Below are 288,358 nucleotides of genomic sequence, written 5' to 3'. Positions count from 1 at the left end.
TTTCATAGCTCTCTCTCTTCTGGGTTCTTTTTTAGCTCCTGAGACCCTAATTCTCATGGCTCCCCTGTATGGCAAGTATCACCATGTTGGTTGACTTCACTTGTCAGTAGACAGCATGGCTGGTCTGCAGAACCCTCCCTGTTTTGGGCTGGCATCCATCTTCACAGTTAGTGTCTCTCGGGTTGGTCGTGACCTGTCCAGGGGCCCAGCTCTGCTCCACACCCTGCATGGGAGAGGTGGGGGAACATTTATCTTCTGCTCCCTCAAATCCCCGTGGACTGGAGCAGTATTAGAGTGAACGCTTCCGGCCTCCTCTCCACTTCCTTCGAACTGCATGACGGGATCAGTTGCCATCTCTTCCAGGAGCAGGAGCATCCCAGCAAAATGCAGGCAACAGGGGCCTCGTTTTCTCGGCTTCCCTAGGCCCAAGACTACAGCTTTCTTCCTCTTCCGCTTCCCAGCATCTTGGCCCAGGCTTGGGAAGGTCACTTCCAACGTGGGAGGCAGGAAGAAAGCTCTGCTGGGCTCTCCAAACCAGCCTTCCACTTTGGGTGAAGGGGCTCATTTACTTTAATCCTTTTTTTTTTAAAGATTTTATTTATTTATTTGACAGAGAGAAATCACAAGTAGACAGAGAGGCAGGCAGAGAGAGAGAGAGGGAAGCAGGCTCCCTGCTGAGCAGAGAGCCCGATGCGGGACTCGATCCCAGGACCCTGAGATCATGACCTGAGCCGAAGGCAGCGGCTTAACCCACTGAGCCACCCAGGCGCCCTACTTTGATCCTTTTAAAGGCAGATTTGGTCTAGTTACCAGCTGGTCAGACCCGGAAGGGAGGAAGAGCTAAGAATAGGATATCCTTGCTTCTAATAAGTAGCAAGAGTTAAGGTACAAGGCATGGCTCTCCTACCTTGTTGCTAACCCCAGTTTTCTTTAATTCCCACGCGCTCTCCTCTTCCTGGCTGCAACTGCAAGGTCAGTGGTCTTCTTCTGATTTATAAATCCTGCTTCCTTCCTGAAGAAGCTTCCTCCTGCCGCTCAGACCAGGGACCTCGCCCAGTCCCCAGCAGTGAATACGGGCTGGACCACCTTTTGGAACAGCATACTAGAGTGACCCTTTTCCCATTTCCACGTGCCTATCCTTCTGGGTCAAAAGGCACCAGCAAGCATACATTTTCCAGGCCATGCTATCAGGATCCTACAAGGCCAGTTTCATCGTGATGCTGCCAGGATAAGGACATGTCTAGTGCCTTCTGGGTATTTTATGCACTTGCAGGAGCAGGTGAAGCAACCTGAGAAATCTTTGGCTGCCAGTGGCCTCGGGCCTCTGCCCGCCCAACTGTGACCTTTCCCGGACACAAAGCAGGTGTCCCCAGAGGTGGCTGTCAACGGCAGCAGGCACAACATGAAACCAGGCTCTGGTTGTCCTGAAGAGACTCAGCCTGCCTCAGTGCTGTGGCCGGGGGGTCGGGGGGAGGGTGGGTGGGAGGTTTTTAGGGACCAGACAATGCCTTCCTCTTTGTCCCTCTTTCCAGCTCTATCTCTCTGCCTTTTCCTGACTTTGTTCTTTGTTTAAAAGGTCTGGATGGAGGAGCAGAGGCAGCCGTTGTGCAAGGGATGTAATTTTGACCCCTTCTGCTCCTAAAAAATCAATACTCCTTTGAGTCTCTGTGAAGAGTGTTTTATAGACTCTTTTCTGGGCAGCCCCAATCTGTAAAAGCTGATATTATCTGATGACCCTTCTCATACTTACACATTTTTTTTTTTTTTTACAAAATATTTCCAGAACATCACCTTCTTCTATAACTGAGACTTTATTGCACATGTCTGCTTTGTGACAGTATATCTTTTCTGCCCAGTTTGGAAGGGAAAGTTCCCGATTTACATACCTGAGGGCACTGGGGGGTGACAAAGGTCATGGCAGGGTAGTCTTCAGCGGGACGGGAGCAAGAGGTGGGGCAACCATGTTAAACATGGATGGAAGAGCTTGGTTATGGGCTTTTTGCCAAGACAGAGAAAAATCCATCCACTCGAAGATGTCTGTCACCTGTGATAAGGCCCAAGGTTCACCAGCATTACCTCAAAGACAGAAGACACTTGGGTTTTACTCTTTTGTATGTGTCTCTTCACAAGGGCAGAACCATGCAAGTGCCACTGAATCACCAAGTTCTAGAGCTAGAAGAGGTTTCAGATGTCATGTCACTCAGATTTTGCAAACTGGTGGCCAGCTGGGGCCCCACGAGATACCCAATTTTGTTTGGCCTGTGCAGTGTTTTTGTTTGTTGTCAATATTGGAAAATCAGGAGATTTCAGATAAAAATAAAGTTTAAGAGATTTTCTGGAAACATTGGGAGCTCTGGCCATCCTTCCTCATTCTTACCTGGGAACAACTGAGGGGCAAGTCCTCCGGGTACTTCCAGAGGCCCAAATCCCTGCCCTTTGGTATGTCCAGATGGAGCTGGCTTTCACCCGAATTCACCCGAATTCAACCGGCATGCCACAACCTTCCTCTTCTGTGAGGAGACAGGAACCTGTGAGGTGTTTCCCCAAAGCCTCACAGAGACTAACAGGGAGCGCGCCTGCCGAGTTCCCGCGGCTGTGTCGCGGACTATTCTAGAGTGCTTTGTTCTAGTTAGAGCATTCCTAGAAACTTAGAACAAAACCCAAAACTGATCATTCAAGAAAAGTGAGGGCAGCATTCTGTGGTGGGAAGAGCACTGTGTTGGGCTTCAGACCCAGATCCAAACCCTGGGGGTATTTTTTTTTTTTTAATGGGTTTTGTTCTTGTTGTTTGTTTGTTTGTTTGTTGACAGATCTTGCCATAGGGTTCTTTGTACAAATAGCACAGGAGGACAGCAGCCCCATGCAGACAGAAGACTCGGGTCACCCCCGTCCCTCCTTACTTGGTGCCTTCGTGGGGGGCTGGGCACCATTTGGAGCCTGGGCCACAGTTGCAGCCTGGGCCTTGGTTTGAGCTTTGACCTTGGCTGACAGAACCTGAGAACCTTGACAATGTGTGCATGAGCACCTTTCCCAAGTCTGGGGTGAGCGATGTAGGCAAGTCAACCTAGCTTGTGGCCGCCCCCTTTTGAGATCCTGTTCTTGACCTCCTTGGGCTTGACGGGGTTCTTTAACAGCCTTGGCCTGGGCACTGCTGGCCTCGGTGCTGCTGGCTTGCATCTTCTTTATATCCTGCTTGTTGTGTTTCTTGGCAAAGCACATGTTCCTCAGGAACTTGAGATCTACCCCATGAAGAGGGTCATATCTTTGTGTCCAGGGATTCCTGATACTGTTTCGTGCCATTTTCGTGGAATGGTGGTGCATGTTGTGATTTTTAGACTTGTCCATGTCTATACCAAAGCCCCCAGCTTCCCCAAACCCTGTATTTAGTACTTGAATATAATTGTGTAGACATCTACCAATGAACCAAGCAGAGTGAAAATATCTTTGGTTCTCACTCTTAGCTGCGTGACCTTGTTCAGTCTTGTAATGTCTCTGACCCGCACAATGGGAATACTGATACTTACTTTGGGGGTGGTTGTGAGGATTGGAGCTATTCTGTGAAGTCTTTCTTCTATGTCTGGTCATCAGTGTCCTCTGCCCCATTAACCCCCCAAAATGTGACAGCTCCTTCCTTTGTGCCGTTTGGCCTAGACACCTCTAATCCTGCACCTGTTACACTACCCTATTTGCCCCCAATTAGATTGTAACCCAGATATTGGAGCCCTATACCTGTTTTATGACTCTGGTACCTAACACTTCATAGGTACTTTGTGACTATTTGTTGAAAACCCCTAACACTATGGCTATGATTTTTTAATAATGAGCACATTGAATGAATTGCATCCAAATCTATTCCATCCTTCAAAAATGTCACCTTGGTAGACCAGTGAGACCACCATTGTTCAAAGCTGGTCTAGAACTTGGTGCTTGGGCTTGCTTTGGGGCCATCCTGGAATTACCTAAGAAAACTTGTCTCTTTCCTTTGTTACCATGTAAAATTTTCCATCCAAACAATACTTACAACCTTCTTTAGTTAGAAATCTTAATTCTGACTATCAACATCAAGGATATAGTTCTCCAAACCTATAAAACACTCCATACATTTCCTTTGTTATTATTATCTGGCCAAAGAGCCACGGCCAAACTTACCCTAAGGGATGAAAAACTGCCACCATTGAGAATTATACAAAAGAATATTCTGCAGCAATGAAAGAAATGCCAGAAGAGATATCAATACATTTTGAATAATGAGGATGTCATTAGAATAAGAAAGTACTTTGAAGGAAAGTCTTTTCATTTAAATGAATGAAAAAAAAAAAATCAATCCCATTGCTATATAGTTACCCTGTGCCTGGAGGGATGAGGGAGGGAGGAGCCAGCCAAAGAAGTAAGAACACAGTGTCCAGAAATAGTTAAGACCCAAAGTGGATTACATCCACTCCAATCATTCTCCCATATCACCTGATTCCTGATTCCCCCATTTATCATAGAAAGAGAAGCATCCCATGGGGTGGTCTTGTTTTTGCTCCAAAATAATTGATGCAAATGCTTCTTCCAGCTAGGTTTTTCAGAGCGGTGGTGGAAATGGCCATAAAGACAAGACTGGGACCATGAATACTGTAGGAGACCCAGGAATGGAGCTGACAGTCTGGCCAAGGAGATAAAGCAAGATAGAAAAAAACATACACAGCACTAACGGAGGCCTCCCGGGGCAGGGGGAGAGGTTAACTTCCACTGATGGGTTTCAGAAAGGTGCCATAGAAGAAACAAGATTCTGTTGGACTGTAAAATTCTGGGAGCTCTGGGAATGTATTGGAGCAGCAGAGTGGGAAGGAGAGGAGACCATCCAAGCTGAGGGAGTAGGCTGAACTACTTGTTAACTAAGACTAGAACCATATACAGTAAAGACAGAGTTTGTGGATTAGTCACTTACCTTGCTTCTCCTCTTTCCTTTGCGGGTAGAAAGAGCATTGTGAGTTCTAAATCAGTGTTAATCATTTTCCATGGATCCTTGAAACATCATTAGGTCCCTTTGCGTCTCAGTTTACATACCTGTTAAAAAGAAGAGAGTACCTGATTTCATATCTCATCAGGTTGTTCAGAGGATGGAACGATATATTGACATGGAAAATTGTTTATTTATTCATTCATTCATTCACCCATTCCTTCAAGTATCCACACCCTGAGCCCTTTGGGATTCCATCAAGAGAAAAGGGGGGAAGGCATGGATATGGAATTCCAATTAGATCAAGAGCTATAACCAGTTCTATCAGTAGAGAGAACTAGACAATAATCACTGGAGACATTTGAGCATTGGCTTTGGAAATGCTCTTGGCCCCTGAGCTACTACTAATTATATATTTTCTCTCTTTTCATTAACTGTTAAAAAGATAAAGTCTCAATACCATCTGAGAGGCATCTTGTGTGAGAAAGTCAACTGGGATCAGGAGTGTGCACCCCAAAGCTCTGCATGTGGATGCCCAGATAGGTCCAGGAGTCTATACCCCGCACCTACAAACTGTCTTGCCCATGTGCCTCCTTCCCATTTGAGAGCCCAGCACTCTGCCTGAAGATGTGGGTGCTTGGTTTCTCATTTCCTTGGGCAAAATGGAAGAACCAAGGGCATGTGGGGAGTGTCACACTTTTCCTTGATGTTGTGTCGTCCCCGTAGGGTGTGTCCAGCACCCTCAAGAGTCTACTTTACCTTTTTGAGGAAGATTCCAGAAGAAGGCTTCCCAGCTTCCCTCTTTTGGGTTGATATGGGTCAAAACACTGACTGCTTTGTCTGAGTTCACACCCCTCCACATTTTACCTGGGTTCTCGGCGGGGAGGACAGTTGCTAGGGGCCCCTGAAGGAAGATTAGGAAGAGGTGAAAAGGTAAAGTCTGGCGCAGTATTTACTCTCCCACGGCAGCCTGTGTGCCAGAGAGAATGAATGAGGAGGGCTATAGATAAGGTTAATCAACACATGGTGCTCATTGCTTCATAGGGACACTGGTTACGATTTTATTAAACCTTGAGAATGTCTTTTGATAAAGAGAAAAATCATGTGGCATTTTTCACTGTTGAATTCTCTCAGAAAGTCAGACCTTTCCAGACCATGGTCTGACATTCTCTGTAAACACAATTAGTCTGGGGTTCCTGCTGCATGGTAGTAAAGATGCCTTCACAAAAGCAGGAGGGAGATTAAATGATTACATTAGCAGAGCAAATATATGTATGATAAAGTTTTATGAGCTCTTCTTCCAAGAAAGGGGCTCTGTAAAAACAATACCCTTGTTCCGAGGCTCAGGGAAATGTAGCCTCCCCTATTCATCTTGGCAGTTCGTGATCACGTTTATCTATCTATGACTTTTGTTTTTCCCCCAAGAAAATTCAAACCAAACATCATCATGTTATTAATATTATTTAGTGTTGACTCTTTAAATGCCTTGTTTTATACTACATATCCTTCTCTTTGAGGTGGTAACTCAAGACTTTTCTCACAATATAGCAAGAACGTATAGCAGTAAGGCAACCATTAGAATATTAATATAATGTGATTTTTTTGCTGAGATTATGAGATTTCCTTCTTTGTGGGATTTTTGACAGTCCTTTTGTTGACTCTCTGGGACTGGGCTGAAAGCTGATGGATGGCCCAAATGATGCCCTGGGGTGTGGTTACTTTGTCCATAAGCGCAACCATTTGGTAAAACCAGAGCTCCCGTCCAGGTGATCTACTTGTCCTTACAGCTAGAGGCGTATGGTCCAAGACAGACAGATGGCTGTTGCAGGTCATTTCATCCTGTGCTCATTCTAAAGCTAAATTAATGCAGTGCAAGCTAACTCTTTACCTTAGGTAAAGGAAAAAGTGTACCTGCAGCAGCAACGTGTGAAAAGGAAATTATGGAAGCCATGTATTCGTATCTGTCGCCACTGGTCTTCAAGTTAGTGGGAGAAAACATCCCTGAGTAGAAGTTTTTCTTGTTTGTTTTGCTGAGTGACAGGACAGAGCTTGAAGGGTTGGGAAAGGGGTGATCCTCAGACTTCCAGACTTTTGTTCCAGTAACTGGGAGGGGAGCATAACCGCCAGAGTACCATTGCTCTTCATTTCTGAAAGCTGTGAAGGATTTCCCAAAGGCTCATTACATTAAAACATCACGGAAACCCTGCTAAGCTCTATTTGTTATCTATCGCGGCATAACAAGTGGCCCTCAAACCTAACGGTTTAAGACAACAATTAACATTTATTATCTCATACATTTCCTTTGGGTGAAGAGTTCTGATGTGGCTTAGCAGGGTAGTTCCAGTTTACAGTCTTTTGTGAGGTTAGATGACGGCTCGGATGATGTCATCTGAAGGCTTGCCTGGGGTGGAGGATCTGCTTCCAAAATGGTGCACGCCCACGACCGGTGAGTCAGTACCAGCTGTGGATGAGGCCCTGCAGTTCTTCACCACTTGGACTTCCCCCAGACGGTGGCTCAAGTTCCCCATGACATGGCAGCTAGCTTTCCCCAAGGTCAATGACCCAAGAGAAAACAAGACAGAAGCTATGACGTCTTTAGGACCTAGCCTCAGTGGTCACACTTCATCATTTCTGCAAAATCCTATTGGTTATCAAGTCGGCATATGTGGGCAGGAACAACAGAAAAGTATTAATACCAATAGGTAAGAATTACTGGTAGCCGTCATGGAGGTTGACTACCATATTAATTTTATCTGAATCTTCAGCCTATCTTCATTTCTGAAAGCTGTGAAGGATTTCCCAAAGACTCATTACATTAAAACATCACAGAAACCCTGCTTAACTCTATTTGTTATCTATCGCTGCATAACAAGTAACCCTCAAACCTAACGGCTTAAGACAACAATTAACATTTATTATCTCACACATTTCCAGGGCAGCAGCATTTTTTTGAAAACTGTTTCTGTGGTTTTCCTCAAGATGTCAATAAGTATTTGGCAAAAACCACTACCTACCCTCTCTTTCACCCCCACGACACATACACACCACCACCACTACATGGTCAAAAGGAGCATGGCAAACTACATTTTGGAAATTCATAATTCACTTGACATCATGAAAACTCTGACGAGCACTCACTAGTAAGTAGATGTGTTCGAATTTCACTCAGCATTTCTTACTCATTTGACCTTAAGTTTTCCTTCATAGAATGCATATTAATTTCTCCCCAAACACTACACTCTGAAGGTCATAATTTAAGAAATACCTTTCTGCTGTTGTTTCAAATTAGGGCTAATCTGTCCTTAAGTTTGCCTGGTCAGGCTCCTAGGGAGTTTCTATGGCTCTGATGTTTGTGGGGATTCCACCGAGGTGTGGGGTGTCTGCCTTGGTCACCACCCACTTTTCCTCTTCAGCCATTCCAGGACATTTCCATCGCATCAGAAAGTTCCCTCATACACTTTTGCAATCAATCACCTGTCCCCTCCCCCCAACTCCATATACCCCCAGCCCCAGTAAACACACACCCGATCTGACAGTAAGGTTCTCCTTCCCTGAAGTAGGAGTAATTCTGACTCGGTGCCTAGCACCGCCCTGGGGTCCTGGAGGGCGGGGTAGAGAGTGGGGCCTCTGGGACTCTGTGATCTGCTTTACAGACAGGCCTGGGAAACAGCTGAGTTGCAGTGGCCTCTTGTATGTCATTTAGGGCCAGAATCACAATGGAATGAGGTGATTTTACAAGTCTAGAGATGACTCCAGGCCAATAAGTTCAGGGAGGCCTCGCAGGTCTAAGGGGCATCTCTAGAAGACGGCAGGGCGTGGGTGGTTTGGGGTAAGAAAGGGGCTATGGGGAGGAGGGCAGGCAGCTCAGCAGGTGACAGGGATGTGGCGTGGAGGGGCCGCCGTGCAACACTGGCAGCCCTGTCAACGACCCGAGGAGAAGGCTCTGCCGGAGGAGGCTGCAGGAGTCCCGCTGAGAGGCTGTGGAAGACAAGTGAAAACTGGGATAGCGGGATCCGGTCGTTTCCGTAATTATTGCATAATATAGCATATGTTGCATTAACATACATTATTTACTAAATAAATGCAGGTTTAAAAAAATGTCCAATGATGAGCCTGCTGCCCTTTGTGTTTGAAAATGGCCTTGGTGCCTCTCAGCCCTTGGCCAGCTCTCCTGGGCTTTGGGGAGCCCCAGAGTGTGAACATTTGCCAAGGATCTAATGACAGGGACCCATTAGAGCGCATGGCTGGGTTCCTGGAACCACCGGTTAGATGCAGAAATGGAGCCGGAGAATTAGCTAGACGCACGCTCTGCCAAGGAGGGACAAGCATCCCAGGGGTGGTCGCTCCCTGGAGGGAGAAGCAGATGGGGAGGATGCGTGTAGGTCATGAAAGCAGCGCCGCCACCCGCAGGCGCGCTCTGGAGCACCCCTCCGCCCCACTTCAGCTCTGGCCAGTTCTGGAATCCCTGTGGCCACAGGCGCCTCATGCCTTCGCTCTAAGTAGCAAGGGGAATGACAATTGGAAGAAAAGGATGAGTAGGGAGACAGGTGTGAAGTCATGAACACCAACGGCCCTAGGGTAGGCCCTGGGAAGGGAGGGGAGAATCAGACACAGTCCCTGCCCTCAGTGAGGGGGTGGAGGAGGCATGGGGCCAGTTAATATCTCACGATAGGTGTAAAGTGATAGGGCCCTATTACGGGTTGGATCGTGTCCTCTTGCAATTTACATGTCGAAGTCCTAACCAGCAGAAATGTGACTTTATTAGGAGAAAAAGTCTTTTTGCAGGTAATCAGATTAAAGGGGTCTTTAGGGTTGGGCCTAATTTGACTGTTTCCTTATAAGAGGAGATACCTGGACACAGAGACACAGAGAGAAGACAAGGTGAAGACACACACACACACACACACACACACACACACAAACAGATATCCACAAGCCAAGGGGAGAGGCCGGGAACAGCTCTTAGAAGGACTCTTCCCTGCCAACACCTACCTAGATTTCAGACTTCTGGCCTCCAGAACTTGGAGACAGTAAATTTCTGTTGTTTCAGCCACCCAGCCGTGTGGCCCTAGGAAACGTAATGTGGGCCCTACGGAAGAACCCCGGAGCAGAAGAAGTTGTCAAAGAAAGTGCCTGCACTAGAGAATGTCCCGGCTGAGACCCGAATGACAGAGGAGATAGCCAGTGGGGAAGAGAAGGGCCCACTTGTGTCTGGCCCTGCAGGGTGAATGGGTTGACCTGCCCATAAATAAGACGTGATGACTGATGGCCTGTGATCAGTTATCCCCTTGACAGGGAGCCAACAGCCCTCCAAAGTCAGGCTGGGGGTGAGGAAATTGGCTGGAGGTTTTGGATTTTAGTTCATCAATGTCCAAATAACAGGGAAGCTTTCTGAATGGAAACAAGCCAAAATATTTGCCCTTAGAAGTCCTTTCTGGGACCATGTTAGGTTACGGTCCAGGGAAGAAGATGGGGGTATTGGTTAAACTCGCTAACAGGCGAGAGTTATCTCCATTAAAATGCACAGAAAGGGAAGGATCTTGGGAGCTGGAGACAATACTTGCTTTGCAAATGGGTCAAAAGGGAAGACTGTTAAAAGCAAGAGTTTGGGCCTGCGGTTCTGTTTCTTAGGAAGGTCACATGAAGATGAGCAATGGACTTTCTCAGGGCCAGTTACTGGACAGCAGATTCTGTTTTATCATCCAGAGAAAGGCAGGGTCTATTCTCCAACATTTTGTAGGCTGTCGAGAAGGGGAATAAATCCGAGACCGCCTTTAAATACTGGGTTTCAATTGCTTTCCTTCTTGCCAGGGCAGATATATGGGCTTGTGGTATGATTTAGTGCCCGAGTCCAAGGGACTGGTCTGCCTCTGCTGCACGGAGACGACGCTTTCCAATTATTTTTGTATTTTCTGCCGAGGATGAGTCTCAGTTCCTGGTAAAGAGACTTTCAGGGCCGGGGGTTTCTCTTCCAGAGGGAAAGTGAGAGACCACAGTTACTACTGCCCCCTACAGCTTCTGGTGTGGACAGAGGGTCCCTGTAAGGATGATGAGGATGAGGATGAGAATCATGAGAGAGAGGAAGGAGAGGAAGAAGAAAAGGAGGAAGAAGAGGAGGAGGAGGAGGAGGGAAATCGCTATTGTCATTGAAGGAGGAGGTCTTGGTTCTAATCAATTAAGGAGATAGCTGGGATCTGAGAGTCGATTACCAGAATCACGGGACTCCCTGTAGGATCTTGCACTTGGCTCCCCAGTCTGAACACTTACACCAGCCACGGGCACCCAGAAGAGAAGCATCCTCCCTCAAGGAGGACAGCAAGCTCCGGATGAAGCCAGGCAGGTCTGGGTGAGAACTAGCAAGACATGGAGGTTCCCCTCAGGGATCTGGCTCCTGGCAGGGGTGGCTCAGGGGATCTGCCTGGGTCTCTCTCCCTCTCTCTTTTTAAAAGATTTATTTATTTATTTTAGAGAGAGACAGAGAGAGAGCAGTGGGGAGGGGCAGAGGGGGAGAAAGAGAGAGAGAGAATCTTTCAGCAGACTCTCCAAGGTGGGGCTTGATCTCACAACCCAGAGATCATGACCTGAGCTGAAATCGGGAGTCAGACGCCTAACCGACTGTGCCACCCAGGCGCCCCCAGACTGGTCCTCTTTGCTCTCACTGAGCAAATTGGCCTCCCTTCCTCTGGCTGGAGCAGCACAGGATGGGGTGGGGAAAGGGCCTGGAAATGTTTATTCCAGCACTGTCTTTCCTGTGTCCCTTACTCAGCTGTGAGAGTGTGGACCTCCTATTGCCAGGTACTCTGAACAGGATGTTACATACTTTCTTAATTTAAGGTGGTTTTTTTGGTTTTGGTGTTTGCTTGTTTGTTTTGCCTGTTCCTCTCCATAGTCACCAGCCTCCCTAAGCCAAGCTCTGGGCAAGCTTTGGGCTGGTGATGGGTTCAAGAATGGAGACAGAGTCAAGTTAGACCAAGAGAGAGAGTCGGGGGGCTTTTGCTGTAACTTGTCTTTCTGAGAACCAGCAGCTAAGTTGTAGGCAGAGACTGCTAACCATGGGGGTAATGGAAGTCTGGGGAGGTTGTGAGGGCCCTGGTGGATAAGTCCAGTCTGGGAAGAGAGCCAGGGCTGAGGAAATCGGAGATCAGGTCCTTCTGACTTTGTTCAAACACTGAGCCTGAGCTGGCTGTTCTTCAAGCTTCCACATCAAGGGAAGATTTAGGTCCCACCTTTCTGAGCTGCCTTTCTGCTGCCTGTGATCAAAAATGTCTTAGTTAACGCGTCTGTGGATCTTTCCAAAGAAATAAACCACTGCAGAGAGTTTATTGTGAAAATGAAGAAGCAAACACACAGCTGGTGAGATCTGAAGGCTCTCAGAGCCTCTGCAACCAAACACAGCGACCTCCGGCTTCCAGGCTGAGCCGGAGCCCCTGAAGGCGCCACCATATTTACTTCTTCACTTAAGGTTAAAAGCCCCAGTTAACCACACGCGTGGTTCCTGAAGATATCAGCAGCCACGAATATCTCAGTCTGAGTGGCTCGGTCTGGCTTCCGTCACTTACTAGGGGGTGGGGAGAAGGCAGCCCAGAAAGGAGAAGATTTTGTTCTATGGGGAAGGGCTGGGAAAGGTCTAGGTTATGGGGTTGGGGTGACTGGAGAGAGAGAGCAGAATACAGGGGGCACTGAACACAGAGGAAGGGCCGATGGTGGAAAATACCACGGGTCTTGTTGGTGGACATGTCACAGGAGGCAGAGTGTGATGGCGGGTGTTGCGGGGGCGGGCGTTGCGGGGATGGGCGTGGTCTGAGACAGGCGCTGTGGGTTCTTCTGTACACGTGGGTGGGCGGGTGTGGTGCGGGTGGGGTTGGACTCGGGAGGGGGCTTGTCTTGGCGGACGGGCAACTGTCAGCTAAGGGGCACTTGCTGCTGTAATTGAGAAATGGCAGTGCGCTATCTCTCCCGGAGTGGGATGATAGTAATTAATTGTTCATTGATCCCTGCAGGTCAGCTAGAGGTCAGGGAAGTTAGTCCAGTGGCCTCCCAGTTTGCCAGGCAGCCGGGAGCGGTGGCTGACACCTCAGTGGGAACCGTCCTGTGCCCTAAACGCTGACAAGAGGTGACAGAATAATTATGGTAACCTTAATGTCTCTTGTTGCAAATAAAACACCAGTGAGCCATTCTGGAAAACCCAGACCCGCACACGACCTAAGACTCAGTGAGGAGGAGGAGGAGGAAGAAGTGTGTCTGACAGTGGACCTTTTTCAGCATAGAGCAGAGCACTGCAATATGATTGTTATTGTGGTCGCTGTCAAAAGCTTAAGCAAGTGTCCATGTGGGTATGGCCTGTGCCTGGGGAACCGCACTGACCCATACAGGGGCGATAGCCAGATAGAACACTCACACGATCCGAGGGGCACGCACACAGCGAATGGATAAAATGAGACTCCGATCAGGGCCCGGCTTTTTTGCAAAGGCTTCTCCCATCCGCCACATTCTCCAGTTCTCTGATGTTCTCCAGCACATGATGGGGACATGACCTTTCATCTATGCAGGGCCCTCGTTCAACCCCTATGCAGAGAACCCTTCCTTTGTGCCAAGCTCATGATAGAACTGTGTTCCCACAGAGCTTGTAGAGCTCCCAAGCAATGGTCCTTTTCTAGGTCTCCCCTCTCCAACAAGACTGTGAACTTCTGGAAGGCTGGGGCCATGTTGGGTATCTTATGCAACAGCCACAGTAACACATTTATTGAGTATGATACAGTTCTAGCCACAATTACATTCATAATGCATCCATAATGGCGTTCATAATGCTTAGCGTAGGGCCACGCATGTACCAGTCCTTTAATAAGTATTGATTGATGAAAAAAACTGGGAACCCAACTGTTGCCTTGGTCATAGGGGTTGTGAAGGGTGAAGGTGGCATTGCTGTGGTAAGATCTTGGTAAAGTTCACATGGAAAGTGAGATCTTTCCTCCAAGATGAGATGCAACTTATTATTCTTTCTAGTTATCTGCTCTTGGCTATGGGGTGAGATTATACACGGAGTCTGCAGTTGTGTGAATTTTCTTTGTGAGATATACTCTCCCTGAGTTAAGCTAGAGCTCGTAGAACTATGTCTCCATTTCAGAGGCGTGACCACTTTAACTCGGACGAGAGAGAACATTCCAATGAAATTGTGTCTGATTTCTTTTGAAATGTTAAGCTTACTTTTTGTGCACCTGCGCTACTCTATTGGGCAGAGCTGGATAGGATTGTCTTTTGCAGCTTTTAGATCCCAAATAGTTCTCTCCGTGCTACGAGGCTCCATCCCATCGATCCCTCCACTCTAAGGCCATCAACCACCACCAAACGGAAAGGACATCTATTGGAATGCAGTGTGGCATCCAAAAGACGATTTTGGGAAACCCTTCTTGAAACCCGGTCTTTTTCAGGCTAAGATCCCAGGCTCTAGTGGTTCTTTCCCACCTCTTTTTTTTTTTTTTTTTTTTTTGACAGAGAGAGATCACAAGTAGGCAGAGAGGCAGGCAGAGAGAGAGAGAGGAGGAAGCAGGCTCCCCGCTGAGCAGAGAGCCCGATGTGGGACTCGATCCCAGGACCCTGAGATCATGACCTGAGCCGAAGGCAGCGGCTTAACCCACTGAGCCACCCAGGCGCCCTCTTTCCCACCTCTTTAGCTGTTCTTTTCGGTCTCCTTCACGGGCTCCCTTGGTGTTCTTCCATCTAACTAAGTTCACATTGCGGGGCGCCTGGGTGGTTCAGTGGGTTAAAGCCTCTGCCTTCGGCTCAGGTCATGATCTCAGGGTCTTGGGATTGAGCCTTGCATCGGGCTCTCTGCTCGGTGGGGAGCCTGCTTCCTCCTCTCTCTCTGCCTGCTTCTCTGCCTACTTGTGATCTGTCTGTCAAATAAACAAATTAAAAAAAAAAAAAAGTTCACATTGCAATTGCCACCTATATGCCCTATCTCCAGACAGACATCTCTCCATGTCCCTGTTTCTTTGGGCTTCTTAGGCGGGAATCTCCAGCTGAATGCCCCCTAAGCACCTTAAATTCAGTAAATAAAAATGGAATGCATTATGCACACCTAACTTCTCATCTTCACCCCCAAATCTGTTTTTAGAGACTGGGGCCTTCCTCCTTGTTAGCAGGTCAGAACCCCGGAGGCCATCCTGAGCCTCTTCCTTCCCTCCCCTCGCACTCCCATTCGGTCCCCAAGGCCTGTGATGAATTCCCGGGGTTACCTTCGGTATCACTATTATATTCTTCACCTGCAGGGCGACCAGCAGAATTCAGTCCTCCACCTTCTTTGTAGGTCACTGAAATGACCCCTTCAGTGCTCTCTCGTTTCCTTTCCTGTGGTCTCCTTCCGTTCGTGTTCACCCTACTATTAAAGATTTTGTAAGAAATGCAGACTTTCTGAAGTTTTCTGATTCTTCTAGAAGATCAAGCACATGGCCTGGTTTATAAGGTCTGGGATCCTCTGCTGCCCCAAACACTGTCATTCCCCCATGGGACAGCCACGCCCATGCCCACCACTGTCCGGTACACACCTCTAACCCTCCATGTCCCGTGAAGACAGGCCCTCAGCTACTTGAGAACGCCCTACTTTCCTTTAAGACCCAGTTCCCGGGGGTGCCTGGGTGGCTCAGCGGGTTAAGCCGCTCCTTCGGCTCAGGTCATGATCTCAGGGTCCTGGGATCGAGTCCCACATCAGGCTCTCTGCTCAGCAGGGAGCCTGCTTCCTCCTCTCTCTCTGCCTGCCTCTCTGCCTGCTTGTGATCTCTCTCTGTCAAATAAATAAATAAAATCTTTAAAAAAAAAAAAAAAAGACCCAGTTCCCGGAGAGCTGCCTGCTGAGCCCTCCCCACCTCTGAGACCAGGCAGAGTAACAGTTTCCTTGCCTTGTGCTCCCAGAAATCCAAAAAAGTATGCAATACTTGTAACAGTAGCTACTATTTATAAGGCTCGCGCTGTATGGCAGGGACTACACTGTGCACTCTGCTTCCCGAGTTAGTCTTCATGATCTAATGAAGCAATCCCACCTTTATTCCCATTTTATAAATATAGAAACTGAGGCTCAGACATGGCCCCAGCGCAGAACTCCCACTTGGAACGCCGGCTCCACGCTGTCTCACCTCAGTAGGTGAGATCCCTTTGCTGAGAGCTCTGTCCCTGCCACTCAAGTGTCCGTTTCCTCCAGGGCACGGATTTGCTTTGTTCATTTGCTCTCTTCCCCCTAACCACAGTGCGCGGCACATCGCGGGGTCTCAGCAATTTGTGGAAAGAAACGAGTTTGGATTCCCTCTTTTCCAGAATGTGTTCTACTTCTCAGACTGTGCCTTTTACAATCGAAAATGTGGAAAAACTTAATTTTGCCTCCTTTTCTTCATGCCCAAGCAAGAAAGAACTTTCTTACCCTGGTATTTGTCTATTTATCTGTAATAGATACCTGCGAGCTATTTAAAATGATGGGCCAAAATGTGGAGATTTCTGTGGAACAGAAATCATGTCCTCTCAGAAATGCCCCTTCCTCTCTCAGGTATCAGGCTCTTTTTAAATTTAGCTTCTGAATATGAACGACCCAGCTCTTTAAAGTTTAATGTCCCAGCCATTTTAATTGTTTCTTTCAAAGTACAAAAGAGCAGCTGGGCCACATCGACACTAATCACTTGCCAACTTTCCTTTTTACAAAAACAGCTAAGCTCTTTTTGAGATTTAAAATCACTCCATCTGAGACCCCAGCTTGGCACCTACCTTTGCACTCCCATAAGAGGAGCCTAATTTCTGTTTTTAAGAAATGTGTTGCAGAAGCGACTTTCTGTTTTTTTTTTCTTTTAAATATATATATATAAAGTAAAGTACAATACAATTTTTAGTTATTCTTTTTCCTCTACCAGAGTCCCCTTGCCTTTCTCTATTTGACTGTCCTCAGACAGCAGTGCCAGATAAAACACTCAGTAGACTGGAGTTCTGATAAACAACAAACACGGTCTTGGTATACATAAGTTCCATGCAATCTTCAGGATATATTTATTTAAAAAAATTTTTTTTTTTGCTATTTATTTGAAACTCAAGTCTACGGATTCCCTGCGCCCTACACTTTCATTTGCTAAATCTGACAACTCTAGCCTGGGGCTTCCTTTTTCTACAAACGGAGAAGGCTAAACTTACAGGATGAACAATATTCTTGAAATAAATAAGCAAACAAATAAAACTAACATTGTGTCTTGACCTTTCTCATCATGCACACACATACCCACACACTCGCTGGCCCCTGATAAATAATTCCTTTCTTGCAATCCAGAAGGATAAATGAGTGTAGTTTCTGGAACCCTAAACTGTCTTTATCGGTGAACTACAAGGACGTACTGAAAACGTACATGTTTTTAGGGGACTTGGGATCCAAAGAGAAAGATGGCTTAGTCCCTATCCTGGGGTCACGGTCTGGCTTTCGTGGGGCAAGAAAGAAAATGATTTATCCTAGCTGTGGCTCTGATAAGGACTGAAGCGGGTTGCAGAGAAGGGGTCGCGTGAAAGGCTGGGGGCGGAACGGGGTGTGCATTCCCTTTGTAAACCGCGGGATGCCCCCTCCGCCTCGCCCCTCCCTCCCCGACTCCGGCTCGCTGGCGGGGGCGGAGTCAGTGCCTGTCACAGGCACGCCCCCTGGGGCACTATTTGGCCCTGGGTCTGAAATTGATTCTTTCTGGATTTCAGGGCGGCAGCAGCAGGCAAGAGCTCCTGCTGTCACTTCCAAGACTTTTATAGACTCTGACAGCAAGGAAAGCTCCCTGTCTTTTGTCTTTTGTATTCTGTTTGTGTTCAGCCTCTAATCCACGTGGGGAATAACATGAAGGGGCCTGGAGGGGAGGGCCTGCTCCCTGGGCTGTGTGCTGGGAGGGCGATCCTGGGAGGACACTGTGAGGTCCCCGTGCCCCCAGGCCATCCTTTTTGATTTACACACCGGCCCTGGGATCTCCTTTGGAGGAAAAGCTTTCTGGGCCCACCACCTGAGATCACCCAGGGTGCGCCTGGGGTCACGGGGCGGGAGACACGGGGAATTCCAGGGCAAGGGTCCTGCCCCCCAAGGCACGGCTAGCCTGCTGGGGAAATGAGTATCTAAAATAGACAGGCAAGTGCAGAATGAGAGTTAGTGCCTGTGGCTTCAGAGCAACTCTGATGGCTCAGGAGGAAGAGACGAGTAAGATTTTGAAAGACAGCTAGGAAACGGAGAGGAGCCAGTGTGATGCCCAGTAAGGCGACACTGGGAATGGAAAGGGAGGGGGTGTGAATGGGCGAGAGCAGCTGGGGCCCCGGAGCGCGTGTTGGGAGCGTCTTCCACTCCAGTTTGAATGGTCCCAAATGCAGGAAACTGGGGCGTGGGGGGAAGTGGGGGGAGAGCTCCCATTGAGCTGTTCAACCTTGAGTAAACCAACGCATCACCCAGAGGCCTTGTTGATTGGCAGGTTACTGGCCCCGCCTCCGGAGGGTCCGACGCAGGGGGTCTGGGATGGGGCGGGGCATCTGCATTTCTAGCAAGTTCCGAGGGCGGCTGTCCCCAGCTCCTGGGACTAGCTGTGTTCTAGACCTATGTTAAACATAAAAAGGTGAAATTAATTGCCTATCATTGTTTTATTTTGTTTTGTTTTGCAAGAGCGGTGGAGGAGGAAGAAAGTCTGGGGGCTAAATGAGATCTTCCTGTCCCCTGTCCCTTGGAGCAACTTAAAATCACCAGACTCCAAGCAGAGAGAGAGGAAGGAGCTCAGTTAGGTTTGGTGCTTTGCACCTGTCACCAGCACGGAAGGTCCCAATATAAGAGGCAGGCCCTAGGACTGAGGAGGGGAAAGCCAGCCAGTGGGGTCTCACCACAGGGAGCCGGTAGGGAGCAGGATGCTCTAACCTCTGGGCGGATCTTGTGTTGTTGACTGGAGACCACATTAGTGAGGGCCTTTTCACTGATGCTCCAACTGCATATTCCTTGCGGCTTCCTCTAATCACCGCTCCCCACCCCGCCCCCTCCCCCCACCCCGTGGTTGTAAAAACCACCGAATCAGTCTATCATCCCGAAAAATTTGCAAAGGCCGCGAGAGTGGGGAAGGAGATGCGGGATGGTCACCTCTTTCTGTTTTGGAGAGCACAGAGGAGGGCTTCTCTGGGCTTCCGCAGCAGAATGTTTGAGCCAGAAGGCCACTGCACGGTCTGGAAAGGAGGGAGCCGGCTGCATATGGTTGTGCTGGTGGGTGCAGGTCAGAAGAGATGAAGGACAGCAGCAGAGAGGCTCGGGAGTGCCATCCCTCTTGGTGGCCCAGGCACGGGGAGGAGGTCAGGGAACCCTAGGGTCTGGCCCCATTCACACCCTTCCTGGGGACAAGACAGGACAGTGGCCTCGGGACAGGGGCCTCCGTTGCCCCGTTGAGAGAAAGGATGCCTGATGCTAAGAGGGCTGGTGGTCACTTAGCCCTCCCCACCCTCAGCTTCCACGGAGATTTTTCCCTCCCTGTCTTCTTTGCTTTGTTCCTCCCAGACCCTCCACTGCCTCAAAAGGCGGGCAGCTTCCTGCCATCTGGTGGGGTTTCTGGCAGGGCCGCAAGGGACTTCATGAGAGCACTGTTGGCTTTAGGGCTAAAATGGGCAATTTCTGGGTTTCTGGATCCTATTGTTATTGCAGACTCTGTGTTTATGTTCCCTTGATGGATTGTAGGTGGAACATGGATTGAATGCAAATGGCCACTGTCATTCTCAACGTGGGAAGAGTCCTGTGCAGGAGTGCGGGACCTGAACTCTGGGCACGGCGGTCTACACAACCCCGTGTGTGACCTTAGCCAGCTCACGAGGCCACCCCGCTTCCCCCCCCCCCGCCCCTTCCTGAAATGCCCACCTGTGGCTCCATGCCAAAGACGGACATCTTGTCAAGAAAGCTACCACGAAGTCCTCCTTTGTGACATGGAAGGGTCAGGGGAGGCCTCACCCTCTCTCAGGAACTTGCATTGATTTCTTAAGTTGGTTCATTGTATCCCAGCACCAAAGAGATGAGGTCATTGAAACCAGTGGTTGGATTCGAAGGCTGGAATTTTGAACCCAAGACTCCAGTGATTGGGTCTGAATGGCTGGACGAGCCCCTGGGACACCTGGGAAAGGACTCCTAGAGGGATGGCTGAGGGGATCAGGAAGCACCCGAGACTGAAATGGGGGAGCAGAAGCTGAATGGTTAGTGGGCTCGGCTCTCCTCTCTCCTGGCTCCCGTGGGGAAGACACTGCCTACCCCATGAAACACACTGACTCAGAAATTTGTGTTCCTTGTTTTTATTAGTCAGCATGCAAAACTGATAACTGGGCGTCTAGACAACCACACTGAGTGGATGAATAATTCCAGGAAAAATTAAAATACATACACATATGTTTGGTTACCCTGTATAGCTTATTATCGATAAATGCGGGATTCCCCTCCCCGCGCCCCTCCCCCACCTTTTCAAAGACTGAAAAGAGGCCCTGAACTCTGGCCCCTGAGCATTTCCAGCAACTGGGAGACTCAGGTTGGGAGGATGGATTTCTAGATTAGAAGATGGTAGAGAGCTCCAGAGCGGGCGTGAGACTCTCATCTGGGTTGCACAGCGCCGGGGCTCCCCACTCCCGGGCTCACCTGGGAGCTCCCCACCCCTTTGTGAGTGCAGAGCTGGGTGGTCTCTGCAGGGCCAGCGCTCCGGGACCGTCTTGGCAGCCAGCTCGCAAGCGGTCCTCCAGACTCATGCTTTTTCTACCTTGGCCTGTGTCTTGGCACGAGCTCATCTCCCCAGATCCCTGACACAGGCTAATTGCTTGTAACAAAACTTGGCCTTAGAAATGTCAGGCATAATGGGAAGGGGGAGGAGGAGGGAAAAGGGAATCAAAAACAACGAGAGGAATTTGGCAGAAGCCACCACAGAGGGCGCAGCCTTGGCCCCCCCCCCCGCCGGGGCCAGCCAGGTTCATTAACTGATCGGGATTTAGAAGGTCACCACCTTGCACAGCAGTGGCTTCAGCCTGGCGGCCCCCAGGTAGCAGGTGTCTTGAGAACACCTTGGAAAGGTCAGGGAAGTGTCAGCGGGCCCCATCGCACTTTGGAGGGGCCTGCCCTCCTCCAAATGCCAAAGTAGAAACATGTATTAAGCCAGTTCCTTCCAGTCCACTGGGTCTACAGCTGACAGGCAGGCTCTTTCAGAGGCCAGGCCCTGACTCTGGGAGGCCACAGGGCCCCCTCCAGACCACTCATCCCCTGAGGCAGCTGCTCAGATCGGCAGAGCTAGACGCCAAGAAATGGGAAGCGTGACCTTGGATGTGGCCCCCCAGAAACCCTGTTTTCAGTACTTTGCTGATTGCTGTTTTTAGACCTCTTGTTTCCAGTCATTTAAAAACCAGGAACAATGGGGCTTTGGCTTCTAGAATGTTTGCATTTCTTAGCTGAAAGGTCTGGCTGAGGGCACTGTCCCAGGCAAAGTGATGCCGGACTTCCTGCCGAGCTGTGCAGGCCTCCCTTGGCCTGGCTGCTCCACCTGCAGCTGCCCCGCTCCCCGCCTCCTCCACCCCAGCCCAGTGCCCCCTTGGGCTGTGTGAGTCCCTGTGCTGGGCCAGTGTGTGGGTGCGGCTTCTGGTCCTCCCCATGCACATATCATCATCAGTCATCTATGAGGTCAGCTCGTTGCCTCTCTGTCGAGGTCCCCTTGTGTGTTGCACACAACCAAACCCAAGAGCTTGTGGTCCGGGGTCCCAAGCACACAGTGCGGAGGGAAAAAGCCAGACGGCCTCAGTTCTCTTCCTGCCTCCGTACCTGCTAGCTGTGGGACCTTGGACAAGTCACTTCACCGCCCTATACCTAGTGTCCTCATCTGTAGAGCAGAGAGTATGGTACCTACCCTCATGGGGTTATTGTGATGAGTAAGCGGTTGGACATACGTAAAGCACTCAGAACCATGCCTGATGCAAGTGTATTAGTGCTACGACTCCGTCATTTGCTGTTTGAACCTTCACACTCACACTCTAACTGTCCCCTCTTCTTTCCCTAAAAACCCACTATTGGGGAGGATCTGAACAAACAGCGTCGTCCAGTGGGGAAGACTCATCACCCACTGCGTAGGGTCCGGCACTGTGCACATAAAAACAAACAGGTCGAATGCCAGCCGTTGCAACTCCTGGACGGAAGTGGATTTCAAACTAAGGATGTTAGCAAGCTGGTGTTCAGAGGGCTCCACGGCTGGTGGAGTGCGCCACAGGCCAGGAATGGTGACAGCCTCAGTCCCGCCGCTGCCAGGGGCTAGAGCCAGGCCCTCCTGCCCACAAATGTGGTTTTTTGGTTGCTTTCTTATAAAAATGAAAGAGACTTAAGAGCTGTATCAATTAAATCCAATATCTGGGCCTGGTTTAGATCTTGTTTGAACAAAACAGCTATAAAACCACATTTTTGAGGCAGTTGGGAAAATCTGATCGCCGACAGGTTGTTAGAGTTGATAACAGGTTTGTGGTTCTATTTCAAAAAGTCTTTCTTCATTAGAAATATATACTTAGTTGTTTATAGATGAGATGCTATAATGTTTGGAATTTGGGGTTTTTTTCCAGCTTTATTGAAGTATGATTGATAAATACATGGTGTGTATTTAGGTTGTAGAATGTGATTTTTTAAAGGTATATAATGGGATGACTTAATATACGTAATCACTGTGAAATGAGCACCACAATCAAGCTAATTAACACATCCCTCGTCTTACCGTTAATGTGTGGACGTACGGTTGTGTGTGTATGGACCTTTTCCGTGCGAGAACATTTAAAATCTACTCTTGTGACAACTTTCTTTTTTTTTAACGATTTTTTAAAAAGATTTTATTTATTTATTTATTTGACAGACAGAGATTACAAACAGGCAGAGAGGCAGGCAGAGAGAGAGAGAGGAGGAAGCAGACTCCGCAGCGAGCAGAGAGCCCGATGCGGGGCTCCATCCCAGGACTCTGGGATCATGACCTGAGCCGAAGGCAAAGACTTTAACCCACTGAGCCACCCAGGCACCCCTTTTTAATGATTTTTTTTAAAAAAGATTATTTATTTATTTGACAGAGAGAGAGAGAAATTATTTATTAATTAATTATTTATTTATTTGACAGAGAGAGAGGAAACACAAGCAGGGGAAGTGGGAGAGGGAGAAGCTGGCCTCCTGCCAAGCAGGCAGCCCAATGCCAGGCTCTGTCTCGTGACCAGAGCCAAAGGCAGATGCTTAAGGACTGAGCCACTCAGGCTCCCTCTTGTACACAATTTTCAAGTATACAATAGAGTATTACAACTCTAATTACCGCGCTGTACATTAGATCCCCAGAACTCATTCATCTTATAACTGAAAGTTTTCACCCTTTGACGATCCTCTCCCCATGCCCCCTCCCTGCTCCCAACCCTGGTAACTACCATTCTAGCCCTGCTTCTTCGAGTTCAGCAATTTTAGATTTCCCCATGGAAGTGAGATCACACAGTATTCACCTTTCTGGCTGATTTCATTCAGCATAATTTCCTCCTAGTTCACCCATGTTGTCACGAGCAGCAGGATTTCCATCTTTTTGATGGTTGAATAATATTCCATTGTATACCTATCCCACATCTTCTTTCTCCGTATGTCCTTGGACAGATACTTGGGTTGTTCCCCTATCTTGGCTACTGTGAATAATGCTCAATGAACCACAAACACTGGAGTGTAAACATCTCTTTGAGATACTGATTTCATTTCCTTTGGATACATACCCAGTAGTGGGATTGCTCAATCACATGGTGGTTCCATGTTTAATTTTTCTGAGGACCTGCCATACTGTTTTCTCCTGATGATGTTTTGATAATAGCCATCCCAGCAGTTGTAAGATGATCTTTCATTCCAGTTTTAATTTGCGTTTCTCTGATGACGGGTAATGTTGTTGCCTATTTGTTTGTCTTCTCCAGAGAAATGTCTATTCAGGTCCTTTGCCCGTATTTTAATCAGGTTATTTGTGGTTTTGTTGTTGTTGTTGTTATGGAGTTGCAGAGCTCCATCTGGGTTTGCTTTACGAAACTTCCATGGGGTGACAGGGACTGATGTAGATAAAAAGACAGACCAAACATGGATACTTATGGAAGCTGGGCGACAGCGACAGGAGGATTCATTTTTGTTTTCTCTCCCTTTGTATGAGTTTGAGAATTTCCATAATAAAAAGCTAACACAAAAACACAGTGAACCTCCTTAAGTATAGTCAACTGATCTTTGACAAAGGAGTGAGGGCAGTACGATTGAGCAAAGCTGGTCTCTTCAACAAATGGGCTGGATCATCTGGATATCTATGTGCACAAAAAATGAATCCAGACATAGACCTAACGCCCTCCACAAAAATTAACTCAAAATGGATCAGAGACCTAGATGTAAATGCAAAACTATAAAACTAGAGGATAAGAGAGAAGAAAACCTGGGTGACTGTGGGGGTGGCAACACCTTTTTAGAGATAACATGATCCACGAAAGAAATAATTGGTAAGCCGGACTTCATTAAAATTGAAAACTTGTGCTCTGTAAAAGATAATGTCAAGAGAATAAGAAGACAAGCTACAGACAGGGAGGGAATGTTTGCAAAAGACATCTGACAGACTGCTATCCAAAATATTCCAAGAACACTTAAAACTCAACAATTTTTAAAAAGTGACTCAAAAAGATGGGTCAAAGATCATAATAGATACCTCACCAACAAAGATATACGGATGGCAAGTAAGTGTATGAGAAGGTGCCCCACGGCATAGGTCATTAGGGAAATGCAAATTAGAACAAGATATCACTACACGCCCATTAGAATGGCCAGAATCCAAAACCCTGGCAACAATCACTGATGGGAATGGGGAAACAGAAACACACATTGCTGTGGGGAGGTTGGGGGAGATACGAAATGGTACAATCACTTTGGAGGAGAGTTTGTTTGATTCTTACAAAACTACCACATGATCCAACAATCATGTTCCTTGGTATTTACCCAAAGAAGTTGAGAACTTGTGTCCACATGAAAACCTATACCCCTTTCATCAAGACAAAAAGCTTCCATGTAGCGAAGAAAACAATCAACAAAACTAAATGGCGGCAGAAAGAATGGAAGAAGTATTTGCAAATGGCATATCTGATAAAGGGTTAGTATCCAAAATCTATGAGGAATTTACCAAACTCAAAAACAAATAATCCAGTTAAGAAATGGGCAGAAGACATGAATAGACACTTTTCCAAAGAAGACATCCAGATGACTAACAGACACATGAAACGATGCTCAACATCACTCTGCATCGGGGAAAAAACAAATCTAAATCACGATGAGATACCGCCTCACCCCTGTTAGAATGGCTGAAATTAACAACACAGGAAACAACAGATGCCGGCGAGGATGAGGATGTGGAGAAAGGGGAGCACTCTTACACTGTTGGTGGGAAGGCAAACTGGGGCAGCCACTCTGGAAAGTGGCAGCTGCTTTGGCTTGGACAGGACCTCGCTCTTCCCAGCCGGGCCAGTCACCTGTTCCTTGTCCCCGCATCCCAGCCTGGCCATGTCCTCTGTGCCCGTACCATAGAGAGGGCATTCTTCCACAGCGAAACTGGCAGGGAGAGGAACCAGGAATTCATCTTCTGGAAGCTCTTCCTTGGGTTGCGAAGCGCATGCTCTCAGCCCTCTGATCGGTTCCTGCGAGGGCTTCTGGGCCAAGAAATGGCTCCTTATTGGCTCAGGCTGCACGAAGAGACAGTTTCCGTTGCCTTAGGGTGTCTCTGTGTCTCTGTGTCTTGGCCCTGTGTCCCTCGGCTCCCTTTCCACGCCATTTCCAGAAAAGCCTGGCTGTGGGTGAGAGCAGGCCCGCTGCAGCCCCGACAGGGTCCAGGGGTTGTGCCTGCAGCTCTGTCCCTGAATACCTGCAGGCTGCCTGCCCCTGCCCTGTCGTTGACATGCCGACCTAGATGCTGATCATTCTCCCAAAACATGTCCGGAAAGTCACCAGAGGTCAGGTTCCCTCTCCCTGCCTCCCCTTAAAGCTCACTCCACACACCATGTAGGAGCCCGGGAGAGCAGGCGGTGGTCCCTGGTGTGAAAAATCTGAAAGGCTCCTGCTGGGTCGTGGGGAGGGCACTGCAGTGGACATCATGAGCCCCTACAGGTCCAGTCTCCAGGCGCAGCATGCAGAGATCAGGGAACAGTCTCAGAGGCCCGCGCAGGCCCTGCCTGGCTGCCATGGGGTCTCCCCACCGCAGCCCTTCGGGAGCAGAGGTGAGTGGTAGCTCGGTTAAAACCACCTCCCATGCTTGTGAGGGAGGGGACTCAGGTCGGCCTGAGTCTGCATTCTAGAACCTTCAGAGCAAGCCTCAGGATGGCAGCAAATCAACGAGTGAGCTTCGGGTAAGCCTGGCACTTTGCGGTTATCTAACTAGATTTCTTGCCGTTTGAGGTCTTTTCCCAGGTACCTGGAATTCTGGTCTCTCCACCACCAACCCCAGGTGGGATTAGGCGTGGGACGGAAGAGGACAGACGTCCGGTCGGAGTCCTTCCTGAGGAGCCGCTGGCCGTGCTGGAGGGCTCCTCTGGGCGTCCACCATGGTCTCTACCCAGAGCCAGTTCAGTGTGGTGGTTAAAAGGTGGTTTGGGAGCCTCTGGGGTCAGAACACCTGGGGCCACTCCCAGCTTAACCGCTGACTGGTCATGTGTGCCAGGGCCAGTTATTTCGCCTTTCTGGGCCTCAGTTTCCCCCATTTGGGAAGTGGGGATAATAATATTCCCCACTTCAGGAATTTTTTTGGTGAGAATTAAATGAGTCAAGTTCCCAGAAAGTGCCAGGCACAGGCGAGGGCTTCGTAACTGTCGGTTTGGGGTAGGATGATTCCACTCGCTGCCTGCCCGGCACCGCATGATTTCCCGAGGACTCTGGCGGCGGGGGCAGGGACGGGAGCGTGGTGTGGTGGGGGAAAGCCGCGGGACAATCACCCGCTTTCCTAGCTCACAAGCAGGGAAGAGGCCTGTGTCCTCGGGTTTAGCCTGTACCCCTGGGAAGCAGCCCAGGCCTCATTTGTGCTCTTTGAGGGCTGACCCTGCCCCTCTCCTTGGCCAGCAGTCCTGGGGCTGAGTTAAGGGAAGGTCAGCCCTTTCTGCTGACCTCGGAGCCCCCACCTAGCTGCTGAACTTGACTGTCTCCCTGTGAGAGTAACCCAGGAGGCAAGCCCAGTTTGGCCTAGAGGTGAATTATTTCCCTCGAATGCGTCCCGTTTTGATTGCTTACTGTGTACTCCCACCTGGCCAGGTGCTGGGGGGCTCCAGACTGTGAAAGACAGAGGCTCAGTCTCCTCCTGACCTCCAGGCTCCTCCCCATTCCCTGGCTGGCCCCTACCACCCAGGCTACGTGTCAGGCACTCTCTTGGCCCAGGGCCCTCACCCTGCGGTCCCCTTAGCTTAGAAGCTCCTCCTCTCAGATAAACACATAAGACTCTTTCTTTGGCTTCCTGCAGGTCTGTGTTCCAATGTCACCTCCTCAGGAAAGCCTTCTCTGATCTCAGGAAACTAATACTCTCTGTGCTTTCCCCAGCCTTTCTGTTTTCACTGAGCAGGATCTCAGCTACTCCCTGCTTTGCGAAACCACCTCGAATCTAATAATCACTAAGTCAAGATCTCCAGGACCAGCTTTTCTTCTAGTCTCCAACTCTCCACGTCCACCTGCCCACAGGACACCTCCCCTTGATGTCCTTCAACCCCTCTGTGCCAGTATAAGGGTCACCTCTATGACGACGTTCCTGGCCCTTCCCAGGTAGATCTGCCCCCACCCACCTCCGTGTCTCCACTGTTTTCTGAATACGACTCACCACCACCCCCTAATACTGTTACCCAATTTATTTGCATGCCGGCTTCTCCTTACCATTCTGACAGCTCCCTGGAGACAGGGACTATTTCTACTTTGTCTACATCCCTAGGACTTAGAGCAATGTCTGACACAGCAGGTGCACTACGAATGCTTACTGAATGGGTAAACTGATGAATGAATAAATAAGTGAATGATTCATATGCACGAATCTGCTTAACACTTTGGCTACCGGGCTTCTTATTACTCACATACAACCAAGAGTCTAGTACCATTACATGACCCAAGGGAAATGAATTCTGAAAACACAAGGAAAGGATAGAGTCCCTCTTTATTTCTAAGCAGGAAGTCAGTCTTGGCAGTACAAATACATAGAACTAGATCACAACAGGGTACGATAACAATTTGTTTCAGTTCCTCAAATCAATTCAAACCCCGTTAATACTTAATTTAATTCCTTGGCTTTTTTTTTTTTCCCTAGAACATTAACAGATGTGTTATTAAGCTGAGGGGTCATCCATAATTGGTTGTCTCTCCGTGAATTAAATTTTAAAAAGGAAAAGTAAGATCAAAGAATAATCAAATTTCCTACTTATGCGGGGCAACCGAGTTAAATTATATTTACTTTCTAAAAATAGATTATTTTCTTAAGAATCAAACATTTATTTTTATCTCAAGCCATCTTAATACATCTTATGTAGAGTTAACAAATAAATTCCAGGTAATCGTATTACATATTTAATAAATGTAGCCTATATTGAATGACGTTTGAGTGCAAAGCATCAGGCAAATTCTGGAGGCAAACCAAGACGGATTGAACACAACCTCTTCCTTGAAAAGGAGTTTGTGAAAATAGAAGGGTATGAGCCTTTAGGGAAGGGCTGAGCAGAGACAACCATGGAACTCATACTTCAGAGTACCAAATGGAAGCTTTGAGGCATTTTGAAGTCTGGCCTAGTGACTTGTAGTTAATGGTGGAGGGAGCTTTTGGGTCTAAAGATAAAGGAATGTATGTGATAAAAGGCTACTTGAAACTATACTTCCTTTATTAATTTCCCACAGTGATGGACACCTAGATTGTGTCCCCAGTAAACAGTTGTCACAAACAATATTCTGTTGAGCATTCTTGTTCATGTTTGCCCTATGTGACATCTTTGGCATAGATCTCCAGGATTGCTAGGTTACCAGAATGGCTCTAACTGTCCTGATAGCACTTAAGTTTGGGTATAGACCAAGGGTTCTCAACTGGGGGTGATTTTTTTTCCCCAGGGATATTGGCATCTAGTGGGTAGAGGCCAAGGGTGCTGCTAAACATCTTACGATGGGTAAGACAGCCCCCCTGACAAAGAATTATCTGGCCCCAAATGTCAGTATGGTGAGTTTGAGAAACCCAGCACACTCAGCCTAGGCACCGAGCACCTAGGCATCTTAATCTGTGGCCCATATTCCTTTCCAATGATCCATGGATGGAACTGAGTGATTCCATGAACCTCCTGAAAATGTGTGCCAGACTTTATGTGTGTGTGTTTATGAGGTATGGAGCAGGTTCAGCAACATCCCCCGCCCCCGCTCCCTTTTCTTCTCCCCTCTCAGGACCTTTGAAGTGATCTTCTTTGGAAATAAGGTCTTTGCAGGTGTGAGAAGGATGTTGTGATAAAATCATCTTGGATTTAGGGAGGGCCCTAAAACCAAGGACTTGTGCCCTTAGAAGAAGAGGGGAGAACACACAGAGATTCACAGAAGAAGTCATGTGAAGACGGAGGGAGAGACAGACTGGAGAGATGCTGGCACAAGGCAGGGAAGGCCAGGAGCCACTGAAAGCTGGGAGGCGCATGGTACGATCCTTCCCTAGAGGCCTTGGAGAGAGCAGAGCAAGTCCCTCAATTTCAGACTTCTGGCCTGCAGAACAGTAAGAGAATAAATTTCTGTTGTTTTAAGCCCCCACGTCTTTCGGAATTTGTGACAGCAGCCTTAGGAATTGAATATCAGGTGTGTGCATTTTTATTGGGCAAAGGGTTTATTTCTTGGCTGCCCAACCTTCTTTTTCTTCTCTTCTGGCCACAGCAACACCGTTCCTCTCCTGCTGGCTTGGTCTGAGTGGCTGACAGTGGGGTTGACCCTACTGTCATTCCAGTCATGTGACTCACTTCCAGTCACATGACCCAGACCCACTGGGATCAGGCATGTGGCCCTAGTCACATCCTGCGACTTCCTTTAAGCTAAGGTTGTCGTGTTGATACATAGGGTGACTTCACTAGTGGTTCTCTCTGCCACCATTTTAAGAAAGTCTGACGAGAATAAAGTCAACAGAGGGCAGCACAGCTGAGAGAGAGAGAGAGAGAGAGAGAGAGAAGGGATATCCTGATGACTTCACTGGATTTCTCCCTGAGGATGTTCATCTCTCAAACTTTCCTGTCATGTATCCACTGAGTTTTTCCCCTCAGACCCGCATTTTCTTTTTGTTTGTGTGTTTAAGCCAGGGTAGGTTGGGTGTCTGTTCACATGAAGCCATCTGAAAGAGTTCTGGCAAGTAGAATCCCTCAATTTTCATTGAAAGTGCAATAGAGTGTCCCCCAAAATGTGTAGGAACCCCTAATCTTTTTTGTTACTCATTGTGTGCTTTAAAGGACCATCATATGGCCACCTAGTAACAGAGCATTCTCAAACCCAGGAATAGGGTCTCTTTGGTTTATTGACTTTGGAGTTTTAAAAAGTTTTAGCAAGTTTCTAGGATCAAGGAGTTCTAGAACTGACAAATGATATCAGAGATTCTGAGTTTTGTGGGTTTTTTTTACAGATTAAAAACAAGGAGAGAGATTATATTGTAGTTTGACAATCCAGGTCATTAGAAATATAATTTATCTCAATGGTCCTTTAAATACATACTTTTCATTGCACATCAAAAATAAAATCTGTAGAAAGATATTTCTGTTTAGAACTTCTTTGGAACACAAATATTATGTAAAGAAAGAAGAGGTTGTAAACGATGTAGTCATATATTCAAATGAGAAGTGAAGAGGAATATGAAAAACCCATTTGTTTTGGTCCACGCTCCCTATTTGAGATGCTTGTCTCAATTCTCCTTGGTTTGTGATTCATCCAGGAGACTCAGAGATTCCTTCATAAACAAGGTCAACACTCCTCCACCTTTCACTCTTCTTGTCTTCCTTGATCACGTCTCTCTGAAGAGGTGTCCTGCACACATCCACTGGAAAAAATGAAAATGACGATGTTTCGGTCTTTATCATGGCTGTGCCTAGAACCAGCCGTGTGAATTTGGGAACCACATCTCCAGGATGATGCACTTGTTCTTGATGGTTTGGAAGGTGCTTATTTTCATCCCTCCCTTCAAACAACTACAGGAGATCTTGGTATAAGTCCCTCATGTTGTTCTCTAGGGATTGGCATGATGGAATGATCTCCCTCACCTCCCCGACTCATTGAGCATGGTGAGGCAGAAGGAGCGGTATCTTTCTCATCTGTTGGAATGAGGAAGTAAGATGTATTGGCCAGATATCTCCATCTCCCACCCTTCCTTAGCGTGGACATTTCCAATGCTCTCTTGAGTAGATCTTGAAGAAGATACCAAGGTGCACTGAAGCATCCTTCTTCTTTCCCATATTCTTCTGAAGAATGACCCTTAGGTTCTAAGCCCGTGGCTGCACAATTGTGTCCTTATGTTGGGCAGGCCTGAGGGAAGGAATGACACTATAACCAGGCCTGATTCCCAACACTTGAGTTAACCTCCTCAGCCCCTTTAAGAGCTCAGAGGGATTTCTGACATTGACCAGAAACAGCAGCCAAGCTAAAAAAGCCCCACAAGGACATGGATTTCAGGCATGTGTGAGAGAATCACAATAAAGTAGTAACCATTGAAGAACAAAAACAAATCTTGCAGAGGAGCTTACTTGCCCCCATGTGCTCTAGCTCTCCTATTGGTTATGTGTAGACATAGAATCAGAAGCCCTGAGATGGGAATATTACCCAACCTCTTCATCCTGTCCACAAAGATCCTAAGACTGGAAAGGTAAAGAGAATCCTCCCGTGTGACACAATGAATTGCAGAGGTGGGTTCAAGACAGGTATCCCCACGGTGGTGGTTTTAAAATGTGTCCCCCAAATTCTTTGACATTCCTCTTATTTTTAAAAAAATATTTTATTTATTTATTTGACAGACAGAGATCACAAGTAGGCAGAGAGAGAGGGGGAAGCAGGCTCCCTGCTGAGCAAGGAGCCTGATGTGGGACTTGATTCCAGGACCCTGGGATCATGACCTGAGCTGAAGGCAGAGGCTTTAACCCACTGAGCCACCCAGGCGCCCCTGACATTCCTCTTATTGAGAAGGGTCTATGCCCCTCTCTTTGAATCTGGGTCCTATGATTGCCTGATCAATAGAATGTGGCAGAAATGAGGCTATGAGCCGTTTCCCAGCCTGGGGTGGAAGGAACTGGTAGCATCTACCTTTTGTCTCCTGGAACTCCCAGTCTTAGAATCCAGCTACCATGCTATAAGGAAGCCCAAGCTACCCCGTGGGGAAGCCAATGTGGAGAGAAGTCACGGTCCCTGGCTCCCAGCTCCAGCTGAGCTCCCAGCCAGCAGCCAGTACCCATGCTAGCCATGTGTGTAGACCTTTCTGGAAGCAGACCTTCAGCCCCATCCCTGCCCAAACCAACTGGGGCCAGGGGGAAAGGTGCCATATCAGTGGTTCTCCAACTTAACCAGATAGTATGATGATTTAGGAAGCTTGTCAAAATGCAAGTCACCTGACTATGCAGTAGGTCTGGTGTGGGTCTGAGCACCTGCTTTTTCAACACATGCCCCAGTCGTCCTAACGCCCTCTATAGTCATTAGTTCTTCAGATTATAGTTATTCTAATGAAAGGCAAGTTTACTGGCTAATATGCTTTGGGACAATGACAGCTGTCGTTCTGATTGGCCTGCTTTCTCACCTTCATCATTTTTCAGCTTGAAAGACTGGCAGTTGACACTGTATAAAGGGGGACAATATATTACTTAAATCCACTTAATCATATGAGGTAAAGTTTCGTGGATCTGCCTTGGGTCCTCCCCACGGCCCATCACTCAGGGCAGGGTTTCTGGGCAGTCAGGGCACACACATGCCCTCGAATCAGACAAACCTTGGTTCAAAATCTGGGGGCTTCTTATTAGGTGTGTGACCTTTAGCCAATCACTTTCCTTTTCTAAGTCTCAGTGGACTCATTTGTAAAATGGATCTTGTTGCCTATCCCATAGGATCGCAGTGAGGATCAATAACTCAGCCCAATTCCTGGCCACAGTAAGTGCTCAGTAAATGCTCTGTATTGTGACTTGCCCAACAAAAGATAAAGGGGCAGGGGGCGCTGCGCATATCATTCAACACTTGCACTTACACCTGGAGACAGAGCAGTGGGCGACATCAGTCGTAACCCTAGCCTGATGTAAACCAGGGTCAAATCACTGGGGCACGTTTTGAAAACACGGATTTCCAGGCCCCAGACTCACAGATTCTGATTCAGTAGATGTCCCCAGGCCCCAGAATGTGCAGATAATCCTGAGGGGCTGTCAGGTCTGAGATCCAGCAAAATACCCAGGGTTCGTTGCTTCCGAACATGCTGGATACCTTATGCATGAAAATCATTGACAAGATATTGTTCTGTTCAGGCAGTCTCTCTTGCATTTTATGCACCTCACCTCTGAGAAGGAGGTTATCAAACTCCTTATCAAACTTGAAAGACTGTAGGCCTCCATGGGCCGCTCCTGTTTCATCTTGCAAAGAGTCCAGGACTCTAGCATGTCCAGGGCACAGCCTCAGGGTGAGGGACGTCCCAGGGCACCTCTGTTTCCTTAACCTCCCAGAAGCTTCCCATTAGCCACCTGCACACCTGACCCAGTTCCCCCCCCCCACCACACGATGGAAGTAGATGTCACTCCTGGAGATTTTAATTAATCGTCTTTCTATTTTTTTTTTTCTTTTCCTTTTGGGTCAGACTCTTAAGTGTCTATCATGCTGATGGCGCTCTAGGGAGTCTTTTGTTCTGAATAGGTGAAAAATTGTACCCACAAAAAGAGTTCCCCATCCGATCAATTCTCTCTAACAACTTTATTGATTAGCTGCAGGAACATTTTTCATTTATTAATTATGAAGATGTTTCAGAGATTTCTTAAAGTTAACTATAGTGATTTTGAAAAGAAATCCCGAGTTAACACTAACTGGTTTGCCTCAAACTGCCTACCAGGAGCCAGAGTTGGAAGGCAGGTGTCTGGGGCCCCTGCGGAGGAAGATCTTCAAGTACCCATGAGCAGAGCAGTGGTCGGAATCTTCATTTGGGGCTGATTAATTGATTACTTGGGGGAAAAAAAAACCCCACGGCTTGTCTTTTTCAATAATGTGTTAGCATCAAAATATCGTCCCATTATGATGTCCAGGATGGTGATGGTTAATTAATTAATAGCCGCCAGTTAAAAACAATGTTCGACCCAGGTAAATCTTTCATTTATTAAAATCAATTTTGATAATGGCTTTGCCAGGGGATTCGGGGGCAGTCAGGAGACACGACTGGCTCCTTCTTCCCTCCCTTCTCCTTCCCTCCTCTCTCTCCCCTCCTCCCTGCCCCCATTCCTCTTTCTCCTTCTCTTCCCACTTCCTCCCCCGTAGTCCCTCCAGTTCCCAGCTGACCAGTCTGCGGCAGATGCCCCTAGAAGCCCCCTCCGCAGAGCGGCATCGCAGCTCCCTGGGCTGTGGACACTCGGGAGGTCCCTGGCTGGCTTCCTCCTCCTGAGTTATTCATCAGGAAGCCGCCTGATGGCTGATTTCCTTGCCAGCTTGATTCCCAAGGCTTCCTGAAGAGGAAGGCAGGGCTGTTCCGAAGTGAGAGCACCTCCGTCAGGAAGTCAGATGCTTGCTCCCCAGCACCCTCGAGCATCCCAGCCTCCCCTCAGCATAGCCCTGCTAGACAAGGTGCTAGGCAAGTGCCCCTAATCCTCACTGCAAGAAGGAAGGCACCCAGTTGGCCAAATCCATTCCACAAACGTGAACAGACAGGGCTAGAACCAGGTACTGTGCCGAGCGCTACACGGATAGGGGTCCGTTCTTGCCCTCAGGGGGATTGCAGACTGTGTCAGTAGCCTGAACCATTTTAGGGTATCAGCAGATTTGAGGAATGTTCAGGAAGAAAGCTGGTAGGGAAGATCAAAGACGGAGGAGATGCCTGCCTCACCCAAAATACCTCAGGGGGAAAAATGGGCTGATCCCAAGGGAAAAGATCATAAAAGCATGTTTTTCTACTGGGTATTTACCCCAAAGATATAAATGTATTGATCCAAAGGGGCACCTGCACCGCAATGTTTATCACAGCAATGTCCTCAATAGTCAGACTATGGAAAGTGCCCAGATGTCCATCAACAGATGAATGGATAAAGAAGATGTGGTGTATATATACAATGGAATACTATGCAGCCATCAAAAGAAACAAAAATCTTGCCTTTTGCAATGATATGGATGGAACTAGAGAGTGTTATGCTAAGTCAATCATGGAAAGACAATTACATGACCCCTCTGATATGTGGAATTTAAGAAACAAAACAGGATCATAGGGGAAGAGAGGAAAAAATAAAACAAGATGAAATCAAGGTGGCTCAGTGAGTTAGGCCTCTGCCTTCGGCTCAGGTCATGATCTCAGGGTCCTGGTATTGAGCCCCACATCGGGCTCTCTGCTCAGCAGGGAGCCTGCTCCCCACTCCCACCGCCTTCCTCTGTGCCTACTTGTGATCTCTGTTAGATAAATAAATAAAATCTTAAAAAAAAAAAAAAAAACCAGAAACAAACCAGATGAAACCAGAGAGGGAGAAAAACCATAAGAGACTCCTAATCAAAGGAAACAAACTGAGGGTTGTTGGAGGGGAGGGAGGTGGGGGGGTGGGGGAACTGTGTGATGGACATTAAGGACGACACTGGATGTAATGAGAACTGGTTATTATATCAGACTGATGAGTCTACCTCTGAAACCAATAATATGTTATATGTTAATTAATTGAATTTAAATAAAAATTATTTTTAAAAAGGAATTGTTTCTCCTGAGACAAAGGAAAAGGGAAAAATAAATCATATTGGGGCGCCTGGGTGGCTTAGTTGTTAAGCGTCTGACTTCAGCTCAGGTCATGATCCAGGGTCCCAAGACGGAACCCCCACATCGGGCTCCCTGAGCAGGGGGCAGCACGCTTCTCCCGCTTCCTCTTCGTTTGTCCCTCCCACCAACTCATGATTGCTCTCTCTAATAAATAAATAAAATCTTTTAAAAAAATGAATTGGATTATTGAATGTAAATGATCCTAGTGAAAAGGAAAAATAAAGCAAAACCAAAAAAAAAAAAAATAAAGCAAAATCATTGGTGGCATTCTGGGGATTCGAGGCAGTGTTTGCGGGGCTGGGGAGTCCTGGGACAGATGGGGCTGACCCACCACGGGGAGGGATGAAGGGCTGAGCCGGAAGGAACCTGGGTCCCCACAGAATGGAATAGAATTGCAGAAGCTCTAAAGCATGTGTTCGGTGTAAGACGATGAATGAGAAAGAGAGGATCCAGATTTGAGAACGTTGATGAGGGATTATGGGCACAGGGCCCAGTCGGGTTCTCGAGCAGGAGCCAGCCTTGCTGGTGATGGGAGCTTCGGAGCAGTAGTGAGAAGGAGAAGGGCACAGAGAAGCATGAGAACACTTGACATGGGCTGATGTTTGCAGATAAACCGCCAGGCTCCTAAAAGATTTTGCAAATGTGACCTTAGTTCTACTTTCCATTGTTAAGACATTAAGGAAAGAGGATAGGAAAATAGGTACTGGCCAAAGTCCTCATTTTCAAATAAAAAAGAAAGGGGAGAGTCTAACAACTTTAAACTTGAGCCCTCCCCTGTCCCCTGACATTCAAGTGTAGCTCTCTGATAAAATTCCAGAACAGATTACTAAAAGTAAGACTGGGGGCTTTTCAAAATGAATCCGAAGGTATTTTGTAGTTAACATGGATTTGTGAATAACAAAGCAAACTAACGACAGTTCCTTTTCAATAGGGTTATAGATCTGTGTATCACAAGTACGACATAACCAGGGCTCATCTTGATTCTAGCAAAGCAACGAGCTAATCATACCCAATATGGTTATGGGCAAGCCTGTAAATTCTGGGTTAAATGTGTGCTGTTCCTTTGAATCACTATTAATAAGGATTCTTACTGAAAAGATCCCAACTGTTGACTCCAAGGAGGAATTTAGTTTAGAATTCTGTTCCTAACTCTTCCTGGTTCAACATTTTCCTCAAAGAGGTGAATGAAGGCACAAAAGACAGGCTTCTCAGATGTACAAAACCGGCTCTTGTCTGCGAGGAGCACAGCTTACATGGTAAGAGAACAAGCCAATATTCAAAGCTATTCTGTTAGGCTAGAATATGGAAATAAACCAAGAGCAGAACAGGAATAAACGAAAGTCTGAGTTGAGGCTAAAAAAAAAAAAAAAAAAAAAATCAATAGCCAAGGCACAGCATTAGGAAGTGCGACCTGGCGGCAGCTGACACAAAAGAAAGGTTGGAGGTTTATCTGACCGCGAGATCAGGACAAGCACCAGCTGGATGTGACTGCCGAGAAAGCTGACGCACTCTTAGGCTCTGCCTTAGGTGGTACCCCCTGGAAGCAGAACCTGAGATAAGGATTCTAGTACAACTAATTAATTTGGGAGGTGACCCCATGACACCTCCTTCTATAGGGGGGTGGAGGAAGGCTCAGGGAAAAAGCCAATAAAGCGTGAGTATGAAGCTTGCAGCCATGCGGGCGACAGGAGCTGGGAGCTGCTGTGGAGCCCTGAGATGTGACGAGGACCTGAATCTCAGGGTGAGCCCCGCAGAGGGGTGAGACAGCTGTGGTATCTATACTCCAGCTCCCTCCTGCCTTTCGCTGAAGGCTGGGCACTGCACATCCCTTGGCGCTGCTGACTGGGCACAGTCTACATGGGTTTTGGCAACCCCAGAAAGCCCTCAGGCAAAAACATACAGGTCCTGGTGCTTCAGTCAGACTGGTGTGCCCTGAATGAGAAGGCTCAAGGGGGTATGAGCTGGGCGGCGGTTACCATCTGCTCTCGTCCCTAAGAGTGATATAACAGACCGTCTTGCTGGTCAACCCTCATCTGGGATACTAAAATTATTTAATTCTGGGTGCCACACTGGAGAGGGATCTTGAGAACCGAAGTGTTTCTTAGAGGAGAGGCCCATGATAGTAAGCAGTTTCGGTTTGAGGAGCACGTCATCTGTAAATGGAACTGAGGAACTCCACTCTGGGCTGAGCAGTACAGGATATACCCTTGACGTCTCATCGTTACCGTTGGATGGACATCTTCAGCATAACACATCCAAGTGGGCATTTCATCTCCCCACCAAAACTAGAACATGGTGTTTGAAGAAATTTTGCAGAAATAGAGAAAATATGACCTTCACCTCTCACTAAAAAAAAAAAAAAAAAGTGGTGATGTTCTTGTTCTAGAAAAATGATGGGGAAGGGGAATTGAATAAGTATGGAAGATCAAAAACCAAATGTCAAAACACTTAGTGTGTGTGTAAATTATTTTAAAGATTCACTGAATTTTGATAGTGAAGCCATTGTTTGAAAGAATATACGAAACTTGAACAAATTCTTAATTGGTGGCTCTAAAAGAACAAGGGATTCATTTTTAAAAAGTCAAACACCATCATGAATGAACATATAAAAGATTATTTACCACTCAGAGAATACACAGATATCCCCACTTTTCCAAAGTTCATGTTATACTCCTTCACTTTAATGAAAGGCATACATCAGTACCTGTTTTCTGACCAAAAGAAATCCAAAGGGGATTTTCACTTTTAGGAAAAAAGTGCTTTTTTTCCTTACAAGCGAGAATAGCATTCCGCATTTGTTTGCAGCGAGCCTGTCTGGAGGCAGCGAGAGCACGAGGGGGCGAGAGAGACGCAGCCCGACTCCTTCCCCGGGAACCACACTGAGCATCTCAGCAGCAAGCCCCAGAGCTTTGAACTGTCTGGGCATCTGTGCTGTATCTCGATTTATTCTGGGCATCTGCTAGCAAGATGTGTCGTAAGGTATCAAAAAAGCCTAAGAGAGGTTTTTTCCTTGGGTCTGGGAACGCTCAAAAATGTTTCCATATAAATTAATGGTAATTGCTTCTTTGCTTTACACCATTTCGCTTATGAAAGATTTCATAGGAATGCTCTACTTCTGGATAGCAGGGGTATAACCTGTATTATATGAATAAATATCCCTACGCACAAATATTTGTATTCATCGTATAGATAGCGGTCTATTTAAACGTTACACATACCTGTGTACACGTACAGCAGATTATAGCTGGGTATGACACCCTAGTGATTTTAATATTAGTCCCAATTACTCCTGATTGGTAAAAATAAGCTACGACACATGCATAAACAGAATATTAAGCTGGGGAACGCTCTATGCATTGCTGTGGAATGATCTTCAAGATACAGTTTTCCCAAAATAAGCAGACTCTTCCCCTCGCCCTGCGCACTGACCCTCTGTTTTACAGGGTTTCAGATAAGGGGATGCTTATCTTCCTTTCATTGCCTCTGGGTCCTGGGTGGGCTACTTACTAACTGTGGGGCAATCCTTTAACTTCTCAAGATTCTTGTTTCCCTCAAATGCCTTTATTTATTTATTTATTTATTTTTTAAAGATTTTATTTATTTGACAGAGAGAGATCACAAGTATCAAATGCCTTTTTTTAAAAAAGGTTTTATTTATTTATTTGACACTGAGAGAGAGCTCACAAGTAGGCAGAGAGATGGGGGGAAGCAGGCTCCCCGCTGAGCAGAAAGCCCGATGTGGGGCTCCATCCCAGGATCCTGGGATCATGACCTGAACTGAAGGCAGAGGCTTAACCCACTGAGCCACCCAGATGCCCCTCCCTCAAATGCTTTTGTCCTAGCCATTGTCTGGCTGTGAAGGACAGGTGGGAATAAGAATGAGCTTTTAGCAATTAGCGTTTTATTTTCTTTTGAGTTGGCCTGGGGAAAGAGAGAAGGAAAAAAATATGTTCCTAAAGCAGTTGTAGAAGGGAGCATTTACTCTTCTTTTCACTTCTTATGGCATGGGACAAAATACTTACGATCCCTGTTTTCCCCAGGTCATCAGAGACTCCATGGCCTCAGCCAGCCGTTATGGACAAGTACAAAATGGAACAAAATCAGAATGATACAGAGAAACAAAGAAAGCATCTGCATCCAGATACCTGGGTGTGCACAGTTCAGGTCAGAAGCTGTGGCGAGAGTGTTCTGGGAATCCCAAGTCAGTGTCGAGCAGGGAAGCTGTCAGCTCTCATCTGGGCTTTTCTGAGACCTCCAGTGACAGTCAGGATCCCACAGCAAATTAAATAAGCAGAAAGACACAGTGTGAAGAGCAGACACAGGAAACGTCTCCCCCAAATTAGGAAGAGCTGATAGGATGCAAAAGGGCGTGCTAATGTCTAGCATTCACAAAAAGACATTCAAGTAGTCTATTTACTTATAGCTTAGGATGACGTGTTCCTGGACAAATCTAAGAAGGCAAAGTCAGGGTTTAAGGCAAAATGAAAAAGTCAGAGTTGGTCCCGATGATGGAAAGACTTTCACGAGAATTGCTTTGGTTAACCCGTGACTGCCCGTACTTTCTAGAGAATGAGGTGGAAACAGGATAGGACAACGCTGTTTTCTTCCTGCCAAGGGGCTTCTTGCCGGGGCTGGGATTCTTGGCCACTCAAGATGCTGACCTTCAGGAGAGGAAGAGTAGTAATGGCTTATATCCAGTCAAGACTTCGCTGATTACATGGGTATAAGAATATGTGGCATTGGTGGTAATAGCCAAAGGTTGGAAACAATGTAAATGCTTATCAGTAGAAGATGACCTCCACACCTCTCAGTAATATATGATGAGGTCAGGGGCTGTCTGCAAGGGGAGGGGCTGCTGGCTTTGCGTGGTTAGATATGATGACCCGGAACCAGTTTTGGGGGGGTGTTGCTTCGGTTGGGTTCTTCCTGTCACACCACACCACACCATCTCAACAGGGCACCCTCCTCTCCTCAAGTCTCCCACCCTTGACAGGCCCTGATGTGGGAACTGCTGTCCCTGAAGGGCCATTCTTTCTTAGGGAGTGCCACACCAAGATGAATGCCACCAGAAGGTTGAGCACATTGATGGCATTATCTGCCAAGGAGGACGACTCTAAGAGGACCCTTAGGAGATGGAAGACAAGACACGTATGTTCTGAACTAAGGCTGGGGGAGTGTAAGAAATCTGGCACATGGCACTGTTAAATAGAGACAAGGAATCCAAGTAAGGGGCCCAGAGGAGTCTTGGGGTAGCTGGCGAGTATTTTGAGGGCATGAAGTGGCCCAGGGTAAATGGATAGGCCCCTGGACAAATGTCATCTATACTGAGGTTTTTATCTAGAAATGATCCAGATCATCTGGTCTTCAGTTTCAATATGGCAGACCAGCTAAAGGAGGTGAAGAGTGGGTCTGGTTGAAGGAGACAAGAGAGAGCCTGGGTATGCAGAGATGGCCACCGTGAGGAGTGAGGGGGTAATGAGCATTGGAAAGCCACTCAGAAACTTTACATCTGGATGGAGACTGTGATTCCAGGACCTGGGGATCAAGCCTACACAGAGAGGGAAAACCATTCAGCCTAGTGTGATGGAAGTCCAAGTTTTAGAGGCTGAAATGGGGGCACACACTGGGCGGCTGAGGGTGAATGGAATGGCCAGTGTGAGATGCCCAGGACACAGATTAGAGACCTGGGCCATAAATGAACAGAGGCCTGGGCTCTGTTATCCATGGTACCAGGGATAGGAAATTGGTAGTTTAGAAGGAGAGTACTGTCATTTAGCCTACAATTCTACTCCAACAAATTATTCTATAGATGTTCTCATACTTGTGGTAAATGACATGGGTATAAGAATATGTGGCATTGGTGGTAATAGCCAAAGGTTGGAAATAACGTAAATGCTCATCAGTAGAAGATGGTTCAAATAAACTATGGCACACTTATGCAAAGAAGAAAGAAGCCGTAGAATTCCCTAAACAAGGATCTGGGGTAATCTTCAGGACATACTTTCCTCAAAATGGGGGTTCCTTGATGGCTCAGTTGGTTAAGTGTCCAACTTTTGGTTTTGGCTCAGGTCATGATCTCGGGGTCCTGGGATCGAGCCCTGTGTCAGGATCCCTCTGAGTGGGGAGTCTACTTGTCTCCCTCTCTCTCTCTCTGCCCCTCCCCCTGCTCATGCTCTCTCTCTTTCTAAAATAAATACATGAATCTTTTTTAAAAAGACACATTTCCCTTTAAACAAGCAGAGCAAAACAGTATACACAGCGAGCTACCATTTGTATTTCTTTTTGTTAAACACTTAAGGAATCCTTCCGGGCATGAGACCTGGGTGCCTGGGTGATAGAGCAGGAAAGAAATATTTCTCAGTATGTTCTTATGTGACTTTGGAGACTTGTACCATGTCTGTGTATTACCTATTTAAAAAAATACGGGCTTGTAAGGATGAGATGACAGGCAACAGGAGCTCAAACCCAGGGAAAAGAGTTGACCAAGATGAGCTCAGGCAGAGGCAGAAGGGCGGGGTGGGGTCCCAGTGTTGGGCAGGTGTGTGCTGACCTGTGTTCCTAGTCTGGGTCAGGAGGGAGCCAAAGAGTGTGGGGAGGGACGGCAAGACCCAGCAAGGGGATACCCGACAGAGTGAGGAGTGAGGACAGGCAGGTGACCAGGCAGCTCGCCAAGTAACCTGCTGCCACAGACCCTGAGTTCCAGAAAGGAGTTTAAGAACACTCAGCCTGGTGGTTCCAAAACGTGGGTGTGTGGTTTGGCTGCGTCAGAACCAACCAGAGCCCTTCTTAACAAAACTTGTATTTGTGGTCCTATCCCAGACCCCCGAGTCTGAAAGTTTCAGGAGTGAGGTGGGGCCTGGTGCCGCCGCAGATGCTGAGGTTCAGAGTGGTTGGGAACCACTGACCTTGAGTGCGCATCTCTCTCGTGGCTGAATGGGGTTGCCAAGAGCGTCCGTGCCGGTGTGGGGTATTCTGTGACCGCCAGATCAGGCAGGAGAATGCAGGTTAGGGGAAGTACCTATAAGCCATTTAGTCCAGCGTATAAAGCAAAGAACACAGGCTTGGAGTCAGTCACACAGACAGGGCTTGAATCCCAGGTCTGCCACTTGATAGCTATGTCTTAGCAGAGAACTTCGTGGGGCTGTTTCAATCTGCTTATCTCTTCATGGACTGAACTGTGCCTACGCCAGAAGCTCAAAATATGAAGGAGATTTGTTCCTGCGTATCCATCCTCCAGCTCTTCTACTGGTTCTATTGTCTCTGCAGCTTCCCAGGAAGGCAAGGACCTTGCTGAGACACGAAGAATGGTTATGGCGGGAAGAACCAGAAACTAAGCAGCGGGCTTGGGCAGACTGCTGAAGTCCAAACCACCAGAGGAGCTACAGCAAAAAGCTAAAGCAAAGAGCTGCTCTGGCATCCGTTTTCTGCAAGGATCATAATCCATGACTTCTCCCTTAGATCTCCATCCCCGTGAACATTTAGCACTTAATCACCCTCGAAATATACCATTTTATGCTTGGAGTGGGACTGTTGTAGGGTTTATGCAATGAGCCACACTGGAGTGGACACAGCCTGCTTCCGGGGCTCTCAAGGGCTGAGCGCACGGGGCACTCTCTGTCACACTGCACCGGGCTCCTGAGCACCTCGCTGCTGTGGAATTCCAGAAGGGAAGCTCGAGACATTCATTTCGTCTCTTTTCCTCCACGAGCGTAACTGCATGAAGGACTACAGAACGCATGCCTGGCACAGTGAGTTCTTCACTTTGCATGGCTGGCAGAGGCCCTGAAGGTCTGGAGGGCTTGGAGAAGTTCCTCTTGGCTCTTCTTCCTCAGGCGGACCCAGGTTTCACCCAGAGGCTGGGCCACAAGCACAGATTTCTTCAGATTTGGAAATTCTGGGAGAGGTTTTATGCAGAGTGTGGAAGGTTGGTTGCAGCTGTGTTTTTGGAAAATTCTTGTTCCTGTCCTGGCAGTGGCTGAAGAGGGTAGAAGGTTGAAAGGGGGGGCTCCCTCCGTCCGACACTGAAGCCAGCTGGTGCCTCTGGAGAGAGGCAGGGAGGATGGATGCCAACAGGCGCCGAGCAAGTCCTCGGGGAAGGTGCCCCATGCCGGCTTCATGAAGGGGAAACTGAGGCTCTGGGAGGAAGGGGATTCTGTGGCCAGTCGGGGACCAGAACCCAGATGTCTGAATCTAACTAGTTTAGCAACATCAGGAAGAAAGCCCCAGGTAAGAGAAAGGGAAAAGAGACTAAGGAGTTAGAGCTAAATTTGTTGGCAGACTTGTCCCTAGGATTTTTTTTTACAAGGTAATTTCTAAATATTATTATATAAGTGTCTTACTTTCTATTGCTGTGTAACAAATTAACACAAACCTAAGCAGCTTAAAATACCAAACAATTATTATCTGCCAGTTTTTGTGGGTCAGGAATTCTAGCACAATTAGCTACATGCCTCTGGCCCAGGTGTCTCACAAGGCCACAGTCAAGAATCAGCTGGGACCACAGTCTCATCCAAAGGCCTGCTCCAGAGAGGACCCACTTCTCAGCTCACACCTGTGGTTCTTTGCGGGCTATTGGACCAAGGGGTTCAGTTCTTTGCTGGCTGTTGGCCCCCACATTTCCCTGCCACCACAGCCTCTTCACAGGACAACTCAAAGCATGGCGGCGGGTTTCTCTCAAAGCAAGTGAGAGACTACCCAAAACAGAAGGCAGACTCTTCTTCCATGCCAATTCCAGAAGTGACATCCCATCAACTCCATTGCATTCAAGTCTCTAAAGGCAAGTCACCACACCCAGCCCGCGCAGAAGGGGACAGAGCACGAAGACTGGGAGATGGTGATCACTGACTATCATAGAAAAACACAAGAGATAGAAAGGACTGGAGGGGATGCGGAGAAAACGGAACCCTTGTGCACTACTGGTGGGAATGTAGATTGGTGCAGCCGTACAGAAAACAGTGTAAAGGTTCTTCAAAAAATGAAAAGTAGAGCTACCGTGTGATCCACTTCCGGGTATATATCCAGAGAAAATGGAAGCAGGATACTGAAAAGATATCTGCACCACCATGTTCACTGCTGTGTTAGTCACCATAGTCAAGCCATGGAAGCAACCTAAGTGTCCATCAGTGGGTGAGTGGATAAAGACGATGTGGGGTTTATACAATGGACTGTGATTCAGCTATGAGAAAGAAGGAAACCCTGCCCTTTGTGACAACGTGGGTGGACTCTGAGGGCTTTATGTTAAGCAGAGAAAGACAAATACTGCCTTGAACGGTAGAAAGAGAGGAAGAAAGGGAGACAGGAAGATGGCGGGTTTTGCTGAGAATCTCCCCACAGAGAAACCAGAGCCATGGAGATAATGGAACTTTGTAGGAATTCCCAGTTCACACAAGAAGTGTCTACCACAAATATGGGCACCTAACCCCATGGCACACCACAGAAAGTAACTGCCTACCGGCAATGAGCCAGAAGTCAGTAATTTCAGTTCAATGCCTGGTTTTGGTAACTAGTTTTGTGATCTCTGGCAAATTACCTCATCTCTCTGGAAATGAAATTGTTGGACCAGGTGAGAAGTGGATATAGAGCACATGATTCTGTTCTTGTTCCAAAGGCAGATAGCAGTCATCGACGACTGTGTCTCTGTGACCAGTCCCCTGGCAGCCTCGTGACTGGCTCTCCAGGTAGACTGTACCACTTGGTTGGGGTCGCCTCTAGATTACCGTCTTGGCCCAGAAGCTCTTTCTAGTGCCAACATTCCAGTGATTTCTGACTTGGCCTCATTCACCTTCTCCACAAGAAGCTGGAACTATTTAGCCTGCACAGGAGGCAGTGGAAGCTAAGAGGAGAAAGGGCAATTATGCAGGACACAGAGCAGTGTTCCTCTTCCCTCCTCAAAAGCCTAGCTGTTTTGGTCAAAATACTCTCACAAGACTCCAACAGACTGGTAAAAGAAGAAACAGAGTCCTTTCAAGGCACTGGCTTCTTACACGGATTCCTCGTCACATCCCAGGGGAGACATCTTTTTTTTTTCTTCCTTGCTTCTGGGAGCCTGAGATAGCCATAGAGGGGAATAAACGTTCACTTCTTGGCCAGTGCTATGGACCCATGATCAGGTGTCCCTCTCAGGAGATGGTTATATTCCTTCAGTCTCGGGGCTGCTACATTGGTGACCTCAGGGGCAGCACCAGGAGGAGGGGACCCCGTTGCTGCCAGCTGCTGGGACCTGTGCCCTGTCTTGTGGCTGAACTCTTCACTCTCCTCAGTCAGCTTCTTTGTTTGTTCTGGCTTCAGGGATTTCTGAACAGAAATCAGAAACAGAAACAACCACGAGCTGGGAGAGAAGTAGAAACCTGGAGTGTTCCGAGAAGATTTGATTTCCATGTCTCTATTCCAAGCTCTTGAGCACAACCTTGCCTGGATGCGGGACTCCAGTCCTTGGCAGTGGGGCAGAAGACAGGACAGAAGGGATCAGAGAGTTTCTATCATGTTCTGCTTCAAATGGAACAGGGAAATAGAATGATTGGTTATAAAGAGGAAGCAAGGCCAAGAGAAGGAAGCAACTAAGACCATCGGGATGAAGGTAGAACATGGCTGCTGGGTGAGAAGGACCAACATGATCACCTCACTGGGCAGATGGTAGAACAAAGCAGAGTTCTAACGTTGGCCATTGGCTGAAAATAGCTGATTCCCACAGTGGGACGGAGGGTGGTGGTGGGTACTTGGGAGTCAGACCAGAGAGTCAGGCCAGCAGAGGCAAGGCAGGGCCAATGGAAGCAGGCCAGGGAGGAGGAGGCTGGGCAACTGAGGTTTGGTGGTCAGGGCGGGAATGAGTGAAGCAGAAAGAAAACAGGCCAGAGGGCAGGAGAGCAGGGGACAGATAGTGACAAGGAAAGCTTTGGAGAGGGGTAGTTTCCTGCTTAGACAGAAAACCTTCTGCACACTTCCCCCTGGGATGGGGCCATCCTCTGGGTAGAGGGAGCCCAGAGCCGACAGGTGGCAGGGGCAGGGAGGAAGTCCCCACCATGCCTCACTGGAAGAACGGGGCCAGAGATAGGAAAAGATTCTGATTTCAGTGATTAGACTTGGGAATCTCAATCCCTTTGTTGGAGCTCATTTTTCAGACCTCTTCATAGGAGTGTGCTAGATTTTGATCAGTGTACCACCAAGTAATGCTACTTTAGTACCTTTCATGTGGAATAAGAGGAGCTCTAACACCATGGGGTACCATGGGGTATATCTTGTTAAGAGAAATAGGTTGGAAGCATAGCATGTCAGGCTGATGCCAAAGAAGGAGGAGTGTTCACCGGAGCAAGGAAGAGATTTGTCTTGAGAATGTACAAGAGAGATCCGACAGGGGCAAGGCATCCCAACCCATAGGGAATGGCCACTCCCCCAGGAGCATTCATAGCCCCTTATAGAGATGCCAAAGTAACAGGTGCTAATTGCTAGCTGGTCACTGTGACTCTGGGTCTTTGAGTGCTGCCAGAAATCTCAGGGTTCCTACGGATGTCACAAGCATGGGAAGATCAGCAACCCCTGGAATGAGGCAACAGAGCCAATACCCTGAGGGTGGTGGGGGGAGACTGCCCAATAGGCATTTTGGCCCTACTCAAGATGATTACCCAAAAATACAGACCAGCAACTCAGCGATTCTCAGGCTGGACTGCACATGGCGTTCCGGGGCAGTTCTAAGACTTCAGCTGCTCTGAGGTTCTGATTTAACTGGTCTGGGGTGGGCGTTTCAAAAGCTCCCCAAGGGATCATACCGTGCAGCCAAAGTTAAGTGCTCCTGAGCCAGCTGCTCGGCGTTGACTGTGGCAGGGGTGGGAGGAAGGAAGGTGAACAGAGTTCAATTTCACTTTAATTTCCCTTTGCAAACTATTAAAATGGAGGAGCAGCCCTGGAAAGCCTGCCCCTTTAGGGAAGAATTGTTATTGACACAAGCAATTGACTGGAAAGGAGCTCAGAACTTCAACTGGGTGCAGGAACAGATTTCCCCACGTTGGTGCCTTCTGGAAGGACTCTCCATCTTCCCAGTGAAGGCACGGGCATCCCATCACTTTAATAATTTAGCAGTGAACTTACAGCCATTTCAGGAAGATGTCTACCCATTCCCCTATGTTGGTGTGCCTTGGATCAAATCCCCAAATGGGCCTTCCTCATCTCTCTTTTATATTTTTTATGGAGAAGCTCAGCGTTCTCTCTCTGCCAGATGTTACTGGCAGAAAACATCTGCACCTTACCCTCTTGATTCCTTACTGTGCTGTTCCCTTTTTTGGGAGCTCATTGAATGGTCTCCTGATGCCCCTCTTCACCCTGACCTCACCTCCCTGGCTGGCATAGCAGATGTCGATTTTCTTCTTGAATCATCAACATTTACTTGTCTCATGTCCCAATTTTTCAGAATCCTAATAAGTGATTTCTAGGGCATGATAGGAGCTTGCTGAGTTAAAGGGGCACATAGCCTTCTGGAGACCAGGCGCTTCTCAAGAGGATGGCACCAGTGAGGAAGACCGGGCAGGGAGACAGGACAGGGCAGGAGGTCAAGCAAGGTTTTTATCATGCCTCCACTCTTACAAGTTGTTTCATCTGCCCAGGATCAGCTAGAAGAAAAAGAAGAGGTGGGGGACAGTAAGGGGGGTGGGGAGGGGAGAATATTGGGAAGAAATAAATCTAGAAGGACATTTTAGGCTATGGTTGGAATTTCTTGGTTCCTTCATGGGAAAAAAAATTAAACCTTTTTTTTTAATGGCAGTGAAGCGTATAGTTAATCTATAAATCTAGGGGTTGATGTTGGAAAATAAGATAACCAAAGAAATGCCAGGTTGGCATCTGGGGGTGCGGTGTGTGTGTGTAACACAAAATCTCTTCTTCATTAAAATATCCACAGAATAAGTTAGAATAAGAATCACTAAATTCTAAGGATACGTTAGGAGCAATTTACTTTATCTTGATTCATTTCCTAGAAGGGGGTGGATTTGGGATTTAGATCTTGGTGCAAAACTCTACAATCCTAACTAGAAGGTGGTCATGAAAAAAAAAAAAAAAAAGGAAAAAGGAAAAGAGACCCAGAGAGAACCTCCCAAAGCAGATCTCTATAAACTGAAGGAATTCATAAGAAGTTTCTCACTACTTCATAGAGAAAAATTCAAATAGGTGAAGAACTATGGGAAATAGCAAATGCCCTTTAAACAATCTGTTCAGGGGATTCAAGAAAGACACTGGGACATGGAAAGCGGGCGGGGCGTGGGGGTCGGGGGGAAGAGAACCAGGAAGGTGCTGTGTTCTGGGACCGGAAGGTGGGGAGGTGGGAGCAGATGGGGTAGGTAGAGAGAGAGGGAGGAACAGAATGAATCACCCAGGAACAAAGAAGGGGCCAGACCTTGCAGGCACAGGAGCAGAAAGACTAGACAGGCTTTTATGAAATTTTACCGGAAGTCTTCTTCATTTACATTACACAAAAGAAAAACCCGGGAAAATACCTTTCCCTACGGACTAAGAGGGCAAGCCGGTAACAAAGGAGCAGAGGTTTTAATGTGTATCTTTTACTTCTGTCTTTACCAAAAGATGATACGTTTTGATGTGAGGTCTGCGGGCTACAGTCGGAGAGTAACCACAAGCAGACATTTTGTCTCTGGTGGGACCAGTTCCCAATAATTCTCAGGCTTTCTGATCGGTCAGCCCCACGCCTGGCTGATGAGTCTGCAGGTTTCTTCTTTCAACCTTCCTTTGTCTCCAGCCCTGGGGTTTGCTTTCCAGGCCTGGAGTCCCACCCCCTGTGACACACCCTGGGGGGGCCTATACCCGAAGTAGAGCAGAGCATCCTTTGCAAGAAGCTGCCTGGAGCAAAACCCACGGGGACACTGGAATGAACGGACTTGCGGGGAATCGGCTGGGACCACTGGGGAGGAACCAGCAATTACTCCGAGTGTTTCCCAGAGAAGGGGTGCTACCTTGGGAGCGTCACAACCAACAAACATGATGCCCATCATTTAGAAGGTCGAAAAAGATGACCACATTCCTTACAGCCCGTTAAACTTAACCTGGCTTCCAAGAACAAATCATCAAGCAATCAATGTGCAGTCAGCCAGAAGGGGGCAAGGCCTGGGGAGCTTATGGACACAGCCGTGTAAAGAGTAAATCAAGTCGGACCAATTTAATTTCCTTCTATGATAGAGTGACAGGCCATGTAGATAAGGTGCAAGCTATAGATGTAATCGACCTGAGACCTCAGCAAGGCATTTGCTTCTGCCCCACGTGACGGGCTCAGTGACAAGCCAGCTTGCTCTGGTTCGGGCCAGGGGTCAAACACCCAGCATCTCCTACGCAACACGGCAGGGACACTGTTGTGCTCTGTTGCCTCAGCGAGTCCTCATTCTGTGCCATGCAGTTTTATTTGATAAACATTTGTTTTGTGCCTCCTGGGTTTGCTCTGTGGCACTTAATAAATGTTTGTTGAACGAATGGATGGATGGATGCTTATGCAGATGAGCTGCAACCTCAGGGCACTGGCACAGGGGAGCTTCACCCCAATCTACCCCCTCCGCCGGCCACGGCCAGCCAGCAAGCCCTCAGCAATCTGCTCCTCCCTCCCTCCAAAATGTCAGCCTCCAGCTTTATACTGATACCACAACTGAGCCTGAGCATGTGCAGAGTCAAAAGCAGGATCTGTTTGCCCAGTGCTTGCCGTGGTCTCAAGAGAGAGACAGAGACGGATAGAAAGTTCCAGAAGGGAATTAATGGTCTTCAGATTACCCATCTTTATCTGTAGCCTAGATGATAAAATTTTAATAGTACAAGCTCTCCACGCCATCCATCTCATAGCAAATCAGACGAAGTGCAGTAAGGCACAAAACATCGCCCTGCGCAACGGTGACACGTGAAACAGAACTAAAGAGAAGGCTATCGGGTATGACAACTGCCATCAGGGACCTGGCTGTGATAAGTGAGGCACATCTAGCCCTACCTCTGCCTCCCCTGTTGGTAAGGAAAAAGGAAAGGGAAGGCTGTGTTTCAAAAGTTTTTGTTGTTGTTGTTGTTTTGTTTTTGTTTTTGTTTTTTCAAAGTGAGACAGGCAAACACTTTGATATTAAAGAGTGCTAGAAGACTTCCATCCAAAACTAGCCGGCCCCAACCCTAATTCTTCGTGTCCTCAAGTCCTGCTCCTGGGGCTGCCATTTTGTTTTTAACTCTTCTGTTTCCTCAGTTAATATCCTTGTGCTGCACTTCTTGATTTCATTGACTTTTTATATTGTTCGTTGGTGTTTATTGTGGGGGAGGACAAGCTCGCTCCCCTTTGCCGACCCCTGCCCACATGTCCATCCCCACAGTAGGGCTACCTCATCATTTTTGGTGAAGCGGATAGTCAGAGATCCCAACTAGCTAGTGCTTACTGCCAGGCCGTGGGGTGTGCTCTAAATACAGTGCCTTTGGGTGTATCTTGGTCTCAAGGGTTGTCTTTATTCTTTGTTTTTGATTTTGGTTTTGTGTGTGTGTGTGTACCATCCCTAGTTCTCCCCAAAGTTGCCAACAGAGCTATAAATCTTCTCCCTGTGTTGCTTTCCACTTAGGAAAACAGAACAAATAATACATGAACTTGGCTTTCCTCCTGAAGACACCATTACTGGAGCCTCCTATTTCCCACTCCAGAGCAGACAAGCTGTTCCTAGGCCTGCGGCTCACTTTCATTCTGGAGCTGCTCTTCCCATTATCTGTCCGTGTTCTGCCTCCATATTGGTTTGCTTGCATGGCCCTTACGAAGCACCACAGACCGAGGGGCTTCAACAACAGAAATTTATTGCCTCACAGTTTTGGAGGCTCAGTGTCTGACACCAGGACGTTGGCAGGCCGTGTTCTGTTTGAAAGCTGTAAGGGAGGATCTTTGCCAGTCTTCTCTCCCAACTTCGGGCAGTTTCTTGGCTTGTGGTGGCACAACTCGAACCTTAACACAGAGTTCTTTTTGTAAGGACAGCAGTCATGTTGGGGTAGGGTCCACACGACTCCAGCACAACCACATAGTAACTCATTATATCGGTGCTGCACCTCTATGCAGATGTGGTTTACGACCTCAACACATAGGAGTTCTGGGGAGACCCAATTCAACTCCCAACTCTCCATTTAGTCTCCCAGATCTCATGTCCCTTTTTTCTTGGCTTATTCCCGCACTGGGGAGGATGACATTTCAAAAGCTTTTTTCTAATGGATGAATAAAAGGCTATTTCATATCTTGCCTGTCTGAGCATACTTTCCTCTAGAATGAGCAAATTTTATTGATAATTTGACTAGACAGAAAATTCTAAACAGAAAATCACTTTCCTTCAGAATTTTGATGGCGTTGCCCCAGTACCTTCTGGCTTCTTGAGTGGCTGTTAAGGAGCCTGGGGTCATTCTGATGCCCGACACTTCACATGTGAGCCTGTTTTTCCTTCCAATCGCCTTAAGATGGTCTCCTGCTGCCAGGTGTTCTGAGACTGGTGTGTTTCATTATAATGAGAACTTAATTCTCCTTTCCATTTGGAAACTCATGCCTCTGTGGAGACAAGTTTTCTTTTGTGTCTTTAATTATTTCACTTCTTTCAGTTTGGGTTTTTAGTCACAATAATTCCTGTTAGTAGGATCTTGGACCTATTCAAATGACTGCTCAATTTTCTGATGATTTCACTCTTATTTTTCCTTCTATTTGATTTTTTTGTTCTTTCTGAAAGATTTCCTTACCTTGCTTTCCAATCTGTCTCCTGCTTTAAAAAATCTTTGATTATCTGATTTTAAGAGCTCTTTTTAAAATTTCTAAATACTCTTTTTTTTTTTGAAGTACCATATATTTTTCTTTTTCTCTGGATGTGATCTGTTTTTTTCTTTCCCCAAGAATATTAACTATGGGTTGTTGTTGTTGTTATAAAGATTTCTTCTGTTCCATTGTCTCTGTTTTCTGAATTCCTTTTCACTATATCTTTGTCTTTCCTATTGGATTCTTTTCCAAAATGACAGGTTCTACATGTTAAATTTGTGTCTGAGTTGCTGTAACAGAGTTCCCCCAAGCCCTAGCTTCAGTACATAATTTTATTTTCCTGTCACATACTTGTCCAGACATAGGCTGTCCTGCTCACGTGACTCTGACATCCTCAACACATGGCTTTTGTCTCCGGGTCCAGGAGGACTGCCTTAGCTCCCACCATCCCAGCTGCATCCCACCCAGAGAACAAGGAGAAAAGAGGAAGAGAGTGCGTGTCTGTCCCCTTTGAGTGCAGGATCTGTAAAAGACATGCCTCACTTCTGATCACACCTTATTGGTCCAGACTTACTCACATGGTCACATCTTGTTGCAAGTGAGACTTGGAAAGAGTCTCATGCTAGCTAGCCCCATAGTCAGCTAAAGCTCTGGAGCTTCAGAATTAAAGAGGATCGATATTTGTAAAAAGCTGGCAGTCTTAGCCACCGTCCACCTACTACTGACTTGCTCAAGGGTTAGCAGCAGGCCATAAAACAAAAATCAGTGCAGATATTCGAGAAGAAAGGGATTTAATACAGGGAATGGAGTGCTTTCACAATCAGTGGAAGGGCTAGAAGCCTGGGCTCTGGGATTCTGTGCTGAGCTCTCAGCACCTTCAGAAAACAACATGCCAAGGACACTACTGCTTCGCCATATTCAGGAAGCCACGGAACCAGGAGGCCGTCGTGGGAAGAGTTACGTTGAAGAACACTTTGCCAGGGATGCAATCCAAGGATCGGGAGGCTACCGCAAGTTACAAGAGCTCAAGGGTCACTCAGTTGCCGCGAAGCTAGAGACAGACCCTGGAAGGACTGCTGCAGGACTCCTCTGTAACCTACGAACCAGCAGAAAAGCAGCTCACAGCCCTGGGGAGATGGCCTCTAGCTCCCTTCCGGTTCCTAAAATTGTTCAAGTGCTTCTTATTGGTGGAATCAAATCTCTTCTCATACTCTAGATGCAAGGGGGTCTGAGGAAGGTAGATTTTAGCTTGCCAGGTTCTAGAGTCCAGAGAGACAAATTTAAAGGAGGCAGATATGAAATTCAGCACTGACCCACCATATCCAAGACTCCAGTGATCTTCGGTTGTTTCATCTTTAAAAAGGTGGCAGAAATCACAGTGGGAACCTTGCCTTTTTATTTGGGAAGTGGGCTCACCAAATATTATGAAAGGGACTCTTTTTTCTGGGTCTTTTTAATTTCTGCTCAGAAAAAGCCTTCAAGGGGCACCTGGGTGGCTCAGTTGGGTAAGCATCCAACTCTTGATTCTGGCTCAGGTCATGATCTCAGGGTCATGGGATCCAGCCCCGCGTCAGGCTCTGCGCTCAGTGGGGAGTCTGCTTGTCCCTCTCCTCTGTTCCTTCTCTCTCACTAAAATTAAAAAAGAAAGAAAGAAAGAGAAAGAGAGAGAAAGAGAAAGACAGGAAGGAAGGAAGGAAGGAAGAGAGAAGAAAAGAAAGAAAGAGACTTCGATTTCCAGCCTGGAAGCCTGGATTAATAAACCAGTCATACGCTTCCTGGGAGCTCTGGTGTCGACAGCTGCTCTACTCGTTCTCCCTCTCCGTGAAGTCCTTGAATTAAGAATCTCAGTTTTTAACCTAAAAATTCATGTGGATTTTGCAATCAACTCCATAATAAGTCTTTGTTTTAATATGAACATATTCTCAGCTGAATCTTTAGGGAAAATGATGCTCCAGAAAGCTGTTCCGCACTTAATTTGTATTTTAAAAACCATACCCTGATACTTGGCCACAGATTCCCCCCCAGAGGTACGAATCCTCCAGTTTGAGAAATACAGGCCTGGGTTATTTCTCTAATATTCTAAGATCCTATGACTATTTTTCTCTTGTTAGTAGGTAGGTAAAAATGAAAAACAACAAAAGAAAGGAAGAGAAGCTTGAGAAGGAATGGCCTGCCTCCTGTTTTAAAAATAAATCATAGCAGGACAAAGCTGGAATGGAAAATTCAGAACAGTGATCAATACTTGAAGAAAAGAAACCAAAAGGCCATGTTTTATTGCATGATCCATGCACTGTGTGCAAGAAAGCAGCTAGCTGTGAACACAGGTTTACAGGGCAAGAAGGAGATAGAGACAAACCCTTTATTCCATGAAAGGAGCCGGTAAGAGCCTGCTGGAAGTAAATTCAGTGCTTCTGGAAAATGCCATAATCCTAGCTGGGGAAGCTCCCAGCCTGCATTTTTTACTGTATGAGCACCAGACAAAGGCAAATCGTGCCTTGTTTCCTTCCAGCCCTCGGACTGGCTGGTGGTGGCACGTCCCAGACACGACCATGTTTGGGTGTCAAGACCGACAGAGTCAGGTGGCATATACTGGGTGAAAGAAAAAAAAAAAAAAAAAAAGACGTAAAAATGGGAACAGAGTGCGGTTAAGTGAAAGGAGAAAGACATATGGTAACTCCTTTGGGTGGGAGAAAAAAGGGCAGAAAGGTGAATGAAGATGCTTAGGTGTGTGTGGATGGGGTACGAGCCTCCACGTGACCTCCTCTGATCCTTTCAACTCCCTCATACCCCATTTTATAGACGAGGCAATGGAATCTAAGCCAGGTTCATGGCTTTGCTCAATGCTACGAAGACAGTAAACAGTAGACCCTCCCCCCCATGCAAACCCAGGATTCCCACATGACTGATCTACATTTGAAAGGAAGGGGTCAGGAGGCTGGCTTCCGCGTGGTCTTGGGCCTGTGATTTAAATGCCCGGTGCCCTCACTTCTTAGTTTCTTCATCTGCACAACAGATAATAATAGTATCTACCTCCCTGGGTTGTCCAGGGGATTAAATGAGAAAGTACATGGAAATTACCTAGCACGAGGCCTGGTGCATAGTAAATTCTCAAGAAAGGCTAGCTGCTTTTGCTGTGCAAACATCTGGGAACTATAGAAGAAAGGAACATTCCAGGAAAATATTGAATAGGAGAGTTCTGAATGCCATTTCAGACAAGAGACTGTGCTAATCACATTCATTTCCTGGCCGTCCCCGATTCTGCGCAGCACTTAGGAAGCTCCTTTGCCCACTGGCTTCTGTGACATTGTGGCCAATGGGAGGCTGTATCAGTGCGGGTTCTCTGGAGAAACAGAACCAAAAGGAGAGAGTGTGTGTGCACGTGCATAGACATGCACAAATGCAAAGGATGGATGGATAGATAGATGATAGACAGACAGACAGACACATAGATGATAGATTTTGGATGACAGACTGACAGGTAGATTTATTTCAAGGAATGGTTCATGTGATTGTCAGGGCTTAGGCTCTCAGGGCTAAAATTCGTAAGCAGACCGGCGAGACTGACAACTCCCAGGAGTTGATGCCACCATCTTAAGGTAGAATTTCTTCTTTAAGAAACCACAGTTTTTGCTCTTAAGGTCTTCAACTGATTGGATGAGACCCACCCATACTATTCAGGGTAAACTCCTTTACTTAAAGGCAAGTGATTTTAGATGTCAGCATAGCAATATCTAGATTAGTATTTGATTAAATAACTGGGGAGTATAGCCTAGCCCTGTTGATGTATCATTGCCTTTTTGATCCAAGGGACATGCTTACATGACCTGCCTCCCCCATCACCTCTTAGTAATGATATTACTAGAGTTCAGGCATGGCCATTCTTCCAGAGGTCCCCCCCTGCACAGCAGCCCAGAGTGGTAGAAAAGTGGGAAACCGGCCCAGTAACGGAGTGGGCAGGGGCAGGAAGGAAGGGATAGAGCAGCAGGGAAGAAAAGTTGTTTCTGTGGTGGGGAACACGCAAGTCAAAGACTGACAGAGAAGGTAGACATAGGAACCCACCCCCCCAACCCCGTGCAACTCATATGCCTACAAAGGACACGGGACACCTGATGCCCCCGCTAGTTTATTAGAGCTGAAGGCTGTCTGGCAGCAAATACCCACCCCTCCACTCTGTGTCTCCCCCCAGTACACCTGAGCTCTGCTCCTTCTTGTCGCCTCTTAGCACTGTCCCTCCTCTAGAGTCCATGAAGAGGGGAAGTGGGGGGAGGGGCTGGCCAGTGGGGCAGCCCACCGTCCAGGCCTGTCGCTCCCCATTCCCTAGCAGGTCACCAGCCCCACGTGAGCCACCAAGCCTAGAGAAGCAATACTGACGGTTCCAGCAGGTGCCGGGCCCTCAGGGGCTCCCCTACTTCTAGCTGAATGGAGTCTTCCCTTCTCTAGGCGAGCACACAGGCTTCTCCAGTGCAAGCCAGGGACTCCTGCCCAAAACAATGGACGGTCACTGTGGCCTGTTCCCTCTCCAAGGTCCCACTTCTCCACTCACTCCAGCCCTCACAGATGGACGCCTTCCCTGAAAAGGCAAAGCCACGTCACCAGAGCTCTGTTTCCTCCTTGTGTGCTTTTTCCTTTCTCCAGCCAGATGCAAAAGCCCTTTGCTTGCTCCCCGTGGCCTCCCAACCCTTCAACTTGCCCCACTGTGGGGAGGACACAGTGCGTGACCCACATATAACGTCCCATTGCTTCCCCTGTGTCACCTCGGGGAAGGCACTTCCTCTCTGATCCCAGAGAGCGAGATAACCGAGTAAGAGGCACAATAATATGACTAGTTTAGCCCAAGCTACCAGCCATCTGTACTCCTTTTAATTATCGTAAAAGGAACACATGTTTGTTTTTAGAAAATTTGGAACATAGAGAAAATAATTTTTAAAAGTCACATGCATTCTGGTGTATTTCCTGCCAGTGCAAATACCCACACATCTTCAAGGAAATTGGAATCATAACAGAGATTTTTTTTAAAAATTGGAATATGAAAATATTTCTTTATTAGGATGCTTATAAGCATAACGTCATTTCTCACCCTTCTTTTCCCTATATTATTTTGGGGGAAAACTTTTCATGTTAAATAGTTTTCATGTTGTTAAATATCTTTCAAAAATGTAATTTTTCACAGCTGCAAAATATGTCCCCATATGGCTGTGCCTTGCTGTGTTGCCCTATTATTGGGCATTCCAGACATTTCCTGTTCCCTGCTGCCTCCAGGCCTGCGTTCCACTCTTTAGCCACATGATACATCTACGTGAATCATTCTCAGACCATGCCTTACCTCGACCAGCCCCTCCGCCAAGCCCCCAAGCTCTCCCTCTTCCTCTTTCTATTCTGTCTTCCAAATGAAGAAGAGAAGCCTTAGAACTTTCTCGATACCACTCACCACCTGCCACTCACCCCCACCGTGGTCAGACTCACCCACAATCCTTTAACCAGTCAGCTTTCCAGAAGGTTCCAAATGCCCTAACACCCAGGGCCAGAGCCTGTTTCTCAGTCTTCCTCGCTTTCTTTGCCTCTATGGGACCCATGGTCACACCCTCCTTTCTGAACTACTCCCCTCCCCAGACCTCCAGGACAGGGCTCTGCCTTGCTCCCATCATTGTTTGTCTCCTTTGCCGACACTTCCATTCCCATCCCTAAATGGGGATGTACCACATGGCTTGTCCTCAACTCTCTTTTCTCCTCTTGACTGCCTTGACCATACCATTGGTATGTGGCATTGAGAGCCGAATAAGGCGGTGCTGCGAGAGTGGGGGTTGCCTACCTGTCTCCAGGTGCCTCACACTCGGCCCCTCGTCACCTGTCCTCATAAGAGCCTGGTCTGAGGTCTTTAGAGCCTCCTCTTCCGTTTTGGGAGGGCTCACTCCGGACCTCAGACAAGTTTGCCTTTACTTATAAAGGCTAAGTTCTCCTCTCCCTCGAGGGCTTTTATGGGGCTGAGTAAAACCAGCTGACATGAGAGCAAACAGCCAAAGCCCTGATTTCTAAGAGAAAATGGCATCTGCGTTCACTCCCTAGCAGTGCGAACTTGCGGCATGGCGAGTAACTTACCTTTTCGTGCCTCAGTTTCCGGACCAGAAAATGGAAATGAAGTAAGGATTGTTTAAGTCATGCAGCTAACACGCTAAGAGCAGTACCTCACGGGTAGTAAGCATTTATTGAATATTAGCTATTATCACTAATATTCAAATCCTTCTCTCAGGGACATGAGGAGGCAAAAAAAATAAACAGTATCCTGCCTCCTCCTACATTACCCAGTCTCCAGAATGGTGGGAATTTGGGATCAGAGAGGGATGTTACGGTTCAAATACATCAAGGGATATGGGCGGGGGCGGTATTTCCAAGCCTTAAATATGATACATGCATAGCTGGCTTCATAGATACATGGCCCTGTCCCTGGCTCATCTCTCAGGCCAGGCTGTGAGACCCTTGTAGACGAGAGCTCTGCTGTGCTGATCTCTGAATCTCCATGGCAAACTGCGTACAACAGGTTCCCGATTACTGCGACAGATGGAGGAAGCTAAGGAAGTTATTTCAAGAAGGAAAAGTAAAGTCAAAGAAGCCGAGGCTGGTGATGTCATCAACATTTGAAATTCTTGACCAAGCTGGGAAGTTCACTTCCTGATGCTAATGAAGCTACAGCTGGTGGGACAGGGGAGAACAAAGAGCCGTGTGCTTTCTCAAACATCAGGCACATTTCCCCACTGCTGATTAGGGAGGAAGTCACGGGAGAAAAAGAAAAAGAGAACTTTCTAATGGACATGATCTTAAGATGTTCCAGAATGAACACCGATGGCTATTAGGAAATTAAGAACAGGATTCAAGTGATGCCCCAGGACCTGTCAGGCAGTGAGTTGGGCATTAGCTGGACAGCAATCATCAGAATATTCTCGTAACAGATGGGGTGGGGTTTGTGAAAAACTGCAACTGGACTCAAGACCAGTGAAGGGGGAAAGATGATGACCGACCTTGTTAAGGACATCAAGTCAGTGCGGGTCATCTCAGGGCCTTCTGGCCTGCCTTTGTGGGTCCCTCTCCCCCTCTGGCATTGCTCCATGCCTCTGGTCCACTGGGGAGCTTGTGTTGAGCAAACTTCCTGTATGCGGCTTCAGCTGGACAGTTAACTGGACCCCAGATCGCTCTTCAGCCTCCTCCATGGCTTTCCTCAGCAATCTTGACCCTGAAATATATTGCTAGTGTAGTGGCTTAAAGGGTTGTTCCCCCACCCCCAAGTTCATGCTCACCGAGAACCTCAGAATGTGACCTTATTTAGAAAGAGTCTTAGCAGGTGTAATGAGTTAAGGAGCTCAGGAAGAGATCATCCTGGCCTGGATTTAGGGTAGACCCTAAATCCTACCACTGGTGTCCTGATTAGAAGAGGAGAAGACACACATGGAGACACACAGAAGAAGCCATGTGAAGACAGAGGAGGGAGGCAGAGATTGGAGCGATGCTCTCACAAGCCAAGGAATGCCTGGGGCCCCCAGAGCTGGGAGAGGCAAGGAAGGATTCTTTCCTCAAGCCTTCAGAGGGAGCACGGTCCTCCTGAGACTTTGGTTCCAGACTTAGAGCCTCCAGAGCTGGAGAGAATAACTTCCTGTTGTTCCAAGCCATCCGCTTGGTGGTAATTTTTTATGGCTGCCCTAGGAAGCTAATATAGCCAGTGGGATGCCGGTGATGGAAAATGGATATCTGTTACCCTCAGAGCATTTTCACTTTAAACCTAATTAACGAGAGAACTGATGCCTTAAATTCAAAGGAATAAATCTCAGCTGGTGAGGTTTCAGCAATATGGTGAGCCAGTGGAGTTCGTAGTTAGGGGTCCTTTCCAAGTTCATCCTAAATCACTCCACAGAGGTAACCAATGCTCCTGTCTATGTGGCTCAAGCAAGTGGATATGAGCCCCTTAGAAGATGGTAAGAATTTAATGGGTGCTAATATTCCAGATTCCCGAGTCATTGACTTATGTTTGCCTCAGATGAAAATTTAATTTCCAAGTGGAACAATTAAGGTGGTATATAGAAATTGTGCTAAATACAGTTGGGGAAATATGGAATGATATTAGGCAAAAAATTTATTTTCCACTCCGCAAATATCGACCGATCTATTTTCAAAGCACTGCATTGAGGGGTAAGATAGACTACAAAGGTGATCTAATGCGGAAGGTAACAGTCCTACGTATGAACTAGTCTACAAAAAAGGAAGGAAAGGAGGAAGGAAGGAAGAGAGGGAAAAAGAAGAAGGAAAAGAAAAGAAATTAGCCCTGACTCTGATCAAACCTTTAGGTCTAACCACAAATTACATTAATTGTAGAAAAGAGAGGATCATGTTAAAGGACCCAGAGGGGATGCAATCAGCAATATTTCTTAAACTTGAGCTGCATGGAAATCATCTGGAGAGCTTTTGGGGGCTGGATAATTCTGATTCTCTCGGTTTGGGGTGGGACCTGAGATTTTGCATTTCTAACAAGGTCCCATTCGACTGAAACCACCGTCTGAGAACCACGACTTTAGAAGATCGTTTTTTCTATTATAAGAACCATCAAAAGTACAAGAAAACTGGGTAATGAGGACTTTCCATTCCCTATGCTATCCTCTCTATAATTGCATATATTTGAATTTTTGCATAATAAAAGGTTAAGAATAAAGAAACCAAGCAGAGGGTCATCTTTAGATTCATCTAACGTGTCTGTAAGGCCCACTGTGTGCAGCATTTTCACATTTTACATTTTCATGTAACCCTCCGCTTCAGATGGACTGAATGACTGGTCCTGACAGAAAGTGGTAGAGTTGGGAACTTAAATTCAGTCTTTCTGACTCCAAGTACAGTGCTCGTTCTTTTCTATCAGTGCTCATCACACCTAAGTAGACAAAAGAATCATCTTGAGAGTTTATTTAAAATTCAGATTCCAGGCCTCCCACCAAAGTGTCTCTGAGCCAGAGGATTTGGGGTAAGTCTCAAAAATTTGTATTTTCAATAAGTCTTTCAGGTGACTCAAATGTACACCTTGAGAAACAGGGCTTTGGAGGGCTGAGAATACTGGAATGAAGAATGATAAAACCTCCAGCTCCCCAAGAAAGACCACTGGGTGTAGAAGCCTCCAAGAGAGGATTCTACCAATCCCTGCTTCCTTCTGTAGGACCTGGGGTGATGAATCTGACTTTGGCTGGGTCTCTAGCCCCTTCCATAGTGACTAAATGATAAGGCTGTACTAAAGTAGAAGGACAGGGTTGGAGTCACCTGGAACACTCCCCTCAAGGGCATGGAGTAGAAAGGCACATCTAACCCATGAACAAGCTCTGAGCACTGTTTCTCTTAAAGGATCAGCTTCGCAAGGCTGTAAATATCCGCTGTCTTTCTTCTTCGCCACACAAAGGAATGAATTCTCTTCAAATTCTAATCTTGTCTGTTGAGGTCTGCCAAAGCCCTTAATGAACATTCTGGAGCTCTCTGTCTTCTCTTGGAAATGCTAACAGAGCAGCTGGTGGAGTGAATGTTGGGGGAGGATGTCATAAAGTTCCTTTTGGAACTTAGGGAGGCAAAGTTGACTCCCCATCTGATACCCCATCCCCAACTGAAGAATGCTCTTGGGACCAGTCTCATTTTTGTTGATGAGTGGGATTTAGGAAGCAGATTATACCTTCTATTTCCTCAGCTACATATTTGAGTCATCTGGGAGAAATGTACAAAACTTTGAACACCTAGGCCCCCCTTCAGATCATCATGTCAGAAGATCTACAAGTGGGACCCAGGAGTCCATTTATTTTAGGATTTCCCAGATGATTCCTGTGCAGCCAAGACTGAGAACCACTCCTAGTGATTGCAGCATTGCCTCTCCCTTTGAGACCTGGCTTCCAGACACTTGATACTTGAGCTCCTTGGTAACAAGGACCAGATATCCCTCTTCTCCCATATCTTCTTCAGCAACAAGAACCACTGGGTATGGAGGCTGTCCTCAAAAAACATTTCATTTATTCAAGAAATATTCATTGGACCTAATGCGTGCCCAGATGTAGAGAGAATGAAGGCACTTATAATATACAGCCTCGGTTGTACAGAAACCAGCCGTGTATTTGGTGAAACAAGATATGCCAACATATAAGGTAAAATAGTAATGAAAGAATTGAACCGCAACTCAAGATATTTTGCTGCAGTCATTTACCAAGTGTGCACCTACTGAGAAGCGTCAGAAGAGAAAGCAATTGTTGGGGTGATCCCAGGAGGCTTTACCTATGAGGCAGGTATCATGGATTTGGGACACTGGGTGTCAGAAAGAGAGAAGAGGAGAGAACCCCTGGGGATAGGACTTCTCCAGCTAGGTGGAGATGCCCACATAGGAGCCTCCATGCTGAACTTTGTGGTATCAAGTCCTCCACTTCTAGAACACGCTAGCATTTTGGGGTATTTCATTTTTACTTTCTGTTGGAGAATCCAGATTGGTACATTGGAAAGAAGACTATACCATGAGTTAAGAAACCAAATAAGGACTAGCAAGTCTCAACTTTTCTAGTCCTCTGTCCTGTGAAATGAAGGGCAGATCCTAAGAGAACTTTAATACCATTTTCCCATCTGAATATTAAAATTCATATCCCAGAACTATAAGACTCAAACTATTTTTAAAATAAACCTTGCTAAGGTATAATTTCTATACAGCAAAATATACCTATTTGGAGTGTACGTTTTGGGTGAGTTTTCACAAATTTATATACACACAGAATCACCACCATCATCAAGAGAAGGGACATTCCTATCACCCCCAAAGATTCCTCAAGCCCCTTCCCAGTTAATTGCCCCTCCCTTCCCTCCAGCCCCAGGTAACTACTGATCTATTTCCGAGCACTGTAAATTAAATTCATTTCCCCAGATCTTAATAAATGTAATCACATAATCTTTCATGTCTGGGTTCTTTCATCGAGCACAATGTTTTGAAATTCCTCTGCTAATACAGATCAGGAGATCATTTCTTTTTAACACTGGAGAGTATTCCATTGAATGGATCTATCACAACTAGTTTCTACACTCATTAATGGGAGTTTGGGTTGCCCCCAGTTCCTGGCTGCTCTAAATAAAACTGCTAGGAACTTTCACGCATAAGCCTACGTGTGAACATGTATTTTCATTTCTCTTGGTCTAATACCTTAAAATGGAATTGGTTGGGGGCTCCTGGGAGGCACAGTTGAATGCCTGACACTTGGTTTCAGCTCAGGTCATGATTTCAAGGTCGTGGGATTGAGCCTCACAGGCGTTCTGTGCTCAATGCAGAGTCTGCATCAGCTTTTCTCTCCGTCTCCCTCTGCCCTCCTCCACGTTCCCACACTCTCTCTCTCATAAATAAATCTTCTTTTTTATAAAAAATAGAATTGTTTGCACAAGTATATACTTTATAAGAAATTGCTAAACTTTCCCAAAGTAACTGTGCCATTCTGTACCCCTACCATTAATAACTGGGTGTTCCATTTGCTCTATGTTGTTGTAAACCCTTGGTCCTGTCAGTCTTTTTCATTTAGCTATACAGGTTCTGCTTTGATCTTAGATTTTAGGTCATGCCTCCACAGCAAGGGATGAAGGACCCTTACGACATTTCAGTGGGACTCCTATGGTGCTCGTTGGCCCTAGAATTGGTTCGGCTTTGTAAAATATATGCGTGCTTATATTTTTCAGGTCCAGATACACTGGTCAGTTTTACCGGAAGTCAATGTCAGGGTGAGCCTGATGAAATGCCTGAGTCTTCACCATCCACAGCAGAGAAAGCCTCTAGTTCCTCTGTGGTCTGATATCCCAAGCCAGGCACCCCAACCAGTGCCTCCCCGGCCGCTCCTACAGGGCTCCCGACACATTTTTAATGAAGAAAGCCTGCCTTTGGGTCCCCAGATGCTTTTCTTCCCACTTGCGCCAACCCCTTCATTTTATGACATGTTTTAATGAGGGAGGATGAAGACAGAAAATGAGTGCCAGATGTATCTGAAATGGAACTAAACAATAATTACATTCTGCAGTGAAATTACAGAAATGCTCCCTTCACGATGCTTGGAAAAGAGCTGGCAGGAGAGAAATATGTGTTCTTGAAAGCACAGCTCAAGGAGCACATTTTAAAGTTGTGGCATAAAAAAAGATACCTAACCCCCGCCGCCACCACCACCACAGAGAGACAAAGCTTAACGTGCTCCTTCCACTTTTTGGAAGGAAAAAACAAACTGAACCTCAGGGAAGCATGTGAACGGTCAGCCTTCCCTCCAGGGGATTCCTCCCATACCGGACTCTAACACAGTTAAAGCAAGATGCTGTGATCCATCCAACCACCCCAACCTTGGGGGGAACTTAACTAGGGGAAGGTTGGTCAGACCCTTGAGCCTACAGAGACGGGAGCACCCCAGTGAGGCGGCTTGCTCCCCCTCGATCAGGCCTCAGCTTGTCCAAGCCAGAAGGCAAAGGGCCAGAGCCAATCTGATCCCTCTCTGTTCTCGGAGGGTGGCCTCCAGGGGGCACAGTGCTGTGACATGTCCCAGGGAGACCTGCTCACCCATCTGGGGGAGTTGGGGGCTGCCGCTCCCTTGAGAAGGCATGGCACCTGCCTCAAATGTCCAGGTTTGGGTCCACACCAGCCTTTATGTCCGGGCAGCAGAGGCCAGCTTGCTGTAAGGGCCTAGAAAGCCCAGCCGTTCACAGCCGGTCTCCAATTGCTAACAGTAGCCATTTTCCTTTCATTTCTTTATTTACCACCGCCACCCACCGCAATACGATGAGCTAGCCTGCAGAAAACACGAATTTAAAATACAAATTTCAACATCAGATCTAGGGAAACCATTTCGTGAGGGGCAGTCCAGTGCGAACACATGGCGCGGCCATAATTATGGGTCTGAACTTTACTACCCTTCACTGAGGTTCAATTTGTATGCTTTCTTTTGAAAAAAATGCAAAGAAAATGAATGGTTCTTAGCTTTAAAATCTGGTTGTGGTATTGTACTATAGTTCTGCAAGATCCTCCTATTAAGGAGACTGGGTAAAAAGTACGAGGGACCTCCCTATGATGTTTCTTACACGTGCATTTGAATCTTCTCTCTCTTACTCAGCTTTTTGACCTATCCAGTTCTCAGCCGTGTGCGGTGGGACCCACACAAGGGAGGACGATCTGCTCCACTCCTGCTACTAACTCAGATGTTCATCTCATCCCCAAACACCTTCACCTATATATCCAAAATCGTGTTTAACCGAATGGCTGGGCACCCATTTAATGAACCTTCACAACCTCCAATAAAGTGACTTCACCTGCCTGGGCTATTAGTGGGCCGCCTGGGATTTAGAAAGTGCCCTCGCTCTCCGGGAGGGGACGAATAGAAAAGGAGCGGGGAGAAACCAAACCAGAGCTCCTGAGCTAAGCACCTCTACCTTGACCATCCTTCCACCCTGACCATCCTTCCACCTTGACCGTCCTTCCACCTTGACCGTCCTTCCACCTTGACCATCCATCCTTCCACCTTGACCGTCCTTCCACCTTGACCGTCCTTCCACCTTGACCATCCATCCTTCCACCTTGACCATCCTTCCACCCTGACCATCCTTCCACCTTGACCGTCCTTCCACCCACCCGTCCTTCCACCCTGACCATCCTTCCACCTTGACCGTCCTTCCACCTTGACCGTCCTTCCACCCACCCGTCCTTCCACCCTGACCGTCCTTCCACCCTGACCGTCCTTCCACCCTGACCGTCCTTCCACCTTGACCGTCCTTCCACCTTGACCGTCCTTCCACCCTGACCGTCCTTCCACCTTGACCGTCCTTCCACCTTGACCGTCCTCCCACCTTGACCGTCCTTCCACCTTGACCGTCCTTCCACCCTGACCGTCCTTCCACCCTGACCGTCCTTCCACCTTGACCGTCCTTCCACCTTGACCGTCCTTCCACCCTGACCGTCCTTCCACCTTGACCATCCTTCCACCCTGACCGTCCTTCCACCCTGACCGTCCTTCCACCTTGACCGTCCTTCCACCCTGACTGTCCTTCCACCCTGACCGTCCTTCCACCTTGACCGTCCTTCCACCCTGACCGTCCTTCCACCCTGACCGTCCTTCCACCTTGACCGTCCTTCCACCTTGACCATCCATCCTTCCACCCTGACCGTCCTCCCACCCTGACCGTCCTTCCACCTTGACCGTCCTTCCACCTTGACCGTCCTTCCACCTTGACCATCCATCCTTCCACCTTAACCGTCCTTCCACCTTGACCGTCCTTCCACCTTGACCGTCCTCCCACCCTGACCGTCCTTCCACCTTGACCGTCCTTCCACCCTGACCGTCCTTCCACCCTGACCGTCCTTCCACCCTGACCGTCCTTCCACCTTGACCGTCCTTCCACCCTGACCGTCCTTCCACCTTGACCGTCCTTCCACCTTGACCGTCCTTCCACCCTGACCGTCCTTCCACCCTGACCGTCCTTCCACCTTGACCGTCCTTCCACCTTGACCATCCATCCTTCCACCTTAACCGTCCTTCCACCTTGACCGTCCTTCCACCTTGACCGTCCTCCCACCCTGACCGTCCTTCCACCCTGACCATCCTTCCACCTTGACCGTCCTTCCACCCTGACCGTCCTTCCACCCTGACCGTCCTTCCACCCTGACCGTCCTTCCACCCTGACCGTCCTTCCACCTTGACCGTCCTTCCACCCTGACCGTCGTTCCACCCTGACCGTCCTTCCACCCTGACCGTCCTTCCACCCTGACCGTCCTTCCACCTTGACCGTCCTTCCACCTTGACCGTCCTTCCACCTTGACCATCCATCCTTCCACCTTAACCGTCCTTCCACCTTGACCGTCCTTCCACCTTGACCGTCGTTCCACCCTGACCGTCCTTCCACCCTGACCGTCCTTCCACCTTGACCGTCCTTCCACCCTGACCGTCCTTCCACCCTGACCGTCCTTCCACCTTGACCGTCCTTCCACCTTGACCATCCATCCTTCCACCCTGACCGTCCTCCCACCCTGACCGTCCTTCCACCTTGACTGTCCTTCCACCTTGACCGTCCTTCCACCTTGACCATCCATCCTTCCACCTTAACCGTCCTTCCACCCTGACCGTCCTTCCACCTTGACCGTCCTTCCACCCTGACCGTCCTTCCACCCTGACCGTCCTTCCACCTTGACCGTCCTTCCACCCTGACCGTCCTTCCACCTTGACCGTCCTTCCACCCTGACCGTCCTTCCACCCTGACCGTCCTTCCACCTTGACCGTCCTTCCACCTTGACCGTCCTTCCACCTTGACCGTCCTTCCACCTTGACCATCCTCCCACCCTGACCGTCCTTCCACCTTGACCATCCATCCTTCCACCTTGATCATTCTTCCACCTTGACCGCCAGTGCTCCCTTCCCTCTTTATTCCTCTTTCTCTTTGTAGCCACTCTGACGCCTGCCTTTGAAAGGGGCCTGATTGCACCCAGGGGGAACATTTGAGAGTCCAATCTTCCCGCTCGGGATTTCTGATCCAGACCAAGGCGCAGAGAGGGCTGGGTGGGTGGTGGAGACTCGATCATCTGCTGTTCTGACATGGGATAGGGCCGCCGAAGGGCTGCCTCCCACGCACCACCCCAGAACTGCTGTTGGCAAAACACAAAGGCCCCCCCAGGCCGACCTGGCTCCCGGCGCTGCCCTGCTTCTCCGAGGAGCCAGGTGACGGGACCCGATGCGGATGGTGCCTTACAGCGAGACCGTGAGGAGCCGGGGGAGGCGGCGGCAGAAGTGGTTTATGTGAAAGAAGTCTCCCCTTTACACACAAATATCTAAAAACTATTAATTTTGGGGCAGCAGCAAGGAAGAAATACATGAAAGGAAAATTGATTTCTATTTAAATGGTATGTTTTCATCGCCCTTCTTCAGAGCCTAAGCATTCATCTTTGAGTACCTGTGCTAATTGATTTCAAATGCAATTCAACGCAATCGCTGTAGAATAATAAATCTCAGGGCAAAGAGGCTAAAGGGGGAACTTGAGCGGAACAGGAGTGGGATGTAACCCCTGACATTTAAAAGGCGTGTCTTGGTCATCTGGGGCGAGCCCGGGGAACAGTGCCCTCACGGGAGGTAGGACAGGGACTGACAGCATCGATGGCTCAATTGTGTGTGCCATGGCTAATCCCTTGGACTTGCAATCCTTCTCACCCGGGGCGTGTCAATTTCTTGGCCACTGCCAGGGAATCAGGTAGCTGTCCCAGTCCCCAGGGGTGCTCTGGCCCTCCTCTGGAGGAAGAGAACATTCTTGGGGCTACTCTTCCATTCTTTCTGGCAGCACCCGTTGCCTTCAGGCCTGGTCCCCCTGGCAAGCCGCTGTCAGGAACCGCTGTTCTTCCTCGACTGGTGCCCATTCCTCCCCAAGGGCTGTCACTTTGGGAGGCAAGCAGCTGAGCTGGCTCCTGGAAGGTATGACCGAGCCTTGCTGGAGACCCAGAAGCCAACCGCAGATGGAGGTGGGAACCTCAAATGCCCCAGGTCCCGGTCCCGAAGTGGCAGAAGTCCTCCCCAGCAGGACTGAACTCTCTCCAAGGGCTTTTCTCCAAATGATTGAGATCAAGGAGTTTATTTCTGAGAATGGACAGCCCTCCCCAGAATATATCTACGTAAGCCAGAAGCAAAGTCTATATACAATCAAAACACAGAGCCATTTCAGTCAGTCTGGGCACAAAGGCAATTAATCCGAATTTCCAATGCAGAGACAAATTATCCCAAGACAGATTAAATTATTCATGGACTTAATGGCTTCTTTTTTGTATTGATATCACTTCAGTCTTGGTGGTAAGTATTTCAGTGGCTATATGAGTACATTTCAGTTTAAAATAGCTGCTTCTGATACACAGCATGAAATGAGTGGAGTCCTCATGTCCCACCCCCCCCATTACCTGCATATCATTCATTCATTCATTCATTCATTCATTCACCGTCTCTACCCTCACCTAGCTCACTGTTGGGAGAAGACAGATATTAAATGAACATTTCTCCCCGTGTTGTGGGTATATGATTAAGGGGATTCAAAGCAAAACACCCGGGTGAGCAGTTAGGCTGAGCCAAGCTCTTCTTCTCCCCACCGTGTTGCCCACATCCCACCTGCCAACCTCCCATGGGGCTTATTGATCTCTGACATGGCATGATGTCAAGTCACATGTCGAGATATCTTTCAGTGTGATGCTGACAGAGCCAAGAGGAGCTCCTTCTCCCACACCCACTGCCCACGGGGGCCAGTTCCAGAATTATATCCGTAGCTGGAGGGATGTGGCAGTGGCACAGGCGCCCCATGGAGGGAGGAAGATAAATACAACTTCTGTTGGGCCCACGGATCTCCCCTCTGAGATATTTAATCGTCGGGGAGGTGGAGAAAGAGCAGGGAGAAGCCGGTGTCCAACGGGCTTCCGAGGGCAGGGGACAGCTCTAAGTAAATCTGCCATTCACAGAAGCCACAGTCCCTGCTAACAGTGCCTTGGTGACAAACCCCGGACTCCCTAGCCCCAGAACAGAGGGACAAGAGGTGAGAAGTAATTTGGAATAGGAAAGAGGAGGCACTAACAAGCCGATTTAGAATACCCACTAGGTGATTAAGGGGATTAGGCTGGTGTTCTATGTGCAGCTCTCTCGGAAAGCAGCAAGCCAGGCTGAGACAGGCTGGGCAGGAATGAGCAAGGATGCTCCTTCCTCCTCTCAAGAATCAACAGGAACACCAGGAATGTCTGTCAGGCGGTCCTTTGCACTGAGCAAAGTACAGCCTTTGGTCACGAAGACAGCTGGGCTCTGCTGACAGCCAGTCTTGTAACCTCATTCTTTTGCTCCGGGTTCTGAGCTAGGAGGGGTGGTTGGAACTCTGTCTCAGGTGTTCCCAGGCCAGAATTTTATCACACTAGTCCCCTGGTAGGAAAACCCTCCATTCTGGCATTGGCATCCCAGAATATCTTAAAGCGGAGGGCAAGTTTGGGGGGGTCCTTCCTGATCAACGGAAGGGCAGGGAGCAGCCACAGCCAAACGTCACTAAGCTCAACAGAGACAGTGCCTGGTCACCACCCAGGGCTACTCAGAGTGAGCAGCGTCCATGAGAGCCAGGACTGGCCCTCATGTTGTGAAGGAGCGGACTTTGACCTTGCTCCCCAGTCTGAGAACGGTGCCCTCCTCACTCCCCTTGGTCCTCGTTGGGGCTGCTGGCATCCCCCCACCCTGACCTGGCTTCTTCCCAACACACCCTCCTAGGGCCCCGTCTCACATCTCTCGCTCGGCCCCCACCCAGCATCCATCCAAAGGAACATCAGCATTTTAAATGCATCCAAGCTTTGAGCTGGAGGGAGGGAGCTCTAACCAAGGTGGCAGGCATTTGGGGAACCCGAGCCTTCTGGTACTGCTGGAACCACACCGCACAGCTGAGCAGCTGACCCAGAGGGTCGCGGTGCATGGTAGGCATTGCTGTAGCTGAAATCTGCAGAGTCGCCCACTCTTCGTCCCCAGTGCACAAGATGGGAGTGACAGCGCTCTCAGCCAGTGGGTAGGAAACTCTACCACGCAGTCTGTTCATGGGCTCAAGCTGTCAACTCTTCCCCTGGTCTTCCTGGGCTCTAGACCCACTTCACTCTGGAGCTCCAGGTTTCCTTCAGGTTGTCCCAATAAGGGCAAAGTGTCCCTGCCCTGCTAGAGAGTTCTTTCTGGAGAGAGTAAAAAAAAAAAAAAAAACCTCACAGAGCTGGTCTCAGGCAACCATTCGTCTGGGAAAGAAATGGTTTCCAGCTTTCAGAGATGGGCAACCATCCAAGACGGTTTTCTCCTATAACACAATCATACCTTCATTGGGAGCCATTTCAATTACTTCAACAGTATTTCCTGGGGATGACAGTAATGAACCCCCAGACCTAGTCCCTGCCTCCATGCAGCAGCGAGCCCAGAGGATAAAAAGGGGTGCAGATGGGGAAGCAGAACTTCCCACACGGTGCAGTGAGAACCCCAGCAAAGGGAGCGGACGGTGAGGTAGGGCTCCTGAGCTTGATGGAGGTCGGGAGAGGGGCTCCGGGACAGAGAAAGTACGTCAAAGCGAAGCATTAGGGGGCGAGCAGGAGTTAGCAGGCAAAGCCCAAGGGGAGAACGGAAGGGGAGAAGGGGGCTTCGGGGCGAAGGAAGAACACGTGCAGGGGTTGGAGGGAGGAGAGCCGGGTGCGGTAGGGGGAGCTGTGAGGGGTGTAGCCGGACCCGGGACGACGGGTGATGATGCGGGAAAGGGGGAGAGATAAGGTGAGGGCGTCTGGAGGGAGATGGTCTCTCATCTGGAAGTCCAGACACCCACGTGTCCTGTACCACAGTAGACCCCACGGGAGCGCTGATACTGACTGACCCTGAACTCCTTGTCGTCAGGTGATGCAACATGCTGACCTCGGTGCCCCCCCCACCCCGCTCCTGGTGCCTAATTGGTGGTAAAAAGTGTTTATTGAATGCGTGCATGAAAGCAGGAACCAGTGAATATAAGACAGAGTCTCTAACTTCAAAGTTCTCCTAGTCTTCTTGCAAGACGAGATTATCCTACATCAAACAATTAAAGAACAGCACAAGACAGAACATAATTAAGTTCTAAATCATCCAGTCCGGGCTGTAAGTGCTGGAGTTTCAGAGAAGGGAAAGATCAATGTTGGCTAGAGGAGTTAAGGATGGCTTAAACGTAATTCCCCGACATTACAGTAGCCTGGAAACAACAGTGCCTGTCTGAAAACTGAAGAGAGATAAAAGCCAGTACATAGAGCCTTATTTACCCGGTGTTATACAGCGGACCACCACGATATTGGGGGACTGAATTAATAACCCTGGCCTTGGGGGTAAATGCTACTCAAGTGGATTTACTCCTGTACAGCTAATAATGGGCTTTGACATAATTTAGTCTCATCATATTCTTTTTTAAAAATAAATTTATTTGAGAGGGAGGGAGAGAGAGAGAGCAGGAGGAGGGAGAAGCAGACTCCCCACTGGGCAAGGAGCCCAATGCAGGGCTTGATCCCAGGATGGTGGGATCATGACCTGAGCTGAAGGCAGCTGCTTAACCGACTCAGCCCTCCAGGGACCCCTATATTTTTTTTTAAGATTTTTTTTTTTTATCACGGTGAAATTCATGAAACATAAAATTAACCATTTTAAAATATATAATTCATATCATTGTGTAACAAGCTCCTCTCTCTACCTAGATCCAAAACATTTGGATCCACCCCAAAAAAGAACCCTGTTCACTGTATCCTTGAACTAGCAAAGCAATATGGTAGAGCTGGTGAGCCCTGCAGGCTAGGATTAGGCCGCCCAAATGTGGACCTGGGCAAGATGCCAATGATTTCTGGGCCTCAGTTCCATCTTTGGAAAATGGGAGAATTAGGATGACAACCAGGCTCTCTTCTAGCTTTATAACACCGTAATTCAAAGCACAGTTGTCTTTCACACTTGAAGACGATAGGCATAAAAATAGATTTATTGGTTAGCTATCATGTGCAAAAAAAAAAAAAAAAAAATCACTGAGCATGTGTGTGCGTTTTAAGGGGCAGAGATAGGACGGGGGAGACTAGCTATGCTCTACCGTTTCTCCTTAAAGAGCCAAATTTAAAAACCTGTTTCTAACTTGGGCTTTTACATTTTAGCTTATAAATCTCATTATTCTGTATGAAAGTCTCACAAATTTTAACAACCACGTTAAGGGACATTTTGATTCACGGTTGATCTCCATTTATAAAGTTGGTTAATTAAATTCCTTTGAACATTTTAAATGGCAGTTATAAATTTACAATGTTCTATTTCCTTTTTAAGTACCTCATTTGACTGATTTAATAAACAAAAACCTCCTAGCTACTTACATCCTTATAAATCTAATAAATTAAACATAGGAGTATGGTAAACCTTAAGTTCTCCTAACTGTTTTAACTCTGTATGTTAATTTTATAAGGTTTCCAGATGAGAGCACAAGTCTGACGAACCACTCAGTTCACATTCCAAGCTAGTATCACAAAAGTTAAGTTACTACAGAAGATGAGTTCTCTTAAATATGACAAATGTAAAATACCATATATGCACAGAATTTCCTAATACAAAATGTCAGTGCTGACAGTTTAATTTTTAATTTTAAAGCCCCTGGGGAAGAAAATAATTTTATCATCCTAAACAAATTTGTGGGCGTTAACTTTCCCAGGCTCCCCCCAACCACCCCCACTGGCTGCAATTTCTTAAAAGACTAGGGCTGTTCAGCAACAACTGACCAGATTCTTGTCTGCCACTCCAGCATCCAGACTAAAGTCATGTTTCCTGTCACTACTCACGGTTTCCGAAACTCAAGGAATGATACGGTCACGTGGTCCTGGTTCTCCTCGGGTTATGATTTCAATAATTTTTAAGTCATGCGATGTCTGTAACCTCTCCTCAGGTAACCGCATACTTGATTGGGTTCAATAATCTATTTGCCACTCCATTCCATTCTGATTTATTTGTTATTCTTCCTCTCTGTTAGGGCTTTGCAACTTGTATGGATCTTACTATAATAACTGATTGAATTCTGCATGTCTCTTATGGCTGTGTCTGACTTGAATGACAACTCCTACCAGCAGTCTTCACACACAGATACACAACACTCACACACTCCAAGATATTTTCACGCCCACGTAGGAGCCTAGACAAGTTATCGGCCAACTCTGACCATCGAAGAGAATCATAAATCTAAACATTTGCTTAGGAGACCTACCAGAGGGATAAATGAGAACATCTACATAAATTAAATGTGAGGGTGTCTGTTAAAGAAGCAGGGGTCTGATTGAAGATTTGAAAGACATTCCAGACCAGCCGGGGAGCCGCGCGTCATTTGGCCCCGCCCCTATTCCCACTCCACCTGGAGAATCTTTCTCTTTCTCTGTAAGACTTTTAAAGACCACGTGAGGGATTCAGAAGTTCGTTTCTCTCTCCTCTAGACTCAACGCTTAAGCCCCTTGTACCGGCATTATCATAAAGCCTTGGTAATTGCTTGAACATGTTAATTTATCTTGCAGCGCCCTGGTTTCATCTGAGTGTATTTAAAGGATTGGAAGTGTAACCGGGAAGAGCTGGAGAAAGGGGTTTGGTGTGTGAATGCAGAAAATCTGAGCTCAGAGACGATGGGCAAGGCTTCCCGTTTCCTCCAAGCACTGGAATGGAGCAGCTCAGGGCATCATCGTGAATGGATGGCGTGGACTCTTCTCTGCCTTCACTCCCATCAGAGCTCACCTCACAGCTATAGCTCTGTCACAAGCTCTCCGCCCCCCCCTTTCTGCTCCCTCAATCCAGAGAGTGTAACCTTGTCGGAGAGTGGGAGATGGACAACCCCTCAGCCTCCCACCCCCAAACCTTATCACTGTTGCTACAATCAGAGTCGGGAGCGGTTTGAATGCCCATATTGATAATCACAGCTGGGACTGCATAAGCGAAATGAAGGCAGCAAAGTAAGAGCTAGTGGACAGTCAGAGACCGTAGAAAACCCATCGATTGTTACTGCGGCTTCTTTCCGAAGAGCAGAAGGAGCACGGGAGAGCTGAACTCTGGGTAATTTCTAGCAAACAAGGTGCTGTAGAGCATTACTGGTAGGTCCTGAAAATCAAAGTAGATCCCCCAGCTCCCTGTAGAACGGACATCCTTCCCGTGGAACAAAGAGCCGGCTGCTGGCTGCGACAGCAGTTCCCCGTCTGCCGCGCGTTGGGGCCAGGGACGGACGTGGGCAGGTGCAGCGGCAGCCCAGGGGGGCTGTGCTGACCAGTCCCGGCGTCAGAGAAGACAGAGGAGATCCACCCTCCTTCTTGTGTCTGGTCTGCCATCGGTGAGGTCAAAGATGCCACAGCCCTGGTGCTCACTAGCTGTGTGACCTCCGGCAGCCCTTCATCCTAGGGCTTCAGCTCCCTGCCTGCTTCCATCACAGGGGTCTTGTGAGGACCCATGAAGAAGCTGGCAGACATGTCCACGGTGTCCCAGGATCCTTGGATAATCTCTAGGAACCAGGGAATGGACCGAAGAGGAAGCTCCACTGCCCGAGTCCTCAGAGGGAAGATAGCCTGCCCCGTCACCGGTCACTGTCCCTCAGAGTCTATGGACTCCATGTGTTGCCCTCAAGAGGTCTTGCATGTTACAAGAAGATGCCTAGAAGTTCTCAAGAACAGAGAGGCCCCCACACAATTTTTTTTTAAGAAAGTAAGTGAGCAGTACTTGATCTACATGCATGACACACCGTGGTGAAACTTCAGGCACTGAGACGTTTTGGTAAGCTACTTGGTGGCAGGAAGTCTTGTAGTATTCTCAGATCACAGCCAAAAAGATAATGACCCTGGGGCGCCGGGATGGCTCTGTCTGTTAAGTGGCAGACTCTTGGTCGACTCTTCAGCTCAAGTCACACTCTCAGGGTCCTGGGATCGAGCCCCGTGTTGGGCTCTGCACTCAGCAGGGAGTCTGCTTGAGATTCCCCCTCTCCCTTCCCCCCTCCCACCCCATGCTCTCCCTCTAAATAAATAAACAAATACATCTTTTTAAAAAATAGATCATGGCCCCTCCCCAGAAAGCTAAACCAGCGCTGAAGCCTTATTCCAAACAGACTCCAAGGCCGCTTCCCTTGCTCAGTGCTCGGGGAAGCCAGCCTTAAAGAGAAGGCAAATCTACCCCTGTTGCAGCTTTCCCACTGCATTTGAGGCATCTGCATGCAAAACTGGGTCAGAAACGACTGGAAATGGAAAAGTACCCAGGAGCGATTCTCCTGACAGACAGTGCATGCTGCTTCCCCCGCAGCCCGCATGCCGGTGGGAGCAGGTGGGAGCAGGGGGGTTGGGGGAGGTTTGTTCCAAACACCTCCTCTCTGCCAGGCAAGTTGGGAGAACACGAATAGACAGGATATGCCTTGAACAGCAAGGAAGGGAAATGATGAACCTCCTTTTGCCCGAGGTCCCATGTTCTCCTAGTGGACGATTTCCTAGAAAATCAACCCTGTTTGTTTGGCTGCCCTGGAAAAGAAGGGAGCCCGGAGAAGTGGGCAGAGGTGGCCTGGCCCTCGGTTGCTTGACAATAATCAAGGTCAGTTGCACACAGAGGTGTCAAGTGGGTCTCGTTCTATTTATGACAGTACAAGTGGGGAAGGAACTGGTAGTGGTTGATCAGTGTTCAGCCACACTGACAGACAGGAGAGTGTGTCCAGATAAATGACACCACCAACACAGCTGATCTGCGGAAGGGGCACCAGGAAGACTGCCTTGTCTCCCCTCGGAGCCTGGGGGTTACTCTAAGACCTTTTGCGTTCTTGCCTGGTTTGAACTTAAATGTTTTCTTTAATATATTAGTTTATGAGGGCTTCATTGATTATCATAAGATAAATGATGTCACTTTGAAAAACATTTTCTCTCTTTCATCATTTTAAATAAAGGCGACAATATATCAAATGGCAAAAACTCTCCTTAGGTTTGGGTTCTTTCTGGACCCATATATTTTGCAAAATAGATTTTTCAACTCTCTGGAAAGAGACCCAGAATAGGAAAGAAAAATGTAAGGGTTCCCTCTGCTCTTCTTGTCAATTTCCTCGAAGTTGAAAATCCATCTTGCCTGGCCTGATGTGGGCTAATTGCCAAATTAGGTTGCTGCCTCCTCACTTTCCTACTTATTTAGCTTCTTGGATGGTCTCCAGACCTGGCTCCAAAAGGGCCACAAAGAAGTTGAAATGTGCTTTTTCCTGGGGGAGTCAAGGTAGCCCAAGAGCTCTGCCAGGCAGATGTAAGGCAGCCGTGTTTTCCCAGCAGCACATCCCCCCTCTGCCCTCAGGCCCCCTGGACAAGGTTGTCCTCGCTGGTGGTCCGATGGCCAGCTGTCCCCTGGGCTCCCACACACCGCTCACCTGTCCCACCCTGAGGTGCATGGCCAAACCTCAGCCTGCTGGGTAAGGGAGGGGTAGAAGACAACCTATCCTTAAGTGTCCTGAAGTATCGTTTCTTATTTGAGTCATTTCCTAAATGCCTGTTAGCTATTTTGAGGACAAGTTTTGGGAAAGTGGCTCATATTCTGATTATGTAAAATTCCCTTAAAGGCAAAGACTTTAGCTCATGTGAACTTTTCACACAGCCAACACTCAGGGCCAGTCATGGCTCCATGAGGCCGCTTGGTTCAGTAGGAGCCGGTGCCTGGAACCTGGGCTCAGAAAACCTGGCTGTTGGCGCAGGTCAGCCCAGACTTACTGAGTGACTCGGGCTTCTCACTCTGCAGCAGCTGTGGCGAGGACCCAGTGAAACCAGGATCTTTTAGCCACAGAAGATGTCAGAAAACAGCTCCTGAGGAAACTTAACTTGGGGGGTGGGTGAGCAGCAGGCAGCCCCCAGTGGTCTTAGGGGCACAGGAAAAGGCCCCAGGTGGGGATCCTCAGCTTCTTCCATGTGTGGGTCTGTGGGTCTCATAGTCACAGGGAAGATGTGAACACTCAGGATGGTCTGAAACGGAAGTTCTGGAACCATCACATTCGTGGTGTCGTTTCCCTGTCCTGAAGCTGCCCATGGTTCCCCACGTATTCCAGACCCTCAGGTTCAGTGCAGCAGACCTGCCTACCCAGGCCTCTCTCCTCCCACATAAACCTTCTTTTCCATTCAGACTGGTCTCCTCACTGCCACCAGAAGGCAGCTTCCGTTTCTCCAGGTTAAGATAGAACTCTTTCTGAGTTTTTAGGTTGTTTCTGTAAGTAGGCTGAGAGCTCCTTGGGGGAGGGGAGCAGGAACAGAGGCTAATTCATCTTTATATCCTCCGGCGGACAGTAGGTATTCAATCAATGTGCACTGAGTGATCAATATGAAAATCATTCTGTCTCCAGAACCTCGTTCAGATCCAAAAACAGAGAGAGCAGGAAACAGTCTCTCGCCGCGACCTAGTTGAGAGCTCTCGTGTGCTGTGATTCCAGGCCCAGAAAATAGCCCTGTTCCTCCGGCCGCCTCACCTCCCCAGTGCCTCCAGTGCCTTGAACGCCTTACAAGGAACACAGGGTGTTTTACAGAACTGGAAAGGGGGAAGTTCAGCAGCCAGTCTCGTTGCTCTCTGCCCCCGTCCCCTTTCATCTCCTCCGACAGAGATGTAGCTTAGTAATAACCGCTAGGATTTACCAAGCGCTTGTTGCAGGCTTCGCCCAGTGGTCACCCCTTCTCACATGTTATTTCATGTAATCCGGACACCGATCCTTCAAGGTGGGTTCTATCTCCCACTTGAAAGGTACTGAAAATAGCAGTGAAGTTGTTGCCTGGCGTCACACGGGGAGCGGATGCATGACAGACACCCCCATCTTCTTTTAAAAGCTTCTGTTCTAGGGGCGCCTGGGTGGCTCAGTGGGTTAAAGCCTCTGCCTTCAGCTCAGGTCATGATCCCAGGGTCCTGGGATCCAGCCCTGCATTGGGCTCTCTGCTCATCAGGGAGCCTGATTCCCCCTCTCTCTCGGCCTGCCTCTCTGCCTACTTGTAATCTCTGTCTGTCAAATAACTAGATAAAATCTTAAAAAAAAAAAAAAAGCCTCTGTTTTAAAACTACTGTGAACTGCAAGGTTGAACCTTCACCCTGGCAGGGAAGGGGGCAGTCCAGCCAGCTCGGACCCACACTGTCTTGGGCTCCATACGGTCCAGCAGCTAGGCTGTGACACTTCATTGCGGTTATCCCAGACAAGATAGGACAATCACAGCTGCCCCACCGACACTCAGAAACAGGTCAATGGATTCATTCAGGGGTACAGCGTACCCTTATACATGCCACGTTGTAACAGGTAAGTGACATGATCATGTGGTTTAAAGAAAACTCACTAGGGACCAACAAAGCATACAGAACATTTACTCACTCACTCATACATAGAGCAAGTGTTTATGGAGTGTCTACTATATTCCAGGCATTGTGCTACAATGGTGGGGGGGGGAGTAAAAATAATCAATACTCAGCATTGAGGGGCCCACTAGCTAGTGAGAAAACAGATAGGCAGACACGAGATTACAGAGCCCAAACGGGGAGTGAGCAGTGTCTCCAGGAGGCTGGAGGGAGGTGGAAACCAACAGAGCCTGGGGAGGTCACGGAAGGCTCTTCCGTGGCCTTGGGGTCCTGGGCTCTCTCCTCACAGAGTCTCATGCACATTTACATCTGACACCTGTGCCTCTTCCCACTTCTCCGCCTTCTTCCATAACACTGGCAGATTCTCCAGAAGAGAAGGGAAATTTGACTGACAGCTCAGCTTAGAAGCTCTGAGAGCTGCCACAGAGACACAATAGCAGTTCTGAGTCTTTTGGGAGAGGCCATAAAATGTGGGAGGGAGAAACAAAGGTAGGAGGAAAGACATGGGGGCTAGAGAGAAAACTAAAGAAGATTGCCTACCAGGAAGCTCCTCAAACCTTCTTTCTCTCTTTCGCTAAATCTCTGGAATGTGTATTCCCTGGCCACCACTGAAAACAAACCAAAAAACATAATGCATTAAAAAAATACACACACACACACACACACACAAACATATATATGCACATGCATACATACACACACATATATGCACAGACACCTATTAGAGCTTCCCACTTCCCCACTAAACTCAGTGCCCTTTATCCTGTCCTCTCTATGCACACCCCCAAAATAGTCAAAACCCCTGTTGGAGGCGGTATGGGGTCTAATCTGTCTTGGAGCCATTGAGAACCCATCGACAATCTTGCCTAGCCCCTTGCCTAAGAAGCCATTATGGGAGAAGTTAATTCAGCACCGCCCAGCTTGTGATGATGGAGGACAGAATGAATCAATCAAAACATTCATATATATTTGATGAACGAGAACCTTGAATGAACAAGTAAATGAAACTTTACTGAGGTCCTCCTATATACCAGGGCCTGTGCCAGGAATGTTTAAGGGTACTACTTATTGTAATCCTCTTACTAACTTTAAGAGGTAAGGATTATTACCTTCATTTTTGATGGCAAAGATTCTGAGAGTCAGACTGGATAAGCTGTCTTTTTTTGTTGTTGTTTTTGCTAGAATGGGTTAGAATATGCTAGAAAGTGACCAAATTGGAATTTAGTGGATTCTCCCTTGTTTTACAGCTGAATCTGAAATTGTGTGCTCTGCTAGATGATGGTAGGCACATGGGAGAAGTGTAACAAATAGAAGATACTTGAAGAGCTCATGGCTTGGTGGAGGAGAATAATATGCCTTTCAGATACAATGGGAGCAGAGGGCGAGAACAGCCATCCCCAACAGACCATACAATGAGGCATGTCACAGGCATTCAGGGGTAGAGGGCTCCGGTCCTGACAGGGTCTACACAGAGGTTACGTGGAAGTCCAGAGCACTAAGCTCAAAAAAACATGGTTCCAGGTTGGTCTGGTTCAGATAGATCAATGGAGAAGTAAAAGAGAAAGCCCAGAAACAGGCTCATGGGTAAAAATAATTTACTCTGTGATAAAGGCAGCATTTCAAGTTAGTTTGCATCCGATGGCTTAGTCAATAACTAGTTTGGGGACAACTGGCTTGGCCATTTGCTAAAAAGAAAGACTCTATTCTGCATTTCTACACATTTTAAAAATTCCAAAAGAATTAAGAATTTCCATGAAAACAATTCTAAAAGAACCCTGAAAAATATAGGTGAATAATTTAACTCAGAGGGGAAATTTTTTCTAATTATATTTGCAAAAGAAGTTTTACACAGGCACCTGGGTGGCTCAGTGGGTTCAAGCCTCTACCTTTTGCTCAGGTCATGATCCCAGGGTCCTGGGATCAAGCCCCGCATCGGGCTCTCTGCTCAGGAGGAAGCCTGCTTCTCCCCCCCACAACCTGCCTGCCTCTCTGCCTACTTGTAATCTCTCTCTGTCAAATAAATAAAAAATGTTTAAAAAAAAAAGAAGAAGAAGAAGGATAAACAGTATGGAGTTTCCTCAAAAAAAATTTTAAAAAAGTTTTACAGATTACTGATTCAACTTCAGAAAAATTTTAAATCAAATACTGTTAAAATTAAATGCTATACAACACACAGGGAAAACATTTGGAACATACATGAGAGACGGAAGTTCGTATACTTCATATATAGGCTGTACTTACAATCAATAAGAAAAGATGCTTCAATTTTTTAAAAAATTGGCAAAGGATATACATGGCGTATTTCCCAAATAAGAAATGTGACTGGCCAACAGGCCCGTGAAAAAACTGTTCAAACTCGCTAAGTTTTAAAAGCAAATTAAAATTTTAAATTGGAAAGTGTTTTTTGTATTTTTTCATTGTATCTTTTGGATAGTGAGCATATTTACATGCTTCCAAAATCAAAAAACAAAGAAAACAGTGAGCAATCTCCCTCCTATTCCTGTCCCCCTTTTGCCTAGTGCTCAGATGACCACTGTTACAAATGTTCGTATATTGTTCCAGATTTTCTTTTTATCTCTATAAGCAAATACCAGTATGCATTGTTACTTTTCTCCCTTTGAAATTAAATACAGCATATTTTATTCACAGTTTCACACGTAGCTTTCTCTGCTTAAAAACATATATCAGACAACTTTCCATAGGGGTATATTAAGAGCTTCTTCTCTATTTATCATTAAGCAGTTTTTCAATGTATCGATGTACAATAATTCATTTAGATATTTTCTAACCTTTTGCTCTTACAAAAAAATGCTGCAATGAATAACCTTGAACGTACGTCATTTCTCAAACATGTTGGGGTATCTATAGGGATTCCAAGAAGTGAAATTACTGGGACAAAGGATATATGCATTTTTTATTTTGAAAGAGGCTGCCAAATTGAATCCTACAAAGGTTTTATCAATTTACACACCCACCCAAAATGTATGAGTGTTCCTCTTTCTCCACAGCCTTGCCAACAAAGTGTGTTATCAAACTTCTGGAATTTACTACATGGGTGAGGACAAGTGATATCTCCAGATAGTTTCAATTTGCATTTCTCTATTATAAGTATGTCTGGGCATCTTTCTGCATATTAAACAGTCATTTTTATTTCTTTTTCTATAAAATGTACCTTCACATTGTCAAAATCATTCTCCATTTTTTCTTTAAAGGATAATGCCTAGGAAGAATAAGAGCACAAGAACCTAGCTATAAACAGGGGTAAAACATGATTCAAAACAAAACAAAACAAAAAAGGTTTTTCAGGTGTCATTTGGCAACATATATCAAAATCCTTAAAATGTGAATATTCTTTGACTCATACACTCCATTCATAGAAAGTCTTCATAAAAAAATAATCATAGGTGTGGAACAATGTCCCCATGTAAGGATGTTCATCAAAGCCTTGTTGATGTCAAAAAACTAGAATCTGTCTCTGCCTGGATTTTCCTGGTGCTCACTTGTGTTTCTTTCTGCACCTTTTTCTCTTTAAGCTGGCTTTTCTCGTGCTTTCAGTGCCAGTCACTGATCATTGCCTCACAATGGCTGCCCTAGTATGGCAGCCTCAATAAGCAAGACAATCTACATTGGCTAACAGTGTTATGTCCATGCCATGGTTGGCACGTAGGTGAGCCAACCTCTCTGAATCCTGATTCCAAATTCCTTGGAGAGAGAATATCATTGTCTCGGGAAGACTCTATTTTGGAAGGATGCCACCTTTCAATAGTGATGTTTGAAGAAGAAACAATTCTTGTCTAGTGGCTCTGAAAATAGAGTGGTGCATGGCAGTTAGAGCTTTGAAGCATCAGGAACATGCATCCACTATCGCTTCAACCTCAACAAACCTGTTGGGCCCCCAGAGATGGTAAGAAGCATCCTGACCCTAGAAGTTTAAGGATGCAAGACTGGTCCAATGGGCGATAGTCGTTATCATATTACAATAATGATTTCTTCAGTTGGTGGGCAGCTTAAAAACAAAGCTTGTCAAACTAAGTCATAATTCCTGTGATTTTAGTGCTTGAGCCTGCAGCTGCTTCTTGTGAATAGGGAAGAAAACATCTCAGTTACAGTATACATGATGGTAGAGAAAAAAAATCCTCTTTCTGATGTCTTGAGAGCATTTTGCAATTGCAAAATCTCTATGCTGTTCTTGTTTTGTGAATGCAAAGGGGAGTCATGCATAATTTCTTTACTGGAGGAAAAAGGACCTCTGGCGAGTGAAGGACTTCCCACTAGTTTATCTTAAGCCCAGGGGACAAATTTGAGAGTCATTTCAAAGTTAGGAGACTTTGATATGGTAGAGAAAGTGTAAGAGAACTCTTCTTTGGAATTTCTAGCTTGGGAACTTGAGTGGATCATACTACATGGAGTGATCCAGAGTGCAGAGAAGACAGAAGTAGAAATAAACATAGGGAAGTGGCAAACACTGATATAATGGGTTGTTTGGGTCATGTTGAACTTGAGATGATATACTTCTGCAGGTGTTACAGATGTAGAGATATGAAGTGAATCTGGCACTGAAATTTCAATCCCTGGGTATTCTAATTTGGGTTAGAGACTCTGAGACACAGACTTAGGTGCAGGTAGTTCAGCTGAGAGGTGATGCCAGGGAACAAAGAGTAAAGGAGACAGGGAATTAAGTGAGACAGGGAATTAAGAAAAGCCAATAATGGGTGCCTTCCTGGGTTACTTAACTCAGTGGGCAACTGGGGCTTGATCTCACTAGAGAATCTTGGAAGAACAATGGGGAAAGCATGGAATAACCGATTCAGAACAATCCCTTTAAAGACGCGATCCTGAAGCATTTATCTCTTACTTATATCTTCCATCAGCTGAGAATTGCACCCATGAAACATTAGCTCCTCCATACTTCCTGCACTCAAGTTGGGCCTAGCATAGCTTTAGAAGAAACCCTGAGGCAGGACAGCAGGGAGACACTTAAAGCATGCCTTGAGATCTTCATCATAGCTGCACTAGAATCCAGTGGGCTGAGGAGATGTGGTGTGTTGCACATAAAGCATGTTCTATATGGGAATCAAGAGACTTTGGGTCATATTTGACATCATGAAGTAGAGAAGATTGGTGAACTGGCAAGAAGAGAAGAGGCGTAAGAACAGAATCTCAGGACCCAGAGGAAAGGACAAAGCGTGATCAGAGGGGCAGGGGAACCAGGATAGTGTCACATCAGCCAAAGGAGACATGATTATCAAGGAGAGAAAGTCAACAGCACCAAATGCTACAGAGTTAAAATAGGCTGAGGTCATTGGTGACCTTGGTAGAAAGAGTGGGGACAAAAGCTTCACTACCTTTGGGGACAGTAGATATATATGAGCAAAGGGAAGTAGAAAAGGATCAGCCACTCTTTCAGAAACTTTGTTTTTAAAGGGAAGGAGGGAAGTCCTAGTAATTGGGAACAGGGGGATGCGAGCAGTGACATGCTGGTAAACTTAACAGCCAATTCTAAGGACACACACATCAAAACCCCCACGATATGGGGCATTTCCTGATGTTTACATTGCCAGTACTCCCACTGAGGCTGTGTTCAGTCTACTAATGTGATGTCAATTGTCTTGCAGAATTCCTGAAATGGTAGCAATCAGCTCTTGTGAGCCGGTACCAGTTAGCTCCAGCATACCACTGAATGGGAGATTAAGAATGTTCTTATTAATTGGAGAACATTTTAACTGAGGGGACTGAGTCAACGGAGAGGGAGAGACAGAAGACACAGGGACACAAGTAGAGTACAGTGACAATTCTTGGAGTCAAGTCCTGAAAGAAGCTGAAGGGGATGGAGTAAGAAGAACAATGGCTTGTCCCCTTGGGAGGGAGTAGAGTTAGGATTGAAGGCCATGAAGAGGCAAAATGGAGAGGCACTGAGGAAGTCAAGTGCCTGCTGCGGAGGGACTGGGTGGGGGAGGGGCTCCCATTTTTAATAGAAAACATCATCCGCTGAGAGTTTGAGCAGGAGAAGAGGATGAAAGCTGGGAGCACTTAAGAGCTCAAACTTAAGAAGAAGATACATTGGAAGAAAATGCAATGGGAATTTGGGCGGAAAGGAGATACATCAGGGAAGACACAGGCCTGTGGGAGTAGCCGCTTCACAGCTCATCCACTGGGAGAGCTGGGGTCAGTTACTTAAACTCCTGAACCTTAATTTCCTCATCCATAAAAAAAAAAGAAATACATAAAATGACTACTTCAAAGGATTCTAATAAGGGTTAAAGAGGTAAGTATGTGCTGGTGAGTAGCTGAAAAATAATAGCAGGAGAGTTTGCTGAGCATTTAACCTTGTGCCAGACACAGGCTTCATGGTAATCTCATTTAATCTTCACATGAGGTAGATTCTGTTATATCCCAGTTTAACGAGGGAGGAAATGACCTCCAAGTGCAGAGAATTAACACTAGGCTCAGAATTTGTACTTGAGCATTCTGGCACCTCTATTAACCATTGCACAAATCTGCCCCCTACGATACCTGGCACGTGCAAGCCAGTAGGTGGCAATTTTATCCCCCCCTGTGAAGAGGGAAAACAGGTTGTAGAAATGTTAACAAATGGCCCAGGAATGGTGTTTAATTAGAAATGACTCCAAGAATCACTTCACAGCATTCACAGGAGTGGTCAGAAATCATAAACTAGTCAGAGTGTCGATCAGCATGGTCTATAAATGTTCATCAACTTGAATGAGAGGCTAGCCTCTTTCCTGTGAGTAGGTTTTGGCTGAAGTGCTGGGTTGGGGGTGGGGGGTAGTAGGAAGTCTCAGGAAGGCCCTGAGACTCTGAGGTGGGGGAAACTGAGATGGGGGTCAGAATTTCTCTACTAGATCAGGCCATACCTATTTGGTTGCCCAGAAGGACAAGCAGAGGAAATCCAGTATGTAAACCCTAACAGATTTTTTAATAACAGTCATGGTCAAACCTATCCCCACATCCAAGTCAATGTAGCCAAGACATATTTCCCAAAAACCAATGGTCTCAGCACCTTCCCCCCTTATTTAGTTTGGGATAGGGAAAGAAAGGCAATTCTTGAGTGTTCTGGAAACTGGAAGCCAAGATACAGTCCCTAAATGTCATCTCCTGGGACCAGAGAGATAACGATGGTGGCCGGATTCTGGACACCTGGCCCGGCTTATCTTTCTGTCACTGAGAACCTTTGACAAACTGACAGGACTGTTTGCCCCTTCTGGGCAACTTCTTACAAGACTTGAAAGCAAGAGAGATCTACCGCACAGAACATATGGCCTAGACTTTGTACTTCGCACATGAGGAGGCAGGAAGGGGGCTCAGAAAGCCACTTTTGGGTTTTTTTGTGCAGTTGTACATGGTGTAAAGTGTGTCTGTTTTATTTGCTCCTCTGGCATCTGGTAAACCAAGGCCAGTGGTTCGCCTACAAGCAGCTGTCAGGAAAAAAAAAGTCAATAGGACACAGCTTTTTGCCTTCCCCTGGCCCATCTCCTGTGAGGAGGGACTCAGTGGAGCTCCTAGGCCATGGGACACTGAGTGGTGGGAGTTACCTCTCATCTTCTGTAACAAAGAGATTTTTGCAGGCAGGCCCAGCAGTTGTGAGTATGACAAACTGTCTCATATTTTTTAATGAAAAAATGATACTTCATCTTTCTAATGACAGAGAACTTGGAGGTGGCTTACAGTAATATATGCCTTTTTTAATACATGGCTCGTCATCTCGGGGCAACAGCAGTATGAAGGATGATGCAGCAGACAAAAGGTTAATAGAGCATTGGGCCTTTTTTAATTGAAAAAATGACTGAGGGACCCCACAGCAGACCTAGTGGTAATAGCATTACAGACTGTAAGTACCATTCCAGAGACTTACTATTCATCTGGGGGTAGAGCAACAGACATCAAACCACGTCACCAAGCCTCAATGCCAACGGGAGTCCATTCCCAAGGAGGTTAAAAAGCAGCCCACGGTATTTTTCAAAAAGATCTATATTTTTAAAAATACATCTCTCCTTTTTTATTGTTCTTAATTTACTATTACCTCTAAGAAATAAACACACCATGTGTTGGCCCAGTGTGAATCCATTCTTCTTTGTCAATGTGTCTGACTCAAGTGTAGTCAGATTTTGCAAGACCAATCCTCTTTCTGGACAAAGTTTTATTTATTTTTTCACTCAGGCAATAGGAAAAAAAAAAAGTATTTTAACGTCAAAGAGCATTTTCTGAGAGGATCCAGCGTGACACAGAAAATGAGTCATTTTTGAGGGGCTATGGGATATGAAAATGAGGTAATGGGTGAAAAAGAGCTTTGAGGGTATAAATATGTAAATATGAGCTTCTCCTTCAGCTGGATCTTCACGTAACTACATTTGTTCACGTTAGGAATTTCAGTCTCCCAGGGTAACTTGAAATCTTCTGAGTCTTGGGGTATATATATGGCTGAGCCCAGGAATGGCTAGATTTGCCAACGTCTCGGCCCAAAGTAAAGAAGGGGACCACATTTAACCTTGAGCTTCCTCAGTGCTTCCCAAGCAAACACAGCAAGGCTATTCAAAGGAAGACTTAGGAGCTGCCCAGGCAACCGAAGGACAGTCATGGAGTCACCGTCCCTCTTCTGGGTCTCTCCCACCCATCCCCACCCACCGAAGCAGTGTTCCGGCCTACATGACCAGAAGATGTGTTCTCCGTGCTCTCAGCAATGCTCTTATCCACAAACAGAAAGGCTTCCAAGGCCAACTCTTACCTCTTAGAAGACAGGTAAGAATTTATTTTCACTCCTCATAACTCAAAATTCAACTAACGACCAGTCTAGAAAGATGACTTTGTCAAAGGGCTTTGCTGGTTCTGAAATGGCAGGGGACGTCTAGAAATGATCACTGCCGGCAAGCATAACCTTGCAACAAGGCTCCTTTGCAGCATCGCACCGAGTCTCGTTGGACACACAGCTGCTCGGCTGCTGTTCCGGCTTTGCTTCATGGAAATAACACAGTTTTCAAAGACAAAGTAACCTCGGCTTGTCTTGCTACTCCAAAACGTGGTGGATGTTTAAAGCTCAATCTTCTCAGACTTTGAGTATCTCCAAAAGATAAATGGGTGTAGGAGAAAGGCATTGTAGCTCTCTGAGAAGTTCAAACAACACATTTGTCCCCTGAAAGTCCTCTGCTGTCTGGAACAGATAGGAAGAGGGAGTAGGTTTGATACTCTCTGCATGGAAATGCGGGGCCTGGTTGATGAGGGGTTAATTGGGGCTAATTTGAAATGTACGTGCTAGAATCACTTTCCCTGGAGAACGCATCTTAAGCTTCCCTTTGCTGAAAGCTGATGGTCTCCAGCTCATTGTGGGTTGCTCCAGGGAGCTCAGAGAAATGATATGTATACGGACCCAGTAGAAAACATAAAAATAATAAATGAAACTAATAATGCAAAAAGGGTTCGGAAATAAGTAGTCCCTTCTGACACGAGCTGTGCTGGAAGCCTTGAGGAAAGAAGGCTGGAATATTAAATGAAAGATGTAAATTGTAGAAATTGGAGCAGTAAATTTTCCTTTGGAAGAAGAGGGAGCCAACCGCTCTGTTCAGAGGGATCTGAGCTCACAGGAGCTGGTTTCCAGTTCGGGTTCAATCCTAGGAAGGCAAGCTTCCCCTCATTTTTCCGCAAAGAGGCTCAGGAGCAGGGAGGTGTGCGGAGGGCAGGGGGACAGGTGAGCAGGACAGGCAATCCGCCATCCTCATAAACTAGAATGCACTCGGTTCCCTGGGGGCGGCAGGGGCCCCAAGGTAACACAGGACAGCATCTCCTTGCTAGACCTTTTCCCTCCTCTGCAGAGGTCTTTTCACCACTGCCTGCTTCTCCCCTGAGATACCCAAGCAAGGAAATAATGCCACAGTGGTCAAGTGGAAAATCCTGACAAGGGTGAACAGAAAAAGCCTAATGAGGCAGGCCTGCGTGAATTTGATCGGAATGCATTTCCAAGCGAGCGCAGGGCCACAGGATGGAACCGCGAACATGTCTGGTCTGGTTTGCTCTTCAAAGAAGGAAAGAACAGAGGGAGGGTGGGAAGACCCTCTTGCAAAGAGGAGACCATTCTTGCTATTTATTTGTATGTTGCTGATTTTCTGGTCCCAGTCACAGTGCTGCCTTAATTTCATCGGTTGGTTGTTTTCAGCTGAAAATTTACTGGGAATACTCAGACGCGCCCTAGCCTGCGGCAATCCAGAAGAGCCAGATCTTGCCGAATTTCATCCTTTGTCTGAGGCAACTGGGCCACACCACCCACCTCTGAACCCAGCCTCGGCTCACCTCCCCCTACACGCCATCCAGCTTCGTACTCTGGGAGGCGGAAGACAGAGACCTCAGAGCTGTGGGGGGCGGAGCCGAGACCCGTGCTCCCCAGCCCGGCCTGGTCCCTCGCTGCTGCTTCCCACTCAGTCACTGAGATGCAAAGAATGAGAGCACTCCGGGACTGACAGCACCCTTTGGAGGCATGTTACACCTGATGTCCCCCACCCCCAATGTGAGCATCAGTGGCCTGTGAAGGACAAACCTGGGTTCCAGTCCTTCTGCTCGCTCACTCAGCACGTGGCCCGCATTCATTAACTCATTCCTGACTCAGTAACTCTCCCGAGCATCAAGGATGCGCCAGGCACTGGGTCTCCAGTCATAAGTGGGACAGATGCGATAGGCGCCTCCATGGTGCTTTGTGTGATAAACACCAAAGATGCCCTAAGCACCTAGGGAGGTTGGGAAGGTGGGAAGAGATAGGATTCCTGCCTCCCGAGGGCTCCATCCAGTTGGGGAGATCGTGCTTGGGCTGCCCAAGTGAAGGTGCGCATCCCAGTTTCACGGAGTAGAGAAGCATGGTTTGCGTGGGGTGAGTCAGAGAGCGGGCTCAGGGTCTGTCTTTACTTCAAGGCAGCAGAGCGGGAACAAGCACCTTTTAGAGCACTTCTCTAGGGGCCCTGGTCGCTGAAGGGATTCCATCTTGGTCTGCCCCTCTTCTGTGCTTTCTCAGCCAAAGCACAGTCCAAGCAACCCTCACTGACCACTGGTAACACCCCTGGGCTGTCGCCTCCCCAGTTCCTCATCAACCAGCTGTCTCAGTGTTCGAGGGCTGCTGCAACCAAGGACCACAAACCCAGCGGCTTAAAACATCAGAAATGCATTCTCTCACTGCTCTGAAACCTGGACGTTCAAAATCAAGGTGTCGGCAGCTCGGTGCTCCCTCTGAGACTGCGGGGACCCTTTCTTGCCTCTTCCAGCTTCCGGTGATGGCCGGCAATCCCTGGCCTTCCTCGACTTGGAACCTCAACACTCAGATCTCTGCCTCTGTCATCAACTGGTGTTTTTTCTGTGTGTCTCTGTCCCTGTGTCCAAATCTCTCCCCTCTTATAAGGGCACCAGTCCCTTTAGAGGAAGGGTCCTTCCTACTTCAGTATGAAGTACTTAGCTAATTGTATCTGCAATGACCCTATTTCCAAATAGGTCACGTTCTGAGGTGAGTACTGGAGACAGATCTTTTTGGGGGGACACAATCTAAGCCATAACACAGACCATACCAATCTAGCTCACGAAAGTTCCCTTGAGGAAGCTTCTAGAACTATTGTGCTCTAAGGCAAAAAAAGAAACAGCTTTCATGTCTCTCCTTCACCATGACTACTGTGTACCAGAAGGTGTCTTCAATCAATATTTATTGAATGATTCTTTTCAATCTCCTGATATCCTCTGCCCAAACATTGCTGTACCTATTTTTAAAAACAGAATCAGAGTGGCTGCCGGTCTCTCAAAAGTGCAGCCTAGTTTCATAAAATCCCCACTTATTTTATTTTATTTAGCATACACAGTCTTTAAAAGATACCAGGCTAGGCACTGTGGGGGTTACAGAACTTTTTTTTTTTTTTTTGCATATGCTTACCAAAATAATAGTAGTGAAGATCAAACAAGAAAACAGTTGACCACTGGCATGCCAAAGTTGTCAACTCCCACATCCCTTCCGTGCGAGGTAAGCTGAGAAGTATGGCTCTGTATCACGCATCCTTTGAGGACATGAGGGCAAAAACAGCTTCCTTAGCCCAGAAGTGAGTCTAGCCACCTACCTGTGTGACCCTCTTCATGTCAATGCCTATGCCTGCCAAAAACGATAGTCACTAGCCCTCTGTAGCTGTTTAAATTTACTATTAAATTAATTGAAATTAAATAAAAATGTAAATTCATTCTTCAGTCACACTAGCCATGTTCCAAGCACTGAATAACATAGGCAGCTACCCCGCTGGGTGGTATAGACACAGACCTCCACCACTGCAGAGGTCCTATTGACCAGTCAGTGCAGTAACCGGGGTGAAGGGGTTAAAAACACTGTGGCTTTGTAAAAACAAAATGGCTTCCGCAAGAAAGGAAGCGCTTGACTAGATGAGGAACATGAGGAGGAGGTGAAGACAGGCTCTTGAACAGAAACTCTAAGTTATGTGCAAGCAGTTCTCCATGGCGAAGAGAGGAAGTTGTGATTTGGATACCTACAAAGGTCCCGGGCACATTCCTTGTGTCACAGGTCCACTTTGTGGTCATTGCCCCCCGCAGAAGTTGGCAGGTGCCAGCCAGGGGAGCAGTGGTGTGCGTGTTTAGCTGAGAGGCACCCTCTAGCTGTGGGATCGTGAAAATATTTATGGAGAAGTGGCATGGGGGATGGGATGGAAAGTTCTGGTGGGTTCTAAACCTGCAGAGATGAGGGGGGAGCACTGCAAGCATAGGGGGCCATGGAAGAAACTCTTGCTGGGCTAGATACAAAGCAACAAGAGAGGGTGACGTTTCCCTTCTCAGGGTTCCAGAAACTGTAGCAGGTGCACTTGAATTAAAAGAAAAACTCACAATACAGATAGTTTATACTGGTGCATACATAAGGCACAAAAGGCCTACAAATGGTTAATAAGGTAAGGCAAGGTGAGGTGAGGCAAGGCAAGGGGAAATAAGATAAGGCCTTCGCAGTGTCTCAGTGGCCCCGTTTTAGGTGCTGTTAACAGCCCTCAGTTCTACAGGTTCTTTCTCAGAAAGGCTCTAGGAATTAGGAAGTGGGAGACTATTTCTCCAGTCCTGACCTACCTGGGCAATACCTCACACCCCAGCTCATCCAGGCTAACAGGATAAAACTAACACTTACCACAGCAACCGTGTTACTGTGCCTTTACCAGAAGCCACACACCACGCTTGTCTGCTGGGGAATCCGCACCCTTGACTTGAAGGTGAAATCGCTTTGGCCCCCATCCTTCTCCAGCCCCCCTTTAAAGCCCAAGTCCTTCCTGAAGATTTCTGTGACTTCCTGTGGGAGCTCCAGGCTCCTCTCCTTCAGCCCTCATTGTCCTTGCTTTCTCTGGACCATCCTTGGCCACCTGGACCCAAGTCTCCTACCCACACCCCCCCACCACCACAACCCAGTGTCCATTAGGGGATCTGGCCTCACCAAGCATTTCTTGAACGTTCCCTGGGAAAACCGAGAGAAAGGTCACTTGGAAGGCTGCTCTGCCCACCATCTCCCATTGTATTTGGCTTTCCCTTCTCCCACCCGACCTGCAAAAGCCCTAACCTTCCCCCTCCCCCCTCCCCGCTCCCCCCTCCCCTCTCCAGTTCCCAATTCCTGTCCCTCCACTTTGCAAAGTAGCTTCCGCCTCCCTCTAAAGCCCTGACTGGTCAATACCCAGGCCCCGGGGGCTCAACCCTACGTGGGCTAATCAAGGGATTCTTTCCACCTCAGAAGCTCTCCCCTATACTGGCTCTAAAGAAAATGGCATTTTCTCCATCTCCATTCAGATCCAATACGTCACACAATCTTCTCCGCTGTCCTCTGGATAGGCGCAATTATTGCTGTCATTTTGCAAATAAGGAGACTCAGGCCCAGAGAGGTTCGGCGACACAGGGAAGATTCGCAGCACGAAAGCGGCCGGACCAGTTTCTGAACACGCGCGTCTGGGTGTCTCCAAAGCCCTGCTTCACCTGACTCTCTCCCCCGTTGCCTGAACTGACCCAGGCAGAGCCTTACTGCCCTGCTGCCTCAAGGGGAATGGGAACAAACCAATCGAAGCACAGTGGGGTTTACAGAAGCTCTTTCCAAGCCCTTTAAAAATGACTGGGAAAATAGAACCCTCTGGAAGACATGTAAGATAGTACTTGGCAAGAATTCTAATGAGCCTATGGTCTCCGCCATGCGCGTCTGGACTGTATCTATCGAGGGTTAGAAATGAGGGATTTATTCCGCCCGTGAATCAGAGAATAACTATTGTTATTATTTAGCATTGATTAATTGTTCCTCTGGCCCTCTAGGCCTCTCCACACGGTTCCCAGAAAATCATTAAGCTTCCAGGGCTGCCCGGGCCTTGACATTCTGGGTAAAGAGCTGTACGGTGAGGTCTGCAAGAATGAGCCGGGTCTCCGAGTGGCCCCGCCAGAGGACCACCCCAGTGAGTGGGCCCAGCCCCCAGCAGGACCCTCCAGGACCCCTCACCCCCACAGCGGCTCCTGGGCGGGGAGTCCAGGGCCAGAAAACACAGACCTCCACTCCCCAACTCCAAGATAAACCAGCAGGCTCTGACTGGTTTTCTACTTTGAGGACTTTGGGAAATGCATACATATTGCGTAATTACTAATAAGCAAGGGGTGCGCTTCAGGGTCATTACAGCGGCCGATGCCTCGGCCGCATTTGTCCACCTGATTAAACGTAACGTTGTAAAGGGAGCCGAGCAGTGAATTTTTATCCTGACATCCAATAACACTCCCTGACCCTCTGGATATTGTCCTCCCCAGAGGTCAAAAATATGAATAAATTATGGTTCTGACAACCTTGACACCGAGTAGAGGTGGGATGAAAAGCTCTCCGGGAGAAAAAAAAATCTGACATTACATTTGTGATCACAAGGAATAAAGGAAAATCCATATCCTAATTTTGCTAAATTTAGGCTTGACGGGGAGAACAGAGAATAACATTTGACGTGATGTTTATTCAGGAGGCGAGGGGCTCTTGTTCAAAGCCAAGGTATGGCCTCTGTCGTTCAACACGAGGTGGGAGTTACTGGTTCCCACGGACAATTTTTATTGATTAGAAATGGTCAAGCCAAGATAACACCATCTAAAGGCGTTGGCTCCCAAACTGTATTGTTAAATAGTTAACAGTTAGGTCAAGTATGTGTCCAGAGTGTGGGGCCATCCGTCATGTGTGAGGAGCCTCGTTTATAGACAGACAACCAAGCCAAGGCAATCAGCCCGGGATCTGCTAAGCTGGGAATTTATAACAGTTGAGCAAAGGAAGGTTGTCTCTTATTTTAGGTTCTGTCAGGGGGTGGGGGAGGAGCAGAAATCAAGGCCTGGAAGGAGAGGAGTGATTTACTCCGGTGGCCTTGGGGAGACCGTCTTTGGGATGAAGGGTAGGGGTCAATGTACAGAGACCATCCATCCATCCCTCCGAGCCTGGAGCCTATCTGCCACGAGTTCAAAGACCCAGGACACAGGACATAAAACCGACCAGATTTGTCATTTAAGCAGCAAGGAACATGTCCAGGCAGGAGCCCTATATCACTCAAAAGACTGGACTGATGGCAAGAGAGGGACGAGAAATGCCCTTGTCCTTGGGCATCATGACCTTGATTTGACTGTGCCATCGAAGGCACAGGAGCCGACTCAGCAGCCAGCATGGGCTCCCTTCTCTCCTGAGTCCAAAAGCGTCCATAGGCTCAAAGGCACAGACCCCAGAACACCAGGACCTTGCTTCTAGCTGTTGGTGGCCTTGTCGGCACTCCCATTCCACAGTACAACGGGGGTAGATTTGATTTTGTAATGCAACAGACCTTACAACTTTTCCTATTGCTTTGACCATTCCTTTCTCTCAAAATACTTCCTCTCTAGAGGCTCCCAAGCAGTAGAGGGCAGTGGTTAAGCATCCAGACTGAGGAGCCTGACTGCCAAGGTCTTAAACCTCTCTCTACTTCTTCCTGGGTGGAGCTGTCGCTGTGGTGTTGCACCCAGATGTCCCTTTCAGGACCACGGCGCTCCTTCTCAGCTGTAGGGAGCCATGCTGTGCCAGCCCATACTGCCCCCCCATAGCAGAAGGAACAATTAGGACTACTAACCCTGTTTCATGTAAAATTTTTAGAGGTGTTTAGGTATCATAGAGCGTTGATTTCACTGCAATTTTTAATAATTTTGCCTCAAAATATTACTTATCTTCCTTGCTGTGGTTTGGCACCTGCCCCACATGGGGTGAGTGCCTAACATCCTTCTCCCTTGGCCTGGCCCTGACAGGGAGTAGTGGCTGCTGATGGTACACAGTGGGGCACCAGAAGGACCTTTGGCCAGAAGAAGTTGCCTCACCCTAATGTGTACCCCTCAGGTGTAGGGGGCAGCCCACATCCAATGACTGGTCAATAAGGAGGTTCAAAGGCCCAGCCCCTGGACTGAGTTGGAGGAACTCCAAAGGGCCATCCCAGCTACAGAGCTCCCATGAGATCGACTGTATTGGTTTCCTAGGGCTGTTGTAACAAAGTACCACGCACTTAGAACAGTGGAGATCTATGGTTTCATAGTTCTGGAGGCCAGAAGTCTGAAATCAAAGTGTTGGAAGGGCTGTACTCCCACTCAAGGTGATACAGGGAGGATCTGAGCCAGGCCTCGCTCCCAGGTTCTTGTAGTTCCTGAATTGCTACCTTCCTTCTCTGCCGTCTTTCTCACAGTCTCTTCTCCCCTCCTCCGTTAGACACAGGGAGAACTCAGAGGGTCTGCTGCATGAGCACAAGCTATCAGGAAAAGAGATGTCAGGTTTCAGGCTCCCCTTCCTGGAGCCAGGCCTGATCTCCATGAGGGATTCTCTTAAAGCTTCTCTGATTAGACCTGGGGAGGCATCCCTCTCCTGCCCCCGCTGAGGAGGAATCATAGCAGTCTCTGCTGGACCAATATACCCCACATTCCCACCAGCTCTTCCACCTCCCCTTCCTTTCACTGCTCCACTGTTTCCTTGTGTTGACTGGGGGGCTGCGGGGAGAGGGGTCTTCAGGGAGAGTCAGGTGACAGCAGAGTCATTTGGTCAACTCTTGGTGGGCCATTGGAGCACCCTGACCCCCCACCTTTCAGAACCTTTGTCTTCACCTGTGATCCTGGTTGCTGAAGCTGATGCCACAGAAGGTATCATCTGACATCCTATTCCTAGGATTCTCCAAGGGACCTGATGCTCATGCTCCTGGGGACAGTCACCGAGGAAATGTGTCTGCAGCCTGAGTCTCCCTCCAGGAGGACAGGCTGCCATTGTTGTCACTGCTGTCATTACCCCAAGCATAGAAATGATTTCCACTTTACCCCAGCCTGAGGGACCATCTGCCAGGCTTCCAAGAGTAAATTCCTACAGGTGAGTCCAAAGAGCACCAAGTGTGGCACAGGCTCTATTTTCTGCACATTCCATGTATTTTCTGGTCTAGAATGTGCTTCAGAGTGAGATCAGGTTACTGCCAGGTTAGCACCAGAGGCCTCCTTGCCTCCTGGTGACATCCTAGCCTGACTGCCCAAGGGCTCCATCAGCTATTGTCTGGGGTCCTCTTCACTACAAAGCCCAAGCAGCTAACACCTGTTCCAGTGACTGCTTCACAGAGGCCATCATAATCATGGTCTAGTAATAACAGTGAGAGTGAACCCTGAGCGTTTAGTATGTCCTAGGTACACCTCTAAGCACTGCACTCAGATTTTAGCTCAACTGATTCTCATGAAGACCCTACAAGGTGGATTTTAGGGGAGGAGGGGGTCTCATCAAAGACACATTTACTCTGGGCAAATCCCATCGCATATTAGTTTCTGGGAAGACCGCCATAACGAAGTGCCACCAACTGGGTGACTTAAGCAACAGACATTTATTGTCTCACAGTTTGGGAAGCTAGAAGTCTGAAGTCAGTGTGTTGGCAGGATTGGTTGCTTCTGAGGGCTGTGAAGAAGAATCTGTTCCAAGCTTCCTTCTCAGCTTCTGGTAGTCTCAGGTGTTCCTGGCTTGTAGAAACCCCTCTTCTCCCGGTGTCTTCATATAACCTTCCCTTTGTATGTGTCTCTGAGTCCAAACTTCCCCTTTTTATAAGGGCACCGATCATATTGAATTAGGGCCCATCTAATGACTTCACTTGAACTTGATGGCCTCTGGAAAGGCCCTGTCTCCAAACAAAGTAATACTCTGAGGTTCTGGGGGTTAGGACTTCAATATAGCTTTTTTGGAGGGACACAATTCAACCCATAACAAGTGGTGCACACTGTAAGAGGGAGGGGAGGTTAAGCAATCTAGAACAATCTCATTGCTCTTCCACCGAAGATGGGTTGTGTGGAAGAAGGGGCAAGAGGAGCCACAAGCTTCTTTTCCTCCCCCATCAGATTCACTTCCTGAGGGCCTTCCAAAGTGTCAGCATTTTACTGTGAAGAACATAATTATAATATTTTAAGAGAGCTATTTTTCACATAACCTGTCCCCCCAAAACAAACCAGCCACAGCATCTTTTGATGAACTGAAGAGAGCCTGACCTGCATAGTGGGAGACACTGTTTGACCTCCAGGGAAGAAAAGGGCGAATCTATTACTGAAATGTGGTGGGTTTACAGGGTGTTCAAGGGAAGCTTCAGCCAATAGTGATTCCTTCCTTAGACACTGACTTTAAAATCCAACTCTGATAAAATTGCGAACGCTGCCGTATTGTCTCCATTGGAAGAATGGCAGCCTGAGAAACCCTGAGGGTTAAAACATTCCTTCCTCAAGATCATTCAGTGAGGGGGCGCCTGGGTGGCTCAGTGGTTTAAAGCCTCTGCCTTTGGCTCAGGTCAAGATCCCAGGGTCCTGGGATCGAGCCCCGTATCTGGCTCTCTGCTCAGCAGGGAGCCTGCTTCCTCCTCTCTCTCTGCCTGCTTCTCTGCCTGCTTGTCACCTCTGTCTGTCAAATAAATAAATAAAATCTTTAAAAAAAAAAAAAAAGAGATCATTCAGTGAGTACATGGCAGAGCTCCACTTTGGTCATTGAGTCCAGGCCTAACTGACTCCAAAACCCTGTTCTATTGTCTGTAATTTGCCACTAGGCCGAAGGGGAGATTGTGTGTCCCTTCTTAACCCTGTCTTAAAGATGGATGAGTCAAGGCAGTGTGGGATTTGGAGAAATCTGTTTTCCCCTAGAAGGGAGAATGTTTGTTCTTTTTTCAAACTTACCATGTTGAACTAGTTGTATAGAGGCCCAGTCTGGGCCTGGCTCCCGTATTACTTCTCTCTTGGGTTCTAGGCTTATGGGAAGAGGCAGAGAACCACCCTGCCCACAGACAGAGACAGGATCTTTCAAAAAGGGCCCCGGGGAGCAATATTTTCTCCACAGATGAGTTCCAGGACTAATTGCTATGAAACCCAGTATTTCTAATCTTTGGCTAATGTTGGTCTGCCCTTAGGAAGGGCTCAAGAAGTTATAACTGTCCTTGACAGAGTGGTGAGATTCCAATAATAACGCTTCCGAAGCCAGAGTCAGTCCTATAAGGTGGTCCTATTGGTCTACCAGGAAGCCAGGAAAAGGAGAGGGAAGGAATCTAGACAGGCAGAGATCAGCTGCTGCTGCTGCTGCTTCTTCTTCTTCTTCTTCTTTTTTTTTTTTTTTTTTTAAGATTTTATTTATTTGAGAGAGAACTCAGCAGGGGGAATCAATAGGCAGAGGGAGAAGGAGAAGCAGGTTCTAAGCTGAGCAGGGAGCCCAATGCAGGGCCCAATTCCAGGACCCCGGGACCATGACCTGAGCCGAAGGCAGAAGCTTAACCAACTGAGCCACCAAGGCACCCCCCCCTCCCAGAAATCAGCTTCTAACGGAGTATAAGGAGTAGAGCAAGAAGACATCTTGTTTCCATTTAGTGAGCAGTGAAGCCATAAAGCTGGGCTTATCACCAATCTAAAGGACAATTTGGTCTCTAAAAATGAAAAAAGTAGACATTCTGGTGGGGGGGGGGGTTGCTGAGACAATGACAAGAAACAATCAGTCATTTGGAGAAAATTAAGCCCGCTCTCTGTGAGCTTAAATATCCATCTGAATATAACCAAAATGCTTTGGAATCCAGTGCTTGGAAGTAATTACGGTGATGGATTTTGCATTTTGTCGCACAATGCAATTAAGGGCTAGGATTTTGCCAACATCTTAAGCCCATTAAGAGATCCTTGTGGAAGCTGCATGTTTTCATTGATTTGGAAGAGAGGGCATCTCCTTTGCGGGGCTCTCCTGTACCAGGCCCACCAGCTCCAGCCATGTGCCGTGGGAAGCAGGTAAGGGGAGAAGGGCCAGAGGCAGCTGCCCAGCCTGCCCCCCTGAGCCTCTGCCGCACTTTAATACATCACCATTGTGGCCCCTGTCACCTCTGATGGCAAATATGATCTTAGCTGTCAGGCAGCTGACAGCAAACAAAACATAATTTACAGCCAAATTCAGCCTGCAGGAGCATACACCTGGCTCCCAGAGGCTCTAGCTGCAGAAACACACCCATGGGCAGGATTTCACTGGACAGCCGGAGTTCATGAACCACCCTCCAACCTCCCCTGCCCACCCCCACCCCCGGCCAGTTGGAGGAAGGGGAAAATGGAGATGTCTTTGCTATTTCTTATTAGAATTTCCGAAATACGCTTTGAGAATTTTATTACGAATAACACCTTCTGTCCATAATTAGACTGTTGGCAATAAATCGCATCCTGAAGCAAGCCCTTTTTTGCTAAACTCCAAGGGAAAGCATGAGACTTTGTTTCATTCACTGCCTGCTTTGTGGATGGAGTCTTCTAAAGTGACATTTGGGGAATGCGCCTGTGTCCTTGGAGAAGGACACGATTCAAAATCCCAAATTCTCACTCTGGCTGTGTGCCATTGGAGGGGGTGGAAAGGGGTTGGGAGAACACATCTGGGAAAGAACTGAAACTCCAAAATGTCAAGATCTGTTTTCAGAGTTGGCAATGAGCTCTCAGAATTGAATGGATGAGTGTGTGGACATGCACGCTTACATGCATGTGAGGCAAATTTGCAAGAGAAATAACTAGAAAGAGGCAAACACATTAGGTGACGGGAAATCTAAGCTGTCTATGAAAATGGAAAATGTTGCCTGGTGGTTTTTTTTTTAAGATTTTATTTATATATTTGAAACATAGCATGAGAGCAAGTATAAGAAGGGAGCGGGACAAGTGGACTTCACGCTGAGCACGGAGCCCAACCCAGGGCTCCGTCCCAGGACCCCGAGATCATGACATCAGCTGAAACCAAGAGGATGGCCAACCAACTGACCCACCCAGGTGCCATTTCATGGTGGTTTATTTTAAAGGAGGCTCATAAGTGGCACCAGCGCTCTGGACACTGATGCCTGGAGTCAGGAGTCCTGGCTTCTAGTTTGGTTTGTTCTCAGTTCCCCGTGCAACCTCTGTCCAGTACATGGTGTTGATAAAGCACAGCAGCGGGACCAGTCAGGCTTCTCCAGGTTCAAAGCCTGGTTTCAGCACTTACTAGCTCCATGACCTTGGCCAAATCACGTAACTTTGCTAAGCCTCAGCTTTTCCTTTGTAAAATGGGGGATGAAATGCGTACCTACGGTGGAAGGCTATAGAACCGAATGAGATGGAGGATGTTAAGGCTCAAAGCACAGAGGCCAGCACATAGTGGCTGCTTGAGAAATGGTACTACACGTACTCATTCAAAGCAATGACTGAGCATCTGCCGTGTACCAGCACACAGAATCATATAGGGGTTAAAGGTATGGACCCTGCTTCCCAGAAGTGCTACAGGGAAGCAGATAATACAACGTGAGAAGAGATAAGACCCATGAGAGTGACATCTGGACAAAGGGCTCTGGAGTTGGGAAGAAGAGGGAGGAAAGGTTAAGTCCGGGAAGCTGCGCTCATCGCTTTATCTATTATTCATTCATCCTCGCACCTAGAGAAGGAGGTAATGACCCTCTTTTCTCTCACCTCTTAGAGCAGGGAGGGGGCCCCAAACCAGTTACAGATACAAACACACTGGAAAATGCAACATGCTCTAGAAAGCACAGGAGTAGGAGAAGGTGGTAATGGCAGTGACACTGACGAGCGCGAGAAGGATTCTTGGGGATTTTGTAGCTTGGAGGGCTATCCTTCCGTGCACCAGAGTCCTAGAAGATCACCGATGCCTGAGAACTGTAGCCTGACTTCAAAGCCCCAACTCCACTGCGGTACAAGCTTCTAGCTGGCACACGTTCAACCGCTTACTCCTCACCTATGGGAAGTTGAAAAGTCCCACGGAGAAAGTGGCACAAAGAAAACTTGTCTTTCTCCGGAACCTTCTGCTACTGAACCTCTCAGGAGGGAAGGAGGGAGGAAGAAACAACCTTTGTCCAAATTGCACACAGCTCTGGAAATTAAAGTCGCATCCAGGGCTGAATCCTCCCCGTTGTTAGACTGTTTGGGCTACAAGCAAATGAAACAGTGAGAGGGTCGCCCAAGGTTTCTGCACTGCTTCTGGACATGCAGGCTTAGCCAATCTCACCCAGGAGGGACAGTGGTGCGTCTCACGGCAGTGAAAGTGGAAGCAACGAGACCTTTGAGTCCCACTCCTCCTTGACCAGAGGCCAGAAGCCTGTCACGCTCTCTCCAGAAATGAAAACCTCCTCAAGCTGCCTACAGTCAGCTACAAGCTCCTGGAGCGGCCACCCACATCTGTCCCTGCCAGCAGCAGGGACCGTGAGAGCGTACAGAGCACCTGTGCACAAGTTAAACATGCAGATCCTCGGGCTCCATCCCAGCCATTGAGGGTCCAGAGTGGGAGCCAGAAGCCAGGTTTTTAACAAGCACTGAAGGCCACACTTGGAGAAATACCCATCCGGTAGGCTCTTTGAAATAGAAATGAGGAAATTAAGGCTTCAAGGTGTGGTGACTTAGCCAAGACCACGGAACCAGCCAGGGTAAAAATCCATTTGAACTCTGTCATTCTGGGACGCCTGGGTGGCTCTGTCGGTTAACTGCCTGCCTTCAGCTCAGGTCATGCACCCAGGGTCCTGGGATCGAGCCCCGCATTGGGCTCCCTGCTCAACAGAGTCTACTTCTCCCTCTGGCCCTCCCCCTAGCTCACATGCTCGATCTCTCTCTCTCTCTCAAAAATAAACAAATAAATTCTGAACTCTTATTCTGACCCAAAGTAACAAGAATATCAACTCAATACCATCAGTTCAGAGGCCCACAGGGCTCTGCTTACTCCCCCATGCCCCGACACCTCTCCCCACTTCCAAAGTCTTCTTTACAAAGATGGAAGGAAATCAGAGGAAGATTAGAATTCAGGGCAAATATAATCTAAATGAACATTAAAGGAACACTCAAAACCCTTAAAATACATATGTTTCTTTATTTTCTCTGCCCCCACTTCTACCTCCTGCCTGTCTCTCACACAAAGGGTTTGAGAATGTGGAATATGTTGTCTACATGGTTACAGGAATGAGCAGGAGGCTGGTACAAGACAAATCATCAAATAGCCAAATAAATTTCAAAATTCAAATGGAAACTGGAAGTTTAGCCCAAATTAGCATGCTCTGTAATTAATATTTTTGCGTCTATCAATCTCTCTTTATGACTGGGTAGCACCATAAGGTTTGCCTCACAAAAGACCATTTTATGCACATCCATTTAGGGTTGAAAAAATAATCTTTCAAGATTATCAGAGGAATCCAAGGTGGAGGTGATTTCCCCCTCTTGGGTGCTTGAACTTGGGAAGACTTTCAACATAATGGTTGACATATAAAAGACATTTATAATAATTACTTAGGCACTAATGACAGTTTGGACAATAAGAAGCCTGGTTCCAAAGTTCCTTGACCAGCAGTGTTTGCTGTGACTAAGAGCCATGTAGACAGCAGGCATCGACTTTGCCTGACCTTTGCACTTGTAATAAAAATGCAATAAAGTAATTGGTTAAAATAGAGACATGCCTGATAAAGAATATTTGCTTTTTAAAGTAACTGGCTAAAATAGGAGCATATCTGATAAATGAGTTTATGGGGGTGGAAGGGCCAAACCTTCCTAATTAGTCAAGATTCTGTTTCCTACACAGATTCCTTCTTTACCTCTTCGAAGAGAAACGAAGCAATGGGACGATGAAAATGTTCTATAGTGTTGACCGAGAGCCTGTCTACTCCTCAAATAACAGAGACCTGTTACATGCTGCAACACTTGCCTTATAATTCCCTTGCTCCACGGCACAAGGACAGCCTCCCGTGGCATATTTAATCAGAAAACTGTAGTTGCCACCAGGGCACCGATATACTTGGACCTTCTTCGCCATACAGCAGAAGAGACTAAAATGCAGGAGACTCTGTGTAGCCCCTGGCCTCTTAATTCATTGCCATCCACACCAGAGTTGAAAATCCATGCATGTCTGGGTCTTATTTCCCTCGAGAATCTACTCTACATTAGGTCCCTTTCAAAAAGTTCCAATTTTTAATTAAATTTTATTTCTTAACAATTAAATATATAAGGGATGACATGAAGCAGGATTATGAGCAGACCAGAATACATGATGCACGGCAATAGTAATAAGAATGACAGTTACGAGGGTATCATAAATAAGCATGCATTGATTGCTCACCTTTTTGTGTCCCCCTAATAGCAATTAATGAACCTGGAAGGCAACTATACTGGCTTGGGGCACTGTATAAAGTGGAGGCCCCTATTACACAAGAACTGATGCTTCCTGAGCTGCCGTTGGCCTGGCCCTAGTGACTGACTTTAATCAAGGCACTTGAGGCTACCATCTTCTCCTGCAGGGAGAAACTATGTCTTCCTTAGAGGCTCCCAACCATTGGCCGATTTGGGAGAAGCTTTAGAAAGTAAAACAATCTTCAGGGACTTCCTCTTAAGACAAAAGAGCTGTCCCTTTACAAAATCCAGCAAAGGGAGAGTGAAAATTCCAGAATCACGGTGCCACCTGCCCTGGCACCCAAGACTGGGAGCATCCAATCCGGGCCGCAGACAAGATCAGGCCTCACGTTCATAATCGCTTGGTCCTTACCGGGTGTCTGCCTAGACTCAACACTCACTGTGAAGGAAGGAAGACAATCACCCAGGTAAAATCCAGAAGAAATGCCTGATACTTCCTAGTCCAACTGATTCTGCTCTATCTTTTTCTCACAGTAAGAAAAAAGACTTATTTTTAAATAAGTCTCCCTGGAGTAATTTTTAATTTTTAGGCATTAGACTTGTGAACATTTATACAGGACTTACCATAGGCCAGGCGCTGCACTTTACACTGAAGCTGCCCAGTAACGAGTTGAGGCAAGTTCTCTGTTACCATCCCCATCTTATAGATGACGAGTCTGGGAATCGGAGAAGTCATTGCATCTAGGTGCGCAAGACCACACTCGGAGCAGAGCTTCCTAAATCCAACACGATCCTCTGACAGTAAAGATGGAATTCTGGTCCCAAGACTGGACACTCCAGAGCCCAGAGGAGAAACTGAGAGGCATTTTGAAAACATCGGGTGTTAAAACAAAGTGGACTGAATGATGAAACCTGAGTGGTTCCAGAAATTACTCTGCGTCCTCCAATGATCTGCTGCTTCTCTCCATTCCCTCTGTATCACTCTCTCTGGCCCTGAGATTCGTCCTTCTGAGGACTCAAGTGTCCTCAACTTCCAAAGTTACTTCCAGAAAAAAACACCTCCATTTTCGGCACTGGAAGATTCGGGATGCAGGTGTCGAACAGAGCACCCCACCCTTACGCCCCTGCCTCCACAGTTATGTGAGCCTCACACGGAAGCCCAGCTGGCAGGAAAGCAAGTTCAAAGATTATCTTAGTGGACTCCCAAATGAATGCGTTCTCCTGTCCCTTCGAGGCTTTGTCAGAAGTGGTCTGACCACCACGGGGCCTTTCAGTGCAACCCCAGGCCCTGAGAGGTCATGAAACAGTTTCATAACCTGCGACGATAACCAGCACTGTTAGGAGAGCTGGTGGAGTCTTCTTTTGAAAGCAGTGAAGTCACTTCCTCTTCCTTCCACAGCACACACGGGCAAGGACACACACAAACGTGGCCATCAAGGTCAGGTCATAGTGTTACTTAGATACACTTACTGAGCATTTACCAGGTTCCAGGCTCTAATCCAAGTCCCTCACCTATGCTGGATTATTTGATCTTCATTAACCCCATGAGGCAAATTCTGTTATTAACCCATTTTAAAGACAGAGAAACTGTGGCGCTGCGAGGTTAATAACTCACCTACAGATAGTAGCCGTTGGAGGACCTGGCCTCAGGCAGGCCAACTCCAGAGCCCAGGGTGACACTAGGTGCTTAATAAAAGAATATCGATTTGATTAATCAAGTAACTAGTGTGCTGTGGCTAGTCACTCTTGCGCTCTAAGTAAATGTGAAGTCCACACAAGACAAACATTTGACCAGCTCTCTGATAAGGCTGGAATGTCCAGTTGCAAAACCATGAGGCCAACATCTCCTGGGAGATAGGAAACAAAGTGAGAGGAAGCGGTGGCTGGAAGCTAGAGGGCAGAATGCAGTCGAGATGAGGTCTGTTCAAGTCTTCCCAAGTGCCCTGGGGACCTGGCTATCGTCACACTCCTGCTGCAGAGACAAGTTCCCAGACTACCCTGGTCTCGGGAAAGTCCATGTGTCCTCCGAGGGCTGCATAGCTCTCCTCCTACCCTCCTGGTCGTATCTGAAACCAGACCATTTGGAAACTGGAGAAAGTCCTAATCCCTCCTTGCATTGTTCCCTGTAGTCATGGGATTGAAATGTGGAGAAGACATCCCATAAACAGTTTTGCTCTCCTAAAGTTCTTCATGGTTGCTAAGCAAATCAAATGATAACAGCATCTGGCTCGTATCCACTGGGGACGGGAAACCCATGCCTCACACACCTCTCTTGAGATGTCCCCAGGCTGCCCAACACCTTCCTGAAATGACTCTTCTTCCTACAGCACATTGTGCCCCAACCCCGAGGCTTCAGGCTCTGTGGAATTAACCAAGGCTTCTCTGCTGATGTTCAATGTCAACCATATTCTTCTTGTCTACAAATCTGACACCAGTGAGAAGGGCTGCGTTGGGGTGCTGCCCAGACTCAGGGCCCTTTTGTTGGGTCTCCAAATGCTCCGTTCCAGCGCTGGCACTTTGCGGAGGGCTCCGTGGCTCCACTCAGTGATGGTGCAGCCATCTCCCCTTCTTACTTTCCTCGATTTGAACTGCGATTAACCAAGCTAAGCTTTGGGGAAATTAGGCAAGTTTACAAATTGTCAATTTGCACGAATGGCCAAAACCAAAAGCAGCGCGTACATTACAGATTGGCATACTCTACCCAAAGGGTTGACTCCATGGGGGTTTCCTAAGAAAACACTATGTCCCACAGCTGACAGAGCAAAAATTACAGGGAATATACATTCTGAGTGAAATACCCAATTCAAAGATTTTTCAGTAGAGATTTCTAGGTCTCTGAACCCCAGACAACGCACACCTTGGTTGTTAGTTTCCGAGGAGCCCATTTTCCCCACTGTGCCAATTCTCTGACTTCTAGTTCCCAAGAAATATAGTTAATCATGGAGGATAAAGATACAATGGCTTGTAGGTACCTCTATATGATTCTAACTCAACTTGGGGAAAAGCAAAGAATTGAGTCAGCCAGCCTCCTGATTTGCCCCGGTACCAAAGAATTACCAATTTGGCTGATACTATTTACTAAATTAAATTGTTGTCGCGTTGAATTGACCAGCTCCGGCATCGAGCGGGGCACGAGGAGTGTATTAGGAGTTGTTCTTGCTGGCAACCGGGTTAGGTTCACATATAAATTCTCAGCCTTAGAATGAAACAGTCCTGGCTTTAAAGGGTTTAACTCAACCACTCAAAATCATGTCCCTCTGTGCCTGCTTCAAGTTTGTGAGGCTTTCAATGGCTCGACTGTTCCACTGACCTATTTACTTCCAGTTTTCGGCCCCTCTTGCCACTAGGGAAAGAGGAAGGTGTTTCAGCAACTGTAGTTTCGTAATCCTAAGTCCTCTTTTAGGAAGTGGTAACCATCAAAATGCAATTTCATTCATGCTACTCTGTTCACAGAAATGGGAATCCGTTCATTAGGGAGTGAGTGCCAGCTACCAAGAAAAGAAACAGCAACTTCTTCTTTCCTAGGCCCTCAGGGTTTTGGCCGACCTCTCTGGGATCCTCCAGGTTCTAAATGAGCCGCACAAGGGCACCCAGAGGTTTCCTGGAATGCAGAAGCAGGTGGAGAACCATAATTAAGGCTCAACTCGAGGCGCAGACACAAAGACAGTTTAAGTTCAAAGTGCTTCCCCGCCTGGCAGTTGCTCAGGTGGTGGTAATTGAGGACAGGGAGGAAAGTGACAGGTGCGGTGGACCCCAGCCTAACGAGAACGAGCTCAGACTTTGGGGATCTGAAGGGCAGGTGAGCGCTGCTCATCCTCTTTTCAGCAAAGCACAAGGGGCTGCTGTGTTCTTACAATATAGAGTACACTGGTGACAACCTGGCTAGGGGGCTTCAGAGTAGAAAACTGGGTATAGGTCTAGACTCCTGTCCTCTGGCCCATTCAGGGTCCTCTCTAATACTCTATGGGCTTGTTTGGATCAACAGTTTCCCCTCCCCTGAGCCCAATATCCTTAGACATCGAAGGACATTGCCATGCCTCGGCACTGAGACAAGGTTTGAAAGAGTAAAACCAAGGCCATCCCTTTGATAAGCCCCCTGGCCTGGGAGTTTGCCTCTTGGGAATTATGCTCCTCATTTAATCTGAGCCATGAAGAGGCCATGAAACTAACCTTGGCTTATCAAGGCAAAGCACACGCCAAAGCTGATCCACGGCCAAGAGCATCTGGGAAAAGAATTGCACTGCTACGTGGTCCCCACTCTACTCTAGCTGACGAAAGACCTTGAGAAGGAAGCACCGAGAGTTCAGAAAGGTATTATCCCCACCTTCCCTAACTTCTTTCCCTGTCTCCCCCCCACCTCCTTTGCATTTCTTTCCAACAAAGGAAAAGGGTGCTACTGGCCTATTAGGAGTCCTAGCCTGATTGATTCAGGGAGGTTAATTTCGTTGAAATAAACTGGCTTCTAAAATCCAAACTGTTCGCGGAGTTTTGTGAAATTTAATCCTTGGAAGCCAGCAACTGCTCTATCCCATGGAATCCTCATTGACAGGCTACATGCAAACTATCAGAGAGCTCCCCTCTTGGCTGGGCATTTGAATCAAATTGGATCGTTACCTATACCCTTCCTCCTCACTGTCCACAGCTTTAAAGCCCCCTGAGGGGAAGAAAAATCTGGAGTTTTCGTGTTTGGTAGCTGGGCTTGTGGACATTGGCAAGTTGCCTTGTAAGACTTTGAATGGAAAGAGCCTATAAGGGAAGAAGGGCCAGAGGAGATGATTTATAAAGCACTTTCCAGTTTAGCATTCCCTAATTCCATGACTTTTTGGAAAGGAACAGGCATTTAAAGTCTCCCAGCGATTTAGGACACGGGCATTCAGACTCTTCTTCTTAGGAACTGGATTTAGAACCAAAAACTAGATTTCCAAAGGTTGCTGATGAGCAGAAGAAATCAAGGTGAATTGACAGACAGCAACATCTTTTAGAGTAATTGGAAGCAATTATCATGTAACTTCTGATTCATCAGGGACCTAGCCCACCCGCACGAAGACTTCTAAAAGGAACGTTAGACTGTTTTGCTGTTTAACATGAAATTGGAGAGAGAAATTGGTGTCATGGTCTACATTCTTCTACTACAAATTAGCAGGTACCCTTCGCTCAAAATATCCAAGGCTTTTGTTGTGGAGCCAAAATTGATCAAAGGTTACTGCAATCTAAAAACAAAAGAAAGAAAGGGAGAGAGAATTCTCCAGTTGCCTGGTTGCTAGGCAACCATAGTCTGTTCTGGTAACTGGGTCCGGGGGTCTCTGCTTTCATTTGCTGCTGACTTTCACTCCATATATAATATATACCAGCATGTTTATTCTCCTGTAAATGCCCAGCAAATAAAAAGCGATAAAGCCCTTTCACTGAAATTATTCATGTGCTAAAAGCTTTTATCCACATCACTGGTGTGATTGACAATATCATACCAGCAAGCTTCCCGAATTAGTTCTTGTTCTGCTATTGTACTCCTGGGCTTTCTTTCTTTAATAAAAGAAAAAGAGCTACAGTTTTATTTAAGCTTTCTATAGTCTGGCGTTACAGCTCCTCAGTACCAATGATTAAGATGTCATGTCTATTCCAGGCACGTTTTTTTCCTTCTAGTTGTTGTCAACTTTCGAGAGAAACTACGTTTCACGTGATTTTTTCCCCCTTAAAAACTTCGGGTTGCCCTTAAAGCTAATCTGTAGGAGAGAATTTGAATGAGCTATGGGTCCATTCTGAGAGCCCTGATGGGAACCCAACTGGTGGATGACACCCTTCAGACTGTTTCTCAAAGTATGTAGCAAGGACCAACTTACATCAAAATCACAATCTAGGCTCTAGGCCTGGGGATCTGCATCTTTTCCAACACCACATGCCTCTCCCTCCCTGCCAGGTAACTCTGATAAGCCCTGAAGTTTGAACACTACTTCCTGAAAGGACTCGAATATTTCCATTGGTACGAATTCATCGATCCTGGGCAAACCTGCATTTTGAATTCAGGGATGAGGAGTCTCTATTTGGGCAAATGCTTCAGGGTGCCTCAGAAACAACCAATTCCTATGGTTAATGGCTGTGGGCACTGGCAAGCAGACTGCTCCCTCCCTCACCAGGAAAGCAACCCAAGGAGCAGAGGCCTTACTGTCAAAAATGACCACATATGAGGTTCTGACCACAGTCCACAGGCACAGGGGCATAGATAGCTGGTCAACGTCATCTCTCCTTTTCCTTTACCTAAAGATTTTACCTTGGCACTGAAGATTACCACCCAAAAATGTATGTAGCAGGTGCAAATTTCCTAAGTCACAAACTCAAGGGTTTTTCCTTTAATTAAAAAAAGAAAAAATGGGATTTCATTTATTTATCAATATCTCATTTCTACTTAATGACCAGAAAGTCAGTCTTATTAATTTCAGGAAAATGTCAAAGTCAGTGATGACTCAACAATTTCAGGTTTAAATCTCAGTCACATTCAGGATATTCTGCTCTCCTTGTGCCTTCCTGCATCTGATCCTAAGCTCCAGAGGGAAGAAAGGAACAGAGCTTGTGCAATGTCACTAGGGCCCTGAGTGGATGGGAACAACTTCTTCTCCACCCTGATCTAGCTCTATCCTCTGCTTCTCTGTAGGTAGGCATGGGTGGTCTGCTTATCTTCCCAGCCTCCTGCAGTTCCTTACCTCCTCCCTTGCTGGCCAGCCAGCTCTTGGCCTATCACGAAAACCTAGAGATCGCTCTGGCCGTCTACTGCCTGCACACACACACCTCATCCCCCATCAGCTCTACTCCACTGTTGCCTTCCCTGACAATTTGGAGGATTTGACTATGAGTCTTGCTGAGACCCTGGACCGTGTCCTGGAGACAAGTCACATAAGCCCTTTCCACCTTTAGGTTTCCAAATTTACTTTTTAAAAAAGATTTTATTTATTTATTTGACAGAGAGATCACAAGTAGGCAGAGAAGCAGGCAGAGAGAGAGGAGGAAGCGGGCTCCCCGCTGAGCGGAGAGCCCAATGTGGGGCTTGATTCCAGGACCCTGAGATCATGACCTGAGCTGAAGGCAGAGGCTTTAACCCACTGAGCCACCCAGGCACCCCTAGTTTTCAAAATTTAAAAGGGAATTCCAAGAAGAAGGAAGGGTTATTTCCCCTCCCCTGAATCTAACACTCCGTCTTCATTCTCATTAATTTCTTCTCCTAGAAGTTTCTGCCTCCTTTGTCTGAGTGAAGAGGTTAAGTCCATACCAGAACGTGTAAGCTTAAATCTAAGGGAGAATGGGGATGGGGTGAGCGGGGAATAAGGGAAGGAGCCGCAGGAACAACACCCACAAGAGAATACCCTCGTCTCGTCATGTCTCATCTCATCACCAGAGCTACGCGCGGCCCTGGGTCTGCATTTACGGTGCAAAATAAACATACACAGAGTGTATCACTCTGACTCTTGGTTAAGACAGAGCCCCTCGTTAGGATACCCAGTGAAGGGCCTCTGCGGTAGATTTCAGTCTTCTTATCTTGCTGTCAAATTGTAGCAGATGTCAAGACTTTGGAAATAGTCTCTTAATTCATTGTACTAGTCAGGACCACCACTGTTACGTGGGACGAAACTCTGCCTCCGAGTGACTAAAGAGAGGACTTAGTGATTTGCATAATGGAGACTTGTGGAAGTCTCAGGCAAAACTGGGCCCAGGACCACAAATGATGTCGTCAGGGCCCAGTTTCTCCATCTCTTGGTTCTAAGTCCTGCTACCTGACTTCAGTCTGTCTTCTGCGCTATGCAAGACAGTGGCTGGCAGCCCCAATCTCACATGCCCCCGCTTTAACGACCCAGTGGAAACAGGCAGCAGTGGACATAGCTCTAGCAGGAAGTCCCAGGGAAGGTTCTCATTAGCCTGGCTGAAGGCCTACTCCTCACTCTGGACTAATCACTAGGCTGGGGGTGGTCACAGAGGAACAGGTCCTGCTCAAGGAGAAGGAGCTCTGTGGCCAGGTGGGAAGGAATATTCTGGGCAACTAATGACAAATGTCCACCACCCTGGAGACCTCATCGTGATTCTTTCATCCCTTTGCACCAATAGAGTAACCTTCTTACAGCATAAATAAATGCTCGTAACTCCTGACTTCAGCTGTCAATCCTATATTTCATAAATATGTATTGAATACCCACCAGGTACCAATTGCCGGCTGGGTCTAGAAAATAGCAAGGAATGAACGGACAAGGTTCCTTCTTGGAGGGAGCTTACTTCTACTCAAGATACCACTTCCAAGGCTTTCCAACCCTTCTATCCCACCTATTAGGCCACAGGAGACTGGCCCCTGTGGTCTGTCTCCATCCCAGTCCATGTTGCACCGTCAGCCTGGAACAAATATGCTCATCCATAAATACATTTGAAATAGTTCCCACCTGCTCCACATTTCACACCTGACTCCTCCTTCAAGACCCTTTCCAATGTCTCCTCTTCCAGAAGCCATCCCAATTGCCCCACCTGAATTAATCACTTTTCCTTCTGTGCTCCACAGCCCTGGAGTTCTTACCCAGATGTAGCATATCTTCCATCCTGACCAGGATCCTGGTTATTTGCATGTCTGTTTTCTCCAGTGAATTGCAATGTACTGGAAGTGTGCTTAAGTCCTAGACTCCCTCCTCAGAGCTCAACTGTGCTATGCACATAGCTGGTGTCCACTAAATATTAGTTAAATGAAACAGGAAATGCTCAGTGCTGTCTGTCCTTCAGTTTGTCTTCATCTTGGCCATTTGCTGGTGTTGGGCTAGGCCCCTGTGATACACACATATTTATAATTCAGCTTTGAGCATGTATGGGTAGACAGACATGAACGCCATCTTCAGGCTCCCCACTTCTAGACCCACTGCCTCATAACCTGGTGGCGAACTATGTAACCAAATGTGGAGTGGGGTTTCTCCTGTTGTTCCAGAATCTCTATTCAGATCTAAGGCTGAAGGCAACATTTTTAGATCAGAAAACCCATAAGTGTTAGGGTCCTTCTTCCAAGACTAATTGAAAGCTGTCATTTTACAACCAGCCCTATTAACCCCAATCACTCTAAGAAGGGCATTACATTATAAGAAGAGGTCATTGGCATTTAGGCAAGGCCATCCTTTCTAAGTTACTCAATGGAGGAAGAAAATGGAACGATTCCCCTCCCTGATCCAAGGGAGGCAGCTGGCATGAAACTTCTTTATAAAAATTGGGGTGTCTGTAAGGGGAAGAGAATGTATTTACATAATTCAAGACTGAAAAACAATTTTTGTAAAAGCTCATGAAAATAAGGTCCCCTTGTCCCCCCAGACAATCCATTTGGTCTTCCCTCTCCTCTGCTTCCCAGACAGCCCATGAACCTGAGTGCACGTGAACATGATTTGGGCTCCCTCAGGACTCCATGAGGCCAAAATGGAAAAGCTATTCTTCATAGCCAACATTTACACTTCACACTATTTAAAGGCTTCCACATACAGTTGCTCATTTAATTTTCACCAGAAATATAACTAACTTACTCTAGATTAGACAGCCAGTTGGCGGTAGAACCAACTAGAATGCAGTTGTCCTAATGCCTGGATCAGTGAGTGCTCCTTCCACTAGAACATGGAACCAGGATGCCGCTCATGCAGCCAGCATGGACCGACAGCCAGTGCACAGGCTTGTCTACAGCTGGATTGTGCTGAGACATCATTTTCCTGTCAGTACTCCACCTTCAAAAATATCCGGAGAATTTTTATGGAAAATGATATTTCTATAGGCAGGGTCAGTGTATTTGCAACAACTTACATTTAACAACTACTTTGTTCCAGGCTCTGGGCTAAGCCCATCGCATCCATTACCTCTAAACCTTTTCAACACTGGGAAGTAGATATCCTGATCTGTCCTTCATACATGAAGAAACTGAGACTAAGAGAGAGGTTAAGCAATATACCTAAGTGCTCCCAACCAGGAAGTGGTAGGACTTCTCCTGGGGCCAGGATTCCTCAACCTCAAAGTCAACATCCCTCCCCGACCCTGGGTATGCTGTGATCATAGAGGGATATTCTTGTCAGGTGGTCTGAAACTTCTCCTTGGAGGCCACTCCTTTGAGTTGCATGGTCTCCTGTGGGAGGCCAATGTTCAGATAAAAACCAGTTTACCTAAAGGCAACCTGACATGGACAGCTGAGGGTGAGGGAGGCCCTGAGGGGATATGACGTTGGACAGATACATTGTGATGGAGGACAGAAGGCTGATAGAAGGTGTAGAGGTTCCACACAATGGCACAAGGATCCCAGGGTTATTAAGAGGGTATCTGAAATCAGAACACAGCTGGGGATAGCTTAAGAAGGAACAGATGCAAGGAACTTCCACCCATCAGGTTTGCCCTCAACCAGCCTTCTATCCCAGCATCAATCTTCGGACAAATTCTATGGCTGCAACTTTGCTTCTACTTCTAATGGGCTCTGAGAGCCACTAGCTCAAGAGTGAAAACAATCCTTTTCCTGAGTGGGTCATCATAACCAGCATCCCTGCGCTTGGCAAGCACTGAGTGGTTTAAATAGTCATTGCATTCATACATAGCCCTTTTCCATCATCATCTTTTATATGGCATTAATTATTTTTTCCTTTTCTTTCATTGAAAAAGCTTTCAACCAGAGAGAATCCTAATTAATTTGAGGCGAGAATAATTTTTCTTACATCTTGCTGCTTCCAGTGTGATTAAAAGGAGCAATTTCAAAGTGGGCATCTTCAAACCTCTCATGTAATATTGAGTGGTTCTGCTAAATAGCTTTTAGATGTGCTGTTCACGTGTTATTTTGAGGAGGGCTGGTGACGGTGTTAATTTCTGACAGAATACTACAGATTGCCTGGTTCTCTTTATAACTGGAGATATCTTTGCACAAAGGGAAGGGTTCCAGCATCTCATTTAGTCAGATTTCACTGTATTTGCCATGATGTTGCTCATGGCCTCTTCTCTTCTGTGTACTTGCTCACAGATTGCCTTGGGATGTACTGCTTCACTTACATGCATTTTATCTCTCCAAATGAACCGTAGTCTTCAGAGTGGGGCCAAGCCCTTCCCTACCATCACAGGGTGCATTATCTTGTTTAAAGTACCAACTCAATTCTGCTTGAAGAGAAATGACAGACCATTTAATTTTATAAAGACTCACACATGTTTCACGGCCTTCATGGTAGATGGCACCAGAAACAGAAAGTCATTCTGACCCCAAGGGTGTATGCAGGATCTGGCTATGATTCAAATCTGGGTGTTATTGGCTGATAGAGGGTTATGAAACCCAAGGTTATGAATGAAATTGCTTAAGAAGGGGCATGATGTGAGATAGGAATGAGAAGTGGGGATGGTTCTCAAACAATACCATTTAGTGGCTGGGTAGAGGAGAATGAGCCCCCAAAGGGATAAGGAGAATGGCTAAAAAAGAGAAAGAATACAACATACAACAATCTATTGCATTGGGGAAAACGTGATCCAATGCAGGTCAACTCTTCAATGCTGCTGAAGACTTAAGAGAAGGAAAGATATCAGTTAGACTTAGCTACACAGAGACCTTGGTAAGAAACATTTCTGTGGAGCTATGGGAATGGAAGCCAGGAATGGGTAAGGTATGAGGGCCAGGTAAGGAACTGGAGAAAGTAAATCTAAATGAGGCTTTGAAGAAATTTGTTTACAATGGGAAAGAAAGAACAAGGGTGATCCATGATGGGGGACACAGAGTATGGGGAGGTTTGTCTCCCATTTTTGAAATGATTCCATCACAGAAATGGAAAAGTTTAAGGCATATGGTTATAGGGAGGAACCTCTTTATTCTTTTTAAAGACCTTACTTATTTATTGGAGAGAGAGAAAGAGCAATCAGGAGAAAGAGGGAGAGAGCATCTGAAGCAGACTCCACACACACAGAGCCTGATGCAGGGATCCCTTCCAAAACCATAAGGTCATGACCTGAGCTGAAGCACTGGACGCTTAACCAACTGAGCCACTTAGGCGCCCCAGAGAGCACCCTCTAATACATGTGCTCCTCTCCTACCCCCACCCAGCACATATATACACAAGCTGTGTAGCACACCAATGTTTGGTTTTTCTAGCAGGAAAATTCTCCAGATTAAAAAAGTAAAATCCAAAGCTATTCCTTTGACATCAATATACAACCCAGCTATCATGCTTGGCCAGCCAATTGCAGAATGACGTTTGACACCCCTCTCCTAGGGAGCAAATGGAATGAGAGTCCCAATCTCAAGATGTAAGGATTCCCAGTGTTCATGTGGTCTTGGCCCTATAAAATCTCAGAGGGCTAAGTTTCACCAGGCTTCTAAACCATATGTTTTTTGTCTCTTACAAAAGGAAGACTCTGTGTATTTTTAAACAGTAGTTTTCACCACTTATTTGAGGTCAGGCACACAGGCGTGGGGGAATTGTGACTTGCCATTGACTGTGGCAGAAGAGGCCCAGACCCCAAGTCTCCACAAGGTAGGCCAGGTCTTCAATCTCCTCACTTGACAGCTTTGTACTCATCTTTGACTCATAGAACAATAGAGTTTCAGCTTAAAAAGCTTGATGGGTTACTTTTCTGTATCACTGCCACACCCATCAGTTTACAGTTGAAAATGGAGATCCAGAAAGGACAAGTGACTTAGCCAAGTGCAACCAGAAAGATCTAAATACAAGTCCTCCCGTCATCAAGCCAGCATGCTTGTGTCTGCACCATGTGTCCACCCATGCAACAGATAGGCCTGGGTGCATCCTAGCAGTTTGGCAGAAAGGGTAAGACCTCCTTTCCTTAAAAACCTGACCATCGGGCGCCTGGGTGGCTCAGTGGGTTGGGCCACTGCCTTCGGCTCAGGTCATGATCTCAGGGTCCTGGGATGGAGTCCCGCATCGGGCTCTCTGCTCAGCAGGGAGCCTGCTTCCTCCTCTCTCTCTCTGCCTACTTGTAATCTCTCTCTGTCAAATAAATAAATAAAATCTTTAAAAACAAAAACAAAAACAAAAAAAACCTGACCATCTCCCTTCAGGACCCTCCCCCAACCAAGGACTTGACATTGCCAATTTATTCCCTGTGGGAAGAGCCCCACGTTTCCTGAGCTATAAATAATAAATCTTGTGAGGTTTCCTTTCAGAGCTGAGGTACAGCTAATGAAGTCTAATATCTGTGCTGAGTGTGACCTAAAAGAAAAGAATTTTAATTTTCAGGCCCATCAAAGGGAGGAACATTTTCTTTCCCCAAACCTAATGAGCCAACAAGGCCTTCCAAGAAAGAAATCTTCACAAGTGGAGACTGTTGAGGCAAGAGTGGTTATTTCTGATCACCATGGAAACCCTCTACATCACCACAACTCTTGCTGCCATGGTGAGGAGGGCTGCCTCACCTTCCTACCTCATTTTCTCCAAAGATGAGAAGGTCCTTGAGTCTGCCAGCTTATATCAGCCCTTCCAGCACACAGAGTCCATGCCCTTCTCATTGGCCCCAACTTGGTCCCTTTTATCACCTTCCGTACTGTCCCAGAGACCCATTTTTCACCAGTCTGGAAGATTTTAGTGGCTTAATTTCTCCTCTAATCCTAACTTCTCAATGGCCTACAACCCTCTAACTCAAGTGACCTCTATCTTAAAGTCGTGAATCTCATTTTGGGGGGTTAAACAAAGTAATTTTGCTTGTGCCCTTTAGACCAATTGCCTCTTGTACTTTGCTGCCCTTCTCCCTTAAATCTTTGCACCTGATTTTCACCATCCCATTAAATGAAACTCATGTGTTCTGTCTAATCACTCTGCTCTCATTTTCTCTACAGCATTTGACACATGTAACAACTGCCCCTACCTCCCACCCTGCTCACACACACTTCCTTGAAATTCTCTCTTGCTGGTTACTATGGCTTTCTCTACAATCTTTCTACCACCTCTGTCTTCTGCAGTCTGATGAGTTTCAGACCTTTCCTCTTGGATTTCTCAACCTCAACACATCTAAAGCCAACTCAGTGGTCTTCCTTTTAAACGTACTTCCCTGTGTCTTGAATGCCATTACTGTCTCCCAGCTTGGTAGGCTGGGTACCTAGGGGTCATCTTGGACTCCTCTCTATTCTCAGCCCACACATTCAATTAGTCCCCAAATCCTATTTACTCCTCCTTCAAAATATCTCCCAGACTTACATCATTCTCTTCATTAGTACTCTGTTCTTGCCTTTCTAACCTATCTTGCTCGTCATCATTGATCAATTAGCCCATCTTGCCCACCACTGCTGGATCCTTAAAACATTCACCATGCCTTACCAACAGCGACTCCCACTTTCTATATGAAAGTCTTTGCTCTAAAATCCCTAAACATGGGGTGCCTTGGTGCTGCAGTCATTAAGTGTCCAACTCTTGGTCTTGGCTTAGGTCCTGATCTCAGCATTGGGAGATGAAGCCCCACATCTGACTCACGCATAGCAAGAAGTCTGCAAGAAGTCTTTTTCCTTCTGCCCCTCCCCCTGTCCCCCAGCACTCTCTCATTCTCTCTCTCTCTCTCTCAAAAATAAATAAATAAAATCTTTTTAATAAATAAATAAAATTCCTAAGCCTGCCTGCCCTATCCTGCTTAATCACCTTCAGTTCCCATTACGCCATAGCATGAATTCTTTGCCGCAAACTCAATTTGTTATATTTCTACCTTCTTGCAAATGAACAAGACCTGCTTGTGTCCACTGCCAACAGGCTGATGTGCTGCTCTCCACCTGGAAACACCTTCCACTCCACTCCACATCACCCCGTCTTATTCACCCACCAGCGTCCTCTTCAAGCCCTCCCTCGTGTACCTGTGACTCCTGGTCACCTGGGACTCGAATTCTTCTTGCTCTCACTGTTGATACTTCTTATATTACTACAGAGTACTAATTATTTTATGGTGGGTGTAACTGTTTAACTCAACATATGTTAAAGATTTATTCTGACCAAGTCACTAAAATAGAGAATACAGAATGTGGAGAGGGACTCCAAAGATATTTTTAATGTCTGTACCAGTGGCAGTTTGAGAGTAGAGAAAAAGGTTTTAGTCTTCCCATAATCCCCTTCAGCCACACTTCCATTCTCTCTTTTTTTGTTTCTCATAAACAATAGAAATATACCTCTCACAGTACTAGAGTAGATGAGTCCAAGAGGTGCTGGCACATTTGGTGTCTAGTGAGGACCTGCGTCCTGGTTCATAGAAAGCTGTCTTCTCACTGTGTCCTCACCCAAGAGAAGGGACAAGGAAACTCTCTGGGCCCTCCCTTATAAGGACACTAATCTCATTCATGAGGGTTCCACCCTTATGACCTAAGCACCTCCCAAAGGCCCTGCCTCCAATATTACCACATTAGGGATTAGGTATTATATAATTATTACTCTATCTCTCTCAAATAAATAAAATCTTATTTAAAAAACTATTTAAAAAAAGAAAATAGGTGAACTGCCTGATAATTTGGAATTATAATGACCATTTCAGAAAACCTTCAACTTATAAGATACGATAGTCCCCTTTGAGGGGCACCATTGAGAAAAGAGGATCCCAAACTTCTGCGAGACACAGGGATACATTCTTTGATTGGTGAGCAGAAGTTTCTGAAAGACAGGTGACTCCAGAAAGACCTTCTCTAAAAGAATCTTTAGAGCATGCAAGTAATAAATCTTTGGTTTAAAACCTTCGGCCATCTGAGCAGGTAATCTTAATTTAGTCCATCTACCAGAAACACAATTTGGATCAATCAAGCTATACTGCTGAGTTTTGTATTACTGTATCTTAAAAATTGGCAAAAAAAAAAATGCTTTTTTTTTTTAATGAAAACCATTAGGGCTGGGTGTGTCTGTTTATACTTTTACTTGTGTCTATATATGCATGTGTGTTAGGTGTCTATGATAGTTTTCAAAGAGTTCTATGTAACTGACCTTAAAAAAATAAGCACTTACGGGGTGTCTGGGTGGCTCAGTCAGTTAAGCATCTGCCTTTGGCTCAGGTCAAAAGCTGAGGGTTGTGGGGTCAAGCCCCGCATCAGGTTCTCTGCTTAGCAGGGAGCCTGCTTCTCCCTCTCCCACTTCCCCTGCTTGTGTTCCCTTTCTCACTGTGTCTCTCTGTCAAATAAATAAATAAAATCTTTCTAAATAAATAAATAAAACATTCCTAAAATTCTCAGAAATATAGGAACTAAATCAAATGTTTCTCAAGTGTACATGATCTCAAATAATATTTGATAAATAAAAGATAGTTCAAGCTTGTTGGTTTAATAAAAACAGACATGTCTTCAAGATTTTCAACATTAAATGAAAGCAAACATACAACTTTCTCTACTTGGGTTTCTTAGCCAAATAGCTCACATTATCTCTATGCTACAAGATTTCTCAACAAGAAAAATAACTTAAGATGGTGGTTAGCTGTTTAATGTGTAACCTAGACATAACTGCTAAAAATAAGTAATTTAAATAGATGTAAGTAATATAAAAGTTTGCACTAAGTTAAACTAAATAATGGATATTCATCAAACATCTAGATAATTTCCAAATAAGATAATGTACTGAAATATTAATTGCTAAACAGAAGTTATCTACTTCTGGCTTCTTTTTTGTTAAGTATTTTCCTGATAAACATCTCAATATCTCACACTTTTTTTTTTTTTTTGTAATAAAAAGGCTACTTGAGGAGTTCTATACATAAGTTTCCTACAAATTTTGTGAAAGTGCTTATCCCTGAGATGCTCAAGGAAATTATGTAATGACCTCTGGAATAAAACAATCCACATTTCAAAGCCTCCAAGCACTGAAAAAGCACGAGATCATCAAAAACACCAAAGACACTACCAGCAACATGTTGAGGTTTTCCTGGGGAAATCTTCTTCAAAGATTCTCTCTTTACACTAAAGAAATAGTTATATTATGCTGCAACTCAATGTTTGCATATAATATATTCCCCATTCCCACACCGCCCCAAAAAAGCGTATCTGAAACCAGACAAGAAGAGCCATCCGAGGGACTTATATCCTTATTTTGGTTGGTACTTTTTATAGCATCAGACCAACAGACTAGGAATATGGCAAGAACATGTTCCCCTTTAGGCAGGGTTCCAACACCATCACATTGCCTTCCAGCTCCAACCCCGACTGTCTACAGCCGGCTATCTAAATAACTATCTTCTGACTAGCAAACCCTCCAACCTAGACTCTAGTCACTTCCATTGGGTATAAGAGCTGTTATTTACCACCTCCTCCAACCCCCCCCATTTGAGTAGAAATATAGGCTTAGAGTGGAAAATGTCTCTTAAACATATTTATAGAGTCTCTTAGTATCAACAGTTCTCCCTCTCTTTATATACACACATACATACATGTATATACACTTGTATGTGTGTATGTATATATGTAATGTTCTTGCCATGAACATTTTCCCAACTATTTCAGTTTTACATAACACCAGATATACAGTCAAAATAACTTCCAATAACACCCAATCTGCCTTCCTTTTTTTTTTTTTAATAAAAAGGGTACTTGAAGTTACCTAATATTAATTGCTAAATATAAGTTTATCTACTTTTGGCTTCTTAATTTTTACAGAGAGACAAAAGATATTTATTTGGGCATATTAATAACTATTTTTGCCACATTCAAAAATCATACTATGAAAACATAGATCTTGAAAAATATAAATTTTATAACTACGTATTAATAAATTTGCTCATCTATTATGGGATGTTGATATATGGATTCTCAACTGTCCGCTTCCTAGCTTCCTTGGAAAGTCAAAGTCACTACTAGTTAAAATTCATTATCATACATAAAAATAAAACTACTTGAAACAATAAGAGCAAAGGGAAATAATTTCACATACAAAGTATGAGAAGAATATGGCATTTCTTATATGAAGAATATGCAAGGGATTATAGGATGTGTTTCCATTTTTTTAATTTTTAATTTTTTTATTAATTGAGAGAGAGAGAGCATGAACGCATGGGGGGGGTGGGGTACAGGGAGAGTGAGAGGAAATCTCAAGCAGACTCTGCTTAATGCATAACCCAATAAGGGGCTTGATCTCATGACCCTGAGATCATGACCTGAGCCAAAATCAAGAGCCAGATGGTTAACCGACTGAGCCACCCAGGGGCTCCTTTTTTTTTTTTTTTAAAGTAACTTTTCCTTTAAAAAATGATTGGTTGAGGAAAGAAGGAAGGAAGGAAGGAAGGAAAGAGGGGGGAAGGAGGGAGGGAGGAAGAGAAAGGGAGGGAGGAAGGAAGTGAAAAAAAAAGAATGAAAGAAAGAGAGAGAAAGAAAGGAAGGAAGGAAGGAAGGAAGACAAAACGTAAGTGAATATAGAAAACTGCTGGAGATTTTTGGAAAAAATTATGTTGTGAGGTCAATGCTGACTGAAATTGCATAAATTTATTTATAAGGGGTTTTAAGTAAGCTGAATAATGTCCTGATACAAAGCTAGAGTTTAATTTTCTCTCTCTTAAAAATAACAGAATGTCTTAACTATTGATCTGCTTTTAATAAAAGGTTATATAAAGTTTTATTTACTTTAATGTAATCTTCCTAGGAAATAATTTTTTTTTTCAAGTAAACTTTATGCCCAATGTGGGACTCAAACTCATGGCCACAAGATCAAGAGTTGCATGCTCCACTGACCGAGTCCGCAAGGAACCTTGGGAAATAAATATTCTACAGCTCATCAAAATATTTCCTATGCTTCATGTTGTCTTTATCAGGTCTTTAATTACTTAGAAAAACTAAGTCTTTTCAATGTTGAAAGAGCTAAGAATTTTTTTAAAACTATGAAACTTTCTGTATTTGCCCTTAAAATCGTTTCATTGACACTTGAGCTGAATGGATAACTAAGTGTTGTTTCACAATGACCTGTGACTCCATTACATTAAGTGTTTTAAACATTTTGACGTTTTGGACAAACTTCCCAAAATCAAATTCTGAATGAAGACTTTTCAACCTTGAACTGACTTAGTGATTTTTCTAGAGGGTCTCTGGAAGATCTCAAAGGACTTGCTCTCTCTCCTTCTAATAAAAGAAATACAAATTATATTTCATATTAAATTATATGGGAAACATTATCAAATGAGAAATGATACTCACCATTCTTAGGTTATATTTATATAGGTATATATTATTAACATAAGTATTCAAAATTTATATGAAATTCCTAAAAATCTGATGTATCCTGGTGTAATGTTAGCAACAGTTCTAGTTATTATTTTATAAAATTGTATATCACAAAAAAAGGAAATTTACTTATCAATAGAATCATTTTTTAGTGAACTCTCAGCAGACCTTTAACTATGGCTATTTTCAAGACTTTTTTTATTCACGGACAGTTATTATTTTACTCGTGATTCTTCTCTGAAAGCATTTATAAATCAACTATAGGCAAAAATGTTTCCTCTTCAAAGAGATCCATGGACAGTACTCTAGAATGCAATACTCTAGGATCCAGGTTTCTGACAACTTTAAGATCATAGCACTGACCTGAGTAAAGATTTCTAGAACTCTAATAGAAAAATTGATTGATTCATAAAACTGCTAACTCAAGATCAAACAAACATGAATTAATCACATGACCCTGAAGGAACTGATAAAAATGATTATAATTTTTGTAACTTCATTTAAAACATTGCTGGTTCTTTAATGTTTGCTTTTCAGGTTTATAAGGACCCCTTTTCTCCTCTCTTTGAAGCTATCAATAACTTCATACTGTAACTTTTATAATTTACCAAAGCAATTTGGTAAAGTATACCACTGCACACAAAGGCTGAAGCATGGAACTTTTTCCCCCTATCAGATCCCTCCAGAATTCAGAAACTCTTACTAACTTTTCTTGGTTTTTATGATACCATATGTCTTTACATAAATTCAATAATAATCTCTTCTCTTTTTAACAGTACACAATTAGACAAGTCCTTATTAGACAAGCCTTAGCTTGACTCCTTTGCCTAGAGAGACTTTTAAAGGTCTAACCTGAGATTCCTTATTATCAGACAACTTTAAAGAACTAATGTTGGCTTTATGGAGCCTTGGGTATTAGCAAAGCTTTGGCTAAAATGTCATATTTGAGAATATGGATAGAATCATTATTCTTGCTACCTTTATATAAATAATCAAGCCAACTTTAATAAGATTAGGCTTATTTTGCAAACAAATTAGTTTCCTTGTGATTATTTTTCATTAAAATGGGATGACCATAGAAAAAAATTATATTTTAATAGAAAAACTATACATATACTCATGATCAGATTCTAGTCTGTTCATTGTCTTTAACATTCTATCATCTGTCTGTAAATCTCCGATAAACTACCTCAAAAGATTATGTGTAAATGATTTTCATGCCTGTTACTATACAGACCACTCAAAAAGCGTTGACCAGGACAACTCAATGAAGACCAGTGGCTTCATCATCAAAGACAGTCAAACTGCAAATCAGGAAAATCCATCAAATTGAAACTGCCATCTTCAGGGTGCCTGGGTGGCTCAGGTGGGTTAAAGACTCTGCCTTCCGGCTTGAGTCATGATCTCAGGGTCCTGGGATCGAGCCCCGCATCGGGCTCTCTGCTCAGCGGGGAGCCTGCTTCCTCCTCTCTCTCTTTGCCTGCCTCTCTGCCTACTTGTGATCTCTGTCTATCAAAAAAAAAAAATAAAAAAAAAAACTAAAAGAAAAAAAGAAACTGTCATCCTCTTTCTACCATCTAAATTTCCTTCAGGGGCACCTGGGTGACTCAGTCAGTTAAGTATCTGCCTTCAGCTCAGGTCAATCTAAGGGTCCTGGGATCCAGCCCCACATCGGGCTCTCTGCTCAGCAGGGAGTCTGCTTCTCCATCTCCCTCTGCTTACCGCTGTCTCTGCTTGTGCTCTCTCTCTCCCTCAAATAAATAAATAAAATCTTTTAAAAAAATAAAAATAAAAAAATAAAGTTCTTTCAAATTCAAATATAGAAATGTTTTCAACTGGCTACCCTCCAAACTCAGAAATTAAGTTTATAATTTGCTCCAACTATTAACCTTTGTTTTTCTTGTTTTCATAGAAGTGTCTCTTATTAAATTATCTGATTATTCACAACATATACAGTCTGTATACGAGGAAGCTCACACGGAACACCCCCTCCTGAAATGAAATATCCTTGTGTTCATCTTCTTCTAAGTAATCATGAAAATGGTGATTGTCGTTACATATGTTGTGCCTATGTAAATAACTCGGAAAAACTGAGATCCAATTACACATTGCTTAAAAAATGCAGATTGCCTTAAACTTGAATCTTAATGTAATCCTTTTTTATTTATTTAGCTGATTAAATTTTGGTTCCTGGAAATCTCTGCTCTGGAGAATTTTTTTTCAATCCTGGGCTATTTGTTTCTTTGCAGTCATCATATCAGCCTCCCTAATGCTTTGTATCCTCTCAAGGGTTTTAAATGCCATTCATAGGTCAGATTTATCCATCAGGATTAGACAACTGGAAGAATCCAAGGATGGTTGTACAAATGATGAAAACAGTGACTACGTGACCCTCCATCCCAACTACTCAACCATTGGAGGTGGCAACTCCATGACTCTCCATCCTGACTAGGTCAACAATGATATCTGAGAGTAATACTATATTGGTTAGTCACCCACTCAGCTTGCTGAAAGAATGACCAAAAGAGGAGACTTGTTAAATAAAATCAAATGGAGACCAGGCTTGAAAATCTCCTACGTAGACAAAACCATTCAAGTCATGTAAATAAAACTAATTGAGCTTATTTCAATAAACATAAGTGAAACTCAACTTAGATTATTTTTCATAAATGCCTCTGATGAGGGGCACCTGGTTGGCTCAGTGGGTTAAAGTCTCTGCCTTCGGCTCAGATCATGATCTCAGGGTCCTGGGATCGAACCCTACATCGGGCTCTCTGCTCAGCAGGGAGCCTGCTTCCTCCTCTCTCTCTGCCTGCCTCTCTGCCTACTTGTGATCTCTCTCTCTCTGTCAAATAAATTAAAAATATCTTTAAAAATAAATAAATAAATAAATAAATGCCTCTGATGATTATAAAGGAAACTTCAGTTATCTTCCTAAAATGGCATGAGATACTCACTTTTATCCAATCCCTTGTTGGCTGGAAACCCCAATTGTAATAACCAATAATTGTAAAGGTTAAATTACTTTCTCATTTTCACTTTATTAGCTCTCCTATAACATCATCTCCCTGAATTTCATAACGTATTTGAATTTGAAAGAGCCTAGTTTGCAAACTGCTTTTATATGCACACACACAAAAATTCTTGCTAAATATTGTCTTACTTTTTTGGTTTTAGTTTTTTCTATTTCTGGATTTCAGATGCTTGAAAACTTCAAAAGAGATTTTTAAAGAACTCCCAAGCTAAAAAGAAATACAAGTAAATTACAAACTATTTATAACTCAGCAAGAGTGCTGCATGGCAAAATTCATGGGATGCAGCCAAAGCAGTACTTGGAAGCCAGTGAAGAGCCATAAACAGATGTATTAATAAAAAAGATACGAAACGAACTCAACTTTCAAATCAAGAAGAGCAACAACAAAATAATCCAAGGAAAGGAGAAGGAAGGAAGTAGAAAATACTTTTTAATTATAAATTAATCAATAAAATAAAACTGGTCTTTTGAGTGCTCGCTTCGGCAGCACATATACTAAAACTGGTCTTTTGATGTGACCAACTTTTGACAAGTTTGACTAAGAGCGAAAATGCATGAACACATGGTACTTGAGGAAGGCACAAGTAAATTTTACACACAAAGGCAAGTTCCTTAACTTTGCTCAGTGCAGGAAAGATGCAGATAATAAAAGCCCCTGGCTCACAAATTTTTGACAGAATCAGATGAAACAGCGTATGTATAGGGCTTCTCACCTTGCCTGGCCCATAGAAACAACAGTAAACACTAGTAACCATGATGTCATCAACTTAGAGCAGTGACTCTCAGTCCTGGCTTTGCGTTGGGATTCCTGTGGTAACTTAAACTCTTGTTGATTGACTATTTCTGTTACTAGGAGCAGTCTGATTTCCTCATTGGCAGAATCACTTATATCATTCCCCAAACTACTTCGTAACACAACAATACTCCATAGGTGTTTCCAAACTTGAGAGTGTCTGATTTTGTAATCTTCTTTCCTCTGAATATTTCTTAGGTTTCTTCTCAAATAAGCTTCAAGACTGGGAGAGTCTGAGGGGCACTGGGTGGCTCAGTTGGTTAAGTGTCTGCCTTCAGCTCAGGTCATAATCCCAGAGCCCTATGATGGAGGCCTAGGTTAGGATCCCTGCTCAGCGGGTAGTTTCCCCACTCATGCTCTCTCTCATTCTCTCCCTCTCTCTCTCTCTCTCAAATAGATAAATAAAACCTTATAAAAAAAAGAATAGGAAAGTTTGAAATTAGAATATTTTTCAGCATTTTCTTTCTTTTTCCTCTCTACCTCCTTAAAGTCCATATTCAATGGTTAGTTAGGCACAAAATAAAATTGTAAACAGTGAAGCTGTCTTAGTTTGGGTTCCACAGAAGCAGACCCTGAGATGCGGATTTGTGTTCCAGTAGTTCATCTGGGAGACGATCTCAGGAAGCAACAGCAGGAGAGCAGGAAACAGCCAAGGAAGGGAAGGAGGCCAAGAAAGTACATTAACGCCTAGGTTGTCCCTGTGGCACGTAGTAAGGTGTCAATCTCTTTTTCACTATTTGCTGGTCAGGAAGTCTATAATGCCCCTGACCATCTTTAAAATAATTAAAAAAAAAAAAAACATTATTTTCTATTTGTGACAATGAACTAACCAAGAATAGAGAGGCCATCAATCACAAAACTGGCAGGATATAAACTTCTAATGAGCATCTTGGGGTCAAGAGGTTCTTCTTAGGTTCAGATGGCGGTATCTTTGCTTCCTGAAACACAATAACTAAGAAATGAAAGTAATAACAATACTGTGATTTGTAGGATCCCTTTAACCTTCCAAAATGTTATTCTATTCACTTATGCTTTCATTCAACATGCTTTTACTTTAGATTTACATTAATAAGAAGCAGTAAGCTCTAAAGAAGATGCATAAGATAATTATTGCCCTTTAAAATTCTTGAAATAACCTATAAAGTACCATATACATGGTCTGAGCACTGACAGGGTAGTTGGTTTGCATTTAGACACTGTGTTGTATTAAAAACATGTTTAAGGCACCTGGGTGGCTCAGTTGGTTGGGAAACTGCCTTCAGCTCAGGTCATTATCCTGAAGTCCCGGGATGGAGTCCCACATCGGGCTCCCTGCTCAGCAAGGAGCCTGCTTCTCCCTCTGACCTTCTCCCCTCTCATGCTCTCTCTCTGTCTCTCTGTCAAATAAATAAATAAAATGTTTAAAAAAATGTTTATTTAAACAGCAGGTTGATAATCACATTTAGCACAAGACGCTCACTCTAAGAGGAGCGCAAGCAAATGGAAACTGACAAAAGAAAGGCAGATTCAAGATTCCCATCTCATGCTCTCTCTAGAGCAGGAATCAGCAAACTTTTCCTGAAGGGGAAAAGTTGCAAATATTTTAGGCTTCGCAGTCTCTGTCACAAGTACCCAACTCTGCCACTGTAGTGGGAGAACTAACCTAGACTACATGGAAATGAATGGACATGCAGCGTCCCAATTAAACTTCATTTACAAACACGGGTGGGCAGCAAGATTGGACCTGCACTTTGTAGTCTGCAAGCCCCATTCTAGTTGCCCACCCATTGCCAGGATTGGTAAACGAAATCACAGAGGCTATTTTGATGGCTTTCCCTCTCTCCTCTGTGCAGCTAGATTTACTGAAATTCAGCAGCTAGGCAATGCAGTTCTACTGGACTGAACACCTGTGTCAGGAAAGACGGAGGGTACCTAGACAGAGGAAGGACAACATCTTGCCCTCACAGAGATCTTCGCTGTGGAAGCGATAGTTAACTGTGCTTTAAAGATTCAAACTTTTCATTGAATAGAGTTGTCTCTGGGGCAGCTGCCCAGCCAAGGACTCTAGTTCCCCATCTCCTTTGACTCTAGGTGGAACCACCGACCTCACCGATGAGATATGAGCAGAAGTAACATGAGTCACTCATGATCCAAGATGGTGAAGACGCAGGTGTGCATTCTCCATGAGTTCATCCTGTGTTTTCTGGCTGGGTGTGTACAACTCCAGGGATCTCGGGGATGACAGAGCTACAGTCCAGAAGGAATCTGGGTCCCAGAACTCCAAGTGATTGATAAATATACTTCATTGGGCTAAGTCTCTAAAACTTGATGGTTTTATTCATCATGGCCCCTAGCATTACCCTGAAACAACAGTGCAGCACAGGACACAAACTCTGGAAACTGTCCTCCCTGAGGCCAGTGAGAACTCTGCAAATGATGAGCTGTGAGGTACCAAAGAGGGAATGATGGGAGAAACTCCTTCAACGTGGGAATTCCGGAAATACGTACCAGTTAGTGGGCCTAGAAAGATTAGCCCATCTGATCTTCATAAATCACCCTGTCACCACATTTGACGTGTTAAGTCTCTGAGATTCAGGATGGTTCAATGACTCGGGTGGCCATGGGCTCCGAATCAACTCCAGTTCCCTTCTGCTTGCATGACACTGTCTGAAACCTCTTTCTGAAAAAGCACAAGCCCATAATCTGGAGACTGGATGGCACTGGCTGAGATAGGGTTTCTCCAGAAGATACGTCCCACGTTCCTCTGCACAAGACAGCTAGCTGTTGCCGCATCTGCTGGAGCAGTCTTGCTCCGCAATCCATGACTGAGCCAACTCCTTTCCTTCCTCGGGGGAAGGAGCTAATCAGGACATGGGACCTGGAGCGACGGGAAGGGGCTCGTTCAGGGGCGAAGGTGCTCCCGGCAGCAAAGCATTTGTGCCCACCACAGATTGCCGGCCTCCGTCTTACCATCCTCCAGCAAGTCTGGCAGCGTGGGAGGGGAAAGGCAGGCAAGAGAAAGGAGCACGGCAGGGAGGAGGGAGGGGGCATATTAACTATTTCTATTTTTCACTTTGAAAGATTTTTGACACATGAAAGAGAAGAATTTGAATACATCTGCACACACGAAAAAGCCAGTTTCCCAAGTGCGGCTTTCCCTGCTCCAACATTCTTTCTGGCAAGAGAAAGCAGCCCACACTTTGCCTTGCTTTTTCTTGTTCCTCATCATCTATCTTAAAAGCAGATTTCTTCTTCTCTTTTTTTTCCTCCCTATGGAAACAACAACAGGGGGCTATGACCTACAGGATGAAAACACACACCTCCCCTGACATAAACACCAGAACACACAGCTGTCTAGAGCACAGCGCTCTCGCGGGTTTGATTTATGCTGAAAACAAACCCATCTCCTTTATACTAATGCAAACGTACCACTTCAAGATGTTTTGCAACCTTGCATCAGATGAAAACTGTATCTAAACCCACAAGTCTGTGTTAAAGAGCAGAATTCAACCAGAACAGATTGAATTAAGATAAACAGCTTTAAAAATACATTAACTGTTTAAATTTGCTTTTCCCTGCCCACCCGTCCCCTGTTTGTATCCACATACACGAACCGATTTGACTAGATGAGCTTATAACTAGCTGGAAAGGTGGAGGAAGGGTAAATTGCTGTGACCTTTCTGGCCACAGGTATCAAACACCTTTAAAATCTACATTCCCTTTGACCCAGTATTTCCACTTCTATGAATTTATCCTAAGGAAATAATCACACAAGCAGGCAAAGGTTTATAGACAAGAATGTCCATCAAAGAATTTATAACAGCAAAACAAACAGAAAAACACTTAAAAAGCCAACAAGAGATAACAACAGTTTTCTGAGCTATAGTTTCTATAAAATGAAACAATATGAAGTCATTTGAAATGATCCTGTTGTGTGGTGCATAAACAATGAATTGTGGAACACTGAAAAGAAATTTAAAAAATAAATGAAAACTTTAAAAAATGATCCTGTTTCTATTTAAGATAGAAAAATATTAAGTAAGAACCAATTTACAAAACAGCATACAGTATGTAGAGTGTAAGGGAACTTTCAGAAATTCGTATTTTGGCATTGGAAAGTCTGGAAAATATGTACACCAAAATATTCAGAGTGAGTTATCTTTGATTCATGGAAATTTGCGTGGCGTTAATTCTTTGCTTGCTTCTCCGTATCCTCTCTCAGTTTTTCTTTAAACAGACACTACTTGTACCACAAAAAGTAATGAAAAAAATGAATACAAGTAAGCACAGTGGTTCCAAGATATTTTTGATCACTACGGTCCCAGCTACCTGGAATGGCCAAATTTTCCACTAACCCGTCAGTGGCTGCAGAATTAGAACAGAAACCCCCAGTTCAAAGTGTGCTAACTAAATGTTCGACACAACTAGGCTTCTCAGACTCCTTGCCGTGACACTTCTATGAGACTTTACTACATAAATATATAGTTTATATTTTAAAATACAAGTACAGTAATTGGAAGATGCCACGATTCCACTCTCCTCCAGACAGGTGGAGAGGGGAACAGGAGCCCTATAGAAATGGGTCTACCACGGAGTTTTTTTGTTTTTTGTTTTTTGTTTAAGTAGGAAGAGCAGAGAGAACAAAGAATAACCTTCAGTCGACAGGTCATTTGATGGATGCCCTGGCCATCTGCAAGAGGCCTGGAGCACCCTGGGTCCTGGGACGTGGGCCAGGAACCGGCTGGTGAGGAGGGCTCCACAGCCTAGAGCCTCCGACACCGAGCGCCCCTCGGCGAAAGCTGGGGTGGCTGCCAGGTTCATCTGTTTAATCAGCGAGCTCCCAGATGATGCTTGGGGTTTCATATGGATCATTCCAGCCTCTCTCAAATCGATCAACAAGTATTGATTGAGTGCCTACTGTTTGCCGGGCTTGACGCGAGGCATTTTGGGAGATGCGGAATGAGTACAGAACAAGGTCTCTGTCCTCTTCAATTAGCGCTACAAGCCCATGCGTCGCGCAGTGGGAACTGCCTGAGTGTGACAGTGGGAGCTGCAGAAGTGCAGAGGACAGGGCGCACTGAGGTCAGGGAGGCCGGGAAGACTCCAGACCAAGGCTGACTTGGAAAGGTGGCGGGGGGGGGGGGGGGGGGGGGGGGGGCAGGGATATCACTGGTTGAGATATGAATACGTATGAAGGGAACACTAGCCCCAGTAACAAATCACTCTGAAATATCAGCGCCCTGACACAGCAGAAGCTTATTGCTTGCTTATTTCAGGCAGAACACTGAGCACTGGGGATGGGGATGGGGGTGGGAGCCCTCCACGCAGGCCCTCCGGGTCCCACGCTGTGGCTTCACTTAGTTCACATGCCCTTCAGCGCCACTCAGGGTTTCAACTTTCTCCCAGCGAACAGGGAGAGGTGGGCCAGGATCACGTGGACGGTGGAGGTAGTCCGGGCCTGCCGGGGGCTCACCTCACTTCTTCCACATTCCCAGTCTCTGACCAGCCTGGTGGGAAAGAGGGTGAGAGCTATGCCCCCCCGGTGGGGCCGCTGCTTTCAAACTTTGATGGGAAGTTAGCCACAGACAAGGCCAGAGGAGAGAGCCAGGGCAGCAGACGGGGAAGGTGCAGGGGACGAGCACATGGGAGGGGACAGAATCTGGCATGGAGTGTGGAGCCTAGGGACAGAGGAAAGGAGGGGACTCTGACAGCAAGATGACTTAGGACGACTCTTGAGGTGATAACAAAACATACAGCTGGAAAGTTCAATCCAGGCAGAGACCTGCCTTGGTGACCAGCACTGTGGGGCTGGGGGACTGGAATGACTTTAGGGAAGGCCTGCGTTCCCCCAGTACCACAACGAGAACCCCTTGAAGGGTCTCAAGGCCCTGTGGCCATCTTCATTGTGGGCTTGGCCAGAAAGGCCAAGAAGTTTGCAACCTGCCCCCCTTCAATATTACTTGGATCTTAGCAAACGTCCATATTCCTGATGCAAATTAGAGAAACCAGGAGGAGCTTAGTTGGAACAGAGGGTCCTACGGGTCCCCACTATCCTATGAGAACCATGTGGGTGGGTTTTCAGGAAGGCCCAGAGCATTCTACCTGAGGCTGTTGGGGGTGTGCTCTAACGGCCCACGGGGACGGAAGTCTCACCCCATCCCAGGGCCAGAGAGGTGATGAGGTGCTGTCTCATAACTATGAATGTCTGTGTTTATATTGTTTTCAACGAGGGCACATGGATAGACCTCCCCAGGCCACAGCTCTCTCAAACCAGAGAGTTCAACAGGACGATCTATCCGATTACAGCGGAGGGCCTCCACAGCTGTAACAGCTGACCACGTGACTGCCCTCCACACAGGAAGCCCACATAGATGCCGATAAGATCCTACACATTCAAGAATTCAAAATTAAAAGTTGAAATAGGGGAAAGGGAAAGGTCTTAGAGATTGTTAAACTAACATTGTCCAAAATGTATTTCAAAAATATCAGTTCTGCAGATTCTTACTAGGCTGTGCAAATGTGTGTGTATCTTGTGTTTCTGTGTATGTGTATCAAATGTGTGTGTATCGTGTGTTTGTGTGTATATGTATCTACTCATCTACCTCTAAAATATAAATACATATCTTTACAGCATGTATCTATCTATGTATGTCTACCTGTTCGTATCTATATACACAATATGTGGATACATATTTCTGTAGAGGATATATCCCTCTCTCTCTCTCTGTGCCTAGGTAGGTAGACAGAGTAAAAGCAGCAGCCATACGTTAAGCAAGAGTTTTCATGCCTTGGTTCTTCTAATCTTCCCAGAAACCTTGTCATCAGTGCGCCCATTTTACAGACAAAGAAATTGATGTTTATAGAGTTTGAGCACCTGCCCGAGGTCACTGCAAAAGATGTAAGCTCGGCGGGACCTCATGCTAGCCTCTGCTCTCAGCCCACCCACCCTGCTGCCTCCTGAGGGTCAAGCCAGCGTGCGGCCCGCTGGGGTGTTTACCTGTTTGTCTCCAGCAAAACTGCTCAGAGTCCTGCCTGTCTGTCATATGTGCACAGAGCAGCCCAGTGGTTAAAGCACAGATTTGAAGGCAAGGCTGCCGGGCCTTGAGGCTCAGTTTTGCCCCCTTGGGCCCATCACTTAACCTCTCTGTCCCTCATCCATAAAACAAGTAGCACCTGCCGCACGGCATCGGGATGGCCTGCAAGGACAGTGTTCATATGCTTTGAGATCAAAACCAACTGCAGTTTACATGCTGGCTATTACTAGAGTGGGCAGCGCAGTCCACCACACTGATCCTGGAGCTCGGTTTTCCCAGAGAGTCTCTCGGGGCAGTGACACGACCCTGGCCATCCTTCTCACTTCACTGTGATGGAGCTGAGGCGATTAGGCTGGCTCAGTGGCCCTTAGGTTGCTGCTGCTCTAGCCTATGGGGGACCGGAAGTCAGGTCCCCAGACGCAAAGCCCCACCCAGCCCCCCAAACCCACTCTGCCTCTCTCTGGCAGCTTCAGCAAGTTTAGCCACAGAATTGTAACTAAATGCAAATCCCAAGGCTCCAGCCTTTCCTTCCCCTCTGAGTGTCTTTCCAAGGCCCGGGGCAGGGACTTGTTTTCACTCAGAACAAAAAACGACGTGGTCCGAAGTTCTGTGCAGCGGTGGCGGTGGCCTCCTAGAGGGCGGTGTCTAGGGCTGGCCCCGCTGCACCAGCCTTTCAGCGGCCTGAGGCCCAAGGACACTGGGCGCGAGCTCTGGATGCGGGTGGCCCCCACCTCCGCACCACATCCCAGTGGGGCAGCCCGCCCCATCTGGGCAGTGCCTAGAACACGCCCTGGGAGTCTGGAAAGGAGGAAGGAGGGCACTCCTCTCTCTTGAGCTCTTGGAGGGAAGCATTTTGCAAAATAGAAAAGATTCATGTGGCTCAGCCAGTAAAATGACCCAAGCTAGGATGAAAAGCTTCCCGTGAGGATGACAGCCCTTGGATGTGAGTGATTCCTTTGTGATGCTCTGTATCTTACTGCTCTGGTCTGACAAGTCCTGTGTGTGTGTGTGTGTGTGTGTGTGTGTGTGTGTGTGTGTGTAAAGGCAGAAAAAGATTAAGAAGAGCCAGGAGGGGAGAAGATGACCCCAGGGAGGGCCAGAGAGCAGCCTGTGAGCTTGGAGCTTCTGTGGTCCCTCCTCAGGGGGAGGCCTTGTTTCCACCTCCCCCCACCGCCGACTTGGGGGGTTATGCCTGTCTGCTCATGAGGTCTCAGCCCAGCACCCACCTGCCACCTTTTTCTCATCCTGATTACATAAGCTGGCCCAACATTTCAAGTACAGCACCCCCTTTTTGTGCTCTGGATACAATGTACCTTTAATCGTAAGTTATTAATGACTATTTATTACTCACCGGGTGCTGAGTTCGCTAAGCTGAGCGCTTCCCAGGACCCAATGTCCCCCGTGTGCACCATTTCCTCTTAAAGGAGGAGGATTCCGGGAACCTGCTGTCTCCCGAAAGGCCAGGGGAATGGGCTGCAGGCATTGGCTTGGTAGAAGGATTAGATTAATGGACTTCACAAATAAAATCCGTGGGTCCTTTCAGCTACTCTTGCCCACCTCCAGGGGCAAACACGTCAAGAGGGTCTGCGAGCTGCTAAGAAGGAAATCTCTCTCTCAGGTCTGCTGGCCAAAGTAATGTCCGCCCATGACAACTCAGCTGTCCCATGAGATGCTCTGTCTATGCAAATGGACACAATTTATTAAGCATCGGCTGGGCTCCTCTCTTGAATCCAAATAAAGCAGTTTTGTTGTTGTCATTTTTTTGTTTTGTTTTGCTTGTTAAGCAATAAAGAAACTAAATATCTTCGTGTTTAACCATCAACAAACATCTGTAATTATGCTTAAACATCCTAGTCATTGTTTTCAATATACTCGGGAGTTTTTGAATTAATGGGTTTTACTATTATCCCTCTTTTTTTATGATTTTATGCTATATGTAGATTCAGAGAGAGCATGCGCACAGCGTAAGGATGAGAAAGATGAAAGATGAGAACCCGTCAGTTTGCCCAGAGCAACCTGTATGTCTGTGAAGTCCCCTAACTTCTCATCTCTCCCAAGAGATGTTTTAGGATCAGCACCATCTAGGGAACTGGGAGGTCACAGCTGAAACTGCTGGGGATCAATCACTTATTCAACAAACTTACTAAGTACTTACTATCCGCCCGATACTGCGCAAGGCACGAGGGACCAGCTACACACAAAAAAGCTCCAGTCTCCACCTTCCAGAGTTTCCATCAAGGGCCTTGAGAGCGAAGACCATTAGATGGGTCCCCTAGTTAGACAGATGAGGACAGAGGAGACCAAGACCCAGAAAGGAAAAGGAATATGTCCAAAGCCACCTTGCGCCCACGTGCCAGAGCAGGGATGGAAGCCCAGGTCTGCTAGCCCGAGGCTAGGCTCTGCCCCAGCGTGTGTTCTCCACCTCTAACTGAAGAAAGCGTCCTCAGTCGGTTTCCCGTGCCTGTGGCACACGGCGGATCAAGGGACCATGACAAGAGAAACCAAAGGAAGATCACATTTGAAACCACACCGTGCACACAGCTTCTGCTGCCTGTTTTGCTACCTGCCCATGTAAAGCACATCACCAGCTTCCAAAGGGAGGCTCCCCTATGTGCATCACTGATCACACATACATGTTTAGAAGAAAAAAAGTCCTCAAAATAGTTATACAAAGACATTGCTTAAGAAAAATCTTTTCTCGGGCGCCTGGGTGGCTCAGTGGGTTAAGCCGCTGCCTTCGGCTCAGGTCATGATCTCAGGGTTCTGGGATCGAGTCCCGCATCGGGCTCTCTGCTCAGCAGGGAGCCTGCTTCCCTCTCTCTCTCTCTGCCTGCCTCTCCATCTACTTGTGATTTCTCTCTGTCAAATAAATAAATAAAATCTTTAAAAAAAAAAAAAGAAAAATCTTTTCTCGACGCCAAAAGAGACCGGTTCTTCTCAGATCCCAAGGAGTTTACAGGTGAAGTCAGAAGTGAATAGGCCTGAGCTGGAGGTCAGAGTGGACCGCAGCATGAGGTCACTGCCTTCTTAACCTCAGTCCCCCAGGCATCAATTGCTCCCCCTCCTCTAGGAAGTGAGATCAGGAAAACAGGCAGCAGAGGTGGGCCACAAGAAAAGGACAAATAATGACACTGGCTAATACTTACTAGCACCTTCTGTATGTCTGGAGTTGGGTTATATTCAGCATGTCATCCAACGGCCGCGACAGCCTGTGAGGTGGGTGTTAGGGCCCCCGTCTTACAAGGGAGGGCATGGAGCTTCACCTTTCTCCCAGGTACTCAGCCAATAAGTGGCGGGACTTAATTCCAAACCTGAATCCCCCTGACTCTAAGGACCTTCTTTTGTCCACCACAGCAATAAAACGGAGCCATTTTTGTGGGAAGAGATGATGAGAACAAGGAAGAAGTACGATGAAAAGGAGGGGCATGGGGGGGCTCGGGCAGTGAATCAACAAATGTTTAATAAACACCAGCTACACACGAGGCATTCTGCCAGGCAGCTGGTAGAAAAATACCAAGGAAACCGGTCCCTCCTGCCACCCCAGCGAGGGCATGAGCCCAGCGTTCACCCACTGGTCAAGCCGGGAATTGAGTCAACACCCATGACAACCCCTCCCACCCTTTGCAACTTCCACCGTCTCGATCCCTTTGGATGCCGTCTATCTATCTGATCACTTGCCGTCTGTCTATCTGCTCACTTGCTAAGGGGGGAGACTCAGGTGTCTCCGTCATGAATGCAAATGTAGATAAAGTCATTAGGACAGCCTAAGGCACCTAGCAAGTTTCCAGTAATAGAACATCGCCAGAATAGTAGGAACCAGCTCCCAGCTCACTACAGGGAGCTGTCATTCCTGCATTTTCTTTACCAGCTGAATTGATGGCGAAACTGACACCGGAATCCTCAGAGAGCAAGATCAAACACGGGGAAAACCTGGGGTGGTTTCAGGCCAACGGGTCCACCTTCTTTTGCTAAAGATATCTTGGGAGTGTCAGGTATCTGCATTTTTCACATGGAGGATCCCATTCTCTCTTAAAATTTCTTCAAGACCTAAATGAAACATGAGCATTTTAGAAATGGGCCCCCGACAGAATAGCTTTGTGAGTAGTGCTGTACACTAGGAATATATATGAGCCACTTCTATAATTTCAAATTTTATGTATCCACATTAAAAAAAGTAACAATATTAATTGTAAATTTAAAATTTTTATTTACCCCAATAAATCCAAAATATTATCATTTCATTGTATAATCAATATGAAAATTACTAATGAGGGAGTTTACATTCTTTTTGGGTGTGCCAAATCTTAAATAGCTGGTGAGTATCTTACACTCACAGCACATCTCAATTTGGACTAGCCACAGTTCCAGTGCTAACCATTACACGTGGCTAATGTCTACCATTTTGGATGTTGTACATTTAGAGCAAGCTGAGTCTGTTCCTTTAAAGATCAAAACATCTCCCCCATTAACTGGGGTGTGTGTGGATCATTAGAGTAGCAGGTGGTCCTACTGGTCTCTCTTCCCCCAGGGAATGTGGGAAGAAGGAGCCTGTATCTGGCCAGAGCAAATCACACAAACCCATCCAAGGTCCTGCTGATAATACATTCATAGAGTTTCACACCCCAGCACACAAACAGGCTCTGGCTAAATAAGCTTTTACAAATACCTTCAGATCTGTGACCACCCCTCCCCAAAACTGGCTTCACAAAGACAATACTTCTGCATCCCAAACACTCCCTTTTAAATGACCACCCAAGGCCCCCACTTTCTCTAGCTTCCTGACAGCAATAAGGCTCTGAATAATTTATTCATTTTTTACAGATTTCCTAAGCATCACTGGAGGCTGGCTACCTTGCTGGTTGAATGAGATATAGCTCCTGGCCTCAAGGCTGTCACCAGGGGACACAAACAATATTAGGACCCACCTTTCTCGGTCCTTTTCTTAGAATTCCAATTGGAACTATCATGAGTGTATCCCAGAATGACAACTTTTGTGACCACTCAGCCTGCAAGCTGGTTTCTGCTCTTGGTTGTGGTACCCTCTGGATTACTCAAATTAGCTGCCCTGTACTACCTCCACTGTGTATTTCAAGTCCACAGTTCGTGTAGGTTCCCAGGGCCACCCAGGTAACCTGGAGAAAGGATGTTTATCCAGCTGTGCCTCTGACCCAAGATCCTTTCCCTCACCCTTGTGTTCTAGGTGCTGGAGATCAGAGTTACAGACAACTGTGGACTGACTCCTGTAGGACAATGAAAGCCATCAAGAATTCTGCTTGTCTCCAATTTCTCTCTCTGTCCAGAAAGACCAACCAGAGGACTCGAGAAAGTTTTCATGGAAGAAACAGCCAAGTAAATGCCGGTAGTAACTGACTCATGAAGACAGCCATTAGATGTAAGCTCAGTCAAGTACACTGAGTCTTAACAGCCAATACGTTGATAGTCTCAGTTATTTCTCATCGACCAGCTCTCATGACCATGTGTGGGCATAACCATAGTCTTAGAACTAAAACTACCCACGAGAAGACGTTTAGCCCTCACATAACACGATCACCCCCAAAACCATCAGACTACATGACCATCAGGAGTTCCGTTTCGAAGGAGACAAGTAGAGGTGTTGAGGTGGCTACTGACTGTATGAACCTGGAGTTCAGGAAAGAAAATCAGGCTAGAGATGGAAATAGATGAGTCATCAGCGTACGGATGATATTTAAAGCCAGGAAGCTCTCAATCAGGGGATTGAGAGAAGATAGAAAAGATTAGAGATCCAAGGACTGGATGCTGGAGTCGGGGAGATGAGGATGCTGAGGGGGTGTAGTCCACACAGCAAGAGGGAACACAGAAGAGTGTTAAGACTCAAGTGAAGAAGAGAGGAGAGGGATAAAGAGGAGAGACGGATGCACCGAGTGACGAGGCTGCGCTTCAGGGCTGTAGCAAGTAAGATGGGCATGAGGAATTGCTCGCTGGTTTCCGCAACATGGACATCATCAGTAACCTTGATGAGAGTGATCCTTTTGGATTGTTGGGAACAAACGCTTTATTATGGTGGATTCAAGAGAGACTGGAGGACAGCAGTTGGTTACAGAAAGTATAGACAGCCTTTCAGAGTTTTTGCCATAAAGGTGGGCAAAACGATGAGGCAGTAGCTAGAGGCAGGCAAGAGAGTCTGTGCTTTATTAAAGATGTAGAGAAATTACAGCATGTCTACACGACGATGGGAATGGTCTACAAAGGATGGGAAATTTTAATAATTCAGGAGGGAGAAGGGTGATTTCAGGAACTATGTCCTTGAATTGGCGAGAGGAGGGAATCCAGTGCAAAAGCTGAGGTTCTGGACCTAAGGGAGAGGAGACTGGTCATCCATCTCAAAAGGAGGGAAGGCAGAACTTCTGGTGTCAAAAATCCAAAAACAGCAGGAGCCTGAGTGGCTCAGCCTTTGGCTCAGGTCATGATCCCACGGTCCTGGGATCGAGCCCATGCATCGGGCTCCCTGCTCAGTGGGGAGTCAGCTTCGCCCTCTGCTCCTCCCTGCCGCGCGTGTACTCGCGGTCTCCCTCTCCCGCTCTCTCTCTCACACACAGAAAAATAAATAAAAATCTTTTCTTAAGTATCCAGAAATAGCAAAATTAGAACTACCAGATCAATAAAATAGTATTTAGTAAGAGTTTATTGTGCATTTAAAAACAGTTCACAAACTAGGAGCTGCCAAATTCAAAACTGATATGAAACTCATGGCCATAACATTACAGGCTATCTTACAAGGAATAGAGAAGTTGTTTAACCTTTACAGTGATTGGTTATTACAATTGGGGTTTCTGGTCAGCAGGGGATTGGTTAGAAGTGAGTCTCTCATACCATTTTAGGAAGATGACCAAGTTTCTTTGATGACCATCATAGACATTTACACGAAATAACCCAAGTTAAGTTTCACTTATGTTCACAGGCTAGGTTTAATTTTGTTTAGGTGGCTTAAACGGTTTTGTCTGCTGAAGGAATTTCCAAGACCAGTCTCCGTTTTGTATTTGATTTTAATTCTGGGCACAGGGGCAGGTAGGTGAGTGGACTGGGTATTGGGAGCGTGCACAAGTTCTCCTCTGATAGCTTCTATCTTCCTGTTGAAATAGCAAACCAAGATCATCACCTGGTAGTAAATATGGGGAAGGTTTGAGGAGAGAGAAAGGAGAAATTAGTCAGACGTGAAAGTGTGAGCAGACCCGAGAGAATTCCACTGGAATCCACTGGAAGTCAGAGGTCGTGAATTTAAGGCAAGAGTGGTCGCTGTGGCCGTGTGTATCTGTCTGGTCCCATTCAGCTGTGCAGGCGCAACTGTGGGGCAAGAGCACAGCTGGATTGGGCCAGAGAAGGAATTTGCGGGGAGACGCTAGCAAAAGGAGCATGTTTGTGTGTGTGTGTGTGTGTGTGTGTGTGTGTGTGTGTAGATGGAAATACAATGACAGGCCACGGAACTGAAGGTGGGTAAGGAGGGAGTGCAGCACCGGGAGAAAGGATGGTGAGAAGGCGGTAGGCTCAGTGGCCTTGCAGGCACCGGGCAAGGGTGAGTTGTTAGGTTTGGGGAACAGAGAGCGGGAACCGAACAGAGGTGGAGTGCACGTTATAGGAACACAACGACTGGAGTTGAGGGGCTGACGGCCAAGGCTATGACTTGACAGGAAGGTGGGCTGGAAACCAGGGTGAATTGGAAGGAAGAGGTCCAGGAGCAGGTAGGCTAAGGTAAGAAAGGATCCCCGACCACTAATGACAGCAGGAATACTGGCAAGGGTCATAGCCAGCTGGGAGGCAGAGTCTTCAAGGAACAAGGGGGATGGCCCGGAGGTGGCGAGGGGAGGAGGGGGAGCAGGGAGAGAGCACGACGGCGAGCACGGATCTTAGCACGCTATGTGCCAGGCTCTCTGCTCTCCACAGCCCTTCGGAGCAGCTGTCATTATTACCGGCATGAGAATAAATCAGATCCCAGCCTCGAAGAAAGAAGCTCCGTCAGTCACTTTCACCATGCCCTCGCTCCCCCCTGCAGGTGCTGACTACTGGGCACAGCCATGATCAGGTTCCCACATTAACAAAATGTTTCCCTTCACCTTGCCCACAACATGCTACTGCTTCTAGAATGGTTTCTTTCTGCCACCAGCTGCCTTGAGAGAAAGACGTAGATGCCCTGTTCCCTGACCCACACTTCAGGTTTCTTGAAAGTGGCTCCAAGTGAACAAGTGGTTGGACCCAGGCTTCCCTCCTCTCCAGCCTCTCTCCCTCGTTCTCTCCTTGAGCTGTCGCTGACCACTGGCCCCGCATCCCCACGGACCTTGGCGTGACGTCCACCTCCCTCGTCAGCCACGTGTAGGTCCCTCCACCTCTCTGATAGTCTATCTGGGTCATCTTCAGTAGTTCCTCTCCTACGGGTAACTCTTAAATTAGCCATTCCCCAAAACCCCAAGAAGGCTTTTGGTCCCAAACCCCAGAGCCTGAGCCAGTGGTTCCTAGCCATCATAAGACATCACTGTCACCCGGTCCCAGTGCCAAAAGTCTGAAGTAATGGGTCTGAGATGCTGCCCAGTATCTATATGGTTTTTCAAGTCGCCCAGGCAATTCCCCTGTGTGGCTGGTACACTGAGCATGTCTTGGGGGAGGGGGGTTAGCTGAGAGGAAAGGACAGAGGAAGTCACAAGAGCAAGGGAGTGGGGGTTAACAAAACTCCCTCCCCCCCAGAACCCCTGCACAAAGGGCATGCCCAGCATCTGTCCTGCTTCTGGTTTCTGAAGCCACTTCTAAAACATTTTCACTTCTAAATCTTTCCCTCCCCCGCAAAAATCTATCTCCCTCCTGAGCTGAAAACAATCTGCTAGAAAGGAAAAATAAGTAGAATAGACCAATTTCTCCTTGTTAAGACAGCTCCACAAGAATTGTTTTATTGCTTTTCTTGGAGTTTGATTTTTTTTCTTATAAGATCAGGCAAAAATGAGCATTAGTATTCCATGTATCCACAGAGGTGACCCTTGGTATTAGAGAAAAAAATAACATAAAGCAACAGACCGTTCCCATCAGGATCATGTTCGGTGTTATTTTTCTCCCCTAACAGTGTTTTCATGATTCGGATAATTGAATGGGAGCATGAGAAGGTCCCCTCAAGGCCATTTGGTGCAGCCCGTCATCCCTTGAGGAACGGGGGAGGCTTCACTCAAGGACCATGATCTTATCGTCAGACCCACCTGAGTTCCAGTCCCAGCTTGGCCACTTTCTAGATGAGCCCCTTGGGCATGGAACTTACATTAATGTAGGCCCTTCCGTCTACTTGTCCACAAAAAGTGGGCCTCGATACCTGCCTCCACCGTACCACAGAGCTTTTGGGAACAATAAATGCGTCAACAATAAATGCCAGTCCTCTGAGTTGAATTTTGGATGTTGAATGTGATATTTGAGGCTGGAACCATGACCACACACAGAAGTATTTTGACGCGGTCAGTTTCTGTCACCAGAATTCAGGATGCTCTGTGGCGTCAGTGTCATCTGTGGGCAGACCACAGGGCCACCTAGGCAGCAGCCTGTCTTGGCCAGACGTCTTCTCCCAGCAGTTTGCCTGGCACCAGGAAACATGCCATTATTGATAAGCCCTCACTGGAAAGCAGTGTGGTAGAAGGGAAGAAGTCAAAATGATTATGCTGACCCTGATTCTTCAAACTTTTGACTGTGGGACCTTAGGCAAGCAACTTAGCTACTCTCTGTTTTCTCGTCTGAAGGTGAGGATGATAAAAGTTGCTCTGTAGGGCTCCTGGGTGGCTCAGTCAGTTAAGCACCTGCCTTGTGCTCAGGTCATGATCCTGGGGTCCTGGGATGGAGTCCCACATCAGGCATCTTGCTCAGCAGGGAGCCTGCTTCTCCCTCTCCCTCTGCCTGCCGCTACGCTTGCTTGTGCTCACTCTCTCTCTCTGTCAGATAAATAAATAAAATCTTTTTTTTTTAATTTCTCTGCCCCCCCCCTCATATTATGGGGGTCAAATGAAATTGTTTAAGGCAGTAACTCTCACTCAGCAGCAGGAAGAGCCATGAAGAATGCGAGGAACTTAATCTGACATCTCCATTTAGATTTTTCAAAGACACCTCAAACCCAGTATGATTAATACCAAACTCATGCCCATCCCAAACCTGCTCCTTCCCTGTGGTTCTCTGCCTCATCAAATGGCAATATTATCCATACATATGGTTGCTCAGGCTAGAAACCCAGGAGTCATTAATTGCCATTCTCATCTAACTCATCACCCAAAACAACCAATTTTCTCTTAAAAATATCTATGGACTCCATCCCCTTCTTCCCACCTCCACCTGAATCTCAGCCAACACCAGCTATTGCCAGGATCACTATCTCGTAATTGGCTTATCTTTTCCCATTCTTGGCCCTCCATTGACTTTTTCTGATATTTCTCTCTCTCTCTCTCTCTCTCTCTCTCTCACACACACACACACACACACACACACACACATACATGCATAAAAACACACGTTAAAGCTCCTAAAAAGCCCTCCAAATGCTTTTGTGATGAAGACTAAAGTTCTCAACACAGCTTGGCTCCTACTCTGACTCTCCAACTTCACTTCTTACCTTCTTACCTTCTCCCTACCCTCAGCACTGGTCAACTGGATGAGGCTTCTTTTAGTTCCTTGAAACAAATGTGCTACAGGACCTTTGCACATGCCTTTGCATATGCCTTCTCTTTTTCCTCCCCCACTCCCTTCCCCTGACTAACTCCTACTCTTCCTGCAGATTTCAGCCTAGCACTGAGTCACCACATTCTTAGGGATCGGTGTCCTGACCTTTCTGACCAGACCAGTCCTCCCTGTTATCCCTCCTGTGACCCCACCATCTCTCTTCCACAGCATCCGTCGCACTGGTAGTTTTATATGTTCATGTGAAAGAAGACATTCCATCTGATTTTTTGCTGACAATTATATTCACAACATAAAGCACAGTGCCTGGCACACAGTAGGAATTTTATACACATTTGTTGAGTGAATAAATGAGTATGGCTCACAAAGGCATATTGGAAACCAGCTCTTAAAAACAGCAACAACAAAACCCCCAGGATCCTTTTAAGCTGTTAAGGAATGTTTGAACCTCTTCGGTGCTCAGAAGAGCTTTTGGCCTGATGGAACATCTTTATGCTAGACTGTCTGAGATGCCCTCCCATTCCTCTGAGCACTTAGGCAAGCATGCCTGGTACAAACAGAGATTCTCAAGCAATCTGCCTTCCCAGCACTGAATCCTGTTTTCCTTGGGCTCCTCCCAGCTGCTGACAAACTTGCCGAACACTCTTCCCTCTGGTTTAGAAGCTCCTTTTTCCTGGTGGTGGGTATTATGGAGGGCACGGATTGCATGAAGCACTGGGTGTGGTGCATAAACAATGAATTCTGGAACACTGAAAAGAAATAAAATTTTAAAATAAAAATTAAAAAAGAAAAAGGAAGTTCCTTTTTCTCTCCCGGGCTTTATGCAGCCAGGTTCAAGCCAGGAATAGCACTCCACGTTGCCTACCAGGCTTGCCCTACAGAGGGACTCATTGTAGAAGGTTCTTTCCTGATAATGATCTGGCTGACATCTACTCTTCCTTCTCTGAACTCCGCAAGCAGCAACACAGCAGGAACCAGGTTCTGACCCCTGAAGCAGGAGGTGAGGAGCTGATCCTTGCATCCCTGGGAGGTGGGGCCCCTGAAGGAAACTGAGGTCTTCCCCTCTGTGTCCGACCCTAGAGAGAGGTTCTCAGATATAGCCACTGTGAGGGCTCTAATAGAGAGATTGATTGATTAATTCTGACCAAATGAGATTTAACCCAACATGAAAGATGGAACGTGCTGTATTTTTTTTTCTTTCCTCTGAAGTCCTTGATGTTACCACCATACTGTGCTGTGTATTTTCTAAGGGTTTTTTGTTTGTTTGTTTGTTTTTTATTTTGTTTTTGTATGAAAGGAAACGAGAGGACGAGACAGATTCGGGAACAAAGGGGAGGAAAGAGTGGACGAAGTCGGGAAGCACGCAGTAGGATAGGAAGGGAGGGAGCAGCGCGAAGACACAGAGGAAGAGGCAATTGGGAGGAAGGAAGCTCCTTCAGGAGAATTTTTTCAGTAAATCCCAGCCCACGGAAGCTGTGCACATGGGCTCCCCCACTTTCTCCTCCTGAAGCCCGAAGGCAAAGCGAGATGCTGTGTCAGTTACAGGAAAAATCAATGAGGATACTGCTCAGGAGTCCTTTTCGCCATTCAGTGCGGATGGTATCCTTCATTTTCTACCACTGATTCATTTACTTCCAGCCTCTCTCGGGGCTGCTGACATATCGCTATCTCTGAAGAATAGGAAGCAGAATCACCTTTGTTTCTCACGGCAACTGTTCCTCTGTACGGTTTGTTACGGGAAGCACCACGTGACCTCCCCAGGCCTATAGGGTTGAAGGGCAAGACCTCACCGGGCCAACCGTCCTTGGGTGCCTCCTGCCACCAGCCCAGCATCTCCTTCAAGGCCTCCAGCATGGAGGCTGAGAACTTCTCCTACATTTACCCTCGGTTTCCTTCAGGGCATCTGTCCTCTAATGCATTAAAACCTGCTCTCGTGCTGGTACGCTCCCAGCTCAATAGTAGGGCAGAAGGGGCCTTCCTAGAGAAGGGTTCTCCACAGCAGTAACAGGCAAGGGAAGTGCAGGTATGAAACTCAGGATGAGCATCCCCCAAGCAGGCGTTGTAGGTGAGGCAGGAGGCCGCCTGCGTGGCTGAAATCCCTTCTTTACAGAGTCCTTTACTTCAGCTAAGTAGTGCCCTTCCCCTGGGTGCCCATTCTGGACTTGTCACATTTCTAGGGCGTCCAACCTTCAGTCCCCATACTAGTTTCCTATTGCTGTTGTAACAAAGTATCAAAACCTTTTGGGTTAAAACTACATAAACTTATTATCTCATAGTTCTGGAGGTCAGAAGTCTGAGCTAAGTCAGGGGGGCTGCATTCTTTCTGGAGGCTCAAGGAAAGGATTTGTTTCCTTGTTTTTCCTACTTTCTAGAGACTGCCTATGTTCCTTGACTCATGACCATCTTCCTTCATTCTGAAAGACACCGCAAAGCGGTGTCTCTCTCTCTTCTGACTGTGCTTCCCTTGTCACATCTCCTATTCTGTCTTTGACCCTCCAACCCCCCTCTTAGCAAAAACCCTTTGATTCCATTGCCCCCCCCCAATAATCCAGGATAATCTTCAAAACTCATGAATTAATCCTACCTGCTAAGGTCTTTTTATCATGTAAGGGAACAGATTCACAGGGTCTAAGGTCTAGGACAAGGACATTGTCCCCTAGGACAAGGGGATCGGCATTATTCTGCCTAACACATTTCCTCATGGTTAGAATGAGTGAATGACGCAACCATATTTCTTTTCAGCTAGGGACAGGTGGGATGAATGGAGAGACTCGAGAGCTGGGTAAGAGGGGGATGTTGGGTACTACCTAAGGGTAAGAGGGCAGAAGTGAGAGAGAGAAGTGACATAATATTGCTTTCGGTGACTTAACACCCTGTTTTATGTGACTAAACTCAAGGGAAAAAGCAGTCAACAGAACAAAGCCCAATCCTCCCAGATTACACAAAATTTGGTGTTTTGCTATAATGGAATATTACTCTGCCCCAAAAAGTAATGAGCTACTGGTATATACAACAACATGATTGAATCATAAAAATAAATTTTGAGTGAAAGAAACAGGCACAAAAACTGTATTCTGTACAACTGCATTTATAAGAAGTTCAAGAACAGAAAAACTAATATAGGATCGAAACAACCAGAACACTAGTCCATAAGAAGTGGGACTTGACAGGAAGGAGGTATATGGGAACGTTCCTGGTGATGGGAATGTTCAAAATCTTCGTTGGGGTTGTAGATACACCAGTGCATATATTTCCCAAATTGTATGCCTCGGGTCTAGGCATTTCTCTCTATATAAAATTTACCCCAATTAAGATTTTTTTAAAAAAAAGTTAAGAAGCATAAAATATAGATCAGAAGACTCACATATCCATGTAATCAGACTTGTCTGCAGAGAACGGAGAAACTGAGGTCAAGCAATAATCGGAGAGGAGCTGGCTGGGCATTGAGGCGAGATGATGAGCTCTCAGATGGAAAGTGTCCAGGTGCCAAGCAGAATAAACAGAGATAAATCCCCACTTAGACACAGCCTGGTGAAACTGCAGGATATTAAAGATAAAATCGTCAAAGCTATCAAAGAGAGAGAGAGAAAGAGAGATCACCTACAGAACTGTGTTCCTTAAACACACTCATTAAACTGACCTTTCTCAGGGTGCCTGGGTGGCTCAGTGGGTTAAAGCCTCTGCCTACGTACAGCTCAGGTCATGATCCTGAAGTTCTCGGATGGAGCCCTGCCTCGGGCTCTCTGCTCAGCGGGGAGCCTGCTTCCCCCTCTCTCTCTGCCTGCCTCTCTGCCTGCTTATGATCTCTCTCTGTCAAATAAATAAATAAAATCTTTAAAAAAATAAATAAACTGACCTTTCTCTTTTCCGCAGCAACAGTGGATGCCAGAAGACAACAGAACAACATCTCCAAAGTGTTAAAGGAAATGTAATAAAAACTATATACTCTGCTAAATGATCATTAACAAGTAGGCACGAAATAAAGATATTTGAAATATATAAAAACTAACAAATTTTTTTAAACTATCCCCATGCCCTCTTTGTATAAACTAACAGGTGTTCTTCTGCAAAAAAGAAAAGTTGAACTAGAGGTAAGGCTTGAGCCACACAAGGAGCCCAGAGATTGTGAAACATACTGGCAGCTTTCATTAACTAGTAACTACAGGAGGTCGAAAAGACGTTTCACTTTTATTTTGAAAGGTAAAATAATATAAAAGAAACATAATGAGTGTTCATTATAGGAAGCTTGGAAAGTACAGAAAGTTATAAAGAAAATATAAAGACCACCTATAGTCCAGCACCTAGAGGTCACACTGCTGTTTCCACTGCCCCTGGAATCACCCCTGAAGCTCTGTATATATTTTTTTGCAAGAAGATTTTTAATGACATACCTTTTTACTTTGGGTGGCTTTCCACAATGGATACAACCAAAATAACATATATGTATATATTATGAGACACTATTTTGCTAGGATAAATCTCCAGCAAACACTGTTCTAGGAGATTCTTTAAAAAAAAAAAAAAAAAGATTGTATTTATTTATATGGCAGAGAGAGAGACAGCAAGAGAGGAAACACAGCAGGGGGAGTGGGAGAGGGAGAAGCAGGCTTCTTGCTGAGCAGGGAGTCCGATGTGGGGCTCGATCCCAGGACTCTGGGATTATGACCAGGGCCAAAGGCAGACGCTCAATGACTGAGCCACAACTGAGATGCCTCTGTTCTAGGAGATACTGAACAATGTGACAAGGCCTGGTCTTGTTGCAGCAGAGAGACCTTTCAGTCCCCCTCAAACAAAAGACATACAAGGCGTGCGTAGTAATCCTGGATTGAGAAGCCAAAATGTTACTTCAACACTGGTGCCAAGAATATACAATGGAAAAGGAAAATCTTTTCAACAAATGGAGTTGAGAAAATTGGACATCCACATGCAAAAGAATGAAATTTGGTCTTTTTCTTAACACACAAAAATGAACTAAAAAGGGATTAAAGACTTAAACCTAAGAACTGAAACTATAGAACCCCCAGAAGAAAACACAGGGGAAAAGCTTCATGACATAGGTCTTGAAAATGAGTTCATGGGTGTGACATCAAAAGCACAGGGACCAAAAGCAAAAATAGACTAGTGGGAGCAACTCAAACCAAAGAACTTCTGCACAGTGAAGGAAACACTCAACAAGAGTGAAAAGGCAACCTACAGAATGGGGCAAAATATTTGGAAAGGGGTTAATTTCCCAAATATACAAAGAATGGCAACTCTATAACAGTATGAATAACTCAACTAAAAAATGGCTACAGACCTGAATGGACATTTTTCCAAAGAATACATACAAATGGCCAACAGATATATGAACAAGTGTTCAACATCACTAATCATAACCACTCTGAGATATCATTTTGTGTTTTTTAGGATGTGATTATTAAAAAACAAAAAACAAACAAACAAAAAAAAACCAAGAGTTGTTGAAGATGTGGAGAAAGTGGAACCCTCACAGGCTGTTGGTGAGAATGCAAAATGGTGTAGCAATGAAAAGCAGGATGGAGTTTCCTCAAAAAACTGAACATCAAATTACCAGATGATCCAGTAATCCCACTTCTAGGTGTACGTCCACAAGATCTGAAATCAGGATCTCAAAGAGATGTCTGGACTCTAGTGTTCATGGCAGCACTATTCACAACAGTCAAGAGGTGGAAACAACCTAAATGTCCCTCAGCAGGTGAACAGACCAGGATGAGGTGGTATATACCTACAGGGGAATATTATCCAGCCTTTAAAGAGAAGGAATTCGTACAATATGCAACAACACGGATGAACCTTGAGGACATCATGCTAAGTGAAATAATCCACAGAATAGTCACGATTCCACTTATATAAGGCATCTAAAATAGTCAAAGCCATAGAAATAAAGAATCGAATGGTGGTTGCCAAAGGCTGCAGGGAGGGAGACAAAGGGAGTACTAGTCAATGAGTATAAAATTTCAGTTATGCAAGATAAGTAAGATCTAGACATCAGTGTATAATATTGTGCCTATAGATAACAATACCACTTTTATACACTTAAAATTTTGTTTAGAGGGTAGACCCCAGGACCCTGGGTGGCTTAGTCAGTTAGACGTCTGCCTTCAGCTTGGGTCTTGACCCCGGGGTCCTGGGATCGAATCCCACATCAGGCTCCCTACTCAGCAGGCAGTCGGCTTGTCCCTCTGCCTGCTGCTCCCCATGCTTGTGCTCTCTCTCTCTGACAAATAAATAAATTCTTTTTTTTTTTTTTGAAGACTTTATTTATTTGGCAGAGAGAGAGAGACCAGGAAAGAGGGAACACAAGCAGAGGGAGGGGGTGGTGAAAGTAAATAAAATCTTTAAAAAAAAAAAAAAAAAGAAGGTAGATTTCATATGAAGTGTTTTATCATAATAATATTTAAAACATTATTAATCTTTTTTTTTAAAAAGATGTTATTTTTAATCTACCTCTGTCATTACGCAGCCAGTTGTCTCTCTGGGCTCCCAGATTCTCATAAGTAACACTCCAAAAATAACTCTCCCTTCCCCCAGAAAAGGCCCTGGCTCTAGCACAGTGGAAACTTCTGTCTAGTTCCAGCTCCCTGGGCAAGTGAACTGAGAAGCAAGAGCCGCCTGCAGAGAGAGCTGGGGCCGAACCGCACCCCGGCTGGGATCAGATTTCCCCGGCTGTGCAGGTGGCTCCATCAGCTTCTTTCTCGCTCCCTCCCGGGGGCCCAAGGTGGCTCGTCTCCTCCACCGTCTCCTCCACCTCCGCCCTTCGCGCTGAACAGACCCACAGGCGAAGGTTCTGTGGCAACACTTCCCACAAGCAGATGACAGGGAGGGCCAGTCCTCCGGGATCCGGGAAGAGGCATAAAGTGATCCCCAGCAAAAATCTGTTTTCACTTTAAAAATGCATGTGCCTTTTGTATTTCATTCCATACTCTCTCTGTATTTATTTTACTGGAGAAATCTTTCCCCCGTCCTCCAAGTAAAACTGATACACAGCAAGGAGATGCACCACATTCCTCTACTGGGCTTTAGTCCCTCCCAGCCCATGTGCAACCCCCCCAACCCCCCGCATTGGGTACACTAGCTGGTGCGAGAAGCAGGGGGTCTCTCAGGGCTCCTCCTTCCACCCCTCACCCCCACCCCACACTGGTGCTCTTTCAGCCCCTGCTTCCAGCCCTCTGTTTGGAGGCCCCTTCCGGTTGTCACTGTCGGATTCATACTTGACCCTCAGGGTCAGAGGCCTCGGCAGCTGCTTCAACCCAGACACTCCCTTTGGTTTACAGGAGGAGGCCCTACCGCAGTCCTTAGACCCACAGAACCCCATTTCCCAGCACCCTAAGGAGAGGGGGGCACTTCTGAGAGCACTTTCAAAAGTTCAGTGTCCTGGGGGACAGTATCAGCTCAGGCCACCTTAGCCAGACCCCTCCCGCCAACATCCGTAGCTGGGTAAATCTAGCGCAGGAGAATACCTAAGGCAGCTGAAAAGAAGAAAAGTGGGCCTGGAGGTAGGGGAGAAGGTTGAGCAGAGCAAACAGAGGGCAGCCTGCAAACTGAAGTGCAGGCAACCAGCCCCAATGCCCGTGCAGGTCACCACTACAGGGACCAAGGTGTTGGGTCCTGGTGGGTAAAGGTTGCCACCTCACACCTGATGTGTCACCCAAACAAGAGCAGACCCCTGCCCCCCCAGAGAGCAACAAACCCAGCTCTTCGGGCCCTTGGGATAGACCAACTATTGGCACATTTTGCAAAAACACTTGCTCAAATCATTGGTGCCTCAGAATAATGGTTTCCTTTCTCCTCTGCTCCTCTACTGGCAGCCTGGAATTTTTCGTGAGAAACAACTGATGGTGCCAGTCAGGAATTTCTAGAAATCAATGGTCTCCAATGCTTTTTTGATCACTCATGTCTATTAGTAAAAAACTTAAGATGTGTTCCCAATATATGGACATTTAAAAATTTATCAATTACATAAAACTGTACCTGTCGGTTAGTACATTACACAGAAATAGGCATTTTTGAAGGATGAGTTGAAAATTAAAAGCAAACAGACCTAATGTTTCTTGCTCCACTCCATCCAGCCCATCATCAGGTACAACCTGCTTTGGAAGCCACGGCTGTACCTCATTGTCTGTTACTCTTTTGTTTCTTAAACTGTGTTGAGGTGCCATGTCTCTGCCCAGCCATTCATCTCAGATGTGCCAACTTGCTAAAGAATGTAAATGTCTTCATCACTGCGATGAATGTGTCTGAGGGTGGGAAGAAGAGCGGGGAGGATTAACCCTGCCCTCAAACTCAAAGGATCGACCTACACATTCTGCAACAATTCAAACGCCCAAGTGACCGCTGTGTGCCTGGCACTGTGTTGCGTACTGAGCAGAACACAGGGAAACCCATGGATGAGTTGGTCATAGAGCCTCTCTGGGGCACCCCATCTTTGCTATTGGGGGTGCACACATCACTCAGATTCAGGGCAGCTAGGCAGGAGGAGGAAATAATGGGCTGTGGGAATGTAAGAGGAGAGCTAAAAGGTAGGCGGTGGAGGGGTGCCTGGGTGGCTCAGTGATTTAAAGCCTCTGCCTTAGGTTCAGGTAATGATCCCAGGGTCCTGGTATCAAGTCCTGCATTGGGCTCTCTGCTCAGAGGGGAGCCTGCTTCCTCCCTCTCTCTCTCTCTCTGCCTGCCTCTCTGCCTACTTGTGATCTCTGTCTATCAAATAAATAAATAAATTCTTTTTTAAAAAAATGTTTAAAAGGTAGGCAGTGGAAGCTGGTCCCTGAGGATGGGCAGGACATTGCCACAGAGGTTGGGAGGGCGGGAAGGAGGACTCCCCACAGAGGGCCTAAATGTCTCCAAAATCAAGGTAATAAGATATGCCAGAGGGGGTGCCCTAATGAATACCCTGTGTCAAAGTCTACTGGATGCAGGAAAACACCGGAAGAACATGCTCTCACATGGAACCAGGCGTGGTTCCCTGGGCTCCAAGGTTGGCTCTTCCACTAGCTAGCCATGGGACCCGAAGCGAGCCATTCCACCTCCCTGAGCCACAGCTCCTTCTCCTGTTAGATTCAGATACTCCAGTTCTCAGGGTTGTTGCAAAGGGTAAATAACATAAGTGTTTCCTTTAAGAGCACAGAATCAGAAAGTAAACTTTCTTGGTCCAAATTCTGCTCTCCCGTGGGCCAGCTGCATGTTGCTCGCCAGCCCCTGTTAACCCAGTCTCTTTGAAAAAGAGCATAGGTACCTTCATCAGAGAGTCTCTTCTGGCGTGTGCAACAACGCTGGGGAACACACAGACAGAAAGCCCAGCTCTAGAGGAGAATGTGTTACAGAATAAGCCTAGAACATCTTGTCACGGGAGAAAACCAGGCAGCTATCCAAGGTCACAGTAAAAGATCTGAGGATCCAGCCCGAAGGGACGCCTACTTTGAGGGAAAACGTCAAATAAGACTAACAATAACAATGGATTGAAATATATCACATTTATAAAAATCCATATGTTCATACTGATATTTTTCAAATAAATGATCCCATTCTGAAAGTGCCGGATGTATTATCCTGAAAACTGAACAAAATAAGATTAAAATCAAGCATTGAAGTCACCCTTCCTGAACAAGCTGTATCTCAAGATAATTCAATAGTTGATGAGGGGATATTTCATTCTGTACAAGTGGGTTCTATATTTTGGACCATAAAGTGGGTTCTATATTTTGGACCATAAAGGGGAAAGAAAGGACAGAATAGCATCATCTTGCAAACCCTCTAATGAATTAAAGGGTCTGGGTATGATCTTCAGTGCCTGCCCCCACCACTACAAGAGACAACCAGACATTCTGTGACTCTTGACACAGCACCATCTCTGAAGAACCCTTGGCAAACAACAAAAGCCAAACCTGGATTTCAAGAAGCCTCTAGATCAACCTGTCTGCAGGAAATACAGGGGACAGGAGAATGTGCTAAATGCTCTCATGGAAATGCAATCAGCAAGATCCAAAACAAACAACCCAGTTTCTTCAACAAGAACCTCAAAGTCAGGGGAAAAAAAAAGAGGGAGGGAAAATCTAGGAACGTAAATGCAGTATGAATCAAACGTGATCGACGGACCTTGCACATCCTGATACAAACAAACTCACGGCTGAAAAATCATTTATGTGTACAGAATGGGTACAGAGTTTCAGTTTGAGATGATGGAGAAGTTCTAGAGATGGACGGTCGTGATGGTTACACAACAGGATGCGAATGTCACTGACATGTACATCTAAAAATTACTGAAATGGTCGATTTCATGTGTTATAATTTTTTAACCACAATAAAAAATCATTTGTAAGACTACCGGATATTGACTGGATATTAATTAAGGGATTGCTATGGCTATATATGGTTATATACATTTTAAGTGCCCTTCTTTTTTTTTTAAATTTTTGTTAATTTATTTGACAGAGATCACAAGCAGAGAGAGGCAGGCAGAGAAAGGAGGGGGAAGCAGGCTCCCTGCTGAGCAGAGAGCCCGATGCGAGGCTCGATCCCAGGACCCTGAGATCATGACATGAGTCAAAGGCAGAGACTTAACCCACTGAGCCACCCAGATGCCCCACCCTTCTTTATTTATTTATTTATTTATTTATTTATTTATTTATTTATTTGACAGAGAGAGACACACACACACACACAAAGAGGGAGTACAAGCAGGGGGAGAGGCAGGCAGAGGGAGAGGGAGAAGCAGGCTCCCTACCTGCTTCTAGCCTGATGGATCATGACCTAAACCAGAGGCAGACGCTTAATCAACTGAGCCACCCAGGTGCCCCTTAAGTGTCCCGTCTTTTAGAGATACATACTGAAGTATTTATGGATGAAATAGCATGATGGCTATTATTTACCTCAAATTAATCCAGTGGCTTGGAGGTCAGAAGGTGTGAATGATACAAAATTCACCAGAAGTTGGTAATTATTATAGCTGGATGATGAACATAAGGGGTTGGTTGGACATTCGAAATGTCCCATCATATAAAGTTTTTAAAAATCCCTGCCCTCAGAGTTTACCAGTTGACTATGGTAAAATAAACAAATAAGCAAAATAAATAACATGTCAGGTGATACTGAGCATTACAAAGAACAGAATAAGCCAGGAATATCAGAGGAAATAGACATTTGCAAATTTTCGTGCTAAATAAGATAAGTCGGAGAAATACAAATAATACATGATTTTCTTTAGATATGGAATCTAATAAACAAAGCAAACTAACACAATAAAACAAAACTCACAGTGAACAGACTCTTGCCTGCCAGAGGAGAGGGAGTTTGTGGGGGGAGGTGGAGTGGGTGAAGGCATTCAAAAGGTACAAACTTACAATTATAAGATCTTTAAGTCATGGCTGTAATGTGCGGCATGGGGCATGTTTGAAAGGTGCCAGGAGAGTATATCTTCAAAGTTCTCATCACAAGAAAAAAAATTCTGTAACCATGTATGGTAACAGGTAGTAACTAGACTTACTGTAGCGATTACTTCCCAGTGTATACAGATATCAAATCATTATGTTGTATACCTGAAAATAATATAATGTTATATGACAATTATACTTCAATAATAAATAAATTCACGAATGAAACACGAAAAAAAAATTCAGAAATTTTCAGCCATATTTAAAGCCAGGAGACTAGTTGAGTTCAGCTACAGAATGAATACAGACTTAAAAAAAAGAAAAATAGTAGCCTGGGTTCTGAGTCCAGGGTTCCTTCATGGGTGACAGTTTAGGGAAATGAGAATCCAGGAAAAAAAAAAAAAAAGATGAGAAGGGACCATCAGTGAGGGAAAAGGAAAACTCAGAGGAGCGTGACGTCCCCGCATCCAGAGGGAAATGATCACCTCTGTTAAATGATGCTGATAGTCTAGTAAGCTTAGGACTGAAAGACGTATCAGTATTAGATTTAGCAACAGGAAAGTCATTAGTGATCCTGGCAGGAGTGTGATCTCTGGAGAGGCATAGCCAAAACTCGGTTAGCGCGGGTTCTAGGGAGAACTGGAGACATCAAGACTAGGCAACTTGTTCAAACACATGATCCCTTGTTGTTAACTGCACAGGATTGTACAGTGTACAATCAACTGAGAGTTGATCTGAAACATTTGTACCACACAGAGACACACACACAGACACACACACACACATGCACACAAATGGGGGTATTAACTATCTTAACTATGTCAGTTGAGGGATGGGTTCATTATCTTCATCTTGGTAATCATTCCACAATGCGTAGGAACATCATTTCATCACATTTTACACTTTAAATATATACAATTATATTTGTCCACTCTTCCTCAATAAAGCTAAAAAAGAACAGACCACTCTTTTGAGGGGTTTTGCTCTAAAAGGAAGCAGAAAACTGGGGAGGTAGCGGGAGGAGTGTGTGGAGTCAAGAGAAGAAATTGTTTTAGGGAGGGGAGAAATGAAAGTGTGTAGGTAGGCAGGTGGAGCGAAATGGCAGGCAGCAACAACTCGATGATGCAGGAGAAAAGGACGCCCTTGGGGAGGCGAGGGCAGACAGGGTCTAGTGCACAAGCACAAGGGCAGCAGTTCATCCATGGTAACGCAAGGGAGGGACAGTATCACGATGACACAGACTCTGCAGATGGTAAGACATGCAGCTGTGGCAGTTCTGTTCTGGCTGCTTCCATTTTCTCAGTGAAGTCATCATCTACGAGCAAGAATGGGGAAGGGGCTATAGAGAGAGGAGGTGGGGCGGCAGGTCTCCACGTGAGGGGAGTAGAAGACTGAAATACACATGAACGGTTAGGGTAATGCCTGCAATGCCCTCATAAAGTTTTAAGAAAGCACTTAGAGGACACATTTAAAGGGCTTAGAATAGTGCCTGCCGTACAAACACGTAACACAGATACATTTTTTTTTTATTAGGCCCCTCTTCCTAAATCCCCTCCATCTTCAAGAACTGGCACTACTTTGGATGTACACAGTTGACTGAAGACCCAAGTGTCTCCATCTGACAGCTCTTGGGCTGAACCCCTGGAAAACAGCTTCTGATCTCAAAGCCACTGGAGCGGTCCTCGCCACAGACATCTCCCTGCCCGTGAGGAGTCAGCTCCGGAAGGCAGCCTTCCCGGCAGCAGGCACAGCAACAGAACACTGTGTCCTGCTGGGAGGAGAGATCATTCAGACCAGGGAGCTCCTGGTCGGTAATTACGGTCCCAGCCTTGGCATTTCCCCAGGACGTGGTAGGGCTACTGGGCTCCCAGGGGCTTCCGAGCGGTGAAATGGAAATCATACTTAGCTGCAGGGTGTGCAGGCTTGGGGGGCTCTGGGCTGGGATCCTCCGTGGTGAGCTGCCAGCATGAGGGTGTGTTAACTTATGAAGGTGGAGATGAGTCACCCTTCCCCAGACAGGAGCGGGGGCTGGGGAGACACTGAGTGTGACGGTGGGAAGTACTGAACCATGAGTCTAAAGGCTTGGGGTGAGATCTTGGCACTTGCACATGTACGATGTTACCTTGAACTGAATTATTCAGGTTCCTTTTCTGTAAGGAGAAGTGGTGATGATGATGATGATAGCTTTACTCAGACTCCCACAGGGCACAGCTTCAGCAACTCTCAAGTGTATGCTCCAAAAGTTCAAGGGAGATGGGAAGAGGCAAGACACCAATGCCAGCTGTCCTCTGTTTGCACCTGCAGAGCCACTCCCCACTCTGATCCAGATCCTGCCCTGGGATGCAGACCTGGATCTGAACTGTACCAACTGGCCTCCCTGCCCTCCCGTGTTAGGTTCAGTTAACCCCAGACTCCAGCTGGAGACCAGCGACTGGAAGGAGTGTGAGGTCATGCATCTGTTTGCCATGGCTTGGCTACATCCATCTACTAAAGATCACAGCTCTTGGAGGCTGTCCTCTTCTTCACCTACCCTGCCCAAGTCCTGGTGGCCTCTTGTTTTCCTGCCCTTCGGGAGGGGAGGAAGAGCTCCTCACTGTCCTTAGCCCCATGATGCTTCACCACCCCTTACTGTTCCCTAAGTCCTGCCTACATCTTTCTTAAGCTCTCTCTAATGCCCAGTTTGGTGGTATCTACTATTTTTTCACAAGATCTGCCCTGGGTTCTCTTTCCTACTAAGTAACAGACTCTTGTTTCATCTCTCAACTGAGTACAGAAATCAACAACAAACACTTGAGTAATATTTATTGAGCAGTTAATGTATACCAGGTTTCAGTTAGGTTACAAAAAAGCAAAGAAAAAAACATCACTTTACTGCAAAGGACCTAAAGTCTCACTTGAAAAGTCAAGGCATATGTACATTAAAAACCATGAGAAGTGCCTTGCTTGTGCTTAATGAGTCTTTCTCTCCTTACTAGATGGAGAAAACTTTCAGTTGCTGAATCCCTGGGTCACTTGCCCAACCTGGTCCCCTATAGACCAGGTCCCCATAGCACCAGGAAGCCTAGTAAGCAAATTATAGGATACAAGTTGTAAGATTTCCCCTCGTAGCACATACTGTATCAGAATTTCCAGTTTATTCACCATATCCCTAACAGGACAATGAGCTTTGTGAGGACAGAGCTCCTATCCATCTTGTCAACCATTCTCTTCTCACCTGGACCACTGTGGGGCTCCTAGCCATCCTCAACCTTTACCCATCCACCCTCCATTAACATTCTTTACATGGTATTAGGAGCGGTTTCCAAAACTATAAATCTAACCCTACTGCTCTACCATTGAAGGCCTTCCAAAGTCTTCCCACTGCAACCGTGATCAAGTCCAACTCCATCAGCTACAAGGGCCTGTGGGGCTCAGGAGCCCACCTCCCTCATACCACATGCCTGTACTAACCTTTATGTACCTCTTACACACCAAGCTAAGTCCAACTTTTGGGCCTCTGACTTGCTGTTCTCTCTTCCCAGACCATCTGGCTATCTCCTTGCTCTCTATCTACTAGGCTTCAGTTCAAATGTCACATCCATAGCACCCAGAACCATGGAAAATAATTTTACTCACTTATTATCTGTCACTTGCACAGTATCATGAGAGTGGAACCTTGTCTTTGTCACTCACCACTAGATCCCCAGAGCATGCAACACTGCTTGGCCACACAGTATGTTCTCATTAAATATTTAGTGAATGAAGGCATAGTATTCAGCTGAGCTCAAAGATACTTTGGAGCAACATATTAGAAGAAGAGAGAGGTTCTTTAAGCAATAATAAGGGAGAAATAAACAAACCTGATACCTTATGTTGTTTTAGCAAGTAACTGACAAGAGCTGGCCCATGAGAAAGAAGAGTTGAGTCCACATGCAAGGGAGGTATTGGACTAATCCCCTGGGAGCCCTTATAAGGCTGCAGACCTGTCCTTCGTAGACTGAGAGGGGGTAGGGAGCCATGCAAAGCAGCCTCACTCTCTTATGCCCCCTTCCCCATTATCTTTTCTCTCCCCTCACATTTCCTTCATCTTCCTTCATGGGTGCTGAAGTATTGCCTTCATCCAGCACTATCAGAAAAAGTCTCTCTTTAGACCAGGGACCAGATTTTTTTTTTAATGAAGATCAGAATTTAAACAATGTGCCATGGGCACTATGTCAGTTAGGATGCCTTTGGCCAAATTAAACCCAAACTCAAATGGTTTAAGCAAGAAGGAAGATGTATTTTCTCACATAGCTAGAGGTCATGGCAAAAGGATCCTTTAAGGTCAGCAAGATCAATTCTTTGCAAAGTCCTCAGGACCTAGTTCCTTCTGTCTTTCTACTTCATCATCCCCAGTACTAGGTTTGTCCTCAACTATCTCCCCTCATGGTCACAGGATGGCTGCCACCATTCCAAACCTCACAGCAAACACAAAAATGGCCATGGGAAGAAGAGCAACCACTTAAGAATCATTTTAAAACTGAGGTGATAATCTTCCTCAGAAATCCTCCGAGACACTTCTCTTCATGTCTCATTGGCCAGAAGGAGCTCATGCTTCCCTCAAAGCAGAATGTAGCAAGAAAATGGAATTACCATTTCTGCTCAAGAGCAGAACTGATGAAGAACTGCTCTTGAGCAGAAGAGTTTGGAGAGTTTGCCAACAGTGCCAGTTATATGCACTAGTTGGGAGTCTCACTGTGTTCCAGGGTAGTTGCAAAGTTACCCAAATTTCAATATAATAATCATCGTGAAATTCAGTATATGAAAAGATTGCATAGCCCTAAATTACAAAGTAATAGGATAATATGTAACTGATGAAAGAAGAAAAATTCCTAATTCTAACTTTGTGGGGACTGGGAGATGAGCGGGAAAGGAAAAGGAAACCGGAAAGCTTTCTCAGAGGAGATGTCAATAATAAAGCCAACATACTTTGACATTTACTCTACACCTGGCACTGTGCTAAGTGCATTACATAAATCACTAAATTTTATCCCTTCAATAACCCTCTGACATAGTTATTACTCTTTCCTATTTTAAAAAAAGAAACTGAGGCATGGAGAAATTAAGTAGCTTTTTCCAGGTCACCAATTTAGTTTACTGATCTCTGGATTCAAGCCCAGGCAGCCTGATTACAGATCCATTCTTTTACTTAATCCCTAGGCCATTCCACCTCCCTAATCCTGCAAAAAGTGTTTCAAAGGAACAACTTTGAGTTTCCCCAGATGCTTTAACTAGAGGCAGAAAGTCTAGGCAGACAGAACAAGTACCCCTGCTAGAAAGTCATTACCTTGTTCAGGCAGGAGGTAGTTAGGACCTGGTTAGATGGTACACAAAGAAAGAGGCACATTGAAAAGTGTATTATTTTTGAAGGAAGAAATACTAGTACTAACATCAATATAATTGTTTCTGGATAGCTGTTGCCAGAAGAGTCTCGTGTCAGCAACCTTAAGAAAAATTTAATTTCTATAAAGGATTCACAGGACCTGGAATTGAATTTAGAAAGCAATTTGGTGTCTAAGCAAGTTGACTCACGAAGTCCATCTGGGAGTTCCCCCATGTCTGCCATTAACAGTTTCCATATTCTCCCTCTACATTCCAAGGGAACTGAGAGCCTTCCTCCCTGAACAGTTGGCCAAGGGATGGACGAATCCACTCCTGGTCCAGTCAGTGCCCAGAGCACAGCCTAGCACCGACTGTCCATCTGGATCCAAGGGCAGGGCAGTGTCAGCCAAATGGGGAGACCATGATGTAGGCCTTGACTAAGGAGAAAGAAGATTCAAAGCTGATTTCCAGGACTGAAAGGATGAGGCTATTGGAAACAGGCATGTGGTTGGAAAACATTTTTTCCAATTTTGCTGAAGGAAGGGAAAACATTTTTCCTATTGTGTAGAAGGAAGGGAGATGTGCTATTTTGAACAGGTTGGGGTGAGAAGAAGGTAGCACATCTAAGAGATAGCAGTAGAGGGGCAAGACTGGAATGCAAGTCAGGACTGTACACACAGGTATGAGATTCAGTCAAGCAGATCCATTCACCCAGTCATTGAGCATGGGTCTGTCCTGGGTTCTAGAATGGTCCTAGGTTCTCGAGCTGCACCAGCAATTGGAATAAAGCCTCTGTTCTTACGTGGCCTATGTTCTACCCAAGCCCTTGCAAATAAATGACTGATTGCACAACCTCCCACACTATTCGCTGTACGCTGTGTGACCATGAAGAGAAAAGAGCAAAGTCAAAGTCATGTAAGTGGAGAAGACAAAACAAAGGTGGTGAAGCAGAAAATTAAAAAAATAGTGGGACAACACCAGTAGAGAAGAGTAGGGAACCAAGAGAGTATCATTTCATTAAAATCAAAAAGGAGTGAATTTGAAGAAGATTTAATGTCCAATGGGCCCAGGCTGGTAGTGAAGAGAAAGCCACTGAACTTGACATGAAGATTGCCACTGCTCAGCTTCCAGCAATGGTTTTTGATCCCCACTGGGTATCAGAATCACCTGAAGAGCTTTAAAGACACACAGATGGCTAAGAGCAACCCCCAAGATCCTAATAGAGTTGGTCTGGGGTGGGGCTTGGGTTCTGGAATTATTCTTCCGTTGTTCAAATGACTTAAATAGTTGAGAAACGTTGCTTTAAAGAAAGGGATTTCAGCAGTAGAAGCTAGATTGCACAGAATAGAAAAGAGGGTATTTTTTTTTTCAGTAGTGGAACTAGCAGTCTTAACATCAGACATGGATGTTTAGCCTCAGTATCCTCCTGCCTGGCTGTGTGATTTAACCTCCGTGTGTCTTATCTGTGAAATCAGGATAGAAATACTTGCTGTGCCCAACTCACAGTTTCCTTGGGAGGTCAAGATGGGATAATAGATGTGAGAGTACTTTGAAAAAAGATTGAAGTGCTATAAAAATGTAAGATTTATATGGTTGTCAGTTTTTTTCCCCCAAAGATGGCCCTAAAGATAGTGATTATCAACTATAAAGACCCACGTGGAACCAGCATCCCTTTCCACTGAGCTCACAAAGAAAGCATCCTTTGATAAGTGCTCACAGCCACTGTCTAAAGGTCTAAGGCTGTTTGCAGCTCTCTCTTTTTCACAGTTGGCCCAGCACAGGACCTAGAATAGATGCCACTTCCACAGTCTTGCAAATCCTACCTAATATTGCTAAATCACACAACCATCCAACATAAAACTCAAGAGTGAAACATGCTGCCATAAAAATTAAAAATTAAGGTTAATGTTATAAGGTTTCCATTTAGTTGTCAGTCCTACTCATTGCAGAGAATGAGGAAGGCAGAGGAGAGACTGAGAGGCGTCTGTGCTAGCGGTCAATGCTGCAGGATCAGAGCAGCCTAATTCCCCTGGCAGATGGGGAAAGATTACCCAAGATCTGAGCCAAAACTCCAAGGTGGTCAAAGCATTCACTGACCACCTTGGGGTCTACTTCAGGTAGGTCGTTGAATATACCTATCTCTGTAACATGTCATACCCGATCCCCAAGACGTGGGGACCCATCTCCCACTCTCTGACTGCCCTTGAGGTAGCACCTGGTACCAGGGGAGCAGTGGTACCTGTTTGTGACGACCAAGGTCCAACAGACCCCCAGATGACAGGCGGGAAGCGCAGTATGGCAACATGCTCGATATTCCCTCTTGGTTGTTGTCTTCCTCCAGTAAAAATACAAGAACTACAATTCTTTGTCAAGGAAACAACACACATCATGGTTGAGTTTCTTTTTTCTAATAAGTAGCTTGAACTCAGAGCAAGAATAAAGACAGGCCACCTCCTGCCTAGGAACTGAGCCAGGTGTCAGATAACTTGTGTAGGCTTCGGAGATATCTTGGGGAAGATCGGTTACCTTGCTCTCGCCTCTGAGCCTGGTCTGGCTCCTTCTACTCCAGGTGCAATGAGGGAGAAGGTGCTAATTACATTCTCCATCTGCCTGCTACTCCTCTGATACTCTCCACCCAACCTTTTCCACCTGCAAGAACACTGGCTTCAACACTACCCTCCTCAAAACAGAAGTACAGACACTCACAGCCAGAGAGTCCCTCGTCTTACCCCACCTCCAACAAGATTTAGACCTTTTGGCCGATAAAACTATACAACAACAGAACAAGACAGGATTTTGAAACAAAGAGATAAGAGGTTCTTCGTAAGTTTATATTAATCCTCTCATCCATTGAGAAGTTACTTCCCTTGTGTTCAAACGTCCTTATCAAAAGCTAACCATGAGGAGAAAAGGGTCCAGAAACCACGGTGGGTACCATATCCTTGGCCCCTGTTTTAATAAGAAACATCCACTTCAAAGAAGAATGTTTCATGCCCCAGTGTACAAACCCTAAGCTTCTAGCATGGGAGGCAACAAGGTTTGTGGAAAGGAGCAATAACTGTGCAGTCATATGGCCCTATATTAAAATTCCATTTTTTAAAAAAGCTGCTGTGAAGTTGGCCAAGTTACTTAACCTCTCTGAGTCTCTTTTTCCCATATCTATGGAAGGGAATAAAAATGCTCTCCCATAGCATTATTGTGAACTTGACTTGATATAGAGCACGGACATCTGTCCTATACAACATGCAGCTCTCTCTTCCCCCACGGTCCCTGCTGAGACTGGATTTTTCAATATTCAGAAGGTCCAGTGACCTCTTATCCCTGTGAATTCCCTGTAAACAGAACACAAGAAATCTCAGTCAAGGTGCATGCTTATAACTGGGAAGGGGCGTCCAGAACCCAGGGGAGGGGGATACTTAGTAATCCATCCATCGACAATCCCTACCATTTCCTCTGTGGAAGCAGTACCTATCGATAAATCAGCAAGTGGTAGTGTATTTTTAATAATTACATGGAAAGTTTACTGACTTTAGTTATAATAATATACAAACAAAAGTTTTTTTTTCTCCTTTCTCCTTTTTCCACTCAAAGATACGGTGTTGACAATTACCATTTTAGAAGCATAAGGGACAAAATCTGCCCCAAAACTCGAGATGAAAGCTAAAATTAGATTTATTTTTAGAACAACTCCTCTGACGGTCTGTAGGTAATGTTACTGTGGCAGCTCTAACCGTGGGTGATTTCCTACATCCACAGTCAATGCAATAAAAAGACATAATAGACATAAGAATAGCTTAAAAGTTAACTGTAAGATTATTGTTCAAGTAGCTTCTCCAAGTATAATATCTGAGCTTCTAGAAAAAATGATCGCTGCAAACATTTGAAAAGTGAAAATTCTATGCAAGGACCCAGGAGATTAACACAATTGAACATAATAGCTCCTTCCAAACCATTTCCTAGGGACTGGATCACAAAGAGCCTGAAGACGGCTTTCCAAATATATTTTATTTATTCAATGAAGAAAGGGCTATTTGAAGTTCTTGTATTCCTTTCACATAGAGACGCTCCACTGAGCCTTAAGAGAAGCATTCGTCTGTAGGCATAAATGAGTAATTCCTCAGCTTCTAGAAAACGTAATCATTGCAAACATCTGAAGTGTTAAAATTTTATGCAAAATGTCTCTTGTAAAGACACAGACAAAAACCTTGAAATAAATATCATTTTAAACTGGTCTCAGCAATTATGTTTTAAAAATTAATACTCCCATGCCCGTGAATGTGTAGAGCATCTCCGGGTGGTAGCAGTGGCTGTCTCTAAGGAGACAGGGTTGGAGGAGTCTCAGTGTTCCCGGTGCCTCTCTCCTGTGCTTTATAGTTTGTACTGTGTGCGTGCCTTATCATTGATCTAGCTTGATACAATTAAGTTCTTTAAACATGGTTTCTTCACTAGGTAAGACAACTCATCCATTCTCCTCCCGGTGTATGATCTTTCTCTACAACCTGTGCTGGAGACCAAATTTCTCCCGGGCAGAGAGGTTCCCTGCCTTCTTCCCACACTGAATATCAGCTGGGTTGAGTGTCGTGCTGACCCTAAAGAAGGCAATGAAAGGGAGATGCTGTCTCTTGGCTGACTGCACAGAATGGCTGGCCCTCTAGACCCAGGCACCAGCCCTGCCCAAGCTTCCTCTGGCTGCAGAGCAGACCACCGGGCTTCAGATGAATCCATCTGGTTTTGCCTTGGCTGCCCCTGGCCCTCCACTCCTACAAGTAAATAGCTTTTTCAATGTGGCTATGTACTCTCTTCATCAGTAATCCTGAGACACAGTGACCAAGAGAGGAAGTCAAAGCCCCTCTTCATCTGAGCCCTGGAACCCACCAGAGCCAAATCCTCTTCTGGAACACAATAGTTGTGTGGCCTCAGACACAACCTACTTAACCTCGCTGAGCCTCAGTTTCTTCATTCTTGAAACGCTAGCCAACCCTCAGAGGGGTGGAATAGAGGAAACAAGATCGGTTGTTAAAATGCGTAGCACAATACCCAACACATAGCAGATGCGCAATAAATGTCATATGACATGATCTTCCTCCTCCTCTTTTTCCTCCTCCTCAGCTCTGTCTCAGGAACCACTGACAAGCATATGGAATAGCGGAAAGGGTAGGCTTTAGAGTCAAAAACGCTTTACCTTGAACAAAATCATTAACATCAGTGTCTTCAGGTATGAAGTGAAAATAATTCTACCTTCCTCTCTAACAGACTGGGTAAAGATTGCAGATTATGTATAAAAGGCTCCTGGCATATAATGACTGCTCGCTACATCTTGGCTGTTTTCACTTTATTCCAAGTGGGCCTATCTATTTGCTGGTCCCGAAATGCCTATCTCTCTTCTGCCTCCACATCTTTGTTCAGCCTGGTTGCCCCTGCCTGCCCTGCCCTCTGCTACCATTTCTGCCTCCAGAAACTTCCATGCATCTTTTTTAGTTTCAGTCCCATCTGAGGGCTTCTGTGAAGCTTTCTTTGTCTACAATGGCTTTCCCATCTCTGAGCTCATGAAGTATCTTCCATGGAAAAATAGGAGGTAGAAACCCCCCAGAGTCCCAAAGTCTTTTCCTTCTGTGGCCACTGTTAGACCTATTAGAAACTAAGTCAGGCAATATGTGCTGGAAGAACTCCAGTCACGTGTGGCCAAAGAGTGGTTTCCCAGTGCACTGTCCCTGAGCTCCCCGGACTATGATCTCCATGTCATCGAGGAAGGTCACTGGCCCTTCCAAAAGTCGATTCCCTGGTGCCATACTCAGGAGTGAGGACCTCTGAACAGAAACTGGTCGGTTGGTTCATTGATAAATTAAGGTGCCCTGGTGCTGATGTCCACCTGAGCAGTTGCTGTTTCCATCTCCCCACGGGCCTGCCTCCAGCAGCTCCTCCATCCGCTCGGTGCAAATCAGATTGAGCCATTCCTCTCTTAAATGTTGGGCAGGTTGGGAGCAGAGCTGCCAAGGATACAGCCAGCTTCTTAGCAGCTTCCAAACTAGGACTACCAGGACCCTTCACAATCTGGTCCTCGCTCCCTTTCTAGGCGCTTTTTTTTTTTTTTTTTTGTCTGTCACCTCATTGTGTCTTGGCATTCCTCAAGTTCATTGTAATCTTCCCTGCCTCCTCCTCTCCCCTACTTAGAATGTCCTTTTTAAAAAAAAAAATATTTATTTGACACACACAGAGAGAAAGATCACAAGTAGCCAGAGAAGCAGGCAGAGAGAGAGAGAGAGAGAGGGGGAAGCAGGTTCCCCGCTGAGCAGAGAGCCTCACTCGGGGCTCGATCCCAGGACCATGGGATCATGACCTGAGCCGAAGGCAGAGGCCTAACTGACTGAGCTACCCAGGCACTCCCTAGAATGTGCTTTTTAACCTCTTTACCTAATGAATCCTACTCATATTTTACAACCCAGTTCAGATGTTGCCCTCTGTGAAGAACTCTGCCAACCTGTCACAGTCTGTTGCCCGGTTCTCCCATCAGCCCTCTATTGTTGACCTCCCCGCAGCACTGTCACTGTGCCTGCTGGCCAGGACTGCTGGGCACCTGCTTGTTGATGCTTGCGCCTCTCTCCCACAAGACCATAAGCATTAGGAGGGCGAGGATAATTTTGCTACCCTTTATCTGTCCAGCAAGGTGTCTGATAACCACACATTTTATTTAATAAACTGATGAAAGAAAACAGAAATAACTGAATGAAGCTCACTCTTTTTTTTTTAACAGTTTTATTTACTTATTTTTAGAGAGAACACAAGCAGGAGGTGCAGAGGGAGAGGGAGAGAATCTCCCGCAGACTCTCTGCTGGGCACAGAGCCCAATGTGAGGCTCGATCTCGCGACCCTGAGATCACGACGACTTCAGCTGAAACCAAGAGTCAGATGCTCAACAGACAGCACCACCCCGGTGTTCCTGCATGAGGCTCTCCCTAAGCAAAGACTTCCTTCCCAGCTTTCCCATCCAAAATGCCTGGAAGCTACTCTTGGTAGGTATGTAGACAGGTTTGCAAAAGGTAGGCAGTCACGGAGGTGAGAGAAGGAAGCACTTGTGCCCAAAATAACAGCTCCCCGAGAAAAACCTAAGTCAGAGGAGTCTTTCCTCTCTGTATTTCTTGTTCACACTCTCCTATCTCCCATACAGGTTTCATTCTTAATGAAATTTGTTAAGTGATATTCTGCAGAAATGTCCTATTTTTTTTTTTTTTTTTTTTTTTTTACTAAGTAGCTATCAAGCCAGGCTTGGAAAAAATCCTATACCCAGTACTGCAGTTGCTCTGGGAAGCACCATCCCCAGGATTCTTCCCTCCAGTAATTGCCATTTCCGCCTTTAGGCCTAGCACAGGATTCCTGTCCGCTGGGTTATTTTCTGGCTAATTTCATTCCTTTACATCATATGACTTTCAGTGACCCATATGCAATATGGCAATCATCCTACTAGGACTTTCTTTAGAAGGTCCACAAAGGTATGCAAAACATAAGCAATCTATCAACTTTTAAATCCAGGCAGAATGAGCCTGGTTTTCTAAGTCCCAGGAAAGCCTACTACATTCTTTTAAAAAAGAGAACCAAGGAGCTTCTTGATCTCTGCCATTTTCTGTAGGAAGATGCCTCACCAAGTACACCCCTTCCCATGCATTCTGTAGGGGGTCATTTATGGGGTCACAGAAAGACACTGTCCAAGCTGTGCAGCTCATATTTACTAACAGCTAAATACAGGCCCGGAGCTCTGCCAAGGCCTTCACATGCCCTGCATCATCTTTCCCAACTCCCAGAAGGTTTTTATTCTGATTCTGCCGCTAAGGAGCCTGGAATACAAAGAGGCTGATAACTTAGCCCAGGTCACAGAGCTGTGGGTGCCAGAGCCAGCTTTTGAAGTCAAGTTCATTGGCTCCAGAGTCCGAATGTGTAACCATTACTCTGAGCTTCATGCCATGTGCCCTGCTTTTGTGTTCAGGGAGAGTTTTTCCAGTACATGGGATTCCTAGACAGTTCTCAAAGAGAAGATCTTACTCCTTTTAGCATTTTGCACTGTATTCATATGACCTTCTCTTTAAAAGAAACTATAGTTATTATTCAAAAAAAGGAGTCAAGTATTCATCATATACAGATATGCAAGCCTTTTCTAACACTTTTTAAATAACAAAAGTCCCATGAGAAAAAGATGATTTGTGTCCTCTTGACCCACATTTTAATTTTTTTTTTTTAAGAGAGCATGCAGGTGTAGTGGATGGGTGGTGGGGGCAGGGACAGAGAGAGAGGGAGAGAGGAAATCCCTAGCATGAGAGAATCCATGCCTAGCAACGAGCCCAACGCAGGGCTCCATCTACGACCCCAAGATCACAACCTCAGCAAAATAAAAATTTGGATACTTCACCAACTCAGCCACCCAGGCATTCCGGTTCACATTCTTAGAATTGAGTATAAAATGCCCTCGTAGGTGCAAAATGAATGACTCCCTTCGTCATTCATTGGAAATAGACATTTGCATTCTGCATGCCGCTGTCCATGACCAGACAGATGTTTTTTACAAGGGACCTCATTCAGTTCTCAAACATTTATTAAGCGTGTCCCCTACATGGGACAGTTGCTGGGCAGTATGTGCAAACAGTAAGGAAGAAGATATGGCTCTGGCCATTTAGAAGTTTACAATCCAGCAGTTCACCCCTTTGAGGAATTTGAGGTCCACAGAAAGACCATAACCTCAGGTCTACCGAAGTCCATAAGATAAGAAGTTCAGGAGAGAAATAAATCATAACCACCTTGGAAAGTATCAGTTTGCTTTATTGGAAAAGGTTCTCAGAGGCCAATGTCTCACCTCCAGCTTCTTTCATTAGTGCTTAAGGACCAGTATTGCGAGAACAAGGCCAAGAAAAGACTAGGGTAGAAAAAGCCACAAGATCATTGCAAACAACAGAACTCAAGAAACATGCAGGTTGCCACTGAGAATCCAGCAGCCTGCCTGAAAAGTTATTAATTTTTATTTCCAATGGGTGTTAAAACAGGCAACATATGAATATTCTGAAACAAGCTGAAGGTCAAGCAATACAAAGCATTAGGCAGTGAGCTTTCCGTCCACCCTCAGGGGCAGCCTGGTTCTCGGGCTCCTTCAAAAGAGAGTTCTGTGCATTTATAAAGTTTATAATGCCTTCAGCTTCTGGGCCACACAGGGCTAAGTAGGTGGCGCATCCCCAAGTCCAGGTCCTAGGAACAGGTCAGGAAAGTGGCCAGTGTACAGTGAAATCAGGGAGAATTGCTCCAGGCCTGGTCCACTCAGGGCCACTGCCCAGCTGACAACTTGCTATGAGCTGGGACAAGGACAGGGAAGGAGAAGCCAGGCCCTCCACACTCACAGCTTACCTCACAACTGTGCTAGGCACTACCCACCCTTTAGTGAGAAACAATGTATGTGGTGGGCATTCCAAGTGGAGAGGGGAGAGAGTCTGGAAAATTCTGGGGAGGTTTTAAGGGCTGACAAGGCAGGCTGGCCCAGGAGCTGTTAGGGCTTCTTGGCTGGGGTGCTGGCTTGCTGGGGCACGTGCTACCTTGTGGGGCCCAGGGCTGTGCCTCAGTGGTGGTGAGAGTAGCTTTAAAGGTCTGTCTTCCTAAAGCCACTCTCTCTGCCTTTAGGAGAAGCACGCAGCTGGTGTAGAATCTCCATGAGCAAGCCCAGTGGTTGATCACCCTATCCTGTAATGTATTTATAAAGTAATGAACGGTCCGTTGAGCCAAGTTTGGGCTTCTGTCTCGCCCCGGGCACCTCCTTGCGCGAAGCCTTGCCCGGGGAGCCCGTGGACGTGGGCTGCAGCCTTCCAGCCTCGACTCCCCTCCCTCGGCTACCCCTCTTCCCTCCTCCATCTCTGGCCCTCCCCCCGCTTATTTGGGAGATTAGAGTTCATTAATTAAATCCTGTGCTTAGATCGAACTGTAACATTATTCCAATCACATTTATCTTACAGGCGGCGGAGGAGATGGCAGCCTCGCTGGAAACGCGCGGGGGAGCCTGAGCAGGCTGCCGGGGACGCACAGCGCGCTCGTTCGCCACGCCGCCGCGCAGACCCTCCATCTTCCTGCCCAGCCTCCTGGCCCTGCTCTGCCCTGTCTTGGGGGTCGGCTTCTCTCTAGGGCTCCTGCCCTTCCCCACCATCCCCCCTGGGCCTCCGCGGATCCCCAGCCCGGTCCCCCTCCCCCGCCACACACGCTGACACGCGCGCGCGAACACACACACACACACACTGACACGCCAGCGAGCTGCTGGCCGCTCAATGGACCGATTTCCCTGCTTCCCCTGATCTCAGCCCAGCCCGGGATGAGAAATTGCAAAATGGCCCGGGTCGCCAGTGTGCTGGGACTGGTCATGCTCAGCGTCGCCCTGCTGATTTTATCGCTCATCAGCTACGTGTCCCTGAAAAAGGAGAACATCTTCACCACTCCCAAGTACGCCAACCCAGGGGCGCCCCGAATGTACATGTTCCACGCGGGATTCCGGTGAGTGCGGGCCTCTATTTGAGCGCCCTCGGGTATCTGGCTTCTGGGGGTGGTGGGTAAGAAGGAGTGTTTGGGCTTCTCCCAGACACTTTGGGCACGATAATTGCGTGGTCCTTCCACTCCTCTCTCTGATTCTCCCTTCCCCCTCTCCTTTATTATTATTTTTTTAACCCCAAGCCCCTAAAAGCCGTTGTCCTAATTGATGTGATTGCATTTCTCGTATTCTTCCTCGTCATCCCTTCCCCCATTTCAAAAATGGGGGAGGGCTTAAGGAGAATGATGGTGGAGGGAGAGGCGATGTGGGGGGCGGGTGGGAGGGGGCGCTGAACCCGGAGATGGACGTGCGTGAGGTGAGCGCCTACCCGGTGCAGCGTCCGCGGACTCCACGGCCGGACTCCGGGCGGTCCAGGGCCGATTTAATGGCGCAGGCGCTGGATTCCCCTTGCGCTGTCCTCACTCCTCTCCCCCACGCCCCACCCCATCAAATGATGCGCGGGTCTATTCTCCTGAAGCCCCTGGGGTATTTTACCTCGATCCTTTCCCCCTGCTGCCACCACCGCTTCCCGCCCCCCCCCCCCCGCCCTTTCCGGGATTTCTGAATTTCCTCCGCCCTCTGCGGGAAGCGAGCCTCCTAAGGGCCGCCTACCCTCGCCCCTAGTCCAGTTCACCTCCGGGCGAGGGGCTGGACTGGGAAAGCGCACGGCTCAGCTTGGCGCAACTCATCGAGAACCGCTGCCTCTACCAGAGACCCTTAGGAGCTCTCCCAGGAGGACCTCCTGAGGGGCAGGTGTACTATCTGCAACCTGTGGTCCAAGCGGGCCAGAGGTGCGGAACCTAGAGAAGCCCCACCTGGGCTGAAGAGTGGAGCTGGCCTGCGGCCTCCAGGGGTCCCCAGCCAGGGGACAGGGAGTGAAGTCAGACTGGGCTCGGGAAGTAAGAGGTTAAGGCAGGAGCCCTCCCCAGTCTTCCCTTGAGTCTCCGGGTTCCTCTGCCCTTTCTCCAAAAATCAATTCGCCAGGACAGCCGGGGCGTCGCGGGTCGGACAGCGGAGGCGCGGCCGCTGTCCGCGGTGCTGACTCCCTAGTCCTCAGGGCGCATCATTCTCCAGCAGTGCGCCGGGCTCCCGCCCCTGCTCTCCGCGAGACGGCCATTTTATGGTCTCTCCCGGACCGGGAGGGATGGACAATGGAGGCGGATTTCCCTAGTTTTCTTTTCCCCCCTGGGTGTGTGTGGGAGCGGAGAGTGGACCAAATGAGAGAGCCTCAGGCGGGATGGAATCAGTGCGTGTACCAGGTGTCCCCCTCCAGCCCCCAGCCGCCTGGGCTTTAATGGCTACGTTGCTTCCCCCAGCTAAGGCCAGCACGTTTGTCTGTGTACTCATGCTCCTCTCCAGGTCACAATTTGCGCTGAAGTTTCTAGATCCGTCATTTGTGCCCATTACGAATTCTCTGACCCACGAACTCCAAGAGAAACCTTCTAAGTGGACATTTAATCGGACAGCGTTTTTACATCAAAGGTAGGATAGGGGGAAACGATCCGAAAGGTGTTTTTGAATTCTGGAGTTCAAAAAAACAAAACAAAACAAAATGATCCAAAACAACAAAAATCTATCCCCCACCCCGAGGTGTTATTTGCATTGTCTTCTTGGCCTGACTGCACAAAGGCAGGTTGGGAACACTTTATTATGTATGTAGTGTCCCCTCAAAAAGAAAACATCAAGAAGACCAAATGAATGTAAGAGAAAAAGATATTTCCAATATCCCCCCTAACCTGGCCTTAATTGAACACAATAATTTATAGTTAACATGCACGGGTAATACTGTCAAAGCCATCTACTAAAAAAAGCGAATTAGTTAAAAATAAATTTAAAAGTTAATTGCCTCAAGACCACCCAACAATACATTTCAGTCTCCTTCTGAGGGAAAAAAATTAAAAATGAAATAAAATAGAATTGCTTCACCCTGAAATACACAGCAAATACTATAATCCATCCCTATCAATTACTAGTGAAAATCTTGGCCCAAATATATGCAGGTATCGAAGTTCAGTTTTGTTTTGGTTTCCCTATTTGTTTTCATTAAACCTTTACAGGCTTTAACATACTGTAAATGCTACCTAACATCATTTTTATAGGTTGTCTTGTAACAGCCTCATTTATACATGAGGGAGTTTACGTGTATGTATGTTGTGGGGTGTGGGGAGGAAGGATGAGATTTATTCAAATTTATTATCCTGAGTGATTTCTGGTCTCCTCTTCGCAACCCCAGATAAGTCACTATGCCTTCCTTCTTGGTGGGATTATTATGCTGCTAAATGGAATGTGAGCCATCTAGTGTATTCATTAGGGGTGTGAATACTTATTTTACAGATACTCATTTTACCACTCATTTATAGCGTTGTGTTTGTTCTTAGCATTTGTAGTTACCACACTTGTTTTTATTTTAAGCTAATGACAGAATTAAAACAAAGTCACTAAATATCTAAGGTGTCATGAAAATATGGTTTACTTGAAAAGCTGATATAGCCATGTGATTAGTATTAAAATGTTTAGAATTGTTTAATCAGAAATTACTCTGTGGCAGTGATTAATATGAAAACCAAAGAAGTGGCTTTCTTTTAAAATATTGGGGTTTTAGTCCAATATTAATTTTATAGACAACCCTGAAAACTTTAATGATAGTACACATTTTACTTTCCTTAAAACATCTTCCTAACTGAATAAAAATTTTCTTCCTACACTAGGCCATGTGACCCAAATGACCAGTCAGAACGATATTTCCTTCTCAAAACCTCCTTCCTTTCAATCCAGTTATTAGGAAGTCTTTACTTTTCCCAGTATCCTTTTAGATTTACTTTACATTTATAGCAGGCAAAGAATAGTTTGTAAAGACAACATAGGTAACTTTGGAAGTTCTAGATTAAAGCTTTCAGCTTATGTGGCTTTATACTCTGACAAACTAATTTTTTAAAATAAAATTCCAGGTTAAGTGATGATACACACATTTAGTTTCAATCCTGCTGGTTTTTAGGGGGAAAAAAAACCCACGGGAAATTCACAGTGTGATTTCTTAGAATTAGTACCAAAGTAACATGTTACTGGTCTCTCTTAAATATTTTAAATAGCTGAAACTTTAAGAGGAAATGCTTAATTTTACCTAAAGCTCAACATGAAAGCAACCTGAAACTGGTGCTAAGTGTCACCTTTGCCTTGTTTATCCTCTATGCATATCCTCTATGCATACACTTTCAGGGTTTATCATGGCCTTTTTTTCTAAGGATTAACTTACTCCAACTAAATTGTGTTTCTTTATAATCAAGTAGGAAACTGTTCTTGTTTCATTATTCAAAGGACCTTAATGAGATTATCATCTCACTTCTATTAAATATTCAGCTACACTCACTGATACTACCACTTCCATATTGTAATACTAGATAGTACTATAGTGACTCATATCTATTTGGCTCTTATTTGGACACCAGCGATATCTGATATTCCTTGAACACTGCAGTCCAATAGCAAACAAGTAGTCCCTAGTTACAAACTCTAAGTCACTAATGTTTGTACGTTAATGTGAGCTCTTTGGAGCCTGTGTAATTGTCTCCCTGTATTTTCTGACACAGTTCGGCCTATGCCCCCCCCCCCAACCCCGATCAAATACACTTTTCATGTAGGACAGAAAACCACAGAATGGCAGCTAAAACTGTGAGTTAGAACATTTACAAGGATTGAAGGATTATAACCAGAACTTGACTGAGAAATTAGCACGTCTGTCCATTCTGAAGCAGTCCTTCCCCTCACAACCACAATTACTATGAATGTATAATCTTTCTTGGATACAATGTACTTACGATTCTTGTCTGAATGAAATGGCAGCGTAAGACATAAGATGCAAAATCAATTCTTTTGAATGGGATGCATTTAATGAATTTCTTTTCATTTTAGGCAAGAAATTCTTCAGCATGTCGATGTAATAAAAAATTTTTCTTTGACCAAGAATAGTGTTCGGATTGGACAACTGATGCACTATGATTATTCCAGCCATAAATACGTTTTCTCTATTAGCAATAACTTCCGATCACTGCTTCCAGACGTGTCACCCATTGTGAATAAGCATTTTAATATTTGTGCTGTGGTTGGAAATAGTGGGATCCTGACAGGGAGCCGGTGTGGACAAGAAATAGATAAGTCAGATTTTGTTTTCCGTTGCAATTTCGCCCCTACGGAGGCTTTCCAAAGAGATGTTGGAAGGAAAACCAACCTTACCACCTTCAACCCCAGCATTCTGGAAAAATATTACAACAATCTTTTGACCATTCAGGACCGTAACAACTTTTTCCTCAGTTTAAAAAAGCTCGATGGGGCCATTCTTTGGATCCCTGCGTTTTTCTTCCATACTTCAGCAACTGTTACCAGGACATTAGTTGACTTTTTTGTTGAACACAGAGGTCAGTTAAAGGTCCAATTGGCTTGGCCTGGAAATATAATGCAACATGTCAACAGGTGTGTATATTTTATTGCCTTTAAGTCTTATCCCACCAGATGGCAAATGAGTATTGTAATCTCTTGGGGGTGGGAGGTATCCGGTTAGTTACCTGTGGTTAGCTTAGAACTTTAGGGCAAACTCTTACGTTTTTGTAAAGAACGAATGAATCATTCTAGGTAAGAAGTGCAATCTTCTATCCCCAGCTGGTAACCGAGTGCCAAATGGGGGGATTGGTGTTTCATCAGCCTCCCTTGTCTTTTCCCTGTCTCCCTCCCTTGGTGGCAAGCCTAACAAGTAGTCATAGAAACCCCCCAAAATCAAGAATTTTCTTCAAATGGATGGCTAGGTCCCCATAATGTCGATGGCGAAATTAGGCAAACCAAGCAGTTTTCTAAAAAAAGATGCAATTGACTTAAAATGCCTCTTTTTATTTGATATTTGGGAGTTTTGTCGATGTCCAAGATTAGAAAAACACCTAGGTAGATCACAAATTGTATAATCGGCCTTTATCAGTTGGGATTTCAGTGCCAAAACATGTGAAGAGTATTTTATGAGCTTGTTGGTATCCCTTATAATTTGATAGAGAGATTGACCAGAAAGGCAATATTTTCATCTATTCTGATGAGTCTTAACTCTGGATGTACACTAGAATCACCTGGAGAACTTAAAAAAAAAAAAATACTGTTGCCTGGGCTCTAGTTCAAGGGATTCTAATGTAATTTATCTGGATGTAGGAGGCGAGGGTCCAGGTTCCCCGCTTTTCTTAATAACTCCCCAGATGATTCTAATATATAGTCAGAATTGGGAGCCACTAATCCAGGGCATTTTATAAAGCAAAATTAATTGTAAGACTCATTTTCCTTTAAACCATCTGGGGAAACTACCTCAATCCTAATATCCCCTGTGTAAGTAGCCTCCATGTCCTAACATACTGTCCAGATCATCCTAAAAGTTAAAGTGGGTTCTGGGAGGACTGGCAACCAGGGAATTCAAAGAATTTTTGTCCCCATCCTGTAGTCCTCTAAGACCTCCCAAACGTAAGATCTGTTTAGTTGACCTCTCACAGAAGGACGAATCATCATCTAATAAAGTGGTATGTATCTAACAGGTAGGGTTAGGACCATAATGTGCAGCCCAAACTGGAATTTTGTCTTTGCAAGAAGGAAGGTGCTATTAATAATTACAGCAGGATAACAAACATAATTTGGGGCTGTCCTAACTTCCTGGAATGTATGGTCATCTTTTTGAGAGGTAATATAGCCCAACTCCTAAGTTTAAAGATGAGTTTACTGAGATACGAAGAAAAGGAGTTATTTACAACAGGTCACTGACCCAAATGGGCAAAAACAGAATTTGAAGCCAGGCTTCCTGCTAACCTGTCCTCCTGTGGTCTTTTGACCTCCTCGTTTTGCTCCCCTCTTGCTGTAGTTAAGTTTGGCCATACCAAAAGTATCAGAAGTCATTCTTACTCCTTAGGTAAGAAGATTGAGACTAAACTTCTAAATTTCAACTGGAATGGGGAATGATCTGTGTGTGAAGCTTTTCAGTAGTAAAGAAGGAACTACACGTGCTTAGAAACTTCAGGAAATGGGCCTGGTGTGGCCTACTCTGCCCCCAGCTTTCCCAAAGTGCTGTGGAGTTAGCGGTAATGCTTCACAGCCACTCAGGCTTGAACCAAACACATTGGTTCAATGAAAACTCGAAGGAAATACAGTCCATAGAAACCTGATTCATGAATAGTTTCATTTTGATGCATAGTCAATGATACACAAAAACACACACACACACAGACTCCCTGTGGTCTCAAATATGTGGTGGTATAGGCAGGAAGCTTCAAGCTACTGTCTAAATATGGAAGGAAAAAATAGCCATAATTTAGCATTTTTTTTTAAAATTCAGAAAGTGTTCAAATACTTTTCTTAGGCCCTGCCATGCTAAAGGAGGGCTCAGGACCACCTAGCTAGACAACAACGGAACAGGGAACATGACTTTTTATAAGAAGGTGTGGAAAAATAAGTCCCACACTCTTTCTAAACCAAAGAAGAAGGATTTAATCTCTAGATTTGGGGAAGAAAGGGACACAGGAGGTGCCCTTAGATTAAACAATCTCCTCCCCACTTCCAAGGGCCCTTTGTGTATGAGAAGCAGAGTCATTCTCAGTGCTGGCCTTCTGAGCTGTCACCACTGAGGCAGAGCCACGGCTCCTGAGGACAGCCGGGGGTAAGGGCTGGCATGGAGCAGGAACGGCCTACATGGTCACACAGAAGCTTGTGCTCAGGAGGCTCCGGGGCCTGGTTTAATGCTCAGCTACCGCCCCCTTGAAATTCTCAGTGCTTTGCCCTGGGTCTCACGAATTATGTAGCCAGTCCTGCCCAGAGTTGTTCTGTGGTCTAAAAGACAGACTCAAGGCTGGTACTATTTCTGGGGGAGGAGTAAAAGGCAAGGACTATTTAAGTTCCATATACAAATCCACCTCCCAGCCCAGTCACGGTGACCTTCTCGGAGTGGAACCAACACTGGCCTCTGAAACCACGTGTACTTATTATTCCGCAGGTACTGGAAAAACAAACATTTGTCACCCAAACGGCTGAGCACAGGCATTCTTATGTACACCCTGGCATCAGCAATATGTGAAGAGATCCACTTGTATGGATTTTGGCCTTTTGGATTTGACCCCAACACAAGGGAAGATCTTCCATACCATTACTATGACAAAAAAGGAACCAAATTTACCACCAAGTGGCAGGAGTCCCACCAGCTGCCTGCCGAGTTCCAGCTGCTGTACCGAATGCATGGGGAGGGGCTCACCAAGCTGACTCTGTCACACTGTGCCTAAGACTCGGAACAGCAAGTGCCAAACGGCCATTTAAAAAGTGCCCCAAATAAAATGGAATAGTCTTCAGAATAGAACCCTAGAGATTTCCTTATAAAGATTGTCTGCCATTGAAAAGCAAAGATGGCATCTCTCCCTCCTTTTGCACTGCTCTTTTAAGGGTCTTGGCAAGACAAACGAGTTGAAGCCACATGATTTAAACTTGATTGATAAAGGGAATGTTGCATCTGGAACTATGCTGCTAACGAAACAGTGTGAAGTATTTTCGTGTTTGTATTTTGATAATAAATGGCCTCCCGTTTTTTTATGAGGATGAGAGCTGTAGTTCCCGCAGCTTTGAGATATGGTCCTCATAGTTTGGGCAGGATTTCAGTTTTGCCTGGGTGGGATCGGACTCTTCAGAATGGAAACAGACAAACAAAAGAATCGTTTGCATTGCTCATCTCTCACTCTCTCTCGTTCTCACTCTTGTTCTCCATCTCTTTCCCTACAACCCTCCACCTGCCCCACCACTGCGGAGTTTAATAATTTGCTAGGAATCCTATTAAATTAGCTTTGCCTGTATGTGTTGCATCTGTACTTGTTTGATGTGTTCAAAGCTCTGGGTAACTTTGATGTTTCATGACCGACTGACGAAATCATGCTGGATCCCCTTAGGATGACTTTGATAAGATATGCCTCTTATGAAGTTCTCAGTGGCCTGCGCAGTCATTCCAACTGCAGAGCGGTGCCTCCGTGGTGAGTGGCATAGAAATCAGTGCATCCTTCCCTATCATAAAGAAAATTCATGTCGTGGGTGGCATTGCGTCTCTTGACGTTAGTGCCGTTTACGGCAAATCATTCTATCGCCACATCTGCAAGCACATTCCAGCCTGAGTCTGGTGCCTCCCACAGTCTCAGCCCAAGCGCTGGGCCGGGAATTCTCTCTGAGCATCGAGGCAATGAGTCAGCTTAAGAGTCTGGAACACATAGAGGAAAAGGAAGAATGCTGAGAAGTTGTTATGGAATCCTGTGTACCCTAAAGCCTTGTAAGCCTGGTGCCCTTTCAGAGTCTTTGAAATGCAGGTGGGTTAGAACAGAAGAGAAGATTTGAAGTTGACCAGGACAGGCCCCATGTGAACAGGCTGAGGTGAGGTCACACTCAGCATCCTTGTGTCCACCAGCACCTCTCAGAACTTGTTGTTCCCTGCAAGACACTTGGAGACTGTGGCTACTCCCTTTTCCCACTGGAATCTGCATGTCTAAATCTATATATCTAAAAATTAAGCATTTCATAAGGAAAAGCCATTGGGTAATAGGAGGATTTGATACAAAATAACCCTTGGAATTTGAGCTGTCTAGCCCTGACATGAAGGAATTAGTTGGCCATTTTCTTCTTTTATGATATCCGCCTCAGAAGTAGAAATCACACCACTCCCATCCCTGGCTTTTCACTGAGCAGCACTTGGTTGTTCCAGTTCAGACCAAAGTCTGGCCAAGTTGATGTTAAATTTTAATAAGAGTTTCTTTCTTCTTTCCAAATGCCAGTGAAGCACATTTGTAATACATCTGGGTGGGGTAGCTTGTTCTTTTCCAGAAATCTCATTCTAGATTGCTTGTTATGTTACAAATCTGTTTGAAATAATTGCTTTAGTTCTGTCACCAGCTCACTGTCCCTCTTTGGGAAGGTATCACCATCCCCAAAGTTAAACCGCATACAGTAAGAAAAGACATCATTCTTAGGCTCATCTGCCTTCTGGTCCGAAAGGGCAGCTGTCTTGTTCTCATGTTTTTCAGAAAGCTCTTCAGAGCAGCTTCCATTGGTCCAGATGGTAACTAGTGAAAGAAAAACTGTACAGGTTCGAATGTGTTACCAATCGGGACACACCTTAAAAGGCTGTATGAATGGCAATCCAAATAGACAGGAAAAAGAGGAATGGATGTTTCAAAATGGGAAACATTAACACAGCTCAATACCTGAAAAAATTGGAAGAGGAGACAGTAAAAAACATTTTTAAATTCACTGATATCATTGGATGGGCATCAAAACCCCCCCATGCTTGTCCTCGGTCACTGTGAAGAGGACAGTACTCCAGAGCCTGTGCTGTGCTCTGTTAGGATCATTGCAAGATTGATAACCGACAGAAGTGTTTAGTTGGCTCTTCTAAGCACTTAGTTCATTTGGTTACAGCTAAGTGATATAAATGCCAGTGTTACACGGGCCAGATCCTGACTCTAGAGTTTTAATCCCAATGTGCCCATTAGATTTCCCTAAATATAAATATATAGACACATTGAACCAGGCAGACTGAAGGAGCAAAAAGACCAGAATCCCTAAAAACAGGTTATTGTACTTTTAAAGTAGACCTCATCATAATGCCATTTTTGGTTTGCAGGTTTTTTGGGTTTTGTTTTTTTTGTTTTGTTTTGGTTTGGTTTGGTTTGGTTTTTTGTTTGGTTTTGGGGTTTTTTGTTTTTTTTGTTTTTTGTTTTGTTTGGGCTTTTTTTGTCTTTTCAAGTTCAGGAAGATGTTTAACATCTCACGCTGCTCTTGGCTCCGTCTTAACATCAGAGTGAGAGGACTTTTCCATCTTCCAACATCATTTCATCTGTCGCTTTCACAAGAACTCAGAATACTGAGGGAACAGGCTGGTTTCCCAGAACCAGAGGGCTTAGAGATCAGGCTTATCCTGTTTCCAGGCATGACTTTCTGGAACTGATCCAAAAGACCACCCTTCCCTTTTCTTCAGAGATCTCTGAAGAAAGCCTCCGGCCATGCCATAGTGATTAACCACAAGTCTCATACCTTATAAATTCTTTCTGCACAGCCTATATCCCTCCTGTTGCAAAAATTAGACCCCGAGTGTTGGTAAAGCATCTATCCCAGTTTTCAGCATGTAGTAAGCACTCAATATATGGCAGCTTTTGCTGTTGTTTCTTTTGTTCGTTGTACCCTTGACCTATAATTCCAGCACAGAGAAACTCAGCCTCTAGCTGATCATACGCCCTCTCTTCTTGTTTTTAAAAACTGTTTCAAAGATCAAACCTATATAACCACCGTCGCCACCAAAAGAGTTGGCAGGTCCCATGAGTCCTGATTCAAAAGGCGGTGGTATAAGTAACCAGAACTCCAGGGCTGTGTGGTTAAGAGCAGTGAAATGGGCAGACAGGACTATTAAGTCCCCCCACCCAATTCAACCCAGATACAGACCCCTGGCTTGTGTATTGCCCTTGCTTTATTTGTTCTAGGCTAAGTGCATCCTTTTGCCTGGGATCCTCACAGCAGAATTCACCCTCAGCTCTTGCAATAAATTTCACCACAGAACCCTCAAGACCATGTATGTATGATAACAACACAAATGACCACATCAGTAGTGGAGAGAAAAAAGCCCACATTTCATGACCAGCTTAATGCCAGTCCCTCAACCATATTTCATTGGTTGTTCTGAGAGTCATGTGCAGACATTTAAACCAGGGGACAGAGAGCTAAAATGAGATACCAAGACTTCCTCCCACACCCAGATATCTTCCCCACATTCGCTGATTAAAAGTTACAGTTCCTCTGCCTTTGCTTCCACGTCTCAAGTGTCCTTGACCATTGAAAAGTGCTGTGTTCAGTAGTGTTGTGTGCCTAGCAGGGCTGACTGTGACTGCCGTACCATTTGCCTGTGACCTTGATGTCAGGCGTGTGACCATGGGGCTGCCAGCCAGGACGTGCAAGGGGAGAGGTTCCTCGGCCTCCTTGTGCCCAGGCCTCTAGTTATCCACGAATGTGAGTGCCATGACTAACCTAATTTGGTGGGGAAGTTAGAGAAGGGAAGAGCTTTTTTTCTGACTTTGGGCTAAGCAGTAGTTATTAGGAACTCTCAGATGCAAAGAAAGCTTAACCTGGGGCTGGAGGAAGCAGAGATGGAATTGTAGAACCATAGGCTACGGGAAGTCAAGGAGCCTTTCAGCCTCTCTAGTCCTAATCTTTGATGCTACAAATGAGATATGGAGAAATAGGGAGTCTAAGTGATTTTCCCAAGATTGCACAGACTATCAGAAGAAAAAGTGTGACTCCTCCTCTCCTCCATATTAGTATTAAGTGAAGGTGGGCCCAAAAAGAATGTATTATAGTCTGGGGTCCTCATGGTACAGAAAATAAGTCAGACTGTAAAGGAGGAAAATGTATTCTCTTCTTCCCACCCTAGAAAAAAAGTATTTATTTGTCATTGTAAAGCAGTATTTATTTGTTGCCTAGGCATACAACAGCCCACTGGTAATCACCTACGTTCTCGCCTGAAATGAGAGAAAACCCCCTTGGTCGATCATGATTCTGGTAAATCACAATTTAGTTATTAACAGTTCATATTTGATGGCTGGAATGTCATCCAGTAATTCAGTGTTCACCGTATCAAACCTTGTCTTAGCAATATGGATGTATAATTTGAAGCTGAATACTAAGAAGAGTCATGTACTTCTTTTTAAATTTTTTATTCAGCTTATTTAAGCTGGAAAACACCCCCAAACAGTTCACTTGTTGCATTGTTCCATGTGTATTATTTTCAGCGGGGGTCCGTTAAGATCAGGAATACATTCTGTCAATGCTTTCCACATGGTAATTTCAACAGCAGATTTTGCATTATTGCGTTAGTTCAATATACTAAGAAGATGTGCAAATAATAGTGAATGACATTGAGCTGAGTCTTCATGTGCAAAATAACAGACCAAGCAATTTTCTGTATAAACCTGGATCCTTAAGTCCTTTTCCTCTGACTGTTTAAATGTGCCAGGCAAAAGTATCAGCTTCTACTTCTTCCTGAATATGCAGAACTGTCCTTTTGCTTACGAAGATTGTTGGGACTGTGTGTATGTGGCTGAAAACCCAGATGGAGCATCACAGGTGCCAGAGACTTAAAGCCCCTGGGCCACCTGCCTGACCTATCTGGGCTCTGTGGCCCAATTAATCAAGGCCACGGGTGAATTGACACCAAGGACCAAAATGACTAAATACGCCTCTCTCGCTCTGATTGCTTTGCCACATAGACATAACATTGGAAACGGGAAACATTTTAGAATGTTATTATTGTATTACACAGTATTTCCTAAAATTTGTTTTTATTGTGTTGACTTATTATTGAAGATATGTATTTTAATAGATGTTTTTATCCTCAATGCAGCCCATTCTCATGTTGTTAATTACAGTGGAATCACAGTGAAGAGCCTGTCGCAGAAAAGCTGACTCCAATCTGAGATTACAATGGGTTTATGGGGTTAGGACCTGGATTATGCGGCTGATCCACCAGCAAACAAAGCTGTAGGACACGAGGAGCTCTTTAAGACACAACTCTGGCACCCCACCCCAGACCTTTGACTCAGAATGTCCTGGGATAAGCTAAGCTTTCAAAGATTCCCAGGTGATTCTGATGTCGCCAGCATTTGGAAACAAATAATATATAGCGAAATCATATAGACCAAGTTTTGACCAGAGTAGCTGAATGCTTATCACTCCTCAGGCAATTAAGTATCACATCTGTTCCTTGAAGTTATCATAATACACAGCTATACAGACACAGTCTTAGTGACTCAACTATTCAACTGTTTTGGCTGAATTGACCTGTCACTAATTTGTAAGCAAACAGTAACTGGTTAATTTAGTCAGAATGGATACACGCCTCAAGACAGCTGGAGTGAGGGACATAGCTTTAATATACTTTGCCCCAAGGCCAGCAGTTTATAGTTCACTTTTGATATTTCAGATGAAGAGGCAGATCTCAGGTCATTCATCTCTACAAACAGATAGACTGAGAAACAGGGATGTTAAATGATTCATTCAGATTCTACTTTGGATGTCATTCCCAGAGCCTAAACTATTCCTGAAGGGGTCTGATTTCTCAACTGACAGGTAATGCCCCAAATGCAAAGATCCTCAGGTTACAACAAAACCAATCAAAAAAAGGAAATGCAAGAAAGTTAAAATTCTAAGACCAATTGAGTATAAAATTCCAGGAGCAGCTGAGCTAGCGGTCTCTGGCTGCCCTGGGCCAGCCTCTGCTGGATAAGGTGCCACCGTGCTAATGAAGCTTTGGTCAGGCTCCTTTTGCCAGCTGTGCACATGCAAAGCCTTCAAATTATACATCATCAGAGACACCAAAGGGCTCCTTTGATTTTCTTTCTGGGGAACTCAGACGATTGTAGCTCTTTGGCGTGCTGCTAACCACGTAACAGCTGGCTCTGGAGAAGGGGGAGCCCTGACCTACAGGACTGCTGATCCCCATGGTATCAATACTCTCGGCATTGACCGTTTCAAGCTACGAACTTACTGTTAACCAGGTGAATATGTAACAACATGCTTTCAGGAGCCACTAGGAGCTGGTGCAAACCCGGGACTGCCTGAGCATCTTCTGAGTCAGAAAGAACCAAACAGGAGAGGCTAGCAGCGGCTTTGGAGAAACTCCCAAGTGCCCCCTCCCCGCAAGGAGGCATTTCTACTCCAGTTAAATCTACTACTTTTTAGTTTACTATTGGGTCCTTGAGGCTAAGGACTCTAAGATGTGCAAAATATTTCCTAGCCATGTGACTCTTAAGAACCTCTCAACAGACCACTCCGTCCTTTGGGTGAGCTTCCAGGTAAACGTTCTTTAATTTAACTGCCAGTTCCAACCATGTTTGGCTGATCTTTCCTTATATCCTATACCCCATTGCCTGTTTCCCCAAATCTCTCATGTTCCTGGTTCACTTGCTCCTCATTCTCTGACACAGCACCCAGAAATCAGTGCCTGCATGGGAACAGGGGAAGAACAGACATCCATCCAGTAGTTTCAGCTGGCCCCACCACACCTGCAGAGGCTCCATGGTTCAAAGGTCTCTGTCCCACCAAGGGACATCTGCTAAGCCTCAGGCCCAAGGTTTGAGTATGCTCTCGGCTGGGGTTTTTTGCCCACAGAAAGTTTCTAATGGATAATAAAGACCACAAATAAGACCACCAATGGGTAAACTTTGTAGAGGGAGCCATCAGGTGACCCTCGCCCTTAGCTATGCTAGTGGAAGGCTGGACCCCGGGAAAAACTACCAACAAACGTTTGGCCACTGACGTTCTCTGAGCATTGAGCAGTAGTACGACAAATTTTCTTCTTCTTCCCGCTGGCTCTAAGTGAATGCCCTACTTAACAGAGTGTTTAGAAATCAGACACTCTGGTGAGCCACAGGACAAGCTTTGTTTGCAAATTAAAGGTTTTTCTGATGGAAATCATTCTTAGGTAGATTTGATTCAATCCTTTGGAAGACAACACTGGAAAAAGAATGGATTTAATTCTTTAAACATCATAAGTGGACATGGGCTTTTATTCTGTAGGTAGTAAATCAAAATTAGATCGTAACAGAGAAAATCTACTTTCCTTATTGTAGTAAAATATCCTTCAGGGTCTGTAAGGCATTTCTAGACTACAGATGTTTGAAACTCAACTTGAACACGGTCTATCTTATGTTTAAAAGGCCAGGGTAGCCCTCTGTTTTCTGCACTCTTTAACAGTCTTTGAAACGAGCTTGCTTCTTTGTACTGAATAAGCTACCTTTTGTTTTAAATAAATCAGGTACCCGCTCAGAGGTTTTTCTGTATTCAACAAATTGCATGTAGCCTTGGCACAAAATATACCTTCATTCCCTGTTGTTGTTGGTTGTTTTTTTTTTTTTTTGTGGACACCAGAGAGATAAGTCCATAGCTACAAGCAGAAAGGACTTGACAGTAGGCCCCATTTTATTATGAACAAATTCACAGCAAAACCAGCCTTGAGGAGCCAGTCACTCCCACAGTAGTTTTCGCTAAGGAAGTCGGTTAGAAACATTGTAGATGAGATGAGAAGAGAGGTTAGACCGACGTGCAGACGGGGGATGAAGTCACTGAAGTACTTCCAAAAAGGAAAGGGGAAGTTTCCCTCTGAAATCTGGAACCTAGGTTATTTTGCAAGGCTTAGAATAATTGGTCTCCAGGTCAAAACACCCTTTAACCACATTTCAAAATCCAAATCTAAGCCCTTATTATGCAAAAAGCAGCCTGACAGCCAAGAGCCCCGGGAGGGGTTTATTGATGATTTGAGATCCAACCACCAAGCATCAGCAATTAGTGCTGACATCCTCCCGGGACCCAGAACAAAATACTGAACCATCACCACGCAGCCTCGTATGTTCACAGAGGAGAGTCAACTACGCGCACAGCAGAACGTCCCAGCTCTAGACATTTTCTCAGGTCTAGATTCCAGATCGACATCTTCAACATGGTGATGAGTCGGCCGAGGTCGGGAAGGTAGCAAATGATTTACCCGCCCAGCTAGTTAACGGCAGTTAGAGTCCCGGGTCCCCCAACCGCGGACTCTACTTGAGCACACCTTGCTGCCTCCGGGAAGCTAACGATCCATTGCAAAGCATAAATCAGAGATCGAGACAAAAGAATGTTTGTGATACCTTCTCTCAATTGACCTCCTTGGTTTCACCACTTCATTTCAGCATCCTTTTAAAGAATGTTGTACCGAGGTAGAAGGAGGAACAAAGCTCTTTTCAGAGTGATGATGAAACCAAAAGGTGGGAGAAGAATGAATGTAAGTTACTGAAGAAATGAGCAAGAAGCACGCGTCAGGGAGAAGAAAGGCTTCCTATACCGTCACAACCCTAACCCTCCCCTCACACACTTGATGCATTTATTTTGGAAAATGCCGTTTTACGCTGAGAGACTGGCATTGAGGAGTTCGCTCCTTCTCAACTACATCAGAAGCATCCTTGCTCTTGGGGAGAAGCTGCGGCCCTTCGGATCCGACCCCCTCCCCTGGGACGGGCAGCCTCAGCGGTCCTGAGAAACAAGGTGCCAGACGGACGGGGCCACGGAGACCTGAAAGGAGCCAGCGCTGCTGGACTGAGGAACATGTAAATAGCTTCCGCCTTCTTGGTAAACAAGGATAACCGTCTTTCTTTTGTAGAGGTGATCGTGTGTACCTTGTGACTGTAGTGTGTGAAGAAAAACGCAGTGATCTGCTTCGACAGCTCCCCAGATGTACCTGTTCCGTGTGAATATGCCTGCCTCGTTGCCTCATGTGCCAAACACAGTACTGAATGCGTTGTTTTTGAATAAACTCTTCTAGTGTGCATTGGGAAACATGGCTGGGTGTCTCTGTCCCATCTGGGAGACCCTCCCACCCCCGCCCCCACACGAACATGCTCCATCTGATGCAGAGGTTAAGCGTCCCTCCTTTTGTTCAGTCCCCGTGTTTTGAGAAGTTCTCCTCGGAGAGGTGGACCATGCCAGGAAGCTGGGCTTGGCTGCCTTCAGCCATGAAGGAGCAGCAAACAGTAAAAGCGCCCCCACGCACCATCCTTCCATAGGTCCCTGATGCAAATCATGCAACAGGCCTTCAACATTATTAATGATAATACATTCGTCTTAAGTGTACAGTCACACATGCTACTTAAGTTCACCAAGAGTCAGGTGGGAGGGCCACTGAGGGAGTTGGTCCCTGTCGCACAGACAGTGGTGGAGTTAAAATGAGACTGCAGTCCGATGCCAGTTCTCTCCTACCTCTTCACCCTTTCTAGTCTCTCTTCAGGCCACCTTCCCACAGAGCCTTCCCTCAGTGTCCCCATCAGCCTCCATCCCTTTACATGGTTTTATTTTTCTTCATAGGATTTTCTTTCCTTGGGTTTTTTCCTAAGATTTTGTTTATTTTAGAGAGAGAGAGAGCGTGCGTGAGCAGGGGGAGGAGCCAAGGGAGAGAGGGAGGGAGAGACTCTCTGAGCACGATGAGCAAAGAGCCTGACTCAGGGCTCAATCCCGCGACCCTGAGATCGCGACCTGAGCCAAAACCAAGAGTCAGATGCTCAACCAACTGAGCCACCTAGGAGCCCCAGCATTTTCTTTCCTTGTTTGAAATGACAGTATTTAATTACTCCATTGTCTGCATCTCCCTCTTATTATAAGCTCTGCCTTCTGCAAAGTATGCAACTTCGCTTGTCTTAATCATACCCTGCTCCCAGTGCCGATAGCAGTACTGGAAGCTGAGTAGGCTATCGCTTCATCTCTGTTGGATGGATGCATGGATGGATGCATGGATGGATGCATGGATGGATGGATGGATGCATGGATGGATGGATACACCAGAATCTGTATGTCACTTCTCTTTTTCATCTCCCTTCCCATCTTGATGCCTACACCACAGACACCAAAAGTCCTCACTCTGTTCTGACTGAGCTGCCTCAAGGCCATGAATATTATGTGTTGACTGAATGAATGAATCGTCCTAGGAACTGTTTTTCTCAACATTCCTGCTCCAACATCAAGAATGTTCCAGCATATTCATGCATCAAAGTGCATCCTGTTCCTTTACTTCGTTGATTATAATTTCAAGCAAAACAAGAAATCGTATAAGGTAAAAATATCACATTAGGAAGACCCTGCCTTTAGGAAACAGGGTCCCATCTGGAAGAGCCAGCTGTAACGCTCTTTAATTCACACTGAAAGCTCTTCTTGGTCACTATGTACAACATGGACAGGACAGGAACAGGATACAACATCACAATGCTTATCCCGAAAGAACTTACAGTTCAACACATTATAAGAGAATATCTTTCATCCTGGGCAGTGCCAGGGAATGTTGGGATGCAGGTAAGGGACATAGAAAGGGGCAGACAGAAAAAAGAATGGCCCCATTAGGGGCGCCTGGGTGTCTCAGTGGGTTAAAGCCTCTGCCTTCAGCTCAGGTCATGATCCCAGGGTCCTGGAATCAAGCCCCATGTCCGGCTCTCTGCTCAGCAGGGAGCTTGCTTCCCCGCCCCCCTCTCTGCCTGCCTCCCTGGCTACTTGTGATCTCTGTCAAATAAATGAACAAAAATCTTAAAAAAAAAAAAAAAAGAAAGAAAGAAAGAAACGAAAAGAAAAAAGAATGGCCCCATTAAGGGCGTCTGGGTGGCTTAGTCGTTAAGTGTCCACCTTCAGTTCAGGTCATGATCCCAGAATCCTGGGATTGAGCCCCACATCGGAACTCCCCCTCAACGGGAAGCCTGCTTCTCCTTCTCCCACTCCTCCTGCTTGTGTTCCTCTCTCACTGTGTCTTTCTCTGTCAAATAAATAAATAAAAATCTTAAAAAAAAAAAAAGAGAAAAGAATGGCCCCATTAAAGTGAACACAATAAAAATTATAAAGGCCAAATGTAAATACTTAAAGCTTCTATTTTCTGAAAACTACTATTTTCTGAAAACTACTTGCCAGTTTGATGATTACCTGCCCCAACAGAGAAATGGTAAGTTCTTCTAAAACAAAGCACTTCACAAACTTTGGCAAAACATGAAATTGACACCAAGTTTATTGCAGGCTCTCTTTGCCTGGGGCTGCTTAGTACAAATTAAATTTTAAAAGTAGATTTTTTTTTTCCCTAAGAAAATGCATTGCCACAGCTTGATCAAGACAAAGAGGATTAAGGAAACCCCACTCATAAAAGGACGAATCTGACCCAACACTCCCAAGCCAGTCAAGGAAGTAGGCTTTCTGCATCAGTGGAAGCAAGGGCTCAGGCACCCAGCAGGCCTTGTGCAGGGTCTAAGGGCTGGGGGTGGCTGACACCCGCCTCAACAACTGACCTATCTTCCATTTTGAGTGTGCGTTTCTTAGTGAGCGAGTTAGCATGACAAAGGCTGATCTGAACAGTGTGACACGTCACTTAGTTATAGGTGACCGGATTCAGTGAATTCAAAGCTCTCATTTCCAGATGAAGAAACCAAGACTCAGGGGAGAAAGTCACTTGTCCAAAGGTACTCTGCTAGGAAGCAATGATTTAAGTACTTTCAGCTCTTCTGGGAAGTAAAAGAAGAAAACTACTTTTCTATCAACCAACATTCTTAACTCTCAATGAAGTATTGGATGGGACAGTCTGCTCATCTGAAGCTAACTCTTTTTTCTTCATATCATAAAAATATTCTTTGAAAAACCATTAGGAAATAAAGATAAGCAAAACTATTTAAAAAACACCTAAAACGTTGACCTGATTCACCTGTGTGCTTCTTCTATACCATGCATCTGATGTGTTTTCTGCCTTTTCCCCACTTCAAAATATACCAAGAGCATCTTTCTCTGTCATTAAATATTCTTTGGTAAGCTCACAGGATGAAAGCATTTATTTAACCCATTTTCTATTGCTGTTTCAAATTTAAGTTTAGGTTCTTTGTCATTATTCATCACTGTAAACTGTGCTTTGATGAACATCTTTGTAACAATGTTTGAACCTCCACGATAATTTCCCTGAATAATCCCTTGAAGTAGATTTTCAAGAGACATGAAAAAATTTTGCAAGAGGAGTGTTTTTGAAAGGCAGTCAGAAGTGTTCAATGGAAGGTCAATGACCAACTTTCTAAATCTTTATTTCCCTAGAAAACTTTAAAAGGCTTAGAAAAGGCAAAAAGGTTAGGAGAAAGGCATATGTCATCACCAAGGATGACTTCCTTCAAACAGCGGTAATGCCTTTTTATGTACTATATTAGCATAAATAAATAAGCTACGGGTGTGTGCTACTTCCATTCAGTTACTGCCTCTCCTGTTCAGAAGAAAGGAGACCTTCACACATTTAGAGAGAAAGCCCATCCAATTGCTCTTCATTGCTAATCAAATAAAAAGCACCCAGGACTATCTAGGAAAGACAAACCTTCAATACAATGATAGATAGCTCTCTCCCTTATTCCAAGAGGATGTTTATTGCTTACTCAATCCTACCAACCTAATAATGCTTCCAATTCACATTAAGTCCAAGAACCCAAAATGAGGAGATGAACTAACAATCTACCTTGAGGCTACACAAATCCTATAGATCAGTTGTTTTTGTTGAACTTTCTTTTAATCAATATCTCCACTTCTATAGGAGAGATATGACTCTAAGTAAATGGAAATATGAACACATAGACTTTCAAAGCAGATGTGTTAAGGGTGGCTGAAGAGAGGAAATCACTATAAAATTCCCTATTCCCCATCGCTGTCCCTCTATTAAGTAAATCTGTATTTGCACAAAAAATATATATTAGTACATGTATTAATCACTGTCGGTCTTACAGTCTCTGTCGCAACCACTCAACTCTGACATCACAACATAAAAGCACCAGAAATGATACATAAATGAATGAGTATGTCTGTGTGCCAATAAAACTTCATTTACAAACTAGGCAGCAGCCAGATCTGGCCCGTGGCATTATGGTTTGCCAACCCTTGCTTTAAGTAACACGTTCTTTATGTTAAATATTTCACTTGACAACCTCCATTGTATTCATTTCCTAGGGTTGTCATAATAAATTACCACAGTATCCATGGTTTAAAGCAATAGAAATGTATTCTTGAAAGTTCTTAAGACCAGAAATCTGAAATCAAGATATCAGCAAGGTTGATTCCCTCTTAAAGTTCTGAGGGAGAGTCACCTAGTCTCTCTCCTTGCTGCTGGTGCCTGCCAGTAACCCCGGTGTTCCTTGGCTTATAGGAACATAACTCAGTCTGCCTCCATCTTCACATGGCCTTCTCTGTGTGTCTATATCTGTTTTCCCTTCTCTTCTCTTCTGAGGGCTTGCCATTGGGTTTGGGGCCCACCATAATTCAGAGTGATCTCATCTCAAGATCTTTACCTCAATGACACCTGCAAAGACCTGTTTTACAAATAAGGTCACATTCCAGGTGGACAGAACTTTTGGAGCCACTCACTCAACCTACTACATCTGTTTACATTATAACCGTGCCCACCAAGTCATCTGGGGACCCGTAGAGAAGTGACCATGGAACACAATTCTCTGATGCAGACTCAGATGTGCTGTGGGGGTCATTTTCCCCTTTGAAGGTAACAAACCCATACAGTAAAAGTCCAAAAGCATTATTGGGTGGTGGAAGCTATGTTCTCAAATTACATGTATAAAGCTCTCTAGTCTATAGACAGTAAATGGATGTGTTTCCAACAATGGATTCAGAGACAAATCAAACATCACCTCCAAAATCAACAAATCCTCAAGATGTTACTCGTATACAAGAACTCATTCCAACACCCTAGAGATGCTCAGTGCCAGGGAATCTGATCCAGTGCTAAGTGAGTTTTCTGGCTGGGGGACATGCAACCATATCGAAAGTTAAAAAAAAAAAAGTGTGTAGTGAAAATACAAAAGTTGACCAACCTATGACATGAAGTGATAAGTTCAGAAGAAATGTCTAAAATGGTTCAGGAGACACAGCTGTTCAACACTTAAAGATCAATTTAACTCATTCTCGTCTAGCAATAGATATCACAGATACATAGATATAGATCTAAACAACTTTACTCACAAACACTAATATGTCTGATTTTGCTTCCAGAAACCTTTGTGACCTGATCAGCAAACAAAGCCTGGTGGCAACTAAGGTGGAAATTTAGTTGGAGACATTTTTCTCAGAAATGGAAACGATCATGCACAAAATGGAGAGGATCTAAAGGCGGGTGATCGAGCGACTTAAAGGAGAGAAAAGTCAGAGTTACATAGAAAGTCAGAAACTGAACACATAGATTTGTTTTGTCCTTTTGGAAGTATTACATCCTCCAAAATAGGACATTTACAGCACAAGAAAGTTTTCTGCTTTAAGTATGTCAGGACCAGAATGACTACTTGGAGCCTGCATTCTTGGGAGACAAAATTCACAATTGTGAAGGCTTCTTATAAGAAATGGCCCAAATGGTGTTTCCTGTAGGGAGCTGAGTGTTCCCAGTGAGGAGACATTCTCCCCTTTCCCAAGCCCTGAACTTGGATGGCCTAGATCAGAAAATGCTGGTCCAGAGAACACACAAGTCCAGTCTGTTCTCACTCTCTGATCCAGCCCTAGCTAAGGGAGGGTATTTTCCATGTAGATCAAATACTCAAGCAGGGACAACCAATGATGGAAGAGGTAAGTTCAGTAAGACCTTGGTATAAAAGGAAGAGGGTTGGGTTGACCTGGCTACTCCCTGAAGAAGAGACTCATCTAACTACCAACCGGGGACAAAGGACCAGAGAACTTTGTCGTTCTCTTTAACCTTTGTAATTCCCTATATTTCCTTTGCCACCTGCCTAGGCTATTTCTCCACTGTGGGTAGAGTTAACTCTGGCAGCCCCTTTAAATGGCCCCCGCATGCTGCTTCAGGGAAGTTCTCCCCATCTGCTTTCCTTCTGAGCACATGACCTTCCTCACATGGCAACTCCCCACAGTCCCCCTCCTACTCAGCTCCCAGCTTGGTGTCCTCATTCCAACTCCAAGACTTTCCCTTGGTTTCAAACCAGGGATTGCCCTTGAGATGCAAGAGCCGTAATAGCCTCAGACTTGCGATGGGGTTCCCTGGGACAGGATTGGGCAAGCCCACGGTGCCCCCAAGCCGCAGCCCATGTAAGGAGAGAATTATGAAAATAAGCCTGGGTGCTGGGAATGAGGAGCCTGGCCCTTGTTGGCTGCCAGTTTGGAGGCACACAGGAGAAGCTGAATGGATCACACAGGCAGCAGCACTGTGATGAAGAGAGAAAAATAAACTTAGTCTCTCTGCAGAGGGGGAAAGTGGCCACAGAAAGAGATGAAGGAAGCCGGAGAGGTCAGATAGATTCCTGACAGCCTCGTAGAAAAATGACATCTTCAGAAACCTAGTTGTGATTTTGCATTCCCAAAAGTGTTCAAGTGAGGCGAGTCAACTCTTGTTGTTAAACCGCGGAGATTTGGGGGTTAATTTATTACCAAAACATAACCTAGCTCACTTAAATTAATACAGTATGTTAGACTTTACACTTCTATTTTATTTTAAAGATTTTATTTATTTATTTGAGAGAGAGAAAGAGAGCATGAACTGGGGAGAAGGAGCAAAGAGAGAGGGAGGGGGACAAGCAGACGTCCCCTGAGCAGGGAGCCTGATGCCAGGCTCGATGGCCTGACCTCAAGTCAGACACTTAACTGACTGAGCCACCCAGGCACCCCTAGACTTTACACTTTTACAAATAGATGTTACCAAAAGACGGTGTACAAACAGAAAGTGTCCCAATTGAACATTCCCGTATCCAGCTACAGACCCTAGCTCCTCTGATAAGGCTTGCGTTCCCCACTGAATTCTTTTCTTCTTAAGTAAACAGCTCCGAGGAGTTAGCACATACTACTTAATTTCAGAATGAAGCTCGCTGGCTGGTAGAGAGAGTTTCAGGAGTAGATACATTCAGAAATCCCTTCAGATATTCCATGATGGCTTTTCTCTCACATCTGTACCTAGAAGGCTAGATACCAGCATCTTACTTAACAGTGGTTATCACTGCATGGTGCTATTCTGGTACCTTTTCATAATTGTCTACATTTTCTCCAATAAACATTTCTTTTTGTGACTTGAAAAAAAAAATGTTTGATTGTTTTGTTTCTTCTTCCCACCAAAAAAATGCCATGATTCCATTCAGGATACAATTAAAAACATCCCTCATGGGATATGGAAGCCTTAGGTGTGGCTCAGCCCCACCCCTTAGCAACAGCCATGACTAGATGAGGCACTTGGAACCAAAGTGAGGTGTCTTTATTCATCAGATAAAATGTTCAACCAATCAGAAGCTAAACAGTTAAAACCCCTAGGCCCACTCATTTTCACAGCCATACACAGGAATATCAATCTCCACAGAGAGCTGTCCCAAATAACCCACTTAGGCTGAATACCAGTGGTTCTCCATGAATACTCCATGGCATTCCTTATACTCCCTATAGGGGAGCCTATAGACCAGGAGCTAGAAGCTCCATGAACCACGACCAATAGCACTTTGAGACCTGGCTCAAAGTGGGGAGTGAGGAGGGACATGCGCCCTTGTATATTTCCTTTCCTCCATTTAGAAAGACGATGCTGAGGGATGGCACTTCCCAGATGAATGGACACTAAAGGTATGGCTTCTCAGATCAACAACCGGAAGATATGACATTGGAAGGAATTTCAGGGGCTCAGAGGAGTGATCTGACTTCTACTGAGTCACACAGCCAGTGAATGACAGGTGCAAGCCAGGAGCCTAAGTCCCATGAATCTTACTTAGCACTGGGCCCCTTTGCATGACTGTGCTAAAAAAAAAAAAAAGCATGGGGACATCAGAAACAAAGGGCCTCCCTGCATCCCTGTGGGCCTCCACCTCCTCTACCGCTCTCTACTGTGGCCCTATTCAGCTTTTCCTGTGCACGACTGTGCTGGACGTGGCTTTCCGACTTCTCTAATCAAAAGGCACAGGTTTAGAGATTTGAAACAACCACTGTTATGCTGTAATTAGTAATGAACTTTCCAGCTTCCAACAGCAACAGTAAAAACACAATGGAGTCCACTGAAAATTAAAATCAAGAAAGCGTTTAAAAAATTAAAACAGAGTAGATTTAAAGGAACTATATCACTTGGTAAATCAGGTCACTGAAGCTAATTCTAATTCCTCCTGATAGATGAAAAGGTAATAGTGGGGTAATAGGATGCCTTGGAGAAAGAAATTTACATCTTATCACGGAGCTTTCAGAACAGGGATGCTTAAGCTGGGTTCACTAAGAAACCAACTATCCAGGTTTGTATGGAACTGTCCCAATTTTAGCATTAGAACTCCTAAGTCATGGGAAACGGTCACTCATTCTACAAAGAATTCAAGAGGTCCCTGAATCTGGATGGGAAACAAATTACCTCTCAATTTGATTAACCTCCAACTAAAATTAACAAATTGCATTCAATAATGAAAGTAAGCAACAAATCACAGTGATATTAGCAATATCACTGCCCTGATAAACAATAGAAATTCCAGATATTTTCATATCAACTTTCAGCAGACATCTTAAAATATCATATGTTCATCACTATTTTGAAATGGACGGGTATTAGAGACACCACTAAATCTTATTTAATGTGTTAATCTAAGAAATATATATTACTAAATCAAAAATGTTTTTGCTACTTTGATAGTCATATGCCATACAACTGCATTTCCTTTTTTTTTTTTTTTTGGCTTACAAATTTCCAGTTTTTTCTGTACATTTTTCTATTTATAGTTGCATTTCTAAAATATTGAGACAAGGTCACCAGGCTTCACTCTACTGTCAGAGAGATCCAGCAGCACACAAAGGGTTAAGAACTGTAGAGGCACCACACAGAATCCAAGAGTAGCTTTCTAGTAGTGGAATTTATGGAATGATGTACCAGTCAGTACTCTAAAGGACTTTAAAACATTATCTCCTTTACCTCTCTATCATCCTTTAAGGTGTTTACTAACTGCTAAGGTCATGCTAATGAAGTCCATACACTTAGCTGTCAGGCAATCTGCCCTTCCCAGGGCACACCTGGCACTGGAATCTCCCCTTCTGATTTTCAACACAGGACACATCCGCCAGGGCGTGGGTGCAGACAAAGAGTTCCTATTAAGCACCATACAGATTGGAAGCTGCCTGCTGCTCTCACTATCTTGGAGACTGGATTCACTTATAAATAAACTTATTTATTTATAAGTGTCTCAGTCCCACCTAACTGAGCACAGTACTTTGTTTTGTCTAAATCCCACTCCCTTCCTGTGATCTTAGGGAGGTTCACTAACTTCTGGAGCATTTTCCAGTCACCTCCTAGATATCTTATCTCTGGATTAAAGTCTCTACTACTCACTAGATTCCTTCTAGGAGTGGATTCTGGTCAGATGTCTCTTAGTAAAGTGAATTTCACCAAGGTTACATTATTATATTTCAGAGTGGCTAGAACCCTAGTCACTTAGAAACTTCTTAGTCCCCTCAAAGCTTTGGCAGCACAGAGATGACACTAATACCTTAAAATCTCTATGAGTTTTATAAATAGATGTCAATAAGGATGCCTGGGTGGCTCAGTCGGTTGAGCATCTGACCCTTGATTTCAGCTCAGGTCATGATCTCAAGATCCTGGGATTGAGCCCTGCACACTCAGCGGGGAGTCTACTTATGACTGTCTCTCTCCTTCTGCCCCTCCCCCTGCCCACTCTCTGTCTTTCTCAAAAAATAAATAAATCTTTAAAAAATAATAAATTGGAATACCTGGGTGGCTCAGTCAGTTGAGCGGCTGCCTTCAGCTCAGGTCATGACCCTAGGGTCCTGGGATCCAGTCCCACATTGGGCTCCTTGCTTGACGGGGAGCCTGCTTCTCCCTCTGCCTCTACCTGCCACTTTGCCTGCTTGTGCACGCTCTCTCTCTCTCTGGCAAATAAATTAAAAACAAAACAAAACAAAACCTTTAAATAAATAAATAAATAGAAGTTAATCAACTGCCTTTGAAGATTGAAAAAAAAGGGGGGTAATCTGTAAAGGAGACCCATTATTCTCATATCATCAGAGCAGCAGAAAGCAGGACCCATTTCTCATCCTATTGAGAAATTAACTTCATTTCAACAATAGTTTTTAGCCTAGAAATGTCAATGTCTTACTATTAGATAGTAAATATTTATCCACAGACATGGAAGATAGCAGTCCTTCACCAGAAGCGCTGGAAGCCTTTCTGAAATCCCTTTCCTGCCCTACAAGTAGCTGGGCTGACAGGTTCTGACACGTCCTCAGATCAAACAGAACCCACAAGGGCTCATGAGATCCAGCTCCTAGATTTCTGCTTCTGCTGATACCCAGGCTGCCACCTCCCATGGTCTGAAACATTTTAGAGACCCTTATAGAGAAGATGATGGTTCATCCCCATAGCCCAGGATAGAAGTGGTTTTATGATTCTTCTCCTGGCATCATTATTAAGAGAGCTGCATCTCCCCCTCAAGAATGTCAGGATATGGACAATACGTAAGATCACCCTACTTACTGATCGTCTGGTCTAGCTACTTCTTTTCTTAGAGGAGGAAACTCAAACCTGGGTAACTGAAGGGACTGATGCAAGTTCACAAAGTAAAGGATTGATACCAACTTGCCTCTCCCAAACTATTCACCTAGGCTTGTACCAGGATCACCGTTCATCTGTATCCTCACGGTCACCATGCACACTTCGCTAACATTACTCTGCTCTTCCATATCTATCAGCTAGTTTTCTTTTTTTCTTACGGAAGTGTAATTTATATATAACAAAGTACATAAATTGTAGGTGTTCGGTCCCATGACTTTTTTTTTTTAAGATTTTATTTATTTATTTGACAGACAGATATCACAAGTAGGCAGAGAGGCAGGCAGAGAGAGAGAGGGAAGCAGGCTTCCCGCTGAGCAGAGAGCCCTATGCGGGGCTTGATTCCAGGACCCTGTGATCATGACCCGAACTGAAGACAGAGGCTTTAACCCACAGAGCCACCCAGGTGCCCCGGTCCCATGATTTTGACACCCAAAACAACATATAAAATATTTCAATGAATCCTGAAATTTTCATGTATTCCCTTTCAGTCAATTCCCCCACCCCAAGACAAAAGCATCCTGAGTTCTAGGACCATAGATTATTTTCCCCACTCTTAGCCTTCATGTGAAAGGGATCCTACAGTTTACAGCTCCAGAAGGGGGAAAAGAAGAGTAATCATTTCTAATACACCCAGCTAGAGTGTATATAGACTTTTTTTTTTTAAGATTTTATTTATTTATTTGACAGACAGAGATCACAAGCAGGCAGAGAGGCAGGCAGACAGAGAGAGGGAAGCAGGCTTCCCGCTGAGCAGAGAGCCCGATGTGGGGCTCAATCCCAGGACCCTGGGATCATGACCCAAGCTGAAGACAGAGGCTTTAACCCACTGAGCCATCTATAACAAAGGTCCACCTTCTAAGGAACAGATTTTGGCAGAGCACCATACCAGCTGAAGGAAGGGAATTCCTCCCAGTCCAGCCCCTACAGCCTTCCTGTGTCACGTAAAAGGGGGAAATACAATAAACAGGAGTCAGTGCTGCACAAAAAAAAAAAAAAAAAAAAAAAAGATTGGGAGTGCTGTATCCAGGTAGGGGAGTAAAGGGTCAGAGAAAAAAAGAATATCGCTGGAAAACCAGGTGTAAAGGTCACAGCCCTGAGACACAGGTCCACTAAACGACTGAGGTTTAGACTAGAGAATGTTCCTCCTTCCCCTACCTTACCCACACCAGGAGAATGCCCTGTAATGCCAGTGAATGAAAGAGCTGCAAGCCACAGGTACTCACTGGAGCAGAAGATTTAGGGAAACCCAAAGTCAAGAGAACACAAAAGCAAAGACGCTAGAAGAAGCTGCAACTTCTGGCACCTAGAGCTATGGCACATATAAAAACAACCCAAATTGTAATCAGGTTAAATCCTCATACTAAAGGCCCATTTATCTCAGTTCCTAGTACCCAAAATAATATGTGTGGCTTTCAAGAAAAAATTAGAAAACAAACCAAAATGAAAAAAGAAAAAAAGTCTGAATAAACCATCATCAGAACCAGACTCAGATGTGACAGAGATGTCAAAGTGTCAGACAGGGAATTTTAAATAATAATAGTGACCATGTTAAGGGTTCTAATGGAAAAGAAGACAGCATTCAAGAATAAGTGGGTGGGGGGAGAGATGTAAGCAAAAGAAAGAATCAAAAGATATTCCATAAATCAAAAACACTGTAACAGAAATAGAGATAAAAAATGCCATGATGGGCTCATCAGTAAACTGGACACAGCCAAGGGAAGAATCAATGAGCCTGAAGATATGTCAGTGGAAACTTCCCAAACTAAACATGAAGAGAAAAAAAGAGTGTGGGGGGGAACCACAACCTCCAAAAACTGTGGGACAATATCAAAGGGCACAACATATGTGTAATTAAAATACCAGGAGAAGAAGACTACCAAGAGAATTAGAACATTAGGATAAGAAAGAAAGAAAAAATATTTGAAGTAGTAATGTCCAAGAACTTACCAAAATTAATTACACCAAGCCAGAGATCTAGAAGCTCTAGATCACTAATTTTTAGTCTACTTTCTTATCAATTGGGAGGGTGTAAAAATCACCAACTGTGAGTGTAGCTTTGTCTATTTTTCTCTTTAGAAAGATCAATTTTGTATCATAATATTGAACTTCTGTTCTTAGATGTATGCATCTAAGATGTATTCTTAGATAGGAATATTAAATCTTGGGCACCTGGGTGGCTCAGTTGGTTAATCATCTGCTTTTGGCTCAGGTCATGATCCTGAAGTCCCAGGATGGAGAGCTGACTGGGCTCCCTGCTCAGTGGGGAGACTGCTTCTCCCTCTCCCTGTGCCCTCCCCCTGCTCGTGCTTTCTCTCTCTCATTCAAATAAATAAATAAAATCTTTATAAATACATAAATAAATAAAATATACATAATGTAAAATTTAACACTTGACTCATTTTTAAATGCACATTTCCATGGCATTAAGTACATTCATGCGGTGGCACCAGCACCTCCAACCATCTCCAGAACTTTCCCATCTTCCCAAACTGAAACTCTGTACCCATTAAACAACAGCTCCTCATTTTCTTTCTCCCCAGCCTCTGACAACAACCAATCTACTTTCTGACTCCATGACTTTGAGTACTCTGGACATCTCATGCAAACAGAGCCAAGGATCTATGTCCTTCTGGAACCAGCTTATTTCACTTAGCATATTGTCCTCAAAGTCCATCCAGGTTGTCATGTGTCAGAATTTCCTTTCTTTTTAAGGCTGAATATTTCATTGTATGAGATACCACATTTTGTTTATCTGTTCACCCCTCCATGGATACTTGGGTTGCTATAATGTCTGATGAGTTTTTAAAGTGATGATTTTGTGGCTTATCTGGCTTATTCTCCTTTGCAGGGTAGAAACAATGGTGTCTTGTAATTTTCTATCTCCTCAACAGACTTAGAAGTCTTCTAGAAATGAGCTGTAATTTCATTTTTAATGTGACACAAAACCCTAGAATTAAGGAGAGGATATCTACATTCTACCAAAGGATTATAAATCATTTTTAAAACAGTAAGTATTGAAGTTGCATATATGTAAATGTGTTTATATTTTCAACATCTGAGACAAGAAAACAACATCGACAGGTACATAGTTACGACTGGGCAGAGACTAGAATCCACGTGCCTTGATTCTTAGTCTGGTTGTTTCCCTGCTGCTGTGTTGCCTCTATACTGGGAGACAGAACATCAAATGGAGAGATGAAACATCATAAATTGGTCGATTTTCCCACAAATTAATAAATAGATTTAACACAGTTCCTATAAAAATTCCAACCAAATTTTGGGAACGGGAGGCAGAGAGCAAGCAAAAGAATAACTTAACTTGACAATATGTCTATTAAATTTAGCCTAAAAAATAGCGATGCAAAAATAACCCCCCAAAATTATTGAAGAACGATTAATAATGAATGACAAGCCTTGGCAGATGTTAAAACATATAAAAGAGTTTCTATAATTGAAAGTGTATTGGGGGGCGCCAGGGTGGCTCAGTGGGTTAAAGCCTCTGCTTTCAGCTCAGGTCCCCATATGTGAAGGGAGGTGACGGTGATGGTGGTTGTTTTTAACAAAATTTTTCGAGTTCTCCTTCCATTATATTTATTTTTTGTTTCACTCACCACACCACTCAAATGTCTGGATTAACTAACCACCTTGCAAACAATCCCTTATCCAAAGCAAGCATCATTTTTTACGGGCAAATTTTAAAGAACTGGGATTTCTTTTCTATTACTGCAGGGGAGAAGCCTGGGCTCTAAGGCTGGAGTTTTCCAGACAGCTCTAAGGCTGGGCTATTATTTACAAGTGTTCAGTGACTATGATTTCAATCCTTCCTGTGGACCAAGCATCGTGCTAGGTACTGGGGATACAAAATACGTAAGGCTGAATCCCACCTTCAGAGGGCTGTTTAACCTATCAGTGAGGAAACGGACTGAAATATACATTACCACTGCGCTTACTGCTCGGTGATGATTTAGGTATAACAATAGAAGCATTAAAATGAGAAATACCAGGTACAAACATGAAATACCAAAAAAATCATCCCGTGGAGCTCTTGCCTATTAGATCTCTGCTGAGAGATTAAGCAGGGTGGTTAGACTCTGATGTCCACGCCTGAGGACGCTCACTCCAGCAAATCTGCTGAAGATGGATCTTCCGGGTTTCTCCCCTTCACACCACAAAGCAGGCACAGCTGGATGCTTTATCATTGCTCTGCCCTCTCCCCGCACAAATCTGACAAGCCGATCGCGTTAGGCCGTGACATACAAAATATGGCATAATTGTAGACTGTAATCATCATGATGATAGCTGACTTGATAAGAGAGGTCAAATCCCATTTTTATATCCTGAATTTCTAAAATATTGTTTCGTCAAAAAAATCAATTTCTCATTTTTCTAGCGTTAACTTGAAAAGGGTATAATTGATCAAGCCTAAATCCCTTACATCACCCCAGACTCTGTGAAAGGCTCGTACCCAACAAGCCACTTGACTCAGGCTGGGCAAACAGCGGTTGTCCTCAGCATCTAACACCCATGGGCCTGAACAGCTTCAAAGCAAGAACACGTTTTACATCCTTCGGTTAAGACTGTGGGGAAAACACAGGCTCATGGAATATAGATGCTCAGCTGGCTCATTTGGGTTTTGTGGTCCAATTTGTGGATGAGATATTTATAAAATCCGGTGATTACAATGCCATCTCATTAACATTCGTTAAGTGAAAACCACAAAGTACAGGACAGGAACTCCAGTCTGGGGGGAGAGGGAAGAAGAAGATGAATAGGGAGATGGGTTTTCCTCCCTCGGCACAGGCAAAAAGAGAGAGCCAGAGGGAGACGATCCCTTCCTTTAAGTTAGAGTTTCTCCTTACTGAAGAGAACAGGAAGGGAGAAAGGGAGAGTAGCTTTTCCATTTGTCAGTTATGTTTGATCCCGAAGCAAATTAAAACCGAGGCAAGCCCAGGCTGATTTCCCCATGAATGTGAATTCTCCCTTCCTTGTATGATTTGCCGAGGAGACACCGCCTCCATGATGTCTGCCTAGACTAAACTCACCCTACAAGATATTTGCATGCTCAGTGAGACTGTGTGGACCGGACAGAACCACTTTGTTCTCAGCACTCAGTTGCTGATGCTGCCTCGTGACTGGTTCCTGCCCCCGTCCGTCTGGGGAAGCAAGGTGACTTCCAGGAGAGAGACCCAAGGCTATGCAGTCAGAAGAGCCTGGACTGCAGCCCCCACTCTGACAAATCCTGGTTGCAGACCCTCTGATAATAGTCATTTGGCAAGGATGTCACCGTGAGGGGTAGCAGAGCAGCGGTTACATAAATCAGATAGATACTGTAGTATCTATCTAATGAGTAGGCACTCAATGAATGGCGGCTACAGTTATGATGACCTGACTAATATCACTGACGTTTTTTCCTGCTCAGTCTCAAACCCACAGGTGGCTTAGACAATACCTTCCATGTAGAAGCAGCAAGTAGATTATCCACTCAGTAGATACTCAGTAAATACCAACTAAACACGAATGACGCTGTGTCCAAGGGAGAGCATTTCAAGGTTGGACTCTATCATAGATGACTAATCAAATTCAGTGATTACGGCTACAGTATGTGCAGTGACTTTACTGGAGAACTGTGCAAAAAATTTCAGAAGGCTCTTCCTTCTTTATCAATTATAGAACAATCTAGATCTCTGGGATTCTTCCCCTGCTCTACTCATCAAATAGAGAGATTTAGAAAGAAGGGGTTATTTTCTGGTGCTTAGAATTGCTGACATAGAGCCAAAAATTCCAAATGAAGATGCAGAAGCCCAGCCACAGAAAATCTGCCACACAGTCAACAGAAAAACGGTGACCCGCATTTGTAGCTTTTACCCACATTTCTGCGTTTGGGGATGTGGGGCGGACAACGGTCAGCTAGAAGGTGCTGCTTCTGTGACTTTAATTCTGCACTGCCTCTTGCGCCTTCCCTCTGCAGACAGAGCTGCATGCATAATTAACCCTCGGAGGTCTGAGCTAGCTGGAGCTGGGCCTCGCCAGCACTGAATCTCTTCCCCTCCCCAGGGCCGCAGGCAGGCTGAAGGATGGAAGTCACAGAAGAGGCTTTCCTAAGCCTGCTACCTGAAAACAATTAATGCGGCTGCCCTGGAAGCTTCTAGACTTCTCAGGTCCTGGGGCTGGGCTGCCCGTGAGAAGACGCCCCTGAAAGGTGGGCGGTGGAGTGAAGTGAGTATACTGATGCAGTCTTTGGGGGGCCTGTAAGGCTTCAAAGCTCTGCTCCTAAATCTCCCTATTTATGATGGGTAGGTTCTTAGGATAAATGGCTATATACAGTATCACATTTTCTTCTTAAAAGGTAGGAAAACAAAACCCCCCATCCAATTCATTAAATCTAGGGAAGAAGTCTGGAGTACAGATCTTGTTTTCATTCTGCAGCATTAGAAGCTTAAAGGTCTTGGTCTGCCCGCTGATGGTTCCTTCCTCACAGCTGGAATATTCTTCCATCTCCTCTTCTAGCTCCCAACCATAGGCTCTCCTCACACCTGTGTTCCCCATTCAGTTCTGTTTCATCGGCACAAGTAGAAGCAGCAGAAGGCCTACAACAACTTGAAAGACATTCAAATTCCCTCCCCGCCCCCAAAATCTACCCCCTCTATCTACCGGCAACTGTCCCCAAAACAGATGCTACAGGAGATCTATCTTGTGCCAAAGCCCGTCTTTAAGAAGGACCCTGCAAGGGGTACAATGAGCACCATGAACACTGAGGCAAACCTCTAGCACAGGTCCTGAAAAGAGTAGAAGCAAGACTGGAAGGTCTGGTGGGTGGAGAGCCCAGTTTGCAAGGTAAAGAATGGATCAGCCAGGTAAGAGAACAGCGGACCCACAGAGCGCACCAAAGTTAGGGAGAGGGGCCAAGTGGCCAGCAGTTCTGGAATAGAATGAAAAAGAAGGCCTCAAGATGGAAATTGCAAAGAAGTAAAACCAAACTTGGTCAACATTCATTCATTCATTCATTCAATACGATGTATCAGGTACTATTCTTGGCACAGTGCACTATGGTGAAAAAAGTCACGGCCTTTGATGTCTGTCAGGTCTATGTTGAGTCACTAGCTCAGCCAATTCACTGTAGGTATTTAAATCAATGACCCCTGGGGTGCCTGGGTGGCTCAGTCCCTTAAGCTGCTGCCTTTGGCTCAGGTCATGATCCCAGGGTCCTGGGATCAAGCCCCACATCCCAGCTCTCTGCTCAGCACTAAGCCTGCTCCCCCCTCGCTCTCTGCCTACTTGTGATCTCAGTCTGTCAAATATATTTTATTTTTAAGATTTTATTTATTTATTTATTTGACAGAGAGAGAGAGAGAGAGAAAGATCACAAGTAGGCAGAGAGGCAGGCAGAGAGAGAGGGGGAAGCAGGCTCCCCACTGAGCAGAGAGTCTGATGCGGGCTCGATCCCAGGACCCCGAGATCATGACCTGAGTGGAAGGCAGAGGCTTAAACCCACTGAGCTACCCAGGTGCCCCAAATTTTAAAAAAATAATAATAAAAAATAAACAAATCAATGAGCACTGCTTTTCTCCTGTTTTGCCAGAGGATTAACTGAGATAATCGTGCACAGCACAGTCCCTGGTACACGTTCACCCTTCTTCCACCCTCCCCTTGCCCTTGCTCTACGATTCGACTAAGACTGATGCTTGATTCCATCCTCGGGGTCCCAGCTGCCCCCGATCACCCCCTACCCCAAACACTCAGTCTCAGAAAGGCATGAAAGTCCACTAGCCCTGGGCCTTAAGCAAGCATTCGTCCATGAAGCTGTTTCCTCTCAAGAATCTCAGCAGAGCAAGAACTGCCACCATGCTCGCTGGTGAACACTATCTCTTCTTTGAAAACCATGATGCCCTGTAGACAGAACCAGCCGCCATACGAATGAGCTGACAACCCATGGGGGGGACCATGTAAACCAGGTGGTGTAAGGAACCAGCCGATGGGAGATGAACGCGTATCAGGAGGATTCACAAAGTGACAGCTCCAGACTTGCTCTCAAAAGCGAGGAAGGACTGGTCCAAAGAGCTCATAAATTAAAACAAATCCTCGAATTGTATTTGCAAGACCAGAGCCGCCATCATGTGTGGTTCCTAAAGTCTGGGCTGTCAGAAGCCACCGCATGACATAAAAGGCCAAAGGCACAGCATGACAAGCATAAAGCCTAAGCGACTAAAGGCGTGGTGGCACTTCCTGCTCATGAGGCCATGAGGAAACCCACTTACCCTGCCCAGCTGCTGTGCAGTTCTAGACAGAAGACCGGACGAACTGTTAGAACTCGTCTGCTGGCAGGGAGTCTGGCTATTCGTGGTCCAAATACAGTTGGATTTATCCAGTTTAATGGACCTCATTCTTCTAACGAACAAATATTTACAGAGCACCGACTACACACCAGGCACCATTGTTGATGCTAGGGAAACAACCGGGTAAAACATGGGCGCTGAACCCCCGCAGCTCACATTTTAGTGAAGAGAGGCGGACAATGAACCAATAAACAAGGAAGGAAAGAAAAAAGGAAGGAAGGGTGGGAGGAAGGCTGGCCATTTCTTTCTCCGACTTATCACCATCCAAAATTAAAATCCAGGGCCATACAGTAGAGTGACTAGGGGACCTAAATGACACCGAGCCGGCCATGCAAAGAACTTATAGCATATAATTTATTGCCCTCCTACTTCCTAAAGTCATGTACTTGTCTTACTGGAGAAGACCTTAGGGATCAAACCCAATATTCTCAACTTATGAAACTGAAGTTCAGGGAAGCAACATCATGTCTCCAAATGCACACTGAAAATGAATCCGGGTTCTCCACACAGGGACTCCCTTATTTATTTGCTGGAAGGTCTAAAGAGACACATGATAATGACCCAACAGATGCATATTCTGTTGGTTTTATGTTTTTTTCAGGGTTGGGGTTTTTTGGGTTTTTTTTGGTTTTTGTTTAGCATGATGATGTCCAATCTCCAGAAATGGCTCAATCAGTAAAGCACGTGACTCTTGTTGTGAGTTCTAGCCCCATGTCGGGTATAGAGATCATGAAAATAAACAAACAAACAACGTTTTGAAAAATAATAATGATTTACCTGAGATCATAGAGCTGGAAGATAATAGAGCTAAGATTTTAATCTGGGTTGTTTATACAGCAAAATCTAAGTACCTTCCAATTTTTAACTACAAAAACATTTGAGTACAAAACTATAGAAAAAGAAAAAACAAACTCTGCTTCCTTCACAAGTTAGCTTTATCCAGCCTTAGCTGTTTGGACACTGGAGGTATTTTGGCTGTCTCTGAAATTCTTTTTAGTTCTTAGCCAGATTTCCTAGATGCAGCTCAACTATGGGCAATTGTTACCAGCATTTATTCTTGGAAACTGCTGCTTAATCCTTAAGCCAGGAAATACAGAACTTATTAGGTCTTTGAATTCTCCTAGATGGCATCGTACCATCACCTTTTTGAAATGGAAAAAAAAAGAAAAGAAAAGAAAAGAAAGAAGAACTGGTTAAAAATGAAAGTGTTCCAACAGGGATCAGGCATAAGCAGATTCAGAGAGCACGTGCCAGGCTGCGTCAGGTAGGGGCACAAATCCACGGGCCCTCCAGGACCTGTGCACCAGCCCCACTCCTACAGCTGCAAGGAGATTCTCTGGCCCTAGAGACATAAGAGGGAAGGGGCTTAGCTGCTGTTGCACTACAGCCCACTCTGGGGGAGCCCAGAAGACAGCACTCTTCCCAGAAGGCAAAGTTTCAAGCGATGCCCCCATCAGATGGCCTACACACACTGTACTGGAACCTTGAGCAGAAGTTGTTCCTTTTGGCTCTTATCTCTTTAAATGAGTTCATTTAATCAATTCAACCTGCCCTCCCAAAATCTGGGTGAGTTATTGTCCCTTCAAGTCTTACTCTGAATCTATGAGACTATACAAATTATTTTTAAAAAATAAATAAATAAATAAAAACACCTGAGGCAGGGGCGCCTGGCTGGCTCAGTTGCATGCAACTCTTGATCTCAGGGTTGTGAGTTTGAGTCCCATGTTGGATTTACAAATACATAAGAATAAAATCTTTTAGAAAAAAAAATCTATTACAAAGTAAGAATACAAAGTACATGTTACAAAGTAACCCGTTTCTTCCAACACAAAATGTTGGACTACAGATATAAAGGCTGAAATAGACTTGGCTAAAAGATAGTACTTAAAGATATTTAGAGTCAGAAAGTTCACATGAAACAACATTGGGGGGTCGCCTGGGTGGCTCAGTGTGTGAAGCCTCTGCCTTCAGCTCAGGTCATGATCTCAGGGTCCTGGGATTGAGCCCTACGTTGGGTTCTCTGCTCAGCATGGAGCCTGCTTCCCCCTCTCTCTCTGCCTGCCTCTCTGCCTACTTGTGATCTCTATCTGTCAAATAAATAAATAAAATTTAGGAAAAAAAGCATTGGGAAACTAGGTCATTAAGGTCAAATAATTTAGGGAAGTCATTTAACTGAATATTTATGATATCTGGAACATAGTAAACAGTCCATACACAGCAAGAATCAAATGCAAGGTTGCTTGCAGAACTTTCTTGAAACTGTAACATGCTATGAAAACATTAGCAGTTATGATTACAATAATATTACTAATAGGCAATATATTACATCTTCCCAGAGGCTTTATCTTCTTAACCAAAAAACAGGGTCCTGCTCTTTCATTTCATTTGCCTCCAAAACCACTAGCACAGTGTTTGTCAGTTGGTACTAAAGGTCTTTCCCTAACTCGCCAGACAGGAATCAGTGCAAATGACTTCTGTAATACCCTGTGGGAGAGAGGTTTTTGTTTTGTTTTGCTTTTTTGCATCAGATTGTAAAAGACGAGGGGGAACTCCATTTCCCCAAGCCCCTGAAACGCCGCCCCATGATCTGAAATGTATTTCTGTCTGAATGTATTCCCATCGAGTTATTTCTAATCATCTCTTCTTTCAGGTGCTGGTGTGTGTGCACCAATTTATCTTTATATTTTATTAAATGAGGAATCAAGGATTACATCTATCCTGTGCTCAAAATTTTTAATGGAACCAAAATCCTCCGAGGATTATCTTAAATCCGGGTAATATTCTTAAGTGGGACCTCACTGTGGCCAAATAGCTGCACGGTGAGAACCAGGTCTATCTGTCTTCTTAGAGCGATCCCAGGAAGCCGGCTCCCCAGGCCACTGAACACTTCAGCGCTGGCACATATATTATGAGGAAACACAATGACCAAAATCCAAAAAACACTCCAACAAATGCCAGATCAAAATGATTTGGAAAAATTCCATCAATCCAATCCATCCCATTTAATCTCATCTTTAAATGGCCCGAAACCGCATATTCTCCTCCTGTGAGTAAGGCTAACTTTTTTCCTTACCCCGCCCCCACCTTTCTTTTTAACTAGGTTAGCAACCCCGCCTCCCTCTCCTGTGTATTCAGCTGAACAGCAAACAGCTTTCTTCCCCAGAGTCACCTCAGATCTCACTCCCTCCCTAGGCCTTCCGAGTACACACGAATCCCCAGAACCTAGCCTCCTCTGTGAAACCTGGAATTTCCTCCATGTACACGAGTGCTCCGGAGGCCAGGCCAGGAACAGTTCAGCATTGGTTCCTTGCCATAGGACTGAGGGCAAGGCACGAGTAACCACTTGCTCTCATGCAAACTGTGTTAATAATTATGTAATAATTACTAATTACCATTACTGAGTTGCGTTGAGTGTTTGAATGACGGGTTTCCATTTTGCAAAAGAACATATGGCCAAATTTTAAAAATTCATTTCTTTATAAGACGTTTCTTCCCATGAATGAGCTACATTGACCCCGAACTGAGAAACCCGTAAGATTCACTCCTACCTGACTAAGTGAGGACACTAATTGCCAGCCCAGCAGCCATGGCGCACATCCTTGCTGTGTTCCATTTCCAGACTCGCAGCTTTGTTCTAGAACAATGCGATGGAAGCCTTGGTGTTGAAGTCTTGATGGTAGATTTTGTGTGCCTTCTCGGCGTACTGCTTTTTTCATAAGGTCTTCAGTGGTTGAACTTAAAGAAATGAAAAATATGGGAATTTCAAATGCCATTGGCAAGCCAAGGAAACAGTTGATTTTTCAGCAAAAACTTTAGAGACCATCAGTCCTTCAAATCATACCATGAAGATGGTCACTTTTCTGTCAAGCACATTCTGCAAGAATTTAAAGACATTTATATGTTAGTCAAATTAATGAATAAATCAAAAGGGAGTGGGAAAGAGAGAGAGATGCCCAGGAAGCAGGAGACCTATTTCTAGCCCCGTCACTGACCAATAAGCTGTGTGCCCTCAGACAAGTGACTTATCTTACAATACCTCACTTGCGAAATAGGAACGATTGACATCTTTCTTCCTAACACAGAAAGCCAGAAAGGAGTGTAACCCTCTTATTTTATAGATGAAAACAGACATTCAGCATATGTAACTTAATATCAGACAGTCAGTAACCCAGGCAGGGCTAGAACCTAGGATTCTAGGTTCAAGTCTCCACCTAGTCTTCTGATGTATCCCAATATAACAAGATCTAAAACCCAGTGAAATAAGTTGGGTACTATAGTCCTATTTGACAAAAAGATAAACGTGAGGTGTGAGGAAGTCAGGTGGCTCAATCACGGCAGAACCCTGATTAGAAGCCAGGCATGGTAATGTCTAAGCCAGAGTCTTTCTGCTATATCAAGCCAAAGTGCTCTAACTTGACCTCTTTTTTTTTTTTTTGAAAATATGAGTAAAAATTTGCCTTCAAATAGGTATATTTAGGTGTGGCAAATGTCCTAGAACGCCCAACCTGAATCTTATTTTGTTGGTTTCTTATTTTATCACGTGAATCCTTCACCTTTATTTGATCTTAATTTCCTATTATTTTTCTATTATCTTGAGATGGATATTTAGATTACTTATTTTCAGTCTTTCTTCTCTAAGATTTGCACTTAATGCTATAAATTTGTCTCTAAGCATAGTTTTAGTTGAATCTGCCAAGTTTTGCTAAATCTTATTTCCATTAACATTTGATTCAAAACATTTTGTGATTTCTTCTTTGATCCAAGGTAATTTAAAAGCACACTGCCTAATCCCAAAACTTTGAAGAATTTTCTAGTTATCTTTATAATTGATTTTAGGCTTAAATCCTCTGTGGTCAGAGATGATACTCCAGATGATTAAAATTTTGAAATCTGTTGAGATTTAACTTTTGTCCCAGCATACAGTTAATTTTGGTAAATGTTCTATGTGTACTTGAATCTAAGGTTCATTCTTGTTATTCCTGAATGCAGGGTTCTATATATATCAATTAAGTCGAGTTTGTTTACAATGTTGTTCAGGTCTTCCAAAAGATTTCTGATTTTTTTAATCTGTTTATACTATGAACTATTGACAGAGACAGGTTAAAATTTCCCAGTACCGTTTTATGTTTTTACTGGATTGACCCTTTTGTCTTCACAAAATCTTGCCTATGTGAAATATTATAACATTTCTCCTCTAAAGTATAGTCTGTTGAATATTATATATATATTTTTCCAACCTTTTTCTTTCAATCTTCAAATCTTTATGTTTAAGGTATATCTCTTCTGAGTAACACTTCATAGGGTTATGGTTTTTATCTAGTCTTATAATGGCTGTCTTTTAGCTAAAGCATTAAGTCCATTTATATCTAAAGCAATTACTGATGTTACCTGTATCAGCCATCTTATTATCTGTTTACTATTTGTTCCACCTACTTTATGTTTCTTTTTCCCTCTTTAATTTATTTTAAACAAGTATTTGCCCTTCCTCTGCTTTTTTTTTTTTTTTATTTATTCTATTTGGGCCCTTAATGGATTGCATGATGCCTACATATATTGAGGAAGACTATCTACTTTACTCAGTTCACCGATTCAAATTCTAACCTCTTCTAGAAACACTCTCACAGACATACTCAGAAATAGTGTTTTGTCAACTATCTGGGTATTTTGTCAACTATCTGGGTATTCTTTAGTCCACTAAAGTTGACATATATAATGACACACATAACTAATCATCACAATGATCAAGTGATGTTTATTCCAGAGATGCAAGAGATGATTTCTAATTCAATATTAGAAAATCAATGTAACCCACCTTATTAATAAATGAAAGAAGAAAAATCATATGATCATATCAAGCAATGACAAAATTACTTGATAAAATTCAATACTCATTCATGATAAAACTCTATCAAAAGACGAATTTAGGAGAATTTCCTCAACTTTAAAAGAGCACCTATGAGTAATGTTATACTAAATGATGAAAGGCTAAATGTGTTCCCCTCTAAGTTTCAGAACAAGACAATGCTGTCCATTCTCACCACGCTCATTCAACATACTACTAGAAGTTCTAGCATGTACCATACAGCAAGAAAAGAAATAAAATTTTCATAGATCATAAAGGAAGACATAAAATTGTCCTTATTTAAAGATGAGAATGAATGTCCACATAGAAAACCCCAAGGACTCCCCCATTTAAAGAAAAAGACTAATAAATAAGTTCAGCAAGGTTGGAGGAAACAAGAGAAACACAAAAAAATCATAGATTTATAGATAGCAATGAGCACATGTATACCAAAACTAAAAATGCAATATAACTTACAATCACCAAAATGAAACTCTTAGGGAAAATATAACAAAATGCATAAAGAACTGTAGAAAACTACACATTGAAATGAAATAAATGAAACAAAATATAAATAAATATTGTGACATACTATGTTTATGGATTAGAAGACACAACATAATAAAGATGTCTATTATTCCTGAATTTATTTTTTTAATTAGTCCTGAATTTGTATACAAGTTTAACACAATTCCTACTAAAACTTCAGGAAGATTTTTGTAGATACAAATAAGATTATCCTAAAATGTATATGAAAAAACAAAAGAACTAAAATAGCTTAAGAATGTTTAAAGGAGGCTGCATCTGGGTGGATCAGTCAGTGAAACATCTGCCTTTGGCTCAGGTCATGATCTCAGAGTCCTGAGAAGCCCTGAGTCTGGCTCCCTGCTCAGTGGGGAATCTGCTTCTTCCTCTCCTTCTGCTCCTTGACCTCATTCATGCTCCCTCTCACTCTCTCTCAAATAAATAAAATCCTTATAAAAAATTTCAAAGAAAAATAAAAATTTAAGAGCCACAAGAAAAAAGAGACTTGTCACACACAAGGGAAAATTTTCACACCCTATAAAACATATTGCTCAGCAGAAACCTAGCAAACCAGTAGAGAATGGGATGCTATATTCAAGGTACTTAAAAAAAAAAAAAACTCTGCCAACTAAGAATATTATACCCAGAAAAACTGTCTTTTAAGAATGTAGGATGTGGGGTGCCTAGGTGGCTCAGGTGGTTAAGCGGTTGCCTTTGGCTCAGGTAATGATTCCAGGGTCCTGGAATCAAGCCCCTCCCTGCTCAGCGGAGAGCCTGCTTCTCTCTCCTCTGCTGCCTGGCATTCTGCTTACTTGTGCTCTCTATCTCTCTGTCAAATAAATAAAATCTTTAAAAAAAAATAAAAAGTAATGTAGGATGAGTACTGGGTATTATATAAGATTAATGAATCACAGGGGCGCCTGGGTGGCTCAGTGGGTTAAGCCGCTGCCTTCGGCTCAGGTCATGATCTCAGGGTCCTGGGATCGAGTCCCATATCGGGCTCTCTGCTCAGCAGGGAGCCTGCTTCCCTCTCTCTCTCTCTGGCTGCCTCTCCATCTACTTGTGATTTCTCTCTGTCAAATTAATAAATAAAATCTTTAAAAAAAAAAAAAAAAAAAAAGATTAATGAATCACAGACCTGTGTCCCTGAAACAAATAATACATTATATGTAAACTAATTGAATTTAAATTAAAAAATAATAATTAAATTAAATTAAATCAATAAAATAAAATAAAGTCCATTTCTTAGAGACAATTAAAAAAAAAGAATGTAGGAAACAAACAAAAACTAAGGGGGTTTATCTCATCTAGGTGAGTCCTACAAGAAAGGCTAAAGAGAGTTCTTCAAGATGAATAAAAAGATACTAATCAATGAAATGACAGCATATGAAAACAAAAATCTCACTGCTAATGGTAAATATAAAGACAAAGAGAATATTCTAAGACTACAGTAGTAGCAAATAAATTACTTTTAACACTGGTCATATAAATCAAAAGGTAAATGTAGTAAAAATAACTATAACCACAGAAATTTGTCAATTCAACACAATACAGAAAGAAGTAAAATCTGATAGTGATTATATAAAGTGTAAATGCGGGGGTAAACTGAAGAGTTTTTGTATGCAATTGAAGTTGCTATCTGCTTAAAACAGACTGCTTTAACTATAAAATGGTCAATATGAACCCCATGGTAACCAACAAAAAATGTACATTATATACATAAAAGATAAAGAAGAAGGAATCAAGGCATATCACCGAAAAATTATCAAACCATAAAGAAAGACAAGACAAAAGGAAAACTACAAAACAACTAATAAAAGAGCAATACTAAGTCCTTACCTATCAATAACTACCTTAAATGTAAATGGACTAAACTCAGCAATCAAAAGACATAAAGCAGCTGAATAGGTAAAATAGATAAGACCCAACTATATGCTGTCTACAGATGACTCACTTTAGACTGAAGAACATATATAGGCTGAAAATGAAAGAGTGGAGAAAGATATTCCATGCAAACTGAAATGAAAAGAGAGCAGGGTGTTTATACTTATATCAGATGAAATAGACTTTAAGTAAAAAACTGCCACAAGAGACAAAAGCCTTATGTAAGATAAAAGGGTGAATACAACAGGAAGGCTATTACATAATACTATAAAAACAATTAAATAATGATAAAAGGATCAATTCAATAGGCAGATATAATAATTATAAATATATATATACATATATATATGTGTGTATACACACACACATCAAACTACCTAAATATAAACATATAAAGGAAACACTGGCAGATCTAGACAGAGAAATGCACATTACAGTAATAGGAGACTTCTATACTCACTCTCTAAAATAGATAGACCATCCAGACTGAAAACTAATGAAGAAACAATAGAACTGAACAACACTGGATATCAAATGGGCCTAACAGACATATAAAGAACATTCCACCTCACAGCAACAGAACATTCATTCAAGTGCATATGGAACATTCTCCAGGATAGATCACATGCTAGGTCATAAAATAAATCTTAACAAATTTAAGAAAATGGAGCAAATTCAAGGTATCTTTTCCAATTACTATGGATTGAAACTAGATATCAACAAAAGAAAGAACATAGGAAAATTCACAAACACATGGAAATTACACAACACACTCAAATAACTACTGGGCCTAAGAAGAAATTAAAAAAGAAATTGGAAAACAGCTCAAAATATCTCAGCTAAAATGAAAATATAACATACCAAAACTTATAAGATGCAACAAAAGCAGTACTAAGAGGGATGTTCACAGCAATAAACACCTAAATTAACAAAGAAGAAAGATTTCAAATAAACAACCTATGTTTACAACTCAAGGAACCAGAAAAAGAACAAACAAAGCCACCAAATTAGCAGAAAGAAGGAAATAATAAATAGTACCGCAGAAATAAATGAAATGGAAAATAGAAAAACATTTTTAAAAATTGATGAGAGGCACCTGGATGCTTCAGTCAGTCAAGCATCTGCCTTCAACTCAGGTCATGATCCCAGGGTCCTGGGATTGAGCCCCGCTAGGGGCTCCCTGCTCAACTATTTCTCCCTCTGCCACTCCTCCTGTTCATGATTTCTCTCTCTCTCTTCTTCTCTCTCTCAAATAAATAAGAATCTTATAAATAAATAGATAGATACATAAATAAATAAAATTGATGAAACTGAGAGTTGACTTTTTGAAAAGAAAAAATCAGCAAAACCTCAGTTAGACTAAAAAAAAAACCACATACACACACAGGAAGAGGGGAGTCTGAGTGGCTCAGTCTGTTAAGCATCTCCCTTCGGCTCAGGTCATGATCCCAGGGTCCTGAGATTGAGTCCCACATATCAGGCTCCTTGCTCAGTGGGGAGTCTGCTTCTCCTTCTCCCTTTGCTGCTCTCCCCCTTCTTGTGCTCTCTCTCTCTTAAATAAGTAAATAAAATCTTTTTTAAAAGAGAGAGAGAAAGAGGAAGAGAAGACTCAAAATCAGAAACAGACGAGGAGACATTGTAACTGATCCCACGGAAATAAAAAGGTCATAAGATACTATTATGAACAAGTATATGCCAACAAATTGGACAATCTAGAGGAAATGGAGAAATTCCTAACTACATACAACCTACCAAGACTGAATAAAGGAAAAAATGTAAAGTCTAAACATACCAAAAACAAATAAAGAAATTTAAAAAGTAATAAAAAAAAAAAACCCTCCAACACAGAAAACCCCAATACCAGATGGTTTCATGGGTGCATTTTACCAAACATTTAAGGAATGTTTGGTAAAGAACCAATCCTTCTTAAAGTCTTCCAAAATTAGAAGAAACACTTTCAAATTCATTCTATGAAGACAGCTTTAAACTTACACCAAGGCTAAAAAAGATTATATGAGGAAAGAAAACTATACATCAATATTCCTGATAAATCAATGATGCAAATTTCTCAAGAAAATACTAGTAAACTGAATGCAAAAGCATATGAAAAGAATCATATATCGTGACCAAGTAGCATCCATCTCTGGTATTCAAGGATGGTTCAACACATGCAAATCAATCAATGTGATATACCACACTAATAGAACAAAGGTTAAAAATCACAGTCATTGCAATGGATGCAGAAAAAGCACTTGACAATATTCGACACCCTTTCATGATAAAAACTCCCACCAAATTATGAATAGAAGTAGCTTACCTCAATACAATAAAGTCCATTTACAAAAAGCTCATAGATAATATCATATTCAACAAGGAAAAGTTGAAATCTTTCCCTCTAAGATCCAGCGCAAGGCCAGAATTCCCAGTCTCACTTCTCCTATTCAATATAGTACCAGGAGTCTTAGCCAGAGGGACTAGGCAAGAAAAAGAAATAAAAGCCATCCAAATTAGAAAGGAAGAAGTAAAACTATCTGCCTGCAGACAACATGATCTTGTACATAGAAAACCCTAAAGACTCTACAAAAACTGTTAGATTAAGCAAATTCAGTAAAGTAACAAAATACAAAATCAACATACAAAAATTAGTTCTGTTTCTATACACTAACAACCTATCTGAAAAGGAAATTAAGAAAACGATTCCATTTGCAATAACACTGAAAAAAATAAAATACTTCGGAATAAGCTTAACAGAAGAGGTGAAAGTCTTGTACACTAAAAACTACAAAACAATAACAAGAGAAATTTTAAAAGTCACAGATAAGCAGAAGAACATTCCATGTTCAGGAAATGGAAGAACTGATATTGTTAAAATATCCATTCTTCCCAAAGTGATCTATAGATTCAACGGTTTCCATAATAATCTCAGTGGCATTTTTTTTTACTGTAATAGAACAAAGAATCCTAAAATTCATTCAGAACCACAAAAGACCCTGAATGGTCAAAGCAATTCTGAACAAGAACAACAAAGCTGGAGGTATCACACTCCCTGATTTCAAACCATTACAAAACTACATCTCTATATGATCTCTCTCAACTAGTCCCATAGCTTTACAAACCATTCATACACATACAACTCTCAAATATATAATTTTAGCCTCAATTTCTTACCTGAACTCCTGACTCATATCCAAATGCCAACCTAATATTTTCTCTGGAACACTGAACAGACATCTACACTTAACACATTCAAACACATGATCCTCCGTCTCAACTTGTTCCTCTCCCTGTCTTCCTCCAGGAGCTTCTAAGAAAAAGAAAGAAAACTTTCTAAGAACTCTCTAATAAATGGCATGATAATTTTAAATCAAGCCTCCAAGTTCTTTGATACCTCAATGCCCCCACCTCTTTGAATGTGGACCAGCCTGTGCATAATTCTAGCCATAGAATATGGGGGAAGTGACATTATTTGAGTTCTGAGGCTCAGTCATAAGAAGTCATGCAGTTTCTTCCTGGTTCTGGAATGTTCATCCTCGGGAAGATCTCCTTTTCAACCGTTATCCTGTAAAAAGCCCAAGCTGGTAACATTTTTAAAACACAACAGAAACCATTATTGATTTAGTCCACTAGTTTAGGAGTGGTTTGTAGTTAATAAAAAACTGGAACTGATAGCAAGCTGATTTCCTTCAATTAATCATACCAGAAATGATGAAGTCATCCTTGCTTCCTTTCTCTCACATTCCATATCCAATCCCTCAATAAATTCTGTCAAGTTTCTTTTCCAAATACGTCCAAAACAGGACCAATTTCATCACCTCATCTATAAAATAGATCTCATTTAGTCAAAATTCTTGGTTGAAAACAACAGAAACAGACTTGGACTAAAACTGCACACAAATTTAATGAAAGGATATCAGATGGCTCATAGACTAGAACAAAGGGTATGAGAACCAAATCCAGAAAATGGTCTAAAATCAATGAAGTTTAAGTACAAGGAGCCAGAGCCAAAGAACCAGCCTGGCTGATAAAGAGCTACTGTTGTACCAGCATCAACGGCATGAATTCTACGATGTCCCCATCCTTTCGTTCTTTGGTGTCTTCCCTCCAAAGAAGTGTAAGTAATTGGCTGAGCTTAGCTGATGCTCCTGAGTCCCAACTACTGCAGGATGATGAAGGGGAAAGTCGGCATTCTGGGTTTCATAGGAAGAGGTGGAGACCCATCTTCCATAAAAACTCATTTCACACCGCATTTTCCAAACAAAAGGTAGCTACAAATTCTGAGCAGCCAAATAAAAGTAAATGCCTATGAAAGGGTTAAGTAAGAAGATACATTTTGTATACAAACAACAGGTTCTCATATATATGAAAAATAAGTAGACTGGAGTTTCCTCAAAAAGTTTAAAATAGAGCTACCTACCCTACGACCCAGCAATCGCACTACTGGGTATTTACCCTAAAGATACAAATGTAGTGATTCAAAGGGGCACGTGCACCCCAGTGTTTGTAATGTGCACAATAGCCAAACTATGGAAAGAGCCTAGATGTCCATCAACAGATGAATGGGTAAAGAAAATTATATTTAAAAAAATATATATATATATAATACACACACATATATATATACACACACAATGTGTATATACATATATACATGTATATACACACACACGATGGAATACTATGCAGCCATCAAAAAATGAAATCTTGCCATTTGCAATGACATGAGTGGAACTAAAGGGTATTATCCTAAGCTAAATAAGTTAATCAGAGAAAAAAATTATCATATGCTCTCCCTCTGATATGTGGAATTTGAGAAACAAGACAGAGAATCACAGGAGAAGAGAGGAAAAAATGAAACGGGATGAAACCAGAGAGGGAGACAAACCATAAGAGACTCTTAATCAAAGGAAACAAACTAAGGGTTGCTGGAATGCAAGGGCTTGGGAGGGATGGGGTGGCATTGGGGAGGGTATGTGTTTTGGTGAGTGCTGATGAATCACAGACCTGTACGCCTGAAACAAATAATACATTCTATGTTAATTTAAAAATAAAACAATAAAAATAAATAAATTTTTTAAAGTGCTATATGACCAGTAATACTACTACTACTACTAAGTAGACTGGATTAAAGACTTAGATTCAAATCCTATTCTACCACTTACTAAATGTGTGATCCTAAGCAAGTCACTCAACTTCCTGAGCCTCCCATTTTTTTTCCATCTTTAAAATGAGAACAGTGATATCTGCCCTGCTTCTCTTACACATTGGTTTTGAGGATCAAATGAGTGTGTGAGCATGTTAAGGCTACTATCTTCATCTCATTCTTCTTTGTAACACTGTTGACGGGCTTAGGGTTTGGCTGGAGTAGGTGTTCCATAAATGTCTACAGAATGAGTAATCGCTATAGAAAAGATTTGCAAAATGAAAGCCATTAATTAGCTGATCCTACTGTATCCTCCACCTAGACCAGAAAAGCGTGATGTGTCACCCAGAGCCAGCCCAAAGTCATATCAAATGTGCTTTGAGAGCAGACCCTTGACACTGAAAATTTCTGCCACTGACCTCTTCATAAAATAAATATGGAAATGGCAGAGCAACTTGTTTCATTATATAGTATAAATTTGGCTTGTAGAGCAAATTCCTCCTGTGACAAGTTTTAGGGACCAGATAATAGTTATGGAGAATCATTCTAGCATGGAGGAGTAACGTAGCTTTTGTAGATTTCTGGCCAATGGATTCAAGTTACCCTGAGAAAACAAGACCTATCTGGTTGTAGGATAGCTAATAGTAACAATCCCTTAACCAAATCCTTTGAAGCTCAGATTTAAAATTGAAAATGCTTCATTTATTTGAAAGGTGTTCATGGTAAAAGTCGTATATTATAGAACCCCCAGCAGGGCCTGGGACAGCCCCCTGCAATCAAACACAATAATTATTTCTGCAGAAGTGTGTATGAATGTCCAGTCTAAGGGGAATAAACAGGGAAGTCTCACATCAGTTCAGTTAAGTTTATTTCAACATAAGATTCAAAAAAACTTGTGGTTTTCAGAGCTTTTTTAGGATTTTAAAAATGCAGATGAAAATAAAGTTGCATTTTTCATGAAAAAGGGAAATGGGTCCATAGTGCCTTGAGATAAAAAATACTGTGTACATGCAAAGTTCTTATAAGTTTGAATATTACTATTACTCTCTTTAAATCATCTATCTAAAATCACTTTCAAAATATTTTTTTTAGTATTCAATTCAGCAAATTCTGGAATTCAGCCAGAGAAATCATCTATTTCAAACTGCCACCTAATTCAGCTGATTCCTGTGAATAGATTCCTATCCAGACAGTCACTCAGCCCTGGCAAAATACTCCTATGGGTGAAGAATTCACTCCTTCATGTGGCAACTTGCTGCTCTTTTGGAAAACCTTAGGTATGAGAATCAAAGTCAGATCTTCTGTTACTTTTACCCCCTTCGTCCTAACTCTGCCCTGGGGAGCAGGAACAACTACTCTAGTTAGCCCCTCTGTCACGTGACAGCTAGGCAAATATTTGAAGTGGTGATCACATACCAAATCATCTGCCTCTTCTCTAGGCTAAACATTTGCTCTAACTCTTCCACGTAAAGTATAGTTTCCTCTTCCCTTACATCCTGAGAGCCCATACTAATCTCTAACTTATCAATGTGTATAATAAAATGAGGTAGCCAGAGCTACATAAATCTCAAGCCCAGAATGCAGGGAACCTGTTATCTTCCTTGTAAGCTATATATCATGTTCCTGAATGCAGCCTAAAATTACATTAGTTTTTGTGGGGTGTTTTTTTGTATGCAGCATGATTCTTTTGGATTGTTTTGCATTTATAGTATATTAATCTCTACATCTCACTTGATTTACATTTTTCGGTCTCAGTAAAGGGGTTTTACATCATGTTGGTTTTCATTCCAACATTTACATTTCACTTTGAACCTTGATTTCACCTTTCTGTATATTAGCTATGGCTTCTAGCTCTGTGTCACCTACAAATCTGATGAGCAGTCCTTAACCTCCAGTAAAGACTTTAATAAAAACATTGAACAAGATAGGATCAAGAGCCTTATGGCATGCCACTGGAGACTTCCCTCCTGGATGGCATCCTCAAGTGCTTACCATCTAAAATAGCCAATGAACTCCATACACAAATAATAATACCAAGCTCTGGTTGACAGGTATTGAATGAGCAGTAGGAAAAACAGATTCTATACAGAGAAGAAAACAACACAGCTCAGAACCATCACACCGAGCTCTACATTTTAGTAACTAAAATTTAAAAGGATATATCTCAGGGGCACCTGGGTGGCACAGTGGGTTGGGCATCTGCCTTTGGCACAGGTCATGATCTCAGGGTCCTGGGGCACAGCCCCCAAGGCTCCCTGCTCAGCGTGGAGTCTGCTTCTCCCTCTCCCTCTGCTCCTCCCAGCCTTGTGTGTGGGCTCATGCCTGCTCTCTCTCTCTCTCTTTTCTCTCTCAAATAAATTAAATCTTTAAAAAAAAAAAAAAAGGATGTATCTCATTCCTGAAAGTGCATATATCTGTATTAGAGTTGCAACATAACAGCCATTTCCTACTAATGATCTCACCCAGAAATTTTACAAACCCAGCATTAAAGGATGAGTAGGATTTTGAAATGTCACAAGGAATGGGGGAATTAGCAAAGGAAACAATCTTGCCCCATTATGGATCTACAACTCCTATAGATGTAACTCTTCCTGCTGCCAACTTGACTCTACCGACCCAACCCCAATGTGCAGAAATCAATATCTTAAGTATATATGTCTTTAAATGACTGGTTTCCCAAGGAATTACTCACTTTTAAAATCAGTCATACAGGGGAGGCCTGCCTAATTTAGTCCATGGTGCAGGCATGCAACTCTTGATCCTGGGGTTGGTGCAGGCATGCAACTCTTGATCCTGGAGTTGTGAGATCAAGTCCCACGTTGGGTGTAGAGATTACTCTAAGAAATAAAAAAGTAAAGGGGCACCTGGGTGGCTCAGTCTGCTAAACAGCTGACTCTTGATTTTGGTTCAGGTAATGATCTCAGGGCCGTGAGTTGGAGCCTAGGTGGGTCTCCGTGCTCAGTGGGGAATTGTCTTGAAGATTCTCTCCCTCTGTCCCTCTTCCCACTAGTCCCTTGCTCACTCTCTCTCTCTCTCTCCCTCTTTTTCTCTCTCTTTCTAAAATAAATAAATCTTTTAAGATTTTTTAAGTTAAAAAATAAAATAAAATAAAATGGATCACAGATCACACCTAAGGCTCACATACAAGGCAAGTGACCCTGGCTTAATATGGGTTCATGTGATTGACACCCAGTTTTTTTTTTTTTTCAGAATACCACAAACACAAAATATCCAGGGTTGCCTCTGTTTGCTTATATTGTGTAACAAACCTAATGTTAAACATGACCCTTGAAACTATTCCCACATCTTTCCAGTCAGGACATTTTGATGATATAGTAAATATCACCATCCTCTCACCTGGAAATAGGGTTTAAATAAGGATTTTGTCACATCAAGTAATTTTTTTTCACATAAAACTTTAAATTCTCTTCAAACGCAATACCTGTTCAAAAACTTGTAGTAAATATCCAAAAAAATGACATAACTCTGAAGCAATTCTAGACTCCCCAATTACTTTGAATCATGACAGTTTCTGTTCTCTCATCCTGCATTCTATTCCTTCTGCCTTTCTTGGGCTGAAAATTCATTAGAAATACAAACCAAAAACCCAGAATGTAATTCAAAACTGAAAGCAACAAGCCCATTCACTGAACTAGATCACGTGGAATTAGAAACAAAAGAAAATTCAGTTTGAAAATGAAAATCTTCAAAGCTTTTTGGAATATGAAGTTAATCGTTACAAATTTATCCCAACAGAAATAGCTTTTTAAGGGGCATCTGGGTGGCTCAGTCAGTTAAGTGTCTACCATGCGCACTCTCTCTCTTTTCTCCCTTTCAGGTAAATACAATCTTCAAAAAGAAAGAAAGAAAGAAAGAAGTAGCTTTTTAAGGCTATAAGCCCCATAACTATTTGGATTCGCATTTAGAATATCTAAAAGAAAGCCCTCGGAAAATTAACCCGATCATCATAAAGACCCTATTTTGATAAAAGGGGATCCCTATCAAATCAGACTTGAAGAGACCGTCTACAGAAAGGAGCTCAAAGTCACACAAGAGACAATAATCTGATTGGGACTGGAACGCAGGGCTCTTCCTCCAGATCCAGAGTTTGTTTCCACCACATCCTTGACCTTGAGACTGAGGGTAGAGGACTACACACAGCACTTCCTACATCAGTATTTTCTGACTTACCTTGACCAACATCAAACCATATCCAAAAGAAAACAGAAGAAAACAAATAAATAAATAAGTAAAAATAGAAGGAAGTTAAATCTATTACTTCGAGATGAGATCTGAATAGTTGGGTTTTTTTTTCTCCTTTATATAAGAAACATAAAGCTGTATGCAACTATAAGACGTTTTTAAAGTGTAAATATTTTAAATATTTTAATATTTAATACTAAATATTATAAGTATAAATATTTGAAAATATAAAATATTCCACTAAAGTAGAGGATTCATGAAAGCAGGGTCCACATCTAACTTGTTCGTTGCTCTATCCCCAGCATCTATGTGGTAACATATTTCTGGGTTCTTTCTGCTTGTTTTCTGGTTTTTGCTGCCCATGATCCAAATACCCTTCTTATTTTAAAGTAATTCCCTACAGTAGGCAGTATAGGTGGAATGAGTGACCCTCTTCTCGCCTTCTGGTAGTTACAACAGCCCCCAGATGGTTCTTGTGGAGGCAACATAAAAACACAGGGATAGCAAAGAAGTTACTCTTGGCAGCAGTGACAGAGACAACAGTGTCTGCTAGTCTCCCCTGGTCACTGCTTTCCAAACTACACTCCTACTGCTTCTGTGAGCTACCTGGTTTTTGCCATGAAAGTTCTTTTCTACTTCAGTTGGTTCAAGGCAGATTCTGCTTATAACCAAAACCTCTAATAGGCACATAGTAGGCATTCAGTAAATATTTCTAAAATGAACAAATAAATTAATAAAGCAATTAACCACCATCGTAATTTTCTGTATAACACTTACAGTTTTCAAGAACGCCCCAATATTCTGCATCTGGTTGCAACTGCATTTATGTTCCAATATTTAAGTTATGACATTTAACCGAGGCAAGTTTTTCTTAATTCAAGAATCAAATAAAAAAAAATTTTTTTTAACTAAACAAGGGTTAGACTTCATTTCTCAAAGTCTGCCATAATATCTCTTGGTGTCAGCTACCACTGTGAGTAATACCATTTAAGTAATAAGTAATTTGATTATGTAAAACCTCTAAAAGAGAAGTTTAAAATAAGAGCTAGGGAGAAAAATCAAGTGTGAATATTAAAAATGAAAAAAGTGAAATAATTTTATTCAAAAGAAATTAGATTTGGAAATAGATTCAAAAAAGTCTTTAAAAAGGCAACTGAAACTTCAGATATGAGCTGACATTGGGCAGGAGCACTGTGGGTGGAAACGGTTCGGGGACTTGGAAGGAACAGCATCTGCAAAGGCAAAAACTGTGTCCCTTCACAACACAAAAATCTTTGCTAATCAGATGGCTCTATTTAAGCTACTTGGTTTGTGAATTCTTAAAAATGTTTCCATTCACCCCCACCTCTACTCCACTGAAAGCTAAAATCAACCAGAACTCATCCCTTCCCCCACAAAATCCCCTGATTTCAAAGAAGGGGGAGGAGGGATTCATACAGAAAACTGCTTTCAAATTCAGTATCATAGTTTTCTAGCAGATGTATATGATTATTCAAAGGATTTTCAGAAATCTTTCACGCCTGGAATCAACCAAATGGAAAATTCTAAAGACTTTGCACATTTATACTTAGAAGCCATGTTTGAAACGTGGTGTATCAAAATGTGATGTTTCAGAATTGCCCTCAGAAATTCCACTCCCTTGTTACCAATTTCCGTTGATCAGGCAAAGTGCTATTAACATAGTGCATTGTATTCGGTTTATGTGAACACAAAGCCCCAAAACCAGGTCTCCCCTGGCTGATAGTTGGAAACCATTACAAAATCCATTAAACCATCTCAGTAAGCAAGAGAGGAAAGGCCATTTTGTGTTCAGTGACCTATACTCAGCCCCATGGATTATGAAGCAGGCAATGTAGTGCCTTTTTGACTCTATATCTGGTCTCCCGGGAGCCTGAGCTCAACTCTTTCCCGGATAAAGTCTGAAGAACACATTTCACCAAACAAAAGTGGATAGTAAACACTTCAAAGTAGTTTTAAGAAGAGAGAAAGAGAAAAATGAAACACTGGGGATAAGGGGTGTTAAACGTTTTATTACTTTTGCTTTACGTAGCCTATACATTCCCTGTATAATTTGTGATTCCTCTAAAACGTGGTATAAAAAGCAATTTCAAATGGTAAAGTAAACCACACGGCTTTAAGACGACCGAAGAGGAGAACATAAACTGTATAGACCAAACTGGCTTCCAGTGCTTTTCTGATCTAGATGGAGGGGGAGGGGAGCTCTTCCTACACTCTCTGAATACATCAAATCCTTCTACATTTTTGTGTCTACAGAACCATAATGGCTTCTTCAGCCTGTTCTCTCCGCACGGTTGCGTCGGCTCGCGGCTCCGAGCGCACCGACAATCCTTCTCAGGACCACATTCCCGACCCAGTTCCTGAGCAAAGCAGAGGGAAGCCGCCTGCCCTGCCCTCGGGGCTCCTGGCTCCGACCTCGAGGACACCTGAGACTTGTTGCTCGGGTGGCGGGAACTCACCATTATCGACCGAACGCGGGTCGCCCTGCGCACGGGGAGGACGGCCTGTGCCCGCACCCGCCGTCCCAGGCCGGGCGTCCCGCGCGCAGGGGACGCCGCGGCCCCGAGAGCCTCTGCGCCTCGCGGGATCGGGCCTGGAGCGGGGCGGCGGTCATACAAATCCCGCGCCCGGAGCGCGGGGACCGGAAGCGCCCGCGGTCCGCCCTTCCGCCTCCAGAACGCGGGCGCGGGGCCGGGGAGCCGCGCCAGGCCTGGGGCTCCCGCTGGCGTGGCCCGGCAGGCCTCGGGGGGAGCCTCTTTCCACCCCCGACCCGGTGCCTTCGCCTCCCTCGGTCTCCTCCCGAGGGGGCGAGAGCAGGCCGGAGGAGGGATCCCAGCCTGGGCCCCGGACCCCGACCCCGCCGGGCCTAGCTCGAGGAGAGGAGCCCGAGCCCGGGCGGCCCGACCCTGCGGCGAGCGCGGCCCGGGCCCGGGCGGGGAGCCAGGCCAGGGCGCCCGGTCGAGGGCGGTCGAGGGCACCCGAGGGCCCGGCCGACACCCCTCCCTTGCGCGCACCCCGCGGTCTCCCCACCCCCACTCGCTCCGGGAATCAATAGCGACCGCTGATTTTTCACGACAATTGCAGCTGTCTAATTCATCAGTGAATAATTAAATCAGAAGCAGCCAGGCCTGCCTGAGCCAGGGCCCGGCTTGGCGTCGGAGACGAGGGGTCTCCCCCAGCAGATCCCATCCAACTGGGGGCCCCGTTGGGAGCCGGGAGGGCCGCCAGGGGACAGGCCTCGCCCTGTGCCGCCGCCGGGAGTGCGACCGCGCGTGAAGGAGCAGGAGCTCAGGGCAGGGAGAAAGCGCGCGTGGCCTGGGGACAAGCAGGGCACCCCGCCGAGGAGCTCCATCTGCGGGCTTGTTCCAGATCCTCCGGCCCCGCAGGGTCTCGCGTGGGGCTGCGCTTTCCACTCCCCTCACGCCGACTTCGCGAAGGGAGAGGAAATCACCCTCAGAAGGCGATTTGCCTTTGAGGAAGATGGAGAGGAGCCGAGAGAAGCGCCTAGAAACGGCATTGATTTAGACATCAATCCTGGCCGGCTCCCTCCGGCTCCCTCCGCCTCCCGAGCCGCGGGGCCGCGCAGCCCCCTCCCCGGGAAGAGGCTCGCCTCGGGGCCGGAGACCGGCCGGCTCCACCGGGCTGGCGAGGCTGGGCCGACAGCCACACCGGGGCACGGCCGGCCCGGGGAGCCCCGCGCCCGCGGCCTCGACGCCCGCTTCTGCGCCGCGGGAGCGGCCGGCGCGAGCACCGCTCCGCCGCGGCCAACAGGTCTCCCGAGTCAGGAGCGCCGCCGCATCCTCTCTCCCAGCCCCGGCGGCCCGACGCCCTCGGAGCCCGGGTTCTCCAGAAGCGGCCAAACCACCTGTGTCTGGCCGGGCCCGAGCCCGGGCTCCGGCGCTGCTGCGAGTGGCCCGCGGGGACCGCGTCCGGCTGCCCCAACCACCACGGCCCCCACAGCTACGAAATCGCCGCCCGTGAACCCTGTGGTCGGCCAGAGATGCTTTTCCTACACGCTTGGAAGTGAAACCGTTCAAAATTCTAAAAGAGTGGCACCGAAGCGATTTCCCAAGATAAAATACTCCTAAAATAATCTGCATATGATATATTACTTTTGATCGTGTCGTCTTCAAAGATCAGCACAGACTCACTTAGTTATTTAATTATTTTAGGAGCTGATATACACACGGAATCTAAAAAAACATATACCATGTGATTTTTTTTATAAAGAAATCTTCTGACTCGCAAAAATATTTTAAACCCCTCGATGCTTTTGTTAGTTTTCAAATAAAAATATTATCTTTAGAAATCGGAAATAATATTTCTTAAGTTTAAAAGCCGGCCAACTCTTTTTCTTTTTTCGGTACTCTGTCCTCTTTTTTTAATTACATCGTAGGGAGACAATTAAAATTACAGAAAAAGATCTTTAAACTCTCCCATTTTCATAGAGAGTAAACGTGGTGGATATTTGTATTAATACCTAAACAATATTGAATCCTCAATCAAAAGTGGTTATGTCCAGAGCAAATAAATGATCGTTTTAAGACGGTAATAAATAAAAGGCAATGCCCGTGTTTAGTGTCTCAGGGTAACTTGAAAACAGTTCTACTTTCAGAGAGTTAAATTTGTCCTTTTTACAATCAACTGCAACTTTTGCCTTCCCTTTGAAAGGACAACAAAAAAAGATTTCACGCACAACTTAACCTGAACAAAAGGACCTCACGCCAGTTTTTCTTTTGTGGGGTGACAACTGGAGGAGAGGAAAACTTTATTTTAAGCATACATGAATTGTTTTTTGGAAACCCAAAACTGTACTTTTGGAAACCCATTTGAAAGAAAATGCGACTGCAGATTCACGTGGCTCAAAACCGGTGCTCCAGGGCTTTGGTGGAGAGAAATAATGGAACAGGTACTAAAGGCCGCGGCGATAAAACTCATTTCGTTCTCAGGCTAACAAGTTGCTTTCTCAAAGTGCAACGTTCTTTTACAGAAAAAGCTGTATTCCGGTTGAGGGTCGTCGTGCAGGCTCCCCCCACCCCAGCCTTCCCACCGTCCCCTCCCCCCAGAAAAAGAAGCCCTCTGATCGCTGCTGTTCCAAATGCTCAAATTCCCCTTCACTTTTTTGAATTTCATTTTCCCCAACAGTCAAATTATTTCTGCCACGAGCTTCTACAGTGGTAGCAGCCGCGAAAACAGAACCAGAGGGTGGCCCCAAAGAAGGTCCTGTGGTGGGCCGCGAATTCCAGAGAAGGAAAATGTCCTGGGGAAGGTCTGCAACCCCAGCACTCAACCACGGTCACCTCCAGTCCGGATCAGAGGCCCAGGCTCTGATTTCCACCCAAACTCCTCCCGCGAGGGGGTCGGGGAACCAAGCCAGAACCGGAATGGAGAGGGACAGAAGTGTGTGTGTGTGTGTGTGTCCATCCCTGAGGGCACAGTAACTCCAACAATTTCCTGTCTGTGGGCATGGAGGGGGAACGATCAAGGTTCGCCGACCTAGTCTCTGGCTTTCTTTAAAACTAGGCAGGAGGACCCGCATGCTACTTAGCTCTGCGGAGCTGAGGATTCGGCCGCTGCCTCTCCAGACTCGTCGCCCCAGGAGCAGGTGCGACCGCTCTTCTGGCTCGGGGTCTCCTCCTCCCCGCCCTCAAGCCCGCCCACTGCCCGCGCCGGGACTACTGAGGCTTGGGTGGGTTTCGCTGGGTTCGCCCCGCAGCCCTACTCCCCACCTGCAACCCCAGGCGGTGCTTGGGGCTGTGAGAGAAGCCTCCCCCCGCTGACAGAGCAGCTTCATTCTTCTTTTCCTAAGAGACCCACGGAAGGTGGGAAGAACACTAACACACTCCAAATGATCCTCCGTCCTGGCGCACTCTGTCACCCGAAAAGTTAAGGGCAGTCCCTGACAGCTCCTAACTAAACTGGCTTTTCGGATTTTAACCAGATTGATGCGGAGGAGAAGCGAGTTCACGAAAAAGGACCCATGGGACCTCCCCACCTAAAACACTCCAACAACAACAACTTTCCTAGATTCGAATGGAATCCGCGAAGTGTCAGAGAATTTCTGAGCTGAGAGGCGGAAGAGGGTCAATGGTGCCGGGCTTCGGTTTTAGTTTTCTTCTCCTTGTGTTCAACCAGCCTGAGCTTTCAGGCAGAATAAAATTGAAGCTAATGGAGATATCAAACAGAGCCACAATTCCGAAGGCTCCCTTTCCTCCACAAGCACCCACCGTCCATCTGCAAGTGTAATCACAGAGACTTGCGGTGTCTTCATCACTAGAGGCTCCGGAAAAAGGGGGAGAAATTTCTCCGTCGTTAAAAGAAACCCTCTATTATCACTATTATTATTTGTGTATAGCAACATGAGAATTCCCCCCCCCTTAAAATTCCCCCACAATATTGAAACAGCATTTGTTGTACGATTCATACAAACGCTTGAGGCCTTTCTGGAAAACCATTACCATTCAATGGCTAGAAAATTGCTCTCCTTCCTTAAAAAAAAAAAAAAAAGGCTCAGCAGCAGCTACAACCGACAACAAAAACTTTCTCCTGCATAATCCTCGTCCACGAAATGACAAAGAAATGATATTGACTTACCCCTGAACGGATGAAGTGTTTGATAAGGGGGGGACTTTTCTGAAGATTTCTTTTCGGGAGCCACACAGACAGCTGCAATTCATGGGCGACACTGATTGCCAGAAACGCTCTGGATTGGCATGGGGTCTGCAGCTCACAGATCCTGATCAATACCCCTACACTCACGCGCCAGATGGTTTGGGGAAGGACAAAAATAAAATAGTCCAAATCAACCCACCATTATGTCTTTTTGTATTGCTTTGATAAACCTAGTTGTAGCACAAATGTGTTCTCCTAACACAAAACCTTCCTCAGGATTTTGAACATTTGGGTAGAAATAAGCAGCCCCCCTCTTCTTGGGATTTGGGCTGTGGTTACTGTTGTTTAGAAACAAAGCTATTGGGCCCCTTATCCAGACTGGGTTGACTTGTGGTCTATGTATTTGTGTGTGTGTGTGTGTGTGTGTGTGAATAATTTATAGGGTCTCTGTTTTAATTGAATGCTCACCTTTCTTTCCCTCTCAGAGCCTAAAAAATTTTTTTGAATATGAAAACACATATGAAAAGCTCTGGCAGTAAAAATGTCCAGTCTATTCCTACAATTCCTAACTCAAGTGGTTTTTTTTCCCTTTTATAATGCACTACCTTACATTTGTTGTCAAAGCTGTATTTTATTTACAGACTTCTTTTGACCATGTAAGTGTCTGATTTTAAAGAAAATCAGATCTGCGGACGTGGTATGTTAAGAAAGGGATTTCCTGATCTCAGTATATTGGCTGGTGTAACTGTTTGTCCAGACTCTAACAGTCGTGAAATAGCATGCCTGTCTACTATCCATTTGTGAATCAAATGCTGAGGGGAAGGGGAACAAGAGTGTAGCTTCAATTTTTTTTTTTAAATTCTGAGTTACACAACTTCTGAATGTTAGAGTACGTGTGTAAATAAAGGGCAGTTAGAAAGTACATTTTCCTTTTATTTTCTTAGAGAAAAGAGCATCAAAGTTATTTTAAAACATATTTGAAAATCTTATTAATACTGATATTCTTAAAATTATCTTCAAGTAGAAAATATTTTTTCCTTTTTAGAAAGGGAAAAGGCATGCAAGACTAATTTACTAAAAATTAGGTTGCCGACTAAAAATGCATATTAATTTCCCTTTTAAATGGGTTTTAGGTTGACATACAAAACCTCAAACCATCATTAAGAAAAACAACATGGAAAATCTGCTTTAATCTAGCCCAATGAAATTATACACAAAGAAGCCAATACGATTTCATGATTTCCCTGAGATCGCCAATATTGATCGAGGGAAGGGGGAGGGATGGTGGGAGGCAGGGCGGAGGGAGAGAGGGAGGTAGGAAGGCAGCAAGAATATGCAACTCACCTTTCAACTCTCCAGCACGTGACTGCTCCCAGGCACACCAAAATGCAATTCCCAGGAGCAGATTTATCTTGGTAGCCTGGTAAACGAGTTTATCATTTTGAAAAATTATTTTAATGGCCATCTATATATTCAGTCTTCCGTATGAAGGCAGTGCCTACTCAATGTCCCAGCCTGGGGTCCCTGGCCACTCTTTAAGCCTGAAGCCAAGGCAGAGAAGGCTGTGTTCAGCATTGGGGCATATCAGACTCATTCCCCAGCCTTGCTGCTCTCTTGCCCTATTTCAGTCTCTGAGCACTCCTAGACCAACAGGAGGTTGCGCTCTTGTGAACTTCTGTTCAACTCAGTAAGTTTTTCAAACATTAACTGTTTCAAATTATCCAACTGTCCAGCTGCCATATATAAGGTGGGGAGTGAAAAGAGAGACAGTAAGAGAGGGTTGAGGGGGAGAGGAAAGAGAGAAACAGAAAAATCGGTTATTTTACCTAATTTTGTGACATTAAAAAATGTTATCAGCTAGAAAAGTGTGTCTAGCAAAGTGGAGGAACGTCCACTTTCTTACTCGGGCTCTGATATAACAAAGAAGCTGCTTGAGTGAATAATTGGCAATGTATTGGTCAGAGCTCAATGAAGTTGATCTATCAATAACGTCACTGTACATTCATGTGACAGAATGGTGTGGGAGTGGGTGGATTTTTTTTTTTCTTTTTCTTTTTTCTTTTTTTGCTCTGTAGCTAGAAGGGAAAGGAGGGCAGCAGGAAAAGGTCACCAAGACTAAGAACTATTTTCCAAATGAATCAAACCTTTTCTCTAGCACCAGGAAGGCAAATACAGTATTCCAGGCTGTGTGTCCTTGTTTTCTTATCAAGTTTTCTCTAACAGCTGGAAGTGGTTGGAGGGGGCTGTCTTAAGGAGACCCCCCGCTCTTCTTTTGACAGCTGATCAAAAGAAAATAGGTCACGCTTCTCAAACTTATGTCCACCCTGTCCTTAATTACTGTCTCTTTAAACAAAGGCAACATCTGCGCAACCTCAGCTAGCTTGAATCTTGGGAGGCAAACAGAGCGCAACCTGCTTTGGAAGAATCTGTTACTTTTAAGGGTTTCAATGCCCGGTAGCTCCCTGTCTTCAGACACCCCTCCACCCCCCACCCAGGCCTCGGAAATATCCACCTCCGCTCCACTTCCAGTCCCCCACCCAGGGTGAGCAAACAACGGAAATTCTGGGTAGACGAAGGTGCACTTTTTAAAGCTGCGGCTCGAGAGCCTTCTAAAACTCGCCAGGGTTCTGGTCTTTTCAGAAACAAGTTTTTGATATACAGGTGTCGACCGAGGGTCGGTGCCATCTACCCACAGCCCCAACCTGGGGCTTTCCTTTCTCGGGGTTCGAGTGTGTGTGTGTGTGTGTGTGTGCGCGCGCGCGGGGGGGGGGGGACGCGATAGAAGAAAAATCCGCGGGTGTCGTCCGGGAAGGTTTACGTACTCCTTGCTCCCAGAAGTTTGCTCACTACAGGCTTTGGGAACAGTCTTGCCGCCCCCCACCCACAACCACTTCTTTACAAGACGCTAATGGAGGGAGCGTTTGGTCACCTTGAAACCGCAGCTCCTAGAGTTCTAGTTTTGTTTTGCAATCTAACAGAGCCCTTCTGAAGCCTCATAACTGGGAGATTTATGGGCTCGCCGGGTAATTAAATGATGTTATTGTGTTAACTTTGCTTGGATTACGGTGGCCCGCGCCGCCTGTGGGCTCGCGTCGCCGGCCGCAGCTCCGAGGCAGCGAGGGTCCTGGGGTTCCTTTCGCCCGGCAGATTATGCAAGCCTCGGTCTCGGGAATTTACCCTGCATTAGAATACCTAAGCGCCTGCATTTTAAAAGGGTAAACTACTGGCTCTCAGATAGAGACGCTTGGGAAGTGGCTCGCTAGGAGACTTGGGTTTGTATTTTCACAGTACAGACCGGCTTGGTAGCCTCCAGAAAAGCGGTGGGGTGAGGCAAAGGGAACTAAGGCAATGCCCTTTTCTACAGATCGCAGCTGCTCAAGAGGGACACAGAGCGGCATCTTTAACATAATTTCTCTCCCTCGCTCGCACTCTCGCCTCTCTCTCCCCACTGCACTCTCTTCCCCTCCCTCCCTCTCCTTGACGTTTGATTCTAGTGGCAAAGGAGGAAAAAAGGCACAGAGCCGTCAGCCAAACCTGAAACACATGGCCCCGCCCCCTCCTCAGCCATTGGCAGCCTCGCTCAGGAGGCCCGCCCCCCGGGGCAGTAGCGCACTCGGAGTGGCTGTTTGCAGCGCCCATCGGGCGCTGCCCCGCCCCGGGTCCGGGAGGCTAGGTTGGCTGCCCCGGCGAGCGGCAGAGCCCTTCTGGACAGCTCCCGCTCACCCAAACAGAAGACGTCGGCGCCGGAGCGGGCTCGGACATGGCGAGGCAGCGCGCCGGCCCGAGCGGTGGGGCCCGGTGATCCCTCCCTCCCTCCCCGCCCCCTCCCCTCTCCCGCTCGCACGCCCCGTCCGCCCCCACCCCACCCCCACCCCGGGCGCGCCCGCCTGCCCGCCCGCAGCCCGGGGCGCACACCCGCACGCACGCTCCCCTCCACACACTCGCGCACTCCCGCGCCCTCCCCCGCTCCCGCGACCGAGCTCCGCCACGCGCGCCTTGCCAGCCCGCCGGCCGCCCCCGCCGCCCCCGCCGCCCCCGGGCCCCGATGGACTGAATGAAGGCTGCCTACACCGCCTATCGATGCCTCACCAAAGACCTAGAAGGCTGCGCCATGAACCCGGAGCTGACAATGGAAAGTCTGGGCACTTTGCACGGGCCGGCCGGCGGCGGCAGCGGCGGGGGCGGTGGCGGGGGCGGCGGGGGCGGCGGCGGGGGCCCGAGCCATGAGCAGGAGCTGCTGGCCAGCCCCAGCCCCCACCACGCGGGCCGCGGCGCAGCTGGCTCGCTGCGGGGCCCGCCGCCGCCGCCAACGGCGCACCAGGAGCTGGGCACGGCGGCAGCGGCAGCGGCGGCGGCGTCGCGCTCGGCCATGGTCACTAGCATGGCCTCGATCCTGGACGGCGGCGACTACCGGCCCGAGCTCTCCATCCCGCTCCATCACGCCATGAGCATGTCCTGCGACTCGTCCCCGCCCGGCATGGGCATGAGCAACACCTACACCACGCTGACGCCGCTCCAGCCGCTGCCGCCCATCTCCACGGTGTCGGACAAGTTCCACCACCCGCACCCGCACCACCACCCGCACCACCACCACCACCACCACCACCAGCGCCTGTCGGGCAACGTCAGCGGCAGCTTCACCCTCATGCGCGACGAGCGCGGGCTCCCGGCCATGAACAACCTCTACAGCCCCTACAAGGAGATGCCCGGCATGAGCCAGAGCCTGTCCCCGCTGGCCGCCACGCCACTGGGCAACGGGCTGGGCGGCCTCCACAACGCGCAGCAGAGCCTGCCCAACTACGGGCCGCCGGGCCACGACAAAATGCTCAGCCCTAACTTCGACGCGCACCACACTGCCATGCTGACCCGCGGTGAGCAGCACCTGTCTCGCGGCCTGGGCACCCCGCCCGCGGCCATGATGTCGCACCTCAACGGCCTGCACCACCCGGGCCATGCTCAGTCCCATGGGCCGGTGCTGGCGCCCAGCCGCGAGCGGCCACCCTCGTCCTCCTCTGGCTCGCAGGTGGCTACATCGGGCCAGCTGGAGGAGATCAACACCAAAGAGGTGGCCCAGCGCATCACCGCGGAGCTGAAGCGCTACAGCATCCCCCAGGCGATCTTCGCGCAGAGGGTGCTGTGCCGGTCTCAGGGGACTCTCTCCGACCTGCTCCGGAACCCAAAACCGTGGAGTAAACTCAAATCTGGCAGGGAGACCTTTCGCAGGATGTGGAAGTGGCTGCAGGAGCCCGAGTTCCAGCGCATGTCCGCCTTACGCCTGGCAGGTAAGCACAGAGGGTCTCCTGGACCCCGGCTGCTGGGGAGAGTTCTCCGGGTGTTTGTGGCCCCAGGTCAGTGCGCCTGGCTTCGGTTCTTCCCTCCTCTCCGCTACGCACTTCCTATTTTCTCTCCACTTTATTTCTTGTTCTGTCATTTCCTCCTTCTGCTCCCTTGTTCCTTTTCTGTCCTTTTTTTCTTCCCATTTTCATACTTCTCTTCCTCCCTCCTTGACTCCAAGCTTTCATTGACCCACGCTCCACCACCACATTTCATTCACCCTCCCCTGAATGTGCCAATTTTACCCCCTCTTTTTGCCTTCCCTAGTTGTGGGACAAGGGAGGAGGTGCGCTGTGTCTACTAGGAGCTTTCTCTTTACAGGACTCACAGAGACTCAGGATTGGCCCTGTGCACTTGAACTCTAGCTTAGACAATACATTTCAATTTTCCAGGCTGCCTGGTTTCCTTGTATGGAGGCAGTTGAGACGCTTTGCTCTTCAGAAAGGAAAAAAAGAAATCTCCGTCCTTTTCCTACCCACCATACCAGGCAAACTTGTTTAGTTATTAGCAGGAGTCACAGTCGTGACCGCGCGGGGGAACGGATGGTAGGATACAACAGCGCTTTCCAGACATCTCCGGCCTTGGCGCTGGCTCGGGGAGTTTCTGACCGAAAGAGCCGGCTCGGGCCAGTTCCCGTGTCATTGCCTACCGAGAGGGAAGGGTGCCAGGACGAAGGCTGGGACTAATACATTCACCTCTAGGAGGATGGGGGAGGAAAAACTAAGAATGGAGAGCTGCCTAACTCGCCGGCCACGCTCGCCCGGCACCCAGCTTTTGCTGGCATTCGCCGAGGTCTGGCTGGACTCGGAGAGAGGCTGGGCGTTTGTGAGGAGAGGTGCTGAAAATTAAGATGCACGTTAGTTAAAGCATCTTGGCCACTGGCTACAGGCTCCGCCTTTGCATTAAGCGGACGCTGATTGTGCGCGTAGCGCGGCGGCGGGGAGGGCAGGCGGCCCGCGGGAGGGGACCGGTCGACGCGTTGGTTACATTGTTCTGGAGCGGGCTTGGTTCTTTGTGCCTCCTCTAGCGGCCAAGCCGCGAGGTACAGCCCTCTATTGTTCTAGGAGCACAGATACCTCCTGTGTGGGCGGCGGGAGCGAGAGAGAAAGACGTAGCGGTGGCTGCGACTGACAGTTGCGCGCTTTTGTGCGCGCAGACCAAGAGCGGTGCGTGTGGCAGTTGCGCTGCCTCCAGGACTTAGCCATGGGTCCAGAGGAGCAAAGGGTCCAGGCGCCCCACTGGGGAGGATACACAGTATCCTACTGCAAGTCTGTATGGGCAGTTTCTCTTGGACTGGGGCCATCTCTCCGGATCCGTGAGCCACCGAGGGGACAATTCTTAGTGGCAGTGATTTACATTGGTGCGGAAAGTGGGATGTGCGTTGTGTGCGGCCGGCACGGTCCGAGCCAGCTATACACAACGCGCTTCCGGAGCGGCGAGCTCAAGCTTCCTCTCCCGCTCCCTGGGGCTTTCCTCGCACCACTGAGCCTGGCTTACGGGGTACACTCTACCGACGCGGGACGGGGCTGGGGGCGTGTTCACCCAGGCTTGGGGAGGGGGCGTTTCCACTCTGACAGCCTCCGCCTTTCCCCGCTGTTGGAGGATTCCGATCTCCAAGCAGTAATCGCCCCCTCGGTATTGATCTGAAAAGGTAAAGAAAACTATAACCCCAAAAGCTTCCCCAAATCTATGGACTCCTAATACTTTTGTGTGCTTTTAGTAATCTTTCTCCTTTAGCTTACTCTTCGTTCTCTACCACAATTCTCTTATTTGCTCCTCGTTCCTAGAAAAGATTAAGCAGTGAATAGAGGGCCGCCGTGAGAAATAAACTGGAGGCTTGCTGACACTTCTGAACAGTGCGGTACTCCTTTGTCTTGGCCCCCCAAAACTCCACCAGTGCCTCTCAGGTGAGCGCCAGCAGCGCCTGGGTTCCCTGGCCTGGGCAGCCAGAAGAAACTTGGCAGCTGGACTGGAGGGTACAGTTAAAGGACAGCTTTTCCATTCCAGACCATCTCAGAACGCTGCCGCCCCCTCACGCCTGTCCTGCAAAGGACAGAGCTAGAAAGAAAGAAAGAAAGAAAGAGAAATAGATCGTGTGCCTTGTGCCTATGTGTGACTGAAAGTGACATGGCAAGTAATGCTTGACCTGTTAGCCCACCTTAGCCCCAAGCATTGCTGGGATAAGGGAAAGTGTGGCATATGTGGGGATCCCCGGTCCCACCACCCACCCCAGGAAAGTTGGGGTAGGGGACACTCCTCAAAGGCTGGCCCCAAGGAGAAGTGCTGAAGCCACCTCCACAGGAAATTGAAAACCTCCTTCAGCGAGTGGGAAATTCCTGCTGAGGACCCCGCTTTGCTCAAGCATTCAAATGTGTGTCTGTTTTATTACCCCGAGTTGAAAAGGGACAAGGGCTTTAGCCTTTTTATCTGGCCATTTTATCAGCAACTACAAGTGTGTTGAGTGGTTATTATTACATAGGAGGCTTTTCAGTATGGGGTCAGTAGATCAGTCTCTTCAGACGCTGACACAGAAGCTAGGACTGGTAAGTAGGTATTATGTGCTCAGGAGTGCTAGGGGACAGGAGCAAATGGAGAAGAAAAGCAGAGGCCTTCCCCGCCAGGAGTATCGATCGGAATCCCCGCAGGGACGCCACTGAGGACCCACGAGGCAGGGCTCTGGGGGCTTAAACAAGCCCATGGCTCCACAGGGCAGCTGGTCCTGCCTGCCAGGCTCAAGCCTCCAAGAGCAGCCTGGGCACCTCCAGCTTGCCCCAACCAGGCCTCTTTTCTGTCCCTTCCTCTCCTTTTAGTTTCCCTTTCTCTTTCCCATTTTGGCCCCCTGTGGGTCTTGCCAGAGGCTCAAGCAGGCAGGGGTCTGAGGGACGTCGGAGTCAGGATGTCTGATTTGGACCAGATGTTGCAGACCTCACCCTTAGGCGAAGCAAACTCCGGATCCACAGAAGCAGGTCCTTCCTCTCCTCTCCCACCTGCCTCCCCCATGCCTCCTTCGGGCCCATTGGTGGGTCCCCAGCTCAGGCTGGCATTTCAAAGGGACAAGACCCTGGGGAAACTCAGATCGCCCCAGCACTAGATTTCAGAGAAACGCACTCCAAGAGCACGATTTCGTTGGGAAAGGGTGGCCAAGCCCGCGAGGGGTTGCAGCCGTGCCCTCGGCGGTTCTCAAGGCACGCTCCCGCAGGCAGTTTGTATTTCCGCCCTGCACGAAGCAGCTCGGACAAACTCCCGCGGGTTTGAACACTAACACTCCTGACTTAGAGCCCAAGAAGCCTCTGAACGAAGCATAGACACGAAGAGGGAGGGACTGAAAACCCCAGGCAAAACCTGGGACTGGCGGCTCACGGAGGAAAACCAGGGCCTCCGTGGCGGGAGTGGTTCCCTCCAAAGCCCCGCAGCTAAAGCAAAGCCTCTGACGGTATGACCTGCCAAAGTTTGCGCCTCCCGAGACCCGGGCTCTGGGGAGGGCGGGGGAGGCCTGCTCGGAACCTGCCACATGTCCCGGCGGTGGACAGACACACGGTCCTCTTCAGACAGCAACTCCCAGAGGCCAGTCTGGAGGCAACTCTGTTCAGACAGCTGATGGCCTTTCACCAACCTGCCAAGATGTTGCCTGGGCCAGCTGACGCTCGCGGCGGCAGAGCCTGCCGGGGACAGTGCGCGGCGGCTCCTGCCAGGGGCACCACGGGCCGGCGTCTCTCCTTCGGCGCCAGGAAAGTCGTGGGCTGTGCCGGCGGCCGACTGGCCTCTTTTAAGTGAAGAGGCAGGGACCTCATGGTCGGAACTCCACCGTCCCTCCTGCTGGTCCGGCTCCGGGCCCAGCTCAGGCCCTCTCTCCCCGCAGTTTAGTGCGGGGATCCGAGCCCGAGAGACCGAACACAAACCTGCGTCCGTACCAAGCACAAGATACTTTTGCCTGCTGGCTGGTCGGATTAATAACTGCAAAGCTCGCTACCCTCCTTGTTTGGTCAAGTCCAGGGTGCCTGGAGAACACCCTCCTAACACGCATCAGGGTGAGCGGAAGCGGGCGGAGAAGACAGAACGCAAGGAAGGGTAGTGAAGCCGAGCGCGAGAAGCAGTCCAGGCCGCTGGGCGCCCTCGACGCGAGCGGCTGTGCATTTTATTCCAGGCTTTCCACCGTGTGGGTATGTCACTTTCTCAAACAAATGTGTATATGGAGGGAGATCGATGCTGATAATGTTTAGAAGATTAAAAGAGCATTAATGCTGGCAACAATAACGTAAACGTGTGGACCCAGATCTCATTGATCTGGAACCTGATCCGGCGGGTTTCCAGTAAGCCCGACGGCGCGCTCTTCCCAGCAAAGCGCTCGCCAGCGCCCCCGCTCCCCAGCGCCCAGTTTCCCCCGCGCTCTCGCCGCGCCGCTTTCCCTGCTCCCAGCGGGCCCAAGGGTCAGGCCGCGGCTTCTCCCCGTGCGGCCCCAGCCCGCCTCTTCCCGAGGCTTCTCGGGTCGCCGAGCTCCCAGGCATCTCCGTAGTCCCCGCGCGCGCGCGCTCTGCGTCCTGCGCTCCCCGCGGAGGGCTCTGCGGCGGACCGAGTCCGCTGCGCCGGAGGGCGCCCGAGTCCTCCCAGCTCTGTCGTTCTCCGGGGACCGTCGCTCCCGGTCCCCATGGCCCTCGTCTGGTCAGACAGGGCCCGGGCAACGTCTTTTCTTCTTCTAAACCACCCAGGCAATTTGACCTACCTCTCGGTTTGCGGGAACGACCAAACGCAACTTGGAAACGTCTCTCGAGCTGCCATGATAACCGCGCAGCTTCCGGATCCTCGGATCCCCTCGCATCTTTCTTTGTTTTCATTAAAAGGAATCACTCACACCAGAGTGTTCGCATTCACAGACTTCCTACACTATTGCATTAAGTGGGCAATTAAACGCCACCCCAGTGACAAAGGCCTGGGCTTCATCCCTCAGAACAGTCTGCTGTGGGCTAATTGGGTCAAACAGGGCAGAATCTTGTTTCCGGTAGGGGCGGGGGCAGTAAGGTAAGAAAATCAAACTGGGGAACCCCGTCGCACCCCTTCCCACCAGCTGGAGAGAACTTATCCTCTGAGACCCGGGATGGAAGGTTTTCTCTAAGGCACGCGCATTGACTGGAGAAGACAAATTTTTGAGCTCTTCCTTCCCGCGGGGGAGTTGTCCAGACCGTGCCCTACTGGCTTCCCTTGCCAAATGGTGGCTTATTCGTCCAGAAGCAACGCTAAGGTGAATTTTACTGAAAAGAATGAAAGAGCTGGGGTGGATAGTGGGGGTGGGACAAGAATTAATTTGGTCTGGTTTTATGAAACTCTAAATCCTACAAATGGGAAAAACTAAGCTTTTCCTTCAAGAGGAGGTCTCAATCTGGAAGGAAAGGAGTGTTTTCCTTCCTTCTCCAAGAATGACACAAGAAAAAGGAAGAAGGAGAGAGAAGAAGAAAAATCTTTCATGGTTCTGCTTTGAGGTGTGCCAGAGGGTGAACTGGTATTTCTTCCTGTCATTCCCAGAGATGGGGTTCATCTTCCCACTAGTGGACTTCTTAAAGAAGGGAGCTTGATTTCTAGTCAGAATATGCCCAACGCCCTACTGGAAACTACAGTTACCTGGGTCAGGTGACCAGATAAAGAAACCAAGAAGAGTGGGTAGTGTCTTTCAGGTCAGGGAGACAACAGTCCTTCTCCCCAGGGTCCCCACTGGAAGAGCTCCTAGGTTCTGGGAGGGGTGAGCGAGCTTAGACTCTCCTCCATACCCATCTTAGAATCCCAAAATAGGACAGGGATTCTGGTGAATGGTGAGGGTAAGGCAGAGGGGAAACTGACTCCCCAGATTTTGGTTCCAATAGGAGAAATGTTTTTACTTCCTCCTAGAGCCAGTTCTAGAGGTAACAGGGATCTGGGCAGGTCCCAAGCTCCAAACCTGAACCTGGAGGGAAGGAGAGCCTCCCTCTCTTTCTGTTTTCACCTCTTGATTTTCTGTCCGCTAGTATCTATTTCTAAAGGAATAGCAGAGGAGAGAGGCTGAAGGAAGAATGTACTGAGCTCCACCACACTATAGCTGGTGGCTGACGTTGGCAGAAATTGTCTTCAGGAAGAGTGGGATCATTTCCGGGGGATCCCTAGAGAATGAAAACCTCAGAGGAGAAGGAGAGATATTTAATTTTTGGGTTCTTGCCAAAGGAAGGGAAATGAGAAGGGAATAAATAGAAATAATTGCCTGGATAAAGGACCCTGGGGGAAAGGGTGAGTATGAAGGCACCCTGGGCCTTAAACTTTATCTACAGATTCTCTGGATTACCCTCACCCCTGACATCTCAGAGACATTTTATTATTTTCTTTTTTTTCTTGGTCTAGGGAAAGTCACTTTCTCCAGGGGGTACTTTTCTTGGTGGGGAAAGAACTTTATGAAGAAGCCTAATGGGATCACTTAGGCTATCGTGTGCAGAGCCTCCTTCAGCCGTGGGAGCACCCCCTCTTCACCCACTCTGTCCCCCTACCCTACTTCATTGCCTTTGGGATAGGCTTTTTGTTTCCCAAGTCTCACTCAAGCCAACAACTCTGGAAAATGTGCATAGGTTCTCCTAAGTGTAGGGAACAGGAAGGAAGGAAAACTTACTGGGTAATTCCGCCCGTCTGGTGCCCGACAAGATGCAGGATGGGCAAAACACGAAGGCAGGCTGGCGACATGCATACACAGATAGTCTTACTTGGGGGGCAGGTTTCCTAGAAGTTGTGGACATTTTTTATGGAAAGCCTCTGCACGGAAATTGCCCCCTAGGGAAGGGAGGCTCTGCGTTCCACCTTGGTGCTTTTGTCGCCATTGGAAGATCCATTACTCTTCCGTAGAATGCAGACTTTGTTTGGGTTGGAAGCACACCTCCAGTGTAATTTAATCAGCATCGGACTTTGGTTCGTATAATCAAATATACATATACTTTCTCCTGCAGGAAGAAAAATAATTTCTCTGTAACTGGTATTGACTTGAAGTCATGTAATCTCTGGAAAGCATCACATTTTTAAAGGGAAAGGTAAAATTAAGAGGAAAAGAACCCACATGTTTAGTGGTTTGCCTTGCCATTGCTAAGAGAGCCAGTTACCGTCTAAGAAAGGGCTGCTCCGATTTTAGATATTTCATTCCCACTCCCTCTGTGTAGTTAACCCCAGAACAGTGACTGGCTCACAAGATCCTAGAAATCTGGGCTCTATCCTTGGGTTGGGACATCCTTGGAGGAACCTATTTTGTATTCCACAGGCAGCAGCAAGTGGGCCAGGAGCCCCTTCTTTAACGGTGAGTGGTGGCTATTGGCAGCTCACTCCTTACTCTACCCGCAGGGCCTTGAGCTTGAAGCTCTGCCCTAGAGCATCCTCCTGGAGCAAGCCCGGACTCCCCACCCCCAGGGCGAGGCTCTGGGCTTTACCCAAGTTGAGTCTGTTAGGGAATCTGTTGTAAACACAGATCCATTGATTTGCATTTGTCAGAGAGTAAAGTTAAACCAGTGAAAAGAGAAGCCCTTACCCTTTTATGCAGGGCCAGGGAAACCTTTCATATTGATCCTATTGATCCAACCTTTCCCTTTAAGGAAACCACATAGTTAAAGACCCTCGTTCAATAGATTTACCCTTCGTGCTTGTGATATTCCTTTAAGTGTTCTCATCTAGGATAGCTGGGCATTAAGCCCACACTCCAAACCAAACAAAAATGAAAAGTAGGGGGGGTTGGAGGGGAGGGGTCAGGAGGCAGAATTGTGGGAAGTGAAATTGAATCAAACTGAAATGTGTAATGAGTCGGTTGGAGATGTTTTTTTCTCATTCTTCTAAGACGACATGCAGGGTTAAGAACAAAATAGATGCATTTAGCATCTCTCTCTCTCTCTCTCTCTCTCTCCTTTTTTACACACACACACCACACACACAAACACAAATCTGTTTATATGCTAGAGTCGCAATGTGTCAGGAACATCATTTTCTACTATAAAATTATTTCAATCAGCCACTAGCTTGGTTCATTCCAACTGGTACTTAAAGGCAGTTAATACTCACATAAAAATTGTTTTGGCTCATTTGTAGCAAATCAGGAATGGAATAGAACTTTCCCCAGAAATGCAACATTTTGGGTTATGTATGTGAGCATGGACACTGAAGTCACTCCAGAAGAGAAAGGGCTTGGAGTTTTGTGTTCTGATGGAAGTAGGTAGAAACCAGGCCAACAGAAGGGACACCCTTTTAAAAAAAATTTATTTAAAGACCAGTGTAGATGGAATAGGAATTGCTAAATATTCCCCAGTATCCCTCATGTTTGCAGATATGAAAATGAAAGTCCCCTTTGTTTCCAGAACTATTGGCACAATCCATTTCATTTCTTCCTTGACCCTTTTTTGTTCTGTAAATAACATCCATTTGTGATTTTTTTTTTCCCAACATGGTACATGCATTATTCCTAATTGACTATCTCTTGGGTTATGTTCAGACATTCATGTTTGTTTTCTGTGATTGAAAAATATTAATGATTCCTTAGGTGAGCTAATGTATTTATCTGCTGAGTGAGTTCAAAGGGCAGAGTTCAGCTATGGTTCAGGTTAATTGAACAGGAAGCAGTGAGCTCTCCAGGCTATGTTGAGCAAGGGTCCAGTCCCTTAAAATATCACACTCAGCAAACACACAATTTCACTGTCCTCATCCTGGAGTCTGATGTAAGAGCCTCGGATCAACTTGGATTGCCTGTTTAAAAACCCAAAGCAAAGCACAGCAACTGCAACAAAACCCTCACAGTCCCCCTCGGGGAAGAAGAGTTTTCTCATTGGCTAATTGCTTTATTGGTAGCACTGACCTGCAGAGCAGCTGCAGGGGCCTGGATGAAGGCTTAGGCCTCCTAATAATGTGCTCCATTAGAACAGGGCAAGGCATTTTTTGTTTACTCAATTGGAGCTCCCTGCAAAGTGCCATTAACCCCAGCCCAATCGTGTGTGTGCTACAAAAGCCAAAGGTCACGCCAATCAGGCTGTCGGCCTAGCCAGCTTTGCCCTGGTGGGAGGGAGGGGCACTCTGCTGGCATTGCCCTCCCCACACTTGGCTCAGGGCTGTAGGCCCCTTCAGGGCTTTGACCGCAGCAAGCAGTTGCACAATTTGTTTACATTTCCCAATTGCTGAATCATGTTATTGATGATTAAACAGTTCTGATCTGAGCACCATCAATCACCCTAGGGGGAAAAAAAAAATCCTTCCACTAACCCTCTCTTTTCTATTTATGTTTTGTTTGTTGTGCATTACAGTAAGTAGAATTGTGCAAACGGTGCTTATTAGCAGGAATATAGTCTGGGTAAGTGCTTGGATCAAGAGGAAGATAGACCTGCAAACATGGGTGGGACATGATGGGGGAGTTGTTTAGCAGAAAGAAGGTTTGAGGTGGAGCCCCAGCATAGTCCCAGCTCCCGTGGAGAGCACCTTGAGCTAGAGTGCCACCTGCCGGGAGTCTTCTAACTGCAACAAGCCTTGCATCCGCCGCGCCCCCCGCCGCGCCCCCCCCCCCCCCCCCCCCCCCCCGCCACCACACTGTGCTTCTAGTATGTGTCCCCTTCCTTTGCTTTACTTCTAGTGTGTGTCCCGATCCCCAGTCTCCAGACCACTACCCACATTTTCTTGAGGGACTTTTTCTTGTCTGTTGGGACTCTAGCCTCTGCCTCTCCTAATTCATCATCAAAGAGAAATCGGTGGGCCTACTGTGATGAGTGAGATGATTTGCCCACCCTGCATGTTGAGGTGATAGTCTCCTCCTGCTTGGGAGAGGAGGGATGGAGAAAGCAAAAAATATCTGTGGGAGAGAAGAGGAATGGTTATGTGTGTAGGAGAAATGGCTCAGCTGATGATGCCAGTGAGAGCTGTGCCAGCTGTAAGGTGCTCTGCAAAAGTAATGTATTGTACAAAGGAGAGGGGGTTGGAGAGAATTAGTACTGGCGAGGGAGGACATCAGGAAAGATATGCCAAATCAGCGAGCCAGAGGTGGGCCCTGTGAAATCCCCCGGGATGAGAAAAAGTGAACCTGCCGTTTTGCAATTGCAAAGAAGTGAGCCAATGAGCTAGATTTGGAGCCAAACTGTGGAGTGGGCTGTAGGTCTGTGGGCAGCAGCTGTTTCCAGACTCGCCTCACATCGATCTCGGCCCAGCGCCCCTGGCTGCCTAGCGCCTGTGGGTGGGTTGCCGCCTCCCCGCCTTAGCGCGGGCGTCAGCACCACGAACAGCGCCCCAGAGCCTGCGCGCTCGCACCAAGCTCTGAGCGAGTTTCCATCTCAACCCGGAGAAGAAAGATGGGCTCTCTACTCGGGTTAAGTCTGGGCAGGACCCTGATCAGTAGCTCCAGCGCTCTAGATCTCAGCGCGCCAGACAGAAACGGGCCTCAGATTTTCCTCTGGCGCCCCATGGCTTCCGTTCTCTGTGTGAGGTCCACGATAATAGACGGAGAGGAGGCGATGCTGAGAGGACAAAAGATGCTAAACGACCCTTCCCTTCCGAAGAGGAAGAGCATTACCTCTGTTGGGGGGCAGAGGGATTGAACTGTTTTACTCCGTGTTACGACCTCGTGCAGACGCTGATGGCCATTCTTAACATGATATTTTAGCTTTGGATTTCCTTTCAAGGTTTACAGTCTGGTTGCCTCGCACACAGGTGTGCACAAATGCATGCTTTCCTCCACCCAAACCACCCCACATGCTGACTTTTGAAAACATGGTTTTCATTATACTAAACAATATTCTCACATTGTATCAGCAGTAATGTTGCAGGGAAAGCCAACTAAGGGACATCACTACCTCCAATAAATCTTGAAGCTGGGTTTGATTTCTGGAGAGTCATCTTGGATGGGATCTCTTTAAGCACCTCTGCACCACTCCTGTGGGTGAAGGGTCGGGTCCCTTCCTCCAGACCACACAGGGTGAGAGCTAACATTAGGCACAGAGCCCCTGACTCTGACCATTTTTAGTTAGTTGCTCTGCTTTGTGTTTTTATTCCAGAGAAAAGAGACAGGTGGGTTCTTTTGGTCTACACGACTCATATTGCTTTGGGTTTCTGGTAAAATGGCCTTTGACTTCCCAAAGCTAATAAGAGATTTTATTTATTTATTTATTTATTTTAGAAGAGGGGAGGGGCAGAGGAGGAGGGAGAGGGAGAGAATCTCGAGTGGACTCCATGCTGAGCATGGAGCCTGATGCAGACCTCGATCCCACAACTCCGAGATCCTGACCTGAGCGGAAAAGAAAAGCCAGACACTCAACCAACTGAGCCACCCAGGAGCCCCTCCCAAAGCTAATCAGAATGTAAAACTTTTGCTTTATTTCAAGGAATTTTAGTTCAAACCTAATTTATTGCTAAAGTGGTTCTCGGGGAGATAGGGCACAGGAACAGACTAGTGTGTCCACTTTAAAAGAAAGTCAAGGATATGATAGATGAGATTGTCCTGCCTGTGACAATTCATCTTTAAATTCCTAGTGGCTCTTGGATGAAAAGTAGAAAAATATAGCCCAAAACAAAACAAATGTGAGAGAGCATTCCCTGCCAATATTAAAAAGAAATAATTTTCTTTGTCTAAATGCCTAAAATTTTGCCCTAGAAATAAGCAGGAACATATTTAAATCAGGTCTAAGAACTGGTTTTGATAAACACTGAGTAAAGCAGTTTCTGAAAGCTGTATAATCTTTGAATTTGCAGACATGCAATTCTTAGCAGTTGGTGGGTTACACCGTCAAAACCTTTTCCAGTAAAACACGGATTTGACAGTAAGCTAAGCCTTGTTTTAGTCCATTTTAAATGGATCAGTGCATCTTATTAAAATAAGGCAGTTCACTGCAAGGGTTTGTACTTAATTACATCTCTTTTCTTGTGAGTTCTGTGTGCATTTCAAAAGATATTTCAACAAGACTGCTCTATGAATGGGACTTCTAGTCTTTTTTTTTTATTCCAAATACTAAAAAATGAGTGAGGTAAAGAACTTTGTGCTTTTCTGAAAGAGTGTGACAGATTCCCAAATCTAAGAGGTTTTTGTTTTGTTTTGTTTTGTTTTTTTAAATCTTGGAATCAGTTGTCTCCTAATGTATACCAGAGTTCACTTCAGTTCATGTTCAAGGCACAAGAGTGGACTCTTTATTCATCCCAGTGTGCAGCCTCTCTTCCTTTCTCTTTTGTTCTTCTGAAAAGGAAGAGACTGCTTTTCTGATAGAGGCCAATTTCTCAAGCTGATTCTGGGCGCTTGCCTCTCCTGCCTTCTCAGGACCCCAGCCTTCCCTGTGCTTTTAACCTCTCCTCTCTATTACCTTTTTCCCAATCCACATTTTTGGGCTCCAGTTTCTCTTATCTTTTTAAACAATGCACCCCTGCCCCAACACCTGTTCTAACTTCATCTTTTCCCTCTCTTCACTTCTGGAGTTGCCTTAACTCTGCGCCTTTTCTTTGCTTCCCCCTTCAGGCCCAGCCCTCTGCAGGCTACTTCTAGCCAGCCCTGTTTACTACACCATCTCTTACTGGTGTCACTGTTGAAGTTTTTGGAGCCAAACCCAATGGACACTTCTCAGTTCTTATTTTAAATGTGGGCTTTCCTCAGCATTTGACACACTGCTGACCACCCGCATCTTTAACCCCTTTCTTCATTTGACTTCTGAAATAATACTAGACTCTCTTCTTCTCATTGTTAGTCTTCTGGCCTCTCCTTGTCAGTCTCCTTTCTGGGCTCCTCTTGCTCTGTCCATCTAGCTCAGCATTCTGACCAAGGCTATTTCATTTTTATGCTCAACATACTCATCCTGGAAGATCTCATCCATTCGGTTACCATGTCTCTCTAAGATGAGGTCTTCATCGCTCTCCAGCCCTGATGTCTCTCCTAGCTCCGGGTCCTTATTTCCTTCTGCATCTGAACATCTTTGCCTGAATGCCCTCAAATTCAGTTTACCTCAAAGGGAACTCATGTTCTTGCCTCACTCTGACCCCCTCACCACTACCACCACATGTGAGTCTTTTCATTTATTCCCTGTCTTTTTCAGTAATACCCCTTTGTACACACCATAAGCTGGGAAATCAATTTGGACTTTTTCCTTTTCCTCTTTCCCCTTCAGTCAACCATAATAGCCATATGGATTTTACCTCCTAAATATCTATGTCTCTTCATTCCCTGTGCTGCTGCCCTAGTTGGAGCCACCCCAACTTTAACAGCCTCCTGACTGGTCTCCCTATCTCCAGGCTTGATTTCTTCCATCCATTTTCCAACCTTAAGCCAGAGTGATTTTTCTGGAATCCAAATACGATCACATTACACCATTATTTAAAACTCTTTGTTAGCGATCTGTGACCATTGGATGAAGGTGCAGGTCCCTAAGCAGTGTGTGTCAGTCCCTGTATGGACTGACTCCTGACACGTTCAGCATCATCTCACATTGCTACCCCTTCACTTTGTACCAGCCGTGCTATACTACTGCTAGCTTGCCAAACACGTCAGGCCATTCCTTTAGCCTAGAACATTTTTTTTTCCTTACTCAACTAACTTGAACTCAGTTTCAGATTTTGCCTTAGATGTCTTTGCCTCTAGAAAGCCTTCTCTAGTCTCCTAAATTGGGATGCCCTTGGACAACCCCTCCCATTGCACATAAAACATAAACAAGTATCACCTACTAATTTGTGTGTTCCTGCCAAAGATTCTAAGTTCCATAAGAGCAATAGTTGGATATATTATATAATAGGCAGCAATAAGGACCTGTGAATAAATTAATAAATACTTTTCTTTTGTATGACACTGTTTCTTCCCACTTTATTCCCTCAAGTTAGTAGATGGCACTTAAAAAAATTTTTTTAGACTTTATTTATTTATTTGTCAGAGAGAGAGAGAGCACAAGCAGGGGGAGCAGCAGGCAGATGGAGAAGCAGGCTCCTCGCTGAGCAGAGAGCCTGATGCAGGACTCAATTCTAGGACCCTGGGATCATGACCTGAGCCGAAGGCAGAGGCTTCACGGACTGAGCCACCCAAGTGTCCCAAGTCAAGGGCATTCGAAAAAGAAATCATCTGTGTTGGTGCATCATTTCAGAGCAGTATTTCATATTTCACAATATCAAGTTCTCATCAATGTCATTTTCCCTCTAAACTAAGATACTATAGTTTTAAAGTGAGTTTTAAGGGGAATCTCGAAGTGGGGTTAAATCTTATCCAAAATTTCATGTTGTTATCAATGAGGAGAGGGAGGTAAAGTGACGATGACTAGACACTAGAATCAGAACCCATTTTACCAGTTGACACTAGTCCCCCAAGGTAACCTCCTCCAATTAGGGGGTCTTCCTTGCTATTCTGCTTGTATATTATCTTTTTTGCCATGACCATGTCTTTTTGCACACTCTTTTCCTCCTTACCCAGAATGCCTTATTTCCTGTCTCTCTCCACATCCGTTCCGGGCCACCTCAGTTCTTCCTTCTGTGGATGTTCCCATCCTACTGTAGCCCATTCTTTTCTCTTTCTTTCCTGAACTCTGGCTGCAATCCTCCATTCCAAAGTACTGAGCTGCTTCTTAGCTGTGGTCTCTAGACCTCTAGACCTCTCCTATATCTCCCTACAACTCTGGAGAGGAAATATGGTAATATTGTAATATTAGATGTTATATCCCACAGCTACTGGTTCATAGTTGACCCCATTAGGCATTTTTTTTTCCCAAGTGAGACCTTTGATGGACTCTCACCTGTCTTTACGGGGTTCCCCTAATTTCCATCACTCTTGCAAGGAACAGGTGCATGTTGACTTTTATCTGGCATTTTTTCTAGCCTCTGATCTTCAAAAAAGGATATTTTTTTCTATACATGTTTTGGTCATTGACAGAAATTCTTGCTTACATACCACAAAATAGATTCCTATGTCAATCTGATATGAGAGATAACCTTAATATGGAGAAAACAGTACTCATGATAGCCAGTTAATAACAAGGGCTCTTCTACTTCCACACAAAACTGAATGTTGGTTTTTTTTTTTTTTTTTTAAGATTTTGTTTATTTGACAGACAGAGAGATCACAAATAGGCAGAGAGAGAGAGACTGAGAGAGGAGGAAGCAGGCTCCCTTCCAAGCAGAGCACCCGATGCGGGACTCGATCCCAGGACCCTGAGATCATGACCTGAGCCAAAGTCAGAGGCTTAACCCACTGAGCCACTCAGGCGCCCCAAAACTGAATATTTTAGAACACTGATGCCTGCAAACACATCAGCAAATCAGAAGGACTGCTGTCCTCTTTCAAGTCATTTTAGTTACCAGTAAACTAAGTTTGCATTTCAATGGCCATTACTCCTTATACTGCAAATTCTTAGATTATTGTCTTAAATTTAACCTTTAAGGAAAAAAGCCAGAGGTCAGCATTTATAGTCTCAAGTTTATGCTTTTCCTTTCTCATTTCCGTATTTTCTGGCAAATGTGTCCGTAAACAAAATTACCTGTGATCTTTGCAACCCAGCAGTTCAAAAACTTCTGGATATACTAGTTCTGCCTATACAGTACAGAACTAAGTAGTTAGGAATGGGAAAAATTAACTACTTTTTTAACCTTTCATTTAACTGGATTTTTAAGATTTAAGTGGAGAAATCCTCGTTTACCTTTGTAATATCCATGTAGGACTGAACAAAAAGAGATTTTATGGTTATCTCAACTTCAGTGAGAAATTGAAACTAAGAGAATTTGCTGTCCATCTTAGGTGGGATTTATTTATTGCCTTGAGATGTTTTATCTATTCTACAGTTATGTTTTTTTTTTAATCTCTGTATTACATGAGTAACTAAGAAGACTGAGCATATATAAACAATTTAGTGTTAACATTAACACATCCCAGACTTTTTTTTTCCTGATGCCTTTAATTGCATGCACTTCTGGGCTGCATGATAATTAGGTCTTCTCTGTAAGCAGTTAAGTGACTGTCTTTCAGGTGCCAACCAATTTTCCAGAGATAGGCAGGTTGAGCAGAGCCGGAAACAGCCCTGGGGACTGTCTAAAGACCACCCAGTAAGGGCCACACTCTTCTCTAGCTGGGACACCATGGGCTAACGACAAACACCACACACTCTCCTTTTCTCTCTTACGCCTGGGACCTCAGCCTCCTCCTCTGCCATCCACCCAGAGGGATCACGTTGGACCCAGCAGATGCAGAACTGTTGAACTCAGTCCTCCCAGACCAGTTTTCCACCTAGAGTTTTGGACTTGGGCTTCCATAGGCAGATGCTGGAAATTCAGTTCATAAAGGCAGAGTGGGGAGTAGGTCGTTGATTGAATTAGAGGGGAAAGGGAGGAAAATCAACAGGAGAAGTAGATGGACTTCTCTGCTAATAGCCATACAACTCTGGAGGCCAAGTGTTCTGCTTCCTTAGAGCTCTGAAATTCCCTGGGATAGGCATATCCCCATGTGAGCCCCAAGCTAAGAAGAGTGGGAGTCAACAGCAGGGCCTGGGAACTATATCTACACAACCCAGATCCTTCTCTCCTGGGCTGTTGGGAAGGGTTTGGAGGCACCAAAAATTCCTTTCTCACCACCCCTTCACCCAGCTGACCTTACAGAAGCAGCAGCGGGTTAGGAAAGTAGAATGAATGCTCTTTGCTTCTAACTCTGCCATTTACTAGCTCTAACCTAACTGCTCTGAGTCTCGGTTTCCCCCTTTATAAAATGGGAATAATATGTCCACCTTGGAGAACAGATGTAAGTATTAGAGATGATCTCTATAAAGCAGTTGTCAGGTAGCAGGCTGCTGGGCTGTCTTCAGGACTTCCCCACAGAACCACTTACTTAGAGCTGTGATCCAAAGGAGAGGTGACTTTGAATATTGAAGAGGGGAAAGAAAGGGGGTAAAGTACAAATTTTACTGAAATTCTATTACATGCTACATATCAGTTACCTCTTGCCATAACAATGCCAAGAAACAAACCATCCCCCAATTTCAACATTCAACAATAAACATTTTTTTTCTTCTCACAAATTTGCAGGATTCGGTTCATCTAGGCTGGTCCCTGCTAGGCTTGCTCATGCATCTTTGGTTCAGTTGGCTTGGTCATGGGTTTTTGGGGGGCTCTGCTCCACATGCTTCCCATCCTTTTTCTGGAGCCACTGTAGTGGTATGAGCGTGTCCATTGCGTACAGCGGCAAAGGGGAAAGTGCAAGCAGTTCCAAGTCTGGAACATACCATTGGCGAAAGCATGTCACGTGGTTGAGCGCAGAGACAGAGGGAGGGTGCTGCATGGTTACATGGCAAGGAGCGTGAGTACAGGGAAGGGTGAACTGGAACTTTTTATTCTGCAGTCTACTTAATACCATATATTTTAGATCACTTCTAATTTTGCAAGAAGCCAATCCTATGGTAGGGATAAGATAGGATAAGAAATTTGGCAATAAATATGGCAATATCTCAGTATACTTTGTTATTTTATATTTTATACAAGTAACAACCCTATGGCCAACTTGATGGGAGCCATATATCTTTGTCCCATGTCTATTTGTGGACATGCCTGACGGGTTCTCCTAGATCATAGCAGACAGGCCTCCTGAGCTTTGCTTTCCTCCATCTTCCCTTTAGCACCAGTGCAGGGCCTAACCTGTAGTTATATGCACATAGTTATATGTAGCTATATATACAGAATGCCATATGATCCCCAGGGTCACGCAGCTCTAGTGTCCTAACAGAAGGTCCCCTCCAGGTAACCCACATGCACTCTACATGTATTTGTTTTTAGTTTTCAAAAACATTCAATTTATTTATTTGACAGAGAGATACACAGCAAGAGAGGGAACACGAGCAGGGGGAGTGGGAGAGGAAAAAGGAGGCTTCCCACCGAGCAGGGAGCCTGATGAGAAGCTCAGTACCAGGACCCTGGGGTCATGACCTAAGCCGAAAGCAGACACTCAATGACTGAGCCACCCAGGCACCTCCCCCCACCCTTTATTTTTAAATAAGGCTTTATTTCCCATTTTTCCTCTTTTTTTTTTCCCACTAAAATAATCACCAAATATCTGATGCCTATAGAAGTTGAGGAATTCAATTTAGATCTCCATTATTCTGTGCCAACAAAATCCAAACACGGCAAACACTTTGCTTAGAGTTTGCCAACAAATATGGAAGCGATTTGGAGACGATATCCAAAAGATCAAGAGATTTGCTCATTTGTGACTCCGACAATGTCTAAGGTTTGTTTTTCTTTATTTGTTTGTTTTTAACCTTAGGTTCTCCATCTGGGGCCTTATTTTTTTTTAAGACATAAGCAATGTTAAAAACACCAGACAGTTCTGTCTTGATTCTTAATGCGGGTGTTAAGAGATGCCTTCCATTAGTGAGAATGCCCTAGATCATGTGTTTATTTACATCTTCCTTCTTCTCTGCCTGTCCCCTAATGGTCTGGCACACAGAGGGCTACTTGAGCTGATTTATATGGATCTCAGTTGCTCTCATTTGTGCATACTTAATTCAGAGAGGTGATTGCATTGATTTCCGAGCCCCACTTTTCAAGACATTGTACCAACATAGATATCTCAGCTGTTCTAACTACATTGTCTGAAAAGGAAAACATTTTAAACCTTTGGAAGCAATTTTGACCGACATTTCATTGTGTTCTATATTACTTACCTAATTAAATTTCCTTCACATCAAGGTCTGTTTAAAATTAAATTGAGAAATATTTTTGAGTTCCATTGGGCAGATAACTTTGTTTGGCCAGATTCGTTCTGCGTACGTATGAAATGGCATCCCATGAATCAATACCCAGTGTGTAGACTTCCCATAGATGTGAAAAAATGACGCCCTTATTAGGCAGACATAGTCTCCTGTTATTATAACAAGCTGTCCCTGGCTACTGAACTTTGTAATTCCAAAATGTCCTTGTACGTTTGTGCCTGTGGCTCGGCAGGCTCATTTATTCAGATCCTAAGCATTGGGAACAAAATTCATAACTTCTTTCATGGATTACTGGAGTCCAGGGACTCCTATGGAAAAGCTCACACTCCAACTCCAGGCAACCAGCTTCCTACGTAATCGTATCTGCACAGCCAAGAGGGTAGGATTCCAGACTAGGTTTGAAAGCAAATAGAGCAAGTGGTCTGAGGGTTCATCCCCAGTGGAAGAAGTGTGATTCTCAATGTTGTATCATTAGAAGCAAGAAACAGGAGAAAGGCCTTATCTCTCAGTTCCACCCACTCTGCTGCTGCCGACGAGAAAAGCAGACCCTCCTCCTCTTTTATGCTAGCTCTTCCTGAGACAGCCACTCCATTAAATTCTATGGCAAGGGAACCTGCAGTGATAAAGCTGTAATTGGAGGGCTGACACTCCATTGGCACTTCTTTAATATTTTTAAAAATAGTCCCAAAGAGGGGCGCCTGCGTAGCTCAGTCGGTTAAGCATCTGCCTTCAGCTCAGGTCATGATTTCAGGGTCCTGGGATTGAGCCCCACTTCAGGCTCTCTGCTCAGTGGAAAGTCTGAGCATTGTGAACAAAATTCATAACTTCTTTCATGGATTACTGGAGTCCAGGGACTCCTGTGGATAAGCTCACAGGTCAAAACAACCAGCTTCTCTTTGTCTCTCCACCACCCCCACCGCCATCCCACTCCACTGCTTGTTCTGTCTCTCTCAAAGAAACAAAATCTTGGGGAAAAAGATAGCCCCAAAGAACTGCTTTTTGCTGCACTGTTAATTAGCCTTTAAACATTTCAGACTTTCCTAGGACCTGTCAAGGTCTTCAGGTTTATCCTTATCTCGTCTTAGTCCATTCCTGCTGCTGTAACAAAATACCACCAACCAGGTAGTTTAGAAGCTGGCTCACAGTTCCAGAGTCTGGAAGTCTAAGATTGGGGGTGGGAGGGGGGCTGTGTGCCAGCATGGTAGGGTGAGGACCCTCCTCTGGGTCCCAGACATGTCATTGTGTCCTCATGTGGACGAAGAGACGGGATCTCTCTGGAGCCTCTTGCATAAAGATACTAAACCTGTCGGTGAAGGGCCCCATCTTCATGACTTAAGCACCTCCCAAGACCCCGCCTACTAATGCCATCAACTTTGGGGGTTAGGCTTTCAACATATGAGTTTGGGGGCCACAAGTATTCAGCCCACAGCAATCATTCAGTTACTGTGAGCCTTCAAAGAGCTAAGTCATATAGATGCTCAGAACACCCGAATGCTTGCTAATTCCGCTGTATCATTGTTACCGTTGGATAATATCACCTTCTGTAAGTTCTCTGTATATCCCTAGGAGATTTGGCCGGAGTCAACAACTCTCCCGTAATTTTTGTATGTTAAGAGTGTTGCTTGGGTTGGTCATTGAGAGCACGAGCTTTGGGGCCAGACAGATCTAATTTGTGTCCCAGCTGCACCACTTACTAGTTAGCTGTGTGCCCTCAGGTGAGTGATTCACTTTAGGGAGACTCAGTTACTTTCTCTGTGTAATGGGAGTAAGGTTGCTGTAGGGCATCACGTGGTTGGTGTGCAGGCTAAGGGAGATCTGCTTAGCGCCGCACTTATCACACTTACCTCTTGCTTGCTGCACACTGCAGAGGCCATCCCGTTTGGCAGGGACACATCTGTTCTTCGGCATAACCTCTGCATCATTTTCACTGGTGGAATCTCTGATGAGAGGGATGGCCAGACAGCGCACTGGTATTAGGATACGCTCCGCTCAGACTGATGCGACACAGACCAGTACTGTTGACTCTTCCTCCCTGCCCCTCCTCCCTCACCCCTGTGTCCTTTTAAGGCTCAACAATTCTGGACACTTCGTGAAGCTCATGCCCAACACAGAGAAGTCGGCTCAGCACGTAGTAGGTCCTCACTGAATCCTTACCACCTTATGTTGGGATAAAGTCCATTTTGGTGTGACATGCGCTGAGCACAAACTCTGTCTGATAGAACATTACGATTTTCCATATGGAAATCACAGCCCAGCCCACAAGACTCAGCCGTCTCATATCCTCATCATGATCACAGGCTGGGGGTCATATCACAAAGTCATTTTCTCAGACACCCAGGTGATTACGAAGCTAAGAGTGCTGGGAATGGTTCCCTCTTTAACATCTTTCTTCTTCCGACATGTTCAGACCCCGCCTCCTTTTCGTGGTCCCCAAATCATTCTTTGTGCATTCAGTTGTGCTCTCGCCTGACTCTGTGACGAGCTCCTGTTTTGGTTCCCACCATCATCTTTACTCCCAAGCCAGGAGGCTTAACAAGAAAAGCAAGGAATCTCGCAGCCACCCCACTGTTGTCTTTTCTGAAGTAGCAATTTTTTTGCTCATAGAAGATTTCAAAGCCATGGGCCTCTGAATGCTCAACACGCAAGTCTATTTAAACAGTCTCGAGAATCCTTTCCTGACCCCAAATTACTCCCAGGCATTAATTGTCCTAGTGGTTTTATGGCCACATTATTTCATATTCATTAGTGTTTTCATGAAAAATTATAACGCTAATTAGAGCAGCTTCCAGTTAATTCACTTGGTGATTCATCTGCTCTCCCTCTCGGTGTTCTGCATGTGGTCATCTCGGAGAACGCATCCGAGGGGGTAATTGCAGCTCTATTCCCTGAGTGATCGCCTAATGCCATTAGTTCTGATCCACAGACACATCTTGAGCGGCTCTGATGGGGTCTAGTTCCAGCTGCACCCGGTGCCTGCCCTTGGATGCAGGGAGGGAGGCAAGTCTGCAGGGAGGACTGGTCTTCCATAGGGGAGGAGGGACGGGCTTACGAGGATGGAGTGGGGGCAGAGCTTTTTGGTGGGAGGTGAGCATCATTTGAAACTCTTCTAGAACCTAACGTATGGATAAGATAGTACCCAGAGAAATCCGCCTTTCTCAAAGGCAAGCAAATTCTCTTCCGTTCTCACGGATGTGTGGGCAGGCACCGGCTACACTCTGGAAGCCTGCTTCCCACTCAGAGTTCTGATGCCAGTTGTTTTCATTAAAAGTTCATTGGACCTCATACCCATTAGGATGGCAGCTATCAAAAAACAAAAACAAAAACAAAAAAACCGAGAAAATAACAAGCAACAGATGTGGAGAAATTGGAAACCTGTGCACCATTGGTGGGAATGTAAAATGATGCAGCCTCTATGGAAAATAAAAAAATATGGTAGTTCCTTAAAAACTAAAAATAAAATGACCATATGATCCAGCAATACCAGTTCTGGCTTCAGACCTGAAGGAGTTGCGGCAGGGTCTCTAAGAGAGATTTGTATACCCATGTTCATAACAGCATTATTCACAGTAGTCAAAGGTGGGTACCACCAAATGTCCATCAGCAGATGAATAGATGGGGTGCCTGGGTGGCTCAGTCAGTTTAGCATCTGCCTTTGGATCAGGTCATAATCCCAGGGTCCTGGGATGTAGCCCCACATCAGGCTGTCTGCTCAGTGGGGAGTCTGCTTCTCCTTTGCCCCTCCCCCTGCCATGATCTCTCTCTCCCTCCCTCTCTTTCAAATAAATAAATAAAATCTTTTAAAAAATATATAGATAGATAAGATGTAGGATATACATAAAATGGGGTAATATTCAGCCTTAGAAAGGAGGGAACATCTGACAAGGTTCTGGATGAACCTTGAGGACATTATACTAAGTGAAATAAGCCAGTCATAAAAAGACAGATACTGGTGACTTCATTTATATGAGGTATCTAAAGTCATCAAATTCATAAAAACAGTGAGAGACATGGTGGTTGCCAGGGGCTGGGGAGAGGAGGAAGGCCAGGTTGTTGTTCAACAGATCAAGAGTTTCCCGTCTTACAAGATGAAAAAGTTTTGGCAGTTGCTTGCACAATAATGTGAATATGTTAGACACTAATGAACTGTACACTTAAAAGTGGTTAAGGTGGTCAATTTTGTTATGTGTATTTTAGCACAATTTAAAAAAAATAGATGGTCATTTATATTGTAGTGCTTTCTTAATCGTAAAAATTAGCAGAAAAATAGAAAATCTAAAATGTTCCACCACCCAAAGACAGCCATAATAATACTTTGCTTTTATTAAATTTATTTTTTAGTTACTTAGGTAATGCATCAAAACATTCCCTGTGTAAAAATCAAAACCTTCATGATCAAGATGAAGTCTCCTTTGCTCACCTCCTGTAATCCCAGTTTCTTTTTTTTTTTTTTTAAGATTTTATTTATTTATTTGACAGACAGAGATCACAGGTAGGCAGAGAGCTAGGCGGGAGGTGGGGAGCAGGTTCCCCACTGAGCAGAGAGCCCAATGCGGGGCTCGATCCCAGGACCCTGAGATTATGACCTGAGCCGAAAGCAGAGGCTTTAACCCACTGAGCCACCCAGGTGCTCTCCAGTCTCTTTTTAAAATTAATTTATTTATTTTAGAGAGTGTGAACATGCATGAGCAGGAGGAGTAGCAGAGGGAGAGAGGGAACCTCAAGCAGACTCCATGCTCCTTTTTTTGTTTTTAATTAATTCATCTATTTTAGAGAGAGAGAGAACACAAGCAGGGATAGGAGGAGATGAGAACACAAGGCAGAGGGAGAGAGAGGGAGAGAATCTCAAGCAGACCCCAGGCTGAGTGTGGAGCCCAAGGCGGGGCTCAATCTCATAACCCTAAAATCATGACCTGAGCTGAAACCAAGAGTCAGACACTCAACTGACTTTGCCACTCAGCAGCCCTTCCGGTCTATCTATCACTGCTCACTATGGACACTCTTATAGCTACAGTGGTGTCTGCCAATCCAGGTGCTTCCAATGTGTTTATTTACGGAGGCTGGTACCCACAGAAATGTTTATCTCCGTGGTTTGCGCGGTGTTCTGCTTTAGCACGAGTCCCGTGGCACAGCACACGCCATTCTGAAGCTTGCCGCTTTCATTCAGTGGTCAGTGCACCTGGTTTCTATGTGTAACTGAGATCCACCCAACCCAGATCTGCTGCACTGTACCCCATGGCATGGCTGTTTTCATTTCCTTAGCCACTCCTGTACAGATGGACAGTTGGACTGTCCATGTTGTGCTGTTGGCGGGATTTTCTGGGCAGTGTTGAGTGAACAGCCTTGTGCACACGTCCCTGGGTGTGTGAGCGAGTACTCCCCAGGGCACACACTGAGAGCTGGAGTGCTGGGTGGTGGAGAAGCACATGTTTGAATTTTGATAGAGATGACCAAACCGAGCAATGCGGGAAAACACCTGTTTCCCCCACACTTGAAAACAGTTCATATATTGTCCATCCTTCCTTTTTTTTTTTTTTTTTTCATCCTTATTGGGTAAAAATGGCATTTTGTGTTGTTCTAATTTACATGTTCATCATTTCTTTCTGGTGAGCCTGAATATTTTCACAGACCTACTGGTTATATATATTTCCTTCTCTGAAAATGTTCTGTTCACGTGCTTTGCCCATTTTTTAATTTGCTGATTTGTTTTTCTTTTCTTTTTTTTTTTTTTTTGTACTTCTTTTGATTCTGAGTGCTGATACTCCTTTGTTTTATATACTGCCAACATTTTCTTCCAAACTCTTTATGTTTTGAAGTTTAATCAGGTTTCTTTTCACTTTCATGTGATCAAATTAACCTTTTTGTGTTGTTCTTTTTTATACATTTTGCTCCTTAGGTAATTTTTAAACATTTGGCTCTTTATTTTTTATTTTTATTTTTTTTTAAAGATTTTATTTATTTATTTGACAGATAGAGATCACAAGTAGGCAGAGAGGCAGCCAGAGAGAGAGAGAGGAGGAAGCAGGCTCCCTGCTGAGCAGAGAGCCCGATGCGGGACTCGATCCCAGGACCCTGAGATCATGACCTGAGCCGAAGGCAGCGGCTTAACCCACTGAGCCACCCAGGCGCCCTGGCTCTTTTTTTTTTTAAGACTTTTTTCTACAAGAGTTTTCGGTTTACAGCATTTAATAAAGAGGAGGCTACAGAGAATTCCCATACCCACACGTGCACCGCCTATCCTGCTATCAACATCCTACACCAGAACAGTACACTTTTTTTGTTTTGTTTTGTTTTGTTTTGTTTTGTAGAAGGAACCTGAATTGACATATCTTAATCACTCAACCTCATAGTTTTCCTTGGTGTTCACTCTTGGTGTTGTACATTCTGTGGGTTTGGACAAATGTCTAATGCCACATATCCATTATTATCAACAGAGTATTTTCACTGCCCTAAAGCTCCTCTGTGCCGTGGCTGTTCATCTCTTCTTTCCCTTCCCCAGGTAGTCAGTGATCTTTGCATCATCTCCATAGTTTTCCCTTTTCCAGAACATCCGGTAGTTGGAATCCCACAATATGTAGCCTTTTCAGATTGGCTTCCTTCTCTTAGAGATAAGCACTTAAGAGCCCTCCATGTCTTCTCTTGGCATGATAGTTCCTTTCATTTTCATGCTAAATAATAAACATTCCACTGTCTGGATGGACCAGAGTTTATTCACCCACTCACTTGCTGAGGGACATCTTAGTTGTTTCTGAGTTTTGGCACTTACAAGGAACACTGCCCTAAACATCTGTGTGCGAGAGTTTGTGCGGATGTGGTTGTCAACACTTTCGGGTAAATACCAGGGAGCCCAATTTCTGGATCATATGGTAAGAGTATGTTCAGTGTTGTGAGAAACTGCCCAACTGTCTTCTGAAGTAACTACTATTTTGCATTCCTTCCAGCAATGTGTCAGAGTTGCTGATACTCCACGTATCAGCCAGCATTTGATGTCCATGCCCTGGACTGACGTTAGAATTTTGGTTATTCTAATGGGTGTGTGGTGGTAATCAGAGTGTTGTCTTAATTTACATATTTCCCTGCTGACATATGGGACATCTTTTCATATGCTTATTTGCCATTTGCCATCTGTGTAACTTCTTTGGTGAGGTCTCTGTTAAGGTCATTGGCCCATTTTTTAAATTGGAATGTTTCTTTTCTTGTTGAGGGTGTTTTTGGTTTTGTTTTTGTGGGGGTTTGAAGAGTACTTCGTATATTTTGGATAACAATTCTTTATGACATGTGTCTTTAGCAAATATTTTCTCCCAATTTGTGGCTTGTCTTCTAATTCTTTTAATGTTAGCTTTTGCAGAGCAGAAATTTTTAATTTTCATGAAGTCTAGCTTATCCATTATTTCTTTCATACATTGTGTCTTCAGTGTCATCTCTAAAAAGATAGCACCACATTCAAGGTCATCTCAATTTTCTCCTTAGTTACCTTCTAGTTTTATAGCTTTGTGTTTTACATGTAGGTCTCTGATTCATTTTCGGTCAGTTTTTGTGCTTGTGGATGTTATGTCTATGTCTGCATTCTTTTTTTTTTTTTTTTTAACGTGTGGATATCCAGATGTTCCAGCCCATTTCTTGAAGAGACTATCTTTGCTCCATTGTATCTATTGACTGTAATCATGGGGGTTCATTTTTAGGCTCTCTATTCTGTCCTAGTGGTCTGTTTGTCATTCTTTCACCAACACCACACTGTTTGGACTACTGTAGCTTCTTTTTTTTTTTTTAAGATTTTATTTATTTATTTGACAGACAGATATCACAAGTAGGCAGAGAGGCAGGTGGAGAGAGAGGAGGAAGCAGGTTCCCTGCTGAACAGAGAGCCCAATGCGGGGCTCCATCCCAAGACCCTGGGATCATGACTTGAGCTGAAGGCAGAGGCTCAACCCACTGAGCCACCCCGGGGTCCCTGGACTACTTACTGTAGCTTTATAGGAAGACTCAAGGTCATGTAGTGTCGCCCTCCAACTTTGTTCTCTTCAAGTTGGTGTTGGCTATTCTGGGTCTTTGTCTCTCTGTATAAACTTTAGAATCAGTTTGTCAATATCCATAAAATAAATTACTGGGATTGATTGGGATTGAGCAGACTCTATAGTTCCAAGTCGGGAAGAACTGACCTCTTGACAGTAGTGAATCCTCCTATCCATGAACATGAAATACCTGTCCATTTACTTAGTTCTTAGATTTTGTTCATCAGAATCTGTGCTTTTTCTTATAGATCTTATGTGTGTGTGTGTGTGTGTGTGTGTGTGTGTGTGTGTGTGTCTGTCTGTCTGTCTGTCACTTCTCAGCCTTTTGGCTAAGATCAAGTGTAGTATATATTAGATTTATACCTAAGTATAAATTTCAACTTCTTCCAACTCTTCAACTCTTTTGGATGCTTATATAAATGGTATTATGTTCTTAATTTGAAATTCCACTTACTCATTATTGGTATAAGGGAAAGCAATTGACTTTTGTATATTAACCTGCATCCTGCAGCCTCATTCTAATTGCTGTTCGTTCCAGTTTTCGTTTTGGGGGTGTGTTTTTTGTTTTGTTTTGATTCTTTGGGATTTTCTGCAGAGATGAACATGTTACCTATAAATGGACTTTTATGTCCTCCTTCACAATCTGTATACCTTTTACTTCCTTTCTTGCTTTACTGCATTAGCAAGGACTTCCAGGATAGTGTTGAAAAGGAGCGGTGAGAGGGGCCACTTGCCTTGTCTCCTCCCTCGTACCTCATCTTAGTGGGAAAGCTTCAAGTTTCTTACCATTAAGTGTGCTGATAGCTTTACTCTTTCTTTGTTAGAAATTTCTTTTTGTAAATGATGTGACGTTGGTGTCTATTTTTTTCCTTGAATGGATAACCACTTAATCCATCACTAGTTTCTGAACAATTCATCCCTTTCTTAGACTTTGAAATACAGTATTCTCTTTACATGTATTAAATTCTTCTATATACTTGGGTCTGTTTCTGAACTCTATTCTCTACTATTGATCTATCAATTCCCATGTCAGCATCACACTACATAAATTATTTTTGTTTTATAAAGTCTTGAGATCTGGTAAAGCATGTTTTACCTCTTCATCTTTTGTTTCTGCATTTTCCTGGCCTTTCCTGCCCTTTCATTCTCCCAAGAATTATAGAATCAGTTTCAATTTATTTATTGTTTTGACCTTTCCAATTATATATAAGGCATAGAGTTCACTCCAAATTTTTGTTTGTATTTTCATTAAGAAAAGTTTTAGCTTTGGTCTTTCCATTTTTTTTGCTAATAGTTATTCCCAGGTACTTGTATTATTATAAATTTCTCTTTCTGATGCATTTTCTAATAGGTTATGTCTGGTGTACAGAAAACCTATTGCTTTTTAAAATGTATTAGTATAAAAGAAAACATGTATACAAGGAGTGATGAAACATAAATAGATTGCTTAGTAAATCATTGTAAAGCAGATTGAATATTGCCAGTATATGATAGCATCTACAACAAGACGGTCTATATAGGAGGAAGAATTTCTGGGTCATAGGACATGTGTATGTTCAACCTTATGAGATGCTGTCAAATAGTTTCCTAAAACGTTGTACCAATTTACAGTCCCACCAGCAGTGCCGGAGAGTTCTCATAGCCTTGCCAGCACTTAGTTTACATTTAAGCCATTTGGATGGATGTGTAATGTTGTTTTTAATTTGTAATTTTTGGATGACTAATAATTGTGCCTTTTTGTATAATTACTGGAAATTTGGATTTCTTCTTCTGGTGAGTGCCTGTTCAAGTCTTTGCCTGTTTTTCTATTGAGATGTCTGACATTTTTTTATTGCTTTCCAAGAGATTTTCTGTATTCTGGCTTCGGGCCTTCTGTCTGTCTTATGCGCTGCAAATATCCATGGCCCTCTTTGACTCTACCTTTCTCTCTTTTCTTCCTTTTATTCTCTTATTCGTGTCTTTTGATATGCAGATTTCTTAATTTTAATATGTTCTAATTTGTGAATCTTTTCCCTTTTGGTTAGTACTTTTTGAGTCTTAAGAAATCTGTCCCATGATTATGAGAATAGGACCTTATATATTACCTACTATAAGCCTTATTGTTTTGCCATTAACATGAAGGTCTGTGATCTGTGCAGAACTTATTCTTAACCCCTATGGGAAGGTAGGGGTTAAGAATTAAGCCCTGCCCCAATGCCTATCCAGTTATCCCAGCTCCATTATTGGAAAGAACACACTCTCTTTATATTCTGCAGCGGCATTGTCATTAAACAGCACTTGTCATTAAATCGAGTGTCATTAAATCTCGTTGTTAAATCAAGTGTCTATATGTGCATGGATCTGTTTGTGGGCTTTGTCTTCTCTTCCACTGGTCTAGTTATTTGCCCTTAGCCCAGTACCACACTGTGACAGACTTATTAAAGGTCTTGATGGTTGATACAGCAAGTCTTCCTATCTTTTTCTTTTTAGCGAGACTAGCTTGACCATCCTTTGATTTTTTGCATTCTCATAAAGATTACAGAATCAGCTTGTCAAATCCCCAAAACTGAAAGGCAAGAAAGGAGAAAAGGAGGAATGGAGAGCCAACAGCTGGGACTTTCCTTAGAGATCTGATTGAATCTATAGCTCACCATGGAGAGAATTAAACTCTATAATATTGAGTAATGGGATATTGAGTATAATATTATTTAGATATTCTTTAATTTCTCCAACAAAGCTTATAGTTTTCTCTGTCAAAATTTTGCACACCTATCATTAGATTTAGTGCTACATACTTGATGTTTTGATCCTGTTATAAGTGGTATTTTTCATTTTCTGTGTGATATGTTATAGAGGATTTTTGTCTACTGATACTGAGTCCATGAACCTTGCTAAATGTTCATATTAATTTTAATAGTTTATCTATTTACTAGTAATTTCAGCATTGAGGCTCTTGGGTTCTCTGGGTTTAAGAAAAATCATACTGACTTATAACTAGTGTTCTGTTATAACTAGAAGCAGTGTAGGTAGCTGTTAGGTACAAGGAGTCTGGAATCTGACCACCTGACTTCGTATCCAGCTCCTTTACTCACTCTGTAACCTTCAGTAATTTGCTTTATTTTCTGTGACTCAGTGTCATTCACTGCAAACTCCCTCATAGGTTGATTGTAAAAATTAAATGAGTTAATACCTTCCAAATACTGCCTATCAAACAACGAGCACTCAAATTATATAGACATCTGTCATTAATTAGTTTCATTCCTGTCTAAATTTTCCCTCATCTGTTTTTTTCTTATTCTCACTGCATTGATCACATTCTCAGCACAATACTGGATAGTAGTGGTGCTTTCAGGCCTCACCTGAACACTCGGAGGCATTTCCTTCTAGTTTTTTTCTTCTTGTTGTAGACATAGTTGTTTTCTTTTTTGTCTATTTGACATACATGAAGTATGTTTTTAAGATTTTATTTATTTATTTGACAGAGATCACAAGTAGGCAGAGGCAGGCAGAGAGAGGGGAGGAAGCAGGCTCCCTGCTGAGCAGAGAACCCGACGTAGGGCTTGATCCCAGGGCCCTGAGATCATGACTCGAGCCCAAGGCAGAGGCTTTAACCCACTGAGCCACCGAGGTGCCCCCCGAAATCATTTTTAACTGGACTTATGAATCTGGTGTTTCACTCTGAAAGAGGGAACTACTTCTCCAGAGGATTTTTTTTATTCAAACTATATACTTCAAATAATGAAAAACATTAATAATGACATTATTTGTTTGTAAACATTACTGAGATCCTGTTGGAAAAGGAGACAGATTCATTGCTGTAGGCTTTCCCGAGGCGATGTTTGTTCATGTAAGGATATTCCTTCGGATGTTTGGGTTGAGTTCAGGGGTACTCATAGCCACATGGGGCTGTTAGCCAATTCTTTTTTGAGGGCAATAGAACATTCTTGAGCTTTTAATTCTGATCATATACTGAGTAAGCTAGAGTGTGTCTTCAGTTATTTTTCTTTTCATCACGTCTGTAGACACCCTTTTCTGAGTCCGTATGTACCTGAGAATGTCTCCCTACAGGCAAGGACTGACAGAAATTCTAGCATTGCAACTACCCTGTCAGTGTTGCTCTGTGCTTCCTCCAATGCTGTGTATTTCTCATTCTCCTTCAAGTTTTTATCTTTCTCACCTCGTCATACTTTTTTTTTTTTTAAATTATATACTGTTACTTAGAGAGTTCTGTTTTCTTAACCGTTTTCTGTTTGTTTCATAGAAACCATCTCCTTTTACATCATATTGAGATACCACATGATACTCTAAAACACTCTTTAAGTTTCTATAAGATATTATCAGAAGAATTTCCTCTGATTCATTCTCAAATGAGAAAAACCCCATCAGGCCCGATGTGGTTAATAGAAACGGTGTGTGTTTTCCTGACGACGTCCTTCCTGGAGGTCCGTGGACTCACCCTCTGAGACCGGCACGGAAGGGCCAACGGACACACCTACCCGGCTCCTACCATCCGCCCAGCTTTCTTCTCTTTTGGCTCTGTTGGACCGCCTTGGATTCAGCTCTGCTTGCTGAAAAGACCGTCCATGCATCCGTCCCCACGCCCCGCACCCCAGCACCCGTGTTCCCATATCCCGCACCGCTCCTCTTGTCCTGGCTCGCCTAGAGCACCTTCGGAGACTCAGCCTTCCACGCTGTGACCTACCACTGCTGGTGCTTCTCTTCTGCCCCCTGCCCCCAGGTTGTCTCCCCTGATCATTTCCTGAGAGTTCCAGTTCTCAATGAGTAGGTGAGGGGAGTGGAAAGCACTGTTTCAGGACAGACCTACCAGGACAAGTGCTGGCTGCTTGATTTGAATTTCTGAACAACTGGGGGAAACAGGTTTTGGGGTTTTTTGTGTTTTGTTTTGTTTTTCCAATTCAGATCTTATTTTTCAGCCTAGTTGCACTGGCCTCGTGTTGAGTTGAACGTTCCTCAGAGATGGCCTCATACAGGTCGACTGCAGGCCTGGCTTTCAGTTGGGCGAGTTTTACCTCCTGCTCTCGGTTTTCTGAGATGATTTTAATGGGAAGTTGGGAGCCGCTTCACTGGCTCCCTTAGCCATTTTCAGCCAGACGTTTCTACCCAGAATGAAGTGTTCGTTTGAGCAACTCATGACTTCCTAGATAGCCTGCAGGAATGCAGCCATGCTGCAGAAGGAAAGCTCTTCCTTTGTCATCAGCAGAGTTAATCACCAGAAATTATCATTTCAAAGGCCAAGTGCCCCCAAAAGATTTATTCTAATAGCCAGCTGGGAAAGGAAAGTCCTACTGGAGTAGAAGTGAGAGAATCTGGCTTCTCCGGGCTCCGCACAGACTAGCTGTGCTCAGTTGTGGGCTACGCGTGGCCCGTCTGAGAGCCTCGCACTGCCCCATCCAGGATAAAGAATGGGACCGCGTGGTCTCTAAAGCCTTGCCGTTCCGGCCCTCGGTGGTTTTCCCAGCTGTCCTGAAACATCCGCTGTTAGAAACTTGGTCCCTTCTGCACTCAGAGCTTCTGCTAAAAGGGAAGCAGAAGCTGAAGGTGCACACGCCTGAGCTCTGGGGGGCACAGAACCTGCTTTTAGGAGCAGCTGGGGAGCGCAGGGCTGCGGGACGGGCCAAGGGCTGGTGCCCTCCTTCCAAGATTCACCTTCTGGGGCCACCTGGGCCTTTTTCTGGCTCTCTCGCTACCTACAAAAGTTGTCAGGCATCCGAGAACCCCTGTTTCCTGAGTCCCCTCCAGTGCCTTTGTATTGAAGGTAAAAGTAAAGACAGGACATAAAACCTGTTTCCTTCAGAGAATGTCTTTGAGGTGCAGGAAACAAGAACGGCAGCTGGCTGACTGCCTTTCATTTGACAATAGATGGACATCAGGGAGTTGCTCTATCATTTGTCATGATAACCCTCCCAACACCCAAGCCAAGGCAGGGGCACAGGATAGAGGAGAAGCAGAGGCTTGCCTTCCTTCCTTCCTTCCTTCCTTTCTTTCTTTCTTTCTTTCTTTTTCTTTTCTTTTTTTTTTTTTTTAAGATTTTAATTATTTGACAGAGAGAGATCACAAGTAGGCAGAGAGACAGGCCGAGAGAAAGGGAAGCAGGCTCCCCCCCAAGCAGAGAGCCTGATGCAGGGCTCGATCCCAGAACCCTGAGATCATGACCTTGAGCCGAAAGCAGAGACTTAACCCACTGAGCCACCCCGGCGCCCTAGAGATTTATCATGTATCATCCACGTTTCCAGACGGGAAGAGGGTACTGCAGGGATACCCAGGTGGACAGAAATTTGCCCCACATCTGGAGTGAAGCCGCAGGGGTGGCTCAGGTACTCGGCGGTGACCCCAAACCTCCTGGGACTGCTGGCATTTCTGCATTTTGGACATGACTCCTTCTGGAGGGGTCTCCTGAATGAGGGGTGTCTGTGTGTGCTCACGTGGGCACGGCCCCCGTGCTCTGTCGATGCTTCTCACCCTTCTCCCTCTCTCTCCCTCTCTCTCTCTCTACCCTTCCCCACCCCCACTACCCCATCCCCACCTCATATTTGCTCTAAGCCAGGGAACAGCTTTCTCCCTGCCATATAGTCCTTCAACCTGGACTGCCAGGCCTGTCCAGGAAAATCTGCCAAATGGTTTAGAGGGTTTTCTCGCCAGGGTTCTATCTGCACTCCCAGTTCGAAGGGAATGATGGAAGGCTGGAACCCAACAGCCAAGAGTGACTCCGAGTCCATTTGTGTGGCGGGTCCTCCCTGTCTCTGCTCTTGGCCTCTCCCATAGATGGCAGTCTGGATGTCACTGGCTCCACGGTCTGAGTGGACTGGCATCTGATCCGTGAGGAAAGCCAGCTCCCAACCTGGAGATAAAGCCATTAAGTTTCTCGTCTGATTCAGGCCAGGGACATTTGCAGAAACCAGAGTGAAGTTAGAGTTCAGCTCTCAGGGGCCAAGTTCACCTTACTGGCTCTGTAGTGATCAGGACCAAGGTCAGGACTCAGAGGGAGGCAGGGAAAACTGCAAAGCATTTAAGTGCAAACTGTTTATAGTTTCCAAATTTTAGACGGCGCCCAATAATTCAGTGATTTGAGGATCTCGTGTCCCTTGCAACCCCTCCCCCCCATCAAGCCCTCCCACCTCACAGGTCTGTGCCACCCCGGCCCTCAGGGGCCAATGTGTAGAGCCGGAGCCCTCAGCCGCGTGCGTCAGACCCCTCTTCTCCCTGTCCCTGAAGCAATGTGCCAGCTCATAGTCTTCGCGGTCTGAGAAGTCTGCATTGCTAAGACTTCCCAGCATTGATGGCTTTTGGAGCATTAAATATGTACCATCGGAGTATGTAGCGTCTCTATTCTTGCTTCCCTCTTTGAATGTGGGGGATCCTGTTCTTGCTTTCAAAGCTCTTGGATATCTGCATATCCTTAGTTCCCAAGACAGGGGACCCTCCTGGACCTCCTCAGAGCAAGGAGGTAAGTGGAGTCTATCTCCTTCTTCCCTGCACCCCATAGGTCTCTCTGACTTATTTCACTTAGGATAATACTCTCTAGGGCCATCCATGTCACTGCAAATGGCAAAATTTCATTCTTTTTTTATGGCAGAGTAATATTCCATTGTGTATATCCATCACATCTTCTTTATCCATTCATCGGTCAGTGGACACTTGGGCTGTTTCCATTTGTCTGTTGTGGATAACACTGCTGTAAACACTGGGGTGTGAGCATCCTTTCGAAGGAGTATTTTTGTATCCTTTGGTTAAATACCTAATAGTGCAGTTGGTAGCTCGTAAGGTAGTAATATTTTCAACTTTTTGAGGAACCTCCATACTGTTTCCCTGCGTGGCTGCACCAGTTTGCCTTCTGGCCAACAGTGCAGTAGGGTCCCCCTTTCTCTGCAGCCTCGCCAACACTCGCTGTTCCTTGTGTTGTCGATCTGAGCCCTCCTGACAGGTGTGAGGTGGTATCTCATCGTGGTTTTGATTTGCATTTCCATGAGGATCAGTGATGTTGAGCATCTTTTCATGCGTCTGATTTCACTCATATATGGAATTTAAGAAACAAAACAAAGGAGCAAAGGGAAAAGAGAGAGAGAGAGAGAGAGAGAGAGAGAGAGAGAGAGGGGAAAACCAAGAAATAGACTCTTAACTACAGAAATGATTACCGGGGGGAGGTGGGTAGGAGGATGTGATGGGGATGCAGGGGTGCTCTGGTCGTGATGAGCACGGAGTCATACGTGGAAGTGTTGAATCAATATATTGTACACCTGAAACTAATATCACACTGTATGTTAACTCACTGGAGTTCAAATAAAAACTTAAAAAGGAAAACCCATAGGTTTCTTGGAACAAGGTTGGAGCTATGTATATGAACTTACGTTTGTCGTTGGTTTTTCCTGCACAACCCAGGTGGTTTTTCCAGCACAGCTCCAGCCCTGGTGTGTGTGTTCCCTCAGCCCTGGTGTGTGTGTTCCGTCCTTGCTAGAGAGTTGCTCTCCCACTTTGCACAAGCCCTCCTAAGTGGGCAGCTTCAGGCTTTCCATCTGAAAGAGGACATTGATTCTCCTTAGCAGATTTTCCAAACCCGTATACTTGGAGGTCAAGTGACCGTTGACAAGTGCACACCCCCATGACTTCCTCCTATACCCCCACCCCGCACCTGGCAAGATCACATTGAACTATTCAGGGAAAGTTTTTACTGAATGCAAGGAGAACATGACCCTTCTGCATTATTTATTAGGGGCTAACAATACCCATCATATGTAGAATGTATTTGGAAATAAATTCATGATGTTAAGAAACAGCAGTGGTCCCAAGCCTATTAGGATCTCTGACACATACATGAAAACACATCATGGTCTTTTTTTTTTTTTTTTTAAGATTTTATTTATCTATTTGACAAAGATCACAAGTAGGCAGAGAGGCAGGCAGAGAGAGAGGGGGGAAGCAGGCTCCCTGCTGAGCAAAGAGCCTGATGCGGGGCTCGATCCCAGAACCCCGATATCATGACCTGAGCCCAAGGCAGAGGCTTAACCCACGGAGCCGCCCAGGCGCCCCACACATCACGGTCTTACCTTTCCTGTGAGGCTGGGAATTGACCATGAGACAACTTCACAAAGAAAACAAATATCTTTTTTTTTTTTTTAAAGATTTTATTTATTTATTTGACAGAGAGAGAGATCACAAGTAGGCAGAGAGGCAGGCAGAGAGATAGAGAGAGGAGGAAGCAGGCTCCCTGCCGAGCAGAGAGCCCAATGCGGGACTCGATCCTAGGAACCTGAGATCATGACCTGAGCCAAAGTCAGAGGCTTAACCCACTGAGCCACCCAGGCGCCGCAGAAAACAAATATCTTTAACCTTTCATTTGCCATTAGCTCTCTGGGCAGTACATCTACCATTGAGTAAGTCTTGGAAAACCATTTGAAATTATGAATTCCTAAACTTAACTTCTAATTTTTTAAAGATTTATTTATTTTTGAGAGAGAGCGAGCATGGGTGGGGAGGGGCAGAGGGAGAGGGAATCTTAAGCAGATTCTGCACTGAGCGCAGAGCCTGGCTCAGGGCTCACCCTGAGATCATGACTGGAGCCGGAATCAAGAGTCAGACACTTAACTGACTGTGCTACCCAGATGCCCCTAACCTTACCTTCTTATACACCTTTTTTCTTCCTTTTCTATGAAGGGAGAAAGAATATTTACATTTACTAAGCACCTACTGTGTTCCAAGTGCTACACCTGGCCTCCTGATGTCCGCAGTGGTGGGCATTCCTATCCCCATTTTAGACATGAGGTAGATGAGGAAATGGAGACTCAAGGTCATGCAGCCGAGAACCAGGTCTCCATTTCAAGTGGAGACTTATCCAACATTTCACTTTCCCTGGGCAGGAATGCGAAGGTTTTCTCCCTTGGCTTCTGTATCTATCACCACAACAATGCTACATAATGCGAAACCACAAAACCAGGAGCATAAAGCCATCAATGTTTATTTTGCTGTGGTCTGTGGATCAGCTGGGCGGTTCGGCTGCTCGGGGCCCCCCGCTGGGGTGGTCTCAGCCCCACTCCCTCCTGCACCTGCAGTCCGCTGACCCGGGTGGGTCTGGGCTTGTTGCGTGGCCACCAGGCAGAGTTCCAAGAGCATGAGCAAAGCACATGGCTTCTTGAGGCCTGGGCTCAGAACTGCCACCTTGTCACTTCGGCCACATTCTTTCAGCTAAAGCAAACCATCTGGCCAGTCCAGATCCCCAGCGAAGACAAGCAAACACCATCTCATGCTGGGGGATGGGGGTGGGTATTTGAGTCACATTGCTGGGGGTATAAATATTGGGAAGGGAAGAACTGGGGCCAATTTTGCAATTAGTCTGCCTCAGTTCCCATTGTGGGGCAGCTCTACCCCCCTTGGGGGCACCTGCTTACTGTAAGCCTCTGCTCCCCCCACCCTGCAAAGCCTGCTCTAGGAGCCTCTCCTCATTTACACTAAGGGGCAGGACGACTGCGCGGAGAATTTATTTTTTTTTTAAAGATTTTATTTATTTATTCAACAGAGATCACAAGTAGGCAGAGAGGCAGGCAGAGGGGGGGGGGGGGGAGCAGGCTCCCTGCTGAGCAGAGAGCCCGATGTGGGGCTTGATCCCAGGACCCTGAGATCATGACCTGAGCCGAAGGCAGAGGCTTTAACCCACTGAGCCACCCAGGCGCCCCTGCTGCAGAGAATTTTAAATGACTCCTTTCCCAAGAGGAAGGAGGGCAGTCTGGCAGGGGTTCCACCCCCCTGATTAAGCTAAAGCAGGCGCCCCCTCCGCATGAGCCAGCAGGCAGAGGGGAGTCTGGGGAGCTGGGGGCAGCAGGCCTTCCAGGGGCAGAGAGCTCCTTCTCTTTCTACCCCAGAGACTGCTGCTCCTTGCGGAGTCCCCTCTAGAGTTGGCTCCCCCTTGCCCAGCCCCAAGAGTCCTGTTTTGCTGTCAGAGCCAGGACTCCCCTCCTCTCCAGGAGCTCAGCAGCTCACCTTCCCACCAGCCTCTGCAAAGACCTCCTGTGTGCTTGTGGTTTCCAGGGAGGAGGGTTGCAAGGCCAAGGCCGTTTCCGCAGGACTGCAGGGCCAAGCTGGCCCACACAGGAAGCTGGAGGGGCGGGGAGGTGCTGAGTGGGGTGGAGCAGAGGAGGGTAAGCAGGGCTAGGGCAGAGGTGGGAAGAGCTGCTGGGTGCCTGGCGGACAGGGACAGGACCTGAAAACTCATGAAAAGAGAAGCAACACGCTGGGAAGAAACCTGAGAGACTGGGGTTTACACATCCCATTTGAAAGATCAGAGAAAAAAGGACAAGCCAGGGGAGGCGAACGTTTGCACCCGCTGGAGACCAAATCAGGTCCTGCCTGCTCCGTGCCACCTTCCGCCAGCGCGCAACTCAGGAGCGCCCCCTAGGATCCTTGCGAGGTGGTGGTCCCAGAGCTCCAACCCCGAAGCGTCTTGTCTGGGAGGGAAAAGAAACTCCCTGATTCCACTCTCCACTAGGTAGGTGGGATAGGTGTCCTCAAAAGAGGCACCCGCCCAGTGTGGGACTTTGCAGGCAGAACGGGTTGTGTATATTAACACAGGTGTGTGTATTAAGCTTGCAGGTAACAGCCGAAATTTCCATAATTCTTCTGCCTGCCAGAGGAGAGAGGAACAGGTGTCACTGAGAAAAAGAGCATCTGCCTTTGGTTTGGGACACTAAGAGTCACGGTACTAGACAGAGGGAGAGGCCCATGAAGCCAAATCCATCACCAAGGTGGGAAGGTCCTGGGTAGCCGTGTCGGGGTTCGGTGAGCGCTTGGGAAAGGAAAGCACAGGGAGGCCGGGGGACCACACCCAGGTCACACAACTGGGCTCTGCACTTGGGTCCGTAGGAACTGCCAGGCCCTCGTCCATTTTGGCCTTGCCCTCTGTGAGTTGCCCAAGAAAAGTAAAACTACAAAGTCTTTCATTTCAAGTCTTGGGAGTAGAGCTCGCTTCTATGAGACATTTTCCTTTCCCGTCAATTGAGGCCGTTGTGCAGGAGCCCGAGCGACCTTCTGCACTAATTCTGCAGCAAACGGTCAGGGCTGAATTCTCCAAAAACAAGTGGGCGTGATCCAGCCCAGACAGAAGAGGTTGTCCAACAGGTGCCTGGATTCATGGGACAAAACCCCACAGTGTGAGAAGCTTCAGGGCCAGAGCAGGGGGTGCCGAGGAGTCTGACCCCTGTCGGCGTCCTCTTACTTCACGGGTTTCTGGGGCACTAGGGAGGCTGGGAAGGGATCTCTGGGCCTATGTCCTCACTCCAGCGCCAGTTTGTCCCCCTAAGCAAGTTCCTGAACCTTCACCCACTGTAAGATGAGAATGTCCATCTCTACCCCCACATTCCGCTCCAAGATATCATGGGAAGGAGGTTCGGCAAGGGTCCACCCTTCAGCTTCCGCTAAGGCTCACCTTGCTGGGCCTCCAGCTCCCCACATGAACAGTGACAGCCCCGGGCTAGCCGAGAGCCCTTGTGTTCTACGACTCAGGGATGAGGCCCCAGTTGTGGTTTGGGATGGGCAGGTGCCTTGAAGGGCTGAAGACACTGCACCCATGGGGCCAGGTGTCAAGGGATGACAGCAGGTTCCAGGATGACCGCAGCCTGTATCTGCCTGACAGAACCAACTTGTTCCTGCCCCTTTTCCTCTCTACACCCCCCACACACACTCATAGCCGAGGTCACCCACCTGGGACACCGGGCCTTCTCAGGAAAGACCAAAGAGAGGACAAGGCAGGAGGCTAGCCAACGTTTGTAGAGGATACTTGCTCAGATCTTGTTATCAGGAGATCACTGTGCACCACCTTTGATGCAGAATCCTCCCGAGGAAGGCTTGGTACCAGGTGTCCCAGGAGACTGGGGTGGGGACAATAGTCTGTGACCTGGCATGCTGGTTCCCATGTCTCAGGAGGGCCCAGGGAGGTTTGTAAAAGCACAGATTCCAGAACCCTGCCCCACATCAGTGAAAACCAGAATGTCTGGTGGCGGAGCCCCAGAGGCTGCCCTGCGAACAGATCCTCTCTAATGTGCCAGTGGCGTGGTTGCTATTTCTGTAGATGAGAAAGACGGAGAGAGGGGCGCCTGGGTGGCCCAGTCAGTTAAGCGTCTGCCTTCGGCTCAGGTCATGGTACCGGGGTCCTGGGATCAAGTCCCGCATCAGGCTCCCTGCCCAGCGGGGAGCCTGCTTCTCCCTCTCCCTGCCCCCTGCTTATGCTCTCTCTCTCTCTCAAATAAATAAATATTAGAAAGAAAGAGAACAGAAGGAAGGAAGGAAGGAAGGAAGGAAAGTTGGAGAGAGAGAAGGACTGGATTCTTACCCTGGGTCTGCATCAGACTTGGAATGGGACCTCAGGTCAATGACTTACCCAATCTAGGTCTCTACTGATTTCATTTTAAAATGAAAACAATTCAGGACTCCTGGGTGGCTCAATCGGTTAAGCCTCTGCCTTCAGCTCAGGTCATGATCCCAGAGTCTCGGGATGGAGCCCCACATCCGGCTCCTTGCTCCGCAGGGAGCCTGCTTCTCCCTCTGCCTCTGCCTGCCTGTGCTTTCTCTCTGGCAAATAAATAAATAAATAAATTTTTAAATAAAATAAAAAATAAAAAAATTTAAAATGAGAACAATTCTGCCGGCTTCCTCAGGATTCCTGGGGCAATGCAGTAAGAGGGACGGTGAGGAGGGAGCGCTTGCCATGCCCTCTTGGACCTCTGGGTCAGCGTCGTTCCTTCCGTTGTATGAGGAACATGGGCTCTGAGGGGTGAAGCAATTTCCTGGGGTCCCAAGGCCCTGGAGGAGGAGCCCCGCTGTGAATCCAGGCTCCCCTGGCTCCAGAGTTTTCCTTGCCATCAGGGCGCTCCTCTGAGAATTTAGAAGTCAGGTGTGTGCTTGGGAGTCAGCTGTGGCACGTGGACCAGCAGGACTGGCATCACCTGTGAGTTCATTAGAGATGCGGCTTCTGGGGACCCGCCCCCGGCTGCCTGCCCCAGAGTCTCCAGGGACTCCCGGGCATCTTTAAGGTTGAGAAGCCGTGTTGAGGAAGCCTGGAGATTGGACCAGAGAGCGTGAGTCTGAAGATAAGGGTGTGGTAAAGACACAGAATCCAACCCAAACGGAAGATCCTGGCAGGGATCAGCGAGGAGGTCGCCTTCAGCGCGATGCGCCTGTGAGGAGAGAACAGGTGCGCAGCATTTCGGCCTTTTTGCTTCCGTTGCCCGGGAAGCTCACCTTCTCTGAGGAAGTCCGACCTTCCAAGAGAAACAGTTTTCACGTGGAAACAAATTGCTTTCATCGGTCTCTGTGTGCGGGAGGGGAGGAGTATATTTCATTTTCAAAGGTACTATATTTTCTTTTATTTTTAAAAAGAAAGAAAGAGGGGCGTCTGGGTGGCTCAGTCGGTTAAGCATCTGCCTCCGGCTCAGGTCGTGATCTCCAGGTCCTGGGATGGAGCCTCAGGTTGGGTTCCCAGCTCATTAGGGAATCTGCTTCTCCCTCTGCTTCTCCCCCTGCTTGCGCTCTCTCTGTCTCTCTCTCAAATGAATAAATAAAATCTTTAAAAAAAAAAAAACAAAAACAAAGACGAAGAAGGAAAAGGTCAGAGAGAAAGCATTTAGCAAAGCAATGTGTCCTCACTTTTCCTGTATTGGGAGTGACTCCTTTACGGCAGGGAGCACCCCTGGGAAGGAGGGCCAGTTAGGCAAGGGGATGTTCGGCGTCCACAAGATCTTCTCTCTACATGCTGGTCCTCAGGTTAAATTGTAAGACCCATCCATGGGAAGGCTACCCGCCCCCCCATACTCCAACAGCAGCGCCCCCCACCGCCCGCCCGCACAAGCTGCTCCCTGCTGAAGGTCACGCCCTGACCCAGGGCTCAGATGTCAAACTGGCAAACCAGGGCTACACGGTGTGGGAAGACATCCAGGCAGCACCCAGAGTGCTCACTCTGTGGGGGAGGGTGTCAGTCCAGTACAAAGGAATGCCCAGCCCGGGCCAGAACATCCAGTAGGTTTTGATGCAAGAAGGAGCATCTCTGCTCCCTCCTTGCCTTTCCCGGGTCAGCTCTGTCGATGCTGCACGAGGCCCCTGGGTGAGCTGGGCTTTCTTTCCAGCGACTTGAGCAGGTGTTCTCATGTTCACGTTCTTGGGGTGCCTGGGTGACTCAGTGGGTAAGCCTCTGCTTTCAGCTCAGGTCATGATCCCAGGGTCCTAGGATCGAGCCCCGCATCAGGCTCTCTGCTCAGCGGGAAGCCTGCTTCCTCCTCTCTCTCTGCCTGCCTCTCTGTCTACTTGTGATCTCTGTCTGTCAAATAAATAAATAAAATCTTTTCTAAAAAAAAAGTCATGTTCACGTTCTTGATGGGCAAGCCCCATGGTATTTCGCCCATATGAGGCTCTTTTCTTTCTTTTTTTTTTTTTAAAGATTTTATTTATTTATTTGACAGAGAGAGATGACAAGCAGGCAGAGAGGCAGGCAGAGAGAGAGGAGGAAGCAGGCTCCCTGCTGAGCAGAGAGCCTGATGTGGGGCTTGATCCCAGGACTCTGAGATCATGACCTGAGCCGAAGGCAGCGGCTTAACCCACTGAGCCACCCAGGCGCCCCATCAGGCTCTTTTCTGAGACCCAGATGGGTCGGTGAAGTACACAGACCCCCTGAAAGAGTCCAGGCATCACGCGACCTCGGCATCCCAGGCATTCCATTAGGTCGATGGCTCCCAAACGGGCCAGTTGGGAACATTCCGCAGACCTGCTCCCTGCCTTCCAGGCACTCGTAGGCTAAGGCAGAGATAGCGACATATGGGTTAATTAATGTCCCCTTTAGCTGGGCTGCTTCTGCCACCCCCAGCCCTGTCCTCTTGTGCCGGCTTCACCTCAAACTACCCGGAGTGGAGTGGGCTCAACCCATTTCTTTGGGTCTTTCCCTCCTTGTTTTGTTTTTGTTTCATTTTTCCGTAATTTTTCAAAAGTCTGGAGGAAGGGGATTTGGGTTGGGATGAGATCATCGTTCTGTCGCTTCTACCTTCGTTCTGTTAACAATTTTTGGAATCACATGCGTAGAAGCTTTGATTTTGAAAAAATAAGGCCCTTGGAAGTTTTGACTCCAAAAAGTCCTTTCAGCTCAGTCGTGCACACTTCTAGAAGCTGACTATGAAAGAGGAACTGGCTGCCCAGGCTCCCGCTGGGGACCTGGAGTCCTCACTCTCTTCACAGTGCCTGATCTCAGAGATGAAGAATTTTAAGGGTGTGCTGGGAGGCGGGGGGCTGCCACGGGTTTAAAGCAGACCACGGAGAGTGGCCCCCCCCACCCCCGTTGTCCCCTTCCTCCCTCCTCCATTCCCTGGTGCCTTCCATCACCCGGAGGCGAACGGGCAAGGCTGGTTATTGACAGCGGGGCCAACGCGCACAATAAAGTTTAACGGTTTACATCCTCTTGTACGACTCTGTCAATGTTTTCAGTGGCTCACCTTCTCGGGGGCTGGTTCTCCCACTCGTACTGACTCCCTCCTTCTTCTCTTTCCCCTTCAAGCGTGCAAACGCAAAGAGCAAGAACCAAACAAAGACAGGAACAATTCCCAGAAGAAATCCCGCCTGGTGTTCACCGACCTCCAACGCCGAACCCTCTTTGCCATCTTCAAGGAGAACAAACGCCCGTCCAAAGAGATGCAGATCACCATTTCCCAGCAGCTGGGCCTGGAGCTTACGACCGTCAGCAACTTCTTCATGAACGCCCGCCGCCGCAGCCTGGAGAAGTGGCAGGACGATCTGAGCACAGGGGGCTCCTCGTCCACCTCCAGCACTTGTACCAAAGCGTGATGGAAGGACTCTCGGGTGGGCACAGGTCCCCTCCAGGTGAGGACAACCGACACAAAAGAAAACACAAAGGAAAAAGACACCGGATTCTTAGCTGGGGCCCTTCACTGGTGATTTGAAAGCACAATTCTCTTGAAAAGAAACTTCTATTCTAGCTGTAATCATAGGCCAGGTGTTCTTTTCTTGTTTTGTTTTTCATGGAGTCCAAGTGCAAGCTGAAAATGAATCTCTTTGAACCGGACATTGTCCTCTGAGCACGCTAAGCATCCCAGAAATCCAAATGGGGGGGGCCTTCCTGGAGCGGGTTGATTTCAGCATGGTGTTAGCCAAGCTCAGGATCTCTTCGGGTGTCAACAGTCCCACTTGGGGCCCTGTTGCAGTCCGAGTTCCCACGTGTCACGGTGGGAATTTGGCCCATGTAAGGATTCTGAGTTTGGGCTCCCAAGATGCTACCATGACAGATTCTTCTAGCAACAAGAATGACCTCATTTGCTTTCCCAGTGCTTAGCCTCATCATACCACAGTACACCAAAGTTCACAGCCATAACATAAAAAACATCAGAATGATAATTACTGAGCACAACTTTTAAATACGGAAATTTAAAAAAAAAAATCCGAGGACCTGTTTTTCCAACTCAGGCATCATTCCATTGAATGGTTTGGAAAGCTTTAAGTTGATCCAGTTTACGATTTTCTTTTCCTTACCTCCTGGAAATCTCACGTGGTCTTGGATCCATCCAAAAAAAAAAAAAAAATCAGTTCTCTTGAGCTCAACATATCAAGCACAACGTAGATAAACAGAGAAGTAAGGAAGGTTCTGGATTCACCGCATCTGGGTTTTCAAGACGCTGATTGTGAAGTCATTAGGGAATCGTTGGGAATATGGCTTCAAGCACATTTTGCAGTTTGCTACAAATTCTGTTTGTACACAATGCAGACGCACACTCAGGAGGCCAATTTAACTGTTACGGTACATGGAGCAAATGCAGCATTTTCAAAGATCTAGATTTTTTTAGATCATCGATGTGTCCTTCTTGGTTAGTAGTCACCTGGTTCCTCCCACTGTGCATTAACACAAATCATTCTCACTCTTTCGCATTTCGGTTGTTTCCTCATCCATCCCATTGGTAGGGCCGTTTTTCAGTATTTTCTAGCTAGAAAATTAAAAAAAAAAAAAAAAAAAAAGTAATTCAAACCACCATACGTGTTACTCATGAGGGTCATCTAGTCCCAAATCTCTTCCATTGTCGAATCACCCTTGCAAAACCGCAGAGTAAATCTGGAGAAAACACAGCACACCAAAGAAGCAGAATACTGCAAACCAAAGACATTTCTTACTTGCCATTTTCTAGCCTAAAAATACTGTGATTACTTTTAGAAATCAGAAAACCTCTGCAACTCCAAATGGCATCCAGCTCTTGCATTTGGCTGACCATCGGGCTGAGCAGACCGGCTAGCCCAGCCACCCAGGGAGTGGCTTTGCCACGCCAGCTCTGGTTCCTGGCTGCCACCTTCCCACGGCACGTGGAAGAGCGCCCGCAGAACTCTGGGAGATGCGAAGGTCACGATGTGCATATTTACCAGTGAATGGCCCCAGGTGGGCCCCATGGGGGTGTTCGAAGCAAGCCAAACGCTGCAATGATTCTTTACAGACACTTGAGACTGACTTTTTTATGAATTACTTAATCGAAACCAAAGAAACTTTTTCTGCACCTACTTCTGCAACAAACAAAACTGTTCCATTAAAAGGAATGAATAAATAAATAAATACGTAAATCAGTGAACGTCACCATCACCAAGAAGGAAGCACGCCAGAAAAAAAAAACAAAAAACAACAACAAAAAAAAAAACAGCAAGACACACTGTGTGTAAACAGACCTCTTGGGACATTTTTTGGAAGCAGATTTTAAAGAAAGGGTTGAGACAGGAATAGATATAAGGAAAAGCCTCGGCGGCTCCTGCTTCATTTGACAACTCATCGGTAATCGTGAAGTTGAAGATTGTCTTTAATTTGTGCCTATGCAGTTTTTCAAAAGAACACGGAACAGAACAACAGAAACCTCAACAGCTACAATACCAAAGACGAGGATTTCTCACATCTTTTGTTTCAGTTCAGTATCTCCTCTTGTCTGGCTAAAATACTAATAGCGTCATTGATCTGTGTAAAGGTAATCAATTTTGTTTCTGAGCAACAAAAGGCAAGGGTCATTGATTTGATTTTATTGTTTCCCTTTAATTTTGTTTTATGGCTTTCTGCCCCAACCTGGAATCTCCCAGAAGATTCCATGGACTCCAAGTTTAAGATGTTGGGATACTGATCTGTTTCCTCTACTCCTCGGAGCATGGGGAATAATGTCACTTGAATGTTCTTTGCTTATCCCTTAGACTTGGTTCCTTCTATGTTCAGAGTTTCAGCATCAGGGGAGGGAAGGGGAGTGAGGGTCAGGGTTAGGGGTCTTGGTGACACGTACTCTCCTGAACCACAGAACCAAAGAGTTTATAGAGGAATCAACAGCCTCATTTTCATGTGATTGCTACATCCTAATGGCTTCATTTGCGGGTGGGGGGGAAACGTAAAAATAATTGCCAGTTTCTACTTTTCTATTAGCTTTTTAAAATTCAGCTGTAAAGTTGCATTTCTAAAGAAAGAGATATATATATAATATATGAATACATATATAGATTCAACTTGACATTGGTGATAACCCCAAATTCTTGCTGTCCAAGTCCATGTCTGGTTTTGGTCAACTGCTTCATTTATTAGGCCTTAGTTCCGAATTTCGTTCATTTCTCATGCCATCCCAGAGTCCGTTTTCCACTGTGGATGATCTGGAGTACTCAGATTTCTGTGAAAATTCCCAGGAAAGTTGAAAGTCAAGCATTTCAGCGTCTAACCTGTTGATAAATGGACTCGTGGCACAAATGAGTTTTATTTGTATTTGGAGTCAGCTCTAGACGAACGCCTCAACCACCATCAAGGTGGCGGGTGAGGTCTGTCCGTGAGACCTGGCCCACCCATGGGGCAGTGGGGAGCTTGTCTTCTGTAACTGCTGGGAAGCCTCTGGGGTCCAGTCCCACTAGCTGTGGAGATGAGGCCAGCCCAGAAATCTCTCCAGGAGCCATCCTTCCCATCAGGGTGTTGCTGATCTCCTCAGGGAGCAGATCCACCAAAGGGACTTCTTATAGGGGAAGTCCAGCTCCTGTTGGAACGACTGATCGGGTTTCCTCAGGGCGGCCGTTCCCTGGTGTTTTGACCAGCCTGTGTGCAACCACGGCTGGCACTGGAGTGAGGCAGCGGTACCGACCGGGGGCTTGTCTCCATCCTGGAGGGAAGATGCAAAGCAGGATCTCGGGAGAAGCCCGGCGTCCTGCTCCCCTCAGCCCCATCATCTGTGGTGCCACCTCCTCGCTCCCCACCAGTGAGGGAGATGAGGGCTCTCCCTTTGCAGGGATAGCAGCCACAGAGCTGGGAAGGAATGCGACTCTCCGTGGCTCTTGTATTCCATCCTACTTTGGGATGTCCCAGGACTTTGCCCTGTATCCTTTTGTCTCTTCTCGTATCCCATGTTTCCTTTGTCAAACAACGGAGAAAAGAGCATACTTCTGCCGGGGAATACTCCCTGTGGGTTGAAACAAAGGAACTTCCAGTCCGTGATTTCTACATAAAATCCTTGTGACTTGCGGCCAATGTTCTGGAGATTGGATTGAGGGAACAGACCTGCTGGGTTTGGTTAGTGATCTTTCGGCACACTAATCTCACCACTTGGGTTCGGGCACCCCTGAAGATGTCAAAACCCAAAGAGCCTGCCTTTGTGGCCTGAGATTTCAATACCAAAAAAGCTCTTGTAGCCACATCCGCCCCCTCAGTGGTCCCGGTGACCCAAGGAGGACTTCTTAATGTACAAAAGACAAGAACTTCCCTCCAGATGTAAATGTCTCTTACTGGATAATGTCATACCAGAGAGAGGTGCTTGCTTTTAGATAATTATTTAGAGCCATATATGAATACGTGCGTGTACACGTGTGTATTCATATATGTACATATCAAAATGGTCAGCCCTACAGAATTCCAATTTGTGAAAAATCTGAAAAAGAAAAAAACCCTACCAATTAAAAGGTGATGAAATTTGACCCAGTGGGTTTCCTCAAGCATTTCTAAAATTTACTTAAGTTAATAATTTCAGAGAAAATAACCATTTGGACTTAGTAATAGGTGAGGATCTGTTTCTTCAATCCAAGAAAATTCCAGGTGCATCTCAGCCATTAGGAACAAAGGGGTGAAGTTCGGGACAGTTCTGAAACAAAATTCACACTCTTGAGGCGGCAGAAATCTAAAGGCTATTGAGTGGGAAAATAACGTTTCTTTATTCCTGGAGGGAAATAGGCTCGCTTTACTTTTGTTTTCAACGTGATTTTGGTACTGGGGACATAATCCTTTCATTCCGGGAACATTTTTAAAAGAGCCAGTCTATTTCATTTTTGAAGGAAAACATCGACAACAATAAAAACTCCACTCTGATATGTAAAGGCTTTTCCAAAATGTAAAATGATAGGTTGTACCACTTAAAGGTACAGGAGAGAGAAAGGAATGAAGGACTCAGCAGGACGCTTTCTCTGGAGAGATCCGAGTGTCTCCTCCGCAGCTTCGCCTACAGGCTCCTGGCAACTGTGGGCATAAGAAATTGAAGCTAATTTTCATCTCTAACTAAAGTGAAATAAAAATTCAGAAGGCAAATCTCACACACACACACACACACATATACATAAATATACACATATATATATGCATTTTTATAATTCAGTGTATTTGAAAGCTAAATATACATACTTCTTAGATGATCAATCATTTCATCTTACCTGTGCTGGGCACTCACCTATTAATGCCAGTAAATTAAAGTTGAACAAATTAAAAAAATATATCACGACCACTTGGTACGGGTGGGGACACGTTCCCACTTTTGCAAATGCTGGTAGAATAACTAAAGTGTCCGTTACCATTACCACAAGGTCCTGACAATATAACTTGATGGTGAACTCAGATTTTCCACAGGTTGTATAGTAGGAATTTTTAAAAAAATATAAAAAGAACAGCCTGAGTCCCAGTGTTGTTGAAGAAGAATGGACTATATTAAAAAGCTGAGAAAAAGAGGTAATATGTGTGGTTGAGGTTTGACCCCAAAGCCCAAAGACAAGTCCTATGGAAATAACTAACATGGTTCTTAACCGATCAGAGATTTTTTTGTTGTTCTTGTTGCTGCTGCTGCTGCTGGGTGATTGAGACTCATTAGCCTAACCAGGAGGAGTGAGTAGGAAATGATGGAGAAGGAAGGGATAGGGCTGGTGCGTCCCTAACTTTTGAAGATTCACATGCAAGACTGGATAGCTTAATACTTTTGTACATTTAGCTAAGACCAAGTCACCTCTAAAACAAAAGGAGATTCTAGTTCTCAAATAAGGCCCCAAAATCCTTACTAAAGGAAGAAGGGATGGTTCGTTATCTAAGTCTCATAAATTAATGACATTGGCTTTAGATACGGCTGTCCCGATGCCCATTTTCTGCCCGGGATTTAGTTCTTCCCAAGGGGGCGGGGAGGGGGGTTTGTTTTAGAAAGTTTCAGAATGTGTTATTAAATACCAAAATAATTATTAAAATAATATAAGGCCTTACGTAGATAGGTTAACACAAAGCCTATCATTGAGGCCAATGGGCTATTTTGCATGAATCCCACAGGGACCAGAAATGCTTATTGTTCTCAGATACCAAAAGGACTCTAACAGTCTGAGACATGTTAAAGCTAGAGCCCAAGCTGTCCTTATAGGTTTTTGAGTTTGGTTGACTGGAATCAACCAGCTGAGACCTTTTTAGCGGACAAAATGTGTATAGGAAAAAAATACATCGCTACAGGTCTGTTCGTTCCATGGAAGCCTTCCACTCTGTTCCATCTCCAGCAGCAGACGTTTCACAGAGTGTAAACCTCGGGAGATAAGTTTGCCTGAAGCTTCTCGAGTCTGTCAGCGTGGATGAATATGGATCTAGAGGCCTCTCTCGACATGTATTCTCACAGCTGTCCTTAAGCAACCCACATTTCCTGTGGGTGTCCAGACTGTGAACAGACATCGCCATACATAGATACTGTCCCCTGTTACAACTAATGAGTTCACGTGGTCCCTCAACACTGTATAGGTATGCGAGACTTCTACAACGTACGTTGCTTTCTTTACTGTATCGTTGAAGACTAAAGTGCAGGAAAGAAAAGTATCCCAGCATCTTCATGGTGTACACTTGAAATTACTTTCATTTGGGCACATCCGAGATAAACTCAACTTTCAAGAAACCTTGGATATTGTTTAATCATCTGTGTAAGAATGACACATCTGCTTGAGGACTTCGGTTGAATAGCTTTATTCTGGATCTCTCATAACGACAGCTAAATCCAAAGACCTGGAAAAGGACAAGAAAGAAAAAAGAAAAAAAAAAGGGAAAAAAGAAAAAAAGAAAAAAAAATAGCAAAGTGCAAACTCATAGGAGAAAAGTGGGCTCTGGTTCCCAGGGTTGAGACAGTGGGATCTGGTGTGGTGAGGGTCGCACCGGCGAGAGGGGAAATGGAGATTTTTTTTTTTTTTTCTGTGTGCTTGTCACATCGAAATGGTCTTTATGAACATGAGGCTATGATTTCTTGCTTTATTTTCACTTAGACTGTTGAAAGAGGCTATCCATGTTGTCCATCAAAAAAAAAAAAAAAATGAAGACCGTCAAAAGGAAACATTTTTTTTCCCCTTGTCTCTTTGGGTTATGACCCAACAGGCTATGTACCATTAATGTAATTAATTTATTTGAATTAGTTTCTAGCACACAAATGTATAGGATTTTGGTAATTAGTATGTCATCCTAGGTTGATTTTACTCCTCGTGCTTATTTATCAAAACACAGACCAAGGGTGCATCAGAGATGCAAAATTTATTTTAGAATTCTCTTGAAAGATGGTTTGCTTTCTAAAGCAGTGAAATTCTGTTACAGGAAAGAAGTACAGGTTACCAAAAAAACAAAACAAAACAAAACAAAACACAAAAAACAAGGTATTTTTCCTTCTTGAATTAACTTTGAAGATAGTTTAAATAATGATTATTAAATTATTTAATTTAAGTTTGCAGCCCCACCCGGTCCCAGGCAAACGTCACCTTTTAATTATTGGGGCCCTCAGAGCCTTCCTATCGTAACTTATTTATTTAACTTATTCAGCACTACGAAAGGTGCACTGTATAGTTTATAGTTTTTATTTAAAACAGTAGAGAGCACTGCAGTTTGTTTGCTGTGAGAACAACAGAGCAAAGTCTGTGGATGGGCAATGACTATTCAGCCCGAACCTGTGCGTTCAGACAACACATGTCGAGACCCTGCTTCACCTGCCCAGATGTCGGGGCTTCTTTGCAGAAACTGGAAAAAAAAAACAATAAGTTTTCAAAGATCATAACAGCAAAAAGAGAGAAACCCTTACACTAGCTGCTTCCAAGAATGAACTCTGTGTGTGTGTAAAACAACCAAACAAAAAAGGGAAGAAAAAAAGCAGAAAAAAGAAAAAAAAAAAGGAAAAACTTTCTATTTCTAGTGAGAACCAAAGAAGGCTACCTCACTGACTTTTTCCATTTGTAATTTTAATCGTGTTGATGACACCAAAGATACCAAAGATTTCTTTCTCTGTGCGGTCTGCATTTTGCTTGTGCTCTTTTATAATTTTAACTATTCTCTCTGACATATGGTATGTACAGCCACAGCTCAGATACCCCAAAGAAATAATTGTCAATGTGGCGGTGGCTGCTAATTTGGGAAGGGATATTTTCTGTGTTTCTCTCATGTGTTCGCTGTCCCCTGCTCACGTTCACGATTCAAGTTCAGATGCTGCTGT

At 45.5% G+C, this 288,358-nt stretch overlaps 2 protein-coding genes, 1 long non-coding RNA gene and 1 pseudogene across 5 annotated transcripts; 3 read left to right on the top strand and 1 right to left on the bottom strand.

Moving 5' to 3' along the window:
- Nucleotides 1-171,404: 171,404 nt before the first annotated feature.
- Nucleotides 171,405-179,827, top strand: ST8SIA3 (ST8 alpha-N-acetyl-neuraminide alpha-2,8-sialyltransferase 3). 2 transcript variants are annotated; one of them, XM_032310835.1, is made up of 4 exons: nucleotides 171,405-171,946; nucleotides 173,340-173,462; nucleotides 175,890-176,447; nucleotides 178,984-179,827. In XM_032310835.1, the coding sequence occupies exons 1-4, from the start codon at nucleotides 171,768-171,770 to the stop codon at nucleotides 179,264-179,266; spliced, it is 1,143 nt and encodes a 380-aa protein (XP_032166726.1). In that variant the 5' UTR covers nucleotides 171,405-171,767; the 3' UTR covers nucleotides 179,267-179,827. The 2 variants fall into 2 exon arrangements, with proteins under 2 accessions (XP_032166726.1, XP_032166727.1); XM_032310836.1 differs by lacking the exon at nucleotides 175,890-176,447 and having other exon boundaries at nucleotides 171,672-171,946.
- LOC116572103 lies at nucleotides 176,336-233,299 on the bottom strand. 2 transcript variants are annotated; one of them, XR_004278125.1, is made up of 6 exons: nucleotides 232,997-233,299; nucleotides 231,635-231,789; nucleotides 218,848-218,983; nucleotides 217,997-218,153; nucleotides 210,977-211,163; nucleotides 176,336-176,419 (listed from the first exon to the last, which is right to left on the bottom strand). It is a non-coding gene; the product is annotated as an uncharacterized LOC116572103 (long non-coding RNA). The 2 variants fall into 2 exon arrangements; XR_004278126.1 differs by lacking the exons at nucleotides 217,997-218,153; nucleotides 218,848-218,983.
- A 2,045-nt stretch (nucleotides 233,300-235,344) lies between these two features.
- Nucleotides 235,345-286,935, top strand: ONECUT2 (one cut homeobox 2). Its single transcript, XM_032310829.1, has 2 exons — nucleotides 235,345-236,934; nucleotides 280,171-286,935. The coding sequence occupies exons 1-2, from the start codon at nucleotides 235,707-235,709 to the stop codon at nucleotides 280,455-280,457; spliced, it is 1,515 nt and encodes a 504-aa protein (XP_032166720.1). The 5' UTR covers nucleotides 235,345-235,706; the 3' UTR covers nucleotides 280,458-286,935.
- LOC116572586 lies at nucleotides 263,964-264,058 on the top strand (annotated as a pseudogene).
- Nucleotides 286,936-288,358: the final 1,423 nt, after the last annotated feature.

The sequence above is a fragment of the Mustela erminea genome, chromosome 13 (assembly GCF_009829155.1).
Source record: "Mustela erminea isolate mMusErm1 chromosome 13, mMusErm1.Pri, whole genome shotgun sequence".
In the NCBI taxonomy this organism is placed as follows: Eukaryota; Metazoa; Chordata; class Mammalia; order Carnivora; family Mustelidae; genus Mustela; species Mustela erminea.
The sequence above is the reverse complement of the archived record's forward strand: the minus strand, read 5'-3'. Positions and strand labels throughout refer to the sequence as shown.

Bases quoted from the DNA above. Each gene is read 5' to 3' on its own strand.
- ST8SIA3 (XM_032310835.1), top strand. From the start codon at position 171,768: ATGAGAAATTGCAAAATGGCCCGGGTCGCCAGTGTGCTGGGACTGGTC. The intron at 171,947-173,339 runs GTGAGTGCGGGC...GCTCCTCTCCAG, and splicing joins ATGTTCCACGCGGGATTCCG to GTCACAATTTGCGCTGAAGT. The intron at 173,463-175,889 runs GTAGGATAGGGG...TTTTCATTTTAG, and splicing joins ACAGCGTTTTTACATCAAAG to GCAAGAAATTCTTCAGCATG.
- ONECUT2 (XM_032310829.1), top strand. From the start codon at position 235,707: ATGAAGGCTGCCTACACCGCCTATCGATGCCTCACCAAAGACCTAGAA. The intron at 236,935-280,170 runs GTAAGCACAGAG...TTCCCCTTCAAG, and splicing joins GTCCGCCTTACGCCTGGCAG to CGTGCAAACGCAAAGAGCAA.